The 288,358-nt window shown below is 36.9% G+C and overlaps 2 protein-coding genes across 2 annotated transcripts; one reads left to right on the top strand and one right to left on the bottom strand.

Annotated features, from left to right (window-relative positions):
• Nucleotides 1-95,645: 95,645 nt before the first annotated feature.
• Nucleotides 95,646-273,554, bottom strand: LOC149138548 (uncharacterized). The gene is made up of 6 exons (XM_089450387.1): nucleotides 273,436-273,554; nucleotides 273,007-273,052; nucleotides 272,606-272,704; nucleotides 271,853-272,005; nucleotides 271,495-271,538; nucleotides 95,646-95,923 (listed from the first exon to the last, which is right to left on the bottom strand). The coding sequence occupies exons 1-6, from the start codon at nucleotides 273,552-273,554 to the stop codon at nucleotides 95,752-95,754; spliced, it is 633 nt and encodes a 210-aa protein (XP_089306513.1). The 3' UTR covers nucleotides 95,646-95,751.
• Nucleotides 273,555-273,978: 424 nt separating this feature from the next.
• Nucleotides 273,979-276,544, top strand: LOC149138547 (uncharacterized). The gene is made up of 5 exons (XM_089450386.1): nucleotides 273,979-274,449; nucleotides 274,984-275,427; nucleotides 275,504-275,562; nucleotides 275,958-276,405; nucleotides 276,482-276,544. Exons 1-5 carry the CDS (start codon nucleotides 273,979-273,981, stop codon nucleotides 276,542-276,544), a joined length of 1,485 nt encoding a protein of 494 aa, XP_089306512.1.
• The last annotated feature ends 11,814 nt before the right edge of the window (nucleotides 276,545-288,358 follow it).

The raw sequence follows: 288,358 nt of genomic DNA, 5'->3' as shown, positions 1-288,358 counted from the left end.
CATAAAATGTAGCAAATACATATCGAGACATTAATAATAGAAAATTGAGCCAAAATTCTCGCATTCTTCTGTATCTTACATCAATTAAGAAACCAAACATCAACAACATACAACTGGGCCAACATTTTCCAGAAACTTTCGACACCACCCTCATGCGATGCCAAACTCGCCTCCAAGCTTGCAACATTGATTCCAAATCTAGACTTAGGTAGGCTCGTGTTACATACCAGTCTCTTTCCAGGGTGATGAAGGTGAAATCCAAGTGCCAACGACTGCCCCTTCTCCCGTAGTCCTGGTTCTCCTCTCAACTTCCAATCTCGTCACCTGACTCTCGTTCCCTTCTCCGACCTTGCATGCATACACTATTCTCCCTTGCCACCTTTCTGCCTTGAAAGTTCACCCACCTACCCATTTGTTTTCTTGAGGCTGCCTCCACTTGCCTCATTCTCCCGAGACCTTCTGTCACGTTCGTGTGGGGTCCTTGAATGGGCCGCCCACGTACCCTAATCATTCATCCTTCAACCATGTGAATGATCCCCGTCCAGATCCGATCTCGCTTCACACCCCAATTGTGGGTTAAAATTTAATTTTATTAATACTAATATCATTAATCTTAACCTTATTAAACTTTAAACTTATTAAAATTTAAAATTATTAATATTAATCTTAAATTTAATATTAAACCTAACATAATATTAAATTTATTTTTAAACTTATTAAATTTATAAAATTGACTAAACTTTAATATTAAATTCATAAATTTAATATACTTTTAAATTTATTATTAAACTTAATTTTATTAAACTTTAAATTTATTAATATTAATCTTAAACTTAAAATTAAATATAATATTAAACTCAATATATAATATTTTAATTAATATATAAATACATATGTTTTAAAAACTAACACAAATAGAAGATTTAATAATTAAAAAGAATGCTCTTTCATCTTTAAAACAACTAAATTAAACTTAACCTAGTTATCAATTTTTTTCTTTTAAAATAATCATTGCCAAGTATACCTAAATAGGTTCATAACATAATGTACACGAGTTTTTCCATTTTCCAATTGATTCAATTTAAGTTGTGGGAGCGTTTCCATTTTCCAATGGATTCAATTCAAGTTGTGGGCAGTTTCAACAAGAGTAGTTTCTTTTAACGTATTAACTAACACAATTACATTAGATATACACATAATTTTATTTTTTAATAATTATATATATAAGTAATCATATTTTTTAATTCGGGATTACAAATTTGATATGTTTTGTCACCCATGTTCTAATTAATAGTAAAGATAATAATTCATTTAAATAATAAAATAACCTAACCATTACAATAAGCATTTCATTGATCAAATGAATATACAGAAATTGACATTTACACATTTGGTACTTTTTGTCTGCCACTTAGCTAGTGTTAAATGATTCAAAGAAAAGTAGTATTTTATTTAAAATAATAAAATAAACTAACTCTATGATATTTAGTTTGTAGTGTAACAAATGAAAGGAGCACTGTAATTATAATATTTGATTTTTTTTAATGTCAGTTAGGCTAGATACTTAAAAGGTCTACCATGTGTGTCTCTGAGATATTTTAAAGACCATTGGATTGCAACTATAATAGTTAAATTTGCATATTTATCTTTCTCATTAAAATTATCGTAGTGATAGTCTTATCTAACCATAAATTTGAATTTAATAGTTGTCTCTTGTGGTGGATCAATCTATACAGTTGGATCAATCTTAAGCTCACATTAATCTATTTTAAATTGTAGATTGTTTATCTTTGTCTTATGTTCATCTGTAACTTCTTCTGGATGCAACATTCTACTACGCAATTTGTAGGAGGAGCACTGTGCGTACATATCGAGACATTTCATGTTTGAGTTAGGATTGAAAGAAATGGGACCTTGGTAGAACTTACATACATTTTAAGTTTTGACATTCATATGATAATTCGAAATAAATGGATGGATGTAACGCACTTGAAATGATAATCTCCATCCATTTTAGGATTTGGTCTTACTCATTATATAGTCACATTTAATTTGGTGTTATTTTAGTTTTCATCTAATTTTAATGTTGATTTTCTATCATGATAGAGATCAACCCACAAAGAAGAAGATTCAAACATTTCATTGGTTGGTCAATGCCACATATGAGCGCATTCAAGCTTACCATAAATTTCCTACTTATTTTGTTCACTATATTTTTTATTCACAAAGTAAACATTATATATTTAAATACTAGACCGTCAAAAGTTGTAACCTCATCCTTCCTTCAAGTTTCATTGTTGAGCAATGCTACATGCATTTCCCCTTTGAAATATGTGATTTCCATATTACAAGTTAGTTAAAGGCATGGTTGGTGAAAGCGATAATGAAAATTAGTGATAGCTAACTTATGACAATGAAATTTGGGTTTCGATTTTGGTGAACCAAAATTTGATGTTCTATCTAGGTTTTGGGGATTCCACCAAAAAAACCTTGTATGTATTTTTGATGTAGATTATTGTTATATTGAGTGGATGGGCTACTGTAATTATGTCAATGTAATCCATATATGACATAAGGTTGGAATGACCGTTTTGGCCATGCAAAACCTTAGTATATAAACATGCTCAAGTTGCAAAGTATATGTTAAGGCGTGATTGCTAGAAATGAAATGATGGTTTTGGCAATACAAAAACTTAGTGTATAAACACACCCAAGTTGTAAAGCATATGCAAGGTATTAACAAAGGAAAACAATGTTATTATTTCTACCATTTTAATGATTATATTGGGATTTGAGACAACAAATCTTTGTCTTTTATGGCACCACTTGACCATCACATACTAGAACATCAATATCCATTAATAGGGTAGGCACATGCATATGATGTCTAGAATTTTTAACTAGATGTGACAAATTGTTGTTTTGACATTGCATTTTTGGTACCTTATACCTATGTTATAGTTATCCATTTAGACTAATTTGTTTTTGAATTTACCTCTACATTTTTTTTCTTTGAACTTTGTTTTTTCTCCCTTATGGTTTGAATTAGGCATCACCCATTTCATTATTTTTATGGGAAGGATTTGATTGGGCATATTTGTGATTCTAGTTTTCTTTATTGCTTTGACTATATTTTTATTATGGATGGAAGTTAAGGTGGATGACATATCTAATCTCTCTCACACAAGACATTAGAGGAAGCAATTGGTAGCACTATTAATGGGTTTTATGCTTTTAGCTATAAGATAATTGATTTATTATTGTCTAGTTTTTCTTAGTAGAATTTTTCCAAGGTAAATCATGAATATTGTTGCTATGTATATAATTTGTTTTTTAATTATTTTCTTCTAGAATCAATTTAATTATTAACACAATAAAATTCTAAGTGAAAAATGAAATAACCTTTTAGTTGGAATTTAATGATATAATTTTTAGTAATATTGTGATTTTTTCTTATTTAAAATGTATTTTTAGATCCATAAATAGATTTATTATCATGAAATAACCACTATACCACTGGAGCTATGCAAAACAAACAACGTAAACTTATAATTGCTGTATTTTGAAAAAAAGAACAAAAGGAAAAAAAACCTAGAAAAAAAGTATGTATCTATTAATTAAACTATGCTTAAAATAAATTACTAAACTATAATGATTATCTTTCTCACTAGGATTTATTTTAATTTTAATTTTAATTTTTTATATAAAAATTATAATAAAATTTATTTTATAATAATGAAATCTATTTATTTAATAAATTTTATATGATTTACATAAATATAATTTTTAGCATTTAAATGTCAAAATTAAACACAAATTATGATGCAGGGGCCAACTTGTAATGATTAACCCATTATTTTAAAATAATAATAAAACACAAATTATGATGCACACCCAACTTGTAATGATTAACCCATTATTTTAAAATAATAATAAATCTGGAGTATTATTTAAAAAAACAAAATGGAATACAAATTTAATGAAAGGCTAGATTTCTAGGTCGGATTATGATAAAAAACTTATAAAATGCGCAGAAGAGCATGGATTCATCTTAAAAAGACAGGTATAAGCTCCCACTAGTTAAAAGATCTGGTATAAAGATAAAAAAGACAGGTATAAGCTCCCACTAGTTAAAAGATCTGGTATAAAGATAGATCCATTCATCTTAAAAAGACAGGTATAAACTCCTACTAATTAAAAGATCTGGTATAAAGATAGATCTATGCTCGTAATCTTTTACTTGTACATTATGTGTCTGACCTTACCTGTTTTATTAATATAATAGCATTACACAACCACAAACATCTCTTGAAACAAGGCTGTATTGTTGCACCAGTCCAACGAAACCCAAAAAATTAAGATGAGGTTTGACTTGCAATATTTTTGCAGAAGATTATTTTGCTACCAGGCTAAGAAGAAATGGAAACTTCCATAATACAGAGTCCTATAAAGGGTATATCAAGGACGAAATGAGTTAAGCTCACAAGTTCTCATTTTCTCTACAAAGATATCACAAATATCATCACGTGGCTTCAAGAGAGCTAATGACAAATGTTAGAACCTTTATATAGAAAAATGGTACATTTGATAAGAGCCTATGGAAGGAAATGGTAAAGTGACATTTTATATTGGTGGTCTAATTAGCATACAATTAGAGCACTCTGCTTAAGATAAAATATGTTTTGTCCGTTTTAGGTGGGGCGAACTACCACATGATTAGATCTCTAAACGTGACCCAACACTCAAACAATCTTAATAGTAAACCAGCAAAACCTCAATAAAACAGACATTCAAATTATAATTAAAAATTAAATTATTATAAAATTTTAAAAATAGATTTTTTTTTTTTTTTTTAAAATTATAAAAAAAATTATTTTAATTAAACATTCATAAGAATTTAATTTATTCCATTTAAATATCAAAATTAAAAGCAAATTATATTATGATTAAACCATTAATTTAAAATAATAAAATAAATTTGGAGTATAAAAAAAAAACGAAACTGAATGCAAATTTAATGATGTGGATGGTGAAGGTTTTCTATAAGTTGATTAAGATTAATGCACAATTACAAAAACTCATCCATGGGTTATGACAAACAGGATTTGAAATTTTCTGACACATTTTCTGACACCCTTTTTTATCGCCCTTAAATTGTAACTGAATTCCAATCTAACGGTGCAGGGACGTTCTGAATTAAATGTAAGTGACACGTGTCACAAATATACCGGTGTAATTTGGTCATTGAGAAGTCGTGGAACATTGCCCAATGAACGGAGGTGAAAATCTTTTCTATGTAGCAAAGAGCGTTATTGGCGACTCAATCTGTTCAGTCCATTCAGCTCCAAGCTCTGTTTATCCAATGGAGTTTAGTTCCATGCCTTCGTCCGCAGTGTGAATTATGAGAAGTGCAGGTGGATGAATGAATGACAATGATAATTTCTGTTGGTGTTCTTGTGATCGGACCCTAGCCATGGTTTGAACCTCAATTAATAATCAGAACATCGCACTGCAAATCGAGCTTGCCATGGCTTATTCTTTCGTTTGTAATTCGAAGCTCCGTGAGGTATACTTTGACATCCATTTTCACTTCACTATTTTTGTAATTTTTTAACATTATAGTATTGCTGGTGTAATTACGGAAATGGCCATTTAAATGCTCCGTGAGGTATAATTTGACATCCATTTTCACTTCACTATTTTTGTAATTTTTTTACATTATAGTACTGCTGGTGTAATGACGGAAATGGCCATTTAAATTTTAGGGGAAATGCTGCAATGCACACGAAAATGAAAAGAATTCGGCAAAACAGAAGCGTTGCAAATGCATCGGTTGCAATAAACAAATTACAATGGTTATCAACCGTATAAAGTATCTGTGATCGACGGTAAGCAAATCTGCATTTATATTTTTGCTCGGCCATTGGTAGTTCGGAATGAGGAACTCCAGGCCGTCGAAAGATGATCCACGTTGATGTCTGAAAACATCCAGCACATTAAGCTTTTGCTGCTGCTCAGGTTGTCTGCCTTCACCGTCGTTTTCTTGAATGCGAGTGGAACAATCTGCTTCAATTTAGGTGGTTTCTTCGAATGCTCCTCTCACCTTTGATTTCTTTATCAGCTGCTGCATCAAGTCTTGACCGGCAGACTCATCTTTAGCATTTTCTTGCATTTCTGTGGTTTCAGCATGGCCGGCCCATGGAGGAGGGTTAATAGGGTTGCTGCTATCAAAGTTCTTTTCCTCCTTGTTGGATCTGGAGCCCTTGCAGTGCAGGCGCTTCCTTCGGTGCATTAAGCTACACTGGCCTCCTCTCGCCTCCTGCTTTTGCTGTTGCTCAGCTTGTCTGCATTCACCATCGTTTTCTTTCAATATGAGTGGAACAATCTGCTTCGATTTAGGTGATTTCTACGAATGCTCCTCTCACTTTTGGTTCTTTATCCGCTGGTGCATCTAGGTCTTCACAGGCGGACTAACCTTCAGCATTTTCTTGCAGATCTGTGGTTTCAGCAGGGCATGCCCATGGAGGAGGAATAATAGCTTTGCTGCTATCAAAATTCTTTTCCTCCTTGCTGGATTTGAACCCTCGGGCCATGTGTTCAAACAAATCGATAGCCTTATGTAAATTCTTTAAATCCTATCTTTAAATTAGTTAAATTCTTTAATGCTGTGGTGCTTTAGGCAAATTCTGATGTGGCGCATAGCACTAATGCTCACTATACTCGTGAATTCATTTATGTTTGGGTTCATACTTTTATGTTTAGGTTACACTCATAAAGAAACCGTATGATTTTTACCGTATGATCTTTTTTTTAACAGAAATTATTATCTATGTATTGCAAAACATATTTAACTCTACAGTTTACAAGTACATTGAAATTTAAATATCTAGTTTCCGATTTTATGTTGTTTGATTTTTTCTCAGATGTATAAAAGAATTGCAGATTGTTTGATTTTTTTCTCAGATATAAAAGAATTGCAGAGGCTCAAATGCTTTTGATGGATCTAATTTAATATGTGGTAATTCCCTTCCTCTTATTGATTTGATTTAATTATATTTGGATGTATTTTCAATAGCATATCAATTTGTTCACTTAAATTTAAATTGAACTTTTGTTGTTAGAGATATCAAAGAATTACAGAGTTATTTAAATTTAAATTTAAATTTGAAATTTTCTGACACATTTTCTGACACCCTTTTTTATCGCCCTTTATTTGTAACTGAATTCCAATCTAACGGGGCAGGGACGTTCTGAATTAAATGTAAGTGACACGTGTCACAAATATACCAGTGTAATTTGGTCAAGTGGACATTGAGAAGTCGTGGAACATTGCCCAATGAACGGAGGTGAAAATCTTTTCTATGTAGCAAAGAGTGTTATTGGCGACTCAATCTGTTCAGTCCATTCGGCTCCAAGCTCTGTTTATCCAATGGAGTTTAGTTCCATGCCTTCGTCCGCAGTGTGAATTATGAGAAGTGCAGGTGGCTGAATGAATGACAATGATAATTTCTGTTGGTGTTCTTGTGATCGGACCCTGGTTTGAACCTCATTAATAATAAGAACATCGCACTGCAAATCGAGTTTGCCATGGCTTATTCTTTCGTTTGTAATTCGATGCTCGGTGAGGTATAATTGAAATCCATTTTCACTTCACTATTTTTGTGATTTTTTTACATTATAGTATTGCTGGTGTAATCACGGAAATGGCCATTTAAATGCTCCGTGAGGTATAATTTGACATCCATTTTCACTTCACTATTTTTGTAATTTTTTTACATTATAGTACTGCTGGTGTAATGACGGAAATGGCCATTTAAATTTTAGGGGAAATGCTGCAATGCACACGAAAATGAAAAGAATTCGGCAAAAAAGAAGCGTTGCAAATGCATCGGTTGCAATAAACAAATTACAATGGTTATCAACCGTATAAAGTATCTATGATCGACGGTAAGCAAATCTGCATTTATATTTTTGCTCGGCCATTGGTAGTTCGGACAGAGGAACTCCAGGCCGTCCAAAGATGATCCACGTTGATGTCTGAAAACATCCAGCGCATTAAGCTTTTGCTGCTGCTCAGGTTGTCTGCCTTCACCGTCGTTTTCTTCGAATGCGAGTGGAACAATCTGCTTCAATTTAGGTGATTTCTTCGAATGCTCCTCTCACCTTTGATTTCTTTATCAGCTGCTGCATCAAGTCTTGACCGACAGACTCATCTTTAGTATTTTCTTGCATTTCTGTGGTTTCAGCATGGCCGGCCCATGGAGGAGGGTTAATAGCGTTGCTGCTATCAAAGTTCTTTTCCTCCTTGTTGGATCTGGAACCCTTGCAGTGCAGGCGCTTCCTTCGGCGCATTAAGTTACTCTGGCCTCCTCTCGCCTCCTGCTTTTGCTGTTGCTCAGCTTGTCTGCATTCACCATCGTTTTCTTTCAATATGAGTGGAACAATCTGCTTCGATTTAGGTGATTTCTACGAATGCTCCTCTCACTTTTGGTTCTTTATCCACTGGTGCATCAAGTCTTCACAGGCGGACTAACCTTCAGCATTTTCTTGCAGATCTGTGGTTTCAGCAGGGCATGCCCATGGAGGAGGAATAATAGCTTTGCTGCTATCAAAATTCTTTTCCTCCTTGCTGGGTTTGAACCCTCGGGCCTTATGTAAATTCTTTAAATCCTATCTTTAAATTAGTTAAATTCTTTAATGCTGTGGTGCTTTAGGCAAATTCTGATGTGGCGCATAGCGCTAATGCTCGCTATACTCATGAATTCTTTTATGTTTGGGTTCATACTTTTATGTTTAGGTTACACTCATAAAGAAACCGTATGATTTTTTTTACAGAAATTATTATCTATGTACTGCAAAACATATTTAACTCTACAGTTTATGAGTACATTGAAATTTAAATATCTAGTTTCCGAATTTTTGTTGTTTGATTTTTTCTCACATGTATAAAAGAATTGCAGATTGTTTGATTTTTTTCTCAGATATAAAAGAATTGCAGAGGCTCGAATGCTTTTGACTGATCTAATTTAATATGTGGTAATTCCTTTCCTCTTATTGATTTGATTTAATTATATTTGGATGTATTTTCAGTAGCATATCAATTTGTTCACTTAAATTTAAATTGAACTTTTGTTGTTAGAGATAGCAAAGAATTACAGAATTATTTAAATTTAAATTGAATATTTGTTGTTGCACAAATATTTCGAACAGAACCTCATAAATATGTAGAATTTATCAATATGACATTGGAACGGGCATAACTGTAGCTACACTCGAGAATCCGACACCTTTTGATCTCCCTTCCCCACTTTTGTATCCCTGCCCGATTCTCTCACTTGAGAATCCGACACCTTTTGATCTCCCTTCCCCACTTTTGTATCCCTGCTCGATTCCCTCACTTCATCGGAAACCACATTCAATTTTTATAAATAGAACATTCAAAAAACACTTTGATCTACTGATTGGCTATCAGTCCCCCAATAGTTCTATTGAAACATTTGGATGAATATATCCCTCAACTGTAGATAGCAGTCTTATCGTGGGAGTAGCCAGCACCAATTTCATGAAAAATGCCACCAATCTCGAAATCAATCAATCGTGACAGAGCTCTATCCATCCTGTTTTCTTACCCACCCCAGCCAACATAAAACATAAACTATTGGGATATCGGATCACAAATAAGACCAATCCGTGGTCATCTTATTTTTATTAGTTATTAGAGAGCCCATAGTCACTCTTCTCCGATCGCCAAGGGGAATACCTACCTATCTAAAACGTTTTCTTATGAATTTGCTTGCTACACGTCTAGCTAGTTGCAAGATAGACACAAGAAAATTTGTTAAATTATATACGTAATAGATATGGCACAATGATAGTCTGTTTCCGAGCAAAGGAAGGGAAATAAGCCGTTCAATGAGTTTCTCCTCGTCCATCATCTAGAAAATGAGTTTTGTCCCCTATCGATTATTAATTCCTATAATATACGGGGCGAATTATTTGTGTCTATAACGGTATGGATATCGAGGTTCACCAGAAGCTCTCAAACAACGCCTATTGATCTAGCTGTGTATGATCGTTTGCATCTCAGCCAGCAGGTGTTGATGCACAAAGCTTTCATGCTAGTGTTTGAGAGGCCCCACTTTATATACACAATTGTGCCGTGTTCCATGGCTAAAGGACCTCAAATCCCAACCCTCCATTTTTCGATTAATAAGGTAATGTGTAGTGCCTTAAGTAATAATAGTAGGGCCCGTCAGATCATACATGCAAAGGATTCGGGTTAACCAATCGATACAGTTCGCCCTTTCATGCCGATCCCAAGAAGCATGGGGAAACATCCAATTCTATGTTTTATGGGAAATTTTTGTAGGTAAGTAGGGGCAAGGGAGGTTTGACTTCCCAGAGGTCAAGTCAAATCATCCATGCACCTCCCTTTTAGATTCCCGTCTTGTGGTATCATAGTACTATTGTTGCTTCTTATGCAACATTTTTTTAATATATTATGATATATTTCCTTTTTGTGAATGCTTTTACATAACATAAGCATAAATAACGAAACATCTTACTCACTTAGATCAATGGCTGAGATTAGATCTAAGTCATTGAAATAATTAAACATTTAACCTTAAAATTTTGCTCAATTATCCAACTATAATCAATTAAATTAATTAATATGTTCTTCCTAATTAGGAAAGAAATCATATTAATTGCCGATCAAACCACCACCTAAATTTTTTTTTTCTCAAGCCTATGTAGAAGTCCTTACAAACCTACAAAATCAACAAATAATAGCAAATTGAGTTATGGTGAATCCCCAAGAAGCAATGCCCGACTCCCCACCCCAAGCCACTCCACCCAACCCCTTCTTCCCCTCCCTACAAAAAGAATCACCCCTTGCTACATCAAATCTCCCTTTTGTTATACTAATTGAGAAATTTTGCTTCAACACCATCCAAAACTAATGATCTATAAAAGTTATATGTATAATAAGCCTCATGCCTCTCTTACAAGTGCGAGGGCTTCCCAAAATTATTGATATACCTACCTTGTATTATTTATAGTTCAAATGAGAGTTTCTACCAAAGGTTAATTTTCAATTTGTCAACTAGAACCAAAGCCATGATGGAAGACTGTGTAATGGCTTTGACAACATTAGGAGGAAACAACGTTTTGAAAATTACTTATAGAACAATACAACTCATTGGAGAATGGTTATACTCGTACTCTCAACTCGTATTTTTATTTCTACTTCTATTCAATATTAAGTTCAGTTTCTACTTTTAATTTTATTTCTATCCCCATTTACACCTTATATATTAAAATAGAAGGATATAATTTTGTAAACTACTCCTTGTATGGATTATTGCAGCTTATTTAAAGGACTATGAAAATAAGTCGTGAATCTTGACATGTCTACTTATCAACTAACTTTGCATATCATCTGTTTCAGTGGAAATGTCAAATATCGATTTATGTTTTCATTCAATGTCAATTTGAATTTCATTTCCCCATTCTGTTGTAATTTTTTTGTCTACTTCAAATTTTAATATATTAATTACAAAGATGTCAATTGTTGTTTGTATTTAAGGTACATAACTATATAATTGAGGATACATTCCAATTTCCAATAGATTGACTTTACATAACAGATTGCAGTGAAAAAGTTAATTTCAATTTCTCCTCAATGTCAACTTCAATTTTTATCACATTATTTTTGGTGTACATGTCAATTTCTGATGCAGTCATTTTAAAATCCAGGTAGATTTTTAACACATTGATTTTATTGTACATATCAGTTCTAATTCTCTTTCAATTTTTTACAATTTGTAGCGCATTGGTTTCAATTTACGTGCAAACTTTTAACACATTGATTTCATATACGTTGCAATTTTCATTTTTGTTTCTATTCAGTATGGATTTCAATTCCGAATTTAAATTTCTAATTTTTATTTTATTTCTATCTCCATTACGCTTCATAAATTAAAATGGAAAATGCAATTATGTCAATTTCTCCTTGTATAGATTACTGCAAAATCCCGTTTTATCATACTATTTCAGTTCTATTCAAAATCTAGGCATTGTATTTTAACGTAAGTGTCAATTTCTATGACATTTCTACATGTACATGTTAATTTCTATTTATATTCGATTCAGTATCAATTTCAATTTAAGATTTCTATTTCCATTTCTATTTCTTATGTTATTTCTATCTCCAATACCACATTAGAATTTGAAACAGAATCATCTAGACTCAATACATAGATGATCACAAGTTATTTAATTGATCGAGTTAACAAGTGAAAAACTCTAAGTCGTTCAATAGTTCCGAGGTGCGAGATCACCATAACGGCCTAGTTTCAATGATCGTTTTCGAAATGTGTGCTCTTTGACTACTTGTTAACTCTTTTTTTACATAAATGGTTTCGTTAAATATTTTATTACGTAAATTTCTCCTCATATAGGTTACTGCAAAATCCCATTTTCTCATACTATTTCAGTTCTATTCAAATCTAAGTCATTGATTTTAACGTACATGTCAATTTCTATGACAATTCCTCCATGTACATGTTAATTTGTATTTATATTTTATTCAATGTCATTTTCAATTTCAAATTTCTATTTCCATTTCTATTTCTTATTTTATTTCAATCTCCATTACCACATTAGAAATCGAAATAGAAACATGTAGACATACAATTACTCAGTACATTGATGATCACAAGTTATTTAATTGATTGAGTTAACGAGTGGAAAAAGTCTACATGTCAACTACGAAATTTGTCCAAGGGTACCGAGGTGTGAATTGACCATAACGACTTAGTTTTCAATGATTGTTTTCTGACATGTGTGCTCTTTGACTATTTGTTAACTCTCCTTGTATATAACTGGTTTCATTAAAAGAGTCAATTTCAATTTCTCTTCAATGTCACCTTCATATATTGTCACGTTGATTTGTCTGGACATCTCAATTTTAATGAGCTTATTTTAAAGTTCATGTGATTTTCAAACACATTGATTTTAGTGTACATCTCAGTTCTAATTCTATTTCAATTTTGTTCAATTTCTAGCACATTGATTTCAATGTACGTGTGAAATTTTAACACATTGATTTCATGTACATTGCAATTTTTATAATTATTTATACTTCTATTCAATATTAATTTCAGTTTCTACTTTTAATTTTATTTCTATCCCCATTTACAGCTTATATACTAAAATAGAAAGATACAATTTTGTAAATTTCTCCATGTATGGATTACTGCAACTTATTTAAAAGACTATGAAAATAAGTGGTGAATCTTGACATGTCTACTTATTAACTAACTTTGCATATCATCGATTTCAGTGGAAATGTCAAATATCCATTTATGTTTTCATTCCATGTTAATTTGAATTTCATTTCCCCATTCTGTTGCAATTTTTTTGTCTACTTCAAATTTTAATATATTAATTACAAAGAACATGTCAATTGTTATTTGTATTTAAGATACATAACTATATAATTGAGGATACATGCCAATTTCCAATAGATTGACTTTACATAACAAATTCCAATGAAAAAGTCAATTTCAATTTCTCCTGAATGTCAACTTCAATTTTCATCACATTATTTTTGGTGTACATGTCAATTTCTGATGCAACCATTTTAAAGTCCATGTAGATTTTTAACACATCAATTTTATTGTACATATCAGTGCTAATTCTATTTCAATTTTTTACAGTTTGTAGCGCATTGGTTTCAATGTACGTGCAAACTTTTAACACATTGATTTAATGTACATTGCAATTTTTATTTTTGTTTCTATTCAGTATGGATTTCAATTCTGAATTTAAATTTCTAATTTTTATTTTATTTCTATCTCCATTTACGTTTCATAAATTAAAATGGAAAAATAAAATTATGTCAAATTCTCCTCGTATAGATTACTGCAAAATCTCATTTTATCATACTTTTTTAGTTCTATTCAAAATCTAGGCATTGTATTTTAACGTAAGTGTCAATTTCTATGACATTTTCTACATGTACATGCTAATTTCTATTTATATTCTATTCAGTATCAATTTCAATTTTAGATTTCTATTTCTATTTCTATTTCTTATTTTATTTCTATCTCCAATACCACATTAGAATTTGAAACAGAAGCATATAGACTCAGTACATAGACGATCACAAGTTATTTAATTGATCGAGATAACAAGTGAAAAAATCTACATGTCGTTCAACGGTTCCGAGGTGCGAGATCACCATAACGACCTAGTTTCAATGAATGTGTGCTCTTTGACTACTTGTTAACTCTCATTTTACATAAATGGTTTCATTAAATATTTTACTACGTAAATTTCTCCTCGTATAGGTTACTGCAAAATCCCATTTTCTCATACTATTTCAGTTCTATTCAAAATCTAAGGCATTGATTTTAACGTACATGTCAATTTCTATGACAATTCCTGCATGTACATGTTAATTTATATTTATATTCTATTCAATGTCAATTTCAATTTCAAATTTCTATTTCCATTTCCATTTCTTATTTTATTTCTATCTCCATAACGACATTAGAAATGGAAATAGAAACATTTAGACATACAATTACTCAGTACATTGATGATCACAAGTTATTTAATTGATTGAGTTAACAAGTGGAAAAACTCTACATGTCAACTATGGAATTTGTCCAAGGGTACCGAGGTGCAAATTGACCATGACGACCTAGTTTTCAATGATCGTTTTCTCACATGTGTGCTCTTTGACTACTTGTTAACTCTCTTTGTACATAATTGGTTTCATTAAAAGAGTCAATTTCAATTTCTCTTCAATGTTACCTTCATATTTTGTCACATTGATTTCTTTGGACATCTTAATTTTTAATGAGCTTATTTTAAAGTTCATGTGATTTTCAAACACATTGATTTTAGTGTACATCTCAGTTCTAATTCTATTTCAATTTTGTTCAATTTCTAGCGCATTGATTTCAATGTACGTGTGAAATTTTAACACATTGAGTTCATGTACATTACAATTTTTATTTTTATTTCTACTTCTATTCAATATTAATTTCATTCAACCTGTAATTTTATTTCTATCCCCATTTACACCTTATATATTAAAATAGAAGGATATAATTTTGTAAATTACTCCTTGTATGGATTACTGCAACTTATTTAAAGGACTATGAAAATAAGTCATGAACCATTCTGTTGCAATTTTTTTGTCTACTTCAAATTTTAATATATTAATTACAAAGAACATGTCAATTGTTATTTGTATTTAAGGTACATAACTATATAATTGAGGATACATGCCAATTTCCAATAGATTGACTTTACATAACAGATTCCATTGAAAAAGTCAATTTCAATTTCTCCTCAATGTCAACTTCAATTTTTATCACATTATTTTTGGTGTACATAGTCATTTTAAAGTCCATGTAGATTTTTAACACATCGATTTTATTGTACATATTAGTTCTAATTCTATTTCAATTTTTTACAATTTGTAGCGCATTGGTTTCGATATACGTGCAAACTTTTAAAACATTGATTTCATGTACATTGCAATTTTTATTTTTGTTTCTATTCAGTATAGATTTCAATTCTGAATTTCTAATTTTTATTTTATTTCTATTTCCATTTACGCTTCATAAATTAAAATGGAAAAATACAATTATGTAAAATTCTCCTCGCGTAGATTACTGCAAAATCCCATTTTATCATACTATTTCAGTTCTATTCAAAATCTAGGCATTGTATTTTAACGTAAGTGTTAATTTCTATGACATTTTCTACATGTACATGTTAATTTCTATTTATATTCTATTCAGTATTAATTTCAATTTTAGATTTCTATTTCTTATGTTATTTTTGTCTCCAATACCACATTAGAATTTGAAACAGAAGCATCTAGACTCAGTACATAGATGATCACAAGTTATTTAATTGATCGAGTTAACAAGTGAAAAACTCTACATGTCATTCAACGGTTCCGATGTGCGAGATCACCATAACGACCTAGTTTCAATGATCGTTTTCGACATGTGTGCTCTTTGACTACTTGTTAACTGTCTTTTCACATAAATGGTTTCGTTAAATAGTTTACTACATAAATTTCTCCTCGTATAGGTTACTGCAAAATCCCATTTTCTCATACTATTTCAGTTCTATTCAAAATCTAAGGCATTGATTTTAACATACATGTCAATTTCTATGACAATTCCTACATGTACATGTTAATTTGTATTTATATTCTATTCAATGTCAATTTCAATTTCAAATTTCAATTTCCGTTTCAATTTCTTATTTTATTTCTATCTCCATTACCACATTATAAATGGAAATAGAAACATCTAGACATACAATTACTCAGTACATTGATGATCACAAGTTATTTAATTGATTGAGTTAACAAGTGGAAAAAGTCTACATGTCAACTACTGAATTTGTCCAAGGGTACCGAGGTGCGAATTGACCATAACGACCTAGTTTTCAATGCTTGTTTTCTGACATGTGTGCTCTTTGAATACTTGTTAACTTTCTTTGTACATAATTGGTTTCGTTAAAAGAGTCAATTTCAATTTCTCTTCAATGTCACCTTCATATTTTGTCACATTGATTTCTTTGGACATCTCAATTTTTTAATGAGCTTATTTTAAAGTTCATTTGATTTTCAAACACATTGATTTTAGTGTACATCTCAGTTCTAATTCTATTCCAATTTTGTTCAATTTCTACCGCATCGATTTCAATGTACGTGTGAAATTTTAACACATTGATTTCATGTACATTGCAATTTTTATTGTTTTTTCTACTTCTATTCAATATTAATTTCAGTTTCTACTTTTAATTTTATTTCTATCCCCATTTAAACCTTATATATTAAAATAGAAGGATATAATTTTGTAAACTACTCCTTGTATGGATTACTGCAACTTATTTAAAGGACTATGAAAATAAGTCGTGAATCTTAACATGTCTACTTATTAACTAACTTTTCATATCATCGATTTCAGTGGAAATGTCAATTATCCATTTATGTTTTCGTTCAATGTCAATTGAATTTCATTTCCCCATTCTGTTGCAATTTTTTTGTCTACTTCAAATTTTAATATATTTATTACAAAGAACATGTCAATTGTTATTTGTATTTAAAGTACATAAATATATAATTGAGGATACATGCCAATTTCCAATAGATTGACTTTACATAATAAATTGCAGTGAAAAAGTCAATTTCAATTTCTCCTCAATGTCAACTTTAATTTTTATCACATTCTTTTTGGTGTACATGTCAACTTCTGATGCAGTCATTTTAAAGTCCATGTAGATTTTTAACACATCGATTTTATTGTACATATCAGTTCTAATTCTATTTCAATTTCTTACAATTTGTAGCACATTGGTTTCAATGTACGTGCAAACTTTTAACACATTGATTTCATGTACATTGCAATTTTTTTTTGTTTCTATTTAATATGGATTTCAATTCCAAATTTAAATTTCTATTTTTTATCTTATTTCTATCTCCATTTACGCTTCATAAATTAGAATGGAAAAATACAATTATTTCAAATTTTCCTCGTATAGATTACTGCAAAATCCCATTTTATCATACTATTTCAGTTCTATTCAAAATCTAGGCATTGTATTTTAACGTAAGTGTTAATTTCTATGACATTTTCTACATGTACATGTTAATTTCTATTTATATTCTATTCAATATCAATATCAATTTTAGATTACTATTTCTTATTTTATTTCTATCTCCAATACCACATTAGAATTTGAAATAGAAACATCTAGACTCAGTACATAGATGATCACAAGTTATTTAATTGATCGAGTTAACAAGTGAAAAACTCTACATGTCGTTCAACGGTTCTGAGGTGCGAGATCACCATAACGGCCTAGTTTCAGTGATCATTTTTGACATGTGTGCTCTTTGACTACTTGTTAACTCTCTTTTTACATAAATCGTTTCCTTAAATATTTTACTACGTAAATTTCTCCTCATATAGGTTACTGCAAAATCCCCTTTTCTCATACTATTTCAGTTCTATTCAAAATCTAAGGCATTGATTTTAATGTACATGTCAATTTCTATGACAATTCCTACATGTACATGTTAATTTGTATTTATATTCTATTCAATGTCAATTTCAATTTCAAATTTCTATTTATTATTTTATTTCTATCTCCATTACCACATTAGAAATCGAAATAGAAACATCTAGGCATACAATTACTCAGTACATTGATGATCACAAGTTATTTAATTGATTGAGTTAACGAGTGGAAAAAGTCTACATGTCAACTACGGAATTTGTCCAAGGGTACCGAGGTGCGAATTGACCATAACGACCTAGTTTTCAATAATCGTTTTCTGACATGTGTGCTATTTGACTACTTGTTAACTCTCTTTGTACATAATTGGTTTCATTAAAAGTGTCAATTTCAATTTCTCTTTAATGTCACATTCATATTTTGTCACTTGATTTCTTTGGACATCTCAATTTTTAATGAGCTTATTTTAAAGTTCATGTGATTTTCAAACACATTGATTTTTGTGTACATCTCAGTTCTAATTCTATTTCAATTTTGTTCAATTTCTAGCACATTGATTTCAATGTACGTGTGAAATTTTAACACATTGATTTCATGTACATTGCAATTTTTATTTTTATTTCTACTTCTATTCATTATTAATTTCAGTTTCTACTTTTAATTTTATTTCTATCCCCATTTACACCTTATATATTAAAATAGAAGGATATAATTTTTTAAATTACTCCTTGTATGGGTTACTGCAACTTATTTAAAGGACTATGAAAATAAGTCGTGAATTTAACATGTCTACTTATTAACTAACTTTGCATATCATCGATTTCAGTGGAAATGTCAAATATCCATTTATGTTTTCATTCAATGCCAATTTGAATTTCATTTCCCTATTGCATTTTTTTTGTCTACTTCAAATTTTAATATATTAATTACAAAGAACATGTCAATTGTTATTTGTATTTAAGGTACATAACCATATAATTGAGTATACATGCCAATTTCCAATAGATTGACTTTACATAATAGATTCCAGTGAAAATGTCAATTTCAATTTCTCCTCAATGTCAACTTCAATTTTTATCACATTATTTTTGGTGTACATGTAAATTTCTGATGCAGTCGTTTTAAAGTCCATCTAGATTTTTAACTCATCGATTTTTTTTCTAAGTAAAACTGATCTATTAATAAAAGCATAATGTACAAAGAGGCACCGGCCTCTGCGGTACTAGGTCAGCTATATGACCATTTTAAACAGTAACTCTTGACCTCGCGACTGCCCCAGTTGGGGAAACCAGTCTGAGAATGAGATAAGAAAATTTCATTTTACCTACGTAGGGGCTACACTTCCAGAATTCAAATTTTTTAACCAAAATTAACACTGTGTAAAGATTGTAAAATTCAGAAGGACAACCACAGTAAAACCCTCAGTATAGTTCAAAATTAACCACAGTAAAACAGCCCAAGAGAACCAAAACTTGGAACTCGAGCTGGACGCGAGACTCAAAATTGATTATATTAAAATGAAAATAAACTTAATCGAACTCAGAACCTGACACGTGACCTGGCATGCAGTGGCTAGAAGGCTTAGGTTGGTGGCTTCTCTTCCATGATCAAAACCAACCATATTCTTCTGAACCAGTTTCCGCTGATTGCCCGCCACCTGCAGTGTCCTGTGGCTTATGGTCCTCCACTTGTATTCCTTTGTCTTTACGGGTGGCGTCGCCTCCCAGAGTCTGCTATCAGCTGCTGGACGGATGGTCCATGTCTCTCGGCGGGTGGCTGGAGCTCAGCTCCCCCTGAAAGTTGACGAGCGATGGAGGAGCCTGGTTCATTTCCGGGCTGAGCTCTGGTTCAGGGCATGAGTCAGTTACCTCTCTGAAATCCACTGTGACAGTGGCAATGATGACTGGCCTATCCATGGAGTAGCGAAACCAGAATTGTGCTTGCTAGGAAGAAGCAGTGGAAGTCGTGTGCTGGGCTATTCCACTTGAACGCCAAACCTCGCGAGTGCCCAGTCTACCTCGGCCGCTGCGGGTGTCCAGGTATCTGCCAAGGAAGCAGGAAGAGGAAGGGCTTGGGGGTGGGGAGGTAGACGGGGAGGTGGAGACAGAAGGGGGTAAAGACGAAGGGCGAGTGGTGCCACCCCGACTACCACCTCGCCTGCACCTCATTCTATGGCATTGGCGCATGATTCTTCGACTAGAAAGTTGCAGCGAGTGTTGAGTTTCAGGGTCAGGAGGCGGGGCAAGAACGACAGAGGGGATGTTAAGAGGAATAGGGGAATTCAAATTTGGGCTGGAGAGAGGGGTCGAGACCTCAAAATGTAGGTTGCAGAGAAATGACTAAGAAAAATGATGACCATTGCCCAAGTCGACGCAGTAGAGGAGTCTGCAACATCTTCCCGTAGTGGTGCGAAGGCTCGACTCTACTACAGAGGGGTGGCAAGAGCAACTGAGAGGCCGAATGGGTAATTGCAGGGGCTTTCCTCCATATGTCTGAATTTGTAGGGAATTTCTCGGTTTTCACAACTGGTTGATGGCATCGGCCGAGGAGCCAAGACTTGCCTTAAATTCCCATAGGGGAGGGCGCAGGTTGCCATAAGGATCAGTCACCTGCTTGTCCAGCGGTTGATGTGCATTAATTGCTCATCTAACACCTGCATCCGGGGGTGCTGCATCCATTTGCACCAGCTTGGTGTATTCCTGTTGGTGTGTGGCATCTTTTATAATTTCAAGTGAACCTGTGTATAGAGTTCGATCACTTATCACCCCTAAATTGGCTAAGAGATCGGCCACTTTGTTGCCGTTTCTCTTGATGTGTTTGAAAGTGATTGCTTTATTAGTTGCAAGCAAATGCTCAATGTGTTGCAAACGAGCTGCAAGTCTCCAGCTACAGGATAGCTTGTTTACTGGAGTTCCATGTATAATTTGTTGGGCCATGTTGATAAGGATTTGAGAATCTCCTTCTATGATTAAGGGAAAGTAGCTATGCTGCTGAGTGAGATTTAGACCTTGCCATAGTCCCTCCAATTCAGCTGAATTGTTCGTGTCCCATCCTGAAGTGCCTAGGTAAAGTAGCAAAGGATTGCCATAATGATCCTTGAAGATTCCTCCGTGTCCGGCTTGACCTGGATTGCCTTTAGAAGCGCCATCAAAGTTGAGCTGGGTGAATCCTGAGGGCGGAGGGCACCACTTGCTGGAAGAGTGATGGGCAGGGATGGATTTGTTGGGTGGCTCCTGAGTCCGGATGAGCCTGAGGTTCCAATTCATCCATATAGTTCGTTCTTGCGGTTCGATGGGAAAGTCCTCATTGCTCCAAGATTGGAGTGCTAGAGTTTCCTGAAGGTTGCTGCACATATTATTCCATATGATTTCTATGGGGGTGGCTTGATTCCTAAAGATACGCTGATTCCTCTCCTTCCAGATTGTCCATATGAGGAGGCCTGGAACGATTCTCCATAATGCATTAAGCAGGGGACTCTTGTACGGGTTTTTAGCCCAATGACGAATGGTTTTGGTGATGTCTTCTTTAACTCTCCCATCTTTTTGACATCTGAAAAATTGTTTTTTCCCAAAGTTTGTTTGCCAGATTGCAGGAATCCATGAGATGCTGTATAGTTTCCTCCTGTTGCTTGTAGTTGGGGCATCTTGAGGGGCCATGAATTTTTTTTCCTTAAGTTGTCCCAAGTAAGAATTCTTTTATGGCAGAGCAGCCATAGAAAAGTTGAGATCTTGGGCCAGATTTTAGGGGACCACACTTTGTCCCAAAGAGGGTCCTTGTTGGTCTGAGGATTGATCATAAGGTTGTATGCCTCTTGTGTGGTGAAGGTGCCACGTGGTTTGTATCCCCAACATAATATATCCTTTTCTTCAGAAAATCTAATTCACCTATTGGTTAGCTCTGTGTCCAGCTCCTTATACATTATCTCTGTACCATTCCTGATGATGAGTTCTACTTTGTGCCATTGTCTATATCCCTGATCGAGGGTGGGAATCCAGTATTGGTTGACCGTTTCCCATCGATGTACTTCCTCGTCTTCTGTTGGTGGAGGTGAGATTAAGCTGTTGAGTTTGGGTCTTTGCTGCCATGAATCCATCTAGAAACGAGCACTATTGCCGTCTCTTATTTCCCAAAAGTTGTGCTGATGGATCATGTTTCTGTGCATTCTAGCCGAGTCCCAGATTAGGGAGCCCTTACCCGTGTCTGTAAGCCTGATTAGTTCTTCATTCGATCTGTGGTTGGCATACTTGGCTCTCCATAGGATCGCCCAGGGTGTGTGCGGGGCTGAAAGCCACTTCCACCAGATTCGTGCTCCCATGACTGCGTTACTATGTTGAGGGTCCCGAAGACCGATTCCCCCAAGGTTTTTTGGGAGGAAAACAGTAGCCCACTTGACCAGTGCCCATTTGCAGTTATGTCCCGTCGATCCCCATAGAAATTTCCTTTGGAGATATTTGATTTTTTTGAGAACCCATTTGGGTGCTGCTAAAATAGAGAATAGATAAAGAGGCATAGATTGCAGTATAGCTTTGATGAGGATTAGCCGGCTTGCCATGTTTAGGGCTCTAAAGGTCCAAGAGGTGAGGCGGGTTTCAAGCTTGTCGAGGAGCATTTGCCAAGAGGAGTGCTTGAGGGTAGAATCAGTTAAGGGGGCACCAAGGTACTTGGAGGGGAGAGAGGCAACAGAGAATCCTAGAATGCGAGCTATGGAGGATTGAGTTATGGCAAGAGTATGAAAAAAGAAGATCTAGGATTTAACTGTGTTGATACTGGCACCAGATGTTGCGGAGAAATCATCAAGGAGGGATTTGAATTTTCGGGCTTCTTGGACTGAGGGATGCCCAAATAACATGTTATCATCCACAAATTGCTGGTGGGTAATGGCAGGGGAATTATGAAGGGAGATTCCTCTAAGCTGTTGCTCTTGGAGGGCATGCTTTATGGTTCTACCCAGCCCTTCAGCCATAAGAACGAAGAGGAATGGAGAGAGGGGATCCCCTTGGCGGATGCCTCTTGAGGGTTGAAAGGGGGTGGAAGGGATTCCATTAACCAGTATGGAGAAGAAAGCTGAGGAGATTAAGCTCATGATCCATCGAACCCAAATAGGTGAGAAACCAAAGGCTGTTAACATCGATTGAATGTACACCCAACTCAACTTATCAAAAGCTTTTGAGAGGTCGATTTTTAGTAGCATACCTGCTTTTTTGTGGTGCTTGAGAGAGTGAATGATCTCGTGGGTGAGGATGATTCCGTCTATGATTTGCCTTCCTTCGACATAGCCCGATTGTTCTAGCGAGATGAGCAGGGGAAGCAACGGCTTCAAACGTGAGGCTATAACTTTGGATATGATTTTGTAGATGACATTGCAGAGGGCTATAGGCCTGAATTTGTCTGGCGTATTAGAGTGTTCCTCCTTGGGGATGAGAGTGATAAATGTTGCATTCAGGGAGGGTAACATCCAATGGAGAGTTCTAGATTCTTCGACTACCTGCCAGACCTCCTCTTTGATAATATCCCAGAATTTGTGGAAGAAAGTGGAGGTAAAGCCATCTGGACTAGGAGATTTTCCTTCCTGAAGCTGCTTCATAGCTGATTCCACCTCCTGTAAGGTTATCGGATAAGAAGCAATTGATTGTGTTCATCTGTTATCACCTTTGGGATATGAGGGAGAATCTTGTCAATTGCTGGCTGTCTGTTGGTGTTAGGTTCTTGATGGACTGATTTGAAGTGCTTGATGAGTTCTTTTTCAATATCCCCATGGTCTTCCAATCGGTCTCCCTGTTGGTTGTGAATTTGGGTGATGTTGTTATGCATTCTCCTTTGGATTGTTGTACGATGGAAGAATTTTGTATTCCTCTCACCTTCCTTTAACCATCTTATTCGTGATTTCTGTTTCCAGAGGATTTCCTCTTGTTTTTCTCTTTCATTGATCTGAGTCTGAAGATTCTTTTCCTGTTCGTTGCGGGCTTCAGTCCTGCCTTCTTTGATGATGGTTTGCTGGAGTTTCTCCATTTCCTGAGCGAGGGCTTTATGAGCTTGAAAAATGTTTCCAAAGGTAGCACTGTTCCACTGTTTGATTTGCGCTTTTAGGAACCTCAGCTTTTGCTGAAATTGGAACATTTTGGAACCTGTAGGGGGAAGAAAACTTTTCCATGCATGCTGTACTAGATCTTTGAAATGTGGATGGGTCAACCAGAAGGATTCAAAGCGGAAGGGTCTTCTAGTGGAGTTTCCCGGTCTTTGCCACTGAAGCGAAATTGGCCAATGGTCCGACCCTGCAAATGGCAGAATAGAGGTTGAGAGGTCTCCTCCTAGGTGAATAGCATTATCTGATAGCAGAAATTGATCAAGCCTTGAAGCAATCTGATGAGGACCGGACCTTTTGTTATTCCAGGTGAATATTCTGTTGTTGCAGGGTAGGTCGATTAACCAATTGCTTTGAATGAAATCCTTGAAGTACTCACTTTCATTGTCCAATCTAATTCGACCTCCTAATTTTTCCTCTAATTTGGTGATCATATTGAAATCGCCTCTCGTGATCTAGAGTGGATGGGTTCGGTTGGTGTTGAGCAGTGTGAGTGTGTCCAAAGTTTTGATTTTGTCCTTAGCAGCTTGCAGGAAATACACATTGGTAAGATGACCATGCACATTGGTCCCTATGATATGGAAGTTAGCTTGAATGAAGTGGTGGTTTGCATTGAAATCTATGAGCGCAATAGCCTGTGCATTCCAAGCTATTGCTAATCCACCCGAGGCTCCTATAGCATCCACCGCCATTGTGTGACAGCCAGGCCATGCTTTTGAAAGAATGGTACTGAGAAGAGTACTATTACATTTCGTTTCTTACATAAAGAAGATATGAGGTTTCTCCTTCTGTATCAAGTTTTTTATCATTCTGTATTTCCCAGGGCCGTTCAACCCTCTTAGATTCCATGATGTGAGCTTCATGGTTCAGGGTTGGGGAGTGGCCTGTAGTACTTTGTGAGTTTAGAATATCTTCCAGATTCTACCAACATTTCCCCGATGAGGATGGTTCGCTGTAGATCTGTCTTTCTCCCTCTTTTCTTAGTATCCTTGAACAAGTTCTTGCCATCCCACTGACTTCCTGGTTGAATTCCTAGAGATCTTTGTTGATGTGCTTTGGATAGGATGACCTCTAGACTTTCTAGCTGTCTTGCCGGGATCTTATCATATTGTTTTTGCTTGCATGCCTGCTCAAGGCTAAAAATATCCAAGTCTCCTAGGTCAATGCTTTCAGGCTCTTCATCCATTTGCTTGAGTTCACTGCTCTCGGTCATGATGTTCGTTGCAAGCTTGGGATCAATCAGAAGGGTATCGATGTCCATACCATTAGGTTTCCAGGCCATCTCTTTAATGGAGGCGGTGGAGGGGGGAGCTTGGGGTTGCTCAGGGACATGGTCAGGAGATGCATCCGGCTGAGGGTTAGTAGAGGGCTGATTAGGAATCTCATGAGAGTGCATGGGGGGTTCAGGGACCACAGAGTCAGTCTGAGCCAGAATATCAAAGCTATTGCTGGTTGAGGGATTTGAATTGCTGGCAAGGGTATTTTTAGGTTGAGAAGCAGGCTTTTTGTGATTCCTTTTCTGAGAGTTCACTTTGGTAAAGCCCTCTTGATCGGTTTGCCCAGAGGCGGTGTTGGAGGAGGGCTTGGCATTGAGCGGGCAGTCTCAGAATAGGTGCCCATGAGCATGACATTTTCGGCATCGAAATGGAACATGCTCATAATCTAAAGTCTGAATCCATTCAAAATCATCATGGAATAAACTTACCGAGTCCGGAAGAGCTTTGTTCAGGTGCATGTAGACACAGATGCAGGCATATGAAGTGTATCTTCTATGTTTTGTTTCTTCTACAACTTTTATGAATTCTCCCAGTTTGTTTCCAATGTCTTTTAAAGATTCCTCATCCCAATATTCCAGTGGCAGGGAATATAGCTGGATCCAAACTGGTGCTGAGCTAAGATCTTCTTTATCCGGGTTGAATCGCTCGATCCAGTCACATAAATAAAGTCCAGTAGCGTTGAAGAAGTAAGGGCCATTGTCTAAGACCCTGTTTCGATCTTCTATGCAATTGAAGATTGCTGTGAAAAAACCCTTCGGTCCTAGCTTTAGATTGATGTGTCCTTTTGGTTTCCATTTGGCTGCTATCCATCCCTGTAAGGCTTTCTCTGTTGGCCAAAACCCAATAAATTTCCCAATAAGGGCATGATCTTTCATGTATTGGATTTGGGTGTTGATTCTCTGACTGGGCAATTCAATCTTAGGTCATTCTGCAGCTACAGGTTTGCAGGTTGCGGAGGTTGCTTTGGGTTTCTCATCATCTCCCACTGCATGTTGCTGCCTATCCGGGGGTATATCTTTTGTACCTTGTGGTTCATTATGCGAATCAATGTTATGCTGATCTATTTGCGGCTGCGGATCAGAGGCATTGTCAGAGCTGTTCGTGGCCCGTAGCGCAGGGTTCACCAAAGGGGGAGGCCCCGAGTCCTCCCCCATCGGGGAAGCCATTGAGGCTGAACTATGAGCTGACGTGTGTGGCTATCAGGAGTTGCAGGGTTGGTGGATCAGGGGCACCGTGCTCTGAGCAGTACTCCGTCGCTGAGAAAGGTTAAAACCCTAGGTCGCCATGTTCTTGCTCCTATGTTTCATAGACCTTCCTTTGTTCCATAAACTCATTGATTTTTTTTCTTAACACATCGATTTTTTTGTACATATCAGTTCTAATTCTATTTCAATTTCTTACAATTTGTAGCGCATTGGTTTCAATGTATGTGCAAACTTTTAACACATTGATTTCATGTACATTGCAATTTTTATTTTTGTTTCTATTCAGTATGGATTTCAATTCCGAATTTAAATTTCTAATTTTTATCTTATTTCTATCTCCAGTTACGCTTCATAAATTAAACTGGAAAAATACAATTATGTCAAATTCTCCTCGTATAGATTACTGCAAAATCCCATTTTATCATACTATTTCAGTTCTATTCAAAATCTAGGCATTGTATTTTAAAGTAAGTGTCTATTTCTATGACATTTTCTACATGTACATGTTAATTTTTATTTATATCTATTCAATATCAATTTCAATTTTAGATTTCTATTTCCATTTCTATTTCTTATTTTATTTCTATCTCCAATACCACATTAGAATTTGAAACAGAAGCATCTAGACTCAGTACATAGATGATCACAAGTTATTTAATTGATCGAGTTAACAAGTGAAAAACTCTACATGTCGTTCAACGGTTCCGAGGTGCGAGATCACCATAACAACCTAGTTTCAATCATCGTTTTCGACATGTGTGCTCTTTGACTACTTGTTAACTCTCTTTTTACATAAATGGTTTCGTTAGATATTTTACTACATAAATTTCTCCTCGTATAGGTTACTGCAAAATCCCATTTTCTCATACTATTTCAGTTCTATTCAAAATCCAAGGCATTGATTTTAACGTACATGTCAATTTCTATGACAATTCCTACATGTACATGTTAATTTGTATTTATATTCTATTCAATGTCAATTTCAATTTCAAATTTCTATTTCCATTTCTATTTCTTATTTTATTTCTATCTCCATTATCACATTAGAAATGGAAATAGAAACATCTAGACATACAATTACTCAGTACATTGATGATCACAAGTTATTTAATTGATTGAGTTAACGAGTGGAAAAAGTCTACATGTCAACTACGGAATTTGTCCAAGGGTAGCAAGGTGCCAATTGACCATAACGACCTAGTTTTCAATGATCATTTTTTGACATGTGTGCTTTTTGACTACTTGTTAACACTCTTTGTACATAATTGGTTTCATTAAAAGAGTCAATTTCAATTTCTCTTCAATGTCACCTTCATATTTTGTCACATTGATTTCTTTGGACATCTCAATTTTTAATGAGCTTATTTTAAAGTTCATGTGATTTTCAAACACATTGATTTTAGTGTACATCTCAGTTCTAATTCTATTTCAATTTTGTTCAATTTCTAGCACATTGATTTCAATGTACATGTGAAATTTTAACACATTGATTTCATGTACATTGCAATTTTTATTTTTATTTCTACTTCTATTCAATATTAATTTCAATTTCTACTTTTAATTTTATTTCTATCCCCATTTACACCTTATATATTAAAATAGAAGGATATAATTTTGTAAATTACTCCTTGTATGGATTACTGCAACTTATTTAAAGGACTATGAAAATAAGTCGTGAATCTTGACATGTCTACTTATTAACTAACTTTTCATATCATCGATTTTAGTGGAAATGTCAAATATCCATTTATGTTTTCATTCAATGTCAATTTGAATTTCATTTCCCCATTCTGTTGCAATTTTTTTGTCTACTTCAAATTTTAATATATTAATTACAAAGAACATGTCAATTGTTATTTGTATTTAAATTTCTAATTTTTATTTTATTTCTATCTCCATTTACGCTTCATAAATTAAAATGGAAAAATACAATTATGTGAAATTCTCGCATAGATTACTGCGAAATCCCATTTTATCATACTATTTTAGTTCTATTCAAAATCTAGGCATTCTATTTTAACGTAAGTGTCAATTTCTATGACATTTTCTACATGTACATGTTAATTTCCATTTATATTCTATTCAGTATCAATTTCAATTTTAGATTTCTATTTCCATTTCTATTTCTTATGTTATTTTTGTCTCCAATACCACATTAGAATTTGAAACAGAAGCATCTAGACTCATTACATAGATGATCACAAGTTATTTAATTGATCGAGTTAACAAGTGAAAAAATCTACATGTCATTCAACGGTTCTGAGGTGCGATATCACCATAACGGCCTAGTTTCAATGATTGTTTTCGACATATGTGCTCTTTGACTACTTGTTCACTCTCTTTTCACATAAATGGTTTCATTAAATATTTTATTAGGTAAATAAGGTATATAACTATATAATTGAGGATACATGCCAATTTCCAATAGAATGACTTTACATAACAGATTGCAGTGAAAAAGTCAATTTCAATTTCTCCTCAATGTCAACTTCAATTTTTATCACATTATTTTTGGTGTACATGTCAATTTCTGATGCAGTCATTTTAAAGTCCATGTAGATTTTTAACACATCGATTTTATTGTACATATCAGTTCTAATTCTATTTCAATTTTTTTACAATTTGTAGGGCATTGGTTTCAATGTATTTGCAAACTTTTAACAGATTGATTTCACGTACATTGCAATTTTTATTTTTGTTTCTATTCCGTATCGATTTGAATTCCGAATTTAAATTTCTAAATTTTACCTTATTTCTATCTCCATTTACGCTTCATAAATTAAAATGGAAAAGTACAATTGTGTCAAATTCTCCTTGTATAGATTATTACAAAATCCCATTTTATCATACTATTTCAGTTCTATTCAAAATCTAGGTATTGTATTTTAACGTAAGTGTCAATTTCTATGACATTTTCTACATGTACATATTAATTCTATTTATATTCTATTCAATATCAATATCAATTTTAGATTTCTATTTCTTATTTTATTTCTATCTCCAATACCACATTAGAATTTGAAACAGAAGCATCTAGACTCAGTACATAGATGATCACAAGTTATTTAATTGATCGAGTTAACAAGTGAAAAACTCTACATGTCGTTCAACGGTTCCGAGTTGTGAGATCACCATAATGGCCTAGTTTCAATGATCGTTTTCGAAATGTGTGCTCTTTGACTACTTGTTAACTCTCTTTTTACATAAATGTTTTCGTTAAATATTTTACTACGTAAATTTCTCCTCGTATAGGTTAATGCAAAATCCCATTTTCTCATACTATTTCAGTTCTATTCAAAATAAGGCATTGACTTTAACGTACATGTCAATTTCTATGACAATTCCTACATGTACATGTTAATTTGTATTTATATTCTATTCAATGTCAATTTGAATTTCAAATTTCTATTTCCATTTCTATTTTTTTATTTTTTTTTATTTTTATTTTTTTTTATTTTTTTTTTATTTTTTTATTTCTATCTCCGTTACCACACTAGAAATCGAAATAGAAACATCTAGGCATACAATTACTCAGTACATTGATGATCACAAGTTATTTAATTGATTGAGTTAATGAGTGGAAAAAGTCTACATGTCAACTAGGGAATTTGTCCAAGGGTACCGAGGTGCTAATTGACCATAACGACCTAGTTTTCAATGATCGTTTTCTGACATGTGTGCTCTTTGACTAGTTGTTAACTCTCTTTGTACATAATTGGTTTCATTAAAAGAGTCAATTTCAATTTCTCTTCAATGTCACCTTCATATTTTGTCACATTGATTTCTTTGGACATCTCATTTTTTAATGAGCTTATTTTAAAGTTCATGTGATTTTCAAACACATTGATTTTAGTGTACATGTCAGTTCTAATTCTATTTCAATTTTCTTCAATTTCTAGCGCATTGATTTCAATGTACGTGTGAAATTTTAACACATTGATTTCATGTACATTGCAATTTTTATTTTTATTTCTACTTCTATTCAATACTAGTTTCAGTTTCTACTTTTAATTTTATTTCTATCCCCATTTACACCTTATATATTAAAATAGAAGGATATAATTTTGTAAATAACTCCTTGTATGGATTATTGCAACTTATTTAAAGGACTATGAAAATAAGTCATGAATCTTCACATGTCTACTGATTAACTAACTTTGCATATCATCGATTTCAGTGGAAATGTCAAATATCCATTTATGTCTTCATTCAATGTCAATTTAAATTTCATATCCCCATTCTGTTGCAATTTTTTTGTCTACTTCAAATTTTAATATATTAATTACAAAGAACATGTCAATTGTTATTTGCATTTAAGGTACATAACTATATAATTGAGGATACATCCCAATTTCCAATAGATTGACTTTATATAACAGATTCCAGTGAAAAAGTCAATTTCAATTTCTCCTCAATGTCAACTTCAATTTTTATCACATTATTTTTGGTGTACATGTCAATTTCTGACGCAGTCATTTTAAAGTCCATGTAGGTTTTTAACACATCGGTTTTATTGTACATATTAGTTCTAATTCTATTTCGATTTCTTACAATTTGTAGTGCATTGGTTTCAATGTACGTGCAAACTTTTAACACATTGATTTCATGTACATTGCAATTTTTATTTTTGTTTCTATTCAGTATGGATTTCAAGTCCGAATTTAAATTTCCAATTTTTATCTTATTTCTATCTCCATTTACGCTTCATAAATTAAAATGGAAAAGTACAATTATGTCAAATTCTCGTCGTATAGATTACTGCAAAATCCCATTTTATCATACTATTTCAGTTCTATTCAAAATCTAGGTATTGTATTTTAACGTAAGTGTCAATTTCTATGACATTTTCTACATGTACATGTTTTTTTTTTTTTAACAGAAACGGTTAGAGTGGTATATTAATTTTTGGCCAAAATGCCGCAAAACTGATTAGAAAATGCTGACCATATTCCAGAGAACTCCTTGGCCAGGATTGGAGTGACTTTTTCTTTACTACGCCAGAGGTTTTTACAAGCTACTTTTCAGGCAACCGCCTCTATCTTTCCCACTTTAAACATACAGACAAACTGCTCCAGAATTAGACAGTAAAACATAGTTCACCAGCCTGTTAAGGAATGGGATCCCAACCTTCTTCTCCATCTCTGAGAATGACTCCGAGGGGGAGGAGAACAACTTTAATTGCCTCAGTGTCAACATCTTTGTTATTGTCTCTCTTGACATGGTAGAATTTCAAGCTCTGAAAGGAATTTGACAGGGTTCTTATTCTTATGATCAATCTGGACAGTCTTAAATCTAAAGGGGAAGAGCTGTCTACTATGGTTTTTACGATTGACTGAGAGTCTCCCATCACAATAGCATCGTTTATACCGAGAGATTTAAGTTGCTTCAGACCTTGGAGAAGGGCCAGGGCTTCAGCTTGGATGCTGGTATTGAAGCCCACTCCCCAGGCATATCTAAGGACAATTCTGCCATCAGCTCTTTTAACAACTCCACCAGCTCCGGAACTGCCCGGATTACCTTTAACTGCCCCATCAAAGAAGAGAATGCTGCGCACCTGCTTTGTGCAAAGAGTCAAGAAATCTGAAGCATTAAGTCTAATTTGCCAATCTTTGAGAGGCACGGGAGACCTGGCAATTTCAATGAAACGGAGGTCCAGGGTGTCGCTCCAAGCAGCATCGTGGTCTCTCAGGCCTGCCCCGTCCAGCTGATCGCCGAGACACTCCTTTAACTGACTTTTGATTTTGACCCAGACAAACTTGCGGTCTCTCTTCTTATCTCTGAAAATCCTCTGGTTTCTTTCCAGCCAGGTGTGCCAGCATATTAATTTAGGAAGAATGCACCAGGCCGCTTTGATATGTGTGTTCTGAGGAGGGCCTCCTGGATACGAATGCAACCAGTTCGAGAACAGTTCGGGGATGCTGTTGGGGAGAACGAAATCCAAACTCCAAGGGCCTAAGGCCTCATTCCAGAGATTTGTTACGAATTTGCAATTGAGCATCAGGTGAGCAGCATTTTCTGCGTTATCTCCGCACAATGAGCATCGAGAGGGGCCTAGGTAGCCTCTTTTCTGTAATCTATCATCAGTCAGGATTCTCTGATGGCATAGGAGCCAACAGAAGAAGTCGATTTTAGGAATCGAATACTGGGACCAAACCCCTTTCCATGGTTTCGGGTCTGGGGGAACGTGGGGATGCGCTAAGATCTGCCTGTAGCCCTGAGAGACAGAGTATCGCCCAGGGATCGGACCCCAGCCACGGGTATCCAACTTCCTGCTGTTCAAAGGAGCCTTGCCATTTAAGAATTCTATGAAGGTTGCAAATTCATTGGACAGTACCTGGGGCACCTCGATGTTGATCCAGCTGTGCCAGTTCCCATTCTCCCAGTTGGAAATATCCCACAGAGTAATGTAACCTGCTCTGTACATCCAATCTTTCAACAGTGTCAGGGAATGATCATTAGCTAGAGGATCGCAACCCACTATGTGATCCTCCCATATTCTAATTTGTTTGCCATTACCGGGGATCCAATGTGCATGTTGGTTAATTAAGAAGGAAGATTTTGCACAGAGCTTTTGAATTAACGAGCCAGAGTTTGCTATGGGATGGTCCAGACACCTTTTCCTTTGCCCACGAAAGAATTTTTTCCACAAGGCGAGCTGAGCTCACCCTGGATTTGGGACAATAATCCTCCAGATCAGCTTTGCTCCCAACGCGATGTTCTGTGTGCAAATGTTCTTAAAATTCAGTCCACCTTCCAATTTGGGCATTGAGATTTTAGACCAGCTTATTAAAGGGATTTTCTTTTTGTTTGCTTTCCTGCCTTTCCAAAAGAATTTTATTATATGATCCTCCATTTTCTTCATAATTCCAACTGGAGCCAGCATCACAACAAACTGATAGATGGGGAGGCTGTTTAGGACTGCTTTTATAAGCACTGACTTACCTGCCAGATTAAGCCAATTAAATCCCCAGGAGTGGATCTTAGATTCAAACTTTTCCAGCAGGGGTAACCAGTCTCTGCTGACAGCACGTTTTTGGAAAATAGGGAGTCCCAGATACTTGAAGGAAGACCATGATGAGGAGGCCGCGAAACCAAAGCAACTGGAGATGGCTTGCAGTGCGGAAGCAGGGGTATTCCAGCAGTAAATGTGGCATTTGCCTTTATTGAGGCTGCTTCCTGAGTCTTCACAATAGTCATCAACCGCATCTTTGAATCTTTTAGCTGAGGACATAGTGGCAGCACCTAGCAAGAGGGAATCATCCGCGAATAGCGCATGATTTATATTATTAACTCCTCTCGCAATGTTCAGGCCCATTAATTCTTGATTCTGTTGCTTTTTGTTCAGAAGGAAGCTAAGGACAGAAGCTTGAAGGACAAAGAGCAGAGGGGATAGGGGGCACCCTTGCCTCAATCCACGAGAAGCTTTGAAGAAATCCGTGGCCCTCCCATTCACCAGAGGGGCTATCCATGGCTCGCTGATGCAAGCCTTAATCCAGTTGATAAATTTGGATCCAAACCCGAATTTGCGCAGGACATCCATCATAAAGCTATGTCTCACTCTGTCGAAGGCGTTTTCAAGATCTAACTTGACAACCATGCCTTTCTCTTTGCGAGCCATACTGGAGTGAATCGCCTCTTGGACCAGGATAAAGTTATCCACAATCTGTCTTCCCTGTATAAAACCTCCCTGATTCGCAGGAATGATGTCTGGGAGAATGATTTTTAATCTATTGGCAATAATTTTCGTTATCAGCTTATAACCAATATTACAAAGGGAGATAGGACGAAACCGGCTGAAGGTGTTGGCTCCTTTCTCCTTGGGAATGAGGGCCAGGAAGGCCAAATTTGTGCTTCCCCCTATTTTTTGACATTCTTGAGATTTTTGAATCATTCTGCTTAGATCTTTCTCCACAATTTGCCAGCAGGACTGCAGGAATCTGGCAGTGAAACCGTCGGGACCCGGGGCCTTATCTGGTTCCATAGCGAAGAGGGTGCTTTTTATTTCATTGTTAGAGATCTCAGCTTCCAGGAATTGATTCTTACTGGCAGTAATCAGGGAGGGCACCTCGTTCACAAGGGTAGAAACATGTCCCAAGGCCTCTTCTTCACTATAGAGGTTTTTGAAATGAGTGAAGGCAACGTTCTTTATGCTTCGGATTTCTCTGTGCGTGGTGGTCTCTACTTTAATTTCAGAGATGGAGTTGAGACATTTACGGGCCTGAGCTTGCTTATGGAAGAAGGAAGAGTTTCTGTCTCCCACCTTGAGCCAGAGACTGTGGGATTTCAGTCTCCAATACTCTTCCTCTGCCAAGCTAGCCTTAAGGAGCATGTGCTGAAGATTAGCCTCCTTGTCAAGAATTTCTTTTGTGATCTCAACATTTTCTGAAACCTGATGATGCATCTCAAGTCGTTCCTGAATCATTTTCCTTTCCACAGTAGGATTTGGTAAGGTTTTAACCCAAGTTTTTAGAGCAGCTTTAACTCTCCTAAGTTTCTCCTCCCAAACAAAGAAGGCAGAGCCTTTGACTGGAAGCTTCCAGATTTCTTTTATCAGAGGCATGAATGACTGTTCCTTAACCCAATGAGAATTGAATTTAAATGGGATGGGACCTTGGTCCATATGAGCCAGCAGTTCCAGTTTAATGGGGCGATGATCGGAAACACAACAAGGTAGAATATGCATTCTAGACTCTAGACCATGAAGAAGAAAAGAACTTTGAACAAGGAATCTGTCTAACCTTGCAGCGATATGTCCCGGGCCGATTCTTTTGTTTGTCCAAGTGTACTTCCCGGACGATGGCTTAATGTCTATCATGTCCCAGTCTTGGAGCAAGTCTTCAACCCATTCCCGCGCCTGATCCCTAACAGTGCTTCCTCCACGTTTTTCTGACAGGGATAAGGTGAGATTAAAATCCCCTGCTATTATTATGTTAGCCAGTTCTTCAGAATCTGCCAGACTTCTAATGGAGTCCCAGCAGTGCTTTTTCTCTCCTGCGCTGACAGGAGCATACACGTTAAAGAGGGAGAGTATCATATCTGATTCTAAGTGCTGTAGCTTTGTGAACAACCAGTGGGTGTTTTTTACTTCTCTGATCTTTATGAATTTGTTAACATTCCAAATAGTGCCCAGTCCACCTGAAGCGCCTCGAGCTGAGACAGCTTGTCCTTCGCTTTTCTTCCACAACTTCTTACCGATCTGGAGGAAGGCATAGTCCTCCATTTTAGTCTCCTGGAAGAGGAGTAGATCGGGAGATTCTGTTCTTATCAAGCATCTTGTGGCTTCTTCTTTTGTTCTGCTCCCCATACCCCTACAGTTCCAGGAGATGATCTTCATCACTTGCATTTTGGATGGTGAGCTCCCCTAGAGCTCTGGGACTGATTTCTGTTCTTCTTCGGAGTATTTGCCAAGAGTTTCTCAAGGGTTGGTTGACTTCCCTGAAGTTTATCTTTGTAAGTCTCTTGCTCTCTTTTTTCCCGAGCTGATTTTCAGCCTCTCAGTGATCTTCTGGCTGAGGTCTGTGAAGCACCTATTTCGCCTTCTTCTTCTGATTCCTCTGAACCTTGCACATCCTCTGTCTCTTCAATGAGGATCTCTTTTGATCTGTCTTCATTGCTTTCCATATGTTTTGGTCTCGAGGGGGATTCCTTGGGGGTCGATCCTTCCTTCTGCATCTTTGGTTCTCGGGTGCCTTCTATTACTGAGCTTAACTGAGCAAATTTGTTTCCTTGCTCTTCCATGTTAGGGGTTTGGTTTCTAGTGGCTGCCTGAGGGCCATTGCCATTTGTATTCCCCGTTCGAATGGCTTTATGGGCAGTTTTGGACCTTTTAACCTGGGTCCATCCTTCATCCTTACCTTTCTCCATTTAACTATTCTTTGGACACTTTCGAGCAAAATGACCATAAACCTGGCATTTCCTGCACTTGAACGGTAGCTGCTCATAATCCAGCTTTTGAACGTGAGTCCAACTTCCAACCCTGATCTTTACTGCCTCGGGCAAACCAACCTCCAGGTCAACTTCAACGTAGATTCTAGCAATGTCGTATTGGTCTTTGTTATTTGCTCGGTCGATGAACTTGTCCAATGTGTTTCAGATATGCTTTAGGGTCTCCCAATTCCAACAATGCACTGGCAGATTAGGCAGCCTAACCCGCACAAGAATTGCTGTGGGAACATCAACTGATGGATCAAAATCGGGCATCCACTTGTTGAGGTACAAACCCTGAGGACCCATGAAATAGGGGCCATTTCGGAATATCAGATCCTTATCTTCCTTGTCTGCGAATTCAAACATAAAGAATCCCTTCCCTAGAAAATACGAGGTGACACCATTTTTGATCAACGGAGTCCAGTTTCTAGCAACCCAGCTCTCCGTGGATTTAGGGGAGGGCCAGAGGCTCGTCAACTATCCAACCAAATCTCTCTCAGCGAGAGAAAGGGCTACCTGGATCGGACCCTCAGGGGGAAGCGAGATCTCTGGGTTGTCATCCAATCGTTTCACGAACTTCGTAGCCTCCGAAAATTTCTTCTTCGACAGGGATTCCAAGAGTTTGAGAAAAGCTTCAGCATCAGAAGGGGGAGGTGAAGGGGGCGGCTCCATTGCTGTAGCGACCCAGCTATCAAATCCGGACCCCTCAAGTCATCTCAGAAGAAACAGGCAGAGCGATAAGGAGCCCCAACAAATCAGGCTGAGACTCAGAATGCCGCACAAGGGTACTCCGTGCAGCAAGATGACCGGATCACAGGCCCCAGGAGGCTGCGGAGCCTACCGAAGTAGCCAGAGCCGAGACAAAGGGTTGCAGAGAGGCGGCTAGGTCAACAGTTCTTCCGAAATTCAATAGATTGATGAATTATGCAAGATAAAACAACTTCAAATAGTATCCCATTGTTAGCTAGATACATGTCCAACAAAACATTTTGTGGAGTGTTTTCTAGTAGGAGGCCTTATCCTAGTCAGCGTTATCATTTTCTACATGTACATGTTAATTTCTATTTATATTCTATTCAATATCAATATCAATTTTAGATTTCTATTTCTTATTATATTTCTATCTCCAATACCACATTAGAATTTGAAATAGAAGCATCTAGACTCAGTACATAGATGATCACAAGTTATTTAATTGATAGAGTTAACAAGTGAAAACCTCTAGATGTCGTTCAACGGTTCCGAGGTGTGAGATCACCATGACGCCCTAGTTTCAATGATCGTTTTCAACATGCGTGCTCTTTGACTACTTGTTAACTCTCTTTTTACATAAATGGTTCCGTTAAATATTTTACTACGTAAATTTCTCCTCACAAAATCCCATTTTCTCATACTATTTCAGTTCTATTCAAAATCTAAGGGATTGACTTTAACGTACATGTCAATTTCTATGAAAATTCCTACATGTACATGTTAATTTGTATTTATATTCTATTCAATGTCAATTTCAATTTCAAATTTCTATTTCCATTTCTATTTCTTTTTTTATTTCTATCTCCATTACTACATTAGAAATTGAAATAGAAACATCTAGGCATACGATTACTCAGTACATTGATGATCACGACTTATTTAATTGATTGAGTTAACGAGTGGAAAAAGTATACATGTCAACTATGGAATTTGTCCAAGGGTACTGAGTTGCGAATTGACCATAACGACCTAGTTTTCAATGATCGTTTTCTGACATGTGTGCTCTTTGACTACTTGTTAACTTTCTTTGTACATAATTGGTTTCATTAAAAGAGTCAATTTCAATTTCTCTTCAATGTCACCTTCATATTTTGTCTCTAGATTTATTTGGACATCTCAATTTTTAATGAGCTTATTTTAAAGTTCATGTGATTTTCAAACACATTGATTTTAGTGTACATCTCAGTTCTAATTCTATTTCAATTTTGTTCAATTTCTAGTGCATTGATTTCAATGTACGCGTGAAATTTTAACACATTGATTTCATGTACATTGCAATTTTTATTTTTATTTCTACTCCTATTCAATATTAATTTCAGTTTCTACTTTTAATTTTATTTCTATCCCAATTTACACCTTATATATTAAAATAGAAGGATATAATTTTGTAAATTACTCCTTGTATGGATTATTGCAACTTATTTAAAGGACTATGAAAATAAGTCGTGAATCATAACATGTCTACTTATTAACTAACGTTGCATATCATCGATTTCAGTGAAAATGTCAAATATCCATTTAAATTTTCATTCAATGTCAATTTGAATTTCATTTCCGCATTCTGTTGCAATTTTTTTGTCTACTTCAAATTTTAATATATTAATTACAAAGAATATGTCAATTGTTATTTGTATTTAAGGTACATAACTATATAATTGAAGATACATGCCAATTTCCAATAGATTGACTTTACATAACAGCAGTGAAAAAGTCAATTTCAATTTCTCCTCAATGTCAACTTCAATTTTTATCACATTATTTTTGGTGTACATGTCAATTTTTGAAGCAGTCGTTTTAAAGTCCATGTAGATTTTTAACACATCGATTTTATTGTACATATCAGTTCTAATTCTATTTCAATTTCTTACAATTTGTAGTGCAATTTATATTTTTGTTTCTATTCAGTATGGATTTCAATTCCGAATTTAAATTTCTAATTTTTATTTGATTTCATGTACATTGCAATTTATATTTTTGTTTCTATTCAGTATGGATTTCAATTCCGAATTTAAATTTCTAATTTTTATTTTATTTCTATCTCCATTTACGCTTCATAAATTGAAATGGAAAAATACAATTATGTAAAATTCTCGTCATATAGATTACTACAAAATCCTATTTTATCATACTATTTCAGTTTTATTCAAAATCTAGGCATTGTATTTTAATGTAAGTGTCAATTTCTATGACATTTTCTTCATGTACATGTTAATTTCTATTTATATTCTAGTCACTATCAATTTCAATTTTAGGTTTCTATTTCCATTTCTATTTCTTATTTTATTTCTATCTCCAATGCCACATTAGAATTTGAAAGAGAAGCATCTAGACTCAGTACATAGATGATCACAAGTTATTTAATTGATCGAGCTAACAAGTGAAAAACTCTACATGTTTTTCAACGGTTCCGAGGTGCGAGATCACCATAACAGACTAGTTTCAATGATCGTTTTCGACATGTGTGCTCTTTGACTACTTGTTAACTCTCTTTTCACATAAATGGTTTCGTTAAATATTTTACTACGTAAATTTATCCTCGTATAGGTTATTGCAAAATCCCATTTTCTCATACTATTTCAGTTCTATTCAAAATCTAAGGCATTGATTTTAACGTACATGTCAATTTCTATGACAATTCCTACATGCACATGTTAATTTGTATTTATATTCTATTCAATGTCAATTTCAATTTCAAATTTCTATTTCCATTTCTATTTCTTATTTTATTTCTATCTCCATTACCACATTAGAAATGGAAATTGAAACATCTAGACATACAATTACTCAGTACATTGATGATCAGAAGTTATTTAATTGATTGAGTTAATGAGTGGAAAAGGTCTACATGTCAAATACGAAATTTGTCCAAGTGTAGCAAGCTGCGAATTGACCATAATGACCTAGTTTTCAAAGATCGTTTTCTGACATGTGTGCTCTTTGACTACTTGTTAACTCTATTTGTACATAATTGGTTTCATTAAAAGAGTCAATTTCAATTTCTCTTCAATGTCACCTTCATATTTTGTCACTTGATTTCTTTGGAAATCTCAATTTTTAATGAGCTTATTTTAAAGTTCATGTGATTTTCAAACACATTAATTTTAGTGTACATCTCAGTTCTAATTCTATTTCAATTTTGTTCAATTTCTAGCACATTGATTTCAATGTAATATTGATTTCATGTACATTGCAATTTTTATTTTTATTTTTATTTCTATTCAATATTAATTTTAGTTTCTACTTTTAATTTTATTTCTATCCCCATTTACACCTTATATATTAAAATAGAAGGATATAATTTTGTAAATTACTCCTTGTATGGATTATTGCAACTTATTTAAAGGACTATGAAAATAAGTCGTGAACCTTAACATGTCTACTTATTAACTAACTTTGCCTATCATCGATTTGAGTGGAAATGTCAAATATCCATATATGTTTTCATTCGATGTCAATTTGAATTTCATTTCCCCATTCTGTTGCAATTTTTTTGTCTACTTCAAATTTTAATATATTAATTACAAAGAACATGTCAATGTTATTTGTATTTAAGGTACATAACTATATAATTGAGGATACATGCCAATTTCCAATAGATTGACTTTACATAACAAATTGCAGTGAAAATGTCAATTTCAATTTCTCCTCAATGTCAACTTCAATTTTTATCACATTATTTTTTGTGTACATGTGAATTTCTGATGTAGTCATTTTAAAGTCCATGTAGATTTTTAACACATCGATTTTATTGTACATATCAGTTCTAATTCTATTTCAATTTTACAATTTGTAGCGCATTGGTTTCAATGTACGTGCAAACTTTTAACACATTGATTTAATGTACATTGCAATTTTTATTTTTGTTTCTATTTAGTATGGATTTCAATTCCAAATTTAAATTTCTAATTTTTATCTTATTTCAATCTCCATTTACGCTTCATCAATTAAAATGGAAAAATACAATTATGTCAAATTCTCCTCGTATAGATTATTGCAAAATCCCATTTTATCATACTATTTTAGTTCTATTCAAAATCTAGGCATTGTATTTTAACGTAAGTGTCAATTTCTATGAAATTTTCTAAATGTACATGTTAATTTCTATTTATACTCTATTCAATATCAATTTCAATTTTAGATTTGAATTTCTTATTTTATTTCTATCGCCAATAACACATTAGAATTTGAAACAGAAGCATCTAGACTCAGTACATAGACGATCACAAGTTATTTAATTGATCGAGTTAACAAGTGAAAAACTCTACATGTCGTTCAATAGTTCCGAGATGCGAGATCACCATAACAGCCTAGTTTCAATGATTGTTTTTGACATGTGTGCTCTTTGACTACTTGTTAACTCTCTTTTTACATAAATGGTTTCATTAAATATTTTACTACGTAAATTTCTCCTTGTATAGGTTACTGCAAAATCCCATTTTCTCATACTATTTCAATTCTATTCAAAATCTAAGGCATTGATTTTAACATACATGTCAATTTCTATGACAATTCCTACATGTACATGTTAATTTGTATTTATATTCTATTCAATGTCAATTTCAATTTCAAATTTCTATCTCCATTTCTATTTCTTATTTTATTTCTATCTCCGTTACCACATTAGAAATCGAAATAGAAACATCTAGACATACAATTACTCAGTACATTGATGATCACAGGGTATTTAATTGATTGAGTTAATGAGTGGAAAAAGTCTACATGTCAACTACGGAATTTGTCCAAGGGTACCGAGTTGTGAATTGACCATAACGACCTAGTTTTCAATGATTGTTTTCTGACATGTGTGCTCTTTGACTACTTGTTAACTCTCTTTGTACATAATTGGTTTCATTAAAAGAGTCAATTGCAATTTCTCTTCAATGTCACCTTCATATGTTGTCACATTGATTTCTCTGGACATCTCAATTTTTAATGAGCTTATTTTGAAGTTCATGTGATTTTCAAACACATAGATTTTAGTGTACATCTCAGTTCTAATTCTATTTCAGTTTTGTTCAATTTCTAGCGCATGATTTTAATATATGTGTGAAATTTTAACACATTGATTTCATGTACATTGCAATTTTTATTTTTATTTCTACTTCTATTCAATATTAATTACAGTTTCTACTCTTAATTTTATTTCCATCCCCATTTACACCTTATATATTAAAATAGAAGGATATAATTTTGCAAATTACGCGTATGGATTACAACAACTTATTTAAAGGACAATGAAAATAAGTCGTGAATCTTAACATGTCTACTTATTAACTAGCTTTGCCTATCATCGATTTCAGTGGAAATGTCAAATATCCATTTATGTTTTCATTCAATGTCAATTTGAATTTCATTTCCACATTCTGTTGCAATTTTTTTGTCTACTTCAAATTTTAATATATTAATTACAAAGAACATGCCAATTGTTATTTGTATTTAAGGTACATAACTATATAATTGAGGATACATGCCAATTTCCAATAGATTGACTTTACATAACAAATTTCAGTGAAAAAGTCAATTTCAATTTCTCCTCAATGTCAACTTCAATTTTTATCACATTATTTTGGTGTAGATGGCAATTTCTGATGCAGTGATTTTAAAGTCCATGTATATTTTTAACACATCGATTTTATTGTACATATCAGTTCTAATTCTATTTCAATTTCTTACAATTTGTAGCGCATTGATTTCAATGTGCGTGGAAACTTTTAGCACATTGATTTCATGTACATTGCAATTTTTATTTTTGTTTCTATTCATTATGGATTTTCAATTCCGAATTTAAATTTCTAATTTTTATCTTATTTCTATCTCCATTTACGCTTCATAAATTAAACTGGAAAAATACAATTATGTCAAATTCTCCTTGTATAGATTACTGCAAAATCCCATTTTTTAATATTATTTCAGTTCTATTCAAAATCTAGGCATTGTATTTTAATGTAAGTGTCAATTTTTATGACATTTTCTACATGTACATGTTAATTTTTATTTATATTCTATTCAATACCAATTTCAATTTTAGATTTCTATTTCTTATTTTATTTCTATCTCCAATACCACATTAGAATTTGAAACAGAAGCATCTAGACTCATTACATAGATGATCACAAGTTATTTTATTGAACGAGTTAACAAGTGAAAAACTCTACATGTCGTTCAACGGTTCTGAGGTGCGAGATCACCACAACAACCTAGTTTCAATGATCGTTTTCGACATGTGTGCTCTTTGACTACTTTTTAACTCTGTTTTTACATAAATGGTTTCGTTAAATACTTTACCACGTAAATTTCTCCTCGTATAGGTTACTGCAAAATCCCATTTTCTCATACTATTTCAGTTCTATTCAAAATCTAAGGCATTGATTTTAACATACATGTCAATTTCTATGACAATTCCTACATGTACATGTTAATTTCTATTTATATTCTATTCAATGTCAATTTCAATTTTCAAATTTCTATTTCCATTTCTATTTCTTATTTTATTTCTATCTCCATTACCACATTAGAAATGGAAATAGAAACATCTAGACATACAATTACTTAGTACATTGATGATCAGAAGTTATTTAATTGATTGAGTTAACGAGTGGAAAAAGTCTACATGTCAACTACGGAATTTGTCCAAGGGTACCGAGGTGCGAATTGACCATAACGACCTAGTTTTCAAAGATCGTTTTCTGACATGTGTGCTCTTTGACTACTTGTTAACTCTCTTTGTACATAATTGGTTTCATTAAAAGAGTCAATTGCAATTTCTCTTCAATGTCACCTTCATATTTTGTCACATCGATTTCTTTGGACATCTCAATTTTTAATGAGCTTATTTTAAAGTTCATGTGATTTTCAAACACATTGATTTTAGTGTACATCTCAGTTCTAATTCTATTTAAATTTTGTTTAATTTCTAGCGCATTGATTTCAATGTATGTGTGAAATTTTAACACATTGATTTCATGTACATTGCAATTTTTATTTTTATTTCTACTTCTATTCAATATTAATTTCAGTTTCTACTTTTAATTTTATTTCTATCCCCATTTACACCTTATATATTAAAATAGAAGGATATGATTTTGTAAATTACTCCTTGTATGGATTACTGCTACTTATTTAAAGGATTATGAAAATAAGTCATGAATCTTAACATGTCTACTTATTAACTAACTTTTCATATCATCGGTTCAGTGGAAATGTCAAATATCCATTTATGTTTTCATTCAATGTCAATTTGAATTTCATTTCCCCATTCTGTTGCAATTTTTTTGTCTACTTCAAATTTTAATATATTAATTACAAAGAACATGTCAATTGTTATTTTTATTTAAGGTACATAACTATATAATTGAGGATACATGCCAATTTATAATAGATTGACTTTACATAACAGATTCCAGTGAAAAAGTCAATTTCAATTTCAATTTCTCGTCAATGTCAACTTCAATTTTTATCACATTATTTTTGGTGTACATGTCAATCTCTGATGCAGTGATTTTAAAATCCATGTAGATTTTTAACACACAGATTTTATTGTACATATCAGTTCTAATTCTATTTCAATTTTTTACAATTTGTAGTGCATTGGTTCCAATGTACGTGCAAACTTTTAACACATTGATTTCATGTACATTGCAATTTTTATTTTTGTTTCTATTCAGTATGGATTTCAATTCCGAATTTAAATTTCTAATTTTTGTTTTATTTCTATCTCCATTTATGCTTCATAAATTAAAATGGAAAAATACAATTATGTCAAATTCTCCTCATATAGATTACTGCAAAATCCTATTTTATCATACTATTTTAGTTCTATTCAAAATCTAGGCATTGTATTTTAACGTAAGTGTCAATTTCTCTGACATTTTCTACATGTAAATGTTAATTTCTATTTATATTCTATTCAATATCAATTTCAATTTTAGATTTCTATTTCTTGTTTTATTTCTATCTCCAATACCACATCAGAATTTGAAACAGAAGCATCTATACTCAGTACATAGATGATCACAAGTTATTTAATTGATCGAGTTAACAAGTGAAAAACTCTACATGTCGTTCAATGGTTCCGAGGTGCGGGGTCACCATAACGGCCTAGTTTCATTGATCGCTTTCGATATGTGTGCTCTTTGACTACTTGTTAACTCTCTTTTTACATAAATGGTTTCATTAAATATTTAATATGTAAATTTCTCGTCATATAGGTTACTGCAAAATCCCATTTTCTCATACTATTTCAGTTCTATTCAAAATCTAAGGCATTGATTTTAACGTACATGTCAATTTCTATGACAATTCCTACATGTACATGTTAATTTGTATTTATATTCTCTTCAATGTCAATTTCAATTTCAAATTTCAATTTCCATTTCTATTTCTTATTTTATTTCTATCTCCATTACCACATTAGAAATGGAAATAGAAACATCTAGACATACAATTACTCAGTACATTGATGATCACAAGTTATTTAATTGTTTGAGTTAAGAGTGGAAAAAGTCTACATGTCAACTACGGAATTTGTCCAAGGGTACCGAGGTGCAAATTGACCATAACGACCTAGTTTTCAATGATCGTTTTCTGACATGTGTGCTTTTTGAGTACTTGTTAACTCTCTTTGTACATAATTGGTTTCATTAAAAGAGTCAATTTCAATTTCTCTTCAATGTCACCTTCATATTTTGTCGCATTGTTTTCTTTGGACATCTCATTTTTTAATGAGCTTATTTTAAAGTTCATGTGATTTTCAAACATATTGATTTTTTTTCTTTTTTTTTTTTTTCACAGAAACGGTTATGGATTGTATTAATTGATTGGTCTAAATTTCAGATTTGAGATTACAATGAGAGGGAGCCAGGCCCAAATAGATTTGACCACTTGAAGTGCTATGGGGCTTGTGTTCCACTTCCAGCTCTTTTTGGGTATAGCTATGGAATTGATTTATATGATTTGCCCAAGCTTATATATACAAACAAACTGATTTAGTAGCAAATAATAAAACATATCAGCTGACTGATTATGGAATTGGATCCCATCTTTCGTCCCCGTCTCTTATCATTGCCACGGCAGAGAGAAGAGCAGCTTTATTAGCTTCAAGATCTGCTTCTTTGTTGTTGTCTCTCAGAACGTAGAAGTATTTCAGGTTTTGGAACATTTTCCCCAAACTTCTGATTCTAGATATCAACCTTGCCAATCTTAAGTCTCTAGGTGAAGAGTTGGTCACCATGATTTTTATTATCACTTGAGAATCCCCAAAAATGTTTGCCTCCTTGATTTCCAAATTCAAGAGCAACTTGAGACCTTGGAAGAGGGCCAATGCCTCAGCTTGAATGCTGGAGTTGATCCCCAGACCCCAAGCAAAGCTGTGGGTCGATATGCCTTCAGTGTTTTTTACAGTTCCTCCTGCCCCAGCCTTGCCAGGATTTCCTTTTGCTGCCCCGTCAAAGAAGAGAGAGTGCACCTTTTGATTGGAGATCCAGTCTTGAAAGTCTTCCTTATTTTTTCCCCTTATTTGCCATTCCTTGGGAGAGGAGATATTTCTGATGGCTTGGTGAAATTGCAGATTTAAGGAGGCCCCCCAAATAGTATCTAACTGATTGAGATTTGAATCGTCTTTTTGATCTCCCAAGCATTCTTTTAACTGGAACTTTATCTTAGCCGCTACCACCTTGACATCATGCTGAGTGCTTCTAAAAATTCTGCTGTTTCGCTCTAGCCAGATCTGCCAGCAGCAAATTTTGAGAAGAGAAGACCAAGCCGCTTTAATCACTTTGTTTTTGGGGGGAGGACCGGGATAACTGTTCTGCCAATTAGCGAAAAGATCAGTTATGGAGACGGGGAGAACAAAATTGGGGTTCCAATGATCCATCAGCTCTCTCCAGACTTGCATAACGAAGTTGTAGTTTAAGACAAGATGCGTGGCACATTCCACGTTCTCTCTGCACAAGGAACACCTGGACGGGCCATGGAATCCACACCTCTGCAGGTTGTCATTAGTGAAGATTTTCCTGTGGCATATGAGCCAACAGAACATGTCGATTTTGGGTAGAGAAGGAATGCGCCAGACTGCCTTCCACGGAGCCGGATCAGGAGGAACATTCGGTTTCAAAGCAAGATTAACGTAGCCTTGGGCTACAGTGTAACCTGCAGACAGTGTACCCCAGCCACGCCTGTCTTTTCTGCGAATATGCGAGGGGGCAATTCCATTCAGCATAGCATGGAGGCAGTTGGAATCCTGTAGGAGATCCGGAGGTAAATCGTTTAAACTCCAGCCAGCCCAATGCGTCCCAGCCCACGTGGATATATCCCACAGCGTGGATCTTCTTGAAGTAGTCAACCAATCTCTCAGCGCCTTCACGAAGGGGCAATCACCAATCAGGTCACGATCCATGATGCAATCGACCCAAATGTAATTTTTCTTCCCATTTCCAGGGATCTAGTAGGCCTTGGAGTGGATCAAAGGGGCTGCTTTGGAGCAGAGTCTAACAAATGGAGAGACGCCTTGGGGGAGAGGCCCATCTAGACATCTAACCCTCTCGCCTTTGAAATATTTCCTCCATAGCGCTAGTTGGGCCCAGCGAGGCTTGGGCGCAATAATTTTCCAGAGAAGCTTGGCTCCCATGGCAATGTTTTGCAGGGATAGGTTCTTGAAATTTAGACCTCCCTCCATCTGAGGCTTGAGGACAGTCTCCCAATTAACAAGAGGGATTTTCCTCTCATTTTGTTTGCCTCCCTTCCAAAAGAAATTTCGAATGTGCTGGTCCATTTTCTGAAGAATGCCGATTGGAGCAAGGAGCACTGAGAACTAAAATAAGGGGAGACTGCAGAGAACAACTTTGATGAGGACTAACTTGCCCGCAATATTAAGCCAGTTGAATCCCCAAGCCTGGAGTTTGTTCTTGAATTTTTCTACTTGAGGGAGCCAATCCCTGCTATAGGCTCGCTTGAGAAAGATAGGGAGCCCAAGATATTTAAACGAGGTCCAAACTGAAGAGGCAGCAAATCCAAAGCATCTGGCAATGGAACTAAGCAAAATGGGTGTAATGTTCCAACAGTAAATGTGGCACTTCCCCTTGTTGAGACTGCTTCCCGACGCCATACAAAACTCATCAAGAGCTTCTTTGAATCTGTTGGCCGAGTGGATCGAAGCAGCCCCAAGAAGCAGAGTATCATCTGCAAAAAGGGCATGATTGATGCTTTGGACTCCCCTAACAATGAAAATCCCTGAAATCTCCTACTCTTGCATTTTTTTATTTAGATGGAAACTAAGAGCAGAGGCTTGAAGAACAAACAGAAGAGGAGATAAAGGACAACCCTGCCTTAGTCTTCTTGAGGCTTTAAAAAAACTAGCAACTCTGTTGCTAACTAGAGGAGCAATCCATGGCTTCGAGATGCAGGCCCGAATCCAGTTTATAAAGATCTCCCCAAATCCAAACTTTTGCAAAACATTCAAGAGAAATTTATGTCTAACACGATCAAAAGCATTTGCTAAGTCCAGTTTGATAGCCATACCTTTTTCCTTGCGCTGTTGGCTTGAAAGGATTGCCTCTTGAACTAAAATGAAGTTGTCCACTAGCTGTCTACCATGAATGAAGCTCCCTTGATTCTCTGGAATGATTTTAGGGAGAAGATATTTAAGCCTGTTAGCTATAACTTTGGTGATCAATTTGTAGCTAGTGTTGCAAAGAGAGATGGGACGAAATCTGTTGAAGGAGTTGGCACCTTTCTCCTTGGGGATGAGTACAAGGAACGCAGAGTTTGTACTTCCTCCAATTTTATGACAGGCTTGGGATTTTTGGACCATTTTATAGAGATCTTTTTCCACAATGTGCTAGTAGGTTTGAAGAAATCTAGCGAAGAATTCATCCAGACCTGGGGCTTTATCAGGGTCAATGGCAAAGAGAGCATTTTTGACCTCAGCCTTGGTGACTTTGGCTTCTAGCTGGAGGTTCATCTCAGCAGAGATTGAAGGGGGAACCCAGTCCAGAAGACAAGAATTCTGAGTCGTATTCACCTCCTCGCTGTACAGATTTTTGAAATGGAGAAAGGCTGCTCGTTTGATGCTTGCAAAGTCTTTGTGATTGGTAGTTCCTTCTTTGATTTCAACTATGGAGTTGAAACATTTTCTGGCTTGAGCTTGCTTGTGGAAGAATGAAGAATTTTTGTCTCCTGCTTTGAGCCAAAGGCAGCGAGATTTAATCCTCCATAATTCTTCTTCGGCCAGGCAGGCTTTATGAAATTGCTGTTGAAGTTGGACCTCCTTATCAAGAGTTTCTCTAGATACATATGCCTCTTCCAAAAGCAAATGATGGGCATCCAACTGAATTTGAAGATTTTCCCTTTCATCTGCTGGATTAGGAAGGGTTTTGGCCCAACACTTTAGGGTTGCTTTCGATCTTCTGAGTTTTTCTTCCCACACGTAGAATGGAGATCCGTTGACTGGCTGGGACCAACTTTCCTTGACTATCTGCAAAAACTTGGGTTCCTTGATCCAGAAAGGCCTAAACTTGAAGGGAATGGGGCCAAGATCAGTATGAGCCCGGAGTTCAAGCTTGATAGGATTGTGATCAAAGGTGCTGCAAGAAAGGATTTGCATACTAGCATCTAGTCCAAGCAAAAGGAAGGAACTTTGAACAAAGAATTTATCTAGCCTTGTTGCAATGTGTCTAGGGCCTACTCTTTTATTTGACCAAGTATACTTACCAGAAGCAGGCTTGATGTCTAACAAGTCCCAATCTTGCAGGAGATCCTCTGCCCATTCCCTTGCCGGATCTCGCTTAATGCAGTGTGAGATTTAGGTCTCCTGCAATAATGACATTATTTATATTACCCAGATCTGCTTGGCTTCTTATTGAGTCCCAACAGGCCTTTTTTTCTGTAGCATTGACTAGCACATAAACATTGAAGAGACAAAAAGTTTCTTTAGTAACGAGATGCTGCATTTTTAGCATAAGCCAGTGAGTATTTGAAGTCTCAGACACTAACGAAAACCTACTATCATTCCAAAGAGTACCCAACCCTCCAGAGGCTCCTCGGGCTGAGACAACTGTTGCTTTACTTTTGTTCCAGAGTTTTTTGTTTGCTTGGAGGAAGTCTGAATCCTCCATCTTAGTCTCCTGGAGAAGGAATATGTCTGGGGCTTCTATTCTTATTAAGTTTCTTAAGGCCTCTTCCTTAATTTTGCTCCCCATACTCCTACAATTCCAGGAGATTATTTTTATTATTTACCTTTGCTCTGCTGGGCTCCCTTGGAGCCTTGACGCTGCTTTCTTGCCATCTTCGGCTTTTTTGCTAACAACCTCTCCAGAGTGGGTTGACTACCCTGTATCTTATGCTTGTACGTTTTTTTCTCTCTTTTCTCCCGATCTGTTTTACACCTTCTTGTGGATCTCCTTACAGAGGTTTGGGAATCGCCTATTTCTCCTTCCTCCTCCGAGTCTTCCGACTCTTGGTCTTCTTCCTCAACTTCGACAGGGGTTCCTTTTGAGATTTCTGCAACACTTGCATCATTGAAAGAGATAGGCAGATTACCTTTTTCTGGATACACCGCTTTTTGGTCCACAACCTCATGAGTGTCCTCTGGCTACGAGCTAAGAGGATCGAACTTGTTTTCCGGAGTAGGCTTGGGTGGGATCTGTTGAGCAGGGGCCTGGTGAGAACCTTTGCCATTAGTGCCTCCCGACTTCTGTGTCTTGAAAGAAGTTTTGGAACGTTTGACTTGGTTCTAGCCGTTCTCCTTCCCCTGGACAGCTTCGTTGTTGGTCGGGCAGCCTCTAGCGAAGTGGCCATAAACATGGCATTTCTGGCATTTGAAGGGCAACTGCTCATAGTCTAGTTTCTGCACATGTGTCCAGCTTCTGACATTGATTTTGATGGCCTATGGCAGTCCCACCTCCATATCTACTTCTACGCAGATCCTGGCACAATCATATTGATCCTTATTATTCGCTCGATCTATAAATTTCCCCAGGGCATTTCCAATGTGCATCAAAGAATCCCAATTCCAGCAATGAACTGGGAGATTTGGAAGCCTAACCCACACCGTGACTGCCTTGGGTACATCTACTGCTGGATCAAAGTCCGGAGTCCATTTGTTCAGGTACAAACCCTGAGGGCCCATGAAGTAGGGGCTGTTTCGGAAGATCAGATCTTTGTCATCCTTTGAAGTGAATTCGAAGAGGAAGAATCCTCTCCCAGAAAGTAAGAGGTAACACTTTCTTTAATCAACAACGCCCAGTTTCTGTTGACCCAGCTCTCAGTGGTTTTGGGGGATGGCCATAACCCAGTGAACTAGCCGTTGAGAGCTTGCTCGGTCAAAGCCAATGCAACCTGGATCGGGGTTTCAGGAGGAAGGGAGATCTCTGGAATATCATCAAATTTTTTAACAAATTGCGCAGCTTCAAACTTCTTCTTCTTTGGGAGCCCTGCCAAAACCCGGTTAAATGCCTCAGTGGACGAGATCGGTGGTGGAGGAGGTGAGAGAGGCGCCTGGGGAGTGCCCAACACCTCCATGGGTGCGAGCCCTAGAGCATGAACCTATCAAAGCAATCACAGAAGGGAAGCACAACTCTCAGGCAACAGCACGGTCAGAAACCTAGGAGTTATTATTCAACACATTAATTTCTACTCAAACACATTGATTTTAGTGTACATATCAGTTCTAATTCTATTTCAATTTTGTTCAATTTCTAGCGCATTGATTTCAATATACGTGTGAAATTTTAACACATTGATTTCATGTACATTGCAATTTTTATTTTTATTTCTATTTCTATTCAAAATTAATTTCAGTTTCTACTTTTAATTTTATCTCTATCCCCATTTACACCTTATATATTAAAATAGAAGGATATAATTTTGTAAATTACTCCTTGTATGGATTGCTGCAACTTATTTAAAGGACTATGAAAATAAGTCGTGAATCTTAACATGTCTACTTATTAACTAACTTTGCATATCATCGATTTCAATGGAAATGTCAAATACCCATTTAAGTTTTCATTCAATGTCAATTTGAATTTCATTTCACCATTCTGTTGCAATTTTTTTGTCTACTTCAAATTTTAATATATTAATTACAAAGAACATGTCAATTGTTATTTTTATTTAAGCTACATAACTATATAATTGAGGATACATGCCAATTTCCAATAGATTGACTTTACTTAACAGATTCCAGTGAAAAAGTCAATTTCAATTTCTCCTCAATGTCAACTTCAATTTTTATCACATTATTTTTGGTGTACATGTCAATTTCTTATGCAATCATTTTAAAGTCCATGTAAATTTTTAACACATTGATTTTATTGTACATATCAATTCTAATTCTATTTCATTTTTTTACAATTTGTAGCGCATTGGCTTCAATGTACGTGCAAACTTTTAACACATTGATTTCATGTACATTACAGTTTTTATTTTTGTTTCTATTCAATATGGATTTCAATTCCAAATTTAAATTTCTAATTTTTATTTTGTTTCTATCTCCATTTACGCTTCATAAAATAAAATGGAAAAATACAATTATGTGAAATTCTCCTTGCATATATTACTGTAAAATCCCATTCATACTATTTCAGTTCTATTCAAAATCTAGGCATTGTATTTTAACGTAAGTGTCAATTTCTATGACATTTTCTACATGTACATGTTACTTTCTATTTATATTCTATTCAGTATCAATTTCAATTTTAGATTTCTATTTCCATTTCTATTTCTTATGTTATTTCTGTCTCCAATACCACATTATAACTTGAAACAGAAGCATATAGACTCAGTACATAGATGATCACAAGTTACTTTATTAATCGAGTTAACAAGTGAAAAACTCTACATGTTGTTCAACGGTTCTGAGGTGCGAGATCACCATAACGGCCTAGTTTCATTGATCGTTTTCAACATGTGTGGTCTTTGACTACTTGTTAACTCTCTTTTTACATAAATGGTCTCGATAAATATTTTACTACGTAAATTTCTCCTCGTATAGGTTACTGCAAAATCCCATTTTCTCATACTATTTCAGTTCTATTCAAAATCTAAGGCATTGATTTTAACGTACATGTCAATTTCTATAACAATTCCTACATGTACATGTTAATTTGTATTTATATTCTATTCAATGTCAATTTCAATTTACAATTTCAATTACCATTTCAATTTCTTATTTTATTTCTATCTCCATTACCACATTAGAAATGGAAATAGAAACATCTAGACATACAATTACTCAATACATTGATGATCACAAGTTATTTAATTGATTGAGTTAACGAGCGGAAAAAGTCTACATGTCAACTACGGAATTTGTCCAAGGGTACCGAGGTGCGAATTGACCATAACGACCTAGTTTTCAATGATCGTTTTCTGACATGTGTGCTCTTTGACTACTTGTTAACTCTCTTTGTGCATAATTGGTTTCATTAAAAGAGTCTGTTAGCGCTTGAAATTTCACCTCAGGCTGAGAAAGGTAAACCTCAAGGCAACATCAAACCATTTAGCCTCGTAGCTAGCCCTACGGGGCAGGAGAAGGCTCTCTCCGGTCTATCTCGGTAAAATCTTCAATAGATGAGATGACCAATAAGGTAACACTGATATTAGGCTAGTAAACTGATCAAAGAGTTTGATTTGGGGTTTTTTGGGTTTTTGGTGGAAAATTGGGGAAAGGGCAATTTTGGGTGCGGGGATTGGACACAGTTTCTGCAGGGGGTTCCTTGGGGCGAGGTAGGAGACAATGTTGATGCCTTTGATTGAGGTGGATGGTCAGGAATGAAAGGTGAAGAGCTAAAGAGAGCAAACAATAACTTTGAATTCTCTTTAGACAGTAGAAAACATTGAAATTAAACTTACTTAAAAGCAGAGCATGGAAGGCATGAATTCTTACTTTAACACTTCATTTGTTTAATGTGCAGAAGGAAAAGTAAGGAAATGATTCACATAACACACTTACAAGTACATAGAGAAACACACCATCAATACATGTAACCACAAGAATCCCAAAGAGGACTGCAAAACCCTGGTCTTCCTTAGCCAAAAATTGCAGAGATACAGTGAATAATACAATGATAGCTTCTCCCTCAAGAGTCCAACCATGAAAATGAGAAAGAAAGTACATAATATAGATGATCTAACCTCTTTCCCTGCCTCCATGGGTCGAGCTCACTATCCTAGGAGCTGTTTCAACCACTTCTAAACTAAGCACTACAAACTAGGCAATCAAAACAACTTGCCTCTATAAGCTAGGAAACCAATTCATTCATTTAATATTTACCCTTTTCATGAATGAATCTTCTAGAAGTGTTACATAAGAGTAAAAGTGTCTTACAAGTACAATAATTACATCAAAGAGAATCATAATTCACCCCAAAAAGTAAAACTGAGTCAAACTGCGTTTTCCTGAGCTGTACAATGCATTTTGGAAAAATCTGCCTGACGGGTCGCGCGCCCCTGCCTGACGGGTCGCGCGCCTTTGGAACCACATTTGGGGCACTTTCAGGTGTCCAAATTGGGCAAGAGTAGGATTTTTGGAAAGGTCTGTGAGTCTACTTTCCAACCCAATTGGAATTTTTGAATTTGGAGTTCATTTGCCCTATCAAAAATCAAATCTCCCAAGACTGCTTTCTGCAGTTCAAAAAAGTGGCATAAAGTCATTTTTTGCTAGTTTTTTGACTTTCAGGAGGCCTAAAACTTCACCAAATCTCAAGTCCATCCATGAGCATGTGTAACTTTGTATGAAAAATTTGGAAATGCTGAGCTTTTTCCAAATGGAGTTGCCATGATGAAGGGTCGCGCGGGGGGTGAGACCCGTTAATGGGAAAAACCTGCAAATTGCCTAAAAATGCCAAAATTCACCCAAAATTCTCAAAATTTCTTGGGATTTGTGCTGTGGCTAGGCTATTTAGTGCCTTGATCCTTCAATGAAGCCTCGGCCAAGATGTGGAGGGGATCGGGCCTCTTTCTCCGTTTTAGTGCCTTGGTCAACCTCCTTGGATCTAGCGATTGCAATTTTGACATTTCTCTAAAACCATGACACCTGTGAAAAAAGTGAAGGAGGTTTTTCTTCTTTAGCATATTGTGGAAAAAAACCTCTCTCAGTTTTCCAAAATTCGTCTTTGATTTCTCTGAAACATCTTTTGAGTGAAACTTGTCCCGATGTGTGAAACAAGGAATTTTGTCGAAATGGAGCGAAATGAAGGGGATAGGGGGCTTCTAAATTCTTGGGGAAATTTTTGGGAGTGGGGAGGGATGTTAGGAAGCAGGGGAAAGTGGAATCTTAGAGATTGAGTGAGGGGAAGGGGTCCAAAAGGGAAAAACACAGGCCCAACCTAGAAAATTGCCAGGTTGTAGCAAGAAACTAGGGTTTGTGCAAAAATGAGGATTTTGGGGAATTTGATTGATGGGAAGCATTTGTTAAGGTACTTTAAGGATAGGGGAAGGTGTATGAACATCAGGATATGAGTTTTGCCGATGATTTGGCCGCCCAAGAGAAATTGCCTTCAAAACCCTAGGAGAGGGAAATGACCTTGCCTAGGCACAACTGAAGCATGAACAAGGTGTAACATGATCCAATGGAACCTAATATGATGATGACAACCCTCTGAATCATGATACACTCAGATGAATGATGACATGGACTGCCATTTGGACAACTTTAAACCAAAGCAAAGTGGAGCTTTTCATTTGCAAATGAAGGCCTTTGAGAATGCAATCATGATTTCCTTTAACCATGGCAAGCAAGAATTGTTTAAGATTGAGGGCCTACCTTACGAAATTTGTTGATTTGTGGCTCCTTGGTGAATTTGCAGGTGGTTTTACAAAGAGGTCGCTGACGGGTCGCGCGCCTCACCCAACGGGTCGCGCGCCTCTGACGGGTCGCGCCCGTTATAATTTTGCACTGGCGGAGGGTGCCTGACGGGTCGCGCGCCTGGTCTGACGGGTCGCGCGCCTGTCAAGCTCACAAATTTCACTCAAACTGTCTTGCAATCAGTTGCTCTATCACTTGGATGCATAATGAGGCTTGATAGAGGGAGATTAGGGCTTTTATAGCCTTGTTTGAATTAATTTCATGTCACAACCCACATGGTTTCCTTTTATCCTGAAATTGGTTGATTTGATGCTTTTCTTTGATAATTTTTGCAGGGACAGCATCTGAGGGATCTTGGCAAGGGAGCCAGGGTTACATGCTGTCCTTAGAAGCCTTTTGAAATTTCACCACTTTTACAAAAATTTGAAAAATGACCTTGGCTTTAAAAACAGAGTTTTTTAAATCCAAGGTGAAAATTAACTGTACAAGATAGAAATTTGCGAAGAAACACCTTTAAAATCATCCCTCTGGCTTGCTGAGCACTTATTGACCTTCAGAGACATGACCTTGTAAACAAACTTGACCAAAACCCTAGACCTAGGAATTTGACCTCAAGACAAGACAAGCTTGAAAGTGACTAAGGACTGAAATGACCTGATCCAGCAATGCCAAGAGGGGGACAAAGACACCAGCTCCTCCATCAGGGTTATGGCATGCCTAATGGGATGCAAAAATTGACACTGATGAGACACCTACCTATGCAAATGCAAAGAGCTTTGATCGCTGATGGAGGGCGACAAGACCGACTCTAACATTGGCTCCAATGGGGATGGTAGCTCCTTGGAGGTACCAAGAACTTTAGACCTCTGGGAGAGCAGACCGGTGCTTTATCATCTATTGGGCAATGGAGTCAAAAACTCAAGTTGAAATGCATGACTGAAAACCAACACAAACTAACTTAACAACAAGACTGAAAATTGACTCACAAAGGACTCATGACTCAACTAAAAACTGACTCGATACTTAAACACAATCGACCAACGGGAAATGATGCTCAAAGTGGAGCTTATTCATCAAAACCTACTCTAACAGTTTCATTCATCACCTGATCAAGTGAAATGAAACAACCAATGCAACCAAGTAAGTATACCATCTGCTGTTTGAATTCTCCGCAAATGCTCACTTATGAACAACAAGAGAGAACTACTGAAAGGCAACTCCCATGACAACTTAGAAACAGATCCGTTGAAAGATATGAATTCTCTATCCACCTCCAAAAACACTGCATAAGGATCTTGAAATTCAAGCACACTGGAACTTAGCTCATCCAATGGATTACTTCTCTTCTCTTCATACCATGAATGCAAACTTTGATCTGAGCCTTGTGACGAGACCTCTGATGAAAATGATAAAGAAACCAACTGCCGGATCAAATTCATATCAGCACATGTTTCAAGCTCACATGTGGTCAATGGAGAAAGATTTTGACTGCAAACCTCATCCAAAACATCAGCTATTGGATCATGAAAAACTTGAAAAGACTGCTGCAATCCCATTTCTATTGGTTCCATTGTGATTACATGATTGCCTACATGCTGCTCATTCTTTACTGAAGATGGACTATGCAAATTTCCCTTCAAATACTGAAATGATTCAAAACAGAAAGGTAGGGAACCTTCTTGTATCATTTGATCAAATATGTTAGCTTCCATGCTTTCATCTGCAACTTGACAACCAATGGCGTTTGGGGGCTGCAAATCTGAATATGAGAAGTCTGGAACAAGGTTTTTATCGCCTTCAAGATTGTCTAGATCAAGACTTGTTGATAGCTGATTTCTAATTTCATGGAAGTTGTCTCTAATGAACTGACATGAATCAAAACAAAAAGGCAAAGATCCTTCACTTACTTCAAACTTTGCTGCACTTTCCTCATCACTGTCATAGCTGATATACATCGGTTGATCACTGTATTCGAGCTGCTGAAAATGAACTTCCTCCTCCCACAAACTAGCTGCTGATTTGTCTACAAGATTAGCTTTTGTTTGGAGAACATAATCATCATCATACTGATCAAACCGAGGAAAATCATCAGTATAAAACATATCATCAAGCATGCAGGTCATATCAACAGTGCTTTCTTCTCCAAGGTGATCTACAAAACAATCATTATCAGATCTATGACAACTAGGATAAGAAAGAAAATGTTTTGGATCAGCAACTTGTTCTTCTTCAATCAGTGAGCCTTGAACATCATAATCATTCCTTGTATTGATCTTGTCCATCATTTTTTCCACTGCACTCACCAAAATGTCAAGCTTCACCTCTAGAGATGTTGATTCGGTCGGATCTATGTTTTTCATCTCTTCTTATTTCAACCTTGCCCTTCGGATCAACAGATGAGCTTCTACATTTACTGCACTGTTTTGCATCTCGTGTAGTGTTGCAATATCCCTTTCTCTCAGCTGAAACTCCATCTCCGGATCAAAGGCACCCGGATAGTGCAAGAGAGCAGATCTGGGAGTAGGCCTTATATCAACTGGCATCGAATAATAAACTTGATTAAATCTGGCTGAAAACTGTTGTACTGTCTCCCCTGGCAATCTTTTCAGCTGGTTATACTCTTCTACAATCAAGAAAAGGTTCTGCCCAATCATCCACCTGTCGAGAAAAACTTTGACGAACTGTTGGAAATCTGAGATGCTTGCATCAGGCAGGGTTTTGAACCAACTCTTCACTTTGGCTTGCAAAGAAAGAGCAAAAAGCCTTATACTAACATCTTCTTCATCAACTTCAAAAAGGTCTAGAAAATTCTCAAAATTCTGCACATGTTGCTCAGCGTTGACATTCTTACTTTCACCATCAAACCTCGGCAAGTATAGATCATAATTTTTGGGGAAAGCATGAAGAACAGAAGGTAAAACAAGAGGTTTATACCGATCTGGAATTTTACAAGGTGTAGGGGTATGTACAGCAGGTATAGAATCAGTCTTGGTCTCTTGAGATTCATCAATTTGAAGATGGTCATCACAAAATTCGGAAAAAGGATCTTGATCAATCTCAAAGGTATGCAAATCTTTGATATTCACAATCTTCAAAGGGAAAGAATCAACTGCAGGCCGAGGATCTCTTCTCAAATACAATATACTTTGCAAAGCCTTCTTGACATTCTTGGGAAAAGAGAAGAAATAATTTATGACAAAGAACAAAATGTCTTGGATGAAATTCCAACTTGAATACCTGGTCTGTCCATGTTGTCCTTTCATGTTTTTGCTGGTCGGGATTATCCTCCAGTGGAGTCTTTGGATCTGATCTCAAAACTGATTTAGAGTCACCAAGTGAATGATTTCAGACTTTCAAGTGTCTGATCATTGTCCACTATCAACAATCAGATCTGAACTTGATACATGTACTGGGGTGAAATGCAAATGAAGTGCTGTATTCACAAGCTCACGGAGATTGACTGAAGCAGCGTTTATCTACTTCCGCTAATGCAAAGCAAAAGCGTTTCGAAGGCTACCTGGCATAACTTCAGGCTCCATCTAAGACTTATGAAACAAACACATCAATCCACAAACAATTTTGTTCTCCCCAGTATGGTCGCCAATATGTTAGCGCTTGAAATTTCACCTCAGGCTAAGAAAGGTAAACCTCAAGGCAACATCAAATCATTTAGCCTCGTAGCTAGCCCTACGGGGCAGGAGAAGGCTCTCTCCGGTCTATCTCGGTAAAATATTCAATAGATGAGATGACCAATAAGGTAACACTGATATTAGGCTAGTAAACTGATCAAAGAGTTTGATTTGGGGTTTTTTGGGTTTTTGGTGGAAAATTGGGGAAAGGGCAATTTTGGGTGCGGGGATTGGACACAGTTTCTGCAGGGGGTTCCTTAGGGCGAGGTAGGAGATAGTGTTGATGCCTTTGATTGAGGTGGATCGTCAGGAATGAAAGGTGAAGAGCTAAAGAGAGCAAACAATAACTTTGAATTCTCTTTAGACAGTAGAAAACATTGAAATTAAACAAACTTAAAAGCAGAGCATGGCAGGCATGAATTCTTACTTTAACACTTCATTTGTTTAATGTGCAGAAGGAAAAGTAAGGAAATGATTCACATAACACACTTACAAGTACATAGAGAAACACACCATCAATACATGTAACCACAAGAATCCCAAAGAGGACTGCAAAACCCTGGTCTTCCTTAGCCAAAAATTGCAGAGATACAGTGAATAATACAATGATAGCTTCTCCCTCAAGAGTCCAACCATGAAAATGAGCAAGAAAGTACATAATATAGATGATTTAACCTCTTTCCCTGCCTCCATGGGTCGAGCTCACTATCCTAGGAGCTGTTTCAACCACTTCTAAACTAAGCACTACAAACTAGGCAATCAAAACAACTTGCCTCTATAAGCTAGGAAACCAATTCATTCATTTAATATTTACCCTTTTCATGAATGAATCTTCTAGAAGTGTTACATAAGAGTAAAAGTGTCTTACAAGTACAATAATTACATCAAAGAGAATCATAATTCACCCCAAAAAGTCAAACTGAGTCAAACTGCGTTTTTCTGAGCTGTACAGTGCATTTTGGAAAAATCTGCCTGACGGGTCGCGCGCCCCTGCCTGACGGGTCGCGCGCCTTTGGAACCACATTTGGGGCACGTTCAGGTGTCCAAATTGGGCAAGAGGAGGCTTGTTGGAAAGGTCTATGAGTCTACTTTCCAACCCAACTGGAATGTTTGAATTTGGAGTTCATTTGCCCTGTCAAAAATCAAATCTCCCAAGACTGCTTTCTGCAGTTCAAAAAAGTGGCAGAAAGTCATTTTTTGCTAGTTTTTTGACTTTCAGGAGGCCCAAAACTTCACCAAATCTCAAGTCCATCCATGAGCATGTGTAACTTTACATGAAAAATCTGGAAATGCTGAGTTTTTTCCAAATGGAGTTGCCATGATGAAGGGTCGCGCGGGGGGTGAGACCCGTTAATGGGAAAAACCTGCAAATTGCCTAAAAATGCCAAAATTCACCCAAAATTCTCAAAATTTCTTGGGATTTGTGCTGCGGCTAGGCTATTTAGTGCCTTGATCCTTCAATGAATCCTCGGCCAAGATGTGGAGGGGATCGGGCCTCTTTCTCCGTTTTAGTGCCTTGGTCAACCTCCTTGGATCTGGCGATTGCGATTTTGACATTTCTCTAAAACCATGACACCTGTGAAAAACGTGAAGGAGGTTTTTCTTCTTTGGCATATTGTGGACAAAAACCTCTCTCAGTTTTCCAAAATTCATCTTTGATTTCTCTAAAACATCTTTTGAGTGAAACTTGTCCCGATGTGTGAAACAAGGAATTTTGTCGAAATGGAGCGAAATGAAGGGGATAGGGGGCTTCTAAATTCTTGGGGAAATTTTTGGGAGTGGGGAGGGATGTTAGGAAGCAGGGGAAAGTGGAATCTCAAAGATTGAGTGAGGGGAAGGGGTCCAAAAGGGCAAAACACAGGCCCAACCTAGAAAATTGCCAGGTTGTAGCAAGAAACTAGGGTTTGTGCAAAAATGAGGATTTTGGGGAATCTGAGTGATGGGAAGCATTTGTTAAGGTACTTTAAGGATAGGGGAAGGTGTATGAACATCAGGATATGAGTTTTGCCGATGATTTGGCCGCCCAAGAGAAATTGCCTTCAAAACCCTAGGAGAGGGAAATGACCTTGCCTAGGCACAACTGAAGCATGAACAAGGTGTAACATGACCCAATGGAACCTAATATGATGATGACAACCCTCTGAATCATGATACACTCAGATGAATGATGACATGGACTGCCATTTGGACAACTTTAAACCAAAGCAAAGTGGAGCTTTTCATTTGCAAATGAAGGCCTTTGAGAATGCAATCATGATTTCCTTTAACCATGGCAAGCAAGAATTGTTTAAGATTGAGGGCCTACCTTACGAAATTTGGCGATTTGTGGCTCCTTGGTGAATTTGCAGGCGGTTTTACAAAGAGGTCGCTGACGGGTCGCACGCCTCACCCAACGGGTTGCGCGCCTCTGACGGGTCGCGCCCGTTATAATTTTGCACTGGTGGAGGGTGCCTGACGGGTTGCGCGCCTCTGACGGGTCGCGCGCCTGGTCTGACGGGTCGCGCGCCTGTCAAGCTCACAAATTTCACTCAAACTGTCTTGCAATCAGTTGCTCTATCACTTGGATGCATAATGAGGCTTGATAGAGGGAGATTAGGGCTTTTATAGCCTTGTTTGAATTAATTTCATGTCACAACCCACATGGTTTCCTTTTATCCTGAAATTGGTTGATTTGATGCTTTTCTTTGATAATTTTTGCAGGGACAGCATCTGAGGGATCTTGGCAAGGGAGCCAGGGTTACATGCTGTCCTTAGAAGCCTTTTGAAATTTCAACACTTTTACAAAAATTTGAAAAATGACCTTGGCTTTAAAAACAGAGTTTTTTAAATCCAAGGTGAAAATTAACTGTACAAGATAGAAATTTGCGAAGAAACACCTTTAAAATCATCCCTCTGGCTTGCTGAGCACTTATTGACCTTCAGAGACATGACCTTGTAAACAAACTTGACCAAAACCCTAGACCTAGGAATTTGACCTCAAGACAAGACAAGCTTGAAAGTGACTAAGGACTGAAATGACCTGATCCAGCAATGCCAAGAGGGGGACAAAGACACTAGCTCCTCCATCAGGGTTATGGCATGCCTAATGGGATGCAAAAATTGACACTGATGAGACACCTACCTATGCAAATGCAAAGAGCTTTGATCGCTGATGGAGGGCGACAAGACCGACTCTAACAGAGTCAATTTCAATTTCTCTTCAATGTCACCTTCATATTTTGTCACATTGATTTCTTTGCAATTCACAATTTTTAATGAGCTTATTTTAAAGTTCATGTGATTTTCAAACACATTGATTTTAGTGTACATCTCAGTTCTAATTCTATTTCAATTTTGTTCAATTTCTAGTGCATTGATTTCAATGTACGTGTGAAATTTTAACACATTGATTTCATGTACATTGCAATTTTTAGTTTTATTTCTACTTCTATTCAATATTAATTTCAGTTTCTATTTTTAATTTTATTTCTATCGCCATTTACACCTTATATATTAAAATAGAAGGATATAATTTTGTAAATTACTCCTTGTATGGATTACTGCAACTTATTTAAAGGAATATGAAAATAAGTCGTGAATCTTAACATGTCTACTGATTAACTAACTTTGCATATCATCGATTTCAATGGAAATGTCAAATATCCATTTATGTTTTCATTCAATGTCAATTTGAATTTCATTTCCCCATTCTGTTGCAATTTTTTGTCTACTTCAAATTTTAATATATTAACTACAAAGAACTTGTCAATTGTTATTTGTATTTAGGGTACATAACTATATAATTGAGGATACATGCCAATTTCCAATAGATTGACTTTACATAACAGATTCCAGTGAAAAAGTCAATTTCAATTTCTCCTCAATGTCAACTTCAATTTTTATCACATTATTTTTGGTGTACATGTCAATTTCTGATGCAGTCATTTTAAAGTCCATGTAGGTTTTTAACACATCGATTTTACTGTACATATCAGTTCTAATCCTATTTCAATTTTTTACAATTTACAGCAATGCTATTTCAATTTTTTACAATTTACAACACATTGGTTCCAATGTACGTGCAAATTTTTATTTTATTTCTATCTCCATTTACGCTTCATAAATTAAAATGGAAAAATAAAATTATGTCAAATTATCCTCGTATAGATTACTGCAAAACCCCATTTTATCATACTATTTCAGTTCTATTCAAAATCTAGGCATTGTATTTTAACGTAAGTGTCAATTTCTATGACATTTTCTACATGTACATGTTAATTTCTATTTATATTCTATTCAATATCAATTTCAATTTTAGATTTCTATTTGTTATTTTATTTCTATCTCTAGTACCACATTAGAATTTGAAACAGAAGCATCTAGACTCAGTAAATAGATGATCACAAATTATTTAATTGATCGAGTTAACAAGTGAAAAACTCTAGATGTCGTTCAATGGTTCCCAGGTGCGAGGTCACCATAACGGCCTAGTTTCAATGATCGTTTCGACATGTGTGCTCTTTGACTACTTGTTAACTCTCTTTTTACATAAATGGTTTCGTTAAATATTTAATACGTAAATTTATCCTCGTATAGGTTACTTCAAAATCCCATTTCCTCATACTATTTTAGTTCTATTCAAAATCTAAGGCATTGATTTTAACGTACATGTCAATTTCTTTGACAATTCGTACATGTACATGTTAATTTGTTTTTATATTCTATTCAATGTCAATTTCAATTTCAAATTTCTATTCCTTATTTTATTTCTATCTCCATTACCACATTAGAAATCGAAATAGAAATATCTAGACATACAATTACTCAGTACATTGATGATCACAAGTTATTTAATTGATTGAGTTAAGAGCGGAAAAGTCTACATGTCAACTACGGAATTTGTCCAAGGGTTCCGAGGTGTGAATTGACCATAACGACCTAGTTTTCAATGATTGTTTTCTAACATGTCTGCTCTTTGACTACTTGTTAACTCTCTTTGTACATAATTGGTTTCATTAAAAGAGCCAATTTCAATTTCTCTTCAATGTCACCTTCATATTTTGTCACATTGATTTCTTTGGACATCTCAATTTTTAATGAGCTTATTTTAAAGTTCATGTGATTTTCAGACACATTGATTTTAGTGTACATCTCAGTTTTAATTCTATTTCAATTTTGTTCAATTTCTAGCGCATTTATTTCAATGTACATGTGAAATTTTAACACATTGATTTCATGTACATTGCAATTTTTATTTTTATTTCTACTTCTATTCAATATTAATTTCAGTTTCTACTTTTAATTTTATTTCTCTCCCCATTTACACCTTATATATTAAAATAGAAGGATATAATTTTGTAAATTAATCCTTGTATGGATTACTGCAACTTATTTAAAGGACTATGAAAATAATTCGTGAATCTTAACGTGTCTACTTATTAACTAACATTGCATATCATCGATTTCAGTGGAAATGTCAAATATCCGTTTATGTTTTCATTCAAAGTCAATTTGAATTTCATTTCCCCATTTTGTTGCAATTTTTTTGTCTACTTCAAATTTTAATATATTAATTACAAAGAACATGTCAATTGTTATTTGTATTTAAGGTACATAACTATATAATTGAGGATACATGCCAATTTCCAATAGATTGACTTTACATAACAGATTCCAGTGAAAAAGTCAATTTCAATTTCTCCTCAATGTCAACGTCAATTTTTATCACATTATTTTTGGTGTACATGTCAATTTCTGATGCAGTCATTTTAAAGTCCATGTAGATTTTTAACACATCCATTTTATTGCACATATCAGTTCTAATTCTATTTCAATTTTTTACAATTTGTAGGGCATTGGTTTCAATGTACGTGCAAACTTTTAACACATTGATTTCATGTACATTGCAATTTTCATTTTTCTTTCTATTCAGTATGGATTTCAATTCCGAATTTAAATTTCTAATTATTGTTTTATTTCTATCTCCATTTACCCTTCATAAATTAAAATGGAAAAATACAATTATGTCAAATTCTCCTCGTATAGATTACTGCAAAATCCCATTTTATCATACTATTTCAGTTCTATTAAAAATCTAGGCATTGTATTTTAATGCAAGTGTCAATTTCTATGACATTTTCTACATGTACGTGTTAATTTCTATTTATATTCTATTCAATATCAATATCAATTTTAGATTTCTATTTCCATTTCTGTTTCTTATTTTACTTCTATCTCCAATACCACATTAGAATTTGAAACAGAAGCATCTAGACTCATTACATAGACGATCACAAGTTATTTAATTGATCGAGTTAACAAGTGAAAATCTCTACATGTCGTTCAACGGTTCCGAGGTTCGAGATCACCATAATGGCCTAGTTTCAATGATCGTTTTCAACATGTGTGCTCTTTGACTACTTGTTAACTCTGTTTTTACATAAATGGTTTCGTTAAATATTTTACTACGTAAATTTCTCCTTGTATAGGTTCCTGCAAAATCCCATTTTCTCATACTATTTCAGTTCTATTCAAAATCTAAGGCATTGATTTTAACGTACATGTCAATTTCTATGACAATTCCTACATGTAAATGTTAATTTGTATTTATATTCTATTCAATGTCAATTTCAATTTCAATTTTCAATTTCCATTTCAATTTCTTATTTTATTTCTATCTCCATTCCCACTTTAGAAATGGAAATAGAAACATCTAGACATACAATTACTCAGTACATTGATGATCACAAGTTATTTAATTGACTGAGTTTAGAGTGGAAAAAGTCTACATGTCAAGTACGAAATTTGTCCAAGGGTACCGAGGTGTGAATTGACCATAACGACCTATTTTTCAATGATCATTTTCTGACATGTGTGCTCTTTGACTACTTGTTAAATCTCTTTGTACATAATAGGTTTCATTAAAAGAGTCAATTTCAATTACTTTTCAATGTCACCTTCATATTTTGTCACATTGATTTCTTTGGACATCTCAATTTTTAATGAGCTTATTTTAAAGTTCATGTGATTTTCAAACACACTGATTTTAGTGTACATCTCAGTTCTAATTCTATTTCAATTTTGTTCAATTTCTAGCGCATTGATTTCAAGGTACGTGTGAAAATTTAACACATTTATTTCATGTACATTGCAATTTTTATTTTTATTTCTACTTCTATTAAATATTAATTTCAGTTTCTACTTTTAATTTTATTTCTATCCCCATTTACACCTTATATATTAAAATAGAAGGATATAATTTTGTAAATTACTCCTTGTATGGATTACTGCAACTTATTTAAAGGACTATGAAAATAAGTCGTGAATCTTCACATGTCTACTTATTAACTAACTTTGCATATCATCGATTTCAGTGGAAATGTCAAGTATCCATTTAAGTTTTCATTCAATGTCAATTTGAATTTCATTTCCCCATTCTGTTGCAAATTTTTTGTCTACTTCAAATTTTAATATATTAATTACAAAGAACATGTCAATTGTTATTTGTATTTAAGGTAGATAACTATAATTGAGGATACATGCCAATTTCCAATAGATTGACTTTACATAACAGATTCCAGTGAAAAAGTCAATTTCAATTTCTCCTCAATGTCAACTTCAATTTTTATCACATTAATTTTGGTGTGAATGTCAATCTCTGATGCAGTCATTTTAAAGTCCATGTAGATTTTTAACACATCGATTTTATTGTACATATCAGTTCTAATTCTGTTTCAATTTTTTACAATTTGCAGCACATTGGTTTCAATGTACTTGCAAACTTTTAACACATTGATTTCATGTACATTGCAATTTTTAATTTTGTTTCTATTCAGTATGGATTTCAATTCCGAATTTAAATTTCTAATTTTTATTTTATTCCTATCTCCTTTTACCCTTCATAAATTAAAATGGAAAAATACAATTATGTCAAATTCTCCTCGTATAGATTACTACAAAATCCCATTTTATCATACTATTTCAGTTCTATTCAAATTCTAAGCATTGTATTTTAACGTAAGTGTGAATTTCTATGACATTTTCTACATGTACATGTTAATTTCTATTTATATTCTATTCAGTATCAATTTCAATTTTAGATTTCTATTTCCATTACTATTTCTTATTTGATTTCTATCTCATATACCACATTAGAATTTGAAACATAAGCATCTAGACTCAGTACAAAGATGATCACAAGTTATTTAATTGATCGAGTTAACAAGTGAAAAACTCTACATGTCGTTCAATGATTAATGATTCTGAGGTGTGAGATCACCATAACGGCCTAGTTTCAATGATCGTTTTCTACATGTGTTCTCTTTGACTACTTGTTAAATCTCTTTTTACATAAATGGTTTTGTTAAATATTTTACTACGTAAATTTCTCCTCATATAGGTTACTGTAAAATCCCATTTTCTCATACTATTTCAGTTCTATTCAAAATCTAAGGCATTGATTTTAATGTACATTTCAATTTCTATGACAATTCCTACATGTACATGTTAATTTGTATTTATATTCTATTCAATGTCAATTTCAATTTCAAATTTCTATTTCCATTTGTATTTCTTATTTTATTTCTATCTCCATTACCACATTAGAAATGGGAATAGAAACATCTAGACATACAATTACTCAGTACATTGATGATCACAAGTTATTTAATTGATTGAGTTAAGAGTGGAAAAAGTCTACGTGTCAATTACGGAATTTGTCCAAGGGTACTGAGGTGCGAATTGACCGTAACGACCTAGTTTTCAATTATCGTTTTCTGACATGTGTGCTCTTTGAATACTTGTTAACTCTCTCTATACATAATTGGTTTCATCTAAAGAGTCAATTTCAATTTATCTTCAATGTCACCTTCATATTTTGTCACATTGATTTCTTTGGACATCTCTATTTTTAATGAGCTTATTTTAAAGTTCATGTGATTTTCAAACACATTGATTTTAGTGTACATCTCAGTTCTAATTCCATTTCAATTTTGTTCAATTTCTAGCGCATTGATTTCAATGTACCTGTGAAATTTTAACACATTGATTCATGTACATTGAAATTTTTATTTTTATTTCTACTTCCATTCAATATTAATTTCAGTTTCTACCTTTAATTTTATTTCTATCCCCATTTACATCTTATATATTAAAATAGAAGGATATAATTTTGTAAATTACTCCTTGTATGGATTAATGCAACTTATTTAAAGGACTATGAAAATAAGTCGTGAATCTTGACATGTCTACTTATTAACTAACTTTGCATATCATTGATTTCAGTGGAAATGTCAAATATACATTTATGTTTTAATTCAATGTCAATTTGAATTTCATTTCCCTATTCTGTTGCAATTTTTTTGTCTACTTCAAATTTTAATATATTAATTACAAAGAACATGTCAATTGTTATTCGTATTTAAGGTACATAACTATATAATTGAGGATACATGCCAATTTCCAATAGATTGACTTTACATAACAGATTCCAGTGAAAAAGTCAATTTCAATTTCTCCTCAATGTCAACTTCAATTTTTATCACATTATTTTTGGTGTACATGTCAATTTTTGATGCAGTCATTTTAAAGTCCATGTAGATTTTTAACACATCGATTTTATTGTACATATCAGTTCTAACTCTATTTTATTTTTTTACAATTTGTAGGTCATTAGTGTCAATGTACGTGCAAAATTTTAACACATTGATTTCATGTACATTGCAATTTTTATTTTTGTTTCTATTCAATATGGATTTCAATTCCGAATTTAAATTTCTAATTTTTATTTTATTTCTATCTCCATTTATGCTTCGTAAATTAAAATGGAAAAATACAATTATGCCAAATTATCTTGGTATAGATTACTGCAAAATCCCATTTTATCATACTTTTTCAATTGTATTCAAATTCTAGGCATTGTTATTTAACGTAAGTGTCAATTTCTATGACATTTTCTACATGTACATGTTAATTTCTATTTATATTCTATTCAGTATTGATTTGTTTTTAGATTTCTATTTCCATTTTAATTTCTTATTTTATTTCTATCTCCAATACCACATTAGAATTTGAAACAGAAGCATCTAGACTCATTACATAGATTATCACAAGTCATTTTATTGAATGAGTTAACAAGTGAAAAACTCTACATGTCGTTCAACGGTTATTTTATTTCTATCTCCAATACCACATTAGAATTTGAAACAGAAGCATCTAGACTCATTACATAGATTATCACAAGTTATTTTATTGAATGAGTTAACAAGTGAAAAACTCTACATGTCGTTCAACGGTTCCGAGGTGCGAGATCACCATAATGGCCTAGTTTCAATGATCGTTTTCGACATGTGTGCTCTTTGACTACTTGTTAACTCTCTTTTTACATAAATGGTTTCGTTAAATATTTTACCACGTAAATTTCTCCTCGTATAGGTTACTGCAAAATCCCATTTTCTCATACTATTTCAGTTCTATTCAAAATCTAAGGCATTGATTTTAACGTACATGTCAATTTCTATGACAATTCCTACATGTACATGTTAATTTGTATTTATATTTTGTTCAATGTCAATTTTAATTTTCAAATTTCTATTTCCATTTCTATTTCTTATTTTATTTCTATCTCCATTACCACATTAGAAATGGAAATAGAAACATCTAGACATATAATTACTTAGTACATTGACAATCAGAAGTTATTTAATTGATTGAGTTAACGAGTGGAAAAATTCTACATGTCAACGACGGAATTTGTCCAATGGTACCGAGGTGGGAATTGACTATAACGACCTAGTTTTCAATGATCTTTTTTTGACATGTGTGCTCTTTGACTACTTGTTAACTCTCTTTGTGCATAATTGGTTTCATTAAAAGAGTCAATTGCAATTTCTCTTCAATGTCACCTTCATATTTTGTCACATTGATTTCTTTGGACATCTCAAATTTTAATGAGCTTATTTTAAAGTTCATGTGATTTTCAAACACATTGATTTTAGTGTACATCTCAGTTCTAATTCTATTTCAATTTTGTGCAATTTCTAACGCATTGATTTCAATGTACGTGTGAAATTTTAACACATTGATTTCATGTACATTGCAATTTTTATTTTTATTTCTACTTCTATTCAATATTAATTTCAGTTTCTACTTTTAATTTTATTTCTATCCCCATTTACACCTTATATATTAAAATAGAAGGATATAATTTTGTAAATTACTCCTTGTATGGATTACTACAACTTATTTAAAGGATTATGAAAATAAGTCGTGAATCTTAACATGTCTACTTATTAACTAACTTTGCATATCATCGGTTTCAGTGGAAATGTCAAATATCCATTTATGCTTTCATTCAATGTCAATTTGAATTTCATTTCCCCATTCTATTGCAATTTTTCTGTCTACTTCAAATTTTAATATATTAATTACAAAGAACATGTCAATTGTTATTTGTATTTAAGGTACATAGCTATATAATATAGGATACATGCCAATTTATAATAGATTGACTTACATAACAAATTCCAGTGAAAAGGTCAATTTCAATTTCTCGTCAAGGTCAACTTCAATTTTTATCACATTATTTTTGGTGTACATGTCAATTTCTGATGCAGTCATTTTAAAGTCCATGTAGATTTTTAACACCGGTTTTATTGTACATAGTTCTAATTCTATTTCAATTTTTTACAATTTGTAGAGCATTGGTTTCAATGTACGTGCAAACTTTTAACACATTGATTTCATGTACATTGCAATTTTTATTTTTGTTTCTATTCAATATGGATTTCAATTCCGAATTTAAATTTCTAATTTTTATTTTATTTCTATCTCCATTTACGCTTCAATTAAAATGGAAAAATACAATTATGTCAAATTATCCTCGTATAGATTACTGCAAAATCCCATTTTATCATACTATTTCAGTTCTATTCAAAATCTAGGCATTGTATTTTAACGTAAGTGTCAATTTCTCTGACATTTTTTACATGTAAATGTTAATTTCTATTTATATTCTATTCAATATCAATTTCAATTTTAGAGTTCTATTTCTTGTTTTATTTCTTTCTCCAATACCACATTAGAATTTGAATCAGAAGCATCTATACTTAGTACATAGATGATCACAAGTTATTTAATTGATCGAGTTAACAAGTGAAAAACTCTACATGTCGTTCAACGGTTCTGAGGTGTGAGGTCACCATAACGGCCTAGTTTCATTCATCGTTTTTGACATGTGTGCTCTTTGACTAATTGTTAACTCTATTTTTACATAAATGGTTTCATTAAATATTTAATACATAAATTTATCCTCGTATAGGTTACTGCAAATTCCCATTTTCTTATACTATTTCAGTTCTATTCAAAATCTAAGGCATTGATTTTAACGTACATGTCAATTTCTATGATAATTCCTACATGTACATGTTAATTTGTATTTATATTCTATTCAATGTCAATTTCAATTTCAAATTTCTATTTCCATTTCTATTTCTTATTTTATTTCTATCTCCATTATCACATTAGAAATGGAAATAGAAACATTTAGACATACAATTACTCAGTGCATTGATGATCACAAGTTATTTAATTGATTGAGTTAATGAGTGGAAAAAGTCTACATGTCAACTATAGAATTTGTCCAAGGGTAACGAGGTGCGAATTGACCATAACAACCTAGTTTTCAATGATCGTTTTCTGACATGTGTGCTCTTTGAGTACTTGTTAACTCTGTTTGTACATAATTGGTTTCATTAAAAGAGTCAACTTCAATTCTATTTCTATTTCAATTTCAATTTCAATTTTCTAATTCTATTTCAATTTTGTTCAATTTCTAGCGCATTGATTTCAATGTACGTGTGAAATTTTAACACATTGATTTTATGTACATTGCAATTTTTATTTTTATTTCTACTTCTATTCAATATTAATTTCAGTTTCTACTTTTAATTTGATTTCTATCCCCATTTACACCTTATTTATTAAAATAGAAGGATATAATTTTGTAAATTACTCCTTGTATGGATTACTGCAACTTATTTAAAGGACTATGAAAATAAGTCGTGAATCTTAACATGTCTACTTATTAACTAACTTTGCATATCATCGATTTCAGTGGAAATGTCAAATATGCATTTATGTTTTCATTCAATGTCAATTTGAATTTCATGCCATTCTGTTGCAATTTTTTTGTCTGCTTCAAATTTTAATATATTAATTACAAAGAACATGTCAGATCCATAACTATGTAATTAAGGATACATGCCAATTTCCAATAGATTGACTTTACATAACAAATTCCAGTGAAAAAGTCAATCTCAATTTCTCCTCAATGTCAACTTCAATTTTTATCACATTATTTTTGGTGTACATGTTAATTTCTGATGCAGTCAATTTAAAGTCCATGTAGATTTTTAACACATCAATTTTATTGTACATATCAGTTCTAATTCTATTTCACTTTTTTACAATTTGTAGCGCATTGGTTTCAATGTACCTGCAAACTTTTAACACATTGATTTCATGTACATTGCAGTTTTTATGTTTGTTTCTATTCAGTATGGATTTCAATTCCGAATTTAAATTTCTAATTTTTATTTTATTTCTATCTCCATTTATGCTTCATAAATTGAAATGGAAAAATACAATTATGTCAAATTCTCCTCGTATAGATTACTGCAAAATCCCATTTTATCATACTATTTCAGTTCTATTCAAAATCTAGGCATTGTATTTTAACGTAAGTGTCAATTTCTATGACATTTTCTACATCTACATGTTAATTTCTATTTATAATCTATTTAGTATCAATTTCAATTTTAGATTTCTATTTCCATTTCTATTTATTATTTTATTTCTATCTCTAATACCACATTAGAATTTGAAACAGAAGCATCTAGACTCAGTACATATGATCACAAGTTATTTAATTGATCGAGTTAACAAGTGAAAACCTCTACATGTCGTTCAACCGTTCCGAGGTACGAGATCACCATAACGGCCTAGTTTCAATGATCGTTTTCGACATGTGTGCTCTTTGACTACTTGTTAACTCTCTTTTTACATAAATGGTTTTGATGAATATTTTACTACGTAAATTTCTCCTCGTATAGGTTACTGCAAAATCCCATTTTCTCATACTATTTCAATTCTATTCAAAATCTAAGGCATTGATTTTAACGTACATGTCAATTTCTACGACAATTCCTACATGTACATGTTAATTTGTATTTATATTCTATTCAATGTCAATTTCAATTTCAAATTTCTATTTCTATTTCCATTTCTTATTTTATTTCTATCTCCATTACCACATTAGAAATGGAAATAGAAACATCTAGACATACAACTACTCAGTACATTGATGGCCACAAGTTATTTAATTGATTGAGTTAAGAGTGGAAAAAGTCTACATGTCAACTATGGAATTTGTCCAAGGGTACCTAGGTGCGAATTGACTATAACGACCTAGTTTTCAATGATCGTTTTCTGACATGTGTGCTCTTTGACTACTTGTTAACTCTATTTGCACATAATTGGTTTCATTGAAAGAGTCAATTTCAATTTCTCTTCAATGTCACCTTCATATTTTGTCATATTGATTTCTTTGGACATCTCAAATTTTAATGAGCTTATTTTAAAGTTCATGTGATTTTCAAACACATTGATTTTAGTGTACATCTCAATTCTAATTCTATTTCAATTTTGTTCAATTTCTAGCGCATTGATTTCAATGTATGTGTAAAATTTTAACACATTGATTTCATGTACATTGCAATTTTTATTTTTATCTCTACTTGTCTTCAATATTAATTTTAGTTTCTACTTTTAATTTTATTTCTATCCTCATTTACACCTTATATATTAAAATAGAAGGATATAATTTTGTAAATTACTCCTTGTATGTATTACTGCAACTTATTTAAAGGACTATGAAAATAAGTCATGAATCTTCACATGTCTACTTATTAACTAACTTTGCATATCATCGATTTCAGTGGAAATGTCAAATATCCATTTATGTTTTCATTCAATGACAATTTGAATTTCATTTCGCCATTCTGTTGCAATTTTTTTGTCTACTTCAAATTTTAATATATTAATTATAAAGAACATGTCAATTGTTATTTGTATTTAACGTATATAACTATATAATTTAGGATACATGCCAATTTCCAATAGATTGACTTTACATAATAGATTCCAGTGAAAAAGTCAATTTCAATTTCTCCTCAATGTCAACTTCAATTTTTATCACATTTTTTTTGGTGTACATTTCAATTTCTGATGCAGTCATTTTAAAGTCCATGTAGATTTTTAACACATTGATTTGATTATACATATCAGTTCTAATTCTATTTCAATTTTTTACAATTTGTAGCGTATTGGTTTCAATTTTAGATTTCTATATCCATTTCTATTTCTTATTTTATTTCTATCTCCAATACCACATTAGAATTTGAAACAGAAGCATCTAGACTCATTACATAGATTATCACAAGTTATTTAATTGATCGAGTTAACAAGTGAAAACTCTACATGTCATTCAACGGTTCCGAGGTGCGAGATCACCATAACGGCCTAGTTTGAATGATCGTTTTCGACATGTGTGCTCTTTCACTACTTGTTAACTCTCTTTTTACATAAATGGTTTCGTTAAATTTTTTACTATGTAAATTTCTCCTCGTATAGGTTTACTTCAAAATCCCATTTTCTCATATTATTTCAGTTCTATTCAAATTCTAAGGCATTGATTTTAACGTGCATGTCAATTTCTATGACAATTCCTACATGTACATGTTCATTTGTATCTATATTCTATTCAATGTCAATTTCAATTTCAAATTTCTATTTCCATTTCTATTTCTTATTTTATTTCTATCTCCATTACCACATTAGAAATGGAAATAGAAACATCTAGATGTACAATTACTCAGTACATTGATGATCACAAGTTATTTAGTTGATTGAGTTAACGAGTGGAAAAAGTCTACATGTCAACTACAGAATTTGTCCAAGGGTACCGAGGTGCGAATTGACCATAACGACCTAGTTTTCAATGATCGTTTTCTAACATGTGTGCTCTCTGACATTGATTTTAGTGTACATCTCAGATCTAATTCTATTTCAATATTGTTCAATTTCTGGCGCGTTGATTTCAATGTACGTGTGAAATTTTAACACATGGATTTAATGTACATTGCAATTTTTATTTTTATTTCTACTTCTATTCAATATTAATTTCAGTTTCTACTTTTAATTTTATTTTTATCCCCATTTACACCTTATATATTAAAATAGAAGGATATAATTTTGTAAATTACTCCTTTTATGGATTACTGCAACTTATTTAAAGGACTATGAAAATAAGTCGTGAATCTTGACATGTCTACTTATTAACTAACTTTGCATATCATTGATTTCAGTGGAAATGTCAAATATCCATTTATGTCCCCATTTTGTTGCATTAGTTGTATTTAAGGCACATAACTATATAATTGAGGATACATGCCAATTTCCAATAGATTGACTTTACATAATAGATTCCAGTGAAAAAGTCAATTTCAATTTCTCCTCAATGTCAACTTCAATTTTTATCCGATTATTTTTGGTGTACATGTTAATTTCTGATGTAGTCATTTTAATGTCCATGTAGATTTTTAAGACATCGATTTTATTGTACATATCAGTTCTAATTCTATTTCAGTTTTTTACAATTTATAGCGCATTGGTTTCAATGTACGTGCAAACTTTTAACAGATTGATTTCATGTACATTGCAATTTTTATTTTTGTTTCTATTTAGTATGGATTTCAATTCAGAATTTAAATTTCTAATTTTTATTTTATTTCTATCTCCATTTATGCTTCATAAATTAAAATGGAAAAATACAATTATGTCTAATTCTCCTCGTATAGATTAATGCAAAATCCCATTTTATCATACTATTTCAGTTATATTCAAAATCTAGGCATTGTATTTTAATGTAAGTGTCAATTTCTATGACATTTTCTACATGTACATGTTAATTTCGATTTATATTCTATTCAGTATCAATTTCAATTTTAGATTTCTATTTCCATTACTATTTCTTATTTTATTTCTATCTCCAATAACACATTAGAATTTGAAACAGAAGCATCTAGACTCAGTACATAGATGACCACAAGTTATTTAATTGATCGAGTTAACAAGTGAAAAACTCTACATGTCGTTCCACAGTTCTGAGGTGCGAGAACACCATAACAGCCTAGTTTCAAAGATCACTTTTGACATGTGTGCTCTTTGACTACTTGTTAACTCTCTCTTTACATAAGTGGTTGCGTTAAATATTTTACTACGTAAATTTCTCCTTGTATAGGTTACTGCAAAATCCCATTTTCTCATACAATTTCAGTTCTATTCAAAATATAAGGCATTGATTTTAATGTACATGTCAATTTCTATGACAATTCCTACATGTACATGCTAATTTGTATTTATATTCTATTCAATGTCAATTTCAATTTCAAATTTCTATTTCCATTTCTATTTCTTATTTTATTTCTATCTCCATTACCACATTAGAAATGGAAATAGAAGCATCTAAACATACAATTACTCAGTACATTGATGATCACAAGTTATTTAATTGATTGAGTTAACGAGTGGAAAAAGTCTACATGTCAACAACGGAATTTTTCCAAGGGTATTGAGGTGCGAATTGACCATAACGACCTAGTTTTCAATGATCATTTTCTGACATGTGTGCTCTTTGAGTACTTGTTAACTCTGTTTGTACATAATTGGTTTCATTAAAAGTGTCAACTTCAATTTCTCTTTAATGTCACCTTCATATTTTTTACATTGATTTCTTTGGACATCTCAACTTTTAATGAGATTATTTTAAAGTTCATGTGATTTTCAAACACATTGATTTTAGTGTACATCACAATTCTAATTCTATTTCAATTTTGTTCAATTTCTAGCGCATTGATTTCAATGTACATGTGAAATTTTAACACATTGATTTCATGTACATTGCAATTTTTATTTTTATTTCTACTTCTATTCAATATTAATTTCAGTTTCTACTTTTAATTTTATTTCTATCCCCATTTACACCTTATATATTAAAATAGAAGGATATAATTTTGTAAATTACTCCTTGTATGGATTACTGCAACTTATTTAAAGGACTATGAAAATAAGTCGTGAATCTTAACATGTCTACTTATTAACTAACGTTGCATATCATCCATTTCAGTGGAAATGTCAAATATGCATTTATGTTTTCATTCAATGTCAATTTGAATTTCATTTCCCCATTCTGTTGCAATTTTTTTGTCTACTTCAAATTTTAATATATTAATTACAAAGAACATGTCAATTGTTATTTGTATTTAAGGTACATAACTATATAATTAAGGATACATGCCAATTTCCAATAGATTGACTTTACATAACAGATTGCAGTGAGAACGTCAATTTCAATTTCTCCTCAATGTCAACCTCAATTTTTATCACATTATTTTTGGTGTACATGTCAATTTTTGATGCAGTCATTTTAAAGTCCGTGTAGATTTTTAACACATCAATTTTATTGTACATATCAGTTCTAATTCTATTTCACTTTTTTACAATTTGTAGCGCATTGGTTTCAATGTACCTGCAACCTTTTAACACATTGATTTCATGTACATTGAAATTTTTATTTTTTTTTCTATTCAGTATGGATTTCAATTCCGAATTTAAATTTCTAATTTTTATTTTATTTCTGTCTCCATTTATGCTTCATAAATTGAAAAGGAAAAATACAATTATGTCAAATTCTCCTCGTATAGATTACTGCAAAATCCCATTTTATCATACTATTTCAGTTCTATTCAAAATCTAGGCATTGTATGTTAACGAAAATGTCAATTTCTATGACATTTTCTACATGTACATGTTAATTTCTATTTGTAATCTATTCAGTATCAATTTCAATTTTAGATTTCTATTTCCATTTCTATTTCTTTTTTTATTTCTATCTCTAATACCACATTAGAATTTGAAACAGAGCATCTAGACTTAGTACATAGATGATCACAAGTTATTTAATTGATCGAGTTAACAGGTGAAAACCTCTACATGTCGTTCAACGGTTCCGAGGTGCGAGATCACCATAACGACCTAGTTTCAATGATCGTTTTCGACATGTGTGCTCTTTGACTACTTGTTAGCTCTCTTTTTACATAAATGGTTTCGATGAATATTTTACTAAGTAAATTTCTCCTCATATAGGTTACTGCAAAATCCCATTTTCTCATACTATTTCAGTTCTATTCAAAATCTAAGGCATTGATTTTAACGTACATATCAATTTCTATGACAATTCCTACATGTACATGTTAATTTATATTTATATTCTATTCAATGTCAATTTCAATTTCAAATTTCTATTTCCATTTCTATTTCTTATTTTATTTCTATCTCCATTACCACATTAGAAATGGAAATAGAAACATCTAGACATACAGTTACTCAGTACATTGATGATCACAAGTTATTTAATTGATTGAGTTAAGAGAGGAAAAATTCTACATGTCAACTACGGAATTTGTCCAAGGGTATCGAGGTGTGAATTGACCATAACGACCTAGTTTTCAATGATCATTTTCTGACATGTGTGCTCTTTGACCACTTGTTAATTCTCTTTGTACATAATTGGTTTCATTAAAAGAGTCAATTTCAATTACTTTTCAATGTCACCGTCATATTTTGTCACATTGATTTCTTTCGACATCTCAATTTTTAATGAGCTTATTTTAAAGTTCATGTGATTTTCAAACACATTGATTTTAGTGTACATCACAGTTCTAATTCTATTTCAATTTTGTTCAATTTCTAGCGCATTGATTTCAATGTACATGTGAAATTTTAACACATTGATTTCATGTACATTGCAACTTTTATTTTTGTTTCTACTTCTATTAAATATTAATTTCAGTTTCTACTTTTAATTTTATTTCTATGCCCATTTACACTTATATATTAAAATAGAAGGATATAATTTTGTAAATTACTCCTTGTATGGATTACTACAACTTATTTAAAGGAATATGAAAATAAGTCATGAATCTTCACATGTCTACTTATTAACTAACTTTGCATATCATCGATTTCAGTGGAAATGTCAAATATCCATTTATGTTTTCATTCAATGACAATTTGAATTTCATTCCCCATTCTGTTGCAATTTTTTTGTCTACTTCAAATTTTAATATACTAATTACAAAGAACATGTCAATTGTTATTTGTATTTAAGGTATATAACTATATAATTTAGGATACATACCAATTTCCAATAGATTGACTTTACATAACAAATTCTAGGGAAAAAGTCAATTTCAATTTCTCCTCAATGTCAACTTCAATTTTTATCACATTATCTTTGGTGTACATGTCAATTTTTGATCCAGTCATTTTAAAGTCCATGTAGATTTTTAACACATTGATTTATTGTCCATATCAGTTCTAATTCTATTTCATTTTTTTACAATTTGCAGCAGATTGGTTTTAATTTACTTTCAAACTTTTAACACATTGATTTCATGTACATTGCAAATTTTATTTTTGTTTCTATTCAGTATGGATTTCAATTCCGAATTTAAATTTCTAATTTTTATTTTATTTCTATCTCCATTTACGCTTCATAAATTAAAATGAAAAAATACAATTATGTCAAATTCTCCTTGTATAGATTACTGCAAAATCCCACTTTATCATATTATTTCAGTTCTATTCAAATTCTAGGCATTGTATTTTAACGTAAGTGTCAATTTCTATGACATTTTCTACATGTACATGTTAATTTCTATTTATAATCTATTCAGTATCAATTTCAATTTTAGATTTCTATTTCCATTTAGATTTCTTATTTTATTTCTATCTCTAATACCACATTAGAATTTGAAATAGAAGCATCTAGACTCAGTACATAGATGATCACAAGTTATTTAATTGATCGAGTTAACAAGTGAAAACCTCTACATGTCGTTCAACGGTTCCGAGGCACGAGATCACCATAACGGCCTAGTTTCAATGATCGTTTTTGACATGTGTGCTCTTTGACTACTTGTTAACTCTCTTTTTACATAAATGGTTTCGATGAATATTTTACTACGTAAATTTCTCCTCGTATAGGTTACTGCAAAATCCCATTTTCTCATACTATTTCAGTTCTATTCAAAATCTAAGGCATTGATTTTAACGTACATGTCAATTTCTATGACAATTCCTACATGTACATGTTAATTTGTATTTATATTCTATTCAATGTCAATGTCAATTTCAAATTTCTATTTCCATTTCTATTTCTTATTTTATTTCTGTCTCCATTACCACATTATAAATCGAAATAGAAACATCTAGACATACAATTACTCAGTACATTTATGATCACAAGTTATTTAATTGATTGAGTTAACTAGTGGAAAAAGTCTACATGTCAACAACGGAATTTGTCCAAGGGTACCGAGGTGCGAATTGACCATAACGACCTAGTTTTCAATGATCGTTTTCTGACATGTGTGCTCTTTGAGTACTTGTTAACTATGTTTGTACATAATTGGTTTCATTAAAAGAGTCAACTTCAATTTCTCTTTAATGTCACCTTCATATTTTTTACATTGATTTCTTTGGACATCTCAACTTTTAATGAGCTTATTTTAAATTTCATGTGATTTTCAAACACATTGATTTTAGTGTACATCTCAGTTCTAATTCTATTTCAATTTTGTTCAATTTCTAGCACATTGATTTCAATGTACGTGTGAAATTTTAACACATTGATTTCATGTACATTGCAATTTTTATTTTTATTTCTACTTCTATTCAATATTAATTTCAGTTTCTACATTTAATTTTATTTCTATCCCCATTTACACCTTATATATTAAAATAGAAGGATATAATTTTGTAAATTACTCCTTGTATGGATTATTGAAACTTATTTAAAGGACTATGAAAATAAGTCGTGAATCTTAACATGTCTACTTATTAACTAACTTTGCATATCGTCGATTTCAGTGGAAATGTCAAATATGCATTTATGTTTTCATTCAATGTCAATTTGAATTTCATTTCCCCATTCTGTTGCAATTTTTTTGTCTACTTCAAATTTTAATATATTAATTACAAAGAACATGTCAATTGTTATTTGTATTTAAGGTACATAACTATATAATTAAGGATGTTGGACACAGATTGTCATTGATGTCAATATGGCAATATTCAAGAGGAGGAGACAAAGCAAAAGGAGCCAAGAGGAGCGGACCAAGCCAGAGGAGCCACATATATCGGAGGAGTGCCAGAGCAAGAGGAGCCATATCGAAGGAGTGTCAGAGCAAGAGGAGCCATCGGAGGAGTTACAGGAGCAAACAGAATGGACCGAGAGGAGCAGATGGAGCAAGAGGAGCCAAGAGGAGCCATATATATATTACAAACAAATAGGGCCATCGGAGTCATATGATTGAAGCCTTGGGAGTCATTTCTTTTTTTATACAGACTCCTTAAATCATTTTACAAGTGCTATATCGAATATCTCTGTTTACACAGAGAATTCAAAATATTTCCCCTTAGGTGGGATAGTGGCGGAGTTGAAAGAATATTAATTTTGGTCCAGACCCATATCGGGTCCGGAAACCAAATATCGCATCGGAGGAGAGGCCTCGGAACCGCCGAAGTGTATGCTCCGAAATCCCGGAGCCGAAGTATTATGAAGTATAGCGGATAAGGATTTCGGGTCCGAAATCAATATCGCATCGGAGGAGTGGAGCCTTTCGCAATCACCGAAGTGTATGCTCCGACAGACCGGAGCCAAACCATTATAAAGGGGAGCATAAAGTAATATCGGGTCCGCAAAGGCCTTTGGGACTGTTAAGTGTAAGCTCCGACTGTCCGGAGCCGAAATATTATAAAACAGAGCCTAAAGGAGCATCGGGTCCGCAGACCCATTACATTGCAAATCTGCCGATAGGCCGGACCCGAAATCTCTTTAGAAGGGAGCTTAAAGGAGTGTCGGGTCCGCAGACCCTTTGTGTTACAAAGTCGCCGAGGTGAACTCGCCGAATTGACGGAGCCGAAATTTGAATAGGCTGGATCATAAAAGGGTGTCAGGTCCGTCGCATCGGAGGAGGCTGTTCTATTGTTTACAGCGAACGCCGATGTTCATCAGACCCGAAACAATATTAAAGGGAGTCTAAAGAGCATCGGGTCCGCTCCTCATCGGAGGTCAGAGTAAAGGGATTTATTGTGATCGCCGAAATCCAGACTCGCCGATAACTATAAAGGCGGGTGGATAAGATTTGAAATCCGCGAATGATCATTTGAGCGGATTTACATGGGTTCCTGTGTAGTAATGTGTATGTGACCGAAATCTTTATAAAGGGGTTTTATAATGTTTCCCATATATTATATGTGGTTGCGGGTTTAAGCCTTAAGACATATATTGAAACGCTTGTGTTGATTGTATGTGTGGACACGGTTGGGCGGTGGCTTCCGATAGACATAAAAGCGGCAATAAAAGGGTGGCTCTGATTCTATAAGTGTGGCGGGTTGATTAAAGCGCTCGGTGATGGTTGATTAAAAGGCTCGGTTGGTGGCTTCCGATGGGTGATTAAACGCCTCCGATAAAGCTTGTAAGAAAAAATAAAGAAAGCAAAGAAATGGAAGCCGAAGTGTCAAGCGATCAAGTGAGGAGGAAGCCAAAGAGCCAGCACGTAAGAGGAAATGAATGGACAGGGGCATGGAGCATATAAAAGCAGCAAAAACAGAGAACTGTGTTGTCGTTGGTGGATGGCATAACTTGAGCATGAGATAGTGGAAGCAGCAGAAGAAAAGGGGGCAGCAGAAGCAGTGGAAGCTGAAAAGAGCGCAGCAGCACACCAGTGTATACCAAAGAGGTTGGAGCCTCAGAATTGAAAAGGATTGAAGTCCTTGGGAGTTGGTGCTCCTAAATCCAAGATTGGTGTCTTGGCAAAATAGAGTTGGTGCTCAGGAGGTTGGAGCCTCACCAAAGTCCAAGTTGGAGCTTGGCAACCAATTGTGACATTCTATTTATTGTATTTATTTTACTGCACAGTTATATTAATAAAAGCATTTATTCCTGCTGTTCATTTTGTGTTTTTAACATATATGATTTAACTAGTAAAACAATAGTGAGAAAAAGAAATACTGATTCACCCCCCTCTCAGTATTTCCAACAAAGGATACATGCCAATATCCAATAGATTGACTTTACATAACAAATTCCATTCCAGTGAAAAAGTCAACTTCAATTTCTCCTCAATGTCAACTTCAATTTTTATCACATTATTTTTGGTGTACATGTCAATTTCTAATGCAGTCATTTTAAAGTCCATGTAGATTTTTAACACATCGATTTTATTGTACATATCAATTCTAATTCTATTTCAATTTTTTGCAATTTGTAGAGCATTGGTATCAATGTGCGTGCAAACTTTTAACACATTGTTTTCATGTACATTGCAATTTTTATTTTTGTTTCTATTCAGTATGGATTTCAATTCCGAATTTAAATTTCTAATTTTTATTTTATTTCTATCTCCATTTACGCTTCATAAATTAAAATGGAAAAATAAAATTATGTCAAATTTTCCTCGTATAGATTATTGCAAAATCCAATTTTATCATACTATTTCAGTTCTATTCAAAATCTAGGCATTGTATTTTAACGTAAGTGTCAATTTCTATGACATTTTCTACATGTACATGTTAATTTCTATTTATATTCTATTCAGTATTGATTTTAATTTTAGTTTTCTATTTCCATTTCTATTTCTTATGTTGTTTCTATCTCCAATACCACATTAGAATTTGAAACAGAAGCATCTAGACTCATTACATAGATGATCACAAGTTATTTAATTGAACGAGTTAACAAGTGAAAAACTCTACATGTCGTTCAATGGTTCTGAGGTGCGAGAGGACCATAACGGCCTAGTTTCAATGATCGTTTTTGACATGTGTGCTCTTTGACTACTTGTTAACTCTCTTTTTACATAAATGGTTTCGTTAAATATTTTACTACGTAAATTTATCCTCATATAGGTTACTGCAAAATCCCATTTTCTCATACTATTTCAGTTCTATTCAAAATCTAAGGCATTGATTTTAATGTACATGTCAATTTCTATGATAATTCCTACATGTACATGTTAACTTGTATTTATATTCTATTCAATGTCAATTTCAATTTCAAATTTCTATTTCCATTTCTATTTCTTATTTTATTTCTATCTCCATTACCAAATTATAAATGGAAATAGAAACATCTAAACATACAATTACTCAGTGCATTGATGATCACAAGTTATTTAATTGATTGAGTTAATGAGTGGAAAAAGTCTACATGTCAACAACGGAATTTGTCCAAGGGTACCAAGGTGTGAATTGACCATAACGACCTAGTTTTCAATGATCGTTTTCTGACATGTGTGCTCTTTGAGTACTTTTTAACTCTGTTTGTACATAATTGGTTTCATTAAAAGAGTCAACTTCAATTTCTCTTTAATGCCACCTTCATATTTTTTACATTGATTTCTTTGGACGTCTCTACTTTTAATGAGCTTATTTTAAAGTTCATGTGATTTTCAAACACATTGATTCTAGTGTACATCTCAGTTCTAATTCTATTTCAATTTTGTTCAATTTCTAGCGCATTGATTTCAATGTACGTGTGAAATTTTAACACATTGATTTCATGTACATTGCAATTTTTATGTTTATTTCTACTTCTATTCAATATTAATTTTAGTTTCTACTTTTAATTTGATTTCTATCCCCATTTACACCTTATATATTAAAATAGAAGGATATAATTTTGTAAATTACTCCTTGTATGGATTACTGCAACTTATTTAAAGGACTATGAAAATAAGTCGTGAATCTTAACATGTCTACTTATTAACTAACTTTTCATATCATCGATTTCAGTGGAAATGTCAAATATGCATTTATGTTTTCATTCAATGTCAATTTGAATTTCATTTCCCCATTCTGTTGCAATTTTTTTGTCTACTTCAAATTTTAATATATTAACTACAAAGAACATGTCAATTGTTATTTGTATTTAAGGTACATAACTATATAATTAAGGATACATGCCAATTTCCAATAGATTGACTTTACATAACAGATTTCAGTGAAAAAGTCAATTTCAATTTCTCCTCAATGTCAACTTCAATTTTTATCACATTATTTTTGGTGTGCATGTTAATTTCTGATGCAATCATTTTAAAGTCCATGTAGATTTTTAACACATCAATTTTATTGTACATATCAGTTCTAATTCTATTTCACTTTTTTACAATTTGCAGCGCATTGGTTTCAATGTACCTGCAAACTTTTAACACATTGATTTCATGTACATTGCAATTTTTATTTTTGTTTCTATTTAGTATGGATTTCAATTCTGAATTTAAATTCCTAATTTTTATTTTATTTCTATCTCCATTTATGCTTCATAAATTGAAATGGAAAAATACAATTATGTCAAATTCTCCTCGTATAGATTACTGCAAAATCCCATTTTATCATACTATTTCAGTTCTATTCAAAATCTATGCATTGCATTTTAACGTAAGTGTCAATTTCTATGACATTTTCTACATCTACATGTTAATTTCTATTTATAATCTATTTAGAATCAATTTCAATTTTAGATTTCTATTTCCATTTCGATTTCTTATTTTATTTCTATCTCTAATACCACATTAGAATTTGAAACAGAAGCATCTAGACTCAGTACATAGATGATCACAAGTTATTTAATTGATCGAGTTAACAAGTGAAAACCTCTATATGTCGTTCAACGGTTCCGAGGTGCGAGATCACCATAACGGCCTAGTTTCAATGATCGTTTTCGACATGTGTGCTCTTTGACTACTTGTTAACTCTCTTTTTACATAAATGGTTTCGATGAATATTTTACTACGTAAATTTCTCCTCGTATAGGTTACTGCAAAATCCCATTTTCTCATACTATTTCAGTTCTATTCAAAATTTAAGGCATTGATTTTAACATACATGTCAATTTCTATGACAATTCCTACATGTACATGTTAATATGTATTTATATTCTATTCAATGTCAATTTCAATTTCAAACTTCTATTTCCATTTCTATTTCTTATTTTATTTCTATCTCCATTATCACATCATGAAATCGAAATAGAAACATCTAGACATACAATTACTTAGTACATTGATGATCACAAGTTATTTAATTGATTGAGTTAACGAGTGGAAAAAGTCTACATGTCAACTACGTAATTTGTCCAAGGGTACCGAGGTGCGAATTGACCATAACGACCTTGTTTTCAATGATTGTTTTCTAACATGTGTGCTCTTTGACTACTTGTTAACTCTCTTTGTACATAATTGGTTTCTTTAAAAGAGTTAATTTCAATTTCTCTTCAATGTCACCCTCATATTTTGTCACATTGATTTCTTTGGACATCTCAATTTTTAATGAGCTTATTTTAAAGTTCATGTGATTTCCAAACACATTGATTTTAGTGTACATCTATGTTCTAATTCTATTTGAATTTTGTTATGTACGTGTGAAATTCTAACACATTGATTTCATGTACATTTTTTTTTCTACTTCTATTCAATATTAATTTTAGTTTCTACTTTTAATTTTATTTCTATCCCCATTTACACCTTATATATTAAAATAGAAGGATATAATTTTGTAAATTACCCCTTGTATGGATTACTACAACTTATTTAAAGGACTATGAAGATAAGTCGTGAACCTTAACATGTCTACTTATTAACTAACTTTGCATATCATCGATTTCAGTGGAAATGTCAAATATCCATTTATGTTTTCATTCAATGTCAATTTAAATTTCATTTCCCCATTCTGTTGCAATTTTTTTGTCTACTTCAAATTTTAATATATTAATTACAAAGAACATGTCAATTGTTATTTTTATTTAAGTTACATAACTTTATAATTGAGGATACATGCCAATTTCCAATAGATTGACTTTACATAACAAATTCGAGTGAAAAAGTCAATTTCAATTTCTCCTCAATGTCAACTTCAATTTTTATCAGATTATTTTTGGTGTACATGTCAATTTCTGATGCAGCCATTTTAAAGTCCATGTTGATTGTTAACACATTGGTTTTATTGTACATATCAATTCTAATTCTATTTCAAATTTTTACAATCTGTAGCGCATTGGTTTCAATGTATGTGCAAACTTTTAACACATTGATTTCATGTACATTGCAATTTTTATTTTTGTTTCTATTCAGTATGGATTTCAATTCCGAATTTAAATTTCTAATTTTTATTTTATTTCTATCTCCATTTACGCTTCATAAATTAAAATGGAAAAATACAATTATGTCAAATTCTCCTCGTATAGATTATTGCAAAATCCCATTTTATCATACTATTTCAGTTCTATTCAAAATCTAGGCATTGTATTTTAACGTAAGTGTCAATTTCTATGACATTTTCTACATGTACATGTTAATTTCTATTTATATTCTATTCAGTATCAATTTCAATTTTAGATTTCTATTTCCATTTCTATTTCTTATTTTATTTCTATCTCCAATACCACATTAGAATTTTAAAGAGAAGCATCTAGACTCGGTAAATAGATGATCACAAATTATTTAATTGATTGAGTTAACAAGTGAAAATCTCTACATGTCGTTCAACGGTTCCGAGGTGTGAGATCACCATAACGGCCTAGTTTCAATGATCGTTTTCGACATGTGTGCCCTACGACTGCTTGTTAACTTTCTTTTTACATAAATGGTTTCGTTAAATATTTTACTATGTAAATTTCTCCTCGTATAGGTTACTGCAAAATCCCATTTTCTCATACTATTTTAGTTCTATTCAAAATCTAAGGCATTGATTTTAACGTACATGTCAATTTCTATGACAATTCCTACATGTACATGTTAATTTGTATTTATATTCTATTCAATGTCAATTTCAATTTCAAATTTCTATTTCCATTTCTATTTCTTATTTTATTTCTATCTCCATTACCACATTAGAAATCGAAATAGAAACATCTAGACATACAATTACTCAGTACATTGATGATCACAAGTTATTTAATTGATTGAGTTAACGAGTGGAAAAAGTCTACATGTCAACTACGGAATTTGTCCAAGGGTACCGAGGTGCGAATTGACCATAACGACCTAGTTTTCAATGATCATTTTCTGACATGTGTGCTCTTTGACTACTTGTTAACTCTCTTTGTACATAATTGGTTTCATTAAAAGAGTCAATTTCAATTTCTCTTCAATGTCACCTTCATATTTTGTCACATTGATTTCTTTGGACATCTCAATTTTTAATGAGCTTATTTTAAAGTTCATGTGATTTTCAAACACATTGAATTTAGTGTACATCTCAGTTCTAATTCTATTTCAATTTTGTTCAATTTCTAGCACATTGATTTCAATGTATGTGTGAAATTTTAACACACTGATTTCATGTACATTGCAATTTTTATTTTTATTTCTACTTCTATTCAATATTAATTTCAGTTTCTACTTGTAATTTTATTTCTATCCCCATTTACACCTTATATATTAAAATAGAAGGATATAATTTTGTAAATTACTCCTTGTATGGATTACTGCAACTTAGTTAAAGGACTATGAAAATAAGTCGTGAATATTGACATGTCTACTTATTAACTAACTTTGCATATCATTGATTTCAGTGGAAATGTCAAGTATCCTTTTATGTTTTCATTCAATGTCAATTTGAATTTCATTTCCCTATTCTGTTGCAATTTTTTTGTCTACCTCAAATTTTAATATATTAATTACAAAGAACATGTCAATTTCAAATTTTAATTTATTAATTACAAAGAACATGTCAATTGTTATTTGTATTTAAGGTGCATAACTATATAATTGAGGATACATGCCAATTTCCAATAGATTGACTTTACATAATAGATTCCAGTGAAAATGTCAATTTCGATTTCTCCTCAATGTCAACTTCAATTTTTATCACATTATTTTTGGTGTACATGTCAATTTCTGATGCAATCATTCTAAAGTCCATGTAGATTTTTAACACATCGATTTTACTGTACATATCAGTTCTAATTCGATTTCAATTTCTTACAATTTGTAGTGCATTGGTTCAATGTACGTGCAAACTTTTAACACACTGATTTCATGTACATTGCAATTTTTATTTTTGTTTCTATTCAGTATGGATTTCAATTCCGAATTTAAAGTTCTAATTTTTATTTTATTTCTATCTCCATTTATGCTTCATAAATTAAAAAGGAAAAATACAATTATGTCAAATTCTCCTCGTATAGATTACTGCAAAATCCCATTTTATCATACTATTTCAGTTCTATTCAAAATCTAGGCATTGTATTTTAACGTAAGTGTCAATTTCTATGACATTTTCTACAAGTATATGTTAATTTCTATTAATATTCTATTTAGTATCAATTTCAATTTTAGATTTCTATTTCCATTTCTATTTCTTATTTTATTTCTATCTCCAATACCACATTAGAATTTGAAACAGAAGCATCTAGGCTTAGTACATAGATGATCACAAATTATTTAATTGATCGAGTTAACAAGTGAAAAACTCCACATGTCGTTCAATGGTTCCGAGGTGCGAGATCACCATAATGGCCTAGTTTCAATCATCGTTTTCGACCTGTGTGCTCTTTGACTACTTGTTAACTCTCTTTTTACATAAATGGTTTCGTTAAATATTTTACTACGTAAATTTCTCCTCGTAGGTTACTGCAAAATCCCATTTTCTCATACTATTTAGGTTCTATTCAAAATCTAAGGCATTGATTTTAACGTACATGTCAATTTCTATGACAATTCCTACATGTACATGTTAATTTGTATTTATATTCTATTCAATGTCAATTTCGAATTTCTATTTCCATTTCTATTTCTTATTTTATTTCTATCTCCATTACCACATTATAAATCGAAATAGAAACATATAAACATACAATTACTCAGTACATTGATGATCACAAGTCATTTAATTGATTGAGTTAACGAGTGGAAAAAGTCTACATGTCAACTACGGAATTTGTCCAAGGGTACCTAGGTGCGAATTGACCATAACGACCAACTTGGCACCCTTGGCATCACAAATAAACTATTAGGAGTGGGACGCTTGGAACTTCAAGGGAAGTTTTTGAAGGGCATGACCAAGCTTGGCACCCTTGGAATCATTAAAAATAAATTAAATAATAAATATAATCAAGGATGAAAACTAGGTAAATTTACATCAAGGGTAAATGATGTTAGAAACCGAGATAATTAAACCAAAAATAAAACTTAGGTTAAGAGGATCATAGGAAGAAAAAAATAGGTTACCTTAAAAACTCTACCGTTCCCATGTTGGAAATTATTAGGTAGATTATGTAGTTTAATTAGGTAAAAAGGGGAGAGAGGGACATAACTGTAAGGATAAAGATTAATCATAAAATAAGTAAAACCTAATTAAGAGAAGAGGATGGTGAATTAGAATAAGATTAATAAATTAAATTTTAGAGAAATGTAGAGAACCTCCATGTGGCAACAACCAACATAAGAATATCCATCTAAGAGATAACTTGAGTTAAATTAGGGAGTAGATAGGGGATCAAATATTGACTCATTAATTGACTTTAGTAATGAACACAAATTAAGGAGTAATAAGGGGGATTAAGAGGCAACTAGGAGACGAAATAGGAAACTTGTTGAGGTGAGGAAAATATTAGTTTTAAATTAAAAATTAAGTTGGAGACCCTTAATGAGAGAGTGACACATGGGTGGGTGAATAATCAAACAATTGAATTATAAAAAATAATTAATTATGCATGACATGCCAAGTGTCACCTATGAGGACTCCTATAAAAGAAGGGGCAAGCCATGGGAAAAGAGACCTTTTAGGGGGAACCCTATGGTTGGATGGATGAGACGATGTAAAAACAATGATTATGAAACTATAGTGAGTTTGGTCAGGTAGAGGATTTTAGAGAGGGGATCTTTGAGCCAAGAAGTGCTCTCCTCTACTAGCTATTGTATTTCTCCATTGTACAACCCCATTGCGGCTTGGGGGTCCACGGGGAAGAAGAGTACCCAAGGAGTAGGCTGGGAGGTTAACCGGTGGGTCATCGCATTCAGATCAAGTACGTCGTCATTCACTCTCGGAGGTGACCGACAACAAGGGAATACAAGTAACAGCAAATCAAGTGGAGTCTCGTCTTCTGGTGAATGGTACATATGTGTTGCAATATTATTTTGTATGATTGCTTTATGGTCTTAGTTAAATCTATGTAAATTTTATGATATGTTTCCTGAAATGAATTTCAGGAATGTGTTAGATAGTGCTGAATAAATTTGAATTCCCAATGTTTTTCTCTTCTGGTTGTATTTTTATTGTGATTTATTTTTAAATAAATAAATAAATATATATATCTATATATATATATATATATATATATGTTTTTCTCTTCTGGTTGTATTTTTATTGTGATTTATTTTTAAATAAATAAATATATATATATATATATATATATATATATATATATATATATATATATATATATATATATATATATATATATATATATATATATATATATATATATACATATAGAGTAAAAAAATGGTCCTTACATCATTGACATTCAGAAAGCAAGCAATCAGAAGAATTTTTGAAAAAACTCAATCCAAAGGTGGGAATTTGACCTAAGGTTGATCAGCGCAGGTCAAAGAGGGGCTAACATGAGGTCGTGGTATGTAGTTGGTATTGTCATGCATGATGTTGGCATATTGATATGATTATGATTATACAATGATTGTGCTAATGTGGACTGATTTTGCAGATGAGATAAGCCTCCCATGAACATCATTGAGGTATGATTTTGATTATGGTATCTATTTGGTTTATTTGACATGGCATGCTTGTAGGAAGAAGAAAATCAAAGATGACGAGAAAAATGGTGGACTACAGTTCACATGACTCTCCCTACAAATAATTTGGGTAGAAAGAAGATGAATATTCTCCTGATATAGTAGACACATTGAGGAGTTTGAGGGCAGAGATTAGAAGTTGCAAGGCAGATAATGACAGGTTGGTTGAGGCTCAGGAAAGACTTGCAAGGGCTCAGGAAAAGAAGGCAGAGGTCAATGTAGTGATCCTTTAGAGTTTGTCAGACTTGTAGAGACAAGGAAAATTGAGGATTAACCAGGAACAGGAAGCGAAGACTAATGGGGTGTATGGTAGCAGGTTTCGGTCAGAATATAGGTTGGTTAGAGGGGACACAGTTAGAGGTGGAATATCATTGGCTACACTTGACAGGAGGAAAAATATGTATGGGTTTCATTCTAGTTCCTCATCCTAGAGACATCATAATCAACACCACCATCATCCTTATAGGAGGAGTGAGTACTTGCTAGAGGAGTTCAATAAAGTCAAGCCTCCTACATTTGATGGAGAGATGAATAATTCAAAAGATGCAGAGGCATGGTTGCTTGGGATGAAGAAATTCTTCAGATTGCATAACTATTTAGAGAACATAAAAGCCAAAATAGTTACCTTCAGCCTTAAAGGGAAAGAAGATATCTGGTGGGAAGATGTGAAGAATGTCAAAGGCATTCGAGAAGAAAATTTGTTTTGTGACGAGTTTGAGAGATTCTTCAAGAAGAAGTACCTATCTGAAAGGTATTATGATGACAAAGCTAAAGAGTTTTATGAGTTGCAAATGGGTTCCATGATAGATGATGAGTATACTAGCAAGTTTTTAGAGTTGTTGAGGTATGTGCCTTACCTCAAGGATGAGAAAGAAAATATTCAAAGGTTCATCAGTGGGTTTCCAACAACATATAGAGACCAGATTGGGTTTGATGAGCCTCGTCACTAGAGGAAGCCATCAGGAAACTGAAGCATTGTTATGAGCAATCAAAGCGTAAATATGAGCTTAAGTGTGATTTGAAGGGGAATGAGAAAGTTAAAGGGAAATGGCCACCGAAGTGGGGAAGACCTCAGGATACAGGTGAGAAAGAGAATGTTGTTCCTTACAAGAGGTTTAATGTAGTTGAGAAGGGACATGGGTCATAACCTAGAGAGTAGCAGAATAGAGGTGATGACAGAGGATCATTGCAATTTTGGATTTGTGGCAAAGCTTATCGCAAGAAGGATTGTCCATTGTACTAGGGTAGTAGTCCTCAGACTTATAGTGCTCAAGATGCGTAGATAGTTGGGGATGCTGGTCATAACATTTCTCGAATTTATGCAATTGCGGACAACAAGCATGCGTATCACCAGGCATTTATTATTGATATGGAAGGTAAGCTTTGTGATCGATTTGTTTCTATTTTGATTGACCTTGGATTGAATTATAGTTATGTTAATCCTAACCTGGTGGATAAGTGTTGTTTGAGAAAAGAAGTGCAAGCAAAGTCTTGGTTGGCTTAGTTGGCTACAAGTACTAAGAAGAGAGTTCATCATTGTGTAAGAGCTTGTGAATTTGAGCTGAATGGTATGCCTACATCAACACATCTAAATGTGCTCCATTGGAATCATATAACATGTTTTTGGGTATGGATTGGTTATATCTCCATAGGACCAAAGTAGATTGTAATGACAAGGCTATTGAGTGCTTGAATGATAATGGGGAAAAGAGAATCTTTCACAGAAAGAAGAAGCCTACATCAGTGAGGATGGTTACAATTATGCAGGTTAAGTGCAATCGTAGGAAGGGGTGTGTACTATTTGCAGTTCATATTTCTAGTGATAAGGGTAAGGATGTTGAGGATGTGGAAGTCCTCAAGAGGTACCCTGTATTGTAGTAGTTTCAGGATGTGTTCCTAGCAGATATTTCAGAGTTTCCTCCCCACAAGGAAGTGGAATTTTCTATTGAGTTGGTACCAGGAGCAACACCAACATCAAAGGCACCTTACAGGATGAGCACTCCAGAGCTAGTGGAATTGAATTTGTAGTTGAAGGAAATGCTTGATAAGGGATACATTAGGCCAAGTTTATTACCTTGGGGTGCACCAATATTGTTCGTGAAGAAGAAGGATGGTACTCTCATGTTATTTATTGATTACAGGTAGTCGAACAAGTTGACGATCAAGAACAAGTACCCTTTGTCGAGGATTGATGACTTGTTTTACCAATTCAATGGAGCAATAATGTTCTTGAAGATTGACTTGAGATTCAGATATCATCAGGTACACGTCAAAGAGGAGGACATCTACAAGACTACTTTTTGGACCATGTATGGGCATTATGAGTTTGTTTTGTTTCCTTTTGGTTTGACTAATGCTCCAACTACTTTCATGTGCTTCATGAATAGTATGTTGTGTCCTTATTTGGACAACTTTGTTATTGTATTTATTGATGATATATTGATATATTCTAAGAATGAGGAAGAGCATGTCGAACACTTAACAACTGTATTGAGATTGCTAAGAGAGCATCAGTTGTATGCCAAGTGTTGGTGTTTAGATATGAATCATACAATTCACCCAATTCCATATTAATTGTCAACTCTGGGCTTGACTGGTTATTTCAAGGCTACCATGCAAGGTATATGCAGGCCACAAGTTCCCTACCCAACATTGAACATTCAATCATAACATAACAATGTGTAACAACAAGTTATAACTGTAACAACAATTAAGAGTAACAACAAGTTAAGACTCACAACAACACACTAAAATCATTACGCAACAAAGAGATAACACAACAAAAAATAAACCTACACACACATGCATCTAATCCAATAGCACTTGGTCAAGAGAGTGGGCCCAACTCCTTGATCAGGGTTGTGGAAATATCGAGATATACATAATACTAAAAGTACCAACAATTGTATTAATTAAAATATATCATTACAAAAGTCTGCTGTTACAACTCGAAAATATCATATATCTCCTAGTGGTGGCTTTCCCAACCCCGTAATCAATACTTATACATTTCATAAATCAACTAACAGTGCCTAATATTACGACAGCTATCTGCCTACAAATACACAACGATTTCTTGAGATACAACAAAATTCAAATATAGCACTTGTGCTAGTCGAGAGGTTGATCCACCGCTTGCAGCTGATATCCACAGATAGTGCTGCCAACTCAACAATCATCATACATTGAATCATGCCTTTGATCATCATTCCTCCAAATCTGCATGAAAACTTAAGTTAGCAAGTCACTTTAGGCAATAATCCCCTATGACTACGTTTCAATGATTAACAATTCACAAAGACATGACAATAGGTGTACCTTTGCTGTTTAAAATGCAAATCGACCAACAAGGGCATGAAATGAGTTCAAGAAAGGGATAAAAAAGTGGGTAAAAATAGGAAAAATTAGCAACCAACACTAAGCTTAGTAAATGCAGCTTCTTTAGGACAGAGGTACATTACTCGGGACATGTAGTTTCCAAGGATGGAATAATAGTGGATCCATAAAAGATAAGAACTATCATGGAATGGGAAGCTCCTAGGAATGTGGATGAGGTCAGATCATTCATGGGGCTAGTAGGTTACTACAGGAAGTTCATCAAGAACTTCTCACAGATTTCATATCATATTACATCATTGCAGAGGAAAGGAAAGTAATTTGAATGGAGAGTTGAATTTGAAACAAGTTTTGAGTAGTTGAAGAAGTTGCTTACAAATGCTCCAGTTCTAAATATTTCATATCCAAATAAAGAGTTTGTGGTATGCATAGATTCTTGCAAGAGAAGACTTGGTGGAGTCTTGATGCAAGAGGGACAGATGGTGTGTTATGAGTCAAGGAAATTGAATGCGCATGAGCATAACTATGTGACTCATGATATGGAGTTTGAAACCATTATTCACGCCTTGAAGATGTGGATGAACTATGTTCTTGGTAGGAGATTTATGTTGATGAGTGATCATAATGGACTGAGGTATATATTTGAAAAACCTAATCTAAATTCCAGGCAAGCTAGATGGTTGGCTACCCTTAGTGAGTTTGACTTTGAGATCAGATACATTAAAGGAAAGGAGAACATGGTTGCAGATGCTCTCAGTAGGAGAGTGTAGGTAAACCATGTTGCAATTGTGAGCTCTTATGGGACATATTTACAGGATTGGATCTTACAGGGAAAACAATAAGATGACAAGTATCGAAAACTTAAGCACATATTACAATAGGGTACATGTGAACAGGATGTGGATTATCATCTCATGACAGATGGCTTGGTGAGATTTAGGGACAGGATCTATGTGTCAGATGACAGTGAGCTCAAGAAGATTATCTTGAGGGAGTTTCATGTCAAGCCATATTCAAGTCACCCGGGATATTAGAAGACACTGAAAATAGTGAAGTTCTACTATTGGCCGAGTTTGAAGAAGGAAGTGGCAGAGTTTGTCGTTAGATGCTTGTATTGTCAGCAGGTGAAAGTTGAGTGTAAGCACCTAGTTCATTTGTTACAGCCTATTCCGATTCCAAAGTAGAAATGGGAGGTAATTTACATGGATTTCATTACAGGTATTCCGAGGACATCGAAGTAGCATGATTACATCATGGTTGTGGTTGACAAGGTGAGAAAGGTAGCTCACTTCATTCCAATGATGGCTAGTTATGCAGCTAGTGAGGTAGCACATGTCTTCATCAGGGAGATAATGAGATTTCATGTTGTTTTGTAGAAGATTGTGTCAGACAGAGATGCCAACTTCACTTCTAGGTTTTGGAAGGAGTTGTTTGCAGGTTTGGGTACAAAGTTGGTCTTCAGTACAACTTATCATCTATAGACAGATGGGAAGATAGAGAGGGTAAACAAGATACTGGAGGATATGCTGAGGTGTATGTCATGCAATAACAAAGGAGGTGGGAGGAGTATCTTCCACTGGTTGAGTTTTCTTACAACAATGGTTATTAGGAGTCACTAAGGATGAGTCTGTTTGAGGCACTCTATGGACAGAGTTGTAATACTCCCATTAGCTGGAGTGATCCAATGAACAGGGTACTTATAGGATCAGACATGTTGGAAGAGATGGAACAGGAAATTCCTTTTATAAAGAATAATCTAAAGGTAGCACAAGATATACGAAAAATTTATGGAGAGCGTCACAAGACATTTAACGAGTTTCGGGTTTGGAAACATGTGTATTTGTGCATCAAGCCCAGGAAGATCTCCTTGAGGATTGGGTTGCGTGCCATGTTGGTACCTCGGTATTGCGGGCCTTTCGATATCCTTGAGAGGATTGGACTAGTGGCCTACAGAATTGCACTACCTCTGTTAGTGAAAGTCTATGATGTTTTCCATGTTTAATTGCTTAAAGGATATGTGAAAGATGCTGATTATGTGATTGATTGGTCTGTATTGTAGGTGGAGCTAGAAGGAGGATTCTAGCCAAAAACTCAGTGCATATTGTAGCAGAAATAAGTCATGCTCCAGATAGAGCAATCGAGTAAGTTAAAGTGCAGTGGAAGCACTTTGGGCCCGATGAAGCTACATAGGAGATGGATGATCACATACAGGCTATGTATCCTTCATTATTTTTCAGTGGAGGCAAATGAGTTTTGGTATATGTACATATTTATGTATGGTTTCTATTGTAAATACCATAATGAGTTGTGTTATAAAGCTCCAATAAGTGGTATGGTTGTCATGTTGTCATGTTTGTCATGATGGTTTTTCTTTTGAGCAGGTTGTTCATTGTAAATACTACATCGAGCTAAGTTATAAAGCTCCATGGGCAGTATGTTTTGCTTTTCAATGGTCTTGTTGGTCATAGGTGTCATTGAACACTAAGGATGGTGTTCCCCTAAGGGGGAGGGGTTTGTAACAACCCTGGGTTAAAAGTTCATGTAATAAAGTTAATAAAGGCAGAAAAAGACTAAGATCATGGGACACGTATTCCAAGTTAAAAATTTGGAAAATTATCCTAGTGGGAATCACTTGTTGTTTATTATGGTTAAGGGGTTATTAGCAAAGGCAATGGAAAAGGCTTTAAAAGGGAAAAACGATATTATAGGCATTTTATTTATAAAAATAAAGGAAATTAGGAGAAAATGGAGGTGAAAGGTCACAGGTTGCTTGTGAGGAGGAAATTGAAGGAAAATAGAGGAAATTGAAGAAATTAGAGGCAACAATAATAAAAAGGCAGTAATGCATCAATTTGGGGCCTTTTTGTCAGTTTAGTTTTGGGTTTGTTTCGGAGAGGAGAAGAACACCAAGAGGAGAAAGAAAGCAACCAAGCAAAAGAAGGATAAGGAAAGCAAGGGAAGGACAAGAAAGCAAAGGAAAGCAAGGATGAAGCAAGGGAAAGTTGGATGAAGCAAGGGAAAGTTGGATCAAGCAGCTTCAGTGGAAATACTTGTAGGTAACAGGTTGCATGTATGATTTCCTAGCTGGTTTTGGCATGCATGGTACATGCATGTGTGTATTTGGTTCATTTGTTGTCATTGGCATGGGTTTTGTCAGGTTTGACAGTGGTTTCAACCTTCCCTTTCTATTTCTGGATAGCCATGGCATGATGGGATTCATTCTTGGTTGAGATTTAGATTGTCGGAAGGTTTTGGATTCGAGAGAGGTGGTCTCAGGAAAATCTGAAGGGTTGGGGGTGGAGATGGTTTCTCTGGGAAGCTCTTAATGGGTGGGTGGAGACAGGAAAATTCCTCAAGGAATGGTGAAGGAATTCTGAGGCATCCAATCTTGGTTTGGTTTTGTGATCTTGGGACCGGTTTAGGTGAGATCATGGTAGGGTGAGGGTGGAGGTGGTTTAACTTTTGGATCCCCTTAGTTGTTTCTTTATTGGTCTATCCCATGAGATCCCACATTCATGCTTGGAATATGGCACAAGGGTGATTGACTAAAAGAAAGATTTGGCTCACCCAAATCTATAGCCAAATGGTACATGAAAGTCCCTGACTTGGTTGGATTTTGCATATGTTAATAAGAGCTAAGTTCCTCTTGTATTTTGTGAGTAAATGTACTTGTTATTATGTGGCTTTTATCTTTGTTCTATCATTGCTATTAATCTAGTTATATGCTGGTTATAAGCATGGTTTTTGTAACACCCCCTCCCAAGTCTACCAAAAGTAACCATGCTAGCTGGGTAAACATGAGGAGAGATGCTACTACAATCAGATTCGACCTCCTATGTCAACTTAAGGAAGTGGAATCAATGGAACATCAGATACAATCATCCAACATCATCAACATAACCCTTAGGAGACAAGTCAGCTACTCAGACAGCCTGTCCCTGGGTCCCATTGCTATTCTGCATCTCTTAGGACATAGTCGCTCTCATGATATGGGAAAGGGAGAACCAACAAACTGAAGTCGCTCTCACAAGCCTAGCTGCCAGCAAATGTGGACAAAAAATGCTAGTTCTATGCCAACGACCTTGGGATTTAAGCCACTTTTGTTGGGTTGTGTTATATTCTTTCCACGACTAACATACATAGTGAACTGAGGGGTTAGAGGGGGGGCGGAGCCCCCCTTCATTGTGTTGATTGTGCAGCAGGCAGGTAGGTAGCCCCCCTCAAAATTTTTCTTTTTGGACCCTATATAGGTTGGGCAAACCTACCTATGGTTTTTGGTCCATGGTTTTGGACGCAATGGTTTTTGGTCCATGGTATTGGATGCTTCGGCATGTATATATATGTATTGTAACATTGAAAGGAATATAATGAAAAATCAAGCTGGTAGTCCCGATTTTGGGATCCAGGGGAAAATCTCTGTGTATATGCCTTTTATGTGTTATGCTCTTGCATTGTTTATTTTTTGTGTTTTAGAATTCGTATGCAGGTAATTTCTGTACAGGGTTAAAACCTACATTTGGTATCAGAGCTATTTTGGCTTCAAGGGGACGCCTTTGTTGCTGAGGGGTTTCGCTCGGGCCTGTGGTAGACCCTGTTCAGTGGGAGATCTGCGAGATTGATTCTGGTGGTGAAAGAAGATGGCGAGCAGTGGAAAGATAGAGATCGAGAAATTTAATGGTTAGAGTTTTGAGTTGTGGAAACTCAAGATGGAGGATCTGTTGGTGGATAAAGATCAGTGGATCACAGTAGATCCAGGTACTAAACCAACGGGAGTGTCCGATGAAGAATGGAAGAAGTTGGATTGGAAGGCAAAGAGCACAATACGATTGTGTGTCTCAGATTTAGTATTGCTGAATGTATCAGGGGAAGCTACGGTGAAGGCTTTGTGGGACAAGTTAGGGACTTTGTACAAATCTAAGTCTCTGGTGAATAAACTGTTCTTGCGGAAAAAGTTGTATAACCTGAGGATGAAAGATGGAGACTCGGTGACAAAGCATTTGAACGCATTTAATACTGTGGTAAGTTAGTTAGCATCTGTTGATATTAAAATTTCAGATGAAGATAAGTGCATTAGTTTGTTGTGTTCTCTACCAGATTCGTGGGATAGTCTGGTTATTGCAATAGGTAGCAATGCAACTGCCTTGCATTTTGATGAAATAGTCTCATCCTTGCTGATGGAGGAGATGAGACGGAAAAATATGGAGAGCCAGAATGGTGATGCCTTGTCTGTATGAGGACGGTCCCAGAACAGAAACAAAAATAAGTCATCGAGTGGGAGATCTAAATCTCCAGGAAAACCTGTAAAGGTGGTGTGCTGGAAATGCGGAAAGGAAGGGCACTTCAAAAGGGACTGTAAATCTAAAGCTCCTGATAAAGGAAAGGGATTTGATGATGCTCCTTCTGTAGAGGCAAAAACCACCTCAGATGAAGGTGGGGATATGTACTTGGCTTCTTCAAGTACACATGTAGATCATGAGGCATGGTTGATTGACTCAGGTGCATCCTTTCACTTCACTCCCCATAGAGAGTGGTTCTGCGAGTACGACAAATTCGATGGTGGTGATGTCTTCTTGGGGGATGACAGGAAGGCTAGAATCATTGGTCGCGAAAAAGTAAATTTGAAGTGCAAGGTGGAAGGGTTAGAACACTTCCGGGTGTTCTGCATATTCCTGTATTGGCCAGAAATCTGATTTCTGTAAGCAAGTTGGATGATGCAGGTGTAAAAATAGTGTTCGAGAAGGATACCTGCAAGATGGTTCGGGGAGCACTGGTATTGATGAAGGGAGTTCAAACTAGAAATCTGTATAAGATGCAAGGTAGCACTGTTGTTGATGGGTGCAATAATTCTGTGGTTCCTGAAAGTGGAGCAAAAAATTTATTGGTCTCTGGAGAGAAGACCATGCTGTGGCATCAAAGGCTTGGAAATATTGGAGAGAAGGGCCTTTGAACATTTCATGATAAAGGTATGGTAGAAGGTATGAGTAATAGCTCTATGGACTTTTATTTCTATGAAAATTGTGTATATCGGAAGCAGAATTGGGTGAGTTTCCCCTTTGGTGGTAAGAGGGAAAAACATATATTAGAGCTTGTGCATAGTGATGTGTTTGGACTTGTGAAGGTTCCATCACTGGGTAAGTCTATGTACTATGTATTATTTATAGATGACTTCTCAAGGAATACATGGATATATTTCCTTAAGAATAAATCTAAAGTCTTTGACAAGTTTAAAGAATTTAAGGCTCCGGTGGAAAACCAGATAGAGAAGAAGATAAAGGTGCTGAGGACAGATAATGGTGGAGAGTTTTGCAATAAGGAATTTGAAGAATTCTATAAGAAGTGTGGTATAGCATGACAGAAGACTACTCCATATACACCTCAGCAAAATGGAGTTGCAGAAAGAATGAACAAGACGTTAATGGAAAGGGAAAGAAGCATGCTTAGTGGTGCCGGGTTAGGACAAGAATTCTGGGCAAAGGCAGTGGAGACAACATGTTACCTAGTCAACAGATCACCTTCATCAGCATTGGAGGATAAGACTCCACAAGAGGTATGGACTAGTAAGAAACCCTCTCTTTCACATCTAAGGGTATTTGGATGTGATGCATATGTACATGTTCCAAGGGAGAAACGAACCAAGTTGGATAGTAAATCTGAAAAGTGAATATTTATTAGGTATAAGGATGGTTTAAAGGGTTATAAGCTTTGGAACCCAGCAATAAGGAAGGTTGTGTACAATCGAGATGTGGTGTTCAGAGAGGTGAAAGATGTTATTAAACATAAAGTCCAACGAAAGGAACCTGAGAAGATAGAGTTTGAGCTAAAGGAGGAAGAATCCAACTCTACAATAGAGCAGGAATTAGAAGATGAAGAGCCACAAACTCCAAGTGTAAGAAGATCAGTTCGAGAAAGCAGGTAGCCAAAAAGGTATAGTCCATTTGCTTTCTGTTCAAATTTTGCTTTATCTATTACTGATGATGATCCCAGAACTGTGAAGGACGCAGTAGATTCAGAGGATGGAAAACTCTGGAAAGAGGCCATGGTTGATGAAATGGCATCTTTGCACAAAAATGAGGCTTGGGATCTGGTGGAGTTGCCAGCTGGAAGGAAACCCATTGGAAACAAATGGGTGTTCAAGAAGAAGACAAATGTAGAAGGAAAGGTGGAGAATACAAAGATCAGTTGGTAGCAAAAGGTTATTCCCAGGTGCCGGGAATTGATTTTGGTGATATTTTTTCTCCTGTTGCCAAGGTAACTTCTATTAGGTTATTTTATCTGTTGCTGTTGCTTTTGATTTTGAGGTAGAACAGATGGATGTGAAGACAACTTTTCTTCACGGGGATCTGGAAGAGGAGATCTACATGAAGCAACCTAAAGGCTTTGCAGTGAAGGGTAAGAAAGAACTGGTATGCAAGTTAAAGAAGTCTCTATATGGGTTAAAACAATCACCAAGGATGTGGTATCAGAATTTTGATACATTTATACGGGGACTTGGCTTCACCAAAAGCAAAGCAGATCACTGTGTGTATTTTAAATTAATTGGTGACTGTGTTATTTATCTGGTCTTGTATGTGGATGATATGTTGTTGGTTGGAAATGACAAAGAAATTATCCAGGATTTGAAGACCCAATTGTCTTCCAAATTCGACATGAAAGATCTTGGTGCTGCAAACTATATTTTGGGCATGGAAATTAAAAGAGATCGGGCAAAGAGGAAGCTCTAGTTAAACCAGAGGAAGTATGTCGAGACAATACTGCAGAGGTTTAATATGCAAGATAGTAAACCGGTGAAGGTTCCTATTCCTATAGGTGTAAAGTTATCTGCTGAATAGTGTCCCAAGACACAAGAAGAAGAAGAGGATATGTCCCGTGTTCCATACGCAAGTGCAAGTGGTAGCCTGATGTATGCAATGCTTTGTACTAGACCAGACATTGCACATGCAGTGGGAGTATTGAGCATGTTTATGTCATAACTAGGGAAGGAGCACTTGATAGCAGTGAAGTGGGTTTTCAGGTATTTGGGTGGCACTAGTGATTATGGTTTGTGCTACCAAGGAAGACCAAGATTGGACAGAGTGTTGGATATTTGTGGCTTTGTTGATGCAAACTGCGCTGGAGATCTGGATCAGAGAAGATCTACAAGTGGGTATGTGTTTAACCTATTTGGAGGTGCAGTCAGTTGGATGAGTAAGAAACAATCTGTAGTGGCACTATCAACTACAGAGGCAGAATACATGGTAGCCACTCATGCAAGCAAGGAAGCAGTTTGGTTGCAGAGATTGTGTTCAAGTATGGGGTTAGTACAGGGAGCTATAAGGATAGACTGTGACAGCCAAAGTGCAATTTTCTTGGAAAAGAACCTTGCTTATCATTCAAGACAAAGCACATTGATGTTCAGTATCACTTTGTGAGGGATATCATAGAAGACAAAAAGGTGTTGCTGATAAAGGTGGACACTTTGAAGAATACTGCAGATGCATTGACAAAATCTGTGAGCTCTGAGAAGTTCTCCTGGTGTAGAGAAAAAATGGGCGTTTCAGGGTTGGAAAAATGACTAAGCTCTCTTGTGCCTCCCTGTGGAAAGAAATGAACAAGTGGGAGAATGTTGGGTTGTGTTATATTATTTCCATGACTAACCTACGTAGTGAACCGGGGGGTTAGATGGGGGGCATAGCCCCCCTTTTGTTGTGCCGATTGCGCAGCGGGGGGTCACAAGGGGTTTGAGGGGGGTGGGTAGCCCCCTCTACAGGGTCCGAGGTAGTGTTATAGACATATTTGGGCACTGCAACCCCAATCTCATATGTCCATAAACCAAGGGCTTCTAAGCCCCTAAAAGTGTTGTTTCATACCCTAAAGGAACAAGGTCAGCTGATTACATCATCTCCCAAAAGTTCTCCATGAAAAACTACTTAGAACTAGTCAAAGCTAGACCATACAGCCTGCTCAGTGATAAGGGTGCGATGCATCCCACCTGCCACATGAAAAAAGTGTGATGCATACTGGAAAGCCTTTCTGTAGAGTGCGATGAGCGAGAGTAGACAAATGGCAGAGGCAGTTGGCTAGGTGGAAACCTAGAGAATCTTCTAGAAACTACCCATTTGACACTTGCCTCTCTGAATTCACCCAAGGATGAGTAAGAGATCATGAAATCTCCAAGTGGAACCAAGAACTATCAGAGAGAAGACACTAATCAAAATCCCAGAAGCTGACTCACCCACCTGCAAATATCTATATATGGATCCCTCATCAGAGAGATCCAGAGGCTGGAATTTTGTATTTTGTAAGGAATTGCTATTGGTTTCTCTATGCAACATTGTATTGTTGGGTGATCTAAGCTTTTCATGAGGTGAAGAGGGCTTTCATGCTGGGAGGATGGCGCTGGGTCAGACCAATGGGTTGTAATCCTCTATTCTACTACTTCTATCAATAAAGCTATTTGAGTTTTCCTCCATATTCCTATATATGTCTGAATCTTGTATTGATATATGCATTTGTATGGTTAATATACATCTGATCCTATATTGTTTATGGTTATAGATCTCTATGCTTTGATGGTATTATGCTACTTTGACTCTATAGGTGTTCTTTGAAGCGACAAGTGAGGAAGGAGTGGTAAAGCTCTATCAAAGGAGGGAGGAAACAAGCAAGGAGCCAAGTGAAAGATTGAGGTTGGTACTCTCTGCTTCTCTCTCATCTATCTCTCAGAAAGGAAAGCACAAGTAACTTTAGTTTGTTTGTTTCTAAGATAGCTACCCGTCTTAGTGGGACTAGCAGCTCTGAATGGACACTAGTTTTCCTGATAACAAAATGGCGACTCTGCTAGGGAGTGAATAACTTGTTTGCTTGTTTATATTTGTTTGCTTTATAAACTACAAATGGAGCCTGAAGTTAAGCCAGCTAGCCTTCAAACTGCATTTGCTATGCAAGTGCAAATTAGATCAATGCTGCTTTAGTCAATCTCCGAGTTTGTTTATGAACTGAACAACTGACTTGCAAACATCCTAAGTGCCCTGGTGGTAGCTCAAGTAACCTCATTAGATCAGCCCCTATACTTTGTGTTTACTACCTATCATTAGCTCAGCCTAAACCCCTGAACTTAGCTGCAAACTCTGAGCAAAAACCAAGCTCAGTCTCGTTCCTAGACCATCGCACTGTCTCTCATTGGCAGTCTGGATGCATCACACCTCCCATGTGCTGTAGGTGAGATGCATCCCTGTTTCGCTGTGTTACAGGTGCGATGATCAGGTACGACTGTTTCTGCCTCCAAATTTTGGTTTTCTCTTTATTGTCTTCAGCTTTATTCAGTGGTTTTGTTGTTTGTGATCAGTATATCACTGTTGAAGCTCTATTCCTTTGCATTATTCAGCCTCCATTGATAAATAATTGTGAATGTTTTTTTTATGTATTTTTCGTCATTTACAGTTCTCTTGTGCAAACAGTAGCTTAATTGAATTGTCGTCTTTTGAGTTAAAAGTGTCGCAAGTGTCGGTTTCAGTCAAAGAAAAGAGTCTTCATCTTTTTGATAGTCGATTACACGTTTGCCATTGTATTTGATTTGAATTAATAGTATTTCAAGTGTCGAAAGCAATTTTTGAATTCGAAATCGTAAAGTGTCGTCTTAATCCTCCTTTTGTTTTTGAAAAAGAAAGTTGTTAGTACTGTCGCTTTGAAAGAAGAATAGTTCAGATCTGTACTTAGCATCCTTTTTTTCATTCACACATTAAGAAAGCGAAAAACAAATACATGCATGTGCATTTGCGTTTAGGCTGCTGGTGGAAATTGATTTAGGACAGTGCATCTCAGTGTGTGCTCTCTGCTCTATGTTGAAAGGATTTTACTTCTCTTTCCTTAGTGGCTAGGATTTTCATTGCAAAAAGAAAGTAAACGACTATTTATCATCTTAGATTGCATATTTAGGAACTGTATATCTACATCACACGGTGAACCTTAAAGGCAGACTTGTTAAGAAAGATCAACTGAAAATAAATCTCAATGCACATAAAAACGCTTTGGAACCTAACGCACAACATTTAGAAGTCTAGGCTAGAGAGGTATTCCGGCGTCGTAAAGCCTGGTAACTATCGCTTTCATTGTAGGTTGGGTGATTCCTCCTCTTTGAGACGACAAGTGCCAGTATGGACTTGTGCTCCCACGTACCGTCGAGTATATATTGGGAGACCACAATAGGCTATATCCTTTATCCTTAGGAAGCCGTGTCTATGCCCTATCGATCGTAATGCACTGAACACAACATTCGGGAAGATTGACTGCCGTACCGTAAAAAGTATTCTGCAGTTTTGCGATTGGTTTGGTAATCCCTCTGTCTATATTTCCAGAGTAGTCACTTTCGTTCCTTTTCAGACTCCTTAAAAGAAAAGGTCCATTTGAGCACTTGTCACTTCAGGCTCATTAAAAATTGAAGGCGACTAGAGTCATCTTTAGCTTTTTCTCGACTCTTAAAAATTGAAAAAGCAAGTTGTGTCAAAGCGTCATAAAATTTATTTTAATCGGAATAACATCACTATTCCCTCGTTGGTCTTAGGTTGAGAAAATGGAGTCCACCAATCAAGGATTTCCCCTTGGGGGAATCCTAGTCCCTTCTCCTCTTGGGGAGATGTTGGTGCACCTCATATGGCTACATTGTCCCTTCTAGGACTGACAATTGGCCTACCAGTATGGCTTTTCTCGACCTCTATCGTTCAAAACACCATGATTCCTGAGCAATAGAATCAGCAGCGAGATGATACTAGAGTTACCCCCAACCTTCTACTTCATTTATTTCTCCCTCTCCTTCTTCCTCTTCACTTGGTGAAGCTAGTAACACTAAAAACCAAGTAACTGAGAAGAAGAAGAAAGGGAAGGAGAAAAATAAGAAGAAGCCAACGACGAAAGGGGGCAACCATGCATCGTCTAGTGAAAATCCACACACTGCACCTTCCAAACCTAAATCTCCATGCTTCATTTGCAAAGGAGACCACTACCATTGAGATTGTCCTTACATCCCATGGATCTTAAGGGAGTGGTCTCCTCGCTTGCACAATATGGTGTCCTCAACATCTGACAATCATGTTGAGAGTACACCATCAACTAGTGAAAACGAAGTCAATGGACAGAAAGGAAGATCTAAATTTCCTTGTAGACTGTGTGAAGGTGATCATGCCCTCCACCGTTGTCCCTTCTTGGACGAAGCTAAAAGAGTCTTGGACAACTGTCCTGCTTCACCGCAATGACTTCCTCCTGGATACAAGAAACTCTTGCCGAGTCCATCGCTAGTTGAAAATATGACTAACACACCTTTGTTGTCAGTCAAAACACCTACCATTGAAGATAAACCCTTTGAGTCCACACTGGACCAAAGTCAGTAGGTCGAGACGACAGTCGACCCAGTCTTGTCTTCAGAAGGTCCACCTTTAGATGATACAGTCGCCAAAGAGAATGAGGACGACACCGTTCAAATTCTTTTTGTTCACACAAAATCCGATGAACATGGGGGCAATTTACCTGTTCCTTTACCGCCAGAAGGAAGTTTGTCAGAGATTTACCCGGTCATTTATTTGGTCCCTCCTCCAAGCAACCGAGTCATTTCCTTCGGTTGGAATCTACTAGGCAAACCCCACCTACCATCTAACGTACCATTCCGAATCATAGTACAAACTTACAAAATGAACATGGTTGGTACTATCATAGATGAAGGGGCTTCTGTGAGTATCCTTTCCTCAACTGCTTGGAAAATGCTTGGTTTTCCATCGCTTCTGCCTAAGATTCAAAATCTAACAGGCTTCAACAAAGGAACCAGTCGACCGTTAGGGATCCTTCCAAATTTGCTTATAACTTTGAGAAGGAAAACCGTTCATATAAACGTGATGGTAGTCCAAGGACCTTTAGATTACAATCTACTCCTTGGGCGTGACTACATTTATAGCATGGGCACTATTGTTTCCTCACTCTTTCGAGTGATGTGTTTTCCGCATGAAGGCAGAGTGGTCCAGCTTGTAGACCAGCTTTCATTCCCCGGTTCACACATAGCTACTAGTCAAGTGCCATCCCTAACTGGTCTTTTTGCACAAGGAGTGTCTCATCAATCTCTAGTCTGTCCACCTGATGAGTGCAAGTGATTCAGTGATTGTGACTGAAACCCAGGGGGCATGCACCCTGGTCTGCTTTGGCAGAAAAACTTTAGGTATATGGCAGGTTTCCGCGGTGGATATATGACTAGTCTGACATACCCATCCGTTTAGGAAAATGGGATTATACTGGAATAAGATTCCCTCGTCAAAAGTTATGTGATTGGCACTGACAACAGTCACCTTTGTCCATTTCGATGGACATTGCCAAGGAAGTGTTTTGTCTGCAACACGGATGGAGCAATCTTGCTAGTGCAAGAACTTCCATATGGTGACCTAGAAACTCTACTTTACACCTGGGGGCATGCAAACCTTTTTTCATGCAAGTGAAAAGCGACCTTTTATTTTCTTAGTTTGTAGGCTCTTAACCCTTTAGACTCGTAGGTTGGTCATTCCTAGATTGCATAACGAAAGGCTCCAGAGAAAAGTTGCGAATGGGGCAAGCTCCCTAAAAAATGAACCTATTGATGAGACATCCTTATTATACGACTGGAATGAGCAGTTTTATGTGAAGTTCAAGCTCGTTAAAAAATAAACCTAGTAATGAGCATATGTTCCACCAAAGTTTAAGCTCATTAAAAAATGAACCCGCCTTCGGTAAATAACCATTGCGATCGCATAATTATCAGCTTTAGAACCTTGGTCATGTTCTTACCATCACCTCCACTCTTTTTTAGCCTATCATACGCCTCCATTTGATTGTTTACCCCTTTTGAGGAATAGCTGCAACGAGTGATTCTATTATCCATCTTCTTGACACTGTCGTGATTGAAAAGTTCCAAACCTTACTTGGAACCAGCTTCTATCCGAAGACATCACTCGTTCCTCAAAAAACGAGTCTACTTTAAGCTCTTTTCATCTGACTCGTAAAATATGAAAAGATTGCCAAGCAATTGGCCTCTCCAGCTTGTTAAAGTGATTGGAAGTGCCATCCCTCCTCTAGATTTTAATCTTTTTGGACCTGAGGGATCATTACACAAAAAGATCGAGCGCTTGTCTTGTTTGGCTCGTTAAAACTATCGAAAAGTCATCCATTTCGTATTATTTTATACTTTTTTGGACTTAAGGGATTATACTACGAAAAAGGAATACTGGAGTTTCCTTTCTGTCTCTTTTCAGACTCTCTAAAAATTAAAAGGACCGAGTTATCTTTGTTGTTAAACTCGTTAAAACAATAGTGACAAACTTGTCCATGCAGACAAGAGCGAGTTTCACTGTCGCTAGGCTCGTTAAACAATAGCGACAGGTTTGTTCGAAGGGAAAATTATAGAACAAGCATATGTTATCCTCCTCAAGCTTGACAAAAATAAAGAGGTACTGGTCAACAATGATTGGGGAAAATTGGGAAGAAAACTTGAAGAAACTTTATTGGTAGCAGGTCGCTCTTGAACATGACACTTTCACTCCATCACCATGATTGAGTCGGGTTGGGTTATTCTGTTCACCAGTCATATCACCATTGGTCCTCCGTACCATCCATTTTTGGGGTTAACGCTACCAGTCCATTTCAGTGTCACCGATATGTTCAAGAGAAGTCGCTTAGATAATTCACCAACCCAGCTGGTGTCTCGTCTGTTGCAATACCTTCACGCTTCATTCTTTCATGACCGCCACCCTGAACCTTGTATCATCAGATCGTTTTCACCTCCACAAAATCATTTGCTCCATTTCGTGTTGTAGATATGGGATTCATTAAGGCCCTCCTACGATGGGTCACTTCTTATCAACATCAGCTCATTATCCAAGAAGATGACTTAGGAACAAACCTTTCAGTACTTTGAAGCTTGCATGCCTCAATGTCAAGTTTCTCACTTTCGGCAACAGGTTTACATCAATGGCCTTCGACCGAAAGATTTTGCATGGTGTTCGACATCAACTCATGTATTCACACCATGTGAATTGTACTGCAGTACCTTGAGGGTCATCATCATTATCAGTGATTCCTCTCGCGCTTGTTAACAACTTACATCATTGGCTGGTAATCAGGCGATGTCTTTCCATGTTCGACACCAGAACATCTTTTCACATGGATCGACTTGTACTTCAGGCGAAGATTGAATGATTTTGGAGACCTCGGATCTAGTTTCATGCATCCAGGCTGCGATATATTCAGGAAAATAAAGACATCAAATGTACATCATAGCTGCACAGATAATCATCCAAGCTAAGGGATGATGGCTCTACCAAAATCATCAGTCTGCCACACAGATGATTGTCTGTCCTATGTACATGAAAATGAATTTATAAAGCTGAGCATGGCAATGCCCACCTCAGCCAGATCATGAAAATAGTATGAAGATAATGTATTGTATTGTATCTTATTACAAGTCACCTTCCAGTTCGAAAAACCTCGGATCCTCATGATAAAGCATTTCACCTGACATCAGAAGATTTACAACCTCATGCTTTAGGGGGCAACTGTTATAGACATATTTAGGCACTGCAACCCCAATCTCATATGTCCATAAACCAAGGGCTTCTAAGCCCCTAAAAGTGTTGTTTCATACCCTAAAGGAACAAGGTCAGATGATTACATCATCTCCCAAAAGTTCTCCATGAAAAACTACTCAGAACTGGTCAAAACTGGACCATACAGACTGCTCAGTGCTAAGGGTGCGATGCATCCCCCCTGCCTCATGCAAAAAGTGTGATGCATATTGGAAAGCCTTTCTGTAGGGTGCGATGAGCGAGAGCAGACAAATGGTAGAGGCAATTGGCTAGGTGGAAACCCAGAGAATCTTCTAGAAATTGCCCATTTGACACTTGCCTCTCTGAATTCGCCCAAGGATGAGTAAGAGATCATGAAATATCCAAGTGGAACCAAGAACTATCAGAGAGAAGACACTAATCAAAATCCCAGAAGCTGACTCACCCACCTGCAAATATCTATATATGGATCCCTCATCCTAGAGATCCAGAGGCTAGAATTTTGTATTTTGTAAGGAAGTGCTGTTGATTTCTCTGTGCAACATTGTATTGTTGGGTGATCTAAGATTTTCATGAGGTGAAGAGGGATTTCATGCTAGGAGGATGGCACCGGGTCAGACCAATGGGTTGTAATCCTCTCTTCTACTACTTCTATCAATAAAGCTATTTGAGTTTTCCTCCATATTCCTGTATATCTTTGAATCTTGTATTGATATATGCATTTGTATGGTTAATATACTTCTGATCCTATATTGTTTATGGTTATAGATATCTATGCTTTGATGGTATTAGGCTACTTTGACTCTACAGGTGTTCTTTGAAGCGGGGCAAGTGAGGAAGGACTGGCAAAGCTCTATCAAAGGAGGGAGGAAATAAGCAAGGAGCTAAGCGAAATACTGAGGTTGGTACTCTCTGCTTCTCTCTCATCTATCTCTCATAAAGGAAAACACAAGTAACTTTAGTTTGTTTGTTTCTAAGATAGCTACCCGTCTTAGTGGGACTGGCAGCTCTAAATGGACACTAGTTTTCCCGATAACAGGTAGCGCCCCGGGAATTTTTTTTTTGGACCCTATATTAGGTTGGGCGAACCTACCTATGGTTTTCGGTCCATGGTTTTGGACGCAATGGTTTTCAGTCCATGGTATTGGATGCTTCGGCATGTATATATATGTATTGTAACATTGAAAGGAATGTAATGAAAAATCAAGTTGGTAGTCTCGGTGTTGGGATCCAGGGGAAAATCTTTGTGTATATGTGTTTTATGTGTTATGCTCTCGCATTGTTTATTTTCAGTGTTTTAGAATTTGTATGCAGGTAATTTTTGTACAGGTTTAAAACCTACAGCTACTACAATTAGATTTGACCTCCTATGTTAGCTCAAGGAAGTGGAATCAATGGAACATCACATACAGTCAACCAACATCATCAACATAACCCTCAGGAGACAAGTCAGCTACTCAGATAGCCTGTCCCTGGGTCCCACTGCTATTCTGCATCTCTTAGGCCATAGTCACTCTCATGATATGGGAAAGGGAGAGCCAACAAACTAAAGTCACTCTCACAAGCCTGCCTGCCAGCGACTGTGGACAAAAAATTCCAGTTCTATGCCAACGACCCTAGGATTTAAGCCACTTTTCTTGCCCAAAATCCTGGCCTCTACCCAGAATTTGTTGTAACTTCCATAATTCATTAAAAACATAACAACAATGCTGATAAATCAAAATCACCCTTAGGACTAGGCCTGACCATCCCCAACTGGGATTGATATTCTAGAAAACAATTGGCATCAATGCAACCTACAGGTCTAGGATACAAGGCAAAGCATAAATGACTGCAATAACTTATGAAACATAACCAAAAGGATCACCTCCTTCTCCATTGTACTAATACATCATCAATTAGGTCTCATATCCATCCATTTAATAGTTACAAGTAAATATATGAAATGAACATGACATGAACCAATCATTCAACCATGCTTATAACCAACATAAAACCATATAAATATCAAAGATATGACATCCATTAAGTCCACATATAAATTAGTGCAAAAGTAAGAGAACTTATCTTTTATTAATCATAGGCAAATCTGATCAGGTTCGGGTGTTCCACGTACCACCCAAACATAGACATGGTTGAACCAAATCTCTCTTTCATTTAGTCATCCCCGTGTCATATTCCAATCATGAATGTGGGATCTCATAGAACAACCAATCCAAGAACAACCAAGGGAATCTAGAGGTTAAAACACCTCCACCCTCATCCAACCATGATCACACCAAAACTGGTGCTCCGATCACAACCAAACAGAACTTTGAATGCCATTCAGAATCCATCACTATCCATGAGGAATTTTTCGTCTCCTTGTCTCTCAGGCTTTACCGCAACCCAAACCCAGATCAATAGGCCCTAAACTGAGACTGCTCTCTCAGGATTTACCGTGTATCCTGCCAAAACTGTCAAGCGATTCCTAGGCCTTTGGGAATGAACCTTGAGACCACCTCCGCCCCAGATTCCAAAATCCATCCAATAATTCCAAAGTTCCAAAACTGAAATAAACATCCCAACATACCATGGCATCCAGAAAAAGGCTAGGCTAGGCTGAAATCCACTATCATAACCTGACAAAACCATGCCACCGATAGCAAGAGAACCATACACCAACATGCAAATCCATGCATGTCCAAACCAGATAGGAAATCACACATGCAAAAGGTTACCTACAAGTATTCCTACTGAAGTTGCTTGAGTCCTGCTTTCCTTTCCTTGATCCTTGCTTGCTTTTTCCTTTCCTTTCCTTGCTTTCCCTTTCCTTTGCTACAAACTAGAGTGCTCCAAGAAAACTCTAAGTGACCAAGAGAATGAGAGAGCTTCAAACTTGAACTTGACAAAAGCCATGAACTGATCCTCATAAGCCTTTTTATGCATGAGACCTCTAATTTCTTCATTTTCCATTATTTTCCTTCAAATTCCTCCTCACATGAAACATGTGACCTTTCACCTTCCTTTTCTCCTAATTTCCCTTATTTTCATAAGTAAATGTGCCAAAATTCCTTTTTTCCATTTAATGCCTTTGCCAATTTTCCTTAGCCAAAACACACTTCCACTGATGCCCACTAGGATATCTTTGCCCAACATTCAGCTTGGAATAAGTGTCCCTTAACCGTGGTCTTATTTTGCCTTTATTAACTTTTATTACATGAACTTTTCACTAAGACTGTTACAAACCCCCCCCACTTGGGGAACATCGACCTCGGTGTTAAACCACACCAAGGCCTTAGCAAAAATGTTGAAAAGAAAACATACTACCTATGGAGCTTTATAACTTAGCTCGTTGTAGTATTTACATTGAAGAACCCGCTCAAAAGTAAAACATCATGACAACATGACAATATAATAACCATAATAACATGACACCCATACCACTTAATGGAGATTTATAACTTAGCTCATGGCAGTATTTACATCCATATATATATATATATATATATATATATATATATATATATATATATATACCACTTAATGGAGATTTATAACTTAGCTCATGGCAGTATTTACATCCATATATATATATATATATATATATATATATAGATATAGATATAGATATATATATATGTATATATATATATATAGATATATATAGATATATATATATATATATATACAAATATCAAAACATCAACAAAACATATGCCAAACATAACCAACATCAAACCAAAACTGCTTTGCCTCAACTGACAAACAATGAAGGATATAGGGCCTACATCTAATCTGCCATCTCCCATGTAGCTTCTTCAGGCCCAAAGTGTTTCCACTGCACTTTAACTTGCTCTATGGCTCTGTTCCTGAGCATGAGATGTTTCTACTACAATATGCACTGAGGCTTTGGCTGGAACTCTCCTTCTTGCTCCACCTGCAATACAGACCAATCAATAACATGATCAACATCCTTTATATAATTTTTAAGCAATGAAATATGGAAAACATCATGGAATTTCACTGTTGGAGGCAGTGCAAGTCGATATGCCACTGGTCCAATCCTCTCAAGGATCTCAAAAGGCCCACAATACCATGGTGCCAACTTGACACATGAACCAATCCTCAAAGAGCTTTTCTTGGGCTTGATGCACAAATACACATACTCCCCAACTTGAAACTCTTTGAACACCCTGTGCCAATCTGCATAACTCTTCTGTCTATCCTGTGCTGCCTTAAGATTCTTCTTTATAACCTGCATTTCCTGCTATATGTTTGCCAACATGTCTTTCCAATAAGTACCCTGTTCATTCGATCACTCCAGTTGATGGGAGTGTTACAACTCCGTCCATACAATGCCTCAAAATGACTCATCCTCAAGGACTTCTGATAACCAATATTGTATGTGAACTAAATGAATGGAAGATACTCCTCCCATTTCCTCTGTTGATGCATTACAAACATCCTCAACATATCCTCGAAGATCTTGTTGACCCTCTCTGTCTGTCCATCTATATGTGGATGATAAGCTATACTGAAGGCCGAATTTATACCCAAACCTGCAAATAGCTCCTTCCGGAACTTGGAATTGAAATTTACATCCTTGTCTGACACGATCTTCTTTGGAACACCATGTAGTCTCACTATCTCTCTGATGAACACATGTGCTACCTCACTGGCTGAATATGTAGTCTTCACGGAATGAAGTGAACTACCTTGCTCAACCTGTCAACCACGACCATAATAGAATCATGCTACTTCACTATCCTCGGAAGACCTGTGATGAAATCCATGGAAATGACCTCCCATTTCCATTTCATAGTCACAGTAGGCTGTAATAGACCACCTGGATGCTTGCATTTCACCTTCACCTACTGACAGTCTAAACATCTAGTCATGAACTCAACCACTTCCTTCTTCAGATTTGGCTAATAGTAAAGCTTCTTCACCGCCGTCAATGTCTTCTAATATCCTAGGTTACCCAAATATGATTTCACATGAAAATCCCTCAAGATAAGCTTCTTGAGCTCACTGCAATTCGATACAGATCCTGTCTCGAAACTTCACCAAGCCATCTGCCGTGAGACGATAGTCTGCATCCTGATCACCTGTACCTGTACTTACCTCCATGTATTTGTCATCCCGCTATCCTGCCTGCAAGATCATGTCCTGTAACTCTGTCCCATAGGACCTTATAACTACTATATGATTTACCTGTACCTTCTTGCTAAGAGCATTTGCAACCCGATTCTCCTTCCCTTTGATGTATCTGATCTTGAAGTCAAACTCACTAAGGGTAGCCAACCATCTAGCTTGCTTGGCATTTAGATTCAACTGGTCAAACAAATACCTCAACCCATTGTGATCACTCATCAATGTAAACCTCCTTCCCAGAAGATAATTTCTCCACATCTTCAATGCATGTATAATCGTTGCTAGCTCAAGATCATGCGTCAGATAGTTTTTCTCGTGCTCATTCAGTTTCTATGACTCATAGCACACTACATGTCCTTCTTGCATGAGAACTCCACCAAGTCCTCTCTTGCAAGCATATGTACACACTACAAACTCCTTGTCTGGATCTGCAATCTTTAGCACTGGTGCATGTGTCAACAACTGCTTAAGCTGCTCAAAACTATCTTCACATTCTGCCATCCATTCAAACTTCTTACCTTTCCACTGCAATGATGTGATAAGATATGCAATGCGTGAGAAGTTCTTGATGAACCTCCTATAGTAACCTGCTAATCCCATGAATGATCTCACCTCATCTACATTCTTAGGAGCTTCCCATTCCATGATGGCCCTTATCTTTTCTGGATCTACTGCTATGCCTTCCTTGGAGACAACATGTCCCAAGTAGTGTACCTCAGTCTGAAAGAAGTTGCACTTGCTAAGCTTAGCATACAATTGATGCTCTCTTACCAATATCAACACTATTGCTAAATGTTCGACATGTTCTTCCTCATTCTTAGAATATACCAGTATGTCATCAATGAATACAATAACAAACTTGTCCAAATAAGGACGCAAAGCACTATTCATCAAACACACGAATGTAGCTGGAGCATTAGTCAAACCGAATGGAACACCAGCAAACTCATAATGCCCATCCCTGGTCCTAAATGCAGTCTTGAAGATATCCTCTTCCTTGATGCATACTTGATGGTATCCCGATCTCAAGTCGATCTTAGAGAACACTGCTGCTCCCTTTAGCTGATCAAACAAATCGTCAATCCTCAGCAAAGGGTACCTTTTCTTGATCATTACCTTATTCAGCTGCCAGTAATCAATGCACAATATAAGAGTATCATATTTCTTCTTTATGAACAACACTGGTGCGCCCCAAGGTGATACACTAGATTTGGTGTATCCTTTTTCCAACATTTCCTTTAGCTATAACTTCAACTCTACCAACTCAGGTGTGCTCATCCTGTAAGGTGCTTTCGATGCTAGAGTTTCCCATGGTACCAACTCAATAGAAAAGTCTACCTCCCTATGAGGTGGCAACTTTGAAATGTTCTAAGGAAATACATCCTGAAACTGCTGCAATATTGGGTACCTTCTCAACACATATGCATCCTCAACCTCCATACCCTTGTCACTGGAAATGTGTACTGCAAAAATCACACAACATTTTTTGCAACTACGCTTAGCCTGCATAGTGGTAACCATCCTCACTGATGTAGGCTTCTTATTTTCCTGTAAAGTCCTCTTTTCCCCACTATCATCCACACACTCAATGGCCTTGTTGAAGAAATCCAATTTGGTTCTGTGAAGGTATAACCAATCCATACCAAAAAACATACTATATGATCCCAATGGAAATACATTCAAATGTGCTATTGTAGGCATGCCATTCAACTCAAATGCACAAGCTCTTACCCAATGGTGAACTCGCTTCTTTGTACCTGTAGCCAACTATACCAACCAAGATTCTGCATGCACTTCTTTTCTCAAACCACAGTTATCCACCGGGTCAGGATTAATATAACTATAGTTAGATCTAGGATCAGTCAAAATATAAATAATTTGATCATGAAGCTTACATCCATCTCAATGATCGATGTCTGATGATCCACTTGCATGTTGTCCACAACTACATAAATCTGAGGAATGTTATGGCCAACATCACCAATTGTATGCGCCTCCTGAGCACTGTAGGTTTGGGGTCTACCACCACTCCGATACTGCAGATAGTCCCTCTTACGATGATTGATCCAGAGTTCAAAATTTTCTCAAAATTAAAATTTGTCGGATTGGTGTGGAACCTGAACAACACGTAGTGCTCATCATCCTAAATCTAGCACAACTCGTTTCGCGCAAAACAAACATCGTATTCTCTTGGAAACGAGTTCTGTTCATTTTTCAAATCAAGCAAATTTTTACAAAAATGACAGTCTAGTCAGCAGTCTGTATTGTTTACTGGGCATGCCTACGCGATAGGGTGGCTATGCATAGGTTGGTTTACTTTGGCAAATGGCAGAGTGCCACATGGCATAGTTTGATTGGTCCAAGATGACGAGTTTTCATTGGGCACAATGTTTTGGTGGTGGAAAATCATAGGATGCCACGTGGCAGGGCTAGGGGCACCACCAAAATGGGTTCAAGGTTCGATCAGAAGTGGGCGGGGTCGAACTCGAGACCTCGCAACAAACACCAAGGGTCTACACTAGTCAGGCTGTCACATGAGTCTTATCCTATATCGACATTTGATTGATAATATGGTATGGTGTAATGATGTGTCTAGCCCCAACCCTGGTCACTGCCAGGAGGTGTGACCACAGGCGGGAGGCTAACCCCCCCCTCCCCGTTATAACCTTAACCATTAACAAACAGTCACCGCGGTGGAGGAAAACATGTGACTGTGAAACCATAATCGCAAGGTTCAAACTGTGATTTGGTAGGAACTCCGGTGGGGGTGGGAGTTAAGGTCCCAACCCTTGGTCATATTGTGCTATATGACCTCTTAGGAGTAGAGTGGGGCCTGGCTGGCAGGGGTGGGCCGTTGGCCTTAGCCCCGGGCACGTGGCCCCCCATGTGTCCACAAATTTTAGAATTAAGGTGGTGGCAGGAATTTAAACCGCCCGACAATTTCGCCTTGAAATCGGCAGAGATGGCGCTCAGTTAGCGGAAATACAAGCGAAATTGTGGGTTTGGTGCCATAATTTTGGGGAATTTGTGGAGTGAATACTACAAGAGCTAGGGAAGACCTTAACTTCTTTAGTTTTAATCCAATTGAGGAATAGAAAGAGGTTGCTTAGGCATTTTTGGGCATTATGAAGCCAATGGAACAGGTTTCAAGGCCACTCGATCACTTCTGAACAAGTTTCAAGGCCATTGGTTTGAAAAGTGTTGGAAGTTGCATCCACATTTTCATCCAAAGAAGGATAAATAGGTAATGGATTCACCTGAGAAGGATAAGGTAGAGGAATGTGCAAGGCACGCCATAACCATTCGAGAAGCAGTTCCAGAAGGAAGTGAAGTGCAGAAAGAAAATTACCTATCATGGTTGGGTAAGAAATGGTTGGACTATTTGTCTAATTAAAGACTACATTTATTTTGTATTTCACTTGTTGCATGTCCCCACAGTTGGGCATTTTTTAAAAGTGATGTTTGTGAATAAATCACTTATATGCAACAATGTTTTCTTTGGCATTGTTATGCTATTTTGGCTTCATGATGAGTCAATTTGTATGGGAATTTGGGAGTCAAATTTATTCCATATTGTAAGATGCATTTCCATTTATGGATATTTTAGTAAGCATCCTAAACTTTGAGATGAGTAGTTGCAACACATTCAATATGTTACAAATATGTCAATAACTCTTTTATACAAGTATTTCCATGAGAAGCTTGCTTGGGTTATTTGCTAAAGTCTTTTTGGATTTTATCCTTGGTAAATATTTTGCAGAAGATTGCCATTAGATTTCATTCTTGGGAAGGATGTTGCTATTGATGGCCATAGTGACATAGACAAAGCCAAGAAGTTCATTGAGAAAATCCAATTGGTACATCAAACAGTTCAAGATCAACTTGAAAAGTTCCAAGGTCAAATGGATCGAGATTGGAAAGGTGAGGGAACTATACCCTCAACTACTGAAAAATTGAAAGTGAGCTTTTGGGGTCCAAAAGCTTCCAGTGGGGAAGAGTGATCTGGAGCTCAAAATTTGCTCAAAATTCAAAGTTTTCAGATCGGTGTGGATCTTAAACAACCACATAGTACTTGTCGTCCTGAATCTCGCACAATTTGTTTCGCGCCAAACGAACATTGTATGCTCCCAGAAATGAGTTTTGTTCATTTTTCAAAATAGGCGATTTTTGCAAAATCAACAGTCCAGTCAGAAGTCCGTACTGCTGATGTGGCATTGATTGGGCATGCCTACATGGCAGGGTGACTGTGCATAGGCTGGGTTTCCTTCTTTGAATGGCAGAGTGCCAAGTGGCACAGTTCGATTGGTCCAAGATGGCGAGTTTTCATTGGGCACAGTGTTTTGGTGGTGGCCAATCATAGGCTGCCACGTGGTAGGGCTAGGGGCCGCCATGTGGCAGCCCGAGGGCCACCAAAATGGGTTGAAGGTTCGAGAAGCAGCAAGCGGGGTCGAACTCGCGACCTCGCAACAAACACCAAGGGCCTACACCAATCAGGCTATCACATGAGTCTTAACCTATATCGACGTTTGATTGATAATATGGTATGGTGTAATGGCATATGGGGGAAGGGGGCCAGGGTCTAGCCCCAGCCCTGGTCACCGCCAGGAGGCATGACCACAGGCAGGAGGCTAGCCCCATGCCCACCCCCCCTATTATAACCATTAACCGTTAATAAATAGTTATTGCGGCGGAGGAAAACATGTGACTGTGAAACCGTAACCGCAAGGTTCAAACTATGTATTGGCAGGAACTCTGGCAGGGGTGGGAGTTAAGGTCCCAACCCCTAGTCCTATTGCGCCATATGACCTCTTAGGAGCGGAGTGGGGGCCCAACCTATGGGGTGGGCCATTGGCCTTAGGCCTAGGCATGTGCCCCCCCCCCCCCCCCCCCCCCCCCCATGCAGTCACAAATTTCGGAATTAAGGCCGTGGCAGGCTTTTAAACTGCCCGACAAGTTTTCCCTAAAATCGATGGAAATGGCGCCCGGTTAGCGGAAATCTAGGTGCAATTATGGGTTTGATGCTAGAATTTTGGGGAATTTGTGGATCAAATAGTGCAAGAGCTAGGGAAGGCCATAAATTCTTCAATTTCGATCCAATTGACAAGCAGAAAGAGGCTGCTTAGGCATTTTTGGGCATTCTGAAGCTAATGGAACATGTTTTAGGTCCATTGGACCACTTCTGAAGAGAATTTTTGTAGGTTGGAGTCTATGGGTGCTAGGATCAACCAAGAGGTTGAATAAGTTTTTGAAGGCTTTTGAGAATGGAGAGGACCTTGTATGGGCTTCCTAGCTTTCATACGTTTTCTGCAGAAACTGAGACATCTATGGTGTAGCTCATATTTTTCTTTTCTCATTATGTCTTTGAGGAAAGTTATCTTTTAGTACTTCAAGTGAATTGTTGTAATTGTTATGCTCATTGTTAGATGGAGTATGAGGCCTTGATTTTAGATCCATTTAGCTTGCTGAGTGTTTCATGGCTAGCTATAGGTTTTCATGTGTTTAGAGTGAGAGTTCTTTGCAGAAGAATGTTTCCTTGAAGGAGAAACTACCCACTCTTTTTGTTAGAACACTTATGTACTCTTTATCAGTGAAGTATTTTGAGCATAATGAGATTGGGTAAATCCATTGGAAGTTGGACCAAGCAAATGTATCCCAAGAGGGGTGAACTCCTTTATCAATTTCTGAGTGTACTATTGTTGATGCTGTTGTTCAGTGTTTTTTAATTCATGTTTTAAGTTCATGAATGACACATAAGGGCATAAAAAAAGACTCATGATAAACTTGCAAGTTACCTCTAATCCTCAAGAACTTTGTTTTATTCTGAATTGGAATTTGGCATAGCAAAACTAATTTTCCCATTCAGATCAATGATCCTTACCACATATCCAACACTGCAATGGTTCCCTACCACCACCTCTAGCCTGCTGCTTTCCATGTCCCTTCTTAGCTGTATTGAATCTCTTATAAGGAACTGCATTATCTTTCTCACTTGCATCTTAAGGTCTTCCTCGCTTTGGTGGGCATTTTCCCTTAGCTTTCTCATTTCTTTTCAAGTCATGCTTCAGCTCAACTTTGTGCTTTGACTACTCATAACAATGCTTCAACTTTCGAATGGCCTCCTCCAATGATCTAGGCTCATCAAACTCAATCTGATCTCTGTATGCAACTGGAAATCCACTAATGAATCTCTGAACCTTGTCCTTCTCCTCTCTGAGGTAAGGCACATATCTCAACAACTCCAAAAATATGCTAGTATACTCCTCATCTGTCATAGAACCCATCCACAACTCATAAAACTCCTTAGCTCTATCATCATAATACCTCTCAGACAAGTACTTCTTCTTGAAGAGCCTTTCAAACGCATGCCAAGTCAAATCATCCTCATGTATGTCCTTGACATTCTTCACATATTCCCACCAAATATCTGCTTTACCTTTGAGACTGAAAAGGGCTATCCTTGCTTTCATGTTTTCTGAGTAATCATGCAATCTAAAGAATTTCCTCACGCCAAGCAACCAAGCCTCTGCATATTGCAGTTTCTTCATCTATCCATCAAAGGTAGGTAGCTTTGCCTTCTTGAACTCATCCGGCAAGTATCCCTTATCATTCCTCCTGTACAAATGATAATCATGACGATCATGATGTCTATCAGAACCAAAACTAGAGTAATACCTGTGTCTATCACCCCTCCTATCCAGAGTGTCCAACATCCTGCCATCTCTGATAGTGTTAGATCTATCTGACCTATGTCTACTATGAGACATGCTGCCATATGCCCCATTAGTTTTGTTCTCATGTCCATGGCTGATTTGAAGAGGTCCCTATTGCTGCAAATCTAACAAACTCTAAAGTAATATCGCATTCACCTATAATTTTTTCTCTTATGCCTGCATGATTTTGTCATTATCTACTTTGCAACTCCTTATTTCTTCCTTCAAGCTTCTCAATGTGTCTGCCAAGTCAGAAGAGTGCTCCATACCACGTTGCCCATATGATGCATAGGGATAATCTATGTAGTCTACCACCTTGCTAGCCATCTGATCTCTTTCCTGCAAGGCATATTATCTCAACTAAACCAAATCACCATAAATCAACGTACCTTATCATACTCGGGGAGCATACCTTGTCTGCAAGATCACCAAATCAACGTGATGCATGTACAACATAACCATAATAACATATAGACATATATCAATAAGTGCATCAACACTAACCATCATACCAACTAGGGTCTAGTCATCAATGCAAGGCCATATCAACAATGCATGATATGACCTCATGCATGACAACAACCAAAACTCTAGTATACACATTGCCTCATGCAACTATCCACTTGCATAGCAATGCATAATCAACTACACATACGCATAAACGCATGTAGTCGAGCATAAGCGATCAATTCTTGTAATCAACCTATAAGGGTGATGCATGTAATCAAACAACCAAGAATGCAACCCAACGTACAAGGATGTAATCAAGCTACATATAATTGTATAAGTAGTCATATACCCATGTTGATATATTCCATAAAATCGACATCAAGTTCCTCATGATAATCTTATTACTACCATGATCAATATGATGCAGTGCAACAAGCACATTGAACACAAGTGCAAAAGACACACACACAACTGACATGCATGCAAGACACCACATTCACCCATATATGTAGCACTAGATATGACCCAAAGAGAACGTAACCATGCTCAGTAACACCCCCTCCCAGGTCTACCTAAAGTAACCATGCCAACCAGGTAAACATGAGGAGAGATGCTACTACAATCATATTCGACCTCCTATGTCACCTTAAGGAAGTGGAATTGACAGAACATCACATACAATCATCCAACATCATCAACAGAACCCTTAGGAGACAAATCAACCCCTCAAAGAACCTGTCCCTGGGTCCCACTACTATTCTGCAACTCTTAGGCAATAGTTGCTCCCATGCTATGGGAAAGGGAGCGGCCAACAACCTAAAGTCGCTCTCACAGACCTGCCTGCCAGCGATGATGGACTAGAATTGCTAGTTTTGTGCTAGCGACCCAGGGATTTCAGCCACTTTTCTAGCCCAGAATCCTGACCTCTGCCTAGAACTTGTTGTAACTTCCAAAATTCATTAAAAACATAATAACAATGTTGATCAATCAAAAATCACCCTCAGGACTAGGCCTGAGCATCCCCAACTGGGACTGAAATTCTATCAAACACTTGGCATCAATGAAACCTACAAGTCTAGGATACAAGACAGAGCATAAATGACTAAAAAAACTTATGAAACATAACCAGAAGGATCACCTCCTTCTCCATTGAACTACTACATCATCAATTAGGTATTGCATCCATCCATTTAACAGTTACAAGTAAATATATGAAATAACCATGACATGAACCAATCATTCAACCATGCTTATAACCGACACAAAAACATATAAATATCAGAGATATGAAAGCCATTAAATCCACATATAAGTCAGTTCAAAGGTAAGAGAACTTAGCTTTTATTAATCATAGGCAAATCTGACAAGATTCGGGAGTTCCATGTACCACCCGACCATAGACATGGTTGAACCAAATCTCTCTTTCAGCCAGTCACCCTCGTGCCATATTCCAAACATGAATGTGGGATCTCATAGAACAACCAATCCAAGAACAACCAAGGGAATCCAGAGGTTAAACCACCTCCACCCTCATCCAACCGTGATCACACCAAAACCGGTGCTCCAATCACAACTGAACAGAACTTGGAATGCCATTCAGAATCCATCACTATCCTTGAGGAATTTTCTGTCTCCTTGTCTCTCAAGCTTTACTGCAATCCAAACCCGGATCACTAGGCCCTAAACTGAGACTACTCCCTCAGGCTTTACCATGTATCCCGCCAAAACTGGTCAAGGGATTCCTAGGCCTTTAGGAATGAACCTTGAGACCACCTTCGCCCCAGATTCCGAAATCCATCTGACAATTCCAAAGTTCCAAAACTGAAATAAACATCCCAACATACCATGGCATCCAGAAAAAGGCTAGGCTAGGCTGAAATCCACTGTCATAACCTGGAAAAACCATGCCACCAACAACAAGAGAACCATACACCAACATGAAAAGCCATGCATGTCCAAACCATCTAGGAGATCACACATGCAAAATGTTACCTGCAAGTATTCTTGCTGAAGTTGCTTGAGTCTTGCTTGCTTTTTCCTTTCCTTTCCTTGCTTTCCCTTTCCTTTGCTCCAAACTAGAGTGCTCCAAGAGAGTGAGAGAGAGAATAATGAGAGAGCTCCAAACTTGAACTTGACAAAAGCCATGAACTGATCATAAGAAGCCTTTTTATGCACGAGGCCTCTAATTTCTTCATTTTCCATTATTTTCCTTCAATTTCCTCCTCACATGAAACTTGTGACCTTTTACCTTCCTTTTCTCCTATTTACCTTTATTTTCATAAATAAATGTGCGAAAATGCATTTTTGCCTTTTAATGTCTTTGTATTAGCCTTTGCCAAATTTCCTTAGCCAAAACACACATCTAGTGATGCCCACTAGGATTTCTTTGCCCAACATTAAGCTTGGAACAAGTGTCTGTTAACCATGGTCTTATTTTGCTTTTATTAACTTTTATTACATGAACTTTTCACCATGGTTGTTACAATTTTATGACAGATTCTGGTCATGGCTCTTATCATGTTTGGAAAATGAATGGTTATTGAATACATTACTTAATAGATGTTATGGTAGTTATTGTGATAGGGCATTAGACCTTCTTGATGATTCTCAGATAAGTTTTAGATCTCTTTGTTAAGATATGCATTCATGACTTGTAGATTTCATGTTCACTATGTGTTTGATGGAATGATTGTCATGGTTAGACCTAGTTAGGTCAATTCCTTATCTAATTTTTGTGTTAAAGGCTTGTCCTTGTGTCATTTATCATTTTTGAAAGTTCTATCAAGTATGGGATTAGGTTTTGGTCCTAGCCTTGAAAAAGAGGCTCAGATCTCGGGGTTGCATGCACAAAACTGGGTAATTTAAACTACAGTTGCTGGGAGGCAAGGTCATCCATGAGATTGGAAGCTTGCCTTGTTAAGCAAGCAACTGGGAGTCCAGGTCACTAAAAATTCAAATTGGCTTAAGGATTGGGCACATGGAGTGGTGGATCAGCTCCTGGGGGTCCTGTAGCTCATGAGGAATATTAGTAAAGTTTTCGTTGGTCGATTCCACTTCCTTAACTATACTTTGGGAGTTGAGTCTTGTCATAGTAGCCCTCCGCTGATTTTTACCCCGATAGGTTGGTGAAAGTGGGTAAATGTGGGAGGTGGTGTTACAAAGGGTGGAATCTAGCTCACAAAAATTTCAAAAACTTCCCAAAAGATGCATAAAAATGAAAACAGAAACCGTGAAATTGTAGAGAAATGACAGATCTCTTACCTAGAACTAGCGATAACGAAAGCTGTCTGCGGAATTGGCCAAAATCATCTACTGAAGAATCAAGGTGAAAACCACTCAGATCTCTCCAAAGTGATAAAATGACAAATGGTAAAAAATTAAGTTACTTTTACTTCTTTTATGCTCAAAATAATTCATTATTTTAATATTTTTACTTAATTTTGTCATTTATCATATCTTTTTGATGTTTTAATGTTTTTCTAAGTAGGTTAAATGACATATGGAAGGAATGGATCAGGCTATAAATAAAAAAATTAATTCAGGTCATTTTGGTAAATAATTACACTCTTGTCGCTTTTTTGGGCTCGTAAAACTGAGGAAAAAGGAACCCCCTATAGTCCTCTATAAGCTCTTTTCAAACTTTCAAAATATGAAAATATTGTTGAGAACTTATCTCTTTCGAGCTCGTTAAAGTAAATGAAAGGACGTCTTCCCAATATAAGTTTAACCCTTTTCTGGACTGGATGGACTATTTATGAAAAATGAATAATTTAGTCAAAGACGGTTAAAAAGTTCTCTTGGGTATTTCTTTTATGAATTTTCGGGCCCAAGGGACTAAATTAATGAAAAGTAACCTCTCAAAGTTTTATTTTTTGCCTCTTTTTCAAACTCTCTAAACATGAAAAAGAAGTCGAGTTATACCTTCATTGGAATCATAAAACTATAAACAATGTAGGACTCGCCAAACATGACGAGAACAAACCGCTCCTTGTAGAAATTCGTTGTAGATTCAATCTGCTAATTGTAATTTACTAAAACAATATACTTGAATCTACTCTACTCATTAGCTGAAGCAATTAAACGATTGCAAAATCACAAAGCATACAAGAGAAAGAATTCAATCAACACATTACACAATGATTTCCTGGGGAAAGCCACAACCAAAAACCCCTGCTATCTATATATTGTATTAGTTAGAAAATATGAGAAGATTATAATGCTTTGCTAAACCTCGAGCAACCTTTGAACTATCTCTATCTGTCTCACAACTTCCTAGACAAGCCTAGGCCAATACTTAGCCAATTTAGTGGCCTTCCAAGTTCCTACTTCCTTGTGTTTTTCAATGAGGAATTAGGCCCCTATCTAATAGGAATTTTCATCCATTGGATTGCGTTGTTCCTTTAGGCTCTTCCTTTGACTGCCTGAACAATTTGTATAATTCAGATAATTATACAACTGATCGTACACTTCCCTTGAACTCCAATATCTATTGGGTAACTCTCAGATTTGACATGCATGAGTTATTTATGAGTGAATCATCAGTTAACTGGTTGAACACTGCAGGAAACACCGCACTCCTAGACCTCCCACGAGTTCCTCCAATAGTTGGAACTAGTTTAACTGACTTTAACTCAGTTAAACTAAATTAATTAATTAAAACTCAAAATCAACTCAACCAGGGCTCCTATAAAGTAGGAGACAATCTACATGACACAAGTTAGACTCTCAACTTGAATTAACTGAGCCAACTAGGTCAAATTAATTTAGTTAGTTAATACAAGTTTTCATGTGATGTGGAATTACAATTTTATTCCTAATTTAATTCACAGACAAAATTAACTTAGGATTTTCATGGTGCTATTTTCAACATTTCTTGTTGCAATTTTCAACACTCCTTATCAACAAGAAAGGGATTCACATCTATCCCATTCCAGTACCTTTGGAATGTTCTGCATGCAAACCTTATCACCATTTCTCTTGTTATTACAACATCTGCAACTAAAAAACATCCAAACAAAATAAACTGAATCAACTGAGTCTTCAACTATCTACTGGGAAAACTGTGTTGTTGCTGATTCTGCTACTGAGCCTCCTACATTGTTTCAACTATACTCTGCACTCCTGAGCATATGACTGACACTGATCCTCTTGCTACTAAATATTGTGGGCCCCCATAGTAAGATAATGATCCATGACGCAAAAAATCCTCAATGGACCCTGCCCAAATTTCTACACTCTTGGGACTATTGCTTCACATGGCCCCACCTCTCACCTGGAGGTATGGATGAATGTGCTCCATCTTCCCACTTTGCTCCAAATTCCCTCCTATTGGAGATCTCTTCTTGAGTGGATTTTTCCACTCTATGTCCTCTCTGCTTCTCCAATTGTGGCTGCTCCACAACTTGTTGAGGTTGCTTCTAAGGCTCCATTTTGAGAGGTAAATTATGTTCCCTCTCAACCACCAAGTCTCTAACCTTTGCCTTTCTCCTCAAGGCTTTGCATGCATCTTGTACCTCAAGTGCATACAGGTTCTTGACTCACACACTGATCTATTTCACCTGTCTCGTGGCGATGTGTCTAAGGAAAACCTTTCCTTTTTTAAATATCATATTGTAGCCACGGTCTTCCAATACCGCGACAAAAACAAGATTCTTCTTTAGTCCTGGAGCAAATAACACATCTGTGAGGGGAGACAGGATCCCGCTGAAAAGTAACTGTACTGATACCGATCGCGCTATACCTCCCATCATCTCCAAACTATATGTTTTGCTTGAGGTCTTTCTCCTCCAAGTCACTGAAGAGATCTCTATTCCCCGTCATATGGAATGAGGCACTGTTGTCGAGATACCACATGCTTCCCATTACTGTGCTTGCCATGCATGTAATGAGAGTAAAATCAAGTTCAAATTGTGAAGCTAGAGCTTCACCTGTTGCTGCTACTACAGACTCCTTCTTGCTTTCTTATGTGGACATTTCATGGCATAGTGCCCGAACTTGTGACAGTGAAAACACTTGATGTTGGACAAGTATTTCTTCTTTCCCTCCTCACCTTGGGACTTATTTCCCTTGGATTTATTTTCTTTGTTGACTAATGGAAGCTTCTCTTCCACTTCTTTGGATGAGGTCCCATCTCTGATGTTCCGCCGAATCTCTTCTTGCAACAAGTCAGACCACAAACACTCTCACTTTGGTAGCTTCTCTCTCCCATTTACCGAATCCTGGTAGTTTTGCCGGCTTTTGGGAAGGCTTAGAAGTGTTAGGATGATCAGATCATCTTCAATAACTGTAACACCAACACTTCCAATCTCATTCTAACATTGGGTGAACTTGGTCAAGTACTTTGGTATTGTGTCACCCTTCTCCATCTTCATTTTTTTGAGCATGTCCTTCAGTGCCATATTCCTGTGGCCACTATTTTTTTGAAACAGGTTTGTCAAGGGCTTCCAAATTTCATATGGATTCTCCTTACCATGGAGTTTACAGACAATATGATCTCGAACTCGTTCTAGGATAATCCATCTAACCTTTGCAACACATTTTCTCCACTGCCAGATCTTGAGCATAAGTTGGCTTAGCAATATCAGTGTCTATGAATTCCTTCAGCCCATTGTCTTCCAACACTACCTCCATCATATCCTTCCAAGAAATATAGTTTGAACTAGCCTTAAGATCATATTCGAGTCTCAATCCGTAGAACTACATCCTATTGACTCTGAAGAATGATACTAGAAATTCGATTTCACCTGCAAAAGACAAACTCATATTCTCGTCTTCTAGAGTGATTTCTTCTCTGATACCATGTAGAAATTCCTTGTAGATTCAAATTTCTAATTGTAATCTATTAAAATAATAGACTTGAATCTACTCTACTCATCAACAGATAACAATTAAACGACTGCGAAATCATGAAGCATACAAGAGAAAGAAATCAATCAACACATTACACAATGATTTCTTGGGGAAAGCAACAACTAAAAACCCCTGCTAATTATATATTGTATTAGTCTGAAAATATGGGAAGATTACAATGCTTTGCTCAAGCCCAAGCAATCTCTGCACTGTCTCTATTTGTCTCACAACTTCCTAGTGTAACAACCCTGGTCAAAGATCCATGTAATAAAAAGTTAATAGAGGCAAAATAATAACCATGGTCACAAGACATGTATTCCAAACTGAATGTTGGGAAAACATCCTATTGTGGGTGTTCATTTGGTTTATTATGGCTATGGAAATTGGCAAAGGCAATGGCTAAGGCTTTGGAAAGATAAAGTGGCATTTATTGGCATTTGTTTATGGAATAACTGCAATTAGGAGAAAAGGAAGGTGAAAGGTCACAGGTTGCATGTGAGGAGGAAAATGAAGGAAAATAATGGAAAATGAATAAAATAGAGGCTTCATTAATAAAATGCTTCTGAGTATCAGTTCGTGGCTTTTGATCAGTTCATTTTTGGAGCTCTCATTCTATTCTCTCTCTCTCTCTCTCTCTCTCTCACTCTTGGAAACTTAGAGTTTTCTTGGAGCACTCTTGGAGGAGTGTGGCATACTTGGGATTTGGAGAAAGAAGGCAAAGAAAGAGCAAGAAAGTGTAAGAGGACATCAGGATCAGCAACTACAATGGGTTTTGCTTGCAGGTACCTAGTTGCATGTATGATTTCCTTACTAGTTTTGGCATGCATGACATATGCATGTGGTTTCTTGGTCATGATTTGTCATTGGCATGGAGGATTGTCTGGATTGATAGTGGTTTTGCCTAGCCTTTCCATTTCTTGGATATCCATGGTGTTGTGGGAGTCTTTCCCCTTGTTTTCTGGTTGGTTCTCATGTTCCTTTGGCTGTGGGTTAAGTTATTAGTTCCTGGAGCCTTGGTTGGACAAATGCTCTGGAGCCTTGTAACAACTTGGGTTGAGTTATTAGTCCTAGAGCCTTGGTTAGCCAAATGCCCTAGAGCCCTTGGTGGGTTGAGCTACTAGTCCTAGAGTCTTGGTTGGATAAATGCTCTAGAGTTCGAAAGCAACTATGGGTTGAGTTATTAGTCATGGAGCCTTAGTTGGAACAAATGTTCTAGAGCACTTGACAAATTGGGTAGAGAACGATATGGTGATGATTAGTGATGTTTGACCATGAAGTGGAATCAATGGTTGAGGGATGAGGTGGTTTTTCCTCTAGAATCCCTGGTTTGATTTTGATGGATTTGTTCTCCCACATTCATGCTTGGAATATGGCACGGGGGTGATTGGCTGAAGAGATAATTGGTTCAACCAATCTATAGTCGGGTGGAACATGGAAGTCTTGAACCTAGTTGACCTTTGCATTCATCAATAAGGTCTCTCTTTCTCCTTGGTATTTTATGGGTAAATATACTTTATTATATTGTGGCTTATATGGTTGTTATATTCTTGATATTTCTGTTGGTTATATGTTGGTTATGAATGAGTTTTATGACAATAATAATGTATGGATCTCATCATGTTTTGGTTAATCACTGAATGTACAATAGATATATGGCTTATGCAATTATCGTGATGAGGCATCAATGCTTGTAAGTGATTTTCAGATAAGTATGAGATCCCTATGCTCAGATCTGTTGTTTAAACCTGTAGAATGCATAATTGTGACATGTTTGACGAAATGACTGTCATGGCTAGTAAGTGTCCATTCAATTCCTTGATCAAGTATTTGCATCTGTATCATTGTTTCAATGTTATTTTTCGTTTCTGGAAGTTTCATGGAGTTCTGGGCAGTGGCCTGAGTTCTAGCCCTAAAAAAAGTGGCACAAAATCCAGAGTTGCTCGCGTAGAACTACCTAGAAAAGTCCCCAGTCGCACACATGCATTGTTGTGGGAGCGATTGAAGGGTCCTAGTTGCATGCATTCCCATGTCAAGGGAGTGACTGAAGCTTTAATGCAACAAAAGGTTAGTTTGTCTTAGGGGCTGGTCACCTGGATGAGTTGGACGATTCCTGGGGGTTTTGTTGCATGTGTATAAGGTTAGGTTGTCTGTGTTCCATTGGTTCCACTTCCTTAACTATTACATAGGGAGTTGAATCATATCATAGTAACTCTTCGTCACATGTTTACCCCGATTGGTTAGTTACTTGGGTAGATGTGGGAGGAGGGTGTTACAGAGTGGTATCAAAGCATGGTTTCATTCTCCTTGGGTGATGTCTGGTTTTCGTTCCCCTTGGATGAAGGTGTTGTCATATGTACATGTCGGTTGCATATAGGTCCTTGTGCTTTTTGTGTATGCATGGAATTGGTCATGATTGCAGTGGTGTCGACATATGAAATTCGATGGTGTCATTGTTGAATGTATTTGTTGTGAGTGTATGTCGGTCATGCATTGGTTATGTGTGTCAGTGTTTATATGTTGTTATGCATACATTGGCATGGTGATAGTTGTCATGCATGAGGTCATGGCATGTGGTTGGTATGGTCATGCATTGATGACTGGATAATGAATGAAACGGTGAATAAATGTTGATATGATTATGTTTATATGTATATATGGCGATATCTGGTTGATCTTGTAGACGAGATATCCTCCCCGAACTATGCTAAGGTACGTTGGTTTGTTTATGATTTGGTTTAGCTGACATAATATACCTTGCAGGAAGAAGAGATAAAAGATGAATAGAAAGATGGTATACTACAAAGATTCTCCCTATGAATCAGATGAGCAGCGTGGTGTTGGGCACTCTTATAAATTAGTAAACACATTGAGGAGTTTAAAGGAAGAAATAAGGAGTTGTAAATTAGATAATGACAAAATCATGCAGGCACAAGAGAAACAAGCAGAAGTAAATGTAATAATTCTTCAGAGTTTGTTAGAATTATAGAGGTAGGGACCACTTCGGATCATTTATGGATAGGAGGATAGGACTAATGGGGCATATGGTAGGAGATCTCTCAGTGGGCATAGGTCAAATAGAGATGAAATGATCAAAGATGGTAGGTTCTTGGATACTCAGGACATGAGGGGTGATGGACACATGTACTATTATAGTTATGGGTCTAATAGGTATCATGGTCATCATCGTTATCATCCTTACAAGAGGAGTGATAGGGGATTTATGCTAGATGAGTTAAATAAATCAAAGCCACCTACATTTGATGGGGAAGTGAAGAAATCACAGGATGCAAAAGCATGGTTTCTTAGAATGAATAAGTTCTTCAGGATACATGATTACTCAGAGAACATGAAGGCCAAAATAGCTACATTCAGTCTTAAAGGTAAAATAGATATCTGGTGGGAAGATGTAAATAATCTAATAGATATTTATGAGGATGAGTTGACTTGGAGTGATTTCAAAAGACATATGTATTAGAGAGGTACTATGACGACAAGGCAAAAGAGTTTTATGAGCTAAAGATGGGATCTATGACTGATGAGGAGTACACTAGCAGATTTCTGGAGTTGTTGAGGTATGTGCCTTACCTCAAGGAGGAGAAGGCAAAGATTCAGAGATTCATCAGTGGGTTGCCGATAAAATTTAAGGATAGGATTGAGTTTGATGAGCCTAGATCAGTGGAGGAAGGCATACTAAAGCTAAAGCATTGTTATGAGCAATCAAAGTGCAGATCTGAGACTAAAATAGATTGGAAGGGTAATAATAAGAATAAAGGGAAACAAGACAAGAAACGAGAAAGGCCTCAAGACACAAGTAACAAAAGAGAATGCAGCGGCGCATAAGAAATTCAATGCATCTAACAGAGGATAGGAATTTCAGTCTGAGCAGAACAAGGGTGATGCAGGAAGCTCGTACGATGTTGGAATTGTGGAAAATATCATCATTAGAGAGATTGTCCACAACATCAGAGTGGTAGACCGCAGATTTATAGTGCCCAAGAGGCACAAACGGTTGGGGATGTTGGACAAAGTGTTCATAGGATCTATGCATCATTGGATAATAGTTAGGCAGATCACCAGGCATCTATTATCTAGATGGATGGTAAGATTGTGATCAAGTTGTTTCTACTTTTATTGACCCTGGATCTAATTATAGCTATGTTAATCCAGACCTAGTGGATAAGTGTGGTTTGAATAAAGAAGTACATGCATAGTATTGGTTAGTGCAATTGGCTATAGGTACAAAGAAGCAAGTTCATCATTGGGTAAAAGCTTGTGCATTTGAGTTGAATGGTATGTCAACATCAACACATTTGAATGTATTGCCATTGGGATCATATAGTACGTTGTTGGATGGCCTGGTTGTATCTTCATAGGACCAAGGTGGATTGTTATGAAAAAGCCATTGAGTGTTTGGGTTATAATGTAGAATAAAGAATCTTATAGGGTAAGAAGAAAGCAACATCAGTTAGGATGGTGACAACTATGTAGGAAAAGTGCAGTCATAGAAAAGGGTGTGTGTTTTTTGCAGTGCATATTTCTAGTGAAAGAGGTAAGGAAGTTGAGGATGTAGATGTTTTGAGTAGGTACCCGGTTTTACAATAGTTTTAGGATGTATTTCCTGCAGATATTTCAGAGTTTCTGCCTCACAGGTAAGTAGAATTTTCCATTGAGTTGGTACCAGGAGCAACACCAGCATCAAAAGCACCACACAAGATGAGCACTTCAGAGTTGGTAGAGCTGAAATTGCAGTTGAAGGAAATGCTTGACAAGGGATTCATTAGGCCAAGTGTATCACCATAGGGCACACCGATATTATTTGTGAAGAAGAAGGATGGTACTCTTAGGTTATGCATTGATTACAAGAAATTGAACAAAGTGACCACTAAGAATAGGTATCCATTGTCAAGGATTGATGATTTGTTCGATTAGTAGAAGGGAGCAACAGTGTTCTCGAAGATTGATATGAGATCCGAATATCATCAGTGTTGAAAATTGGCAACAAGAAATTGGTGTGCTAGCCAAGAACCTGTATGCACTTGAGGTACAAGATGCATGCAAAGCCTTGAGGAGCAAGGCAAAGGTTAGAGACTTGGTGGTTGAGAGGGAGAGTATATTACCTCTCAACTTTTAGCACCAGAAGAAAACTTCTCAAACAATTGTGGAGGAGCCACGATTGATGTAGCAGCTTTAGGAGGTTGTGGAGCAGCCACAAAAGGGAAAGCTGAGAGGAGAACGAGTAGAGACATCTACTCATGCAGAGACCTCCAGTAGGGGGAAACTTTGAGCCAGGTGGGCTAAGGGATCACATGCAACCATACCTCTAGGTAGGAGGTGGGGCGATGTAGAGTGATTGTCCCATGGAGGAGGGGCAGGATCCCTGAGGTACCTAACCTCTTGGATGAGACCTTGCTACGGGAGCCCCGATGTGGAGTAGCAGGAACTGACTGATTGGGTAGAGACATATGCGGATGGAGCGGCAGAGAGAGCTATAGTGCAGGGAATCCCAGGACAACACAGAGCATGCAGGCTGCAGCAATGCGAGAGGCACAAGTGTGTTGCACTATGCAGGGTAACACAGAGAAGGGTGCAACGGTGCGATATGCATGGAGATGTTGTAGTAGCGCAGAGGTCAGAGAGGGAGCACTTGTTAGTAGTAGGTAGAGCTTCAGCATCAAAGTATGTTTCTAGCCCAATAGAGTGGCCAGTTGGGAGTTTTTTTTGTTCCGAGAGTTGTTGGAGCAAGCACACTTGGTAGATGTGTTGCATGCAGAACATTCTAGAGGTATAGGATTGGGTTCGAGAGGAAGCCTTTCTTGTTGAGAGAGAGTGTTGAAAGTTGGCAACAAGAAATTGCTAAAAATAGAAGTGCTAAAAATAGCACTACTAAAAATATCAGTTTGGGCATCAATGCTGGATTGGGCAATAGGGAATGAAAAATGGAAGTGCTAAAAATAGAAGTTCTATTTTTAGCAGTTCAAGTTGGATTTCTATTGTTATACAGTCCCTAGTCTTAAATAGGAAGTAAAATTCGAATTTGGTCTTACTAGCACTGTGAATATTAATTAATTAATTCTCCATGAGTTAATTAGTTAAGGAAAATCAAACTTGAAGTCTTTGTGAGAACATGCAATAATTTTTCCACTGATTGGGGAATGTGTCCTTGATTTGCTCCACTGATTGAGGAATTAAGGATGAGTTCTATATTGAGAGGATCAGTTGACTTAGTTTAACTTAGTCAAGTTCAATTAGATTAATTTAACAAGTTGTTAAATTAATGAGATACAGTTTGTTGATGCTTGCATGCATGTGACAACTGTTATTTTCAGATAATTGAGTATTCTCTCATGGATAACTGATGCATGGCAGTTCAGACAGAGACCCAGTTGAGATCAGAGAAGGGATAGTGTACTATCAGTTGGATGAATATTTTTCCTATAAAGGAAGCTCATCCATGATGAGGATTTATCTCCTTCAGGTTTGTGCAGTTATTTCAGAGGTCAGTGTTGTGTGTGAGGTGAGAATCACACAGGTTGCAGCTGGAGGGCCTGGGAAAAATTGTGCATAGAAATAGGAGGTTTGGAGGGTAGGGGAGAAGGTTTGTGAGAAGCCTTTGACTCTCTATGAGTAGCAGAGGGATTGTACTGAGAGCTGGATAGCTTTCGAGCTAAGGCTTTGTGTAATTTGGACTATATTTCCACTTGTATGATAATACAGAGATGGGGTTTTAGGTAGGTGCTTTCCCTGGGTAAATTCTTCTGTGTTTTGTGTGATTGATTCCTTCTTATCAGTTATATGTGTTCTTATTGATGTTGCTCATGGTTGACTAAGCTTCCGCTAAATTGTTTGTAGAAGTAGATTAAGTGTTTTGCTTTAGTACATTGCATTACCAGATTGATCTACAGGTGGGAAATTTCTACATGGTATCAAAGCTAGCTGATTTGTAGAAAAAGTTCTACATGGAATCAAAGCTAGATGATTTGTAGGAAAAATTCTACAAAATTCTACATAGTATCAAAGCATAGGTGATCAAGGAAGAATAATATACAAGAAGAGGAGATTTCAAAGTTTTGAGTTTTGGGCCGAGAGTTTGCAGAGCATATCTGAAAATTTTTGTACAAAATTTTCAGAAATAAATAGCATATTTGGATTCCTTGTGGAAAAATACCGAAAATGAAAAAGAAAAATAGACTGAATCGAAGTTTGGATGAGGGAGATATCGCTGATTTAAAATCAGCTCTTTTTCTGGAAAATTTTGTGACGCCGGGAAAGTGGAAATAGATTGGTGTGCTAGCCAAGATGCATGCAAAGCCTTGAGGAGAAAGGCAAAGGTTAGAGACTTGGTGGTTGAGAGGGAGAGTATATTACCGCTCAACATGCAGCGCCAGAAGAAGTCTCAGACAATTGTGGAGGAGCCACGATTGGTGCAGCAGCTTCAGAAGGTTGTGGAGCAGCCACAAGAGGGGAAGCTGAGAGGAGATCGAGTAGAGACATCTACTCATGCAGAGACCTCTAGTAGGGGAAAACTTCAAGCCAGGTGGGCTGATGGATCACATGCAGCCATACCTCCAGGTAGGAGGTGGGGCGATGTAGAGTGATTGTCCCATGGAGGAGGGGCAGGATCCTTGAGGTACCCAACCTCTTGGATGAGACCTTGTTGCGGGAGCCCCGATGTGGAGTAGCAGGAACTGAATGATTGGGTAGAAACATATGCGGATGGAGTAGCAGAGAGCTATAGTGCAAGGAATCCCAGGACAACACAGAGCATGCAGGCTGCAGCAATGCGAGAGGCACAAGTGTGTTGCACTGTGTAGGGTAGCACAAAGAAGGGTGCAACGGTGCAATATGCATGGAGATGTTGCAGTAGCGCAGAGGTCAGAGAGGGAGTACTTGTTAGCATCAGGTAGAGCTTCAACATCAGAGTATGTTTCTAGCCCAACAGAGTGGTCAGTTGGGAGTTTTTTTTGTTCTGAGAGTTGTTGGAGCAACCACACTTGGTAGATGTGTTGCATGCAGAACATTCTAGAGATACAGGATCGAGTTCGAGAGGAAGTCTTTCTTGTTGGGAGGGAGTGTTGAAAATTGGCAACAAGAAATTGCTAAAAATAGCACTGCTAAAAATAGCTGTTTGGGCATCAATGCTAGAATGGGCAACAGGGAATGAAAAATGGAATTGCTAAAAATATAAGTTCTATTTTTAGCAGTTCAAGTTGGATTCCTAGTAAAATTCGAATTTGGTCTTACCAGCAATTTGAATATTGATTAATTAATTCTCCATGAGTTGATTAGTTAAGGAAAATCAAACTTGAAGTCTTTGTGAGAACATGCAATAATTTCTCCACTGATTGGGAAAGTATCCTTGATTTTCTCCACTGATTGAGGAATTAAGGATGAGTTCTATATTGAGAGGATCAGTTGACTTAGTTTAACTTAGTCGAGTTCAGTTAGATTAATTTAACAAGTTGTTAAATTAAGGAGATACAGTTTGTTGATGCTTGCATGCATGTGACAACTATTATTTTTAGATAATTGAGTATTCTCTCATGGATAACTAATGCATGGCAGTTCAGACAGAGACCTAGTTGAGATTAGAGAATGGAAAATGTACGATCAGTTGGATGAATATTTTTCCTATAAAGGAAGCTCATCCATGATGAGGATTTATCTCCTTCAGGTTTGTGCAGTTATTTCAGAGGTCAGTGTTGTGTGTGAGGTGAGAATCACATAGGTTGTAGCTGGAGGACCTGGTTAAAACTGTGCATAGAAATAGGAGGCTTGGAGGGGCAGAGGCGAAGGTTTGTGAGAAGCCTTTAACTGTTTATGAGCAACAAAGGGATTTTACTGAGAGCTGGATAGCTTCCGAGCTAAGGCTTTGTGTAATCCATATTATATTTCCACTTGTATGATAATACAGAGATGGGATTTTAGGCAGTTGCTTTCCCTGGGTAAATTCTTCTGTGTTATGTGTGATTGATTCTTTCTTATCAGTTATATGTGTTCTTATTAATGTTGCTTCATGGTTGATTAAGCTTCCGCTAAATTGTTTGTAGAAGTAGATTAAGTGTTTTGCTTTAGTACATTGCATTACTAGGTTGATCTACCGGTGAGAAATTTCTACATGGTCTCAGAGCTCGCTGATTTGTAGAAAAAGTTCTACATGGTATCAAAGCTAGCTAATTTGTAGGGAAAACTCTACAAAATTTTACAATCAGGTACACATAAAGGAAGATGACATTTACAATATAACTTTCCAGACTAGTTACAGACATTATGAGTTTGTTGTAGTTCCTTTCAGTTTGACTAATTTGATGAGCCTTGGTATTGCAACAAGAATGCTTCAACTCCCAAGGCTACCAACTTTAATTATCAACCTGGGGTTCATACAAACTTAAGAGGTATCGACACTATATGTGCAACATAAAATGTGTCCTTCCTTTCATGCCATGATGTAATGGAGTGAATGTAAGGAAATCAAATCCTAAACTAATTTCATAAATGGAAATTTTACTTTGGAAAAGAAATTAATCCTAGGAAAGAACAACAAATTGTAATTGAAATCCTAAGAGCATGAATTCAAATAAATATGCCTAATCTACATTGTAAGAATGCATGTCCTAATTAGTGTTTATTTTTCTTCAACCATTTTGATGGGCCTCTAAATTAGACATAAATTAAGGCCCATGCCTCTAATTTAAAACATAGATTAAGGCCTATGACCATTCTTCAACACATTAAACCTCTCTTTTTGCATTAGATAATTTATTTTTAACTTTAATATATTCATTAGGGCGGTTTATGAATAATTGAATATTTGTGCCTAATATTATTTATTTTTGTGGAATATTATGAGAATATTGGGCAGATTATGAAGAGTTGGAGGAGGAGATAATTTAGGGACTTGTTCCCTACTACTAGAGGATCAATAATTAATAATAAGTCAACAAGATATTATGGAATTATGGCACAAATTATGGAACTCCAATGATTGAGAAAATCTAGGAATGTGTTCCACTAATCAAGGGAGCAGATCCACCAATCAAGGGAGCATATCCACTAATCAAGGGATTTCAGTGGGGAAAGCTTCCTCCATCCATGGGGAATGATTCTTAATCATTTTTTATAAGTACCAAGCCAAATTTTCCTCTAGGGAATGGTTGAGAAAATCTAGGAATGTGTTCCCTGCCATTTAATGCAAAATCCTAGTATGGGGACTAGATCCACTAATCAAGGGATTTTAGTGGGAAAAGCTTCCTCCATTCATGGGGAATGATTCCTAATCATTTTATATAAGTACCAAGTCTAATTTTCCTCTAGAGGGGCATATTTTCAATAGTGTTATTGTGGAGAAAGCTTGTATTCTTGTAGCTTCATTGTATTTTCTTACAAGGATGTAATTCTATTGATGAAAATAATGAAGATTGGTGTCATGTTCAGCTTCTAAATCTTGTTCTCTTCCATAGGTCTCTGAATTTCCTTGGGCTTGGCTATCCCAGGAATCTCTGAGCCCTTTTCTATCATTTTTTTCCTTCTTTTCATTACTTATTCACATGCATCTCTAGTTTTCATTTCTTTCTACTTCTGCATTTAGTATTAATGATTTCTTGTTGTAGGATTGAGTTAAATGGTTAATGAAAGTTCTTTTATAGGATCACAAGCCTTATTTCATCATTGTAAAAGCTTTGGAAGTTCATATTAATCATTGAGCTTCTTAGATTAATCTTCTTATTCCCAAATCTAGATTGTTGGACCTCCTTTTTAGTAAATAACAGTAAATTTATGCTATTTTTTATAGCATCCTAACGAGCTTCAATCGACTTGATTCCACTTGCATTAGATCCCAAAAAAATTATAGTTCATAACAAAAATCACCCCATTGCATTTGCACTTGATTTGGTTAGGCATTTCTTAGGTTTACTAGCTCACCAGTTCTTAAATTTCTAGATTTTCGACTAGTAATGTTTTTTATTTTGTTTGCATGGGTTAACATAAGTCTTTTTGAGTGATTCCACTTGGAATAGGGACCTAAGACATTCTAGTTAATAACAAAATTTGTCCCATCCAATTTGGATTTGATTTGCTTGGTCATTAAACCCTCACCAATTTCATCATTTCACAAGGAAACTTCTCCACATTTTTTGAGCGAATCCATTCATATCCCGACTTTGGTTTTGAGTTTTGAGTGATCCTAGGATTTTTCCCACTCCATTCCACCGATAAAACACCTTTCCTAGGCCTCCCATCACCTCCAACACCTCACATTTTTCTCTCGACTGTATCTTGTAGGTTCACTGTAATTCCTACAGGATCATCCTATAGGTTTTCCTGAAATGGCGTGTTTTGATGCCGAATTGAGAGAAAACCTCTAGGAAGTCACCAAAAGCCTCCCAAGGGTCTCCCACACCATCCAAACATCTTCTAAACCTTCCATCAAACCTCCAACATCCTTAATTCACCTGCCACATCACCAAAGGAAATTAATTTGCATGCTTGATTTTGCATGAAAAGACAAAAAGACAAAAACATATTTATTTCAATCCCTTTACTTGCACATTAGTGATGTTTGATGCTTCTTACTTCCATGCTTAGATAGTAGCATTTGGTTCATGATAATTTAGCATTATTTCAAAGCATAGTTTCTTGGTAGTTAATTACGAAATGGTGTCATTTAGCATTGAATTTCCGTCTCTTTCCTTGTACTTTCTTTCTTGCAATAGGTTAAGGTTCCATTTTGAACATTTCATTTTATACAATTAGTTTAGGATTTGGCTTCAGTACATGCACTCCATTACATCATGGCAACAAAAGAAGAACACATTGTATACCGCACATATAGTGTTGACACCTCTTAAGTTTGTACGAACCTCGGGTTGATAATTAAAGTCAGTAGCCTTGGGAGTTGCAGCATTCTTGTTGCAATACCAAGGCTCATCACTTTTTGGCGCCATTGCCGGGGAGGTGTCAAAGTATGCATTGTTTTCTTCCCTAGTTGATTCATTTCTTTTTAATTTTTGCAAAAACAAAAAAATATTTTCATTAGGCATATTTAATTTCAAAAGTAGAAAATTGCATTGCATTATAGTTTTCATTCAATCATAAAAACAAAAACAAAATTCTCCAACACCAACCCCCCCATTTGATCACATGGTGCAGTAAGAGCCATATCACCATTCACTTTTGCAGGTAGAAGAAGAAGATGGCAAATAATGTAGAAGAAATGGATGGAGATGATGACAATGAGGAAGATCCTCTCGAATTTCCCATTCAAAATATTGATGGTAGTGTGCACATGAACAACATCTCTCCATCTTTTCTTCCAAAATTTCATGGTCTAAGGTCAGAGGATCTAGAAAATTTTCTCTTTGAATTTGAAATTGTTTGTAGATCTTATGGTTACTTATTAAAAACTCAAAAAAAGATATTGTTTCCGGCAACATTGAAGGATAGAGCTCTTAGATGGTTCATGAGTTTAGGGACTAATTCAATAAGATCATGGAATGATATTTCAAGACAAATATAAAGATAATGACCTTAAAGAAGAAATCTTTAGGATGAATCAAAGAGAAGATGAGAGTCTAGAGGATCTAATAGAGAGGTTCATGTACAATGTTAAGAGGGGAAAACTACATCATTTAGGATTTGACACACTAAAAACCCTCTTACTTAGAACAATTAGGGATGAGTGGATTGATCTCCTTAATTTTATGAGTAGAGGTGATGTATATCAATTATCATTTGAGGAAATTTGTGAAACATGCAAACACATATCAAGAGGAAAGGCAATAGTAGGTAAATCAACATCAAAGTCGGTAAGTCAAGATAAACTTGGAAATTTGTTTGATGATTTTAAAGCAGAAATTCTTAGAAATCTAACCAAATAAGTAGAAATGTTAAGAATACAAAATGAGTAAAAAGAAGATGTTTGGTTTATCCATGCAAAATCACATGATGTTAAGTGTTGCTCCTCATTACCAAGGTTGAAGGAAGTTCACCAAGAGGACAATGGAGCAAGTCAATTGCCAATGCAACAATGTTATGTAGCTCCAAGAGGACCATGGTAGCCTATTCAACTTGATATGATGCAAGATCCTAATTCACAATTTCAAGGTTATGCATATCCACCTCAAATTAATTGGAACACACCTTTTCCTTGGCAACATTGGCCATCTCAACCCCAAAACCAATCTTGGCAACAAGGTTGGCAAGGAACTTATGAGAGCCATCCACAACATCCTCAATATTTTCCTCAATATCCTCCATACCCAACTCCATGTTATCCCTATTATTCATCTCCACCACAACCACAACTCCAACCACATCCATCTCAAATATCCACTCCCACTCAACTACTTGTACCACAATTTCCAAACCCACACGTTGAAGTAGCTCAGTCCACTTACAATGTTGAGGTACAACACTTCCGAACAACTCCTCTTGAGCTCAATGGTATTCACCATAGCTTAGGAAGAGTATTGCAAAAAAGAGATTATATTGATATCATTGAAGGACCACATCCAGAAGAAGAAGATTCAAAAGAGAAGATCAAAGAACCTTGGGTTGCATTTGATGAAGAGCAGACAACAAAATTAGAGAGTGAGAAAGCTCCCTCATGGTTGCCATCAAATCCTCCATGTATTCAAGAGATCAATCAACAAAAAGAGGAATACTTGAAGGTCATGATAGAAGAATACATACAAGATGATCTCAATCAGCAAGTGGACCAGAGGCATCACAACTATATTGAAATATGGTTCTAGAAAGTCACTAAGTTGCAACATCACCCTCTTCCTCAACTATGCTTGATCCTTTCAAAGTCAAACCATTTACTCTCTGAAATCCAGGTACATGTCAAAGCATACATTTCAAGCCTCCACATCATTTTGTCTATCATCTTTATGTGCACATGGCTCCATTGGAAGCATTCTTATACTTGAAAGTGATTTTGTTTTTCAAGTAGGGTAGGGTAGATTTTTTTTTTTTGAAAAATAAGAGGAAAAAATAAAAATCTAAGGTGAAAAACGCCTTGGAGGTTCCTCAGATTGGCTCATTGATTGAAAACCTCCATGAGGCAGTCAATGGGTTGGAAAAAAGAAAAAAAAAGAGAAAAAAATAAGAAGATATTAAGTGAAAACCTCCTTTGAGGTGCCTAAGTAGACCTACTAGTTGAAAACCTCATTGAGGTGACTAGTAGGCCTAGAAAAAAGAAGAAGAAGAGAAAAAATAAAAGAATCCTTGCTCCATACATGCATTTACTCTCCAACATCTGCAAGCAACAAGAACAAAGTTGGTACCAAAAGGAAAATTGGTCAAGCCTAGTTAAAAGAAGTCAAATTTTGACTTTCTCCGACTTCGATCAAATGCTCCAACAAGCCCAAGGCCATGCCAATCCATCACCCTCATATATTTTCACCATCCACCCATCATTCTCAAGCTTCTACCACTCATTTCCTTGTTGTGCTAAAAAACTACAGGGTGCTTTGTTTTACTACAGGATACAAAAATACATAGAGCAGAAATTTGTTTTTTCCATAACTTGAAAACCATGAATCCATTAGCCAAGATGTTCCAGGGGGAAATGCATATGGATGATGGTAACATGCTCAAGCAGTTTTAGAAAATTCTAGTGCACGATTTTCAAGAAATTGGCCTCCATCACCTTCTGCCATTTTTGCATTTTCTCAATATCCGTGCATCCATTTAAAAATATGTTTCATGGGGAGATGCATATGGATGATGGTAACATGCCCAAGCAATTTCATCAAAGTCCAGCGCACGGTTTCCAAGAAATCGGCCTCCATCACCTTCAGCCATTTTTATTTTTTCTCGAGATTTGTGCATCCATTGACCAAAATATTTCTATGGGGAGGTACATAATGATGATGGCAACATGCTCAAGGTGTTTCAGCTTAATCCAATCTACCATTTGGGAGATATGGAAAAAACAAGTCCCTATGCTGTAAACCTACAGGATAGAGAACAACACCTATAGGATTAGCAGTGAGCAGTTTTAAAGGAGATCTAGAGGTCAAAGAAGCTCCTCCAGAGCTTAGCAGCAACATCAAGATCATCAGCATCACCATCCAACACCTACACATCAGCATCAACTCAACAGCAGCATGCATGTATCTCCAACAAACATCAGGTAGGTACAGGTATGAAATATTCTTACCTCTTCTCTTGAGCATATTATAGTTAGAAATTTGTTGTCAATGCATGAAAGATGAGATTTTATAAGCTAAGAATGGGTCAGCAGTCTCAATCGCCTTCAACTAGTTGATTGCAGCTCACTCCTTCACTCATGCAATGTTGAAAAGTCAAATTATGAAGGGTGGTGATTTCAAGGAATGAGGAAAACAGTTAAAAGTAGAATTTTTTTGCAAAGGCTAAGGTCACCATAGCACTCCAAGCCCTCCATCCACTTCATATCCACTATCTATTCATCATTCATCCATCACATTTCATTCTTGAAAAAAAGAAAAAAGAAAAAAAAAGAGAGCATCCTCTCCATTTTCATGAAATTTCCATTTGCAGGTTAGCAAGAAAGGCGGTCAAAGAGCAAAGGAGGATCACAAAGAGACCCCTGTCACTCACATTTTTATTTTACCACTCATTACCATTCATTCCTCCACCATTTCTATCATTTTTTCCACTCCTTTACTTTAGTTTACAAAGGGAATGTGTTTTCTACGAGATGATCCTATAGGAATTACAGTGACCTAGAAATCCTATAGGAGGTGTCCAAATGGCAAAACAAGGTAGCAAAAGGTTGATAAGGGTGTGAAAGACCTTGCCAAACTGAAAAATATTCAAGAACCCATCTTGAATAAAGGGCAAGAAGGCAAGAAATTGGTATCAAGAAACAATGTTTTTTCTTTGAACAAATATGTTTTTGGGCTTGTCCTTACAACGATTACAACCAAGATTCTTATTGCACAAGAGGGCGGCCACTAGGGCCATGGATGAGGCATAATGAGGTCACTAATTTGCTCAGAGGATGAGCAACACTTTCAGCAGGGGGGTATGATGGGCCTCTAAATTAGACATAAATTAAGGCCCATGCTTCTAATTTAAAACATAAATTAAGGCCTATGACCATCCTTCAGCACATTAAACCTCTCTTTTTGCATTAGATAATTTATTTTTAAATTTAATATATTCATTAGGAAGGTTTATGAATAATTGAATATTTGTGCCTAATATTATTTATTTTTGTGGAATATTATGAGAATATTGGGTAGATTATGAAGAGTTGGAGGAGGAGATAATTTAGGGACTTTTTCCCTACTACTAGAGGATCAATAATAAATAATAAGTCAACAAGATATTATGGAATTATGGCACAAATTGTGGAACTCCAATGATTGAGAAAATCTAGGAATGTGTTCCACTAATCAAGGGAGTAGATCCACCAATCAAGGGAGCAAATCCACTAATCAAGGGATTTTGGTGGGGAAAGATTCCTCCATCTAGGGGGAATGATTCTTAATCATTTTGTATAAGTATCAAGTCGAATTTTCCTCTAGGGAATGGTTGAGAAAATCGAGGAATGTATTCCCTGCCATTTAATGCAAATTCCTAGTATTGGGGACTAGATCCACTAATCAAGGGATTTTGGTGGGGAAAGCTTCCTCCATTCATGGGGCATGATTCCTAATCATTTTATATAAATACCAAGTCAAATTTTCCTCTAGAGGGGGATATTTTCATTAGTGTTATTGTGGAGAAAGCTTGTATTCTTGCAGCTCCATTGTACTTTCTTGCAGGGATGTAATTCTATTGATGAAAATAATGAAGATTGGTGTCATGCTCAGCTTCTAAATCTTGTTCTCCTCCATAGGTCTCTGAGTTTTCTTGGGCTTGGCCATCCCAAAAACCTCAGAGTCCTTTTGTATCATTTTCTTTCCTTCTTTTCATTACTTATTCACATGCATATCTAGCTTTCATTTCTTTCTACTTTTGCATTTAGTATTAATGATTTCTTGTTGTAGGATTGAGTTAAATGGTTAATGAAAGTTCTTTTGCAGGATCACAGGCCTTATTTCATCCTCAGAAAAGCTTTGGAAGTTCATAGTAATCATTGAGATGCTTGGATTAATCTTCTTATTCCCAAATCTAGATTGTTGGACCTCCTTTTTAGCAAAGAATAGTAAATTTCTGCTATTTTTTATAGCATCTTAACGAGCTTCAATCAAATCAATTCCACTTGCATTATATCAAAAAATATTCTAGTTCATAAAAAAAATCACCCCATTGCATTTGCACTTGATTTGGTTAGGCATTTCTTAGATTTTCGACTAGTAATGTTTTTTTTTATTTTTTTTGCACGGGTTAACATAGGTATTTTTGAGTGATTCCACTTGGAATAGGGACCTAAGACATCCTAGTTAATAAAAAAATTTGTCCCATCCAATTTGGATTTGATTTGCTTTGTCATTAAACTCTCACCAATTTTTTCATTTCACAAGGAAACTTTTCCAAGTTTTTGGAGTGAATCCATCCATATCTCGACTTTGGTTTTGAGTTCTGAGTGATCCTAGGAATTTTCACACTCCATTCCACCCATCACACACCTTTCATAGGTCTCCCATCACTTCCAACACCTCATATTTTTCTCTCGGCTGTATCCTGTAGGTTCACTGTAATTCCTACAGGATCATCATGTAGGTTTCTAGTACATCCTGTAGGTTTTCCGGAAATGGTCTGTTTTGAGGTAGAATTGAGAGAAAACCTCTAGGAAGTCACCAAAAGCCTCACAAGGGTCTCCCACACCATCCAAACATATATTAAACCCTCCATCCAACCTCCAACATCCTTAATTCACCTACTACATCACCAAAGGAAATTAGTTTGCATGCTTGATTTTGCATGAAAAGACAAAAAGACAAAAACATATTTATTTCAGTCCCTTTACTTGCACATTAGTGATTTTTGATGCTTCTTACTTCCATGCTTAGATAGAAGCATTTGGTTCATGATAATTTAGCATTATTGCAAAGCATAGTTTCTTGGTTGTTAATTATGAAATTATGTGATTTAGCATTGAATTTCCATCTCTTACCTTGTACTTTCTTTCTTGCAATAGGTTAAGGTTTCACTTTGAACATTTCATTTTCTCCAATTAGTTTAGGATTTGGCTTCAGTACATGCACTCCATTACATCATGAAAACAAAGGAAGGACACATTCTATGCCACACATATAGTGTCGACACCTCTTAAGTTTGTACGAACCCCGGGTTGATAATTAAAGTCGGTAGCCTTGGGAGTTGCAACATTCTTGTTGCAATACCAAGGCTCGTTACATTTATTTAAAGCCTATGTGTCATGATTCAACCCTAAGGGACCAAAACCAATATTTTTGAGCAAATGTGGGCAAGTATATACACGTTGGAAGAGTACTACTGGAAAATACAGGATGTTACAAATTATTACAGGAAGTTATAATTCATCAAATGATGAAGAAAATCAAATCCAAATTGAATGGGACAAATTTTATTATTGAATAAGATGTATTAGGTCTCCATTCAAAGTGGAATCACTCAAAAATATCTCTGTTAACCCATGCTAAAATATAACAGAAAACTACTAGTCTAAAATTTAGAAATTCAAGAACTAGTGAGCTAGTAAATCTATCAAATGCCTAACCTAATCAAGTGAAAATTCAATGGGGTAATTTTTTTTATTAACTAGAATATTTTTGTGATCTAATGCAAGTGGAATCAACTCAATTTGAGCTCGTTAGTATGCTCTAAAAAATAATAGAAATTTGTTCTTATTTGCCACAAGGGACTTCCAGAAATCTAGATATGGGAATAAGAAAACTAATCCAAGTAGATCAATTATTACTATGACCTTCCAAAGATATTCCAAAGATGAAATGATGCTTGTGATCATATAAAATAACTTAGTTCAACCATTGAACCCAATCCTACAACAAGAAATCATTAATACTAAATGCTGAAATAGAAAAATACAAGAACAAGAGATACATGTGAATAAGAAGTGAAAGGAAGAAAAGTAAATGATACACAAGGGATCTGAGGCTCTTGGGATGGACAAGCCCAAGGAAGATCAGAGTCCTATGAAGGATACCAAGATTTCAAAGCTGAACATGGCATCAATTTTCATTATTTCCATCAATACAATTACATCCATTGAAGAAATGAAAGTGGAGTTGCAAAAATACGAGTTCTCTCCACACGAAGACTAATAAAAATCAACTCCTAGAAGAAAATTCGACTTGGTACTTATACAAAATGATTAGGAATCATTCCCCATGAAAGGAGGAAGCTTTCCCCACCAAAATCCCTCAAATAGTGGATCTGGTTCCCAATACTAGGAATCTGCATTAAATGACAGGGAACACATTCCTAGATTTTCTCAATCATTGGAGCTCCAGAATCTATGCAATAATTTCAGAATATATTCTTGATTTATTATTTAATATTGATCATCCTATAGTAGGGAGAAAGTCCCTAAATTATCCCCTCCTCCAAATCTTCATAATCTGCCCAATATTCTCACAATATTCCACAAAAATAAATAATATTAGGCAAAAATATGCAATTATCCATAAACCTTCCTAATGAACATATTAAAGTTACAAATACATTATCTAATGCAAAAAAAGAGGTTTAATGTGCTAAAAGATGGTCAGATGGGCCTTAATTGATGTCTAATTTGGAGGCCCATCATATTGCCCTGACTACTTTTATGTGGTTGATGAATAGTGTGTTGTGTCCTTATCTGGACAAATTTGTTATTGTATTCATTGATGAAATCTTGATATATTTTAAAAATGAATAATAACATGCTGAACATTTAGTAGGAGTGTTGAGATTGTTAAGAGAGAATCGGTTGTATGCTAAGCTTAGCAAATGTATTTTATTTTAGATAGAGATACATTACTCGGGACATGTTGTTTCCAAGGAAGGCATAACAGTAGACCAGAGAATATAAGTGCTATCATGGAGTGGGCAACTCCTAGAAATGTGGATGAGGTAAGATCATTTATTCAGTTAGCAGGTTATTACAAGAGGTTCATCATGAACTTCTCACATATTGCATATCCCATCACAACATTACAAAGGAAAGGTAAGAAGTTTGAACGGACAAAAGAATGTCAACAAGTTTTGAGTAGCTGAAACATTGTTGACACATGTTCCAGTGCAAAAGATTATAGATCCAAATAGAGAATTTGTGGTATGCACAAATGCTTGCAAAATAGGACTTGGTGGAGTTATGCAAGAGGGACATTTAGTATGTTATGAGTAACGAAAAATGAATGAGCACGAGAAGAAATATCTTACAAATGATCTTGAGTTGGTAGCGATCATCCATGGATTGAAGATATGGAGGCGTTATCTTCTTGGCAAAAAATTTGTATTGATGAGCAATCACAGTGGATTGAGGTATCTATTTGACCAACCAAATTTGAATGTTAGGTAAGATAGATGGTTGGCCACGACCAATGAGTTCAACTTTGAGGTCAGGTATATTAAAGGTAAAGAGAACAGGGTTGCAAATGCTCTTAGAAGGTGGATACAAGTGAACCACATAACAACTATGAGTTCTTATGGGACAAATTTATAGGCTCAGATCTTACAGGCAGGTCAATAGGATAACAAGTACATGGAGCTCAGGCACAAGTTACAACAGAGTAAAGGTACATGACAGGTGTAGGTATAGGTGCACACGATGTGGACTATTGTCTCACAACAAATAGCTTTATCAGATTTAGGGACAGGATATATGTGCCAGATGACAATGATCTCAAGAGGCTTATATTGAGAGAGTTTCATGTAAAATTGTATTCAGGTCACCCGGGATATCAGAAGACATTGACAACAGTGAAGAATTTCTATTACTGGCCAAATTTGAAGAAATAACTGGCAAAGTTTGTAGCGAGATTCTTGAAGACTCAACAGGTAAAGGCAAAGTGTAAGCATCCAGGTGGGTTACTACAACCGATCTCGATTCCAAAGTGGAAATGGGAGGTCATTTCCATGGACTTCATCACATGTTTGCCGGGAACATCTAGGCAACATGATTCCATCATGGTTGTGGTGGACAGGTTGACTAATGTAGCACACTTCATTCCCGTGAAATCTACATATTCAACTAGTGATGTGGCACAGGTGTTCATCAGAGATGTGGTCAAATTACATGGTTTTCCAAAGAAGATTGTATCAGAAAAGGATGAAAAGTTCACTTCCAAGTTTTGGAAGGAGTTGTTTGTAGGTCTAGGTACAGATTTGGCCTTCAGTACAACTTATCATCCACAGACATATGGACAGATAGAGAGGGTCAACATGATATTGGAGGACATGTTGAGGATGTATGTGATGCATCGACAAAGGAGATGGGAGGAGTACCTTCTGTTGGTAGAGTTCTCTTACAATAATGGTTACCAGGAATCACTAAGGATGAGTCCGTTTGAGGCATTGTATGGGCGAAGTTGTAATACTCCTGTTAGTTAATTTGTTCCAGTTAACAGGGTATTGATTGGATTGGACATGTTAGCAGAAATGGAACAGGAAATGTAGGTAAACAAGAAGAATATAAAGGCAGCACATGACAGGCAGAAAAGCTATGAAAATCAGAATAGGTTGTTTAAGGAGTTTCGGGTTGGGGAACATGTCTACTTGCGCATCAAGCCAAAGAAGAGCTCCTTGCGGATAATATCATGTGCCAAGCTGGCACCTCGGTTTTGTGGACCTTTTAATATTCTTGAAAGGATTGGACTAGTAGCCTATTGAATTGCACTACCTTCGACATTGAAAGTCCATGATGTTTTCCACGTGTCATTTCTTAAGAAGTATGTTAAAGATGTTGATCATGTGATTGACAGGTCTGTGTTGCAGGTGGAGCTAGAAGGAGAATTCCAACAAAGAAAGATGCTCATGCTCTGGAACCGCGCAATCAAGCAAGTTAAAGTGCAGTGGAAGTACTTTGGGCCCAATGAAGCCACATGGGAGATGGCAGATCAGATGTAGGTTATGTATCCTTTTCTATTCACTAGTTGAGAAAATGTACTTGATATATGTCCTTGGTATATGCTTGGTAGGATGTTTTGGTTTATGTACATATGTATATGGATGCAAATACCACCACGAGATGTGTTATAAATCTCCAATAAGTGGTATGGGTGTCATGTCATTATAATTGTCATGTTGGTTTGCTTCTCAACAGGTTGATCATTGTAAATATTGCAACGACCTAAGTTATAAAGCTCCATGGGAAGTATGTTTTGATTTCCACAGTCTTGTTGGTTGTAAGTGTCATTGAACACTGAGGGTGGTGTTCCCCGAAGGGGCCAAGGGGGAGGGGCCAAAACAACCATGGTCAAAAATCCATGTAATAAAAAGTTAATAAAGGAAAAATAATAACCATGGTCACAGAGCATGTATTCCAAGTTGAACGTTATGAAAACATCCTAGTGTGGGTGTTCATTTGATTTATTATGGTTATGGAAATTGGAAAAGGAAATGGCTAAGGCTTTGGAAAGGAAAAGTGGCATTTTTTACGAAAATAATGGAAATTAGGAAAAAAGGAAGGTGAAAGGTCACAAGTTGCATGTGAGGAGGAAAATGATGGAAAATAATGGAAAATGAACAAAATAGAGGCCTCATTAATAAAAAGGATTTTGAGGATCAATTCATGACTTTTGATCAGTTTAGTTTTGGAGCTCTCATTCTATTCTCTCCCTCTCTCTCTGATACTCTTGGACACTTAGAGTTTTCTTGAAGCACTCTTTGAGGAGTGTGGCATACATGGGATTTGGAGCAAGAAGGAAAAGAAAGAGCAGGAAAGCGCAAGAGGACATCAGGATCAACAACTACAATGGGTTTTGCTTGCAGGTACCAAGTTGCATGTATGATTTCCTTACTAGTTTTGGCATGCATGGCATATGCATGTGGTTTCTTGGTCATGATCTGTCATTGGCATGGAGTCTTGTAACAACTTGGGTTGAGTTATAAGTCCTGGAGCCTTGGTTGGAAAAACACTCTAGATCCCTTGGTGGGTTGAGTTACTAGTCTTAGAGCCTTGGCTGGACAAACGCTTTGCAACCCAACAACAATTGTGGGTTGAGTTACTAGTCCTGTAGCCTTGGTTGGAACAAACGCTCTGGAGCCTTGAACAAATTAGGTAGAGACCAATTTGGTGATGGTTAGTGATTTATGATTGTGAGGTGGAATCACTAGTTGAGGATTGAGGTGGTTTGGCCTCTGGAATCCCTGGTTTGATTTTGATGGATTTGTTCTATGGGAACCCACATTCATGCTTGGAATATGGCACGAGGGTGATATGTTGAGGAGACAATTGGTTCAACCAATCTATGGTCGGGTGGAATGTGGAAGTCCCAAACCTGGTTGGCCTTTACATTCATTCATAAGAGCTCTCTTTCTCCTTGGTATTTTATGGGTAAATATACTTGCTTATATGTGTCTTATATGGTTGTTATATCCTTCATATTTCCGTTGAATATATGTTGGTTATGAATGATTTTTATGACAATAATAATGTATGACTCTCATCACGTTTTGGTCAATCACTGAATGTACATTATATAAATGGCTTAATATATGGTAATGCAGTTATTGTGATGAGGCATCAATGCTTCCTCGTGATTCTCAGATAAGTATGAGGCCCCTATGCTAAGATCTGTTGTTTAAACCTATAGAATGCATATTTGTGACATGTTTTAAGAAATGCTTGTCATGGATAGTAGGGGTCCAATCAAGTACTTGTTCAAGTATTTACATCTGTATCATTGTTTCAATGTTATTTTTCATTTCTATAAGTTTCATGGAAGTTTGGGTAGTGGCTTGAGTCCTAGCCCTGAAAAAAGTGGCATAGAATCTGGAGTCACTGGCACAAAACTACTTGGAAAAGTCTCTAGTCACACACATGCGTTGTTGTGGGAGCGACTGCAGGGTCGTAGTCATATGCATGCCCATGTCAAGGGAGTGGCTGAGGATTTAATGCAACAAATGTAAGTTTTTCTTAGGGGCTAGTCACATGGATGGATTGGATCGCTCCTGGGGGTTCTGTTGCATGTGTAGAAGGTCATGTTGTCGGTGTTCCATCAGTTCCACTTCCTTAACTATTACATAGGGAGTTGAATCATATCATAGTAGCTCTTTGTCACATGTTTACCTCAGTTGGTTGGTTACTTGGGTAGATGTGGGAGGAGGGTGTTACACCTAAACAAGCCTAGGCTAATACTTAGCCAATTTCATGGCCTTACAAGCTCCTACTTCCTTGCGTTATTCAACGTGGAATTAGGCCCCTATTTAATAGGAATTTTCCTCCATTGGATTGTGAATTTCCTTTAATATCTTCCTTTGATTACATGCACCATCTGTACAATTCATATAATTATACAACTGATAGTACACTGCCCTTGAACTCCAATCTAAACTAGGTAACTCTCAGATATGACATGCATGTGTTATTTTTGAGTGAATCATCAATTAAATGGTTGATCATGTATGATTTTATAGGGTAAATTCCTCAGATAGAACACCAAAGGACACCACTCACAAACAGATCACAGATCAATACATCAGTATTCTTGATGTGGTTAAAACCCTCAAAGAGGGAAACAATCCACGGTCTGAGCCAACGCGACCACTTCAGGAAATTTATTACTAAAAGAAAGAAAATTTACATAAGCTTCTCTCATGAACGATCACCCTACCAATGACCCTCCATGCTTTTTAAATACAGACCATGGACCAATCGGGTGTTAAGCCTCGTATCAACTGTCGGTAATACCGAGGAGAGAATGAACCGTCAGATCACTTCATGTCTAGAACATATCGTGACTGTCAGATTATAAGTTACAAATGTACATAGTAAAGAAACACACTTTACCTAACTCTACACTAGACCAAGTTATACTTAACTATTTCCCATGTGTCAGAATATCCTAACATCCCCCCTTAAGAACAACTTGGGATAGGATTGAAGGATGTACAAATACTAAACAATAGGATAAGGAAGGATGCATTATAGCCTATCCCCCTAGTGACAGCTTCCTGAACTCCAAAAATAAATTGAAGTTTAGTAAACTTCACCTCTGTGAGAGCCTTTGTAAAGATGCCTGCAACTTGATCATTAGTTGAACAATATTGCACTTCAAGAACATGGTCATGAATGAGCTTTCTGATGATGTGCATGTGTAGTTCAATGTGTTTGTTGCGCTGATGTTGGACTGGATCATTGCGTAATTGAATGGCACTTTGATCATCACACCAAAGTGTAGTCGGATGCTGCTGCTAAAAGCCAAACTCTGACAATATCTGACGAAGCCACAAGGCTTCCTTACTAGCTTCTACGGTGCCACGATACTCTACTTTTGCTAAAGAAAGAGAAATGACACTTTGTTTCTTGCAAGCCCATGTAATAGGTCCAAAACCAAGAGTGAAGACATAACCTGCAGTAGACTTCCGATCATCAGGGTCACCAGCCCAATCGGAATCAGTGAAACCAACCAATAGAGGAGATGCTTCTACACTGTAATGAATCCCAAACTGAACTGTACCTTGAACATAATGAAGTATTCTTTTAGCTTCTTTCCAATGACTTTCATCTAGGTTTTGCGTAAACTGAGCAATAAGGCCAACAACAAAGGAAAGGTAAAGATGGGTATGGGTCAGATACAAAAGTTTTCCTACAAGCTGAAAGTATAAGGTAAGCATCAACTTCAGGAGAAGTACAAGTGACTGAAAGTTTGGCTCTAGACTGAAAGGGAGAAAGGGCTAGCTTACAGTCTTCCATGTGAAAGTGGCATAGAAGTTCATATACATACTTGGACTGGGAAAGGGAAATACCTTCCTTGGATTGCAAGACTTGGAGACCAAGAAAATATTGCAAGTGTCCTAAGTCTCTCATTTCAAACTTCTTTTTAAGGCTGGACTTCACATGGTTTATAAGGTTGGGATCACTATCGGTAAGGATAAGATCATCGACATAAAGAACAAGAATGATAAGAGACTTACCCACTTTCTTGGTGTAGACAATATTGTCAGAATGACACCTAGAAAAGCTAGTATCTAAAAGAAAGCTATCCATTTTTGCATACCAAGCCCGAGGGGCTTGCTTGAGACCATAAAGGGATTTCTTAAGCTGACATGCAAGGTTGGAGTATGTTTGTATAAAGCTAGGAGGTTGTTCCATATAGATTTCTTCATGTAAGTCCCCATGCAAAAAGGTAGATTTAACATCCATCTGATGGACTTCCCATTTGAAAGAGGCAACAAGGGAAAGAACAAGGCGGATAGAGTTAATTTTGGCAATAGGGGAGAAGGTTTCAATATAGTCAATGCCTTCAACTTGTGAAAAATCATTAGCAACAAGACGAGCTTTATGTTTATCAAATCTTCCATCGAGTCCATACTTGGTTCTATAAACCCATTTGCATCTAACAAGTTTTCATCCCTTTGGAAGAGGAACAAGATCCCATGTATCATTTGCTGATAATGAATGTTATTCTTCATTCATAGCTACATCCCAATCTGGATGGCCTGAAGCTTTTGCAAAGGTGTTAGGATCATAATTCACTGGAGTTTGAGCCAATAAAGAAGAGGCTCTATTGAACTGAGAACGTGTACGTCACTGATCTGTAGGATCACCTACAAGAGCACCTCCTAGATCTCGAGTAGCATGAACCCATTTTGGAAGTTGAGGAGCTAAAGGAGGATCCTGAGAAGGTGGGGGAGGATTGTCATCCTCACTGTCATCATCTGAAGAAGAAGTATTTTCAGAAGTAGAAGGGATAGAGAGAGGTGGCACATCTGCTGAACTAGGCTCATAGGCCGATATATTTTCAGCAAAATTTACATCTCTTCTAATTATAATATTTTTGGACTTAGGTGAAAGAAGTCTATATACTTTGACATCTTCAGAATATCCAACAAATATACATTTTTCACTCTTAGGTTCTAAAGCTTTATGTTTCTCATCTGGAATATGGGCCCATGCTTCACTTCCAAAAACATGAAAGTGACTTACATCTGGTTTAATTGAGCTCCATGCTTATGCTGGAGTGATATTCTTCAAAACCTTAGTAGGAGTGTGTTGTGGCCACCAACAACCCCCATCCTTACTTAGTATTAGCAATAACACTAGGTAAGTGGGGACCCTTAGTAAAAAATTCAAAAAATTCAATTAAAACTCATGTATTATACTCCTTAAGAAAATATCGCATCGCGCGAAGAAGACAAGACATTTCCTTGTGAGTAGAATGATAAACTGTGAGAATGCGACGCGAAATCCATCACATCACATGCATTAAGAAACACTCATAAACGAAAACCTTAAAAAATCGCCGATGGTCGATATGCGACATCGTATATTGCAACATCGCAAAAACAACACATAACTATTTAACGAATTGTAAAATCTGCGACCTTGCGATAACGCGATGCTGCGATCGGTGATCTTGTGATCGCGCGAAATAGCAATCTGCGATTCTGTGATAAACGTGATCGGTTAACCCTGCGATAACACATCTTGATAAAAATGCGAAAACGCGATAACGCGATGATGCGACGCTGCGATGAGAATCGCAGAGATCGTCCATCGCAGATTTTCCCCAGCTCAACATTCAAGAAAAATTGAATACGCGCATTAATGAAAATTAATGAATGTACGCCAAGTGTTAATGAAAGACAGTTTTGTGTTTTTTTTTGAAGAGTTAGTTCATGTCAGGTCGCATGTTTTGGTACATCCATAGAGCTCAGAGCTTTCTTGTCAATTTTTATTATCATTACTCTCTCCTTATGTGTCAACTGCAGGAATGAAATACAGAAACAATATGAAGCAATGTGCAGTGAGCAATTAAGGAAAAAGGATAAAGCTCCAATGCTCGGAAGCAGAGAAGAAATGCCCTCATGAACGGATACCGCGTGCAACAGAGCCGCAAATTCCAGAACACTGCTGAACTATCCATTACAGATCTATCAGTCAGAGCCATGGTTCAATGAGTAGTTGAACAATGCTGATATCAACAGGTGATTTAACGCTCAAGGTTAGAAGCTCACAAAAATTAGTATGTTTGCAATATTTTAAAGCTTATACTCGGTGAAGGAAAGGTGCTAAAGGCGAAAAACGCACGAAAAAGGCCTGGATCAAAGAACGGAGGCAGTTTTCGATGCGCGATTAGCACCTAGCGCTAATCGCGCATCGCTAAGAAAATTGCTCAAAAAGCAAAGCCCCTAACTGCTTAGTCACTCGTAAGCCCAGAAACGAAAGAAAACAAAGGCAGAGGCAATTTGAGGGTTGACCAAGTGGAATTTGGGTTATTACTAAGCATACACAGTAAATGCACATAGCCAGAGATGATCCTCAAGTATATCTGCTATTTTGCTGGAAAAAATGGTGCCAGCGCTTGCCATTTCTGTTTGCTTAGCTCAACCAAAAGCAGAAGACAGTCAACCGACTCTACCCAGGCAAATATTGAATGCTCGCAACATTAAGGAGCAAATGCAGAAATAGTTAGATATTAGATTTAATTTTTAGAAATAATTTTGCTTAGAAAAAGGGCGGTCATTTAAACCGTATCCTGAATATGTGTAATTAAGTTATTTAGTTAGTAGTATTTAAACCCTTCTCATGCATTTAGAGAAGGGTCCATAAATTTATCAAAAACTTGTCCTCAGAACATGCACTTTTGCACCCTCAGAGGAGGTTTTGGTGAATGAATGGATCAAGATTTGTTGATGTTTGCATTTGATATCTGCTACTGATGTTGCACTTCTGTACTCTTAGTAGATGTTAGAGAAAGGAGAAATAAATCATTGTTGCTTGAAGCTTATGAGTAGGACCAGTCATAAATGGTACTTTTATCTCTTGACCATTTCTGCTTATATGTTAAAGTGATATACAATTTTTGGTTGTTTATATGTTATTGCATGAATGCTTGAGTTACCATTTGGCACTTTTGTACGGTGGTAACTATTTATTTATGTTTAATGTATGAATAGCTTATTATGTGATATGCTGTTCACAACTGTTTTGCCTAACTTTTTATGCAAAATAGTTCATCTTAATTGATTTCCTTTCTTATAATCTCTAAATGATATTTATTACCAGTTGTTATATGAAATCCCTTTAGATCGCATAATAGAAGAGTTACATCCCGGGTTAGCATAGATTAGATGTGCTGTTTTTATTAGATTACCATAGTATAGAATTAGATTAAAGTTTGAATTAGAATAGCTTAGATAGTTACTGTTAGATCAACAACATCCAATTCTACACACACACACCCATAGATTGGGAAAATGGTCCCATTATCCCCAGTTGGACCTGCTATACCAAACGGATAAGGAGCTGCCAACCAAGGTCCAGACTGGGTGGGTATCCCCCTTGTTGTCGACCCGATTTTCGGGGCTTCAACATATTTGGCGCTAGAAGGAGGGCCTGAACTATGAATGGCAAGTAAATCCAAATCTGAATACCATTCTGAGACTAAATCGCCCTCATCATCTCCCCCGACTTCCCCATTACATTTAAATCCAGAGTCAGAAGTCGCTCGAGTATCAACTGCTGCTACCCACCCTGATATTTCAGACTAATCTACCATTGAACCTCCTGAAGTCGAATCCCTGATTCACAAACTTCAACGATTTTCCATCTCCCCTCAGAGGTCTGATAAATCTCAAGGCGTGTGACTTCACAGTACAACCCTGCTCATCCCCTGACCAGGCTAAAGAGTGAAAAGTTTGGCGTTCAGCAAACTGAATTACCTCTTCCCACTAGGAAAAGAGCAAGGAAATCACCGCAAGAGTCTGACAGTGAGACTCTTTCATCCACATCATCCATCTCAACTACTTCACCGCGAAGTCAACCATCGACACCTCCACTCCAGATCATCGTCCATCCGTCCACTGGAACCCCCACAACCCCTCTTCAATCATCTACTCCTCATCCTCCCAGCCACAGGCATCATCTTCTGCACTTTCCTCTGTTAGCAGTTCAACGATGGCCCAGTCTCCATGGAACAACCCTGGGGCAGTCTTAATGCCTGCACCCTTGAGTCAAATACCGGCCCATCCTGAGAAATGGCTGCCCAAATTTAATCCCGAGGCAGGTATGCTAGCAGAAGAGCACATAAATAACTTCATTCTTTCCATTAATCTCAATGGGGTTACTAATGAAGATGCTGTTGTTCGGCTTTTTCCCTATACACTGCAAGGGACAGCCGGGTCATGGTACTTTTCATTACCCTCCGGATCCATTACAAGTTGGGATATCTTCTAGGACCAATTCCTAACCAAGTTTGGTGATGACAGATCAACGACAATGTTAATCAATGACCTATCCAATCTTAAAGCCGAAGCTAGAGAGCCTATTAAGGATTTCAATTTACGGTTCAACAAAATTTTCAACAAAATTCCTACTGCTTCTCAGCCCAGCGAAGAAGTACGATGTGAATGGTATATTACCGCTCTGCCATCGAACATAGCCATCTTCGTGGACAGGGAAAATAAAACAACCTTAGCTGAAAACATGAAAGAGGCGATAACAGTAGAAAAATGAATAATAGCCCTGGAAAAGAGATTCGCGATAGAGGAACATAAGTCCAAAAAAGTCACCTTCAAGGAAGACTCCAAGAAGAAACAAGCAAAAGATCCTTTTGATTTAGAAGGATTGCAGAAAGTTCTAAAGACCATGTCCAATGAGATGGTCGACATAAAAAAGCAGGTAGCAGAAAATTCTTCGAAAAAGCCCTACAGAGCTTTTAAAAGAGGTCCTTCAACGGATGCAAAGCCACCCAATGCCATTTCAAATGCTGAATCTGAGGAAAAGGAAGAGGAAATCGCCACTGAAGGGCAGATCGATGACGAAGAAGTTGTGGAATTACAAGGAATTTGGGATTTCATCCTCCCACAAGAGGAAGATCAAGAAGTATTTCCAGTTAGCACACGAAGTAAAAATCAGCTTGATCCTCCCCAAACTACCCCTAAGCAAAAGAGCGCAAGCTCTGCAACAAAAGATAAAGTCGCAACAAAGAAAACGACATCCAAAGTGACTCAAGCTAGCCCAGTCCAAGCAGATGAAACGACTCCATCAAAAACACTGATAGTGTCGGATGAAATGGAGTACAATATTATTGATGACATGAAAAAGACTAGGGCTAATATCACCCTTTACGAACTGAGCAAGTTGAAACATCAACAAAAGATAATGATGAAATAATTACATGCCGTGCCAGTTGCACCTTTGCCTGCCGCTGTACTTTCTCAAGCTTCCCACAACATGGGAAGACCTCCAACGAACGCGATCAGTAAGATTGATCCAAATGACATCGCCTTGATTGGAGGAAGATCAAGATCTCACACTCCCCCGTTTCTCCTTACTTATGAAATCTTCAATAAAAATGTGCACAATTGTTTAGTAGATTCCGGTGCTTCATCGAATATTTTACCCAAATCTATATGTGCCAAATTAAATGTTCAACCACAGAAATCCGCAGTGCGCATAGTTCAGCTCGATCGATCTCAAGTCGAAGTGATCGGCGAACTAAATCAAGTAACCATAAGATTGTCATCCAACCCGAAGGTATGTCAGGTTATTGACATTCTAGTTGCTGACATCCCAGAATTCTATGGCTTAATCCTTAGCAGGGATTGGTCAAAGAAACTCCATGGATACTTTGCAACTGATTGGTCGCACATGTGGCTACCCTACAATGATAAACCGAATCAAATAAAAGTTGAACGAGAGTTACACCAGAAGTACATAGTAACGGAGTTAGAGGGAGAAAATGAACTGGTAGCGTATAACAACATTATCATTAGCAATTACTCGGTAGATTCTTTCCTCGACAATTTCAATGCTCATGTGTCACCTTATTTAGAAAATTCAATTTTGTCCCAAGTTGAAAATTTTTCTCGAACTGATAGTTCGAAATGTATTAATTTTTTAGATAAACCTGTAAATACATCTTTGTTTTGGAAATTATTTTTTGATGGCTCTAGATCTAACAAAGGAGCAGGAGTAGGATGCGTTCTGATTAGTCCAGAAGGAGAAAAGATCATGCTCACATGCAGACTCAAATTTGATTTCACAAACAATACAGTAGAATACGAGGCTTTGGTTCAAGGCCTGTACAAACCAATCGGGTTAGAGGTCAAGTATCTTCAAGTCTTTGGAGACTCTGAGATTGTGGTTAAGCAGGTACGTAACACTATACATTTCTTATCAGGTCACTTAAAACACTATCAATCTTTAGTACAAGATCTGACTGAGCATTTCATAGCGTTTAATATTTCTTCAATCCCCAGACTCCAAAATGCTAGTGCAGACCTTTTGGCTAACGTAGCTAAGCTTATTCCCTCCGAAGATTTTAGTCCAGATAGATTCTCAATAGAATTAATTTTTAGACCGTCCATTCCTGACAACATCACAAATTGGAGAGTATTCAATGATGATCCAGATATCGTAAATTTCCTCACACCTGAAGGATCCTACTGCAATCAAATAATTGACGAAGACCAGCACGATCGACAATTGCAACAAAATAGCACTAATAATGCTATACCGAAGTCGGTGGTTAAGTTAGAAGACTTATATGATTTGAAAGATCGGTTTAAGAGGTCTACCAAATCAAAACTCTACAGTTCAACCTTGAACTACGAATTAGTAAACCTAGGGACCGATACTAAACCACAAAACATTAATCTAGGCCTCGGCCTAGCCCCTGAAGAGAAACTAGCATATATTCATCTTTTGAGACAATATAAAAATGTTTTTGCTTGGAATTATGATGAGCTGAAAACATACGACACTTCTATCATCCAGCATACTATTCCCATGATCGATAACGAAAAACCTGTCCAACAAAAACTGAGAAAAATCCACCCCAATTTAGAAAATCAGATAAAAACTGAGCTCAACAAGTTACTGAAAGCCAGGATAATCTTTCCCGTCAGACATTCCAAATGGGTCTCCAATATGGTACCCGTTAGAAAGAAAAACGGAGACATTAGGATTTGCATTAACTTTCGGAATCTTAACAAAGCCTGTCAAAAAGACAATTTTCCTCTTCCACCTATGGAGCAAATACTACAGGCGATGGCGGGTTCAGAACTAATGTCTTTCTTGGATGGATTTTCAGGGTACAATCAAGTGTTGGTACATCCTGATGATCAGTTGAAAACCACATTCAGAACTAAATGGGGCACATATGCATATCGGAAGATGCCATTTGGTTTGATTAATGCTGGTGCTACATTTCAGAGAGCCATGGACATCGCATTCAAAGGTTTAGTCAATAAATCTGTAGTAATTTATTTAGGTGATATAACAGTGTACTCCAAGAAACGAAGCGACCATCTCAAAGACCTGAAACAAATCTTTCAACGGTGTTTAAGGTATGGAATTTCACTTAACCCAAAGAAATCTTTTTTCGCATTAAGTGAAGGGAAACTTCTAGGATTCATAGTGTCAAAGTTCAGGATTCACATTGATCCCGACAGAATCAAAGAAATTTCTGAAATATCCTTACCTCATAACAAAAAAGCCATGCAATCTTTCCTTCGTCAAATCAATTTTGTAAAGAGATTCGTTCTAGATTTTTCGCGAATCGTGTCTCCTTTGCAGACCATGATTAAAAAGAATTCAAATTTTAAATTGGGTCAAGATGAACATGAAGCATTCAATCTGATCAAGCAAGCCATTATTAATGCTCCATCTTTAGCAACCCCAAATTTTTCAGAATCTTTTATTTTATACACATTTGCCTCAGATAAGTCATATGCCGCGATACTAACTCAAGCGAATCAAGAAAAAGTGGAAGCTCCAATTGCGTTTTTTAGCTCAAATTTACAAGGTGCTGAACTCAATTATTCAGATGTGGAGAAACAGGCTTATGCTGTTTTCAAAGTGGTCAAGTACTTCAGACCTTTCTTACTTAAAACCCATACTAAGATCAAAGTACTGTTTCCAGCGGTAAGGAATCTTCTAGTACAGAAGGATGTGGGTGAGAAAAGGGCCAGTTACTGCCTTACAGGAATACGACCTTGAGATCAAACCAGCAAACATTGTAAGAGGTCAAGGCTTCTGCAAAATGCTGGCCGGAGCATCGCAAATTTCTGAAACTCCATCTGAAGAGGTACAAATGGGTGAGGTAAGCCTAAACGATGCAGAATCATTATATGCTGATATCATTTATTATCTTAAGAACGGGTATGCTCCTTCACACCTTGATCATACTAAGAAAAGAGCTCTAAGATTGAAAGCTAAACAATATCAGCTCATAAATGATATTCTTTTCAGAAAAAATTATGATTCTGTTCTTCTTAGGTGTCTTGAAAAAACTGAAGCTGAAAAAGTTTTGCAGGAACTCCACGATGGGCTAGCAGGCGGACACTATGTTGGAGATGCTACTACACATAAAATCTTGCGTGCAGGATATTATTGGCCCACGTTGTTCAAAGACTCGCACAGTTACACGAGAATATGTCAAGTCTGCCAAACTATTGCTGTGAGACAAAAGAAGCCGTCCCTGCCACTACAGCCGGTAAACATCGAGCAACCTTTCAGTCAGCGGGGCTTGGACATAATAAGTGAGATCATTCCTCACTCTTCTAAGTAGCATAGATACATCCTCACGGCAATAGATTATTTCACAAAATGGGTAGAAGTAGTTCCGTTCAAGACAACTAATTCTGAAAATATTATTGAGTTCATAGATCAATTTATAATCACTAGGTTTGGATTGCCATCTGCTTTAATGTTTGACAATGCATCATACTTTTCTAGAAATGCAATGACTGATTTTGCACTTAAAAGAGGATTCAAACTTAAATATTCGGCCAATTACTATCCGCAAGGTAATGGGTTAGCTGAGTCAACAAATAAAAACCTAATCAGGATTATTAAAGAACAGTTGACAAGAATCAAAAGAATTGGCACAAAGCTTTGGTATATGCTTTATGGGCAAATAGGATAACGCAAAAAGCTTCAATCGGCACTTCTCCCTTTAATTTAGTTTATGGGAAAGAAGTGGTTCTTCCAACTCACTTAGCCATTCCCTCTTTGTCTTTAGTACAATACATTGATGACGTACCCACTTCCTCCTTACAACTGAGACAAATGGAAATAATTAAATTAGAAAAAAACAAGAACAAGCTAAGAAAACGCATGCTCATCATCAAGCGCTAGTAAAATCCTCTTTTAATTCAAACATAATGACCAGAAAAGATTTTCAGATGGGAGATTTAGTTTTAAAGTGGGATAAGGCTCATGAAGAAAAGGGCAAACACACAAAATTTCAAAGGATGTGGCTTGGTCCTTTTCAGATTATTGAAGTCATAGGTCCATCAACATTTGTGTTACAGGATTTAGCAGGTAGGAGGGATCCTTTGCCTGTTAATGGACAAATTCTCAAGAAATATATTCCATAGAAGATTATTCTTCTATTTTTGTAGAATAGTTTTTCTTTTCATAATAAAACTAGTTGTGAGTGGTTACATTAGGTATTTACGAAAAAGACACCAATTCTCTTTCAGATTTTGAGCTTTTCGCTTGTATAAATAGCAAATCTTTTGAAAAATTGGTATTTATTATTGACAGATACAGTTAAAAAAACTTTAGCCTAGATATGATACGAGTTTCAACTTCAAGGAATTTGATGAAAGCAACCTTTAGTGAAGAAATTGTTTTATATCAGCACAATGAAAGGTATCAATAACAAAATGAAGGTTCTCTGTAGAACAACTGTTTCCAAAAACTCTATTATTGTCGTCCAAAGCTATCTTAAGGAAACAATGACTTCCTCCCTGCTAAAGGAAAATCGCAGCTTTCAGAGGGATAATCCAAGGATACACTATATCTTGAAGAATAAGAGGTCTCATCACGAGCCGACTTATCATAATCACAGATATCATAACTTGCTGACTTTGCCAATACTGTCTACCACAACAGGGCAATGACTCAATATTGTTGCAATCAAAAGACAAAGGGTCTCATCACGAGCCAGCTTGTTCAGCAAAGTTATGAATCAAGTGAGTGACTGTGTCATAATTTGGCTACCAAACCAAGACATTGTTCTTTAAGAATAAAAAGAAAATCAAAGCAATAAGTGTAAATATGGATTTTTCTTTGAAAGTTGTAGGTCACCTTAAGTAGGATACAGGATCATTTCTGGGTAACAGGTAACCCTTTTGAGGCTATAAACGCCTGCTGGCAGCAGAGGCTCTACCTACGACAAATGAGCATATTTAAAACTGGTTTACAGAGGAGACTTCAAGTAATGGCCGATGTAAATACAAGGACTAGCCTAAGGAAGTGAATAATTAGAATGAAAAGAGGTTGAAACAAAATATCATTGACAGTTTAAAGCATAATGTACTCTATCTGTCCATAACAAAGTTTAATTTTCTGAAAAATTTTCTGTTTTGGAAGTTTGAAAAATTCAATAGGAAAACAGAGATAACTGGTTCTTCCAAGTGAATCGCCAATTGTTGTGGCCACCAACAACCCCCCTCCTTACTTAGTATTAGCAATAACACTAGGTAAGTGGGGACCCTTAGTAAAAAATTCAAAAAATTCAATTAAAACTCATGTATTATACTCCTTAAGAAAATATTGCATCGCGCGAAGAAGATAAGACATTTCCTTGTGAGTAGAATGATAAACTGCGAGAATGCGACGCGAAATCCATCGCATCGCATGCATTAAGAAACGCTCATAAACGAAAACCTTAAAAAATCGCCGATGGCCGATATGCGACATCGCATATCGCAACATCGCAAAAAAAACACATAACTATTTAATGAATTGTAAAATCTGCGACCTTGCAATAACGCGATGTTGCGATCGGCGATCTTGCGATCGCGCGAAACAACAATCTGCGATTCTGCGATAAATGTGATCGGTTAACCCTGCGATAACACATCTTGATAAAAATGCGATAACGCGATAATGCGATGATGCGATGCTGCGATGCGAATCACAGAGATCGTCCATCGCAGATTTTCCCCGGCTCAACATTCAAGAAAAATTGAATACGCGCGTTAATGAAAATTAATGAATGTACGCCAAGTGTTAATGAAAGACAGTTTTGTGTTTTTTTTTTTGAAGAGTTAGTTCACGTCAGGTCACATGTTTTGGTACATCCGTAGAGCTCAGAGCTTTCTTGTCAATTTTTATTATCATTACTCTCTCCTTATGTGTGAACTGCAGGAATGAAAAACAGAAATAATATGAAGCAATGTGCAGGGAGCGATTAAGGAAAAAGGATAAAGCTCCAATGCTCGGAAGCAGAGAAGAAATGCCCTCATGAACGGATACCGCATGCAACAGAGCCGCAAATTCCAGAGCACTGCTGAGCTATCCATTACAGATCTATCACTCAGAGCCATGGTTCAATGAGATGTTGAATAATGCTGATATCAACAGGTGATTTAACGCTCAAGGTTAGAAGCTCACAAAAAGCAGTATGTTTGCAATATTTTAAAGCTTATACCCGGTGAAGGAAAGGCGCTAAAGGCGAAAAACGCACCAGAAAGGCCTGGATCAAAGAACAGAGGCAGTTTTCGATGCGCGATTAGCGCCTAGCGCTAATCATGCATCGCTGAGAAAATTGCTCAAAAAGCAAAGTCCCTAACTGCTTAGTCACTCGTAAGCCCAGAAACGAAAGAAAGCAAAGGCAGAGGCAATTTGAGGGTTAACCAAGTGGAATTTGGGTTATTACTAAGCATACACAGTAAATCCACATAGCCAGAGATGATCCTCAAGTATATCTGCTATTTTGCTGGAAAAAATGGTGCCAGCACTTGCCATTTCTGTTTGCTTAGCTCAATCAAAAGCGGAAGACAGTCAACCGACTCTACCCAGGCAAATATTGAATGCTCGCAACATTAAGGAGCAAATGCAGAAATAGTTAGATATTAGATTTAATTTTTAGAAATAATTTTGCTTAGAAAAAGGGCGGTCATTTAAACCGTATCTTGAATATGTGTAATTAAGTTATTTAGTTAGTAGTATTTAAACCCTTCTCATGCATTTAGAGAAGGGTCCAGAAATTTATCAAAAACTTGTCCTCAGAACATGCACTTTTGCACCCTCAGAGGAGGTTTTGGTGAATGAATGGATCAAGATTTGTTGATGTTTGCATTTGATATCTGCTATTGATGTTGCACTTCTTTACTCTTAGTAGATGTTAGAGCAAGGAGAAATAAATCATTGTTGCTTGAAGCTTATGAGTAGGACTAGTCATAAATGGTATTTTTATCTCTTGACCATTTCTGCTTATATGTTAAAGTGATATACAGTTTTTGGTTGTTTATATGTTATTGCATGAATGCTTGAGTTACCATTTGGCACTTTTGTGCGGTGGTAACTATTTATTTATGTTTAATGTATGAATAGCTTATTATGCGATATGCTGTTCACAACTGTTTTGCCTAACTTTTTATGCGAAATAGTTCATCTTAATTGATTTCCTTTCTTATAATCGCTGAATGATCTTTATTACCAGTTGTTATATGAAATCTCTTTAGATCGCATAATAGAAGAGTTACATCCCGGGTTAGCATAGATTAGATGTGCTGTTTTTATTAGATTACCATAGTATAGAATTAGATTAAAGTTTGAATTAGAATAGCTTAGATAGTTACTGTTAGATCAGCAACATCCAATTCTACACACACACACCCATAGATTGGGAAACTGGTCCCATTATCCCCAGTCGGACCCGCTATACCAAACGGATAAGGAGCTGCCAACCAAGGTCCGGACCGGGCGGGTATCCCCCTTGTTGTCGACCCGATTTTCGGGGCTTCAACAGAGTGCAATTTACTATGTAATTTGCACAATTAATTACTTCTGCCAAAAAATTAAGACTAAGTCCTTTAGGTTGAAGCATACAATTAGCCATTTCCTTTAAGGTGTGATTCTTCCTTTCAGCTACACCATTTTGTTGTGGAGTATATGGAACAATATGTTGCATTTGAATTCCATGATTAGTGCAAAATTTGACGAATTTGTTGTTAACATATTCGCTGCCATTATCAGATCTTAGCTTAAGAATTTGATGTCCAGATTTTTTTCAACAAAGGCCTTAAAGGCCAAGAACATGTTAAATACTTCACTCTTGAGTTCTGAGAAGTATACCCAAGTGCGTGTGGAGAAATCATCAATGAAAGTTAGGAAATACTTGTAGCCAGAGAATGAAACAACTGGAAGTGGACCACATAAATCACTATGCACAAGCTGTAAAGGGGCTGAGGCATGCAAAGAGGCACATTTTTAAAAACTATCTCAATGATGTTTTTCGAGTACACATCCGGAATAAACACCATCTCTGCAAGATACCATAGGAAGACCTGTCACCATATTTTCTTTACATGCATTTTGAAGGGAGCAATAGTTTAAGTGACCAAATCGCTCATGCCAAAGTTTGCTCACTTCACCATTATGAGCAACAAACACAGAGGGAAGAGTTGATGACCCAAAGTTGTTAAACTTATACAACCTTGTAGAATCATCAGCAATCCCAGTAGCTAAAATCTGTCTAGGATCTCTTAGGTCCTTAATTACAACATCATGAGGTGAAAATTCAACGATTTTACCATCACCTGAATGAGTTATCTAATATACAGATAGAAGGTTGCAGGATAAGGTTGGAACACATAATACATCATTAAATTGACCATTGTCTAGATGAACAGTTCCAGTCCCTACAACACTATGAGATCTATCATCACCAACATATATATTTTTGGTGTTATAATCATTTAAAGAAGGAAAAATGGCTTTGTTTTTGGCCATGTGATAATAAGCTCCAGAATCAATCAACCATTCATGAGAATGAGAAGAAGAAGATACATTTAGTGCATAATCAGACCAAGATGCTTGACAACCACATGCATAAAGTGTTATTCCTGAAGATGAAGTTGAAGTTGAAGAGTGCTCCAAATGGATGTTAAGCTTCTTCATTGCTGCTTCCAAGGCTTCCATCTTCTTATAGCATTTGGATTCTAAGTGGCCATCTCAATTACAAAAGTTGTAATGTCTATCAATTTTCTTCCCTTTGTTTTTATTTGCCTTATCATTTTGTTGAATTGATTTTTCATTTTGAGATTGAAATTGCTTAGGACCCTTGTTTGGTTTAGGACCATTCTTTTTAGGATATCTCTTCTTAGGATTCTTTGAATTTGGTTGTTGCTCGGCAGCTAAGGCTTTCTTAGAAGAGTTTCCAAGATTAAGAAGACCAAGATGTAAGAGTTTTTCTTGTTCTCTTATTAAAGAATCACAAAAGGCATCAAAAGAGGGGGGCTTGTAGTCTTGTCCTTGAGAAACGAAGGCTTATATAGTATAATGGAAGGTGGAAACAAACACAGAGTAGGCTGGTCCCGACATAGTAAGAATGGGATAGATATGGCTATCATCTTCTTTCGTAACCTTAACACCTTCCAAGAGAAGTCTAAGGGTCTTGAACTTGGACAAAAAATCTTCAATGGAAGACAAATTACTGGGATCCAACATAAGCAACTCATTTTTGAGTTGATGGGCTCTAATTTCATTTTTAATTCCAAAAACTTTCGTGAGTTGTTTCATTGCTTCATTAGGGGTATCAAGTTCTGCGATATGGAATCTAAGGTCTAGAGAAATAGACATCCTATTAACCCACGTGCTTGATCTTTCCTATTTTCCCATTTGGTTGCCTTATCTTCATCTTTAGGTTTAGTTTCTTGGCCTGAGGCTATTCTATAAAGACCTTTACTTCTAAGTAAATCCACAATGTAGGACCACCATTGGAAGTAGTTGGTGTTGTCAAGAATAACTTGGCATGGAATTTCCATTTTAATAGAAACTGAAGCTGTAGATGCTGAAACTAAGTGTTCTAATGGAAAGATCTCGAAAAATTAGGCCGATTAAAAAAACGGCTTCCGGATGAAGAAGTTATGGCTTTTTGAAGAAAAGTTGTTGAAGATGCCGACGAAGTGCGTGAATGTGCGGAAGTGAATGATAATGTTATATTTTAAAAAAATCTGCCCCCTTCCAAACTTAATATAATTATTTCACTTTAAAATATATATATATATATATATATATATATATATATATATATATATATGACCCACTTTTATAAATTAGTGAAAGTCACTTTTACAATGGTACTTTATGAGCTACCCACTAAATTGTAACTTAAATAAAAGATAAAGAGAATTTAGTATTATAAGTGACTCACTTTTTATAATGGGTGAGAACACTTTTACATAAAGTAACTTTAAAACATAAGTTACAGGTGATTTTTGAAAAAAAAACTCAACAAAAGGAAACACTTAAACTCAAGACCTATATTCTCATAAAGTAACTTTGGACCAAGTGAGCTACTTTAAAAGGTTTTTTTTTTAGTCATTGAAGCTTTGGGGTGCGTGCTTACTTGAAAAACCCTTTTTGCCTACAAAACAAAAAACCACACAACCCAACACGGACATACAAAAAAAACAAACCTTATGACTTGAAGTTAACTTTCAACGGAAACTAAATATTTTCCTCAATGTTTCTGATTTTCCGAGATCACACTAAGGTGCGGTGGAAAAGAGCATATGCATGAGAAAAATCCTTCCTTTCTGTTTCTGATTTGCCTAGATCGCATAGAGTCGTGGGGAAAATAGCATACACATAAATGAAAGGTATAGATCCGATAATAAAAAATAAAGAAATAAATAAACCGAAATAAATAAAGAGATAAATAACTAAAACTGCAAATAAAGACTATATACCTCCAGATCTTAAAAATTACGTAGCTAGGGCTACCAGAAACCTTTTCACGTGAAACGAAAGGGGTTCCTCACTGGAACAGTTGCTCCTAACACAATAGAGTAGTCATCTCAGCCCGAAAGTAGTCAGAAACAATAGATCTAGGAAATCACAGTCGGATGCAGTTGTACCGACTTTCTATTTGGATCACCAATGGATGCGGTCTTCAAATAGCTCTGATACCATGTAGGAATTTATAGGGTAAGTTCCTTAGGTAGAACACCAAAGGGAACCGCTCACAAATAGATCACAGATCAATACACTAGTATTCTTAACGTGGTTAAAACCCTCAAAGAGGGAAACAGTCCACGACCTGAGCCAACGCGACCACTTCAGGCAATTTATTAATAAAAGAAAGAAATTTTACATAAGCTTCTCTCATGAATGGTCACCCTACAAATGACCCTCCATGCTCTTCAAATAGAGATGATGGACCAATCAGGTGTTAAGCCACGAATCAAATGTTAGTAATACTGAGGAGAGAATGAACCGTCGGATCACTTCATGTCTAGAACATATCATGACCACTAGATTGTAAGTTACAAATGTACATAGTAAAGAAACACACTTTACCTAACTCTACACTAGACCAAGTTATACTTAACTATTTCCTATTTTTCAGAATATCCTAACAGATCACTACAGGTAGCATCCCACTCCTAGACCTCCCACTAGTTCCTCCAACAGTTAGAACTAATTTAAATGACTTTAACTTAGTTAAACTGAATTAATTAATTACAACTCAAAATAAACTCAACTAGGGCTCCTATAAAGTAGGAGACACTCTACATGAATCAAGTTAGACCCTCAAATCGAATTAACTGAGCCAACTAAGTCAAATTAATTTAGTTAACTAATACAAGTTGTCATGTGATGTGGAATATCAACTTTATTCCTAATTTAATTCAAGGACAAAATCAAATCAAGATTTTCTTGGTGCTATTTTCAACATTTATTTTTGCAATTTTCAACACTCCTTCTCAGGGTTCATTAAAAATACTCAGAGGGATTCATCCAAAGGATGAACTTATGGATCAAGCATATGTTATCCTCCTTAAGCTTGTAAAAAATAAAGAGGTATTTACCGGAAATGGTGGGGGAATTGGGGAAATACTACATAAAACATATGTATGGTAGCAAGTCGCTCTTGAACATGACACTCTTTCATGTTTGTGAGTGCTTTGGGTTGGGGAATATGCTTGCCTCTCTGTGATCAAACCTTATTGAAAGCCTTCATAACGAGTCTTTGAGTCAATGTTTCCAATTCCATATAAGTGTTACTGATATGTTCAAGAGAAGCCCATGCTTAGTTGACATCAGCTACAATAGCTTAAGCCTTATTTCATGTTTGTCGCCCCTAAACTAGCTTTGAGTCATCACATTCTGTCTCAAATATTGATACCCGTTTCATTTTGTTGATTGGGGATACATTAAGGACCTCCTACGATGGGTTTATTCCTATTGACATTAGAATTTCATCTAGGAAGTTGACTTAGAAACTCCCTTTAGTGCCTTGGAACTTGCATGCCTCAATGGAAATTCTCCTCACTTTCAGCGACAGGTTCTCATTATTGGATTTTGACCGGAAGATTCTATGTGGTGTTCGACTTCAACTCATTTATTCACACCTCATAGATATCACTTAGTACCTTGATGGCCATTATCATTATTGGTTCCTCTTGCATCTATTAACAAATTTCATCACTAGCCGGTAATCAGATGGTGTCTACCATGTTTGACTCCAACACATCTATTCACATGGTTAGGCTCATAGTATCGAGTGACGAGGTAGAAGAAAAAAGATCTAGTTTCATCCATTTGGGTTGCAATTTCAGGATTCATACAAGATCTACAAAGTATGATGGCTATGGTTATACAAAGAGTCATCCAAGCATGGGTCCACAATATGTCATTAATGGATGTGACTTTGATCATTGTACATGTAAACTAGCTTATATGTTGAGTATGGGTATGCCTACCTAAACATTGATATCATGATGATAATGTATTGTAACAGTCAATTGATGATCTCAACTAGTCAATTCTTGATCTAGAATTTTCATATGGTAAAGCACTACAGTCCTCAGCCACAACTTCTGACTTTGTACTTTAAGGGCCAATCTGTTACTGTTGGGTGTAACCTAAATTGGCCTAATTTTTGGAAAGAACTTCGTATTTTGTGGAGAAGAGTGCGAAGTGGACCATGCAGTGGAGAATTTTTGGATATACCGCGCAGTATAAAAATTTCGGGATAGGGCGAAGCCCCTTCCTTTTGTATTTTATAAAAGATGAATGGTTTTCGGGCCATAGTTTCTTGTATTAGGGAGTCCATGGTATTGTAATGATGTACCCTTGATGTAATAGTATATATAGGGTCAATAATAAAGAAGAAAATGGTCTGATAATCTTGGAATGAATTGAATGGTTGTATTCTTGTGATTTTTGGTTTGGAAGAGAAGGCGAGGCTTTGCACCTAAGTTCGCAGAGGCCCGAGTCTGCAGCTGAGTGCGCAAATGACCTGCAACTTGGTGCGCAAGTCAATAACTATTTGTTTTACAGGATTTATTATTATAAGAAACAGTTCTTGTGGATGTAGTCCCACATTGGAATGAACCACGATAAAATTGGTGTCTTCGTGTGTATATTTTCTTATTATCTGTTGTAGAGTAGTAGTTTATTACAGTTTCATTTTATTACAACGCAGTGATGATTATGGGTTTATATGATATGTTTATGTGATTAACTGAATGCAGTGAAGTGATTCATGAATATCAAGTGTAAGAAAACAAAATAATACCACATATCCACATACCTCAAGGCTATAGAAACCTGGTTATGCATCCTCCCATAGTCACTTTGGGTGAGACTGCGATTTGCTTGCAGGACGTTTCCAAAAGGGCCAATATTCATGGTTTTGTTGGTGCACAGTATAGATCGAACCTGGGTCAGTCCAAATCATAAAAAACAAATGGTTTCGTTGCCAGGACTGAGATCTGTTTGAGGGATATGTTTATGCGACATCCATCGAAGAAGGAGATTCAAGATTGGTTAGAATCAAAGGGGCAAGAATTTGCAGATCAAGAGAATAGAAACCCTTGTCTGAAGTCTGAAGCTTGGTTACAAAGATATATTTTTAGAGATCAATATGAAATTTTCCTTGCATAATTTCTTGTTGAAATGTACCAGTGGATATCAAGGTTGACTAAAATAAAGACCTATTTTAAAGGTGGAGAACCTACGACGTGGACTCCTGAATTTGATACAACGAATCAAGAGCATCGACAATAGGATTTCAAGGGCTGTCAATTTATGGATTGATAGTATCTTGGGAGGATTCATTACTGAGTTCGTAGTAGACCAGACCATGTCCTATAGTAAAGAAAAATGACGATTATTCAAAGGAACGAGAGGTAAGTATTAAAATCTTTGAAACTTTGGATTAGGATGCTTCTATGTGAAAAGGGAGTTTTACAGATGCATCCAAATTGTCATTTTATTTATGTTTGGAAGAAGAGAGAATAAATTTGAGCCAGAGATCACAGTAACATGAAGTGGAAAAAGATATAGAGTAGATATTAGAAAAAGAGCTCGTGGAAAAGACCCAAAGACCTTTGTAGAAACTGAACATAGTCCTCTGTAGAGTAAATTTGAAAGTGAAACGGAAGATAACCACCCTGATAAGCCCCAGGTAGCTTCGCAATATTCACCTTCCAAGCCTAAGAGTTCACAGAAGCTAGAATCCAGCAAGAGCCAGGGTATTTTTTACTCTCCCCCTCTCTCTCCCCCTCCCCCTCCCCCTCCTTCTACCGCTCCTACCCCTCATCCCCCTGCCCTTACTTCTCCCCCTCCCCCTCCAAGAAGAAATATGGATGATGATATTAAGCTGCCTGTTTTCAAAGGAATTGGATCAAAAGATCCATAACAGTTTTGGTCTTTATGTGAAGTTGTATGGAGTGCAAACCAGATCAACGATGAAAATATAAAGAAAGTGCAAGTCATTACGATGCTCCGAGGTAGAGCATTGACATGGTATATGAAGTATTCAAATAATCAGATTAGAACATTTGCAGATATTAAAACAACACTGATAGCAGAATTTAAGAAGTCGAAGTCTCAGTCACAGTGCATCACTAAGTTAAAATAAATTAAACATAAACCTACTGAGTCTGTTTGGGAATTTGATCAGATTTAAGGAATTGTTGGATCAAGTGAGCTATATACTAATGCAGGTTTGCAACAGATTCAAAGTTAGTTGGCAAACCTAACCCTGCATATACAAGATATCAAGAAAAGTAAAGAAATCAGAGAAGAAGTATGGTGTACAAAGTGCAGGTCAGAGGGCCATTCTAAAGAACAACGTCCTATCTTTAGCGATTAGATGGCTAGTGGGGCACCAGATCCCTTAAATGCAGGATCCAACCTGTGGTGCGAGATATGCAAGACCAGAGGCCAACATCACTCAGAATATTGTTACATGTTACAAAAATATGTGCAAACTCCAAGGAACCTATATTGCAAATTCTGTAAATCAGTAGGACATGATGAGAATAATTGTCGAGCTTATGAACTAATGATGGAGCGCAGTGCTGACACTTATAGAATGCAAGAAGAATAACATGGACATGAAGGCAGTGGAAAACACAGTGGTCGAGGAGGCTACCAAGGAAGAGGTCAAGGTGCTGGAGCTGGTTGAGGATGTGGACATATCATTTGCTATAACTGTGGCTAGGCAGGTCATTTTGCAAGAGATTGTTAGAACCCTACAACGACATGTAAGTACTGTAAATCCTTTGACCATGTAATTGAAGAATTCCCTGTACTTATGGAAAAGATGCAAGAAAAAAGGAATCAACAACCGACACAAAATATTCAAATGATGATTGTTGAAAGGAGGACCGATGAACCTTGAATTAGTATTGTCACTAGAAGTGGAGCTGCGATCGGAAGTGATAAAGCAGATGAGAAGAGAGAATCTGAAAGTACATGGGTTAGAAAAACTGTTGAGAAAACTCATGTTTTTTATATTCAAAAGGAAAAAGAAGTATTTATGGAATCATAGCAAAGCTCTATGGATGCTGGCGCTTCGACCTCCAGTGCGCAGCCAAAGCAAAGAACTAGCTACAATGTATCATCAGCTTCGACACATAATCAAGCTTCGATGCAGAATCGAGCTTCGACACAAGATTGAGCTCCGACACAAGACCAGGATTCAACAAATCAAGCAGGTATTTTAAAGACTTTTCTGCAAACTTGTATGAAATTATTAAGAGATCAAAAGGTTGTAGAAGGGCTTCAAGAGTTGATAGATTCCTGTGCATCCAAAGAAGCACTGTGAAGTGAGATGTGTGCAGTCAATAATTTACATCAACAAAAGAGAACTGGAAGAGAAATGAGGCTTAGTGCGCAGATAGGAGTATATGAGATGGATCAAGTTATCCTAGATCTGGGATCTGATGCTAATGTCTTAACGAAGCAGACATGGGAATTAATGGGTAAGCCAAAGCTACAGTGGTCACCTATTCAGTTAAGGATGGAAAATAAACAAAAGATCTTCCCCTTAGGAAGACTACTAGGTGTAACAGTGAATATTGAAGGAGTTCACACTACTATTGACTTTGAAGTAATAGAGATCGTTGATGATAGTAACCCTTATCCTGCATTGCTTGGACTTGACTGGGCATTTGATAATATGGCCATAATTAATCTGAAGAAGAGACAAATGATATTTGAAGGAAGCAATATGAGAGTAATTGTTCCCTTGGATCCATCAAAAGGAGTAAGATATATAGAACCAGTCAAAGAAGAGTACTGTGCAACTGATATAGATAATATCTATCAAATGACAACACATGAACAAGATTTTGTTAACCCTACTGCAGAAGGCAAGTTGAGTTGGGAGCATGATAGTTCTTGTACCTCAGACTCAGAAGAAGAATTGGAGAATTGGCAGAATAGGCTGCATGAAGTATCTACAAGGCGCTATGTAAGAATCACCAAATTAGTTCGCTGTATGACATTCGAGGTATGTAATCTGACTTCTTATGATGGCTTAAGTGATATAAATACTTTTATTAATGATTATGAAGAACAAGTTCCATAAAATCAGAGGGTTTCAGCCTTGGATATAGCCGTGAAATCTATTCCTACTAGATGGTGGGGTGCACACAAGAAGAATATAGGAGATTGGTAGGAATGTCGAAGGTTGATGTGGATAAGATTTGGTCAGATAAATATAGAGATGGAAATAAAGTACGATGATCAAACTAATCCTAGGGATCATATTCAATTATGTACTACAAAATGGAAGGAGATTCCATAGGAAGAATGGGTACATGGATTCATTCATACATTAGACATAATCCCTAAGAACTAGTACTTAGAAATAGAGCTTTGACATGGTATAGTAAACTAGAAAGACATGGTTGATGGCTTCATATTAACATTCAATTTTGAGGATGATTGCCCATACATAGATTTGGTTCTTTAGACAATTAAGAAGGCGATATTTGAGAATGTAACCCCATTGACATGGAAACAACCTAATTGGGCTGCGCAAATAGAAAACACACTGGAATGCTATAACCTTACCACAAAAGAGGAAGAATATCCTCTCAGCATCGACATAGTAGAATTAGAAGGATACCGTGAAGTAATTGGACTTGAGCCAGAAAAACCAGATATAATGAAGCTGTTGAAGACAAAGAAGGTGAACATAAGATCAGAGAAGGAACCTAATTTTGCAACAATAGGAGACTATTGGGATGAAGAGATAGTCAATAAAGTTACATAGTTACTTCATGAATATCAAGAACTATTTCCCACCAAGTTTTCAGAGATGAAGGGTATACTAGGAGATGTAGGAGTCATGAATATTCCTATGAAGCCTGATGTGAAGCCAATCAAACAAATACATTACAGGTTGAATCCAAAGTATAAGGATAAAGTAAAGATAAAGCTTGATAAGATGATAACAACAGGAATTATTGAACCAGTAGAAGAATCAGAATGGGTGAGTCCTATGGTGGTGTAAGAAAAGAAGACTCAAGGAGAGATTAGGATTTGTGTTGATTTAAGGAAGTTAAATGATGCATGTTTACATGATCCCTTCCCTACCCCTTTCATAGATGAAGTGCTAGACAATGTAGGAGGTTACTCATTTACAGATGGATTTTCAGGTTATCATTAGATTAGGATTGCACCTGAATATTGGCATAAGACCACATTTGCTACAGAATGGGGCTCATATCAATACAAAATAATGCCTTTTGGATTAAAGAATGCCCCTGCTATATTTTCCAGGGTGGTGGTTGTAGCTTTTAAAGAACACATACACAAATTTTTAGAGGTATATTTTGATGGTTGGATATTATTTGGGTTGCTGAGCAAACATATTGGAAGTTTAAGACTTATGCTCAACACATGTAGACAATATCATATCTATATGAACCTAAAGAAGAGAATATTTTGTGTACCTTTTGGCATATTGTTGGGACATATTGTATGTAAGCAAGGGCTAATGGTGGACCTTGCTAGGATTGCTATCATTGTGAATTTGCCTCCACCTAAGACAGTAAGACAATTTCACACTGCATTGGGATATAATGGATATTATAGGAAATTCATCAAGGGGTATGTGCAGATCACTGCGCCTATGGAGAAATTGTTAAAAAAGGATGTAACTTTTCAGTGGAATGAAGAATGTCAGAAGAGTCTTGACATATTCAAATAAAAAATGGTAGCTGCACCTATATGAGTGTTCCTTGACTAGAATAAGGAATTCCATGTCCATGTGGATGCCTCTTGTACAGTTTTGGGAGTAGTACTAGCATAGCCTGGGTTAGGAGAGATTGATCACCCTATAAATTTTTCAAGTAGGAAGTTATCTAAAGTAGAAAAGAATTACACCACTACAGAAAGGGAAGGATTGGCTATGGTGTATGCTTTGCAGAAATTTAGACATTATTTGTTGGGATCACACTTTAAAATGTTCATAGATCATTCTTCACTGAAGTATTTGGTTAATAAACTTGTTTTAGGAGGAAAAATTTGCAAATGGTTACTATTATTTCAAGAATATGACTTTGAGATCATTGTTAAACCAAGAAGACTGAATGTAGGACCTGACCATTTGTCAAGGTTGGAAACAGGGGAAGAACCAACCAATATAGAGGATAATCTCCCTGGTGCACAATTATTTGCAATCAAAATTGCAGATGACCATTTTGCAGACATCATCCAGTTTTTAAACACATGAATGGCTCCTTCAGAATATACTCTGCAACATAAGAAAGAATTAGTGGTCAAGGCAATTGAATTCTCATTGATATCAGGACAGTTATATAAGATGGGACCGGATGCGATACTACAAAGGTATGTCTCTGAACATGAAAGAAAAATGATTCTAGTAGAGGCTCATAAGGGCGCAACTAGTGGACACTATGCAGGAAAAGATACTGTGCAGAATATTTTAAGAGAAAGATTGTGGTGGCCTACATTACATAAATATGCAAAGGAATACTGTCAAGCATGTGATGTGTGTCAAAGAATAGGAAAGCCTTCATGAAGAGATAAAATTCCATTAGTACCACACGTCACATTGCAAGATTTTGATAAGCGGGCTATTGATTTTGTTGGACCCATCAACCCACCTGGAAAAAGGATCGGTGCAAGGTACATAATCATAACGACTGACTATTTGACAAGATGGACCGAAGCATAACTAGTAAGGGATTGCGGTGCAGAGACTGCTACAAAGTTTATTTTTGAATATATATTGTCTAGATTTGGATGAGTGACCAAGGTTCACACTTCCTAAATAAAACTATTGAAGCATTGACTGAGGAATTCCAATTCTATCATCAGAAGAGTACCCCTTATCATCCTCAGGGCAATGGAATAGTGGAAGCATTTAACAAGATTTTGGAGAATGCACTTACTAAGGTATGCAATGTGAATAGAGATGACTAAGATCTCAGAATTCCAACAGTTTTATGGGCTTACATGACCACATGTAAGAAGTTGATAGGTCAAACACCCTTCATATTAGTTTATGGGCAAGAAATTGTGATGCCCATGGAATACATTATGCCTATCTTGAGGATTGTAACTTTTACAGATATGGTAGACCCTGATATAATGGAGGAAAGAATGTCACAATTGATTTCTTTGGAAGAAGACATATTTATAGCAGGATTCCATCAACAGGTACAAAAAGCAAGAGAAAAAGCCTGGCATGACAGACATATTAAGAAGAATAAGTTCCAAGTAGGGGACCTTGTTCTCCTCTATGACAGTAAGTTTGTAAAATTTCCAGGGAAATTCAAGATGCATTGGTCGGGCCCCTACATTATCAAGCATATTAGTGATGGAGGCACAGTTCAATTAGCAACGTTAAATGGAGAGTTGATCCAGGGAATAGTAAGTGGCTGCAGGTTGAAGTTGTATAGGGACAACCTTGTTTCTACAACCTCGCTATAAGAAAGAAAGGAGAAGAGTCTTAGTGCCACCTGTAGTTGAAAGTGGGCACTAGACTATAAACTACGCTGCAAAGAGCTTTGACGTAAGGAGTTACTTCACTACAGTCTGGATTATGTCGAAGTACATAGGAGCTACGACATAAGACGAATGTTTGCTATACTATGGGATGTGTCGAAGTTCACAGGAGAAATATGACCATTAAAAGGGAAAGTTAATGTTAAAATACACAGAAAATTACATTTATGAGGATAGGTTGGCAAGATCTAAGGATAGATATGTAGTTAATGAACAAAATCAAAGCACAATCTAAACAAAATCTAAGGTAATGATGGTGTTAGAATCTTGAAATCATTATAAAAAGCCGCCTCCCGCCTAGATCAAACCTTTTTTGAATTTAGAATTCGAGTCTTGAGTGCGAAGAAATTGCAGAAGTTTTAGCTGTCGTATGTTGTCTGAGCATTCTTGGGAAGAAATTGTGCGTAATTTTCATGAGAAAGGCTTATCTAGAATCATGGAAGCCACTGGTATGCCTGCAACATCAGCTGAGATGCCCATAATAGCATCACCCACAATAGCATCAACCGCAACAACATCATCACAAAAAGCTGAGATCTCCATGGAAGAAACCAACCAAGGAAGAAAGAACAAAGAAGAAACAAGATAAGAAACCTGTCAAACCTAAACAAGAAGCCGAGCAAGTGAGGAAGAAGCGGAGCGTGCAGAACAAATGGAAATAGATGGTGAAACATTTCCATTGCCTTTACCACCATACATTCCACTGAGAAAACTGAATGCTAAACCAATAAAAGACTCAAAGGATGCGAAGTTTGGCACCTTCACATCCCTACTGCCAGAGAAAGTACCATTTACTGGGGAATTACTTGGAAAAATATCGCAATTGAAGTTCGCGGACTATGAATTCAATGATAGAAATAAGCACCCACAATTCGCACCAGACTGATACCTAAATCAAGTAAACTACTCATAGAGTGGTGTGACGAGGCTAGAGCAACAATAATGGGAAAATGGATTGGCGCAGTCAAGAATAATGAATATGTTAAATGTGTCACACTTCGACAAAAGTCTAGGGAGCACAACTTGTGTGCGACAGTTGCTCATGCTGGTGCATGACGGATGCTTATGGATGGGGAAGAGGATCCCCATAGACCCAATGTTGATATGGAGGATCACGAGACTACCATACCAAGGGCGGAACCTGACAAAAGAGTTCATTTGAAAGGATCAAGACCATGACATAGCTGAAAGTATGAAGAAAAATTTTGGATTGACAAAAGGGAAGTGCGGGTATGACATCAATTCAATCAGTGACCAAGGGGTTCGCTTCGCAACACACATATTGGCTGGGAAGATTATGAGAAAGTGCCAAGCTAATGAAGTCCCTGCCTTAGTGATTTCATTAGCTACGCAGTGTGCCAACGAGGTTCAGTACAACTGGGCCGATTATTTGTGCAAGTAATTTCTGGATGATTTCCACGAAGTCCAAGAGAAAGGTATCACATTCCATTATGCGTGGTTAATTTTGATTATTGCAATGTTAGCATGGAGAGAGCCAGAGGATTCACAGTTACCCTTGGTAGCATCAGATGTATGTGAAGCCACATGGTATGCCTTACTATGGTTTACCACCCAACTGTCATGAGCAATGGAGAACAAGTTGTTCTTCATATTGTATCATATGGATTTGCATATGTTAGTGAACTAACACCCTCATTTGTTACCGAGCCTATACGAACATTATAGCGTTGTTGCAAAGTTCAAGGCTGATTTTCACAGTGTATATATAGTCTTGCAGGGATACAAGCAAGAAATGACATCCCCTGCCATATTTGGTTACAGAGGATGATCTCTTAGAATAGGCACAACAGTGGCCTACAGAATGGATGACTACGTTGGCAACACAGCTAGAACGCAATGCGACAAAGGAGGATACAATGCAACATGTCGAAGCAAGTGGAAAAGATAAAAACAAGGATGAACAAGAATTAGAAAAAGAGGAGCTAAATGACGAAGGTCACCAGGATCCTCCAGAAGAGTAGAACATATAATAAAAAAAGACAGAGATAGACCCCGTTGTTGCAGAAAAAAGGAAGGGAGAGGGCGAAGCTGCCTTAAAGAGTAAGAAGAAGTAGAAGGCTGATAAGACAAAGGGTGTCACACCAATGGTCCTTACTAAATGTGATTTAGATCAAATCGGGGAAAGGATACAGGAAGAAAAAACATAATCTTGGAGCAGGTTATAAGATCAGTACGATGCACTTCTGACCAGTGTCGAAGAGTGAATCACAAAATTGAAGATACTAGCTCAGAAAGTCAAACAACCAACACAAATAGAGGAAAGGGTTGGAGTAGAAAGGTAGATAGAGCCTACGCTTGCAGCGAGGTTAGCACAAATACCTACAGGAGCCCTACATTTTGACTCCACCAAACTAAAATAGTAGACTAAGGAATGGAAGCATGTCAATATGAACATCACAACAGTTTCATTGCAAAGATTACACAAGCTGCACTTGGAAATTATAGAAGAGTTGAGGCTGTATGAACAACACACCTTGCAGCTAAATATTCAAGTAGAAAAAGAGCGAGTTGTGCTTTGGCAGAAGCTCAAGTAGGTGATCCAAGAAAGGGATCAAGTAGCACAACAACACCAGAAGATCAAGGAGGCAGTGGAAGCAACGTGCAGAGAAATTTCAAACCTTGATGTCTGAGAAGAAGAGCTAGTGGAGGAAAAGGTCACGAAGCTTGGCCTTGCAGTGAAAGGTTATAAGGAGAAAATTGTCGCAGTACAATTCAAATATGAAATATAGACTAGTGAGCTGCAAATGAAATTGCATCCAACCACACCATAGGATGTAAGAGATCAAAGAGAGACCAACCTAAAGGTTGCAATGGTCAGCATCTCCGCAGTAGTGGAAAACTATGGAAAACTTTTAGATGAGAGTTTATAGATTTGGACTTCATTGCAGGAAGATCCAAATGTACAGAAACTGCAGGAAGACATTCAACAGAGGAAACAACAGTTGGAAGAGATTCGAGAAACTGTGAAGACCTTACCAATCTCGCAGAAGCTCGCCAAGATCAATGAGGGAAACTCCCTCCAGAAAAAGATAGAAGAATTGAAGAAGGAAGAGTAGGTTTTGGTGGAGAGAACTCAACCATGGAAGGATGAGGCTCTTTAGCTATCCCAGACAGTAGATGAGAAGCTTCAAGAGCTTCAACAGAGGGAGACAATGATGGTGCAGAAAGCTACAGAACATGTCACAAAAGCACTATTAGAGGAGGTGCGTAGCGAAGAAAAGAAGGTCGCAGAAATTTTGCAACAGTTCAACAACGCATACAACAACATCGCAACAAAAATCAGAGGCAAAGCAGCTGAGTGACTTGGGATGAGTCACATGTGAGTGTTGGGGACTTGTTGGGCGCAACCCAATTTGGCCTAGTTTTTGGAAAAAAAACTCCGCATTTTGTGGAGCGCGCAACGGAGTGGAAGTGGAGTGCGCATCAGAGCAGTTGTGGATATATCACGCGGTGTAAGGGCTTCACGATAGGGAAAATCCCCTTCCTTTTGTAATTTTAAAAAATATGAATGGTTTTGAGACCATAGTTGCTTGTATTAGGGAGTCCATGGTATATGGACCATGGTATTGTAATGTTGTACCCTCGATGTAATAATATATATAGGGTTAATAATAAAGAAGAAAATGGTGTAATAATCTTGGAATGAATCGAATGGTTGTATTCTTATGATCTGTGGTTCGGAAGAGAAGGTAAGGCTCTGCAACTGAGTGTGCACAGGCCTGATTCTGTAGCTGAGTGCGCAAACGACCTACAACTTAGTGTGTAGGTCAATAACTATTTGTTGTATAAGAATTATTATTATAAGAAACAGTTCTTGTGGATATAGTCCCACATTGGGATGAACCACGGTAAAATTGGTGTCTTCATGTGTATATTTTCTTATTATCTATTGTAGAGTAGCAGTTTATTACAACGCAGTGATGATTATGGGTTTATATGATATGTTTATGTGATTAAATGAATGCGGTGAAGTGATTTATGAATATTAAGTCTAAAAAAACATAATAATACCACATCTCCACATCCTTCAAGGTTGCAAAAACCTAGTTCTACATCCTCCCATAGTCACTTTAGGTGAGATTATGATATTCTTGAAGGTCGTTGCTGAAAAGGCCAGTGATTCAGGTTTTTGTTGGTGCACAATATAGATCAAACCTAGGTCAGCCCATATCATAACCAACAGTTACAAGTCATTTTTCCATATCCAAACAAATGGCCGTGAACCTAGATCATAATCCATTAACACTTTTCAATCATGCCCTACAAAACCAAAAACATTCCCTTTCCAAAAGTTACAAGAATCTTAGATTACATTGGCTAAAAACTCTAATTTTGTGAATCATCACACTTACTTTTAAGATAGACTGTGTTGACACGGGTTTCACACATGGAAATTGCACTGGCTAGCATAGGTTGCTTTCCCAAAAATTGCGATGAATACATGGAAATGAGGAAAAATAAAAATTAATTTAGAGTTTCTCTCTCTAGAAGTTTCAAAAGTGGTTTTAACTATTTACTGTTGGATAAGATCTCAAACTCCTAATGTTGAGGTCTTATCTCTTGTATCCTAGAACTTACCTCCCTCTAATTTGGATCTAAGCCCTAGAATGGTAAATCCAAAACCTCCTCATTTAAATTATAAATTAAGAATCTACCATAGAGTTTGGGTTGGATTTTGGAGACTCTAAACTATGCCCTTATGCTGCTCATTTCTATTTAGAGGTCCATAATCCATCCATGTTCTTGAGGTGTGATTGAAGGCTTACCATTGTCACAAAGGAAGGACAAAATAACTAGAGGAGATTCATAAGGTCAAGGTCTATAAGGGTTGTAATTTTTTCCCGCTTTCATTAATACAAAAATGCATTGTTTCTCCTATACTTATGTCTTATTTATGCATATGTAGAACATGAATCCTTGGCTTCTTGTTTAGAGTTGTTTGTATATGCTATTTGGTGTGTTTTCTCTTGCTTGTTTTGGATGATTTGCAGGTTCCACTTATGGAAATTGGAGTTGGATCTGGAGCCAACAAGCTGAGAGGAGGAGGAAGCTTGCATTGGATTCCAAGTAGGTTTTCTTCCCATATTTGAAACATCTCTAAGGAAAGCATTGTATTTTTGTCTTGGTTGTTTTTAGACTAAGCCACTAGGTCTAGGGATATTACTTCTATTTGCAGAAGGAATTTATTCACAAAGCACAAATATTGTCTAACATTATGTTAGAGGTTGTTATCTTGCTTAGTTGAATCATCATGATTAAGGAAAGACCATCATTTTGGAATTTCTTTGAGAAAAGCATCAAGAAAAAGTTAGAATACATTCCATGTAATGTGGAAATAATACTAGTAAAGGGTTGAAGGAATGCAATGGGCCAGGATGCAAGATCTTTGTGAGATATATGAATAGATAGGTGATCGGATGAAGCATAAGAATGCATGCTGGATATAAAAATTTGGATAAGATTCATATGTACAAGAATCTTATGGAAGAAAATTTGGTCATAAAATATACTTAAGTATATGGATATGTGATGCTTGAAAAGAATAGGATTTGATTAATTTTAATATGAATACAAGATTAGGAGTTTCTCTAGAATATTTAAATAATGATTAAGATCCAATATAATCTCTAAAATAAAAAGTTGTAACTTGGTAATTGTTGGGTTGTATTATATTCTTTCCACGACTAGCCCACGTAGTTAACCGGGGGGTTAGAGGGGGGGCGGAGCCCCCCCTTCGCTACACCGATTGTGTAGCGGAGGGGGGGGGGGGGGGGGTCACAGGGGGTTTGAGGCGTACCCGTAACCCCACTTTATGGGGTCCGGGGTGCTGGTTTTGGACCCTATGTTAGGATGGGCGAACCCACCTATGGTTTTGTGGATGATTTTCGCACATGTTTTTGGACGTGATGGTTTTCAATCCATGGTTTTGGATGTGATGGTTTTCGGTCCATGGTATTGGATGCTTCGGCATGTATAAATATGTATTATAACATTGAAAGGAACATAATGAAAAATCAAGCTGGTAGTCCTGGTTTTGGGATCCAGGGGAAAATCTCTGTGTATATGTGTTTTATGTGTTATGCTCTTGCATTGTTTATTTTCTGTGTTTTAGAATTCGTATGCAGGTAATTTCTGTACGGGGTTAAAACCTACAGTAATCAAGTTCGATCGTTGGGCACTCTGATGCATGAAGGAAGTTTCAAGTGGAGATGGATGATGAGGATGTTGATGGAATGAGAAGGTCATCATGATGAGGTAAGTATGATTTTAATTATTATTGGTTATCTATGTAGGTTTTAACCTTGTAAAACAATTACCTACAAACGAATTCTTAAAAAACAAAAAATATACAATGGTGAGAAATACAGAACAAATACACAGAGATTTTCCCCTAGATCCCAAAACCGGGACTACTAGATTGGTTTTTCATTATTTTCCTTTCAATGTTACAACACACATATATATACATGTCGAAGAATTCATAAACCCCAATTTGTTAACCCTAGATTAGAACATAATTGTAGTTCCCTTGATTGGATCTACAAGATACCATGGGCATAAAACCGTCATGCCCAAAATCATGTGCAAAACCCATGCACAAAACCATAGTTAGGTCCATCCACCTAATATAGGGTCCAAAAAAAATTTCCCGAGGCATTGCCCTGGACCTCGTACAGGGGGGCTACCACCACCTAGAACCTCCCCTTTGAACCCTCTACTTCACGTGTGGGGCTAGTCATGGAAAGAATATAACACACACCCAACAATCTGGTTAATATATTATTTGGCTACCTAGAAGATGTTGCAAGAATATATGATGAGAAATGAGGCAAGTTCAACTGTATGGATGAAGGATATTGAGGGAAATCTCGATATCAGGTGCCTGACAACTAAGAAGTCAAGATATGGACATCTTGAGATTGAAAGGTAGAAGTGCAAGAAGATAACCTGGAGGTTAAAGGAAGATCACTTTTAAGAAGAAGTTATGATCAACTTGAAATTTGGGAAGGCTCAATGTAATTCCTTCATATCAAAGAAGACAGTGACAAGCAAGAATATTGGCTTGGAAACTATCAAAAGAACGAAGAGAGAAGGTGTCTCCATGATACCTTGAACAAAAATAAAACTCGATGATGAAGAAGAAAGAGGGATCTAGGACACTATGAAAAACTAGTCGCTAGTACTCTTATGAAGACAATTTGTAAGGCTTGTGATGATGACTTCCCAAATAAAAAGAAAGTCTAGATCTACTTCGATTTTGAGAGGGAGTAAGGGAGTCTCCTTGTATAGGAGCAAGGTTAATTTCTCAAGACTAAAAGGAGAATAGGCATGTCCTCTCTGGTTGAGAGGGAGCAATGTGATGTTGGACATCACATGTGCATTCTTGTCTTCATGTGTCATGCACTTGACTAGGACTAACATCCTTAAGTCTAAGTGATGGTCATGAAGAGAGAATGGTGGATAATTGGATAAGCATCTATGGTTTCCTTGAGGATATAACGTCTAATAATTGAAAGTTACCTACACTCTTTTAGGATGTGACAGGTATCTAAGAGAAGAGTGGCCAAAGAGGACCAATATTATTTGAGGACTCAGGAATGAAGATCCAAGATAAGAATAGTCCTAAAAGGACATACCTTGTAGACATGCAGAGGGGGTATGTACCTTGTAGAGGTATTTTGGTATCACACATAAAGTCTCCCAACATAGTGCTCTTGATTAAAGTAGATCTTGTCTAATTTGGCCTTAGAGACAATGCTAGTCATGATAATGATGCTTACAATATGGCTTATCAATCTAACTATTCTCGTGAGAACTCTTAAGTTTGAGATATGATGTTGTACTAGTTGTTTCTTTATGAATACTTCCCTAGTTAAGAGGAAGTGTTGAGAAATGTAACTAGTTTTGGTCTTCATAATTGTTATACTCATTTCAACATGTATCCTATGTAACAAACAAGAAAAGAAGAAAGGAAATTATTATTGTTAAATCATGGGTTTCATGATCATTATTGATGGTCTTATAGGTAAAATCATGTTATGCATGCTTCTAGTGTTTGTTAGGTGTTAGGATTTATTGTCACGAGTCAATAAAGTCAACATCATGTTTGTAAGACCCTTCTGGGCATTTTGTAATTGTAAAATGAATTATTTTTTAGTCTAGAAAGTTCTAGATCTCCAAGAGTACAAGTTGGCCCTGGGATTATCAAGTCTACCTAAAGGAGCAAATTCGACCCCTTGAGAAGGCTATATAAAGAGAAATTCAACTTCATTTGGTGACACACTCACTCACAAGTTTGATTCATAAGAAAGAGTTCGATCTATATATAGGTAGCTGTAAGAAGGAGAGTGAATGCCAAGGAGAAAGAAGAAGGACAAAAATTCTTGGTTTTTAGGCTCTATCTCTCTCACACATGCAAAATTCTAGGGCTTATGGGCTACAGAAAGAGGCCTAAGTTGCAGGACCGAGTTGCAGTAGGACAAAGGGAAGCATCTTCGAGTTGGGAGGAAGGAAACTCTGTCTAGGCCTCACTTACCTTAAGAAGAGTTGTCTTGCCCTTGGAAGGTCCCAAGAGGAGGCTAATCTAGGGTTCCTTCATGAGCTGAAAGGCTGAAATTATAGGGTCGAAGTTGCCGTATGTAGAAGTTTGGTGTATATTGAAGGAAGGACTTGAAGAAGGGCTGACTTTGTACTGGGAGAAGGACTTGGTTTAGGGATTGTGTCTTTGTATCTCATTCAAAGAAGATTCTAATAAGATAACCGTTTTCCGGTTTTCCCCTTGGAGGGGTTTTTCCTGGCTGAGAACCTATATCTATGTCCTCTTTTGTTACTATTACTGTTCTTGATATTGTTTGATGAAATATCTAACTAAAGAAGATAACTAAAGATTCACAAGCACTATCAAGGTTAAGAAAAATAAGATCTAATAGTTTTCGCTTTACATTTTCTAACATATTAGGGTTTCATCACTCCTTTAACCTAGCTAGGGTTTCCTTGAGCTCTAGAAAGCCTAGCCTCAAAGCTTCCTCACTTGTATTTTGTTTCCCTGAACTAAGGTTGTAATCACAATTTTTAGTGTTAGTCTCTCTAGCCATTAAAATCGAGATTTGTGACTTGTCATGAGCTCATACTCTTTGGTCGTAGATCACAACCTAGAAGCGTAGTGGTTTCTCACTAATATCTACAACTATTATTTGCAACCAAGAAATCACATCCTCAACACACAATTTTTTTCTCACTATACATTAAATCTACAACTTGTGACCTCACTGCACTTATCACATGCAATAAACACAAAGTTGCACTTTCGTCTTGCGACCCCTCTTCATACATGTCACACTTTATATAATAAAGTCACTCCACATTATCATTTCATCCTTCCTAAACATTTGAACGAACAATCTTCCTCTAGCTAAACTATGCGAGTGTGACCTGTGGTAAGTAACACTCCCTCTTTTCAATCATTGTTCTTGTTTAGCCTGACAAGTGTTTAATCTCTGCATCGCTCAACCCTATATACTTATATGCCCTATGCCTATCCTTTCATATTACTCAGCCATCAAACTTTCGATAGAATTGCATCGAATTCCCTTTATTCTTCAGACTTGGCACTTATAACTCCACACACTTAGGATGAAGCTCAACAAAAACAAGTAGAGGAAGAGTTCAGGAAGAAGCAAGAAGAAGAAGAAAACCTGAAAAAGCAGGAAGAAGAAAAGAAGACCTAAAGAGAAAGAATGCAAAGGCAACTAAAAGCAAAAAAGAGGAAGCAATGAAGAATAAGAGGGAGAAGGAAGAATTGAAAAGGAAATCAAAAGAAGAACTAAGGAAAAGGGAAGAAGAACAAATAAGGCAAGAAGAGGAGGAAAGGAAGAAAAGGGAAGAGCAGGAAACCAAACAACATCAAGAGGCCTTAGCGAAGCAACTCGAGTAAGATCTACTTGTCGTAGAACAATAGGATGAATCAGTAGAAGATAATCAATCAAAGGGATCATAAATGCAGTTGGAGCTACCCACTTTGAACATTCCACCATTTTCTCCTATCACCAATGGGAATTTCCAATTGTAGGAGCTAGGTATTATGGAGGAAGAAGAGGAAAAGGAAGAAGAGGAAGAGGTATTGGATATTTCTAAACTCAACTTTGACCAAGTTCAATGCAAGATCATGCAAGAAAATCACATATACTTGGCTAGGAACCTCTTGTAGCGGCTACAACGCCCTCCAAAATTTTGCCTTAGCTTCATTTTGGAGCCTCCCTATCAACCATCCTTTGCAGCATGTCTTGCACTATCAAGTACATAGTCTTCAGCTGAGTTTCAGTGGCTTGCCATCCTATGCATGTCAGCTTGTTTGTCTCCTTCCTACAGGCCGACATTCTGAACTTAGACTATTTTATGGCTAAGACACACCCCCAGAAAATTGTGCAATTCTGGAGCGGAGCCAACCTTCCCTCTAGAAATTGCACAAATCAGCTAGGAAACCTGCTGGGCTCTAGAATTGCACATAACAGTCAGGCAATCCTCCTTCAGAAAACTGTGCAATCTGACCCAACACTGAAACTTAGCCCATAAATTGCACAATTCTGGCAGACAATCACCTACTGAGTCCAGAAATTGCACAATCCCTTAGGCAGAACCAGCCCAGCTCATCCCAGAAACTGTGCAAAGTTTCATCCCAGGCTTGCAGACCGATGCATGTGCCTTCAGGTTGATTGATTCCCTCCAGGACCGAGAAAAACTGATTTGCATGCATGGGTTGCTTTTCCTGAAATAGCAAATAAAAACATGCAAAATTCATCCCTAGATTTAGGGATCTATTTTTAGCAACTGGAGGTTACATGCAAAGATCATTAGGGAAACCTCCCGCCAAGTGTCGCTTTTTCCTAGATTTATGGGATGCACGTCATAACCTTGATCTTATCAAAACTTATGAACCGAACATTGCAGAGCTCATTCCTCACATCAACCTTGCAGCTTTGACATCCCACATTGCATCCAGGAGTCTTCGACACTTTCAACTTAGTTGTTTCAAGGTAAGTCTGATTTTCATGTCCCGCACTACGTTTCTGCCTCTTTTTGTGTTTCACTTTGTGTGAGTCCTGTCTGCTTGATTTCAATGAGCTCTTGTTGTCATTTTAATGTATGTTAGCTTGTAGAAGCACCGTTTCAGTTTTCATTTGCATCTCACTGTTGTCGCATGCATGACATTTTTTTTGCACCGACGGTCGTCGTTGCGGCGACCCGCTTCACACACATGCATGCTTTCCCGTTTTCTGAATCCTACACTTACTGTTTGCATGCATGATCATTCACTCTTGTTTACACTTAGTTTCACCATGCATTCAGACTTATCATGTTTTCAGTCACTCATTGGTGGGTCTGGGCTGCCTTGGCCCGAACCTTGCCTTGCCTGGCTAGCATTGCACATTTTTGGAAGTGAAAGCTTTGCCTTCCCTCCAGAAATTATGCAAGTCTGGCCCAACATTGACCTCTAGGCTTGCATTGTGTAATTCTGGGAGGCAGTGCCTTGCTGGCCCCAGAAACTGTGCAATGCAGTTTGCTGGTTTGCATGTCACTGCTGACTGAAATTGCGCATTGCATAGTTTTAGTCCTCCGTAGACCAGGATGGACTATGCATTGCATAGTCCTAGCAGTCATTCAACCTCTTGACAACCGGGAATGTGCCTTGCGCAATTTTAGTAGTCAGTCTCCAAGCCTCCCGGTGAAAATTGCCCAATATTCACAGACAGTCACACATGTATGTTGCATGTCAGTCCTCCAGTTTGTTTTGGTTTTCAATTGATAGATTGCTTGCCAAGAGTGTTTCTATGTCTCCAAGTATCACAGGTGTTCATCTACCTCTCAGCAGCATAGGTATAATGGCTTCTAGGAGAGCAAAATCAAAGAAACCGTTGAAAGTGCAATTGGGGATGTAGTCGATCAAGTGTCTATGAAATTGCTTGTCTATGAAGACATCAAGTTGTTCATGGAAAAGGATATCAAGATGAAATGGTAGTGGCATCACAGCGAGTAGCACCATCAACAACAGTAGAAGGTAGCACACCTGCATGCGACAAATGCAAGAGGAAGGTTGTCGATAGCAGACAGATGAAGCAAAGTTGCAAGTTCAAGCAGATCCACTTGTGATAAAAGCAACTTTGGAGACTGAGACTATGAGGTGACGACACAAAAGAGGATCACGCAAAGGAAGATAGAGAAATAGAGAAGGAGTTGCAGGTGTTGAAGCGACAACTCAAGGAAGAACAAGAGCCGCACAGACGAGAGGCGTAGTTGTAGTAGGAACAGGTACAACAGGAGGTGCAACATCCATAGATTGATGAAACTGCACCCATACAAGTTATAGACCCAGCCCAGGAGCTGGCATGAAGTAGATAGGGTGAGCAATGCCGTCGATCACATGCAAGGGTGTTCAGGATCATGGATGTCATTATGCGCATGCATGTGATCCAACCCATTAGCACACTCACCAAGGTGAAGACAAGAAGCAAGTCTGACTAGAGCTGAACATGTATTTCGATAAGTTGCTACGCATGGTCACCAACACACACTTCAAGATCAACATAGACACTATGCATTAATATGTTTCTGGTCCAGCTACACTCAAGATGATGATGCTCATGTTATCGGACGAGTTGGACAAAGGAGCCATACCAGTGTACCCGGATGCAACGAAGGCAAGAATTCGCTTTTAGCAAGACATCACCATTAAGCGCACGAAGACCATCACAGATGACCAAGCTTTCCCTCAGTTCACCACCATCGATCATCGCAAGGATGTCAAAGAGTTGGTATTACCACAACTGTCCGAGTGTTAGTGATAGCTTGCATGACTTTCTCAAGCCTATTTTCTCTCACATGGGTACATGTGCAGATTGTATGTAACATCTTGTAAAGTGAAAGTCCAAGTGTCGATAGTTGAATGTAATAGTCATGTAGTAGGTGAAGAGTCATGAGGGTAGGTGAAGAGTCACAAAGGGGAATTTCAAGGGCCACCCCACCCTTTTCTATTTATAGAACCTCATTACTCACTGTAGAGGCTTTTGGGTAGCCAATATTTCGATAAGAGCATCTTAGAGAAAGCTTGTGAGAGTATTGTAATGAGCCTTGGCTTCTCCACAGTGCAGAGCTACTACATCTATTTGGAGGAGCAGGCGATAGTGACTGTAACGTTCCATTATTGGGACTAGTGGTTGCTCATGGTTGTACTGTATGATTGCAACTTTCACTTCTTAATATAACAGAGCCAACACGTTTCATGCATATGTTGTTATTGTATTTCATTTAACTTGGTTACTCTAATGATATATGTGTCTGTTTGCGTATGCATGTATGTATATGCTCTTTCTGTATATGTATGTATGAATCTTATTGAGATGTGCTATGGGTTTAACCATCACTTTGGATTGTTGGTTCGCCTGCCTTCCAGTTCATGATGCATCTTTGCTTGTGTGTTCCCTTCCAAGCTGCGTGTTTCCACAGGTTTCCAAGGGGCACACTCACTCCACCTTCCGTGTGTTAGAACCATTCATGCACCTTCCTTGGCTTGCTGCGCATGTCACACCATTGCTACCAACAGGGCCACCTTACTTTCCTCTACATGCAACCGCAGTCAAGGCGATATCGTACGACCCACTGCTTGGAATCCTACACCAAATGGTCTAAGGTCGAGTTGGGACTTCTTACTGGGGAGATCCCCTGACATGTTGGTGGGTCCAGCACCATCAACAAAACCCGACAAATCCTATTTCAATTGTCATGGAAAGGGAAATCATCATGAAGACCACAATGAACCTAGGATGATAGCTTCCACTGGGACTGCTTTTGTAACCACTACAAAATTGAATATAGATCATTTGACCAAGGGGAATTAAGTTTTGAAGGAAAAGTTGGCTGCCTTTGAGCAAAGGATTTTATAATTACAGAATGAGAACACAACACTGCTCGTCTCTCGCTCCCAAAGTAAGGACTTGCATGCATCCATCCTAGAAGAAGTTAAGATACTAGAAGAAGCAATGGATTTGGTTTATAATGAGATGATGATCTGTCATCAAATTATGGCTCCATTCCCAAGCATGCAAAATGAAAAATAAAGCAAAGACTTGGATAGGGTAATAACCTCATATAGGGTTTTACATGGTAGATTCGAATCACCTGTTAAGATGCACAAGATACGCTCCATTGTTGCATTAGGAAAGACAAGATATAAAGAAGAGGTTAAGAAAGAGATTCAATAATTTTTGGATCCCATTAAAAAAGTTGCTGCAAGAGACAATTTAGAGGCTGCAAAAGAGGTGATTGCTCAGTATGTAGTTGAGCATGTAAGACTATATAAAAAACTCATGACGTTGTCAAACTAGGTACGAGTCAAAAAGCCAACTTTGATACTAGATGCATTAGAGTGCTTTATGGGGCATGGGACGAGCTACAACACAAGATCTTGACACTTGCGTGAGAATACAAGCTATGGAAGGCATACTTAATTCGAGACCTATAGATAGATGCTCCAAATTTGTCCATGACCAGATTAGTTGATAGAGAATATTTTGTTTCTTTAATGGAATTCGTATTTTGTTAATAACTGATTAGAATATATAATAGAAAGAATCACATGGAATGTGAAAGGTCATAGGGTAGTTGAAGAGTCATGAGGGTAGATGAAAGGTCATGGTAGGTGAAAGGTCACCCTACCTTCTATAAATAAACCCTCATGGATAGATGTAAGGGACCTTTAGTTTTGGGACTCAATTTGTGCATATTGTTTGAGAGTTAATAGACCTTTTGAGGATTCAAGTAGTGGATTTGCATTTCCACTAGTGGAATTCATGGACATTTCATGTGATGATGTTACAAACATTTCAACTTAATGTTTGAATCTCTTTGAGCTTGAGTATGTAGTTCCTCCCATGTGTTTTCAGCCATTATGAGATTCCTCTTGTGATGATATGATGGTATATGTGTTTATTTTATTGTGTTTAGCTTAAGTAAATTGTTTGATTGATTTAAGCACATATCATTTATGGGATTGTATGCTTTTATATGCTTTCACATTTGTTATCAATTAGGAACTAATTTACGATTGACGAAAGAGTCTTTATCTTATGTGTGAGTTTTAGCTAAAGTCTTGCTAGCATTGCTTCTTCGAGATTCATGCCATATTATTTAACCGTTGTTATGTTCATAAAATTTTACATGTTAGATTTCCATAAAGTTTCTTAACTTGTGTTTGTTGAAATTTTTATTCATTTTCTAACATTTATTGTTCTTCTTGTCCAAAGAAAATATATAAACAACATGGTGGCAACCAGGCCCACATACCAGCTGAGATTACCATAACAAACAATGTAGAGTCTAGTTGGGATTCTACACCGGGAAGATCCCCTTACTGCTGGCAGTAAAAGTTGGCCCATCAACACTTACCCATAAAATGTAACTTTTCTCTCTATTTATGATTTTCGAGATTGCACACGTGCATGACAAAAAACATATGCATACTTTATTTTGACTTGTTGATATCACATAGAGTGCATGTCAAAGAACATACACAAACTAGAAATAATAGCAAAATAGGAAATAAATAGAAAACCATGAAATGATCTTTGTAGATTTCCTTTTTAAAAAAGGAATATTCAAACTATACACCTTTGGCTCTAATGAAAAAAGTCATATGTTGGGATGATGAACACCTTTTTGGATGAAACAAAAGGCATTCTTAATTGAAAGAAGTAATCTCAATGCAAAAAAGCAATCTATTCATGGTAGAAATGTACGAAAATAGAAAAATCCAAGAAATGTAGCAATAAGTGCTCAAGATCTAGATCAACAATAAGAGTAGCTCTTCAAAGGGACTCTAATACCATGTTCATGAAAACATGGTATTCCATACATGGTGAACACCTTCAACAACCACTCACACGACTAGATCAAATGTCAGAATGCTAATATTTTTTCATGGTTGAAACCTTCTAAGAGGGAAACTATCCACAACCCCAACCAACATGGCCATTTGAGGAAATGTTATTAATGAAAAAGACTTTTTTTTACACAAAAGAGTTCTTACAATTGACTATTAACCATGACCCTCCATTCTCTTTAAATATAGATCATGGACCAATCAGGTCTTAAGCGACATATCAATAGTCTTTTTTCCCCAGGGAAAAATCACAATTTTCTATTAGAGAGAAAATTACATGTTGTAGATGCCTGTGTGGCATACACACATGTTGGGTCGTGGCCATCAAAAAAATAGTTCTGTACAAAAAACCCTTGTAGGGTGGACTGTAAACAGTTTTGTAGTAAATTATACAAATAAGACTATATCATGTACTGTTAGGAAGAGACAAAAATATACTACAAAATTAGGGCCTGTTGGCCCTCAGGTAGTTTTGATCTATGTACGACCGATGATAGTACTGGAAGTGTTCATCACCCTGCTGTTCCTTTATGAGCTAGATTCCCCTGGGCTAGATCGTGGCCTCCTTGGATAGTTGGTCGGTAGCCTGATTACGTTCCCTGTAAATATGTTGACAAGAAATATATTCAAAATGGGATTTAAATAGCAATGCTTCATCCAATATATTTATGAGTGAATGCATATGACATGTAGATGCATTGTTGAACCAGTTAATAATGATTTTTGAATCCCCAAAAATTTGAAGATGTCTGCAGTCATGAGAAAGTGCAAAGTGTAATAAGTTCGGAAAAATTATTAGTGCCAGTCCCCAAACCCATTTGAATGCGATAAATATGGTTTTCAGTTTGGTGTAATAGAATACCCCCCCGCATCCATGTTCCTGTGCAGCTCCATCAAAAAAGGCCCATGACATATTGCGGTTTATGACTTCAGTGGTCACTGTTCGAACAGTTGATGTATTGTCATCATCTGGTATTTCATGGTATGCATTTAAGATGCAAGCAATAGATATAGGCTAGTTGATTGCTCTGTCCCTAAAGATATATCCATTCTGATTCAGCCATATGGACCAACTTATAATCAAAGGTAAACAATGATGTTTTTGGTTCGAGGTCCCCGACCTCTAGTGATTCCATGCTTCCATGATGTTGTTGCCAGACCATCGAGCAATAATGGAGAGGGATGAAAGAAACTGTGACCATAAGTCAACAACCATAGTATAGTGAAGAAAAAGATGGTCATTTGATTCTTCAGCCTGTTTGCACAAAACGCACCAAGAGGGGCCGTGAAAAGACCTGTGCATTAGGTTGGTCCTTGTAGGTGTTTTTTTCTTTAAAATGTTCCACATTAGTAACCTGGTGCGAGGAGGGGCTTTGAGCTTCCATAAATATCGCCACCAATCAATGAGAACAAGTGGGGTGAGTGAGGCTTGGATGATAGGATATCCTTCTTTGGGAGTATATTTTCCATGCCCAGCATGTGCCCAGATGAGTTCATCATCCCCCTCCTTGATGCACACATGTGATTCTAACAGAGCTTTTATGTAATCATCCCATGATTGGTGCCATTGTGCTGGGATGCCTAATACCCCTGCCGATTTCCATGCTTGAGAGAAAATGGTAGTATTCTCCATATCAGCAATGGTTGCAAGCTTGTGAATGTCATTGTTCTTGAGGAATTGAATGAGGTCAGGTGGGGGCTGGTGCATATTACCACTTCCTATCCATGGGCCACACTGATTGACCATCACAGATGTGCCAAACTAGACCATTCCTGACAGTGGGTAGAGCATGAAGGACAACTCTCCATATAGAAGAAATACCCATTTTGCACCAGGTTGGGAGCCGAATCCAATCCATGATCTGTAATGGCCAAATGTATTTGTAATGCACCACCTCTGTCCATAGACTGTTAGATGTAAGGATGAGCCAACCCATCTTAGCAGCTAGAGCATGGGAAAAAGCTGGTAGGTCTTTTAATCCCCATCCCCCCCACTTTTTTGGTAGTGTGATTTGGGTCCATCCCACCCAAGCAAATGGTTTCCCTTCCTTATGTCCATTCCAAAGGAATCTGCAGCATAATTTTTGTATCTGAGCGAGGATTCCTTTTGGGATCCAAGCTAATGATATCTAATACATTGATGTTGCCTCCAATACTGATTTGATGAGTACAAGTCTCCCTGCTCTTGAAAGAAATCTATGGTTCCAGTTGAGGAGTCTCTTTTCGATCTTGGCCACCAGCCATGTCCAATCTGCAATTTTGTAACCATGAGGTTTAATCCAGAAGCCAAGATATTTAAGACCAGCCTCCAATTGTAATCTTTGATAGGGAAATTTCTGAGAGGCTATCTGCATTTCTTGTAGTGAGCAAGCAGAGAAGGTGATAGTGGATTTCATCCTATTGGACTCCATACCTATAGCAGCTGAAAAAAGTAACATAATATCATGGAAAACAGAGGAGTCTTAGATACTACCATTCAGAAAAATTAGCACATCATCCACAAAAAGGAGGTGGGTGATAGTATAATGATCAGTGATCTTCAGACCAAGAATCCACCCCTCCCTTCTAGCCTGATGAATGAGTCTGCTGAGTCCTTCCATAACTAGGAGAAATAGGAGAGGGGATAGAGGGCAGCCTTGCCTGAGCCCATGCTTTGCATGAAAGAAATAGGAAGCAGAGCCATTAATGAGAACACTGAAAGAAGTTGTTGTGATACAACTCATGGTCCAGGTGATAAAGGGTAAGGGGAAGCCCAAATGAGTAAGGAGCATTCTAATGTATAGCCAGTTGACCCGGTCGAATGCCTTGGATAGGTCAATTTTGAGTATGGCCCCTTTGAGCTTCTTCATCTTGATGGAATGGAGGGCCTCTTGTGCAGTGCCTACTACTTCATGTATTTGTCGGTTGTGTAGGAAATCAAATTGCTCAGGAAGAATATGGTTAGATAGAATGGGCTTAATACGATTGGCGATAATCTTGGCAATGATTTTGTAGAGGCAGTTGCAGAGAGAGATGGGTCGAAAGTCATTAAATGAGCTGGGAGAATCCACTTTGGGGATAAGGGCTATAAAAGTGGAGTTGATAGCCTCGTACATACGTCCAATAAGTCTACATTCCTCCACAACATTTAGAAGATCCTGTCCAATGGTATCAAAGAAAGCAATATAGAATTCAATTGTCCACCCATCTGGGCCAGGGCTCTTATATTTTTTAAACCATTTAATAGTGCTCTCCAGTTCGCCCATGGTAACAGGTTTGACAAGGTCATCAGAGTCTTCTTGGTCAACATAACGTGGGAATAGCCCAACTATTTGAACAATTTCAGCTATGGATGCACTAGGGGGAGCCTTGAACAACTTTTGGAAGTGTGAATTTCCTAGATGGGCCAGCTGGTGAAAAGAGGAGGCATACTATCCATCTTCAGTGGGCATTTTCCAAATAGTGTTTTTGGCCCTCCTCCCCTTGGAAAAATTATGGAAGAATTTGGTATTATCATCCCCGACCTTTAACCATATAGCATGACTCCTGAGTCACCAGGTTTCCTCACGTTCTTTAAGAATCTTGGATCTTTGTGACTCTAAGTCAGTGAGGTGAGATTTTGCATCATCCGATATGAATCCTTTACCTTGCTCATCTAGTAGATCCGCCATATTTTATTCTATGGTCGTGAGGGCAAGATCATCCCGGTCTCTTTTTTCCTTGGCCCATTTAATTGTTAGACTCTTGATCTCAAGTAAATTTTGACAGAAGCCTTCAGCTATAGTTCTCCCCCTAGATGGTGGATGAGAGTGCCAGTAATCCGTGACCAATTTGATGTAATCAGGGTTCAACAACCAAGAGGAGTTGAATTTAAAGGGAGCCCTTGGCTTAGGAAAGGGCCCAGATAGCTCAAGGTAGATAGGAGAATGGTCAGAGATTCCACCCACTCCCACCCACTAATGATAATTAGGCAGAGCCCGAATCAAATGTTCCTTGATGAGAAATCGATCCAATCGCCTAGCTAAAGCAGCATCTCCAGTTCTTCTATTACACCAAGTTGGCTGCATCTTGTGCATGGGGATATCGATCAAATGGTGTTGTTCCATGAGGTGTGACATGGAATCCAAAAGTGGATCTATCTGGGCATTGCACCCCCAGGATTCCCCATATCCAATAGAGAAATTCAAATCCCCTCCTAGAATGAGATTGTTTGAATTTACAAGGGATAAGTTGAGCAAATGAGTCCAGAAGTCAGCTCGGTTGAGACAGGGAGCATAAATATTTAAGATTTTGATCTCCATCCCTAATTTAGAGGAATAGATGTCCATTCCAATAAATCCAGCTCCACCCCAGGTGGTGATAATCTTAATAGTATGCGGATTGATGCCTAAGGCAATACCTCCAGATCTTTCGATGGCATCATGTGCATGGAAAGTCCAGCCCGACTTCAGATTTTGTAGAATAGGGATGATCAGGTCAGCATTGGCAAGGGTTTCTTGTATATATATGATATCGGTGGTCTCAGAATCCAATAACCTTCTGAGGGCAGATTTTTTAGCAGGGCTCGCCAGACCCCTACAATTGAAAGATAACCATTTCATGATAGTAATCGATTGAGGGTGTTTGATGCTCTAAGAACCCTGTCGAGTGTGGATTTCCTACCCAATGCCACATCCACCCCAGCCTAGATGATAGCCTTGGAGATGAATGAATGTCTACCTCTGGTGGACTTGGTGGATTTAGGAGGAGAAATCAACCCTATCCCAGATTGATCGGGTGGATGTGATACCCTAGACCGGAGGTTGTATGAGTGGGAATGACCAGAGGAGGTAGGAATCTCCAGGAAGGGATTGATATACAATTCAAGAATGGAGGGTGGAGTGGTGGAGATAGTCAGAGAGTGCAAGTCCAGTGGGAAAGAAAGAGGGGATGAAATCTTAGGGATGGATGCAAATGCAACATGATGGTGCATAATAGAAACAAAAGAAATAAAAGGAGATGCAAAGTAGAGAGGTGAAGATGTACTCGATGATCGAGTAGCTGCGGCAGCAACTTGGGATCTCGTCATAGGTGGAGAGAGACACCAGGGAGCAATCGGTACCAGGATCTGTGCATCTCTGCTAGCTGTGTGACTCAGCCCCAAAGATCGTGAAGTTGGTTCTTCAGTGGTTGATGGCTTACTCAAATTTGCTGCAGCCGAAGCTTTGGTGGGGGAAACAACATGATTTACCAACGAGCATTCCTTGTATAGGTGACCCACCTTATGACACCTCTGACAACAGAAAGGCACGCCTTCATAGTCCAGGAGCTGAATGCGAGTGAATCTTCACCAGTGCAGAGTAATATGTTCCTCCAATCCCTCTCTGATGTCCAAATAAACCAGTATGCATGCCATGGATTTGTTGCCGGTTGATTCATAGGACTTGTCAAAATCAAGATAGGTTCCAAGTGCATTCCCAATGTGCATAAAAACATCCTCAGACCAAAAATGAAGGGGAGACTCGGTAACCTGACCCATATTGGTCCAACACCCAACTGTTCGTGCTCAGGGTCGAATAAAGGGCTCCAACGCTTGAGTAGAACAGGAGCCATCTCAATATGCCAATAACGTGACAAGACCCATGTGGTTTGTTCCTCTCTTGGAAAACTCAGAGCGAACCACCCCCGAGCCAAAGTAGTAACAGTCGGGAGTTCTGTGAGGATATGCCCCCAAATTTCCATGACCCATTGGCATAATCTGACAATAGAGTAAGCACGTCCTCGAACCCTACCAACCAATACCTTATTGGTTGTATCCACCACCTCCCCCATATGCACTCCAACACCGAAACTGAGTTCCAATTTCTTGTGAGAGGCTTTAACGCACTTATGTTTTTTTATCTTTGTCAGTTCGCAGAGTAGTAGGGTGTTCCTGAAGAGGGTGCTATGAGCCCTCCATGTGCCTCTAAGATAGAGGGGTTCCAGAGTGAGGGTTTACTGTAGGAGTGTCAAAACACCCAAATGGAGATGATGAGAAACTAGGAGTATACAAGGAATGAGGTGGGGAGGAGGGGGGTAAATCGGCTGCATGCGGAGGGCAGACGAAAAAATAGGGTTATTCGGCCATAGAAGGGTTAATGGAGGGGGGAGTCAGGTGGGGGGAGACCAACGACATGGAGTTAAAGGTAGGGGACGGTGGGATGCATGAAACGAGATAGTGAAGCATTTCCGGTGAGAGGGGAGGACAGTCGAGACCCGGTGACCCGATGGAGAAGTTGGCAAATGGAATGGGGAGCGAGGAAGAACCCAAGTCAGAACGACTGTGAGAATAATCCTACATATTTGGATATTCTATGCCCAAAGGTCCATTATCCGTCGACTTCGGTGCAGACCTAGGGCTCATCCAGATGGATTTGGTGGGGTTTGGATCCTCCGAGTAGTCAACCACGTTAGCATCCATTGCCAACATACCGCAGACAACAACAACAACAATGCGAGATGGTAGGGTTGCTAATTGATAGTGCACATGGGAATGGTTAGTCTATCAAACGTAGTGGTGAAACCATCGATACGAGGGGTGTGGGAAGCTATGGTGTCTGCAGCAGATGATGAGGGAAAACCCTAACCCTTCTCAACCAGGGTACCTGAGCTGCAGGACCGCTCCATATTTCATTCGTCAATTGTCCCTAGATCAATAGTCATTCGTATCAAGGAGAATATTAATTGTTGGATCACTCTTTGTCTATAACATATTATGACCGTCATATTAAAGTGTAACTAATGTATACTAAAGAAATACATTGAGAAACACACTTTTGCCTAATAAACTCATTAAATAAAATTAAACTTAACCAACTCTTGGGTGTCTAAATATCCTAACACCCATATCATAGAAAAGGAGATAGAAGACTAATCCTTAGATTCAAAAGGAAGAACCAAACCCAATACTTGCTTAGGTCTCAAAAGGAAGCTATCTTGGAAGGGGTAGAGGGTGGGTTGACTACTAAACCTAAGAAGGTTTCACCTATTGGAAGAAAACCCTTTGTGATCCCAACAAACAAAAAAGTCAATTCAAAGATCGAGAGGGAAAGTAATTAACCATCAGAGGGGCCCTTAGAGAAGTGAAAGAATTTAGTGAAGGTGCCTCAACAAAGATTCATTCCCTGAATGTGCGGGGGGGAGGGGTGTACATGATAAATTAGGCTTCAAAATATGTTTTTCTATTTACAAGTTGGATATAATTTTTTTTTCTTAACCACGTGAATTAATAACATGTTGTAGTAACCTGTGTGAGGCTTAAGATCAAATATTCCAGTAGCCACTATAACATAAGAGTATATCCAATTTCACACAAGCTAGATATACCAATAAATTATGACTTAGCAGAGTTGTGACATCACGTGGGTGGGGGCACTACTCTTCAAGCCTTATTGTGACAAGTCAAATTTCCCTTGGAATTGAACTAGGTAGGTGGGAGACCAAACTGTGCTCCCAACCACTCGAGCTACCAACCTAGGACAAGTTAGATATCATTTTATTACAAGGAACCATGTGTGAAGGAATTTAGGTAGTTGGAATAATTTCTTCAATTTTAAAAGGTTAAAGATTCAAATAAATTGACTTATACAAAAGATCAAGGGGTTAGTAATAGTTTGGAAAGAGTCAATGGAACTTATGACTTCTTCTTTCTTATATACAAGGATCTAAATATTTCAAGAAGCAAAATAATTTAGTAATGAATTTTTATTAATTATCTTATTTGGATCTTATGGGGATATAAATCCTTTCCCGTGAAATTTAAAAAGGGAGGAGGAGGTAAAAAAGGATAATGTGATCATAAGAGATTCTAAACCTAACATTGAAAGTAAGGGAAATAGGAGGGGAAGGTGCTAGGTTGGATCCTTTAACATTTTTGTTTTAATGAATTATTGGAGAAGTTGGGGTTGCCTATTGTGGAATCTCAGGAATCGGTTCCAACATGGAGGAATTTTAGAGTGGGAAAAGGGGGTTTCAAAATGTTTAGATAGCCACTTGGTGTAAATAAAGATTCTAGAAGAAATATATGGTATGAGATCATAGGTAGGGGAAGGAGGATTATAAAATCATCTCCCAATCATTCTCTAATAGGAGAAAGATACCTAAAACTCGATGGACCATTTAAACTATCCCACACATAGTGGGAGGAAGAAGTCTTCAAGGAAGTGATAATACAAACATGGAAAAAGTTTAACCCAATGCAAGGAGATTATGCAATGTATCAATTTGCAAAAAATTAAAAATATGTCAAGAAAGTGGTGGTAGCATGGGCAATTGACAAATCCCAGAAAGTAAAAAATGAGTTGATTGAAAAAAAAGAACAAATAAACATTTCCATATGACTTGAATAACAAAGGAATATTCTCAAAGGAAGAGAAAATTAACTTCAAAAGACTAGAAGAAATAAAAAGGACAATATTGGAAGAAGAGGGGGAAAATTGTCGCCTAAAAAGAAAAGCCATATGATTGGAAAAAGGTGGCAAGAACACTGATTTTTTCTATAACTTCACCAAACACAAAAAAATTAATACTATATGGGAATTGTAAACATTGGATGGATTTATAATGGAACATTTAAAGAAATTTTAAGAGGGGCAAGGCATTTTAATGCCTCATTTAAGAGTCTCCAAATTCTAATACAATAGAGATTTTTAAGGTAACAACTTTTTTCGAAATAATGTTCAATGATTGACATATTGAGAAATCAAAGGGCAGAAGTATTCAAATGGAAATGAAATCAATTTTATTTTTCTTTGAAAAATCCAAAATTTTAGGCCCAAATAGTTAGACCGTGGAATTTTACTTAGGGTTTTATAATTCCATATAAGAAGAATTATTGAGGGTAACAAAGGAATCAAGGTTCTTAAGAAAAAAATTATGGGCTTTGAAATCTAAAATTATAGACCTAATTCCTAAAAATAATGAAGTTGAATCCGTAGAAGATTATAGACCTATTTCACGATATAATTCACTTTATAAGATGATAGTGAAAATAATAGCAAACAGAATAAAGGGGATGTTGTCAAAAGGAATATGGAAAAACAATGGTTTTGATTTTTGCATAAAAAACAAATTCATGGTGCAACAAGGACAACCCAAGAAGGTCTACACTCTCTAAGGGTTAAAAAAAATGCCAATAATAATGATGAAGTTTGATCTATAAAAAGATTATGACAAAGTGAATTGGTTGTTTATAAGGTTATTATTAATGCATATAAAAACGAGGACCTAGGTGGTTAATTGCATTGTGAGGTGATTATCCTCAACTAATTTTCCAGTATTGATAAATGGATCAAACTCAGGGTTTTTTAATTCCAGTAAGACACTAAAGCATGGGTGTTTGTTGTCACCTTTTCTAGTCCTTATAGTAGTTAAAGGACTTGTTGAAATTCAACTGTAAGCTAGAATTTCCGATTTTGATAAATAGTTGTGAAGATGTTATTGTTATTTTAGCTTTTATTTATTCTTCACCAAGCAATCATACTTTAACAATTTAACCATTAAAGTATAAGAGAATAGAGATCATAGTGCACAAGAGACAAGAGACAATTTTCACCCTAGGAAAACCCACAGTGGGAAAAACCCATTAATCCTTTCCTTATAGAATCATTGTCAACAAGAGAGAAATACAAGTCATAGCCAACCTTATCAGTAGACCAATTTTCCAGTCCCAAGTAAAATCTCCATAGATCTGTTCACAAGATGTCACATGTCTATCCTTATATACTACATATCACAAAGATAAGGTGCCTCAAATTGTCCATAATTAAGTCTTCAAAGAGGTTTGCTTCAGTATTCCAAGAGGGTTAAATTTTTTTCTCCAACCTCATCCTCAGATTATGTCACAAAATTCCTAAGGTTCCACAGTACAAACTTTCTAATGATTCTATAGTATAAACTTCACGTGGGTCTACAATACAAACTTCGCATGGTTCAAAACAATTTTTCCTCCACAGAAGAGATGTGATTTGGTTGCAAAATGGTGGAGTGTTGATGCTAGTAAATAGTTGTTTCCTCATTCGAAAAGGTGACTCTAAAGGCTGAGATGATTTGACACTTGAAGGGTCAACTTGGTAAACTTGGAAACACAAAACATACTTTTAAAAATTCAATTTTATTTATTTTAAATGTCCAAATGGGACATGATAAACTAAATTGTTTTGACTCAACTATGCCTTTTGAAGTCCGACCATAGTTACAGTTTCAGCAGGACTAAGTAAAATGATAAGAGCATGTAGGAGGGAAGGAACCCTTCAAGGTATAAAATTGAGAAATGTGCTATCTTTAAATCACTTCTTGTAGATGTTATGGTACTATTAGACAATTGATCTAAACTTGATCTAGGATCTTTGAAAGTGACCTGGCTTGTAAAAATGTCCAAGTGTGAATGGCAAATATTAAACTAGTAATTAACTTAAATCAAGCATGAAATGCTTTAAATGAAGTTGCAATTAAAACTAAACGTAGAAGATTGAGATAAGAAGAAAACAAGGACAAAACCAATTGATAATGAAGTTTGTTCAGTGTGGACTACGTCTCTGGTTCCTGCCTCTTTATTCTTCTCCCCAAAATCACAATTACAAAATGCCTCCAAAAAGTGAGCTACAAAAGATCTCTTTACTATCAGGAAGTGGCCTCCAAAATGCCACCAAAAAAATCCTTTGGTTTCTACAATAACCGAGCTCCAAAAACCACTAACAAAAAATATACATGTCAACATATAGCTCAAAAGCCCTCGGCAACACAAATTTTACAACCAAAAAAGACTTGTATCACAATGATAATAGCTTTGTGTATATATAACATTGGAATATTAAAAAAATAGTGTGTATTTATTTTTTGGTTACAACCATATTATATACATGGTTTATCGTTGTAACCATAATATATAGTATGTTGTTGAATCATTGTAAAACCATGCTCATTAGTGTTATAATATATAACTATTTATTATAACAACCATATTGATATCCCATGACTTGAAGCTCTTATTGTAAAATTTGTATTTATGGTTAAGTATGAATGTTTCTTAACTTTAAAAGACTTATTTGAGAATAGTTTATCAATGTGATAAACTGATAAAGGTTAGATATAAATCTTGTATTTATAATGTTGTTAATAAAATAAATATCTGGAATTGATACTGCAATTATAACTCATTAGATGAGTTATGGCCACAAGTTAATTGTTGATATTGATTATGACTCATTAATCCCAGACATTTAATCTAAATGATTAAATTATAATGGAATTAATTGATCATTAACTTCCCTAAAAGACATGAAGCTTTCTTGGAAAGCGGGGAAGTGGAGCTCATAAATGAGCTAGTAACTACCTGCCACCTGTTGGGTGAGGTGGAGGTAGTTACCAACTACTAACTAACTAGTAGAGAGGGTAATCCACTTTAGAGTCATCTTGCTGAGAAGAAAAATCTCGCAAAACTAATATGGTGAAAAGAAAGAAAGGACAAAGTGAACAAAGTTGATTGCTTACAGAAAAAAGTGCTCGGGGGGATACTGTTGAGAAAAGTATCAAAGGTTGGGAGGAGCCAATGAATTACTGTATCAGTTCCATACTTAAAATTATCAAGTTGGTACCTTGAACTTCTCTTTTATGGATAACTTCCTTGATGATTTAAAACAATACTACGTTCTGCTATTTACTATCAGGTCTTATTTTATATGCATTTATGTATGCTCTAAGTGTTTGTACAAAATAAAGTCTTGTAGTAATTAATCTTAAGGAAATTATTTTTGTTATGTACACTTGGAGTATGTAAACACAATAATTTATGTAGAAAAGCATGTGTATAATTGATTGAAAGACTAGTTTAGTGTAGGATTTAAGTTGTATTTTTATATAGATACAAGCAGTAGAAATTTACTTGGCTAAATACTGCTATAAAAGTAAAATTTAGAAAGTATATATATATATATATATATATATAGAGAGAGAGAGAGAGAGAGAGAGAGAGAGAGAGTTAACAATACAAAGAGTTGAAAGCTTTTAGAACTTAGGGAAGAAGTTATATATGTGTATATAATTGCACATATGTGTGTGTGTGTGAATAAAAAATTTAATTAAAAGTCGTGTAAGGACTTATAACAATTAAAAGAAATAAGTGAAGGAACAAAATTCGTAAAGGAGAATCGTAGGTTTGTAAGTAAAATTATTAAAGAAGTCATTAGCATAACTGTAATTTATAGATGATAATAATGAATGGAAAACACTATAAATAAGTTCTAAAAGACCGAGTCGTCAAGAAAATAATTTGCATAGAAAAGTATAAGATAAAATACCATTACTACATAAAGAACTTTAATGTATAAATATATGAAATGCATTTATATAGTCACAGGGTTGAAAAGCATAAACATGCTTTGTATATCATTAAGAAGAAAACGACTTGAATAGTAGTGTAGGTCGAAAATGACCTTATTAAATGTCAATTAACAATAGTTCTAGGTTAAACATAACACCCTCAAAATTACAATACATAAATAAGAATAGAAGCATGTAGTTTTAATCTTCTTGTGAGGAAGTGAGAACTAATGATAATAACTACTAAACTGAAAATAGATATTGGGAAAAATTGGTGTTTGTCTCGAACTTAGGAGTCACGTGCAAGCAAGCAAGGAGCCGAGGGTTACAGGAACATTCGACCTGGTAAGATAGCTGAATGTTCTATAATTTTTTATGAGTGATGATCCAAAGATAATTCCATAACAACCATTTTTACGTCGACGTTTCGAATCGCAAACAAGATTCATCATCAGGACAATATGTCGAGAGAAGGAGAGGAAAGCAAAATAAATAAATACAAAAAGGAAAGAAGAAAGGCTAAGAGAAGGTCAACATAACAAAAATAAAAAGAATCATAATAAAATAAAAAGACAAGAAAAATAAATAAAAAAAATAAAAACAAAGAAATAAAAAATTAAAATAAGATATCAATAAAATATTAGTATTAGTAAAAAGTAAAAGAATAACAACAAAATAAAATAATAATAAAAATGAAAGAATAAGAAAAATAAGAGAAAAAGGAAAATAATATAATAAAAAAGAGAAGAAAGGGAAAAGAGCATAAAAAGGAAATAAAGAGAAACGTTAAGGAAAGAAAAGGAGAAATAAAATAAGAAAAGAAAATTAATGAATGAAAAATGATGAGAGGAGGAAACAATAGGAAAAATAATAATAAGAAAAATAAAAAGAAGGGAGGATAACAACAAGAAAAATAAAGTTATTATAAGAGAATGAGAAGAAATAAGGAGAGGGGAGGGAAGAGAGAAAAGAAGGAAAAAGAAAGAGAAAGAAGAAGGAGAAAGAAAAAGGAAGAGAGGGAGAGAAGCGAAAAGGAGAAAAATAAAAGAGGAGAGAAGAAAGGAAAATAATTTTTTAGATATGAGATATTAAAGGAATCTAGCTAATGCTGACTTCAACACCTCCATGCTTGTTTATATTGTTTGGGTGTTTGATGATCTCCAATGCTTCTCTAAATTTGTGTTTGAAATAATGATCTTCTTTAGTGATGATATTAGTATCTTCAAGGCACATGTGGTGCTTAGTCTTGGATGAATGCTCTGCAAGGGTTTAGGAGTGTATTCTTTCATTCTTAATGTATTCCCCATGTTCCTTGAGTCTTATTTTAAATGACTGACCAATCTCTCCAATGTAGCACTTTCTACAAGAACAATTAATCTTGTAGACCCCTTTGAATTGGAATTGGTAAACCTTATCTTTAACATATCTCATTTTGTGTCTGATGGTTTCAAGGGGATTGAATAATGTAATAATACCAATTTTCTTAACGACCTTAGCAAATTCATCAGTGGTACCACAAATGTAAGGGAGGAATTCTTTTCCACTAGGGGGAGGAGAATCTAGAGAAGGAGGGATATTTTTAGCTCTTTTGATGGCTCTGCAGATGTCACTGTAATTGTAACCAATATCAAGAAAAATCTTAGTAAAGTGGTAAATATCTTGTTGGAGATGCTCCTTGTCAGATAATATTTAGGCTCTAGTGATTAGTTTATTAAGGATCCCTAATTTCTGAAAGGGATGATGGTGAGATTCAACATGGAGATAGATGTCAGTGTGAATCTTCTTTCTATATAACTTATGTCCCATGCTACCATATTTTCTTTTGGTGATAAGAACATCCAGAAAGGGAATGGTATTATTATCTTCAAGTTCCATGGTAAATTTGATGTCATTAGAGATTTCGTTAAGATGTTCCAAAAACTTGTATAAGTTGTTGAGGAGCCAAGTCAAAAACATAGAAGGAAAAAGACTTGGTAGAATGGTAAAATAATTTTCTATGTAAATATGAAAGGGAAACACTAGGTTAATAATTGTAAACAAAAATGATACATGTTACGAATTAAAGGAGACAAAGAGGATAATCTGTTTAGTATTTACCTTGAACCTAAACCTTGCACTATGTTGAAATCCTATGTAACAAGACAACGTTGCTTTTAACAAAGAATAGAAATATTTATTCAATGCAGAAGGAAAGAAAATCCCAGTAACAAATTAAAACCGTAACAAATTCAAAATCTAGGTAAAATTCTATACAATAAAAATTATCAAGAAAAGAACAAGAACATTCTGAAGAGAAAAAAGGCATTAATTATTTTTTATGAAAAGGGAACAATTAAGGGACTAAAACCATAGAGACTAAAGAACCCAATGCAGAATAATGTTGCAAATTTGTAAACAAGGTTCCCTTATACTTAAAAAAAAGAATTGTTATAGGAATGATTTATAGGGTTTTACAATAACTCGTCTGTAAATTCAACATTAATTCATAAGAAGGTAGGGTTTATATTAAGAAACCAATTGCAATTGTAAATGGATATATTCTTTTTTTTTGCAGAAAGAAAAAAACAACTCGCTTTCATTAAGAAAGTAAGTTTACAAAGTACATAGTTCTTCAACTAGTAAAGTTATTTCCACCCATAATAACTAAATAAAACAAAAAATCAAAAGAAGCCTGATAAAAATAAATTCCATATCTATATTTCTACGAATTCTCCAGAAACTGTGTATTAATTGATAAGGTATGGAGCCTTTTGTGGAACACACTTCTATCCAAAAAAAAGTTATTTAATGCAAACAACAATTGTCAAAATGATAATACAAAAATAAGCCAAAAGTGGGAGGGATGCCTCTAAATTTATAAATACCCAAACCTCTATAGCATGCCATGTGAGAAGACTGAGTAGCTTATTTTTCCCGGTTCCTGGTAGCATCTTTCTTCTGATAATTAATCAACCTCCTTGTTTTGTTCTTTGAAAATGTGTTGGATATATATCCTTTCCAAATACTTAATCAAAGAACGAATCATGTCCATCCAATGGAAGTGATCTAGTGCTTCTAAAGAGAATCTTTGATTTTCCCACTCCATAATTGTCTTAGTCACCATAAACTTCAATTTCTGTAATGTCTAACCAGTTGGAACAAAAGAGAGTTCCCCACAAAGCCAACATATCTGATCTGGTTTTTGAGCCACAACCACCGAACCATTTAAATTTTACAAAATCTCTAGGCCTCATAATAATTATCATCCCAATGTGCTATCTCTCCGAAGATGATGCTCCATCAAAAAAGCCAGCGAGAAACCTATCCCAAATATCCTATAACATATCTTCGATTATAAACCTCTTTGGAGCTAGGTCCTTTCTCCATGAAAAAAGCTGCAATCCTTATGCTACAACAACTTACATCTAGCTCTTTGTTATCAAATATATTCGCATTTTTAGAGCACCATGTGCCTCAAATTATATAGAATGGGAGTATTCTCAATTCCTTGTACCTTGCAAACCATTGAGACAAACAAGCACTGATTGAAGACTAATTCCATGAATCCTTGAGATGAAGGATGTGGAGAACCTCCTTCCAAACAACATCAACATATGGACATGAAAGAAAAATGTGGTTGACATCTTCCAATGAAGCCTGACAGAGCACACATCTACCATGGCTTATAGAGCCCCATTTAGTCATATTTTTCCATGTAAGAATTTTGTCATGGATTAGTAACCAACAAAAGCATTTAGTCTTTTGTGGTATATCCCACTGCCAAAAGTCTTGAAACCAGTCAAATATTAATTTGGCATCTCATTTAGAAATTCCAATCATGGGACTAGATTCCTCTTTTCGAGAAGACCAATTTTGAATTTTGAAGCACTTGATTTGGACAAAGGAAAGTGCATTTTTGGATTGAATCCCACATGTGCACAAAAGGATAGGTCGGCCCAAAAAGAGAAACTAGACACCACTTGGATGGCTATAAATACAAGTCAATTGACCCTCATTTAGTGATCATCATGATCATTCTTGTTTCTTTGGTTTGGTTTGCACATGTTTGAGGTGATTCACGAAGATTGGTTCATACAAGTCCAAAATTGGAGGGTTCGAAGTTTGCACATAGGCTTGCCATAGGCAAATTTTGGTCAAAATTGTAGGCATGTAGGATCATTTGTGTGGTTAGAGGGATTCAATTGCATGCACGTACACTCTTTGCATGCACTTGGGATCTAGGGTTTGAATTTTGCAGTTGACAGAAGATTTTGTTAGTTAACCGCAGAGTTTAGCAGTTGGCCATAGGCTTTTGAATCAATGTATTGATTATTAGTAGTGTTAGGTTCATATTGTTGTAGTGTTTTTGGAGCACAAGTGTACCAAAAGACACCCCCTTAGCAGTGGATTGTTCCCTGTAAAGGATCACAGTCAAAATTGGTGTTGTTAGTGGACAAACTTAAATAAACACAACATTGTAAATAGTGGAAACAATGCATACATAAACATAAACTAAACAAAGAGGTACATAAACAAAACAATGCTCAAATGGAGAAAACACATCAATAATATATGGAAAAATATCCCTTTATTGATTTCTGGTGGTAGAGGTTGAATACAATAGATGAATCTTAGACACTTGAAGATAATTATTTGAGCTATGGAGCTCAAAAATCCTTAGCAAGGGGGTTTCTTTCCTCAATCTCTTTGCAAGTTTCTCCTCTCTCTCAAAGAAGTGTGAAGACTCTCCAATGGTGGATTCCTCTTCTCTCACTAAGATGATGGGTTGCTTAGAAGCAATATGACCAACATGCTAGTGTTCTTCACTTCTTTGGCTTCAACAATGCAATGGTGGTTTGCTCAAACAACAATTTGGCCAGCATAACAATGTCTCATATTTTGGTTCTCCCATGGCCTGTTTATATAGAAAAATTTTGAATCCTTCTTCCCTCTCTTGGTACATGTATGATAAAGACACATGAGTAGGACAAGATGATTCCATTGAGGGCTGCATATCTCCAAGGCAAATCAAATTTGACTGTACTAGACTAAACTCATATCAGATAATCAACCCCAAGTGTGTAAAGTGGTCCCAGATCATTGAGTCATCCTTTTCTCCAACCACATGGCTTTTGGAGGTTATTTCGCATGCGCGTGTTTATTGAAGAAATAGATGCGCGACCTTAATTGTTTTTCCTTTATAAACTTTGGACCTTAGGAGAACTTTGATTTTTTAAACTTCATAATGTATTCGACTGGAAAATGTCCACTTGTGCATTATGCTAGACACTTTTAGTGTCTTCTAGATTGTACTAATAGGTGTACAATTTTTTGGTGTTAATAGTTGCCCCCTGATGTATGAGGTTAGGAGGAACCGTATAGCTGAAATACATCACATTTTCTTTTCTGATGGAGAGTTTGATCGACTTTTTGAGAGAGAGGATAGCTTGTTGCAGAGATGAGTAGAGAAAAACCCCTTGACTGAGTATCAATGGTAACCATATATACAATAGAAAATATGAAAATTGTGCCACTCGGGGATATCCCCTTCAATGGGGAGAGGGGAGTATCCAAGGTACTACCTCTTTCCTCGAATCATTTGTTGAAGTCGACAAAAAAAGGGGCGTTAACTGCCCGACATGGTGAGTGAGGAAATCAATGTGAGATATGAGTAGGTTGTAATAAGTTGGGTTGGATAGGCATGATAGCAAGGGTTGTTGATATAGGAGGATATGGATAGCTATAATGAAGTCAGAGCTTGATGTGCCAATGGTGGCGGTCAAAACATGTTTATTGATGGTGATGGTCCTGGAGTCAATAGGATTTCCAAGATGGGTGTGAGTAGGTTTTGACAGGCGTGCAAAAATGTAAGGTGTTTTTCTGGTGAGATGTAAGTTGCAACCAAAGGTGACTAGAGACTACTGCTAGGCGTAGGTCATGAATTGTAAACACAAAATGTGGATGAGAGATTTTTTTTTTTTTTTTTGAAAAATTCTTTGTACACTTGCCAAAAGAATATGAGGGTGGTTTGGATGTACAACCACGGAGACGGGTGCCCCATGATGACGATAACCTACATAGAGGTGTGGTGTATCTGTTGAGGGTGGGGGCCCCATTGGTTGGTCTTCATGTTGGGTTGGTGAGGTGGGTGATGTGACACAAATGGGCTATGCAATATGGATGAATGATAGGCCAAATGTAGGATGCGGGGGTGCATCTGTTTAGTACCCGTGATGGCCCGAGAAATGGGATGTATGAAAAATGAGTGTAGCATAATGAGGCTAACTTCAAGATATGTACGTGAGATGGTTCCTGGGCCGGAGTGATGGGGTCATGGCTCCTTTTAGTGAAGAGGGGTCTACAAAGATGAAGGGAGCCATGAAGGGGGGTTCTATCGACTAACATGAATGTTTATCATATGCAAGGGTGAGATGGTGATAAACATGGTCGAGATGATGGACCTTATGGTGCATTTTGGAGAAATGATGTCAACCTATCATGCGGAGTAGAGAATGGTACCTAATCTATTGTTTGCTTGCTAGGCCATTGGTTGAAGTGGATCATGTGTGATGTTCCTACAATGGATACAACCAATACCCCAAGTGAAAGCATTGTTCAAGACATACATATATAATGAATGTTATATATTTAGAGAGTTGGAGAAGTACCTAACACGAGTTTCTGAGTGTGTGATAGGCCAAAAAATGTTTTTTTGCATTTACTGGAACTGAGGGTTCCATAATGAAGATGGCGTGGTACTGATCTTTGCATGTCTTCCATTTTTGCCTCATAGTACGGGGTGTTGATGCCTGACTACCATATGGAAAGTCTGATCTGTATTGGTGGTGGTGAGGGGGATAAGATGAAAAGGACCCTGTTTTGTTGCTGGTTATCGTTTGTCCTCAAACACACACAGAACAGACCTAGATGCCTCATTCCCGGTGGGTGTCGAATGATGTGGTGGTTTGGTCTCTACTCTGGCCAAACCTGAATTCTTCACGATAAATCGGTGCATGAATCCTAACAATGGACAAAATCGAGAAAGAAGGGGACAATGTCACACATGATGGTTACCAACACAAATTTGGCAAGTGTGATGCTTATACCTTGATCTCGTTGGTTGGGTGACATGGGGAATTGGATATAATCAGTTTAATGCTCGTAAATCAGGGCATTGGTTGATTAAATTTTTTGATGCGTCACACAAAGCACAAGTAGGTGATGGTGTGTTATGTGTCTATTAAGATCGCCTACGATCGTGGGTGGAGGTTGATGGACCTGTCGAAGGAGAGGAGCAAGAAGCTTCTTTTACAACGTAAAAAATATTTTTGGAACCATCCTCTGTGGAGAGTAATGGGGAATTGGATTAGGTGAGCACCACTAACACATCCCGGTATCGAGGAACTTCGAGGCAATGATGGGTATAATTCCTATACTTTGCGCAGATGGCACATGTGCGATTGATGCATAATGCTTTAAGATGAGTGGGTGTGTTCTTCTAGATAGTGGTTGAAGGGTTTACATGATCTTTTGAGGTATGTAGTAGAGCTTTGAGCTGTTTTAATTCAGGGCACTTATTGGTGGGGTTTCCTATGGTTTCACATAAGGCGCAGGGTTGAGGGACCCTAGATGAGGGAGCATTTGGGGCTTTCGGCTTTTACCTTTTTTATTATCCTTTGGTTTTACCTCAACTGGTGTTAGTACTGACATTTCTTGTGGCATAGGCGCTACCTGGGTATATGATATATGGGGTGTCATATTTTCCTCCAGAGGAATAGGGACTACCCTTGTTGCAATGTAACCTGTGCTAGCTGGCGTGGAGCTAGGGGCCAAATACCATACTGGTATTGCAAGGGCTATGTCAGCCAATGTGAGCGTTGTGATGACTTGGTGAGAGACAAAACCCAGTGGTGGATATAAGAAGGGCATATTGATGATAGAGTTAGGCAAGAGATTTGGATTGGTAACAATGTCGTCATTATCATCCAAAACTGATCCTTTCTTTTGGGTGGTGTTTGATGAATTGATCATGCACACCGATGCTCCGGTATTTTGTACAAGCTCTTGTCTTACTGGAGGGTGTCCTGGGAATGTTCCTAGGAGAGTTGACAACTTAAACTAACCCAGCTTGAGCTCAGTGTAAGTAGTGATCACCTCATGAGAGGACGAGACTAAGGGAAATACACCATGTGTTGTGGGTAGGGTTGCCTTCTCATAGTATGTGAGTTGATCAATGGTAATGATCTTTCCATCATGGGGGAACATCATTATTCTGAACACCAATGAGGCGACTGTGAGCATTTCGTACATATAGCTTCGGCCTAGTAGGATGTTGTAATCCAACTGGGTGTCTAGTACTTCAATGTCTATTAACACAATTTTTCCATCCAACTTAACTAGCACACTAGGGTATAAACTGACAGGGGCTGAAGGGCATCCGTCGTATGCTCTGAGTGTTATGTCAGAAGGCTTAAGTTCAGGGGATCCTAATTTTTGCCAAACAGATTTGGACATGACACATGTGGAAGCTTCTTCGTCAACGATACAACAATCGATGTTGATATTTTGGACTGAGACAGGGATTTGGAAAGGACGATGGAAGGTATCCGTGGAGTAGCTTTGTCCAAGTCAAAGACCATTAGGCGAGAATCAGATGGGTCGATCACGCCTAGAGTAGAAAGTAAGGCTTTCCGCTGGGTTGGGCATGTTTGCAGGACTTCTAGCGCTAACATAGCTGATGGTGATTGTGCTAAGTCGTTGACTATGCTGTAGCTATGAGCTACTTTCGAGTTTTTTCCTACGCGCCGTAAGGGTCCTTTGACCATTTTAGGCATGGATTCTACAAAAGGTTGAGGGATGGTCAATGACCCTGTAGGTATTGTCGTAGCCAAGGTGGACAGATTGGGATTTGGGGGAGCTTCATAACTTCAATTCCTTGTTTTCAAAAGGATATCTTCCCTTGTCATGAAAATATCATGATTAGGAGTGTTATGGAGGTTCCCTCCAGATGGATGAGTTTGGGGAGTTTGTTGCTGGGTGTTAATGACTCCCTGATGGGGGAAGGTGTCCAGCATCACTGCAACTTGTTGACCACCTTTCCCCTTACTATATTGTATCCTTTTTAAATCAGGAAGTTGAGGACAATGGTGGGTATAATGATTGTACTCCCCACAGATAGCACATGCATGATTAGTCCAAAGACTTGTGTTCTTGCCTTGTTTCTGTGAGTTATTGTTGGTCATTCCCTGGTTTTTATTCTGGTTGGGATTGTCCCTTCTCGGTGCCCCTGGGGGTTGTTGCTGATTGCCCCCCTACTCGGGTTCTCCCTTTGGCTTACTTTTTAGTTTTTTCTTAGCAGCATTGGAAGGATTAACTGAATTCAGTTGTTCCTTCAATTGTTGTTGTGAAGCGAGAGAAGGTTGCACTAGATTCACTCGTGCATTATTTTGCATTGGTGGGATGTTCTGTTGTTGTGATGGGAAAGTGATGCAGGAGCATCTAGCTTAGCAATTTCATTATATTCTAGTTAACTTAGGGGATCTTTTGTTTCAAGGAAGTTGGATTCCTATGTATCAAATTAATGTAATTATTAATGTTTTGAGTGATTGGAATAGGAATTAATTAGATATTATGAGGATATTTGTAAATGCTTCGAAGGTAGGAGAACATGAGTGATGATGAGTGATTAGTGAGGATTGAGAGATTTGGAAATCAATTGTAAATCTTGGATTAGAAATTGGTTTCATGGTTCGTGGAACTAGAGAGGATTCTTAAGGATCTGAACTAGAATTGGTTAACAAAACCTTTTGTATAAATGTAAGCCTAAAAGGCATAGAGTTAGTCAGTCAGTCAATCAATTAGTTAGAGTGAGACTTAGATTCAGAGATTAGATAGGATTTGACTGTAAGCCTATGGGCATGAAAAGAAAGGCCACTGATATAGAAGATCAGGTCGAGAAGGAACTCATTGTGTAAATATTTATTTATTAATACAGAAGTGCAATTTCTGAGTTTGTGTGGTGTGTATTGAGTAATCAAATTATAAATCGTGTGTGAATTAGAAGTAATTCTACGTAACATAGGTTTGCAGGTGTGCAGAACCAGAGAAGAAATATAGAGAAGAGTGTTACAGGTTTACACACAGACAATATTAGAGAAAACCTTTAATGTTACAATGAAGGTATAACTGTAGGGTTTCCTAAAACCTAAGGATTTATGAAGGAAGCATAAAGGTGCAAAGGAGTGAAGTAATGGAGCTGAAAGTTGGGATCAGAACAATTGAAGACTGAAGGCGAGAATAAATACACAAACAGAGAAGTGAGAAGACTATTACACGGTGAGATGCAGAAGAATGTAGCAGCGAAGCACAGTCGTTGGATCAGTCAGATCAACAAACAAGAGTGAGGGAGATAGACGACTAGGATTAAGTTGTGCAAAATGAAGTCAAGAAGTGAATGGATCAAATTAAAACAACATGTTAGCAGAATGATGGAGTGGTCTTCATAGGTGGTAAGCAGTATCTCGCGTGCCCTAAAAGCTGTAAATGGTATTTCTAAATTCTACGCGATTAATCTTAACAGGCGACATGTAGCATGAGAAAACTACTTTTCTCACACGCTCTCAACCTGATATCAGTTGTGCAAGAATCTGTGCGAGATTTCACGATAATCGTTCGATTGGATGGGTCACATTGACAGTTGAGATTGTCCGAGCTAGTTGGCGAGCAGACGACGCAAGAGTCGTTGGATTGGACAAGACAAATCAACGGTGGAGATTTAATACGTTAGAGAAAGCATCGATATACATACAAAGGTTTGTGGAATGGCAGAAAGGTAAGGTTTAAGTATGGGTTATGAAATATTTCTATTATATGGGAATTATAATAGAAATAAGCGGGATTAATGTTTTATGGTAAAGTTTGATAGCTTCTGCTTAGATATTCAATTAAAAGACTTAAACTTTGGTTTAAGAGGGTTTCACCATTGATATTGATGTTCATCTTGGGACGTGACAGGACATAGTGTGACATGCAATTTTATTTGCATACTGTGGGTACGTGCGGCTTAGACTGCATCATTTGGTATCAAAGCAGAACAAAGAAATTATGTGTATACGAATTATTTGAGAAAACTTAGAACAAAGTTATGTTTTGAAGGTGTGTACGCAAGCAAGAGGAGATCGATTTTAAATCTGACAAATAGTAGGCACACAAAGATAAAGTGTAGCAGAATTTGTAAATGCAAAAGAAACATAGAACAATCCATTCAAATTGCAGGTGAATGGTAGAACAAGATCATGCAGAGGTATTGAAGGTAGCAGCATAAGAAGGTGAGAAGATTTCAACAACCTAGATCAAGGAGTGCTCAATTGGTTCCAGAGGAGAGAACCAGGGAGATGCCAAAAGATTGAGCTCAGAGGAGAGAAGCAGTGAGATATCATGTAGCAAGGGGACTTGTTACTACAGATGTTTTGTTGTAGCTCATGGAAAGATCATAAAGGAAATTCCATAGAGGATGTGGCTAGAATTGCTAAGGGATGAAGAAAGCTGGTAAGAATTTATGAGTGAAAGAAGAGTTGGCCAGAAGCTAGTATTTCATTGTGATTGAAATACAAGAGTACAATTGTGTTCTTAAAAGGTGCAGATGAGTTGAAGCCTAGAAGGAGTAGAGAGAAGTGCTCAAAGAGGTTCGAGAGAACAAAAACCAAGTGCTTGCCAAAAGACCAAGTACAAAGGAGAGCTTGGTGATGAAAGTGGCAGCAGGGAGCACTTGATGTTGTAGAGGCTTTAATGCAACTCATAGTAGTGAGTGAGGAACTCACAAAGATAGAGAAGAAGATGACTACTGATAGTCATAACAGAGATAACAAAGGTTTTGAGGAAGACCACAACAGAAGAAAGGTGAAAAAGGAGGATGCCAAGGCAAATGGCAAGAGAATGAGTCAAGAGGAGTTTGACAAGGAGATTGCGGAGTTAAAAGAACAACTCGATGTATTAAGGATGCTACTAGAGGAAAACCAAAGACAAGGTTGGGCCTTGAGGAAAAAGGCAGTGAAGTGGCCTAAGTTACAGAGAAGGCTATAGTAGAGGCAAGTGAAGTGGCTGGTGGAAAAACTTAGAGAAGTTGAGTTGGAAATGGAAGTTTCCATTTGTGAAACAGAACAGGGTGAAGTTCTGGGTGAAGATGAAGACTAGAGATCTGTGGAAGATCTTATGAATTATTGTGAGAATTCAAGACAGCAAGGAGATATGATGACTGAACCATCAAGTGAGACCACAAGGTCTTATGTTTTTAAAACTGATAATTTGTGTATGATTGCAGGTATTGCAGGAGAAAAGCAACTTTGTGAAGATGTCTTCAGAATGGATGAAGATCTTGAAGTAAAATGTGACAAAGGAAATTTCTCAGAAGAGGAAGAATTTGACTGGTTACAGTAGAAAGAGTTTATGGATGAGTTACTTAGTGAGAGAAGACAATCATTTAATGCTGTCATAGAGATGGAAAATCAGGATCTTATTCTGATGAAGAACAAAGGAATATTGTCTGAGAGAGGTAATCTAATGAATTTGATTAATGTTATTGATGAAGAACAAATGTAGGAAAATATTAATGCAGATGATGGGCAAGGATAGCTCTTGAAGAAGGTTTACAGAGAGACAACAAGGCAAAGTGTATTGAAGAAGAAGGACATCTACTGAAAGATGTTAAGAAAGAAGAAGACTATGCAAAAGATTTAGCAAAGGGAGAAAGGACATCTAATGATTTGTCAATAACAAAGGAAGGTATGGAAAATTGTGTGAAATTTCCAAATTCTACTCCAATTGAAATTATTGAGTTATATAGAAAATTAGACTTTCAAAGAAGAAAGTTGGAAAAGCAGAGGATGTATACTCAGGATAAATTGCTGAAAAAGGAAGACAAAGAAATTGTCATGAATGACAATCATAAGGAAAAGAGAATGGTAATAAAAGTTCAACAAATTGACATTACAGAAGGAGTTCATTATTGTGAACCAGAGCAGAGAGATATCATTGAAACAGATGATATGGAGGAGAGTTTAAATCAACATACTGATGTGTTGACAAAGGAATTGAAGGAAAACTCAAAGCAACATACTGAGATGTTGCCATAAAGGGAAAAGGTAATGAGGCCTTATATTTTTAATTATGATAATTGTTTTATGATTGTAGGATTTGATGAAGATGAGATAGACATGTTTCAAATTGAAGAGTCAGTTTTAGAACTAAAGAAGACTGGAAGTTGCCAGGACAAACATACTGATGAGGAAGATGAAAAGATACCATGCTTGAAAAAGTTAAACTGATTGTCAGAATCAGTCAAGGAAGTGAAGGACAATTACTGAGGGTTGTCAAAGAAGAGAAAGGAAAATATGCTGAAATTGATGAACAACATAGTGATGTATTTGAGAGGAATCAAGTACAAAGGGAATTTGAAGATAATTTATTTCTCTAAAGTAAATATACAGATATTGAATAGAGGTTGTTTGGAAAGTCACAAGAGGGTAAGGATGAAAGGGTGGTAGTAAGAATCCGACAAATTCAAAGAGAAGACAGTAAACATCGGTTTGAAGATGAGTGGACAGAGTACAACAACAAATGACAAAGTAATTATTAGTCAAAAGATAAATTGGACATAGGGATTGAAAGAATAATACGATTGATGATGAAGGTGCCTCAGAAGAAAGTAGCAATAAGAAGGCCAAGAAGCAGCAAGAGAAAGACAACAACAGACTATGAAAGCATAGCTAGTGGGGCAAAGCAACATAAAGTGTGGAAACCTAGAGAACATCAACAAACAACAACAACAACCAAAGACAAATTACATAACAAAGTATGGGATCCAGGAAAACAAAGTTTGGAAACACATGATCAGGAGATCATGATTATTTTAACCTTGGGATTCTGATGCAGGAGCATCCAGCTCAGCAATTTCATTATATTCTAGTTAACTTAGGGGTTCTTGTGTTTTCAAGGAAGTTGGATTCCTATGTATAAAATTAATGTAATTATTAATGTTTTGAGTGATTGGAATAGGAATTAATTAGATATTGTGAGGATATTTGTAAATTCTCTCGAATGTAGGAGAACATGAGTGATGATGAGTGATTAGTGAGGATTGAGAGATTTGGAAATCAATTGTAAATCTTAGATTAGAAATTGGTTTCATGGTTTGTGGAACTAGAAAGGATTCTTAGGGATTAGTGGAGTCAAAAGTGGACTTAGAGGATATTCAGGATTTAGTTCAGTAGATTAAGGATCTGAACCAAAATTGGTTAACATAACCTTTTGTATAAATGTAACCCTAAAAGGCATAGAGTCAATTAGTCAGTTAGTTAGAGTGAGAATTAAAGTTCAGAGATTAGATAGGATTTGACCGTAAGCCTACGAGCAGGAAAGGAAAGGCCATTGATATAGAAGATCAAGCCGAGAAGGAACTCATTGTGTAAATATTTATTTATTAATACAAAAGTGCAATTTCTGAGCTTGTGTGGTGTGTATTGAGTAATCGAATGATAAATCATTGTGAATTAGAAGTAATTTCGCATAACATAAGTTTCCAGGTGTGCAGAACCAGAGGAGAAGTGCAGAGAAGAGTGTTACAGGTTTACACACAGACAATATTGGAGAAAACCTTTAATGTTACAGCGAAGGTATAACTGCAAGGTTTCCTAAAACCTAAGGATTTACGAAGGAAGTGTAAAGGTGCGAAGGTGTGAAGTAACAGAGCTGAAGATCAGGATCAGAACAATTGAAGACTGTAAGGCGAGAATAAATACATAGATAGAGAAGTGAGAAGAATATTACATGGTGAGATGTAGAAGAATTTAGCAGCGAAGCACATTCGTTGGATCAGTCAGATCAATGAATGAGAGTGAGGGAGATAGACAGCTAGGATTAAGTCGCACAAAATGAAGTCAAGAAGTGAATGGATTAGATTAAAACCACGTGTTAGCAGAATGATGGAGCGGTCTTCATAGGTGGTAAGCAGTATCTCGCGTGCCCTAAAAGCTATAAATGGTATTTCTAAATTCTACTCGATTAACCTTAGCAGGCGACACGTAGCACGAGAAAACTACTTTTCTCACGTGCTCTAGACCTGATATTGGTCATGCAAGAATCTGCGCGGGATTACCTGATATCCGTTCGATTGGATGGTTCACATCAATGATGGAGATTGTCCGAGCTAGTTAGCAAGCATATGACGTGATAGTCGTTGGATCAGACAAGACAGTTCAACGGTGGTGATTTAATACGCTAGAGAAAGCATCGATATACATGCAAAGGTTTGTGGAATGGCGGAAAGGTAAGGTTTTAAGTATGGGTTATGAAATATTTCTATAATATGGGAATTATAATAGAAATAAGCGGGATTAATGTTTTATGGTAAAGTTTGATAGCTTTCACTTAGATATTGAATTAAAAGACTTAAACTTTGGTTTAAGAGGGTTTCACCATTGATATTGGTGTTCATCTTGGAATGTGATAGAGACATAGTGTGACATGCAATTTTATTTGCATACTGTGGGTATGTGCAACTTAGGCTGCATTGAAAAGGAGAATACTAGTTTCCTTGTCCCTGGTTAATGTACTGACTCAGGGGAGCAGACATCATGTATGTATTCCTAGAGGAGTATTGGTTCCCTGAGGGGGGAGGTACGAGCCTCCTTGTGGGGGCTGGTATTGGTTAACCTTGTTGACTATGTTCTACATAGGTGCAGGTTGACCATTATAGTACCCTGTATGTTGCAATGGTGATGCATTTGGCGTAGCATCATACCTGGGGTTTTGGTAGTTGTTGTTGTGGTGATTTTGGGATAGGTACCCAATTAATCTGTCAGCAGCATTGGATGCGCCTGGGATCTCTTTATAAGTTTGTAGGCATGGTGCGTTTGGAAGCACATGATAAATGTACCCAGACTGGGTATAGATAAGCTCCAACTGTTGGGCTTTACTAATGGCTTCTTCCTCGGTTTGTAGGGATGAATTTTCCATGTCCTTAGAGATTTCAGATGTGAGGGATCTCAGGAATATGTCCAAGAGGACTTTATCTTCAAACTAGGTTTTGCATAGGCTACGACGTTTTCACCATTCATGGAGATGGTCCGAGATGTGAGTAGCTGGTGTTTGTTTGAAGTTGGTGAGGAGTTCTAGACCTGAATCATTGCAGACTGAGAGTTGGAAGAAGGTGAGGAAAGTGGTAGCTAATGAGCTAAAGTTCCCATGTGACGCAGAGGGTTGGTGTTGAACCCCAGAATTTCTACTTTTTGACACTACTTTTTCCACCTTTATCCTTCCTTTTTGACCTTCATAAGTTACAATCTGGGTAAAAATTTACAAGGTTGAAGAATAACAAGTGTATAATCGTCATATATTTCATAAGTGTCATTTGTCTTTATTATTTGACTTAATATCTACCTAAGCTACCGAATTACAATGATTCTGCAACTGATAAAAGTTTCTACAGCTAGATCCAAGGTTCGATAGGTTACAGAGCTCCATCTGAGAAACAAGGCACATGGGTAGCTGGCAAATAATGAGGATAATGATTCATTCTAATTTGCAGAAGCCGGATTAATGAAAAAGGCACCTTATCAATCTAGTCAAAGGATAAGTTAAACAATGTGGAAGGCACAGATCAAGTGAGCAAGATGCAGATTTTTCGTTTCATGATTTGCTATGTTGTTAGAAAATCATAAATAATATTACGATATCTTATCTCTTAGGATAATTATAGTTGATGTTGATTAGCATAGGTGTAAAGCTCTAAAAACATTTATTGCGTAAGGGTTTTATAAATATGCCTCTCGACATAGCTAAACAGGACAAGAATTGTATTTGTGAAGTACTCTGTTTTGATATAAAAACTCTATTTCAACTCCATTGCTTGTTGTGTGTTCCAATGTGTGAATAATAATTTTGTGAAAGCTTTATAACATTCCTTGCTTCTCATAAGAGTGCACCCTTGAGACAATAAGATTTTTTTTTATTTATAGTCAGTATTTCCACACATATTTCCTTTAGATTTTGTCGATTCATTCAAGTATTCAGGTTTTGATTTTTAGATATAGATTTGAAATTGTTTTACTAATCATTTTATTGATCAGGAAAGGAGAGATCTCAGATGCATATGGATAGAGCTTGATTCAAAATAGCAATAGGAATTTAAGTTTTATATTGCAGTAGTTTTTAATCACAATTTTCATAGAAATAGATTTATGAGTACGATTTGAAGAGTGATTTTATTTAAGTATAAGTGTGGGTTATGATTCTTATTCAAGAAAGTATGATTTCCATTTGAATGTAATTTTCAAGAGTGAATTTCATTTGAGAAAGTGTGTTTGATTTTCATTACAACAGGTGTGATTTTACTTTAAGCAAGTGTGAGAGTGATTTTAATTCAAACAAGTGTGAGTGTGATCTTATGAAGCAAGTTTGAAGTTTATTTTAAGTAGGATGAAATTGTTATTTAAGCAAAGGGAGCAGAATTAATCTCATTTGATATAAGCAATTTGTTTACTTATATAGCCATAGAGAAACATGTGCATCTTGATAACTCAAATTGATTTAGGCATTTAATAAGTGACAAAGACTTCTAGCACATACAGTGCATATACATTTCATTAGTTTACTAGCCCTGGTTGATAAATTTATGTAAGTAATTTAACATCAATTAAATTACCAAACATTTTTGCACCGTTTTTGGGGAAGTGTATATAGGAGTCTTTTTATTTTCCTTTTTAAATTAAAAAACAAAATGATATGCATAGAGAAAGAGATTCTAGAGGTAGATTTTTAGGTAGAGGTAGAATTTTGATTCCAACATCATCACTCACCCCACCACGACCTCGTAGTGCCACACCATCCACCCAAACTCATATTCCATCTACTGCAGGAAAACACAAACTTCCTGAGGTACTTAGATATGAAATCCAACCTAGATATTCACCAAATTCATGAACTAAAGCTGGAATAGAAGAAGAGGATCCTACATCCCCAACATAAGGAGTAATTTTTCTGTCTTCAATTGGAGAGAAACTTCTAGGACAAGATCTAGAAATCCCTAGTGAAGAATAAGAGGAAGAAATTTATTTTAACCTTCCATTGATAGAAGAATCAAAAGAACTAGAAGAACTAGAAGAGGAACTAGAAAATCCAATTTTGGAACCTTATATTAGTTTTGAAGAATCTACAATGGCTGGAGAAGGGGAAGGAGAGGTACATAATGTGAATGGTGAGCAACCTTGGATTGGAGGTGTAAGAGGAGGAAATTGAGGAGGTGAAAGAGGTGGAGGAAGAGGAAGAGGAGGTGGTAGAGGAGATCCAAAACCTTTTGGATTTCCCATCCTTGATGAAGATACCGCAGCCACAATGAAAAATATCTCACCCTCCATCCTTCCAAATTTTCATGGATTAAGGAGTGAAGATCATGAAACATTTTTCTTTGAATTTGAAGTCTTGTGTAGATCTTATGAATACTTGCTTGACACTCAAAAGTTGAAATTGTTTCATGGGATTAGAAGAACATTCTATAAGAACATGGGAGAGAATGCCCTCTTGACTTAAAAAGTGTAGAAACTTGTGTTATATGTGCAAAAAATCATGATATAAAGGAATGTCCTTCAATACCAGGTCTTAAAGCTATCCTCAGAGAGATTGGAATTTAATTGGAGAAGACACCATGGGATATGGATATTTAATTTGGAATTTAATTGGAAAAGACCATATCTTCTCAAAACTAGATTTGAAAAGACACATTGGGATATGGATATTTAATTTGGAATAAATTGGAGGAGACCATATCTTCTCAAAACTAGATTTGAAAAGACACCTTAGGATATGGATATTTAATTTGGAATAAATCAAGGAGACCATATCCTATCCAAAATTAAATTTGAGAAGACAAGTTGGGAATTGAATAATAACAATAATAAAATTTATATCAGTAAAATAAAATTACAGTTTCACAAATGTAGTATATACCAATATTTCTTGATATTTGTAAGTCAATATTTTCAGGTTAATTAAACACTAATAAAAATTAGCATGATAATATTAAGTAGGGCATTACATACACCCCTCCTTCAAAAAACTTCAGAAAAAGATACAAGGAGTTCGAAAGAAGTTTGACAATAAGGCATAACAAAAATCAAGAGAGATTTATAGTAGTAAAAATAAGTATGTCAGACAATGATACCACTTCCCATCAAGAGTCTCCAAATAATCTATATCCACATATCCTTCCTAACCTACTTCTACTCCCACCCTATCCATTCTCTACTGTTATATACTATGGCATCGACTATACCAATCTAACCACTGATAAATCCAATATGGCGGAAGCATCAACTATATCGACCTAACTTCCCCAGCAGCAAATTGGTAATCGTCATCACACATCTAGGGAGCGTATCCATCACTGCCCTCCCACGATTTAGGTTTGGAGGTTACATGGTGGGAAATACCTCCACCCCTCCTCACAACTAGGGTTAACACCCTAATATGGAGCACACTACAACGCTAGTTGGATACTTATCATCAAAAATCTAGTTAGGTAGTCTTGTCACCTGCCATTTAAATTTTACCCATGTCATAAGAGTACATATCAAGTAGATACAAAATGTAATAGAACAATCTACATCACACCTTTCCTCATTAGATGTCTCGACCTTCCCCAATTGAAGAGTTAATCTTGGTTATCATATAGTTCTTTCCAATTTGCAGGTTAGTTCTCATTCATGCATATATATATATATATATATATATATATATATATAAACAAAATATATATAGATAAGTGATCTTAAACATCATGTTATTAAGTCTAGTATCCACGTGTCAATTTTGTAGTTCATACTGGAAATAAATCTTACATTAGATAAATCATAACCAAGTAAGTCATACATTAGGTCATACATCAAACATTTCAATCATTAATACCTAATCCATCTAATGATTTATATAAGTAGTTTCACCAGTCCAACTAAATGCATCAATATTACATAGTGTTCATAAATAAATAACATGGAATTGCAAATAGAGACTTAGCATAGGTAGCTATCTAACTCAAAATGGGCATCACAAATGCTCAAAAAGAGAGGGGTAGTCATGACGTATAGTATCTTCATCCTCCCAGGTAGCAGATCCTGGGCTATACTTGTCCCCACTGGACCTTAACCTGGTCCACCATGTGACATCTGAGCTGTCGAATCCTACGGTCCAATATGTGTAATGGTTCGACCATTACGATTCCCATGTCTGAGACCTGCAATTCCCTCCAATCCAGTTTGTAAGATTCATCAGAAACACAATGTCGTAAAATAGATACATGAAAAACATCATGAGTTTTATGCAAATGGGGTGGCAGTACAAGACGATAGACAACTGGTCCAATCTTCTCCTTGATCCTAAAAGGTCCTATATACTGAGTTGACAACTTCATCCCTTTCCCAGACCGAATGGTGCTTTTGTTGGGTTGGATACAAACAAAAACTTGTTCTCCTACTTCATAACTTCGATCAGTCCTATGTGAATCAACATAACTCTTCTGTCTATCTTGTGCTTCCTTTAACCTTTGTCAAATATGTCTTACTTGTTCCTCCATTTCTTGAACTAATTCCGGCCCAACTATTACTCGGTCCTCCAACTTTTCCCAACTCAATGGTGTCCTACATGGCCTCCCAAATAGAGCTTGATAAGAAGGCATCCTGATTGAACTATGGTAACTTTTATTATAGCAAAACTCTACCAATGGTAGGTACCTTTCCCACTGAGTTTGATTATCCATGACGTACATTCTAAGCATGTCATCCATAACCTGATTTACTCTTTCAGTCTGCCCATATGTTTATGGATGATATGCAGTGGTCATGTTCAAATGAGTCCCTAGTGTTGACTACAAACTTGTCCAAAACCTAGATGTAAATCGGGAGTCTCTATCAGAAATGATCTTTGTGGGTAACCCATGTAGTCGAATAACTTCACTTATAAAAACTCGTTCCACATCAATAACATTGTAAGTGTCTTTTACTAGGATGAAATGGGCACTTTTGGTCAATTTTTCAACCACAACCAATATAACATTGTGCCTCTATGACGTGAGTGGCAAACCCACAACAAAATCCATAGAAATTACCTCCCATTTAGACATAGGGATGTCATGTGGTTGTAGGAGTCCTGCTGGATGGTGATGATTAGCCTTCACTCATTGACATTCAAGACATTTGGTGACAAACTAGACTATGTCGTGCTTCATGCCTGCCCAAAAGAATATTTTCTTCATGTCCGCATTCATCTTCTTCACTCCAGAATGTGCACAATAGAGTGCTCTATGTGACTCTTCTAGGATGGTCCTTTTTATACCCCCTTCCTTAGTTATGTACATCCCTTGAAATCTAAACAGTCCATTTGGTTCAAGGACATATCCCTCAACTTTAGTTCTGCTTCCCACTTTGGAGTGCTAATATAATCTTTAGATACCAACTATCTTCAAAGAGTTTCTCCAACACACATTCCCTCAAATTGACCCTCAAGGGTACTAAGGAGAAGGTTCGTGGCCTCCTGCTTAGTGCATCGGCCACCACATTCTCCTTTCCCTTAATGTATGAGATCTCAAAATCATACTCACTCATGAATTCGCTCCATCGCTTTTTTCTAGCATTCAAATCCCTTCAAGTGAAGAGGTGCTTCAGGCTTTGATGATCTGTTCTTAACTCAAATCTTCTCCCAACGAGGTAGTGTCTCCACAATTTCAAAGCTAACATCATTGCTGCTAACTCTAAGTCATGGGTAGCATACAACTTTTCATGTTTCTTCAATTTTCTAGATGCGTAAGCTATTATTCCACCTTCTTACATCAATACCACTCCCAATCCTTGCTTCAAAGCATCGGTGCAGACAGTGAAGTCTTTTTCCATGTCCGGTACTCGAAGGATCAGTGCACTAGTTAATAACCTCTTTAGTTCAGTGAATGCAGTGTCACATTCATATGTCCATTCATACCTAACCCCTTTTCACTGTAATGTGGTGATGGGTTTTGCAATCCTCGAAAACCCTTCCACAAACCTGCGATAATAACCTGCTAGCCCCATAAAACTACGCACCTCATGAGCATTTTTCAGTACTGGCCAATCCATTATGGCCTTTACCTTTTCCGAGTCAACTAAAATCCCTTCTCCTGAAATGATGTGCCCAAGATAATGAATTTTCTTCTGAAAGAAGGAACATTTTGACAATTTTCCATACAATTGATTTTCCCTTAAGCAAGTCAATACAACCCTTAGGTGCTTTTCATGCTCCTTTTCATTCTTGGAATACACAAGAATGTCATCCAGAAAGACTTGCACAAATTGGTCCAAATACTTCTTGAACACACCATTCATGAGGCTCATGAATACTGCTGGTGCATTGGTCAAACCAAATGGAACAACTACAAACTCGTAGTGCCCAAACCAAGTTTGAAATGCAGTTTTTGAGATGTCACCTTCCTTAATCCTCAATTGGTGGTATCCAGATTGTAGATCGATCTTTGAGAAAACCGTTGCTCCCTTCATTTGATCAAATAGGTCATATATTCTAGGTATCAGGTACCTATTATTTATTGTGGCTCTATTCAAGTCTCTATAATATATTCATAGCCTTAAGGAACCATCCTTATTGACAAAAATCACTAGTGCACCCCAAGGTGAAATACTAGGTTTGATAAATCCCAAGTCTAAATGCTCTTTTAACTGCATCTGCAACTCACAAAGTTCTGGAGTTGTCATCCTATAGGGTGTTATTGGTTCTGCACCAGGTTTTAGGTCGATTGTGAAATCAATCTCCCTTATAGGAGGTAATCCAGGCGATTCCTTAGGAAAAACATCCTTGAATTCTAACAAAATTGGGTGTTCATCAAGGGAGGGTCCTTTCTGGTCACTTACAACCTCGATCACATATAGTTTACAACCTTGTTGGAGACAACGTTTTACCTTCATCATGGATATGAATCGTAGCAACACTTCTCTCTTGATTCCACAAATCTCAATTGACCTACATTCATCATCTAAACAAATCACCTACTTCTTGAAACAATCTACCAAAGCTCGATGAGCTTCTAGCTAGTCCATTCCGATAATTACATCGTACGTCCCCAATGCTGTGACGTATGCCTTCAACTTAGTTATACACACCCCGAGGTTTACTTGACATTGGTCAACACTAGGTCCTACTGCTTGTCTTATCCCATAAGCCATCTCAACTTGCTTAAATTCATCGTGCTCATAGGCTACCAACCCACATTTTTCTAATGCAACTGGTGAAATGAAACTATCTGTAACACCTAAATCAAACAAAATTTTATCTTTTACTTTGTTTATCATACCTGAGGTTTCTACCACAACAGATTGGTGTTCAACTTGTTTGTTATCAACTTCTGCATAGATTCGATGGTGGCTACTTACTCCCCACATTGGTGCTTTTCCTTCTCTACAATTGTTACTAGTTTGTAACTCAGGACAATCACACTGGTTATGAGGTCCCCCGCATCCCCAACAAGTGATGCGTGGTAGACTTTAAACATAATGTTGTAGAGTTCTTTGGAAAAAGTTCCTTCCCTTGGGACCCTTGCTCCTACTTGCTACTCCTCATGTATGACCTTGATTTGCATGAATCCTTGAAGCTACGGGTGAAGCTGCAATAGTGACCATTGAAATCCCCACTGTCAGTTCTCTGGGTACAACCTTGTTTCCATATGGTGGTGGCCTCAAACTTCCTCCCCTGGGGAAGGTGTGAGGGGCCTTCCCCATAAACCTTGGTTGTTGTGGAAAAATGGTTTTGTTTCCACCCTTTAAGTCTAAGTGCTCTTCAACATAACGAGCATGTTCCACAACTTCTACAACTGAGGATGGTTTCCACATTCGCACCATTGCCCTAATCTTAGGGTTCAATCCATAAATGAAACGATCTGCTTGGCACTGATCAGTATCCATGTAGGAGACATACTTGACCAATTCCATGAATCTAATCTCATATTCTTCTACTGTACGATTTCCCTGTACCAAAGCATGGAAGGCTCCTACCTATTGTTCTTCATAATATGCTGGTAGGTACTTTTTCCTGAATCTCTCCTCAAATAACTCCCAAGTAACTGTGTCTGGAGTGAGGTGTAGTTGACGCTCTAAGTTACCCCACCAATTCAGAGCACTATCTCTGAGTTGGAATATCACTATTTTAGCTTTTGAATTGGAAGTATAATCTCTTAGTGCAAAGCACCTTCTCATTCCTTCTAACCAGGCTTCTGCTCATTCACTGGCACGACCTCCAACAAAATCTAGGAGCTTAATATTTTGGAGCTCCCTAGTAATGTCCTCGATTGGAGGTCCTCTATCAGAGTCTCTTGATCCCTTGAGATTTCCCAACCTTGATGGAGGGTGCTCTACTTCCACTTCAATTGTTTGGTGCCCTCTTAAAGTCTCATTAATTGCTTCTAGGGAACGCAAGATGAGAGCCAACTCCGGTGATGGTAATGGGTTATTTGTAGGAGGTCCTTGTGATGACCCTCCTTGACCTTGATTTCTTCGCGTCCTCACCATTTTGAATTGTTCAAATATCTGTATGATATGCAAGACTTATTAGCATAACTTAGGGCCTTGTCAATTCTTACTCGGCTCACACATGTTTTGCATAATGATAGGTGTAAGTTTTCCTTTTGTTATGCTTGTAAACGAGTATTTCTAATATTGAGAAGATAACCGTGGATCTACTAAATCCTCTCCCATTGCTATCTAAGCAAGTGCTACGACGCACTGCTAGTCACCCTCAAATATCTTTAGATATCCCTAAACAATCATCCTAAATCCATCTTATATATTTTGAGCATTCACATAAACATTAACTTACCATTTTTAATCACATTATTATAACTAGGTGTCCTCATAATGCTAGATTGTCATTTTTATTATATATATATATATATATATATATATATATATATATATATATATATATATATATATATATATATATATATATATTATCCTTGTGTTTTCAAAGTAGGTGTCTAATGGCCTCAATCGACTCAACACTGCCGTTATTTTTAGGCATTTACTATCCCAATAATATATATAGAATGGCTAGTGCTACATGTTTTAATATTTCAATATTATATATTGTCTTAAAGGAGGTTCTAATGTGCCAATCAATTGGTGTTCACCTTTGACACTTTGATCTAAATATGTTGGATTTCCGTTTTGTAAACATATGCATATTAATACTATAAAAATATCTAATATAACTCTATTATGTGTCTAAGAAAAATTCAAGAAGTTGCATAAAAAAAAAATTAAGAATCATGCATGGCATCAAGCATAATGTGAGCAACTTGTAAAATTTCACTTAAGTTCATTTATATTATTGAATATTATTAATAAATAAACAACTTGTTTTAATGCAACTTAAAAGGTCAACATTCTCACTAAATCTTGTCATTATATGAATTAATATGTTTGTAAGAAAATATATTTTTTGCAAAATAATATTTCTTTGTATTAATGTTAATGTGCATTTTTAAGAAATAATCTCGATTTTATTAAAGGGACTCAACTCTATAGGAAATTACAACCTTCTTGTATACATAGATAGTTTATCTTTGTTTAGTAAATTTTGGTGGGAACTAACCTTGGTAAACTCCTATGTAAATTTATGTAGTGAATTGTGTAATTTATGGTGGACAATAATATATTTAGCTATCTAAGTGTAATTTTGGTGATAAATTTATGTAGTGAATTGCATAATTTATGGTGGGCAGTAAATCTTGGTAAAGTTATTTGGTTATCTAACTATTTAATTCTCATTGGTGGGTCAGTTTATCATTTTGAACATGATTAATTTGAAAGTCATTCAGCTATTTTTTTCTCATTGATTTCAACTATTTAATTCTCATTGGTGGGCCAGTTTATCATTTTGAACATGACTAATTTGAAAGTCAAGGAAGGTCAGTGAAAATGAAATATTAACATAAACCCTAAAGTGGTGCTGTAAAAATAGAATGTCAATTTTTTTTGGTTGTCGTTCATGAAATCTAATTGCCATATAGCAAATATCCTTTTACAAAAAAAATGTGAGTAATTTTTTTTTACTAACAATCTAGTTTCCGCATTGTTGTCCTAACATTATAGTTTTCACCTAAGTGAAAATGTAGTACACAGGAAGACATTTAATATAGAGGCTATAGAGCGTATGTAGCGTGCTATCAGTCCTGTTTTATTCTTGGAGCCTATGCAGAGCACTATTAGTCCTGTTTTATTCTTGGACTCAAGAGCTGATATTTATCCATGGTTTTGTGGCCTTTTTTTCTACATGGCTCTGGTTTTGGCCATTAGATTTGATGCATCAAGCACACCTGATAAGAGTTTTGATGGCAGAAATTGCTTTAGATCCTCGGCTGTTAGTAATCTAGGGAGATTTTTTTTTTGGTGAAGGGAGGATAATTCCTTACCCTGCCTCTGGAGGAGGAGGCTAGAGAAGAGTGTCTGGCTTGACGTCTCTAGATAGCAGAGTACCCACTTGGGACGTACCTATTTCAGGTTTCTGGAGTTAGCAGAAAACTCATCTATCATCAAAGATAAAAAAACTCTTTTTTCTCTGAGGACGATGAAACACAAGATAAAGAAACATGATCTATCCTTCATGGTACTGCCCAAAAAGATAATAATCATATAGACATTGAAATAGATTCTGCTTCTCAAGTTTTACCAGGATATCATGGTCCGTATGCTGAGAACAATTGCTTGATCCATTGTAATGATTTAAATAAGTGCAGTAACCAGTTTATTACGGAATGCTAACAAACTATGATGTCAGCATGTTAGTCTCGCAGATTGCTTTGGTGAAGAAACGCATGGCAAGGAATCTTTTTCAGAGCATTATCATGTGCATAAGTTAACTGGTAAAAGGACTTCCAAAGATTATTTTATGTCAGGAATGAATGGGAATATGAAGGATCAAGATTCAATGCTTTAAAAAAAAAAAATGCCAGGGGGCTGCAAGGCACCATCAAAGGATTTCCAAAATGAATTTATTTGATCATATGCCAACCACAATGAAGTTGTGTCATTTATCTGGGTCGTTTGCAGAAGGATTGTACCTGGCGCTTTACTGGGATCAAAATGTAACTAGAGAGCATTAAGAAGCAATATTTCCAGATTTGTCAAGTTGAGGAGATTTGAAAATATTACTCTTCAACAGTGTTTGTATAAGCTTAAAACATCCCATTATCCTTGGTTGAATAGGGCCTCTTTGTTTTGTGAACACTGTGTTTATCTAAATAGTTCTAATGATGGAGACAAGTATTGGATTTATCCTTATTGTCTGGAAAGTGAAGGATCAACACACCAGTATAGCACAGACAGAAAAAAGGGTGGGAAGCATTCACACAAAGATCTTTTGAAGCAAAGGATGCTAGCAAACTGGATATTTTGGTTGTTTTCAGATTTTATAGTGCCGCTTATTCAAGCACACTTCTATGTTACTGAAAGTGAAAACACTAGGAAAAATGTCTTCTACTACAGGAAAAGGGCATGGGCTAAGATACTAAAAGGGGTGGTAAAAAATCTTAATGGAACCAATTATAGGCGGCTAAGTGCCGTGTCTTTGGCAAAGACATTACAGAGGAGATCTCTAGGATTTTCGCGGGTCCGGTTTCTTCCAAAGGCGACTGGAGTAAGACCTATAGCGAATCTTGGGTCACCATCAACAATGTGGCTTCAACTTCAAAATAACCCAGTACAGACTGCTAAAACGGGAAACAAAAATATATTGGCAAACAAATTGCTAATTTTGAACAGAAATGGAAAAACAAAATCTCCAAAACAAAAGGATTACACTGGGAGAAGTACTCAAGCCTATGTAGACAATTTACAGAGAGAATATGATTTGAATGCAAAGAAAGGTGATATGTTTGCATCATTTTCATTTCATGCACCAATCTTTGATAAATTGAATAAAGAAAGAAGATCTGATTCTCAACTCAAACTATCTTTCAAGTTTGTAAATTCTCACCTTTGTGACTCGCGTCATTGTTTGAAACTTGAACAAGAAGATTTCCCTGAGGCTTTAGGTTGTTTCGTGTTCAAATACAACAATATTTATCAAAAGTTTATTCCCTTTGTTTTGAGCATGAAGGATTATTTCATAGGTCTTCCAAAGTTGTATATTGTTGTCTGTGATGTTGCAAAAACATTTGATACAATTAATCATGATAATCTTCTTGATGTGAGACAAAATATTTTAAAAAAGGAGGAGTATTTGGTACATCGATACACAAAAGTTTCTTGTTCAACAAAGTCTTTCAAAGTTTCATATAAAAGGTGTTCTGTTCTAGAAAAGGGCATCGACTTTGTGATTTTTTTTGGGTGCCTTTCGCCCAAGCATTCACAATGAGTTTTCATTGATCAAGCATTTTGAGTATGCATCCTATTAACGATGGAAAGGGTTGTGTAATTCTCCAAGGCCTAGACAAAATAGGGTGAAGAAAAAACCAAATTGTTTAAAAAATATCCTGAATATAAACTTTTAGCTTCATGATGATTGTATTAAGATCATAATTCAAATATATCTGGAATCTATTAGTGTTAGTCTTTGCAGCCTTCCTCCAGTGATCAAACATGCTCTTACAAAGTGATTTTTAGGTGTCAAGGTCAAATTTTGTCATTTCAGTGAGTCTTCAAGCAAAATTTGGTCACTAGGCATTAGGTCTAGGGTTTGATTTTACCTTTGTAAAAGTTGTCCAAATGTCGGTCCATGTCACCATTCAGCTGAGTGTACCATCATTCAGAGAGTTTTCATTATCATGTCAAGTCCCACTGGGTAATTTTACACCTTGTTCATGCTTCAGTTGCGCCTAGGTAAGGTCATTTCCCTCTCCTAGGGTTTTGAAGGCAATTTCTCTTGGATGGCCAAATCATCGGCAAAACTTGTATCCTGATGTTCATACACCTTCCCCTACCCTTAAAGTACCTTATCAAACACTTCCCATCACTGAGATCCCCCAAATTCCTCATTTTCGCACAAACCCTAGTTTCTTGCTACAACCTGGCAATTTTCTAGGTTGGACATGTGTTTTTCCTTTTTGAACCCCTTCCTGTCACTCAATCTCTGAGATTACACTTTCCCCTACTTCTTAACATCCCTCCCTACTTCCCAAAATTTCCTCAAGAATTTAGAAACTCCCTATCCCCTTCATTTCGCTTCATTTCGACAAATCCCTTGTTCCACACATCGGGATAGGTTTCACTCAAATGAGGTTTTTGAGCAATAAAAGATGAATTTGGGAAAACAGAGAGAGGTTTTTGTCCAAAACATGCCAAGGAAGAAAAACCTCCTTCACGTTTTACACAGGTGTCATGGTTTTGGAGAAATGTCAAAAATATAGTTGCCTCGGGAGAATTGATGCACCTCTGAAGTGACCTTGGGAAAATCAAATTTTCTCCTAGCTCAGTTGGCCAAATGACTTTCTTGATGAGTCAAATGATAACTAGACACAAAGAGATTTCCAATGAGCTACCATGAGCTCAATTTGGAGTTGAGGAAGGCATTCAAAAGTTGACTGTAACAGCACTCTTCCTTTAGGCAGCCTCATTTGGCACATTTTGACCAGTCTTGGGAGATTTGATTTTTGACAGGGAAAATGAACTCCAAATTGAAAAATTCTGGTTGGGTTGGAAAGTAGACTCAAAGACCTTTCCAACGCGTTATTCTGCACCCAATTTGGACACTGGGAAGGCCTCCAAAATTTACCTGGGAAAGAGAATAACGCACATAGAGAGCGCGGTGCACTGGGAGAAATTTTCCAGTGTAAATTTACACTGGCGCGACGCACATGGGAGGCGCGGCACACAGGGCTAAAAGGCCTGAATTTCATTGAAATTTGCCTCCAAATTGCCAGGTAGGGTCTAAATCATGGCTTTCTCATCAAATTTTATGGATGATATGGTGGTTTTTGGCTATGTTCAATTTCCACAAAACTCATAAGACCAATCACTCAAAAAACATCAAAACCATGGTGGCTAGGGTTGCATAATTGAGGTATTGAGGCCAAGGTTTTGTTTTCTTACCATTTTTCCGTATCCCCTATCCCTCCTCTTATTTGTCAACATAACACCCCAAAACCCTACCTTGTCAAAACCCCAAAACCCTACCCTATCAAATACCCAAACCCCCTACATATCCCTAAACAAACTTCTCCCCATAACCCCTATTCCCATCACATTACTCCCCTCCTAATACTCCCTTTTTCATTGTTCCCCTTGGTGGCAGATATCACAATAACACCTAGTTTCACACCATCACCAAAAGGGTAGCCCAAGTACAGTACACACAGCAGTCATGGCATCACGGCATTCATCAGAGTATGAGATGGAGACACAAAGTGACTCATCCTCAGAAGAGCAGGCTCCCAAGAGACATCACGAGAGTGGAAAACATGTTAGGGATGAGCCCACTAACCTCACTGAATTACAAGCATGCCCTCTTGCCATGTCATGTTTCCAGCACCTAGCATGTTTTGAATTTTTTCAAAGGGTGGCTAATGTTAGAATTCATCATGAGTTGGCCCATCTTTTTGTGCTTCACCTACATGGAGGTCAATCTATCTTGGCTAGGGTCACCTTCACATTGACACCCAAAACTATCTCAGTGGCAACAGACATACCAAATGTTGGAGAACAGTGGCATAAGAGGAAGAAGGTGGATAGGCAACACTATGAGCCTTACATTAAGGCCAGATTCTTGAGTCAGCTCACAAGAGTCTTTCCATTTAGATATTTGAAATATGAGTATGCTCCACTCATGAAATTGATCATGAAGCACTTCAGTTGCGAGGTATGAGTGCAAAGGCCCGGATAAGGAGCTTGAAGGCGAAATTGAGGAAAGCAACAAGAAAGGCAAAAGAGGCAAAAGAGCAAGATCGGCTTCGAATCTTGGCTGATGCTTCCTTGGCCCATCATAACACCCCATAGAGAACCTACAGGAATTTTTGGTCACATGACAAATTTTTGGGCAAAACACAGGGTTTTTCTCCCAATGGCGCAGCGCTAAAAATCTAGAGCTTCAAATGAGGAATGGTTTGCATTTTTGGATTCAGCATGGAAAATCACGACTACTGGTGCCCAAACAAGAAATTTGGGCAAGATCTGAGTCTCCAAGAGGTCAAAAACACCCAAAAAATGGCCTCTCTGCCCCTTTTTGGACACACAGGAAGCAGTCTTGGGAGAATGAAGATTTGGAGGGGCAAATGAGTGCCAAATTCAGAAATTCCAACTAGGTTAGAAAGTAGACAGGACAGGATTTCCAACAAGCCCACTTGGGCACATTTTGGACACCTTCAAGTGCCCCAAAATAGGCCCCAAAGTAGCGCAGAGCACAGAGAAAAAATTGCCAAATTTGCTTTCGTTTCGCGAAATTTCGATTCGCGACTTCTCCAAGTGGGCCCGCTCATCTACACTTCGGTTTTTTGGCACCAAAGGCGGCATTTAAAGCATTTAATTTCCAGATGGACTTTTATCCAAGTGGCAAAGGAAGGCAAACGGTCACCCAAGCCAAATGTCATGTTTGTAGCGTTGCACCTGTAGCTGATGGTTGGCTCTTCATCTCCATTTTGTATTGATTCGAGTAACTCCCCAACCCTTGGGCGTTCTATCTCTTCATGGTACATTCTATATATTGTATGTAAACCATTTGCAAAGGGTTGGTTGGCTTGTAACTTCTGGGAGACTGTGGGAAAGAAACTCTGTTCCTTCACTGTATATTTTGACAGAGAATTAATGAAAAACAATGGCTCTGTTTCATGGGTTTCTTGTGGTTATGAGTGTAGAAAATGTGTCTCTTATGTTTTCATATGTATTTCGTTATGTTTCATAATTCAATTCATGTTCATTTCCAGTGAAATTTTCTGAGTGAGATTAGGTAGAATTCAATTTTATTGCTCTGCCTATGGGAAAATTTCATGTTCAGTTTTTTTCTTCTGTTGAAAAGGATTCATGTAACTATGTCGTTTTCACTCTCTTCAGCAATCTATTCATTCCGCATTACTTCAAACTAAATTGCTACATTTTCCACCTGCCTTGCCTCACGGAATAATCTGTGCCTTTGTATTAAATTCTCTGTTCCTTGCTGACCGTTGGTCCCATACCATCCCAGAAGCTCGGTCATTCATAGAAATTGTTTCTTGTATACCTATTCACTTACTAGCCTAAGATCAATACTTCACTGTAAGTCATCTCAGACCATTTTTTGCTTATCTGTTCATTGAGCATGACTCGGAGAGAGCCCTCTCCTGTTCTGGTAGAGCTAGCTACCAGACCGAGCGTGGTTTGTGGTTACCCTGAATTTTGCCTTCCTTCAGCCTAGGGCAGATTTAGGTGCTAACAGAATCAACTATTTTTTTTTTAGAGTTCTTCTTAGTTTCCTTAGGATTCATATTTTGATCTAGGGATTTGTTGGGTTGGTGGGATTTAAGCCTCAGATTTTGAAACCCGCTCTGATACCATATGTTTGGATCCATCCTAAGGTCCTATAACTAAAAACTAAATTTATTTAATTTAAACACAATAAAAAGGGAAATAACTTATTTATAACTCAACATTTATTTGATGACAATATACGATTAAAATTTATTTACCACATATTAAATAAGTAATAATTTCATTGAAACCATTTACATAAGTAATCAATAAATGGAAGAATACTTATTCCAATAGCCTGGATGAGATGCTCTTGACTCTGTTGGAATGCTCCTCTCAACTACCTGACTGAATTGACCTTCCAGCCAGCTAGGAATGATTTCCTAGCCCATGAAATCTCCATAGGTTCCCTAGCCCTTTGAGCCCAAGTCCAACTAGATGTAGTGTGTCTAGGTTAAACAAACACTCTCCAGATCCAAGTTTGTATTCCCACGTTTATCTCTCCATTATCTCCCTTATCTTTCTCCACATTCCTTCCCCAAAACAAAATCCTCCAAACCAAAGCCAAGAACAAGGATTCCCCCCTCTCCTCTCATCATCCTTCCCCTTTTATGTCTCTTCCTCCCATCCACCTCAACCACCTATCATAATGTCAAGACTACACCCTCATCCTTTCATTTAGTATCATTGACATTTCTTACCATATCTTCTCCCAAGTAGATTTGATAAGACACCTTGGGATATGGATATTTAATTTGGAATTTAATTGGAGAATATCATATCTTCTCCTAAGCAGATTTGAGAGGACACCTTGAGATATGAATATTTAATTTGGAATTTAATTAGAGAAGACCATATCTTCTCAAAACTAGATTTGGAAAGACACCTTGGGATATGGATATTTAATTTGGAATAAATTGGAGGAGACCGTATCCTCTCAAAACTAGATTTGAAAGGACACCTTGGGATATGGATATTTAATTTGGAATAAATTGGAGGAGACCATATCCTATCCAAAATTAAATTTGAGAAGACAAGTTGGGAATTGAATAATAACAATAATAAAATTTATATCAGTAAAATAAAATTACAGTTTCACAAATGTAGGTATATACCAATATTTCTTGATAATTATAAATCAATATTTTTAGGTTAATTAAACACTAATAAAAATTAACATGATAAGATTAAGTAGGGCATTACATGCACATTCTAATGATATCCCAATAAACTCAACTCCCATCATAGAACAACCTTCAATTTCTGTTCAAGCATCACCTTTTCTTGAAAGATTGAAAATCGATAAAGGGGTAGAAAAATAAATTATGTTGTCTAATTATGATATGATAGATGAACTGAAGAACGTTTGCATAAAAGTTCCTTTGTTACAAGCTATCAAAGAAATACCAATATTTGCAAAGAGAATTAGGGAGTTAAGAATTAAAGGACAAGGAACAAAAAGGAAAGAAGTCAAAATAATTCAATTAGTTCGAAAAATTGCAGATATCATGATGGGAAAAACAACAATTCAGAAATATCTTGATCCAGGAAGTCCCATTGTGAAAACACACATCAATGGTATCAAAATTCTAAATACATTGATTGATTTAGGAGCATCTATAAATATCATGAGTAAACAAACTATGAATAAATTGAAACTTCCTAATCTTCAACATACACCTACATTACCGCAATTAGCAAATAGATATGTTATCAAAGTCCCTGATGGTGTGTTAGAAGATATATTTGTATCCTTAGATTATTGCAAATATCCTATTGATATGATTTTGACACCCAAGAATAATTTAGAACATCCATTGATTCTAGGAAGACCATGGTTAGCTACAACTGATGCTTTTATAAGTTGTAGATTTGGTGATATGTTTATTTTTTATGGAAGTTCAACAAAGAAATTCACATTATATCCTCCTACAAAAAAAACAATAGAGGTAGAAAGTGAAGAATGGATAGATGATAATATTGATATATGACCAATCTTTGTTACTTCACAAATAGATGAAGAAGAACATATTTTGAATTTAATAGAAAATAATGAATCTTCCTCATATTTTGAACCTAATCAAAGTTTTTAAGAACAATGTAATATTGAATATTTATCATCTCATCAATTGTCTTTACATTCTATGGAAAAATCTGGCAATTATTTAATAGAAATATTTCCAAAGAAAACTTTGAACATCAATAAGAATCTGGAAGAATATCAAAATAAAGAATTAATAAAAATGTTATAAGAACATTCCTTCGCTTATGCATGGGAACACACTGACATGAAAGGAATTGATTCTAATACTTGTAGACATCATATCTATATTGAAGAAAATTCCAAACCAATCCGACAACCTCAAAGAAGAATGAATCCAAATTTAAGAGAAATTGTTAAAGAGGAACTACAAAAATTGTTAAATGTGAATTTCATTTATCCAATATCAGATAACCATTGGGTTTCACCAATGGTAATTGTTCTAAAAAGAATGGAAATGGAGAATATGCATTGACTATAGGGAATTGAATAAATATACTTTAAATGATCATTTCCCACTTCCTTTTATAGATCAAGTTTTAGCTACATTAGCAAGAACTAAATATTTTTCATTCTTGGATGGTTTTAGTGGATATAACCAGATCCAAGTAGCTCCAGAAGATCAAGATAAAACCACTTTTACCTGTCCATGGGGAACCTATGCCTATTGAGTACTTCCTTTTGGGTTATGTAATGCACTTGCAACATTCCAAAGGGAAGTTTTAGGCATTTTCTCTGATCTAATTCATGATTGTGTAGAAGTTTATATGGATGATTTTACTGTCTATGGAAATTATTTTGAAGAAGCTCTTAAAAATTTGGAAAAAGTTCTCATTATATGTAAATAAGCAAATCTCTCATTAAGTCATGAAAAATGTTTTATGATGTTTACTAAGGAAATTTTTTTAGGACACCATATTTCAGGAAATGGAATTAGAGTGGATACATCTAAAGTAGAAGTTATTTCTAAATTATCAATTCCAACTTGTCAAAGAGATGTTAGAAGTTTTCTTGGTTTTACTAGCTATTACAAAAGATTCATAGAAAATTTTACAAAAATAGCCTCTCCACTTTTCAAATTACTCACAAAAGATTGTGAATTCATTTGGAATTTTGATTGCCAAAAATATTTTGAAACATTGAAAGAAAATATTTCTAAAGCACCCATTCTAAGAGGACCAAATTGGAAACTACCTTTTCACATTTCGACTAATGCCTCTGATACAACGTTAGGAGATGTTTTAGGACAAAAGGGTTTAACTCGTTATGCCATTTAATGCACCAATAAAAATTTTACTCCTGCAGAGTTAAATTACATTGTAACAGAAAAGGAGTTTTTAGTTGTTGTCCATGCCATCAATAAATTCAAACATTACATCACTGGTTATGAAACCTTCATACACACAGATCATTCTGCAATTAGATATTTAATGAATAAACCAATCACTAATGGCATAATTACAAGATGGTTATTGTTGTTACAAGAATTCAATATTACTATTTTGGATAGACTTGGAAAACAAAATACAGTTGTTGATTTTCTATCTAGGATTCAAAATGATAATAACGATGTTCCTGTAGAAGATAATTTTCCTGATGAATATCTTTTTGTAGTATCTATTAAATCTCCTTGGTTTGTAGATATTGCTAATTACTTGGCTACAGGGAAGTTACCACCATATTTGTCTCCTCGAGAAAAAATAAAGGTTTGTTGGAAATAATACTGAGAGGGGGGGGGTGAATCAGTATTATCACATCAATAAAACTTTTTCATTTCCATATTCAGATTCATATATGCTACTTCCACAACTTCTTATGATTCAGTTAGTTGATCCTTAATGAGTGCATTAGAACATTATTAACCATATTAACAGTAAACAGGTGCAGTAAAATAGAACAAATCATCACACATAAGCCACACACATGAACACCATGATATAAGGTGGAAACCCAATGTGGGAGAAAACCACCTGCTGCAAGTCAATCTCAATCTTCTTCTTAATAAGAAAATCCTTTTACAATATTTCTGTACTGGTGCAGTCTTATACCAGTACGCAGGCTTCTACCTGCAGAGAGCTACAACCCCCATAGTTCTTGTACTAGCCGATCCATTTACTAGTACGTAGGCTGCTACCTGCTACAATGCTCCAAAGTTTTCAACTGCTACTGGAAGGGAGCTACCACCCCCGTAGCTCTTGTACTAGCTAAGATACTAGTACGTAGGCGCCGGCCTACAATCTTCTCTCCTCCGGGTACCATGTTTCATATATTTTCAGACTGGATACACCTGAAGCACAACACATAATCTGAAAGGCCACGTTTCATCCAATTTTCATACTGGACCCATAAAAATCAATCAATCTTCTGAATCACCCAATCACCAGATCAATACATATACAAGGATAATATGAGTGTTAGCAACCCGATCTAGTCCATTAGATCTATTACTTGATCTCATCCATCAACACAATCAATCAAACTGAATATGTAGAATACTGACACCATTAAACAGTCATCAGAACACATCAACACCCTGTAACTTTAAACATCATAGCTCAAATGGTATATGCTACTACAATGAACCAAACCTGCGTACATACGTGATTTCACCAAAGCCAAACCGCGTACAGATCTATAAATATTCAATCATGACTTGCAGCGATTTCAAACTTAAGTTATACCCAGTTCAGATCATTACAAGCGTCAGTATACAGATCTAGAATAAGCATAATCAACTATATAGAGATAGTTCATTTCAAACCATTTGATCTCGATCTATCCTTAGATCTTGTTCTCCATCAACCGGTGAGATCCCTCTTTAGCTCAGATCTAGATCTGCACCATAACCCAATCATAGTATTCCAGATCTAGATATTCAATCATTCAGATGATGCTTTGCCAAATGATCTCCTTCCTCTTTTATAGTCTTAGGCCTTTCACAATACCACGGGCCAAAACCATAGGATCAAAAAAACTGTTGGACTAATACCATGAACCAACCATGAAAGTGCGTGAGATCAATACTTTTGGATGCAATACCACGAGCCAAAACCATAGGATCAAAAACTATCGGACTAATACCATGAACCAACCATGAAAGTGCGTGAGATCAACACTTCTGACGAGGTACCATGGTCCAAAACCATAGGTTCAAATACCAAGGACTAACTACCATGGACCAAAGGTAAGTTCTCCAACATATACGCGCTTTTCCTTGCATGAAATACCAAGGACTAACTACCATGGACCAAAGGTAAGTTCTCCAACATATACACGCTTTTCCTTGCATGAAAGTGTGTGAGATCAACACTTCTGACGAGGTACCATGGTCCAAAACCATAGGTTCAAATACCAAGGACTAACTACCATGGACCAAAGGTAAGTTCTCCAACATATAAGCGCTTTTCCTTGCATGAAAGTGCGTGAACTTTTTCTCTACATGAAATAAACTTTTCTCTGCATAAAAGTGCGTGAACTTTTCTCTACATGAAATAAACTTTCTCTGCATAAAAGTGCGTGAACTTTTCTCTACATGAAATAAACTTTTCTCTGCATAAAAGTGCGTGAACTTTTCTCTACATGAAATAAACTTTTCTCTGCATATAAGTGCGTGAACTTTTCTGCACTATAATTTATCATCTGAGATGAGTGGGTTGCCATCAAGTACAACACTTGTCTCATAATGCCAACAATCTCCCCCTTTGGACTTGTCATACTGAGAATTGTCATCTGATATCTCTCCCGTAGATTCATCTAGATATATATAAGTGAGTTGATCTTCTATGAGATGTTTTCCATCAAGTACAACACATGCATCATAATGCCAACAATCTCCCCCTTTGGACTTGATGGCAACAATACCAAATCACTCTCCCCCTTTGACATCAAGGGCAAAGGGCGAACCAAGATATTCTCTTTCCTAGAAAGGCATTCCGCTGTTCATACTCCCCCTGAGTACCTGTTGAAATCTCTGAATGAGCTCCCCCTTTGTATATGCCATGGTGCACCAATCTGTCCATGCTTTTTCTGAGAACATGCTGAAATCTCTGCTCTGCTGAAATATGCTTGTTCATGCTCCCCCTGACTGTTAAGCAAGGTCTGCAAAAAGATGTTCTACAAGAAGTACATGACTTTATACATCATAAATGACCTTCCTATCACCAAATACTCATACATACATCCATCTCCCAACCAAGTGGGGATATACCAGAAAATGACAACCAAGTACATTACATCATTCATCCCAGGCATAGTGGGGAAACCAACATAGACCGTTACATGACCTTGATATGACTACAATAGATAGAGACACACTATTACATCATGAGTCTTGATATGACCTTTACATCGAATGATATACATGACATTTATAACAAAGACCAAACACCTAAATAAGATCATGATAAACATCAGCAACGACACTGAATGATCTGCTCCATAGCATCTGTCACCAGCAACTTGTATTAGTGCATGAATCATCAAGGTATGCCTGTATCAACTCATCCTTTTGAACAAAATTCTGTATATACAGAATCATTCTATCAAATGTGAGAAACACCATAGCCATCCAGATCTGCATGGACCAAGTATCATTAATTGGGAATATCAATCAACATATGTACGAAACAACCTATCATCATATAGGTAAGAACTCATCATCATCATGTCTCCAACAATGTAACATTGAATAATCATCCATGTATCCAGCCAACAATCCTCATCCATATATGTGCCAAGAACAATAGGAATCCTGCATCATAACTGTAATATATGATCTTTATGCATATGACGACACCAGCATATGAGTGATTCATCATCAAGTAAAGAAGATGTGAATTCAAGCTATGTACTTCTCCTTATCCTTATGAAGATCACCATGTAAGCACCATTAGAGAATCAACCACAAATCTGATCTAAATATCAACTATGTAACCCCAAGAATCATCTGAACAACTCATAACCATATCATAGCAAGATGAATCATTTATCCATATAAGCATCATCACCAAGGACTATTAACCATAATGCCAACAATGCATTAAGAGCATATGCTCCCCCTAAACCTGTGCCATCTGTCAAATCTGATCATGCATATTAATCAGCAATATCAAGTTAGAACCAAAATACTTCTAACCATCATATCCACACATCATTAGCAAAATGAAACCATTATCAATTAGAGCAAAACTGATCCTTTTCTTGAATCTGTCCCTACTGCCTTTCTTCAAACAATCATATACACGACTGTGCAGTAACAAATTCGCGTATATATGCAACTTCCCTTTATCAAGCTTGTGTAGGATATTGAAGTTTTACACTTCCGGCTCCCTCTGTTATGTCTGTATAATGTGTTGTGCCGCCACTTTCTGACTGAACTTCCTTTTTCTTCCATATCTTCAAGTGTGATGATTTTTTCTCCTTTTGGTGTGATGTCCATGCTTTGTTCCTGCATTTCTTTGCTATATGTCCAAGCTTGTTACATGCATAACATCTTACATGTTTCATATTCCTTTTGTAGCAATCAGCAGCTTTGTGACCAAACATATTGCAAGCAAAGCAATATCCATTAAAGTACCTTGACTGAGATGATCTGTTTGTTTGATGATCTTGAACCCTTCTTCTTCTACATCTGGCTGCAACATATCCAAGGTTATGACATACATAACATTCAACATTATTCATAGGAGGAGTAAAAGATTTTCTTTGACGAATTTCTTTCCTTGGTTGATGATGAGATTGACCTTTCATCTCTCTTATCTCCTTGTTGATCATTTTAGATTTCTCTTTAGAGTTCCTTGTCTCACCTTGTGAACTAGATTCACCTTCAACAGATTCATGAAAGCCAAGACCAGTTTTGATAGCAGGAGATCTTTGACTATTAAGAATATCATACAAGACTTTAGTACTATCTTGAAAACGTAAGAGCTTATCCTTTTCTTCTAATTTACTTTTCAAGATATTTACCTCAACCTGAAGTTGTTCTTCTTTTTCTAGATATTGCTTCTTCATGTCTTCTTCAGCTTTCCTTTCTTCTTCCAACTAATGCTTTAGCTTGAGAATCTCCTTTTCTTGTTCTTCATTCAGATCCTGTTGCATTTGACGAATTCTGAAGGCACATTCTAGCTGAAATTTTAAGCTGATAACTTCGTTTCCCTGTTTTTCAATATCTTGGACTAGATCTTTATTCTGCTTCTTTGATTCTTCAAGATCTTCCTTTAGAGAGCGGATCATGGCTTCAAGACTTTCATAGTAACTGGATCTATCTCTGAGTTTCTTGATGGTTGTGTTCTTTTCATTGACTTCATTTCTTAGAGATGTTGCTTCAACCTGCAACTTTTGATATTTCTCCTTGAATAACTCTCGTTGAGCCTTTTGTCTAGTAAAAGTTTCTTTGAGGGCACCACTCTTTATGTTCAGAAGTCTTTCTTGTTCACTAATTTTGTTTGTCAGCCTGTTAAATTCTGCTTCTATTTGATATCCTTCTTCCTCACCCATAAGAGCACATTCAGTTGTTTCGTTATCACTTCCATCTTTTCCAAATGGATAGATAGCTGGAACGTCAGAGGATAGAAAATTCATACCTGATAGTTCATCTTCATTCTGAAATGATTCCGAATCTGAATCTGAATCTGAAGAGCTTCTTATACCTAATCCCCAATCGGTTCTCCCACTGTCATAGTTCTTCTGAGATGTCTTCTTCTTCTTATGAGCTTTCTTCTTAAGCTTCTTTCCCATTGTTCCACGGATCTCCTTCAAGCGATCAAGCTTCTACCAAAGGACCTGCTCTGATACCAATTGTTGGAAATAATACTGAGAGGGGGGGTGAATCAGTATTATCACATCAATAAAACTTTTTCATTTCCATATTCAGATTCATATATGCTACTTCCACAACTTCTTATGATTCAGTTAGTTGATCCTTAATGAGTGCATTAGAACATTATTAACCATATTAACAGTAAACAGGTGCAGTAAAATAGAACAAATCATCACACATAAGCCACACACATGAACACCATGATATAAAGTGGAAACCCAATGTGGGAGAAAACCACCTGCTGCAAGTCAATCTCAATCTTCTTCTTAATAAGAAAATCCTTTTACAATATTTCTGTACTGGTGCAGTCTTATACCAGTACGCAGGCTTCTACCTGCAGAGAGCTACAACCCCCATAGTTCTTGTACTAGCCGATCCATTTACTAGTACGCACGCTGCTACCTGCTACAATGCTCCAAAGTTTTCAACTGCTACTGGAAGGGAGCTACCACCCCCGTAGCTCTTGTACTAGCTAAGATACTAGTATGTAGGCGCCGACCTACAATCTTCTCTCCTCCGGGTACCACGTTTCATATATTTTCAGACTGGATACACCTGAAGCACAACACATAATCTGAAAGGCCACGTTTCATCCAATTTTCATACTGGACCCATAAAAATCAATCAATCTTCTGAATCACCAGATCAATACATATACAAGGATAATATGAGTGTTAGCAACCCGATCTAGTCCATTAGATCTATTACTTGATCTCATCCATCAACACAATCAATCAAACTGAATATGTATAATACTGACACCATTAAACAGTCATCAGAACACATCAACAACCTGTAACTTTAAACAGCATAGCTCAAATGGTATGTGCTACTACAATGAACCAAACCTGCGTACATACGTGCTTTCACCAAAGCCAAACCGCGTACAGATCTATAAATATTCAATCATGACTTGCAGCGATTTCAAACTTAAGTTATACCCAGTTCAGATCATTACAAGCGTCAGTATACAGATCTAGAATAAGCATAATCAAGTATATAGAGATAGTTCATTTCAAACCATTTGATCCCGGTCTATCCTTAGATCTTGTTCTACATCAACCGGTGAGATCCCTCTTTAGCTCAGATCCAGATCTGCACCATAACCCAATCACAGTATTCCAGATCTAGATATTCAATCATTCAGATGATGCTTTGCCAAATGATCTCCTTCCTCTTTTATAGTCTTAGGCCTTTCACAATACCACGGGCCAAAACCATAGGATCAAAAAAATTGTTGGACTAATACCATGAACCAACCATGAAAGTGCGTGAGATCAATACTTTTGGATGCAATACCACGAGCCAAAACCATAGGATCAAAAACTATCGGACTAATACCATGAACCAACCATGAAAGTGCGTAAGATCAACACTTCTGACGAGGTACCATGGTCCAAAACCATAGGTTCAAATACCAAGGACTAACTACCATGGACCAAAGGTAAGTTCTCCAACATATACGCGCTTTTCCTTGCATGAAATACCAAGGACTAACTACCATGGACCAAAGGTAAGTTCTCCAACATATACACGCTTTTCCTTGCATGAAAGTGCGTGAGATCAACACTTCTGACGAGGTACCATGGTCCAAAACCATAGGTTCAAATACCAAGGACTAACTACCATGGACCAAAGGTAAGTTCTCCAACATATACGCGCTTTTCCTTGCATGAAAGTGCGTGAACTTTTTCTCTACATGAAATAAACTTTTCTCTGCATAAAAGTGCGTGAACTTTTCTCTACATGAAATAAACTTTTCTCTGCATAAAAGTGCGTGAACGTTTCTCTACATAAAATAAACTTTTCTCTTCATAAAAGTGCGTGAACTTTTCTCTTCATAAAAGTGCGTGGGATCCTATTGGTAGAGAATCCCATATATAGATGGGAGTGAGATATCTTCATATATTGAGACAATGTTGTTGTATGAGACAAGCTTAGGCTTGTGGCTGCTGCCTTCGTGAGAGGGAAGACCAATACGGTATCCTTTTGTGATATATATTTATTCTAATATAAATTTGATTTGAAGTCTTGCATGAACATGATACCACTGCTAATGATACATTATGATTGAACACTTCAGTGAGTTGTTTAAGCCAGTACCAGATATGAGCACGTTGATATGTTTTTGATCTACAAAGAGCAGGACTAATCGAGGACACTGAAGCAACTCTTTCCCCCTTGTCTGAGCTCCCAGGGTGAGGAATTGAGATGTAGGGATCATCGGGTTGAGGGATATATGGAAAATAGGGTATCACCCCTATATTTGACAAATAGGGTGGAAGATGTTGCTCCTTTATCTTGGTTTATCCAGAGTATACCCAAATTGGAAATATACCCACAAGTAGGGCTTGTTGGGATTATTGCTCCCCATCTCGCCAACAGGTTAAGAGAAATTGGAGGTGTGTGACCCAAGATTATTATGATGAAAGTGTTCTACCACATTACTCTTGAGGGTCATTGTTGGGAAGATCAATGGGCAATAGGATGAATGAGATATTGTTGATTGACATATGGTGGAAGATGTTTTCTCCCCTATGCTATGATTCCTATTTCTCAACATAGGGTGGAAGATGTTCACTCCGTTATGAGATGAAACGAGCTAAGAGTGTCCCATAGGACCTTCCTTATTTCCATTAGATTCCGAGTCGAGACTGAACTCCTCGATGTGGTTTTACGTTGAGATGTGCTCCCTGATGTTGTTTTGGATTGATCTAGGCTATCAGATGTTGATGCAAGTTATAGAATTGGCTCCCCGTTGATGAGATTGTTGGGTTGTAGATTTGGGCTCCCTGATTAATAGAGGGTGGTAGCTTAGACTCCCTTTAGATGTCAAATTATTCTTCGTTTAGATTCAAGAGTGTTCAACATATGAGCAAAGACAAGATATGAGTAGGGATAAGCAAAGATGAACTGAGATGACATTTGATGACATGATACTTGACATGATAACATGATGCAGTTAAAATTTGTCCCAAGCAGAGAGGTAGTGTTAATTTTGCAGCTCAGTGATAAATTCCAATCATGGGACTACATTCCTCTTTTCGAGAAGACCAATTTTGAATTTTGAAGCACCTGATTTGGACAAGGGAAAGTGTATTTTTGAATTGAAGCCCACATGTGCTCAAAAGGATTAGTCAACCCAAAAAGAGAAATTGGACACCACTCAGATGACTATAAATATTAGTCAAGTGACTCTCATTTAAAGATAATCATGATCATTCTTCTTTCTTTGGTTTGGCTCGCAAATGTCTGAGGTGGTTTGTGGAGATTGGTTCATATAGGTCTGAAATTGCAAGGTCTAAAGCTCGCGCGTGAGATTTAGGGTTTTGGTTTCTAGTCGCAGGATTTCCGCAGGCAAATTTCGGTCACAACTGCAGGAACAGAAGCTCATGCATGCATTTGGAGGGCTTCAACTGCACGCACATAAACTCTCTGCGTGCGATTGGGATCTAGAGTTTGAAGTTTGTAGTTGACCGCATATTTCATCGGTTCACTGCAAAGTTCAGGAATTGACCATAGGGTTCTGAATCAGGGTTTTGATTATTAGCAGTGTTGGGTTTTGCCCTAGTCTCCGACCAATCCTGTTGTCTCTATGTGTGAATGTTTTTCTTCTATTGTTCTTTTATGTTCTTCTGCATTGATGATGATATTGTTCTTTCTATATTATTGCATATGTTATTGAATAATGTGGTAAATTTGAATAATGTTATGATGTTGTGGAGTGAATTTAATAGGTAAATGAAGAAATCCAATTATCTAAAGAAAAAAAAAAATATAGCCCTAATAAAAATTAATAAAAACTTGTATCTGCTACCAGACCTTGTGACAAATATAGGTAAGTGCCTTTGTCTTCTATTTTTCCCTTTATCAAGCTGCCATTCCATGACAACTTATCCACTGTTGTTGTCAAAGTGATGCCCACCATTTTAAGGCGAAGAGTGTAAGCATTCCATTCTTTGCCGAACTTATAAGATATATTATAAGATATACCTAATTCTCCCGCCTTTCTTGAAACTTATTATTGAAATACTGCTCCTCTATCCACACAAATATCTTTCGACATGTATAATCCTTTGCTATGGATTTGGGCGATAATTCGATGTGATAAAGTATGCGAGCCATGCACTCCTTTAATAGTTGCTAATGCAATCTCAACCATTAATCCTGAACCTATTTCCCATCTAATTTTGCTCATTAGCCAAAGTTTTTTTCATCAAACTTGTCCAGGACATAGACACCACTTTCTTCTCTGGTGCCACCTCCCTGATCCAACTGGTGGCAATCCCGAGGAGGGACACGTATCAATGATCGTTTAACTCTGTAGACTTTTCGAATAAACAAAACAAGGTTTTGGTGTGAGGTTTTAATGCACTTTATTGTTTCGGTCTGCCCTTTGTACTGGCCTTGGTTTCGCAAATGCAGTCATTTCACACCTGCCGAGGGGAACTAGGAGTTCATTATGGTATTCGTTGTTGGTCTGGTTTAGCTCTGTGGGTGCGATGTGCCTTCTCTTGTTCCTTGTGGTGGTTTGTTAGCGCTGTGCCTTCACTTGTTCCTTGTGGTGGTTTATTTTGCGAGTTCTCGTGTTGATCTGGATCTGTGTAACCATGGCTTCTTTCCTTGCTATTGCGGTGGGCGGCTCAATGAACACTACTTCAGGTAATTTCTTGTTCCAGTTTCATTTCCGCATCTTGTTTTTGTGACTCTAACCCTTTGGCTCCTTGGTGAGCAGGTAAACTCTCCTATGGCGTTCCTGTTGAGAGAAACCCTCTGGCGAGAGACTCGGTTCTCATCCTCTGGTTCGAGGTCAAGCTTTTTCCAGGTAAACCCCTACTCCTCCCTTCGTTTATCTGCTCTCTGTCACTTTTTTTTGTTTGCCCTTCTGATTCCTTGACTACCTATCTTGTTTTCATTTATGGTGGTGTGCAGGTCGTGCCTGGAGAACGCTGCTCCACGGCCTCGTCCTTGGGAGTCTTCGCAAGCTTGGGGAAAAATAGGGTAGGATCCCTTCGTGACTGTATTGTGGTTTTTCTTTTCTTTACTTGCACTATCCTTAGTTGGGTATAACCCTTGGGGTTTCGCTTTCTCCATATGTTTGTATGGTTTCGTGGGTTTTCACACCCTTGCTGTTTGACTAGTCTTGGCCTGCAAATCATTGTTTTCTTCGGTGTTCGTGGGTTTTAGAACTCTCTACTGTTTTGGTTATGTAAATGTATAATGAACTGTCAAACTTGGAAATGTAACGAATGCACAGGTGTGCTTGAATACTGAATGTAAATGTACCTGGATTTTTTTTGTTGAGGAAGGATGTGATATCTTTGTTGGCTTTGCCTTTGTCTGGTTCTTGGTCTGAGATGCCTTCAGTCACGAGATTTTGTCAATGTCATTCGGCTTCTTATTGAAATATTTCACTATTTTTCTTTAAAACAATGTCTGAAACATTAATGCACAGGAAAAGAAGAAATTGTCTTTCTTTCTTAATGACAGGTTCTAGATTCATTTGATTTCATAGATATTCAAGAAAAAATTGTAATTTCAAATTCTATGTCCTTTCTTCTCTCTGGATGGTAGTCCCTCTCATGAGGATTTGGTTTTTCTTTTTAATGCCTTACTAGCAGTTTCTTATAGTTGAGGAATTGTTCCTCAGTTACCTTTCAGTTATCTAACAGTTCCTTTAAACATACTCTTAACTAATCCTATTTTATTTGCTTGCTAAATTTTTAAAGGACAATGGTTGTATCATCCTTAACTTAAGTAAAAGAAAAAATAAAACAAAATTCGAAATGTTTTCTTTCATTTCCAGCAAAAATAAAAAACCATTTCCAGTTGTCGCCTTTTCAGTCGGATGCTCCTGCATGAGGCTCCTGGGGTAAATTAAACTCATGGCTCTTGTCCATGATCTCTTCAATAGAGTACCTGACGCTTTGAATCTAGCCAGCATCTAACCAAGAACTATCTACAATAGGATGGCCCTTCCACTTGACTAAGTACCGCAAATATTCTTTTCTTTGAGTTTGTTTGGCCACTTGGGTGTCTAGGATCTGTTTGATCTCTAAAGGCTTTGTTGGGGGCATTTGTTTAATCCACGAGTCGTTCTCATTCTGGGTGTTCCATGTTCATCTTTTCGAACTGTCTTCGTCATTTTCCACAATGTATGGGTATAGATCTGCCACATTAAAAATGGGTGAGATTCCTATACCTGGAGGTAACTGCAACTCGTAAGCATTCGCAGAAAACTTTCAAAGAATCATGCAAGGTCCAATTCTCTTCCATTTTAACTTGTTGTATTCACCTTTAGGAAACTTTTCCTTGCATAGGTGTGCTAATACCAGGTCCCCTACGTTGAATTGTACCTCCCGCCTTTTCAAATCTGTGTTCTGTTTATATCTTTGGCTGCTGTCTTGTAGTTTTAATTTTACCTGTTCATGAAGATCATTGATTGCCTTTGCGAAATCTTCACCATCAGCACTCCTACGCTCCAACTAACCCAAATCCCGCAACTCATGTACTCCACGTGGGTGCATGCCGTATAGGATCTGGAAAGGACTTCTACCTGTGCTTCTATTAGGCGAATCGTTATAAGATTCCGCTTGTGCAAGTACACGATCCCACTGTCGATAATTTTTCACCAACCAAACTCCTTAATAGATTTCCCAGACTTCGGTTCACCACTTCAATTTTCCCATCGGTCTACAGATGATAAGCTGAGCTGAAGTTTAGTTTGGTGTCTAACTTTTTCCATAAGGTCTACCAAAAATGACCTGTAAACTTTATGTCTTGGTCCGAAATAATACACTTCGACAAGCCATGTAATCTGACTATCTCTTTGAAGAAAAAATTTGCTACATGTGTGGCATCACTGGTTTTCCTACACGGAATGAAATGTGCCACTTTGGTGAAACGATCCACCACCACCATGATGGAATCAAATCCCCACTATGTCTTCAGCAGACCTAAGACAAAGTCTAAACTGACTGAGTCCCATGGTCTGTTCGGAATAGGTAAGGGCGTATACAACCCTGTGTTCTAGCTGTGTCCCTTTGCAAGATGACACACTTTGCATCTAGTCACAAACCTCTGTACATCTCTACGCATGTTCGACCAATAGTAAAAGTGGCTCAACTAATCCAAGGTCTTGTCTATACCAAAATGCCCGGCCAAACCTCCATTATGCTTTTCCTGGATTAAGTTCTCTCTCATAGAACATTCCAGAATACACAACTGCCCTCCTTTGAACAACAACTCTTCCTGCATATTAAAGTCCAGCCATGAACTATTATCTCTCAATATTGGATTTTAGCAAGCTTCACAGGCTTCCTTAAAATCTGCATCTGATTCATACAAGTCCTTAAGATGTTCGGGATGGGAAGGCGGAGGTTTCGAACGCGGGTTTGGATGGAGCCGGGTCCTGACTGATCAGGGCTAGGGTCACCGTTGGGCGCAACGACCGGAGGCAGGGAGCTAAACGCACAGGTGTTTGCAGTAACCAGTTAAGGTGGAACGGGCAGCTGGAGGTAATATCTTATTGGTTTGGGCGGACAGCTGGGAATAAGGGTTAAAACTTTTTGACCTTAGCGTTGGCGGTAACCCATTTCCGTTTTTTCCCTGTAATCTGCTTTTGTAACTATGGTAAAATCCAAGGAGCTCGTGGATTTGGACCCGGTAATGGAAGACATACTGTCAGTTTGGGGTAAAGACCCGACAGCTAAAAACATCGAAAGGTACTTTGGAGAGTCTGGGTCATGCAGAATTGGTGCCCTTTCGCCAGAATCGCACAGGATTCATCAATCGTTCATCCAACTGACCAAAGGATATGACGAGAACGAGTTTCTACATCAAGGGTTTCTCGGCGCACAGCAACCATCCAGCCCAGGTGAAGGATCTCTGCATGCAAGCTTTCGTCACTCGAGCCATGGCAGTAAAGGGAATATGCCCTTCGAAGAGCCAGTGTTATCCGGGGGCCTAGAAGACATTGTCAATTTCATTACAAGTGCAGAGCGGACGGGTGAGAAAAAGGCCGGTAGAGTATCAGCTATAACAAGGGTTTCCATAGGGAAAGAACAGGGCACCCCAAAAGGATATGGTGGATGGCCGGAAAAAGCGATAGCAACATCTTCAGATCCACAAGAGGAAACACAAGCAGAGGTCCCGGGTTTTCAGGTAACCCTTCCCCCTATTGAATATTCTTTCCGAGAGGCTGAGGATCCTCCTCTTTCTCATGCACCAAAGCCAGGGCTCAATCCTTCAAACCCTAGTTCACAAAGGGTCGAAGCAGATAGAGAGGTTCGGGAGGAGGACATTGGCGGGAGGAAAAGAGGCGAAAAGCGTAAAAAACAAAGACCTATTGGTGAACAGGAGCTGGAAGGGAACTTGGTCTTAGGAATGGAGGTGAGCATTGAAGAATCTCTGGAGGTGGCTGACTGCACAGTGGTGGGAAGAGCAAGAGGGAAGAAATTCACTTCTAGCTTTCTGCAAGAATGGGGAGAAAAGAACTGGATGGTAGGAGAAAAAAGGGCTTTCAAAGCCTCAACCCTGGCAAAAGGATGGTTTTTATTCAGATTTGAGAGCAAAGATGCGGCCGATTGGGTGATTGCAAGAAATTGGGTGATTGGGAACATCCCTATCCTCTTGAAGAAATGGACACCGCTGTTTGATGCAGGCCGTGAGAAAACCGATGTCTACCCTGTTTGGGTCAGGGCTCCGGGTCTGCCCTATTTTCTATGGACGGAAGCGGTGTTCAAAGCCATAGGGGATAGACTGGGAACCTTTCTGGAAGCTGACATGACCTTCCAACAAACTCGAAACCAAGCCATGGCTCGAATTCTCGTCAGCTTAAACCCCGACAAAGGTCTTGCAAAGAAAATTAACCTGCAATACAAGGATATGGTTTTCGAGCAGATATTGGACTACGAATATCTGCCCTTCAGGTGCCATAGGTGTCACGATTACGGGCATCTGGCGAAGGAATGCCCTCTTGGAAGGCGAAGGCGGAGATTTCAAAAGGCGCCGGCACAGTGGGAGAACGTTTACAGTCCTTTCCAACATTTTCAAGGTCAGAACCTCCCTTCTGAGCTGAATGATGCTGACAAGGAGACAGTAGCCCAAATGGAAGTGCTGCCGACGGAACAAGCTCATCTGGACAATCAGGTCACCTCGACGGACAAGGAAATTGACCTGGAGAAAGACTCCGCAAAGGAACAGCCACCTGAAAGGCCACCGCAACCTTCTGAAGGAGTAATGGGTATGTGTTCTGATTCATATATTCCTCCAGTTCATAATGCAGAATCCATGGATGTTTGTATGGATCTTTCCCCTTCGAAAAAATTTGTTTCTTTCAATATAAAGGATAATACTTTAAATCATGAAGAAATTAGAGAGGGTCTTGGCATAGAAGATATCTCGGCCGCCCTACCCTCCCTTGATCTGAACAGTGAAGGTGTTTCTATTGAACCTGGGCCTTCGGCTCCTCTCCCTTCCTGCCCTTATAATCTTCGTTCCCTCGATCAAAAGCCCATCATCCCCATCTCAGTAGGAGGTATTGGCCCTCTTCCCTCCCAAAGCCAATCTAGGAAAAAAAGAGGTAGAAAATCCAACCTTTCCATGGCGCAGATTAAAGCAAAGTTTGATGTAGCAGATGGAAAACAGCAGTCTATCCCAGGGGCACTTAGAGCAGCGCAACCCCCAGAAGAGGTTATCAAATGATCTTGTCTTCATGGAATTGTAGGGGTTTAGCCAGTAAACCCAAAAATCTGGTTTTACGGGAGATGTTTCTTAACTCTAAAACTGATATCCTTTTTCTCCAAGAGACTCTCGGAAGAGGAATAGAAGTAGAATCAGCCTTAAATGCTTTGATGCCTGGATGGAGATTCATAGCACTAGATTCAGAAGGCCACTCTGGAGGGTTGGCCATTGGCTACAAGGAAGGAAGGATAAAGGTCAGTAATCTGTGGGGGATGAAACAGGCCATGGGAATGGAAATTCAGTCCACAGAACTCGCTTTTCCCCTTTCCATTTGCAATGTGTACGGCCCCTGCCAGGATAGGGTGTCTTTCTGGAATGATCTGATGTCAAAATCCTTCTTGAAGGGCAAAAATTTGGTGCTGGGAGGGGATTTAAATTTCTCTATAGGAAGAGCGGAGGCATGGGGTCCTTCGGCCAGAGAAGACCCCCTGACAGACTTTTTCTTAAATATGTTCACTATCAACAACCTTCTAGACATAAATTTGCTCAAATTAAAGCCTACTTGGAGGAACAGGAGAACTGGGGAGGCTAGAGTGGAAAAAAGGCTTGACCGGTTTCTCATAAATGAGGAGTTGGCAGTCAAAATCCCTATGTTCAGACAATGGATTGAAGAAGGAGGGCTATCCGATCATTTCCCTATTTTCTTAGAACTCTCCTCCCCTCCCCCCAAGCCCCCTGCCCCTTTCAAGTTTAATTCTTCTTGGCTTCAAGAGGAGTCCTTTTCAAACCTCTTCAAACAAACATGGAAGCACCCGGAAGTCAATGCACCAGAGGATAAAGGTTTCTGGTTTATGGAAAACCTCAAAAGACTGAAGAAAGCTACCATAAGCTGGGCAAAGGCTAGGAAGGAAGCCCAGAAAGAGGAATTCACAAAGATAAGTGAGGAACTTAAAAAGTTGGAAAGCATAGAGGAGGAGGGCTATCTGTCGCAGGTTTCAAAGGAAAAAATTCTTCATCTTGAGAAACTTAAAACTAAACTCCTCCTGGATAAAGAAGAAGAATGGCGATTAAAAAGTAGGGCAATCTGGCTTAAAGCTGGAGATGAAAATACCAGGTTTTTTCACAATTATGCCAAAGGGAGGAAATCGACAAATACTATATGGGCCCTAAAAAATGAAGAAGGAAGGGAAGTGCAGACTTTTCAATCCTTGTCAGATTTAGGCCAGAGACACTTCCAAAATCTCTTTGCAGATCCAGGAGCAACTACTATTGCTGAGGTAATAAGGACAGCTCAATGCTTCCCGAGATTCTTGGAGGAGGATGAAGCGGAGGACCTTAACTGTGAGGTTACCAAGGAGGAAGTGGAAGCTACAATAAAGTCCATGGCAAAAGAGAAAAGCCCTGGACCAGATGGTTGGTCCATAGAGCTGTTCCTCCACTTTTTTGAAATTATAGGAACAGAAATTACAAAAGTGGTGGAGGAGGCCAGGAAAAAAGGTGAAGTCTATAGTCCCTTTAACGCCACGTTTATAGCCCTTATCCCAAAGAAGGAAGTCCCGGAAAGTTTTGAAGACTTCAGGCCAATATCGCTATGTAATAGTATCTACAAAATCATAGCAAAAGTGATAGCAAACAGAATCAAACCAATTTTGTCAAGACATATATCAATGGAACAGTTTGGGTTCTTATCGGGAAGACAAATTCATGAAGCCATCGGAGTAGCTCAGGAGGTCATGCACAGTGTGAAGCAGAAGAATAAGAAGGGTGTTGTTATTAAAATCGATTTATCAAAGGCATATGACAGGATAAATTGGTTATATCTCAGGCTGCTTCTAACTCACCTTGGCTTCAAACCTGCTTTTATCAGTTGGATAATGGGCTGTATTTCAAATGTAAGCTATGCAATTCTCATCAATGGAGCAGCCACTCCTTTCTTCAAAGGGCAAAGGGGTCTGAGGCAGGGGTGCCCTTTGTCCCCCCTGCTCTTTCTACTAGTTGCGGAAGGTCTCAGCCAGTTGATCCACAAGGCCAGAAGAGAGGGGAAGGTAAAAGGTATTGAGGTAGCCACAAATTTATTTATCTCTCATCTCCTTTTTGTTGATGATATTTTGATCTTCACAAATACTGAGCTCTCTGAAATAAAGGAACTAAAATCTATTTTAGATCTGTTTCTGAAAGCAACTGGCATGCAGATAAATCATAGGAAATCCCAGCTGATAATGACAGGTCTGGCAGTTCAGGAGAGGGGAAGGCTTCAATCGGTCTTACCTTTCCAGCCAAGTTCTCTGGATCTCCCTTTCAAATACTTGGGTTTCTGGCTAAAGCCAAATGCTTATAAGAAGGAGGATTGGAACTGGCTGATTGCAAAAATAGAATCTAGAATCTCACATTGGAGCTTCAAATGGCTCTCGAGAGCGGGCCGATTGACTCTTATAAAGTCCGTACTTTTGGCCATTCCAGTATATTGGGCTGCTCTAACGTGGGTCCCCAAGGGTATTATGGAAAAGATCAGAAGACTTTGCAGTAGATTTCTATGGGATGGTTCCAAGGAAAACCAAGTGCTACCATGGGTGGGCTGGGACAAAGTGGCAAGGTCCAAAGAATGGGGTGGTTGGGGGATTAAAAATCTTCCAGATTTCAGTCTTTCTTTGGCAGCAAAGTCGGGCTGGAGGCTGATAAAGATGGAAAATTTATGGACCAGAGTGATAAGAAGAAAATATATAGACCCGGTGCCTTTGGAGGACTGGATAAGGAACCCGGTCAAGAACTTGCAGAATGCATCTGTGATATGGAAGGCTACAGTGAATTCGTTCAAGGTAATTGAACAAGGTTTGGCATGGAAGATTGGGAATGGCAGAAATCTGAAGATTGGGAAAGATCCGTGGATCGGCTGCAATGAAAATTATGCCCTTTCACCTGAACTAATTAGGCATTTAGAAGGTAAAAACATTTTTACTCTAGACCAGGTGGAAAAGGTGGGTCATTCGAGCATTTGGTGCCAGGCATGGAAAGATGGTGAGGACCTGCAGCTCGATCAGAGGTGGTGGAATGAATGGTCTTCCTTCACTCAAGAACTTGTTCGTTCTAATGTTAGAATAAAAGACTCTCCAGACAGCCTGATCTGGGCCCACGGAGAAACAGGCGATTACTCCCCAAAAGAAGGATACAAGTTCATCCAATCCAGGAAAGGGTGGGTGAATCCAGAGTGGTGGTCAAAACATATTTGGAAGCTCAAATGCCCAGCTAAGGCCAGACTTTTTCTCTGGTGTCTCCTTAGAAGAAAAGTACCTACCTGGGACATCCTCCAGGCTAGATTCATGTATGGCCCTGGGAGGTGCTCCCTTTGTAAAGAAGCAGAGGAAACAATAAACCATTTGTTCCTTCAATGCCCGGAAACTGCAAAAATCTGGAGGGAGGTTGAAAAGCTGTTGAATAAAAAATTTCAGTGGGGAAATGGGAATCTGGACGAGGCCTGGTCAAATTGGTGGCAGCATTATCCGGATGGGAACCTGAGAAATCTCCCGCCCATCATTTGCTGGGGAGTCTGGCTTGCTAGAAACAGAACAATCTTTCAAGACAAGGGAACCCAGCCCTCCGTCACAGCCATTCAAGCGGTTTCCATTTACGCTTCCATCCCAGAACCTGAAGAAAAAAGACCTCAAAATCCAATCAAGTCAGTCCAAATCAAAGATGGTATTCCTTGGGCGTTTTTTGATGGAGCTTCCCAAAACAACTTAGCAGGTGCAGGAATCGTCATTCACATTAATGCTCATCACTCCCTCAAAGCCTCTGTCGGTTTGGGGTCAGGAACAAATAACTTTGCTGAATTGTCAGCCTTAAGACTGCTCCTATGTTGGCTTATTCAAAGAAACACCTTCACTATTCAGATCTTTGGAGACTCCCTCAATGTTATAAACTGGGTTAATGGAAAAAGTTCTTGCAAAAACCAATTATTGAAACCCATGCTTGAAGAAATACAGGTATTAAAGTCATCTTTTAACTCTTTCTCCATATGCCATATCTACAGGGACAACAACGATGACGCGGACAAGCTTTCTAAGGAAGGTTTGCAGCAAGCTTTGGGAGGGTGGAAAATAGTGGAAGATTGTCAAGGACAGATCGTTTCATCAGATGTGCCGCCTTATACATAATTCTTCAGCTGATGCTTTTGGTTTTTGTTTATTATCTCTTATATATATGCTTAGACTATTTCACACAGACTTCTTATATACAAAAACTCGGTTCCATATCTATTTTTTTGTGGGCTGTTTTCCTCTCTGTTGAGGAGGCCCAAAGGCTGAAATGTAATGCTTGTATTATTGCTTTTTGATCTATCTCTTAAAGACGAGGTCATCTCTGGGTCATAGCTGTATAGCCACAGCTGTTTTATACTGCAAAACTGCTCTGATTTCTGTGTTCATAAAAACAGAAAGGAGACTTTTTTGTGTTTGTATGCTTGGTCTAGCAAGCAGTTCTTACAGAAATGCTCAGCATATGCAATGTAACTTTTTATTCTCTTAATAAAAAGTTCGCTTTTTCTTCGGAAAAAAAGTCCTTAAGATGTTCGAATCCTAATACTTGTATCGTACTTTCCTGTAGGATCAAATTCCTCTTGCTTAATGCATCTGCCACTTTGTTGGCTTGACTGCTGATGTGTTTCAACACAAATGTAAAACTTTGCAAGTACTCCACCCACTTCGCATGTTTATGGTTCAGCTTATGCTATTGCATAATATACTATAATGCATAATTGTCTGAAAATAAGACAAATTCATTGGCCAGTAGATAATGTCTCCAATGCTTTAGCGCTTGGACCATTGCATAAAATTATTTGCCATAAGATGTGTACTTCTGCCTATTTTCATTTAATTTCTCACTGAAATAGGCTACCGGCTTGTCTTCTTGGCTGAGAACTGCACCAATGGTTGTCCCATTGGCATCACAATGAACTTGAAAAAGTTTGTTAAAGTCTAGTAATCTTAAAATTGGTTTTTCAATGATCTTCCTTTTGAGTAGCTGAAAACTCTTCTCAGCCGATTCTGTCCAATGAAAAGGCTAATTTTCCTTCTTAATGGTGTCCACCATGGGTGCACAAATCCCACTAAAATTTTTAATAAACTTTCGATAAAAACTCGCCAATCCATGAAAACTCCGTACCTCAAACAAACTCTTGGGAGACGGCTAGCTAATTATGGCTGCAACCTTTTTCGGATCCATTTTTAGTTCATTCTCGGAAATCACAAACCCCAAATAAATTAATTCTTTCTTAAAAAAAGAACATTTCTTCAAATTTATCAGTAATCTATTTTGCTGCAATTTTTCCAATACATACCTCACATGTCGAAAATGCTCTTCCTTCGTTTTGCTGAATATAAGTATATCATCGAGATATACAATCACAAATTTACCAATGAATTCTTTCAGCATCTCTTTCATCAAACGCATGAACGTGCTGGGGGCACTTCTCAGTCCAAATGGCATAACCAACCATTCATATAAGCCTTCATTAGTCATGAAAGTTGTCTTCCGCTCATCACCTTCTCGAATCTTGATTTGGTGGTAGCCGCTTTTCAAGTATATCTTTGAAAAGTATGCTACTCCACTCAAACAATCCATCATATCATCCATTCGAGGTAAAGGAAACTTGTACCTAATAGTGATCTTGTTAATTGCCCGGGAATCAGTGCACATCTGCCACTCACCTCCTTTCTTGGGAGCTAAAACAGTCAGAACCGCACAAGGGCTTAGACTTTCCCGAATCAGTCCTTTATCCAACAACTCTTGCACCTGCTTCTTGATTTCTTCATTTTCCTTCGGACTCATCTGATAAGCAGCTTTGTTTGGCAAACTGGCTCCTGGAATGAAATCAATATGGTGACTAATGCTCCGCTTTGGTGGTAATTTGTCTGGTAGATCATCTACCACAATATCACTAAATTCCTGCAGCATGTCTTGTATCTCTTTAGGTAAGTCAGTGATTTCAGTATGGATCAATACTAGTTTTGGCCTTCGCACAACTGCATATTTTACCTTATTATCCTCCATCTGTCGCAGAAACTCTTTTCCACCTAACAGTAATGCTTTTGTTCCACTGGTTTCTGCAGCATCCTCTTCCTTCATGGGCACTAGCGTATGCTTTATCCCATCTTTAACAAACTTGTAACAATTTGTTTCCCCATCATGGATGACCTTCCTATCATATTGCCATGGTCTACCCAGCAGAATATGGCACACGTCCATCGGCATGATATCGCAAGTCACCTTGTCCTTGTACTTGCCAATATGAAACTCTACTTCGCACTGCTCATCGACCAACAGTTGGTGACCTTTCTACAACCAAGACACCCTATATGGAGTTGGGTGCTTCAACTTCTTCAAACCCAATTTCCCCACCATTTCAGTAGCTACCAGATTATCAGTACTTCCACTGTCTATGATTAATTTGCAACATTTCCCATGCGACTTGCACACAGTCCGGAACAATGCTTTCCTCTATGTTTGATCAGCTACTTCCTTAGCTAGTTTCAATAATACCTTGTTCAACACCAAGGCTTCCCCGATTTCAGGCATATTTTCCACCTCCTGTGGCAGTGCCTCTACTTCATCGGGCTGAGCAACATATGCTCCCCTCTATCCAGTTTGTTCATTTTCAAGACATTCAAAAGACCTGTGTCCCCACTTGTGACACTTGTAGCACTAATAGGCATTTCCTCTGCCTCTGACATTACCCCTTCCTTGCTGGTATGACCTTCCTCCTCTGATGTTACCTTCCCTTTCAGTCTGTCCCGAAGTTTTTGAACTGTTGCCCTCTTCATTATTATTGGCAATTCTACCCCTGCCAAAGGACTGTCCCCTACCTCTGTCGAAACCACATCCTTTTCTAGCATTCCGTTTCCTGGCAATCTTTTCCTCCACCTTCAAAGCACTCTGATAGGCTTCCTCTATGGTCTTAGGGGAAAGAATACTAATTTCTTCTAGGATCTCCATTTGTATACCATTTACAAACCTCGTTGTTTTTTCGGGGGTATCTTCAACATAACCAGCTCTCAGGTTTACTTTATAAAATTCTTCAATATATTCCTTTACGGTCATCATTCTTTGCCTCGGGTTCTGTACTTTTCTATAAAGGGCAATTTGGTAATTTCTAGGCAGAAATTTGCTCTTCATCCTAGCAATCATCCTGTCCCATTTTTTAATCAATGGTTTGTTCAATCTTCTCCTTTCTGCCTGCACACTATCCCACCACAGTGCTGCATGTCCTTTCAACTTGGTGACAACAAACCTGATCTTCTTGTCTTCGCTGATTTCTTCATATTCAAAATATTTATCTAGCTCACTTATCCAGTCTAACAATGCCTCTGTGGACAAACTGCCATCATAATTAGAAAGCTCTAGTCTTGGCTTGCTACTAGCCAACAAAACTGACCTCAATAGTTTAATCTTTGGTCCCTCTTCATCTAATCCATTTGTTTTGGCTGTGTTTTCCTCCTCACTGTCATCCCCACCTTCCGGATCTCTACGCCTTCCTGCTTCCACTGCTACCAAACGTGCAGTTAAGGTCCTAATCTCTTCTCGTAGCCCTTCATCTGCTACTCTTCTGATGGCTCTACCTCGACCTCTTCTTCCTACCTCCATCTTTACTGAGAGAAAGGAACTAACTTGCTCTGATACTAAAAATTGGTGGCAATCCCAAGGAGGGACACGCATCAATGACTGTTTAACTCTGTAGACTTTTCGAATACAAAACAAGGTTTTGGTGTGAGGTTTTAATGCACTTTATTGTTTCAGCCTGCCCTTTGTATTGGCCTTGGTTTCGCAAATGCAGTCATTTCACACTTGCTGAGGGGAACTAGGAGTTCATTATGGTATTCGTTGTTGGTCTAGTTCGGCTCTCTGGGTGCGTTGTGCCTTCGCTTGTTCTTTGTGGTGGTTTGTTAGTGTTGTGCCTTCACTTGTTCCTTGTGGTGGTTTATTTTGTTGGTTCTCATGTTGATCTAGCTCTGTGTAACCACAGGTTCTTTCCTTGCTACTGCGGTGGGCGGCTTAGGAAACACTACTTCAAGTAATTTCTTGTTCAGTTTCATTTCCACGTCTCGTTTTTTGTGATTCTAACCCTTTGGTTCCTTGGTGAGCAGGTAAAATCTTCTATGGCGTTCCTGTTGAGAGAAACCCTCTGGCAAGAGATTTGGTTCTCATCCTCTGGTTCAAGGTCAGGCTTTTTCCAAGTAAACCCCTGCTCCTCCCTTCGTTTGTCTGGTCTCTATCACTCTGTTTTGTTTGCCCTTCTGGTTCCTTGACTACCCGTCTTGTTTTCTTTTGTGGTGGTGCGGGAGTCTTTGCAAGCTTGGGGAAAAACGAGGTAGGATCCCTCCGACTGTATTGTGGTTTTTCTTTTCTTTACTTGCGCTATCCTTAGTTGGGTATAACCCTTGGGGTTTCACTTTCTCCGTATGTTTATATGGTTTTGTGGGTTTTCACACCCTCGCTGTTTGATTAGTCTTGGCTTGCAAATCGTTGTTTTCTTCAGTGTTTGTGGGTTTCAGAACTCTCTACTGTTTTGGTTATGTAAATGTATAATGAGCTGTGTAAACTTGGAAGTGTAACGAATGCACAGGTGCACTTGAATACTGAATGTAAACATACCTGGGTTTTTTTTTGTTGAGGAAAGATGTGATATCCTTGTTGGCTTTGCCTTTGTCTGGTTCCTGGTCTGAGATGCCTTCAGTCACGAGATTTTGTCGATGTCATTCGGCCTCTTAATGAAATATTTCACTATTCTACTTTAAAACAATGCCTGAAACATTAATGCGCAGGAAAAGAAGAAATTGTCTTGCTTTTCTTAATGACGGGTTCTAGATTCATTTGCTTTCATAGATATTCAAGAAAAAATTGTAATTTCAAATTCTATGTCCTTTTTTTCTCTATGGATGGCAATGCCTCTAATGAGGATCTTGTTTTTTCTTTTTAATGCCTTACTCGCAGTTTCTTACAGTTGAGGAACTGTTCCTCAATTACCTTTTAGTTATCTAACAATTTCTTTAAACATACTCTTAACTAATCCTATTTTATTTGCATGCTAAATTTTTAAAGGACAATGGCTGTATCATCCTTAACTTAAGTAAAACAAAAAATAAAACAAAATTGGAAATGTTTTCCTTCCTTTCTAGCAAAAACAAAAAACCAAACCATTCCCAGCTGCCTTTTTGAATGCTCTTGCATCACTTTTTGAATGCTCTTGCATCATTAACTCACTAGCGAATGCTCCTGCATCACCAACTCACTAGCGAATGGTTCCTTGGATATTTATCTTTGAGAATTTGATTCCACAATCACCCTCCACTTATAGCCCTCCACAATTTTTTTATGAGCAACACTAGATTTATAGCCCCCCACAATTTTTTTTATGAGCAACGCTAGATTTCTAGATTTTTTAATCCCCCAACCTCCAAAATGAACAAGTCTAGAGAGGGTCGGGTCTGTAGGCTAACTAGGTGGATTTTCCTATTATTTCCGGCTCCAACCCACAAAAAGTGCGAGATGATGGATTTGATCTTGTTAATGACAACGCTTGGGATCTTGTATATATGCATCCAGTACATTACAATGTTTTGCTACACTGCTTGTATCATGATGAGTCTACAACTAAACCGACAAAAAGAAGATACAAATTGAACCCATCAATTGTGTCAGAATTGGGAAAAAAATTCTTCCAGGAATTATAAATTTCAAATAAACAAATTAAATTGCAAAGAAAAAACCCCAAGCTTCATTATATATACAAGGACTAAGAAATCACACAACTTTTTCTCATTTAATAATTGATCTATGTACACAATCAAAATTAGAAAATGGTATGCAAAAAACTAATGATTGCTTTACATTCTCATACCTGAAGCAAAGGGATAAAAACTAAGACATTACTATAAATGGTCTTATATCCCACAAATTGATCGATTAAAAGGCAAAAGAAAAAAGGGTTATAACTATAGCCTGTATCGAATATAAGAAGAATTCCTTCCAGGAATTGAAAACTAAAAATAACCAAATAAGTTGTAGAAGAGAAAAGCCAAAATAATGAAACTTATATGACTCAGAAAGTAAACCTTTCCAAACCAGAAAGCTATAGGCTAAAACTGAAACTCTATATGCACTCAAGAGGATATATGATTTAGGGTTTTATTTGTATTACCTGAATACGTAATAATTCAGATGACGTAAGGCCGTTCTCCAAATCTGGTATACAATAAAGTAACGTCAAAGAATTCAGAAGAACTCATAACTAGGGCACCGATGCTATCAAACCAAACAAATCCCCGCATTCAAATGAATACACAAATGTTATTTTAATTCAGAGAAATGATACACAGGAACAAAGGAAGGGTGTGTAATTGAATTTCAAGTAGAAAATTCGCTTAAACGTAAAAAATAATTCCTCTATATGAAAAACCCTAGAAATTCGAGAAACCAATTTTGCCCTAGAAATTTGAGAAACCAATTCTGGGTATAAGTAACAGGAACTGAAATCGTTTGAGCTAAAGTTCCATGACCTTGGATTCATTTACAATCGAAGGAAAATGAGTGCAGAAGGTGGAAACAAAATTGGTCTTAAAGCTTGCAGAGCCCTGTCTGAAGACCTTCAAAATGATTGAATGACTTGCGAGAAAGATGATCAAGGGTAGGTATTGAAACTCAAAAGAACCCTAATCAACCTACGCTGTAGATTTGTCAAGGATAGATGCTAGGCGTTGATATTAGGGTTGAATTTATCGTCGTGGCAATACAGGTAACCAACACGTGGACACTCGCTTCATGAAATACCTAGATGGTTCATGATGAATGTACCACATAGAGCCAATAACATAAGACTATACCATATATTAATATATTAGAACATGTATTAAACTCATATTTCATGTATATAATTTGCCTTTGATATGATTAGCATATAGTGATATGTTTAGTGCTAATAGTATTTTAATAAATTGTTGTAAAACTATGATAAAAGATAAGGAGAATTATATATAGAGAGAGGGGGGAAATAAAACACACTTATTGATAATAGAAGTATAACAAGGGAGGCTGCATCGCAGCTAGTCCCTGCCTTGAGTGTGGACAACCATAGCACAACGCGCGGACAACCATAGCACATTTATAGTCATTTCTCAACCCTGGTTGATAGTAGAGTTATGAGGCTCCGAGTCCTTTCGGAATTTACACACAAGTATAGTAGACACTGGTTTTCATTTCTTCAAAGGATTCTGTGTGTGTGTTTGGGCATATAATATACTTGTGGTCGCAACCTGCTCTTGCCATCCGGGAGAAACTTCAGGGAGCTCAGAGCGCTGTACTTCGCCTTTTATGACAAAAGAAAGGTCAGCTTTCAGAGAGCCAAAGCTTTTCTGCAGAGGAAAAAAGACGCAAAGGACCACTATGTGCAGAAGTGGAACGAGCGTTAGCAATTTGAACCGGACCACAAGAAAGAGCAAGTGGACTTCACAGAAGTAGAATATGCATAAAACTTCGTCCTCCCGTATGGGTATTAATGTAATAAACCTTCCTCCCGTATGGGTATTAATGTAATAAACCTTCAAGATGTAAGCATTGAACGTATCCGGAACCTTTCTCATTAAAGCTAAAATGGTTATGCACAATGAAGCTTACTCCCTTAAGTTATAATATAAATAATAATAAAAAGGCTTACCTTTTGCCATTTGTAAATAATAATAAAAATGTTTAACTTTTGCCATCTGTAAATAAATAAAGGAATGTTATTAAAATACATGCCCATATAAGGTGGGATAAAGTAAATGTATAACATACGTAATGGCATTGTATTTCTAATAATATAAGTTATAAAAAAATACCTTTTGTCATTAGTAAATGGAGGAATGCTATTAAAATATCCAGCGAATGGAGGAATGTTATTAAAATGGATACCCAGATCAAAAAGTATATATAGCTTTTGTCATTATTAAATGGAGCAATGCTATTAAAATGAATACCCATATCCAGCGAATGAAGGAATTTTATTAAAATGGATACCCATATCAAGGGAGATAAAGTAAATGTATAACATGCGTAATGGCGTTGTATTTCTAATAAAATAAAATAAGTTATAAAAAAAATATACCTTTTATCATTAGTAAATGGAGGGATGTTATTAAAATGAATACCCATATCCCGCCGCATAAAGTAAATGTATAACATGTGTAATGTAGTTGTATAATCTCCAGGATAATTAGTAGCCATAACCACGTGACAAAGTGGTGATTATGCCTTCAACAAATGTCATATATGGCTTAGACACGTAGTCAATATGCATTCAAAGGCCCATGCATGAGGAAAATAATGCTTTGGCACCTGCAGTTAACATTTTCTTTGGCACCAGCAATTTGACCATCACCGAGGAGGAAGCTGTTGTTTGTGGCAGACTCTAATGCAACGGTCAAGGCTGGAAGGGCTTCGGAAAAGGTATAAGCACCACTAGCAGTCGTTTAAGCATCAAAGCCAGCACCTCGATCATTTCCAGACACAGATTGAGATGGAGATTGAATTCCAGGCAAGCCTTGGACTACTAATTAACATATCGCTCTCCATAATCGTTCAAGACTGCGCTGCCAGACACAGATGCGGATGAAGTTAGAGATAAAGATCCAGAGGCAGCCGTTCACAAATGCTGAATGAATTCTCACCGGTTTCTGCCGCTAAAACGTATGAATTGAACAAATATAGAAGCTGGGTATCATCTCCTCTGAGAATCCTAAACCCAAGGAATACAATTGTAAGGGCCGAAGGCATCCAGCCATCTTCCAGAAGAGTAACGCTTCCTCCAATCCATGTGAGCACCAATCCACTGGACGTCAATGTACATAAGCTTGCAGCCCTTCTGAGAGCCACCCAGCAGAATTGTGATCAATTCCCTGAGATTATGGATGATGGTTCTGTCAAGCCAGTTGATCCCAAAAAACTTGAAGTTGCATTGATGAATAGCACTGTAGTTGTATCAGTTCACACCAGAGGAGGAGAAGAACCTCATGCATGGTTTGATAGCTTATTTTCTGGAGTGACGACTCAGAAATCCTTAGTAGGCTTTGGCAGGGCTACTTCTGACTCCAGCTTAACTGCATCAATTTATGACATTGTGGTGAGTATTGTAATTGTGATTCAACCAGTTATACACAGTAGGAAATATTAACATCAATAATCGGTCTGTTCTATAGGTCGCTCCCTCATTTCAAAGGTTGCGTATTGGCAGAAAGATTTTACGAAGAATAATTAGGTAAATTCAATTGCCCATGTGCTCTGTGTACACAGGGCACCACCGGCAAAATGTAGAGAAGTGCACATGGTTTCCTAAGAAGTTTTACTTGAGAAAAATATTAAAAATAAAATTTTAATCAAATTAGAAACAATTTGCTTTCGGAAACCGTATGTTAAACTGCCTCTGCCATTTGCAGTGTCATATCCGAGTCCTGCGAGGGACTAGAAAGAGTTTTGAATAAGTGGAAAACCTCAAATAAAATCATTTTAAGACTATTCTGAATTTCGAAAAAATAATTTCAGATTATTTCAGATTTGCTAGGAAAAATTATTAAAATATGTAGAGAGATAACTAGCGTTGAAACTATCATTGAGATTGGCACATACAGAACTGTTGAATTTATTATTTTACAATCAGAATCGTAAAACGTATGAATTGAACAAATATAGAAGCTGGGTATCATCTCCTCTGAGAATCCTAAACCCAAGGAATACAATTGTAAGGGCCGAAGGCATCCAGCCATCTTCCAGAAGAGTAACGCTTCCTCCAATCCATGTGAGCACCAATCCACTGGACGTCAATGTACATAAGCTTGCAGCCCTTCTGAGAGCAACCCAGCAGAATTGTGATCAATTCCCTGAGATTATGGATGATGGTTCTGTCAAGCCAGTTGATCCCAAAAAACTTGAAGTTGCATTGATGAATAGCACTGTAGTTGTATCAGTTCACACCAGAGGAGGAGAAGAACCTCATGCATGGTTTGATAGCTTATTTTCTGGAGTGATGACTCAGAAATCCTTAGTAGGCTTTGGCAGGGCTACTTCTGACTCCAGCTTAACTGCATCAATTTATGACATTGCGGTGAGTATTGTAATTGTGATTCAACCAGTTATACACAGTAGGAAATATTAACATCAATAATCGGTCTGTTCTATAGGTCGCTCCCTCATTTCAAAGGTTGCGTATTGGCAGAAAGATTTTACGAAGAATAATTAGGTAAATTCAATTGCCCATGTGCTCTGTGTACACAAGGCACCACCGGCAAAATGTAGAGAAGTGCACATGGTTTCCCAAGAAGTTTTACTTGAGAAAAATATTAAAAATAAAATTTTAATCAAATTAGAAACAATTTGCTTTCGGAAACCGTATGTTAAACTGCCTCTGCCATTTGCAGTGTCATATCCGAGTCCTGCGAGGGACTAGAAAGAGTTTTGAATAAGTGGAAAACCTCAAATAAAATCATTTTAAGACTATTCTGAATTTCGAAAAAATAATTTCAGATTATTTCAGATTTGCTAGGAAAAATTATTAAAATATGTAGAGAGATAACTAGCGTTGAAACTATCATTGAGATTGGCACATACAGAACTGTTGAATTTATTATTTTACAGTCAGAATCGTAAAACATATGAATTGAACAAATATAGAAGCTGGGTATCATCTCCTCTGAGAATCCTAAACCCAAGGAATACAATTGTAAGGGCCGAAGGCATCCAGCCATCTTCCAGAAGAGTAACGCTTCCTCCAATCCATGTGAGCACCAATCCACTGGACGTCAATGTACATAAGCTTGTAGCCCTTCTGAGAGCCACCCAGCAGAATTGTGATCAATTCCCTGAGATTATGGATGATGGTTCTGTCAAGCCAATTGATCCCAAAAAACTTGAATTTGCATTGATGAATAGCACTGTAGTTGTATCAGTTCACACCAGAGGAGGAGAAGAACCTCATGCATGGTTTGATAGCTTATTTTCTGGAGTGACGACTCAGAAATCCTTAGTAGGCTTTGGCAGGGCTACTTCTGACTCCAGCTTAACTGCATCAATTTATGACATTGCGGTGAGTATTGTAATTGTGATTCAACCAGTTATACACAGTAGGAAATATTAACATCAATAATCGGTCTGTTCTATAGGTCGCTCCCTCATTTCAAAGGTTGCGTATTGGCAGAAAGATTTTACAAAGAATAATTAGGTAAATTCAATTGCCCATGTGCTCTGTGTACACAGGGCACCACCGGCAAAATGTAGAGAAGTGCACATGGTTTCCCAAGAAGTTTTACTTGAGAAAAATATTAAAAATAAAATTTTAATCAAATTAGAAACAATTTGCTTTCGGAAACCGTATGTTAAACTGCCTCTGCCATTTGCAGTGTCATATCCGAGTCCTGCGAGGGACTAGAAAGAGTTTTGAATAAGTGGAAAACCTCAAATAAAATCATTTTAAGACTATTCTGAATTTCGAAAAAATAATTTCAGATTATTTCAGATTTGCTAGGAAAAATTATTAAAATATGTAGAGAGATAACTAGCGTTGAAACTATCATTGAGATTGGCACATACAGAACTGTTGAATTTATTATTTTACAGTCAGAATCGTAAGGATAATAGGGATTTTAAGAAAGAACCTGCGCAAGTCATGTAAGTAATGGCTGCCATGGCGCCCTGCTTGGTCATAGCAAATGCGTAATAGATCACCGTAGTCTTTTGTCTGCTTTTATTTATTTATTTTCAATAGTAAGCTCATGTATGCACAAACAGGGCTTTTTTTACAAAAAAAAGAGCCACAACGGTGGCAGCATAAGCACTAGCAAAAGGCAATTCATGGCATTAAAGTCTGCGAAATTGCCTCAGGTCAGCTAAGTACAAAATATATCGTGTATCCTTAGCAAATTAACTGTCTGAAATTCATATGCCATAAGGGCCGCATGATCATGATAAAGAACCAAAAAAGAATGCAGAGTGTTGCGAATATAACACCAAAAAAGAACGTGGACGAGAATTACCTGAGCTTGGATATTGACTGAGTTCTGGTAGGTAACCTGCCACAAAATAGGAGAGATGTGCCTGCAACGATCGTTGCCTGGAGAGTGAGGAAAGTTAAATAACCTGCAGATGCACAAAATGGTGGTGTGGCGAAAATACGCAACCTAAAAACCAGAAGGTTCATCACCTAAACAGAGAAACTGTAGCGTTTTCGTCGAACCTTAACCGAGCGAGCTCAGAGAGCTCTAAGCGAAAATCAGCCAGAATAACAAACATCATACAAAACAAGGTTACAAGCATAGATGGAATGAGCTTACGACCAACTTCAGCAGAAAGGACAGCCAGAATAAGAAAATGGTGAGCAACGCAATACTAGAAGGCACAATGAGCAAAATACCTGTTACATGCCCACAAAAAGCATAGATGTGGTGGCAGGCGTACATGTAACGGTGGCGCATGAGCTTGCAGGTGTACGGTGCTACATGAGGTGGCAAGCATACAGCGTGCTATAGCAGGGTACATATGCTATTGTATTATAGCAGTGGTATTAATCTCTAACATTAAACGCTAGAAAATTAATGCTAGTGCAAACATAGCATTACTTCATGCACGAGTGAACAACTTGTTGTAATTACCTGTACTCCTCCGATCTTTTTCCTAAGTTTTGAGCTGTATGCCTCGATTTGAGGCCAAATAAGATGGTGAAAGCATGAACTTTGGTTTATTAGAATAGTAAAATTACATGACCGTAAGAACTTTGGTTTAAAAGTGGCAGGGAACCGGTAAACTAATGCTAAGTCCGCGCCTAACGATTACTATAGTCCCTGCCGGATGCCAGATGGCAGGGACTAATAAGGCATAATAAGTATTTAACAAATGAAATATGTATTAATGAATGATCAATAGACTTAGAAATTATAGCATCCAATACTATTGGAAATTCTAGAGTGCTAGAAGTTATGGTTAAATTTTAATATTCACATATGAAAGATAAATGGAAAAGGAAACGTGAGAGTATCCAGAAAATATAATGATATAAAATTATATTAGATGCAGAATGTATGTGGAACAAAACATTGTGGATCTATGAGTAAAGTAATTAGACCAATTTTATAGGGAAGAAGGATTCCATGGTGTGATATATTAAATACATTAAACAAAGTTACTATTGTATATTGGCCTTGAGGTACCAATTAGGAAGGTGAGTGAAATATTCAAAACAAAAATGGGATATTAGAGGAAAAGATCTTATGATGTGAATTTTTTACATCTAATCATTGTAAATGTGTAATCATATGATTGTTAAGGTATGGTTATCGCAGATGAAGAGAGTAATGGAAGTAAAATACTTATTCTAAATAGTTAGTTATTTAGAACAAATTTATATGTATTATAGGAGGTTCATTATAAGTGGTATCCGAATTGTAGGTTACAACATTGCGCTTCTTATGGGTCTTAAACTGATTTAATTATTTTCTGTTTGTTAACCATATCATGAAGAAACTGCTAGGAAAGTATGAAGAATGGCTGAAGATAACAATGGACAAACCTCTATAGGGTCACCTAATGGAGGTGAAGAGCCTAATACTAAAATTGGAATGATGGGTGGAGGAATCATTGATACATAAAATTAGGAATTTGAAATCCTACAAGTAATGCGTGGCTTGAAAGTATATTTAGATAGTATAAAGGCCAATCAAGAAAAATTGTCCAAAGATAAGGATGAGCAAGAGGAGATTAATGACTACTTACTAAGGAAGCTGAAAGAGAATAGATGTAATAGGAAAACATGATAAACTCATACGAAGAGATCTATAAGTGAATCTACTGATCAACTGATTCTTTAGCTTCTAGTGAAAGTAAGACCCATGAGTTTAATGAAGGGAAATAATAGAATTATGATAATAATACTTCTATGTGCAAAAAAAAACAAAACGCATCTTAGTTTCAAGGAGAATTCAAAAATATTTTACCTCCAAATTTTGATGGAGAATTGAAAGAAGGAGCATAAGCATGGCTTCTAAATATGTCAAAGTAGTTTGAGGTCCACAACTATCATAGCAACTTGAAGGCCAGACTGCAGGGAAAATTTTAAGAACCCCCCCTAAATTTATAAATATAATAAATGGGCGATCTCCATGGTATATAGGAAAAATGGAAGGCGATTTTATCAATAATATAATATGTATATATAATTTTTTGGCGAATCTCTCACCAGGCATGGCGAATATTTTACTCAATTATAAAATCTTGTAAGATCTTGGCGAGTCTTTCACTAAATAATTAAACTTTGTAAAGTCCTAGTGAATCTTAGCATAGGCTACATGCCGATTTAATTCCCCCATTTAAATAGGCTACATTCCAGGTGAATACCATGGGTCAATACCATGTGCCATTTTGGTGAATACCATGGGTCAATACCATGTGCCATTTTTATTTTTATTAATTCTAATATTAGGGTTAATAATGGTTTTTTGCATGGTATTAATAACAATCTAGTCCATGGTATTTGTCCCATAGTATTTTGGCCGTAGGTTTCACCTAAATATAACCCATTTTTTGAGTGTTCGTAAATATAAGGTGACTTATGGAGTAAATATAAAAAAAATGTTTTATTTGTTTACCATACCTCTCGTTTATTTATATTTTTATTAATTTACCATACCTCTTTTACAAATATGGTATTTGGCCCGTAGGATTCACTTAAATAAAACATCTTTCTTGAGCCTTCATAAATAGAACGAGGGTTATGGACTAAATACAAAAAGAGGTTTTATTTATTTACTATACGTCTAGTTTATTTATATTTTTATTTATTTACCATGCCTTTTGAGTAAGTATAAAAAGACGTTTTATTTATTTACCATACCTCCACTTTACTTATATTTTTATTTGTTTACACCCTTACATGTATATAAGGTGACTTATGGAGTAAATATAAAAAATGTTATATTTATTTACCATACCTCTCATTTATTTATATTTTTATTAATTTACCACACCTCTTTTATAAATATGGTATTTGGCCCATAGGATTCACTTAAATAAAACCTATTCTTGAAAATGGGCGAATGGATTCACTTAAATAAAACCTATTCTTGAAAATGGGCGAATGGAAGGTTGTAAGTCCTAATTTCAAGGGCTAAATTTACCTTTTTTACCCTCTCCCTTAAAATAAGGTGGGCTATTTGAGGTGATTTGTAAAAATGTACTATGATACAAAATATTCGCCCACTAAAAATTTAAAACCCCTTAATTTCGCCAAAGGGCGAACATTCGCCCCTAAAATTATCCTTGCCAGACTGGCTACGTATAGCTATCTGGTAAAACAACCTTATGGTGGGAGGAAAATAAAGCCATAAAGAGGATCAAGAGCAAAAATATAACATGGAAACTCTTTAGAAAGGAATTTAAAAAGAAATACTTATCATAAATATATTTTGATGAGAAGGCCCGACAATCCATGAGTTAAGGCTGGGACAATCCACTAAGTTGAATTTGTAAATAAGTTCATGAGTTTTATTATGTAACCAAATAAAAAAATAGAAGATAAGATAGATCAATGACTTGAAAATAAGCCTCTTTAAGGGGTCCACCTCCTTTTACATCATTTAAGTGAATAATTTTTGGATGATTCAAATGACAAGATCTCCTTGGTATATATAGGAGTCTAAGGGATCATAATATAATTAGGGCCTACATAACAATAATAATGTAAGGGAACAACAATAAAAATAGTGGGATTCTATGGGGCATAACAATAACGATATGGGCACTACACTAGTATTATAGGGACCTAACATGTCCCTCTCCTTCAAAAAAGTGTTGTCCTCAATGCTTGAGTAGTTCTCAATAAAATACTTATCCTCCCATGTGGAGTCTTCAGCAGGTAAGTTCTTCCACCTAATGAGATACTCTGAAATTGATCTTTTCTGCAGCTACCGGATTTTTGTTTCGGTGATTGCTTTAGGATCCAATATGACTTTTCTTTCCTCATGAAGTTCTAGAAATATAGTTTGAACTAGGATCTTGTCACCTATAACCTTCTTTAAGGACGAAACATGGAAAAGTGGGTGTACTCATCAAGACGCAAGAAACTCAGATTTGTATGCCACAGTACCAATCTTTTGCAACACCATGTAAGGGCCATAGTACTTGGGTGATAATTTATTATCCATCTTAGCTTGCTTTAGGGACATTTGTTTGTATGGTTGTACTCATAAAAATACATAATCACCCACATAAAAACTTCTTTCACTACGATGTTGATATGCATGTTGTTTCATTCGATTTTATCCTTTAAGAGTTGGAGAACTTGTTGTTGATGCTCAATGTGATCTTCCACTGGTTGAATCTTAGAATTGTCTCTTAAAGATGATGTGATGGACAATGATGATATCCATAAAGTGCCATAAATGTGGTCATCTTTTTGGGATGCAGGGAAAAATCTCTATGTATATATGTTTGATGTGTTATGCTCTTGCATTGTTTATTTTCTGTGTTTTAGAATTCATATGCAGGTAATTTCTGTACGGGGTTAAAACCTGCATTTGGTATCAGAGTTGTTTTGGCTTCAAGGGGACGCCTTTGTTGCCGAGGGGTTTCACTCGGGCCTGTGGTAGACCCTGCTCAATGTGAGATCTGTGGGATCGATTCTGGTGGTGAAAGAAGATGGCGAGCAGTGGAAAGATAGAGATCGAGAAATTTAATGGCCAAAGTTTTGAGCTATGGAAACTCAAGATGGAGGATCTGTTGGTAGATAAAGATCAGTGGATCGTGGTAGATCCGGGTACTAAACCAACGGGAGTGTTCGATGAAGAATGGAAGAAATTTGATCAGAAGACAAAGAGCAAAATATGATTGTGTGTCTCAGATTCAATATAGTTGAATGTATCAGGGGAAGCTACGACTAAGGCTTTATGGGACAAGTTAGGGACTTTGTACCAATCTAATTCTATGGTGAATAAACTATTCCTACGGAAAAAGCTGTATAACCTAAGGATGAAAGATGGAGACTTGGTGACAGAGCATCTGAACGCATTTAATATTGTGGTAAGTCAGCTATTATCTGTTGATATTATAATTTCAGATGAAGATAAGTGCATCAATTTATTGTGTTGTCTACCATATTCATGGGATATCGTGGTTATTGCAATAGGTAGCAATGCAACTGCCTTGTAGTTTGATGAAATAGTCTTATCCTTATTGACAGAGGAGATGAGACGAAAAAATATGGAGAGCCAAAATGGTGATGCCTTGTCTGTACAAGGAAGGTCCCAGAACAGAAAATAAAAATAAGTCATTGAGTGGGAGATCTAAATCTAGAGGGAGATCTAAATCTCTAGGAAAACCTGTAAAGATGTGCTGGAAATGTAGAAAGGAAGGGCATTACAAAAGGGACTATAAATCTAAAGCTCCTAACAAAGGAAAGGGATCTGATGATGCTCCTTCTGCAGAGGCAAAAACCACCTCAGATGAAGGTGGGGATGTGTACTTGGCTTCTTCACGTACACATGTAGATCATGAGGCATGGTTGATTGACTCAAGTGCATCCTTTCACTTCACTCCCCATAGAGAGTGGTTCTGCGAGTATGAGAAATATGACGGTGGTGATGTCTTCTTGGGGGATGACAGGAAGGCTAAAATCGTTGGTTGCAGAATTTAAGTTAAGTTGAATTTCAAGCTAGAAGGATTAGAACACTTATGGGTGTTCTGTATATTCCTGCATTGGCTAGAAATCTTATTTCTGTAAGCAAGTTGAATGATGCTAGTGTAAAAACAGTGTTTGAGAAGGATACCTGCAAGATGGTTCGGGGAGCACTGGTATTGATGCACGGAGTTTGGATTGGAACTCTGTACAAGCTGCAAGGTAGCACTGTTGTTGATGGGTGCAACAATTCTGTGGTTCTTGAAAGTGGAGCAAAAAATCTAGTGGTCTATGAAGAAAATACCATGCTATGGCATCAAAGGCTTGGACATATTGGAGAGAAGGGCCTTTGAATACTTAATGGTAAAGGTATGGTAGAAGGTATGACTAATAGCTCTCTGGATTTTGATTTTTGTGAAAATTGTGTATATGGGAAGTAGAATCGGGTGAGTTTTCCCTCTGGTGGTAAGAGGGTGAAACAAATATTAGAGCTTGTGAACAATGATGTGTTTGGACCTATGATGGTTCCATCACTAGGTAAATCTGTATACTATGTATAATTTATAGATGACTTCTCAAGGAATACATGGAAATATTTCCTTAAGAATAAATCTGAAGTCTTTGACAAGTTTAAAGAATTTAAGGCTCTGGTGGAAAACCAGACAGAGAAGAAGATAAATGTGTTGAGGACAGATAATGGTGGAGAGTTTTACAAGAAGGAATTTGAAGAATTCCTGTAAGAAGTGTGGTATAGCAAGGTAGAAGACTACTTCATACACACGTGAGAAAAATGGAGTTGCATAAATAATGTACAAGATGTTGATGGAAAGGGAAAGAAGCATGCTCAGTGGTACTGAGTTAGTACAAGAATTATGGGCAGAGGCAGTGGAGACTGCACGTTACCTAGTCAACAGATCACCTTCATCAGCGTTGGAGGATAAGACTCCACAAGAGGTATAGACTGGTAAGAAACCCTCTCTTTCACACCTAAGGGTATTTGGATGTGATGCATATGTACATGTTCCAAAGGAGAAAAGAACAAAGTTAGATAGTAAATCTGAAAAGTGCATCTTTATTGGGTATAAGGATGGTTTAAAGGGTTATAAACGTTGGAACCCAGTAACAAGGAGGGTTGTGTACAACTGATATGTGGTGTTCCAAGAGGTGAAAGACGTTATTAAACATGAAGTCCAACCAAAGGAACCTGAGAAGATAGATTTTGAGCTTAAGGAGGAAGAATCAGACTCTACAGCATAAGAGGAATCAGAAGATGAAGAGCCACAAACTCCGATTGTGAGAAGATCAATTCAAGAAAGAAGACAGCGAGAAAGGTATAGTCCATCTGCGTTCTGTTCAAATTTGTTTTATCTATTACTGATGATGATCCCAAAACTGTGAAGGAACTAGTAGATTCAGAGGATGGCAAACTCTGGAAAGAGGCCATTGTTGATGAAATGGCATCTTTGCACAAAAATGAGGCTTGGGATCTAGTGGAGTTGCCGGCTAGAAGGAAACCCATTGGCAACAAATGGGTGTTCAAGAAGAAGACAATTGTAGAAGGAAAGGTGGAGAAATACAAAGCTCGATTGGTAGCAAAAGGTTATTCCTAGGTGCCGAGAATTGATTTTGGTGATATTTTTCCTCCTGTTGCCAAGGTAGCTTCTATTAGATTACTTTTATCTGTTGTTGTTGCTTTTGATTATGAGGTAGAATAGATGGATGTGATGACAACATTTCTTCATGGGGATCTGGAAGAGGAGATCTACATGAAGCAACCTGAAGGCTTTGCAGTGAAGGGTAAGAAAGAACTGGTATGCAAGTAAAAAAAGTCTTTGTATGGGTTAAAATGGTCACCAAGGATGTGGTATCAGAAATTTGATACATTTATAAGGGGACTTGGCTTCACCAGAAGCAAAGAAGATCACTGTGTGTATTTTAAATTAATTGGTGACCATGTTATTTATCTGGTCTTGTATGTGGATGATATGTTGCTGGTTGGAAATGACAAAGAAATTATCTAGGATTTGAAGACCCAATTGTCCTCCAAATTCGACATGAAAGATCTTGGTGCTGCAAACTATATTTTGGGCATGGAAATTAAAAGAGATTGGGAAAAGAGGAAGCTCTAGTTAAACCCGAGGAAGTATGTCGAGATAATATTGCAAAGATTTAATATGCAGGTTAGTAAACCGGTGAAGGATCCTATTCCTGTAGGTGTAAAGTTATCTACTGAACAGTGTCCCAAGACACAAGAAGATGAAGAGGACATGTCTCGTGTTCCATATGCAAGTGCAGTCGGTAGCCTGATGTATGCGATGGTTTATACTAGACCAAACATTGCACATGTAGTGGGAGTATTGAGTAGGTTTATATCAAAATGAGGGAAGGAGCACTGGATAGCAGTGAAGCGGGTTTTCAGGTATTTACATGGCACTAGTGATTATGGTTTGTGCTACCAAGGAAGACCAAGATTGGATAGAGTGTTAGATATTCATGGCTTTGTTGATGCAGACTGGGCTGGAGATCTGGATCAGAGAAGATCTACAAGTGGGTATGTGTTTAACCTATTTAGAGGTGCAGTCAGTTGGATGAGTAAGAAACAATCTGTAGTGGCACTATCAACTACAGAGGCACAATACATGGCAGCCACTCATGCAAGCAAGGAAGCAGTTTGGTTGCAAAGATTGTGTTCAAGTATGGATCTAGTATAGGGAGCTATAAGGATAGACTGTGACAACCAAAGTGAAATTTTCTTGGCAAAGAACCCTGCTTATCATTCAAAGACAAAGCACATTAATGTTCAGTATCACTTTGTGAGGGATATGATAGAAGATAAAAAGGTATTGCTGGGAAAGGTGGACACTTTGAAGAACACTGCAAATGCATTGACAAAATCTGTGAGCTTTGAGAAGTTCTCTTGGTGTAGAGAAACAATGGGTGTTGCAGGGCTACATAAATGACTAAGCTCTCCTATGGCCCCCTGTGGAAAGAAAACAACAAGTGGGAGAATGTTGGGTTGTGTTATATTCTTTCCACGTCTAACCCCCCAATTAACTGGGGGGCAGAGCCCCCCTTTGTTGCACCGATTGCGCAACAAGGGGGTTTGAGGGGGGCAGTTAGCCCCCCTCTATGGGGTTCGAGGCAGCACCCCGGGGAATTTTTTTGGGACCCTATATTAGGTGGAAAAACCTACCTATGGTTTTGTGCATGGTTTTCGCACATGGTTTTGGGCGCGATGGTTTTCAGTCCATGGTATTGGATGCTTCGGCATGTATATATATGTATTGTAACATTGAAAGGAAAATAATGAAAAATCGAGCTGGTAGTCCCGGTTTTAGGATCCAGGGGAAAATATCTGTGTATATGTGTTTTATGTGTTATGCTCTCGCATTGTTTATTTTCTTTGTTTTAGAATTCATATGCAGGTAATTTCTGTACGGGGTTAAAACCTACATCTATCACTTATAATAATCTTTGGGTTTCCATGCATCTTTTGAACTATTTCCGCAAATTCCATAGCGACTGTACTGGCTTTGAAAGGATGAGATAGTGCACACAAGTGTGCATACTTGGTAAGTCTATCAACTACCACCATGATGAAATTCTTTCCTTCAGACTTGGGTAAACCTATGATAAAATCCATTGAGACATCTTCCTAATGCTAACTTGGAATGGCTAATGGATGTAAAAAACCCAGGGTCTTAATTGTCTCAACTTTATTTTTTTGGAAAGCCAAACATCCTTCCACAAAATTTTGAAGATCATAATTAAGGCCATCCCAAAAAAATTCTTTCTTGACCTTGTGGTAAGTTTTTAAAAATTCTAAGTACACTCCTATAGGAGAGGTGTGTAATTTGAAAATAAACTTTTGTTTAAGTTGGGAGTTCTTACATAGATATAAGTGATCTTTATACCACAGTGAATTATTTTTCCAAATAAATGAATCAGATGCATTGGGATCTTGCTGCAACTTTTGAATGAGTATCCATACCTATTCATGATTCTTCCATTCTTCCCTTGCTTCAGTTATCCAATCAAGTTGGATAATAGAAATAGCACAGAGCAATGCTTCCACATCCTCATCCCTTCTTGAGAGTGCATTTGCAATGATTTTTTGCATCCCTTTTTTGTAGATGATTTCAAAGTCCTAACCCAACATCTTTGTGACCCATTTTTGTTGCTCTTCTGAAGATAATATTTGTTCTAATAAGCATTTAAGACTATCATGATCTGTTTTCACCTTGAAGTGTCTTCCCATTAGGTAAGGGCGCCATTTCTTCAGTGCATGTAGGATTACCAACATTTCCTTCTCACAAATAAGTTTTTGTAAATAGTTTTCCTTGATTGGACAAATTTCAAAAGCAACGTGTCTTCATTATTGCATGAAAACAACACCATTCTTGTTTATTGAGGCGTCACATTCCACAATAAAGGTTTTTGTGAAGTCTAATGTAGCTAATACCAGAGCTCAACACATTTCCTTTTTAAGATGTTCAAAGGCCTTAGTTTCTTTCGAAGTCCAAAAAAATGCATCTTTCTTCAGAAATATTCTTAAAGGTGTTGTTATCTTCCCATAATTCTTAACAAACTTGCGATAATACCTTGTCAAACTGAGAAATCCTCGAAGACACCTTAAGTTTGTGGGGATTTTCCATTCCTTGATGGATTTAATTTTGCTAGGGTCTACCTTAACACCCTCATGGGATACAATATGACCCAAATATTCCACTTCTAATACCCCAAAGAAACATTTGGAGAGATTTGCATACAATTGTATCTCCAATAGTTTGAGCACCCTGTCAACATGTTGAACATGGTATTTCAAAGATTTGCTATAGATTAATATACCATCAAAAAATACTAACACTAATTTTCTAAGGAAGGGTCTGAAAGTGGAATTCATCAAACCTTGAAATGTGGAAGGTGCATCAGTGAGTCCAAAAGACATGAAAAAAAATTCATAATGACCTTCATGAGTTCTAAATATTTTTCTTAGAATGTCTTCTATCTTCATTTTGATTTGATGTATCATGAACTAAGATCCAATTTGGTGAAGTAAATTGCTCCATGTAGTTCATCCAACAATTCATCAATGACAGGAATGGGAAACTTATCTTTAATAGTGAGCTTGTTGAGCTCTCTATAATATAGACACATATGCCATGATCCATCCTTCTTGTGCACTAATACTACTGGAGAAGAAAAATAACTTTGGCTAGGTTGAATTATACATGCCTCTAGCATTTCTACAACCATACATTAAATTTCACTCTTATGGGCATAGGGATATCTATAAGGTCTAATGTTTGGAGGAACACTTCCTGGAATCAAGTGAACAGCACGATCATGATCATGAATAGTGGTAGACCTTTGGGGGTCT

The sequence above is a fragment of the Pinus tabuliformis genome, chromosome X (genome assembly GCF_031772625.1).
Source record: "Pinus tabuliformis cultivar Carrire ecotype Pingquan chromosome X, CPIR1, whole genome shotgun sequence".
In the NCBI taxonomy this organism is placed as follows: Eukaryota; Viridiplantae; Streptophyta; class Pinopsida; order Pinales; family Pinaceae; genus Pinus; species Pinus tabuliformis.
The sequence above is the reverse complement of the archived record's forward strand: the minus strand, read 5'-3'. Positions and strand labels throughout refer to the sequence as shown.

Bases quoted from the DNA above. Each gene is read 5' to 3' on its own strand.
- LOC149138547 (XM_089450386.1), top strand. From the start codon at position 273,979: ATGCTGAATGAATTCTCACCGGTTTCTGCCGCTAAAACGTATGAATTG. The intron at 274,450-274,983 runs GTGAGTATTGTA...TTTTACAATCAG, and splicing joins CATCAATTTATGACATTGTG to AATCGTAAAACGTATGAATT. The intron at 275,428-275,503 runs GTGAGTATTGTA...TCTGTTCTATAG, and splicing joins CATCAATTTATGACATTGCG to GTCGCTCCCTCATTTCAAAG.
- LOC149138548 (XM_089450387.1), bottom strand. From the start codon at position 273,554: ATGGCTACTAATTATCCTGGAGATTATACAACTACATTACACATGTTA. The intron at 271,539-271,852 runs GTCATGGAACTT...ATTGTATACCAG, and splicing joins CGATTGTAAATGAATCCAAG to ATTTGGAGAACGGCCTTACG. The intron at 95,924-271,494 runs GTAATACAAATA...GTTTTCATGCAG, and splicing joins CTGAATTATTACGTATTCAG to ATTTGGAGGAATGATGATCA.